Source organism: Brassica rapa, chromosome A01 (genome assembly GCF_000309985.2).
Source record: "Brassica rapa cultivar Chiifu-401-42 chromosome A01, CAAS_Brap_v3.01, whole genome shotgun sequence".
NCBI lineage: Eukaryota > Viridiplantae > Streptophyta > Magnoliopsida > Brassicales > Brassicaceae > Brassica > Brassica rapa.
The window spans coordinates 18770650-19059007 of record NC_024795.2 but is presented as its reverse complement, the minus strand read 5'-3'; the positions used below and the strand labels follow the sequence as shown (position 1 = coordinate 19059007).

The 288358-nt window shown below is 33.3% G+C and overlaps 26 protein-coding genes, 3 long non-coding RNA genes, 1 other non-coding gene and 1 pseudogene across 49 annotated transcripts; 18 read left to right on the top strand and 13 right to left on the bottom strand.

Annotated features, from left to right (window-relative positions):
- Positions 1 to 30652: 30652 nt before the first annotated feature.
- LOC103830422 lies at positions 30653 to 61881 on the top strand. Of its 3 annotated transcripts, XR_004450736.1 has the most exons (6): positions 30653 to 34732; positions 57976 to 60190; positions 60357 to 60536; positions 60705 to 60822; positions 60903 to 61249; positions 61324 to 61881. It is a non-coding gene; the product is annotated as an uncharacterized LOC103830422 (long non-coding RNA). The 3 variants fall into 3 exon arrangements; XR_001957558.2 differs by lacking the exon at positions 30653 to 34732 and having other exon boundaries at positions 56442 to 60190; positions 60907 to 61249; XR_625730.3 differs by lacking the exon at positions 30653 to 34732 and having other exon boundaries at positions 56442 to 60190.
- LOC103849027 (defensin-like protein 206) lies at positions 37336 to 52500 on the bottom strand. Its single transcript, XM_009125848.3, has 2 exons — positions 46889 to 52500; positions 37336 to 46807 (listed from the first exon to the last, which is right to left on the bottom strand). The coding sequence occupies exons 1-2, from the start codon at positions 46953 to 46955 to the stop codon at positions 46641 to 46643; spliced, it is 234 nt and encodes a 77-aa protein (XP_009124096.2). The 5' UTR covers positions 46956 to 52500; the 3' UTR covers positions 37336 to 46640.
- Positions 61882 to 70026: 8145 nt separating the features above from the next.
- LOC103830402 lies at positions 70027 to 76147 on the bottom strand. The gene is made up of 2 exons (XM_033278204.1): positions 75458 to 76147; positions 70027 to 75126 (listed from the first exon to the last, which is right to left on the bottom strand). Exon 2 carries the CDS (start codon positions 73311 to 73313, stop codon positions 72570 to 72572), a length of 744 nt encoding a protein of 247 aa, XP_033134095.1. The 5' UTR covers positions 73314 to 75126; positions 75458 to 76147; the 3' UTR covers positions 70027 to 72569.
- A 1719-nt stretch (positions 76148 to 77866) lies between these two features.
- On the bottom strand, positions 77867 to 79804 carry LOC103830392 (protein GID8 homolog). Its single transcript, XM_009106172.3, has 7 exons — positions 79593 to 79804; positions 79363 to 79473; positions 79108 to 79267; positions 78918 to 79024; positions 78713 to 78844; positions 78485 to 78641; positions 77867 to 78308 (listed from the first exon to the last, which is right to left on the bottom strand). Exons 2-7 carry the CDS (start codon positions 79411 to 79413, stop codon positions 78187 to 78189), a joined length of 729 nt encoding a protein of 242 aa, XP_009104420.1. The 5' UTR covers positions 79414 to 79473; positions 79593 to 79804; the 3' UTR covers positions 77867 to 78186.
- On the bottom strand, positions 78621 to 82967 carry LOC103830380 (S-protein homolog 9-like). Its single transcript, XM_033278337.1, has 5 exons — positions 79593 to 82967; positions 79363 to 79473; positions 79108 to 79267; positions 78713 to 79024; positions 78621 to 78641 (listed from the first exon to the last, which is right to left on the bottom strand). The coding sequence occupies exon 1, from the start codon at positions 80981 to 80983 to the stop codon at positions 80555 to 80557; it is 429 nt and encodes a 142-aa protein (XP_033134228.1). The 5' UTR covers positions 80984 to 82967; the 3' UTR covers positions 78621 to 78641; positions 78713 to 79024; positions 79108 to 79267; positions 79363 to 79473; positions 79593 to 80554.
- A 1583-nt stretch (positions 82968 to 84550) lies between these two features.
- On the top strand, positions 84551 to 84653 carry LOC117129038. Its single transcript, XR_004452615.1, has one exon. It is a non-coding gene; the product is annotated as a U6 spliceosomal RNA (small nuclear RNA).
- A 3394-nt stretch (positions 84654 to 88047) lies between these two features.
- On the top strand, positions 88048 to 93470 carry LOC103830370 (helicase-like transcription factor CHR28). Of its 2 annotated transcripts, none has more exons than XM_033277484.1 (11): positions 88048 to 88480; positions 88556 to 88632; positions 88722 to 89892; positions 90149 to 90220; positions 90404 to 90481; positions 90602 to 91472; positions 91558 to 91688; positions 91817 to 92008; positions 92200 to 92688; positions 92797 to 93006; positions 93089 to 93470. In XM_033277484.1, exons 1-11 carry the CDS (start codon positions 88325 to 88327, stop codon positions 93194 to 93196), a joined length of 3555 nt encoding a protein of 1184 aa, XP_033133375.1. In that variant the 5' UTR covers positions 88048 to 88324; the 3' UTR covers positions 93197 to 93470. The 2 variants fall into 2 exon arrangements, with proteins under 2 accessions (XP_033133375.1, XP_009104400.1); XM_009106152.2 differs by having other exon boundaries at positions 88049 to 88480; positions 88556 to 88631; positions 88718 to 89892.
- A 3723-nt stretch (positions 93471 to 97193) lies between these two features.
- LOC103830359 (serine carboxypeptidase-like 32) lies at positions 97194 to 113336 on the top strand. Of its 6 annotated transcripts, none has more exons than XM_033277879.1 (16): positions 97194 to 97518; positions 97621 to 97728; positions 97952 to 98047; positions 98870 to 98962; positions 99064 to 99149; positions 99624 to 99917; positions 99990 to 100120; positions 100231 to 100326; positions 100483 to 100588; positions 100694 to 110931; positions 111008 to 111416; positions 111491 to 111578; positions 111920 to 112111; positions 112279 to 112392; positions 112573 to 112834; positions 112905 to 113336. In XM_033277879.1, the coding sequence occupies exons 1-10, from the start codon at positions 97266 to 97268 to the stop codon at positions 100838 to 100840; spliced, it is 1410 nt and encodes a 469-aa protein (XP_033133770.1). In that variant the 5' UTR covers positions 97194 to 97265; the 3' UTR covers positions 100841 to 110931; positions 111008 to 111416; positions 111491 to 111578; positions 111920 to 112111; positions 112279 to 112392; positions 112573 to 112834; positions 112905 to 113336. The 6 variants fall into 6 exon arrangements, with proteins under 6 accessions (XP_033133770.1, XP_033133773.1, XP_033133767.1 ...); XM_033277882.1 differs by having other exon boundaries at positions 111901 to 112111; XM_033277876.1 differs by having other exon boundaries at positions 111491 to 112111; positions 112629 to 112834.
- Positions 113337 to 119770: 6434 nt separating this feature from the next.
- Positions 119771 to 125886, top strand: LOC103830335. Its single transcript, XM_009106111.3, has 2 exons — positions 119771 to 121153; positions 121479 to 125886. The coding sequence occupies exons 1-2, from the start codon at positions 120672 to 120674 to the stop codon at positions 121645 to 121647; spliced, it is 651 nt and encodes a 216-aa protein (XP_009104359.1). The 5' UTR covers positions 119771 to 120671; the 3' UTR covers positions 121648 to 125886.
- Positions 125887 to 128993: 3107 nt separating this feature from the next.
- On the top strand, positions 128994 to 132851 carry LOC103830324 (COP1-interacting protein 7). 2 transcript variants are annotated; one of them, XM_033277656.1, is made up of 9 exons: positions 128994 to 129247; positions 129341 to 129517; positions 129586 to 129713; positions 129806 to 129840; positions 130179 to 130216; positions 130334 to 130486; positions 130573 to 130754; positions 130835 to 132225; positions 132468 to 132851. In XM_033277656.1, exons 1-9 carry the CDS (start codon positions 129189 to 129191, stop codon positions 132588 to 132590), a joined length of 2286 nt encoding a protein of 761 aa, XP_033133547.1. In that variant the 5' UTR covers positions 128994 to 129188; the 3' UTR covers positions 132591 to 132851. The 2 variants fall into 2 exon arrangements, with proteins under 2 accessions (XP_033133547.1, XP_009104349.1); XM_009106101.3 differs by having other exon boundaries at positions 130573 to 130769.
- A 4339-nt stretch (positions 132852 to 137190) lies between these two features.
- On the top strand, positions 137191 to 142408 carry LOC103830316 (uncharacterized protein At4g04980). Its single transcript, XM_033277582.1, has 7 exons — positions 137191 to 139405; positions 139490 to 139585; positions 139668 to 139791; positions 139884 to 141304; positions 141397 to 141561; positions 141651 to 141803; positions 141893 to 142408. Exons 1-7 carry the CDS (start codon positions 139034 to 139036, stop codon positions 142088 to 142090), a joined length of 2529 nt encoding a protein of 842 aa, XP_033133473.1. The 5' UTR covers positions 137191 to 139033; the 3' UTR covers positions 142091 to 142408.
- Positions 141354 to 145280, bottom strand: LOC117127457 (annotated as a pseudogene).
- Positions 145281 to 152862: 7582 nt separating this feature from the next.
- LOC103830294 lies at positions 152863 to 154901 on the top strand. The gene is given in 7 exon segments (XM_009106059.3): positions 152863 to 153573; positions 153707 to 153742; positions 153745 to 153795; positions 153798 to 153901; positions 154208 to 154337; positions 154339 to 154355; positions 154357 to 154901. Coding segments are annotated over 7 exon segments (528 nt in total). The 5' UTR covers positions 152863 to 153483; the 3' UTR covers positions 154457 to 154901.
- LOC103830303 (protein RTF1 homolog) lies at positions 154755 to 157260 on the bottom strand. Of its 2 annotated transcripts, none has more exons than XM_009106067.3 (2): positions 157099 to 157260; positions 154755 to 156890 (listed from the first exon to the last, which is right to left on the bottom strand). In XM_009106067.3, the coding sequence occupies exon 2, from the start codon at positions 156863 to 156865 to the stop codon at positions 154973 to 154975; it is 1893 nt and encodes a 630-aa protein (XP_009104315.1). In that variant the 5' UTR covers positions 156866 to 156890; positions 157099 to 157260; the 3' UTR covers positions 154755 to 154972. The 2 variants fall into 2 exon arrangements, with proteins under 2 accessions (XP_009104315.1, XP_009104324.1); XM_009106076.3 differs by having other exon boundaries at positions 156988 to 157224.
- Positions 157261 to 157464: 204 nt separating this feature from the next.
- On the top strand, positions 157465 to 160442 carry LOC103830284 (cleavage and polyadenylation specificity factor subunit 3-I). The gene is made up of 5 exons (XM_009106046.3): positions 157465 to 157748; positions 157820 to 157917; positions 158002 to 158047; positions 158118 to 158267; positions 158572 to 160442. Exons 1-5 carry the CDS (start codon positions 157602 to 157604, stop codon positions 160213 to 160215), a joined length of 2085 nt encoding a protein of 694 aa, XP_009104294.1. The 5' UTR covers positions 157465 to 157601; the 3' UTR covers positions 160216 to 160442.
- Positions 160443 to 160676: 234 nt separating this feature from the next.
- LOC103863407 (uncharacterized protein At2g29880) lies at positions 160677 to 166459 on the top strand. 4 transcript variants are annotated; one of them, XM_033278114.1, is made up of 5 exons: positions 160677 to 162464; positions 162696 to 162869; positions 162982 to 163094; positions 163335 to 163690; positions 163772 to 166390. In XM_033278114.1, exons 3-5 carry the CDS (start codon positions 163007 to 163009, stop codon positions 164339 to 164341), a joined length of 1014 nt encoding a protein of 337 aa, XP_033134005.1. In that variant the 5' UTR covers positions 160677 to 162464; positions 162696 to 162869; positions 162982 to 163006; the 3' UTR covers positions 164342 to 166390. The 4 variants fall into 4 exon arrangements, with proteins under 4 accessions (XP_033134005.1, XP_033134011.1, XP_009139406.2 ...); XM_033278120.1 differs by having other exon boundaries at positions 162696 to 163094; positions 163335 to 163547; positions 163602 to 163690; XM_009141158.3 differs by lacking the exon at positions 162982 to 163094.
- Positions 165117 to 166238, top strand: LOC117126864 (putative nuclease HARBI1). Its single transcript, XM_033276051.1, has 3 exons — positions 165117 to 165365; positions 165438 to 165666; positions 165751 to 166238. Exons 1-3 carry the CDS (start codon positions 165117 to 165119, stop codon positions 166236 to 166238), a joined length of 966 nt encoding a protein of 321 aa, XP_033131942.1.
- A 7862-nt stretch (positions 166460 to 174321) lies between the features above and the next one.
- Positions 174322 to 179006, top strand: LOC103830275 (membralin-like protein At1g60995). Its single transcript, XM_009106035.3, has 15 exons — positions 174322 to 174624; positions 174903 to 174965; positions 175090 to 175198; positions 175282 to 175478; positions 175902 to 175983; positions 176299 to 176360; positions 176527 to 176621; positions 176730 to 176809; positions 177175 to 177258; positions 177444 to 177560; positions 177657 to 177742; positions 177833 to 177939; positions 178026 to 178117; positions 178198 to 178274; positions 178349 to 179006. Exons 1-15 carry the CDS (start codon positions 174472 to 174474, stop codon positions 178811 to 178813), a joined length of 1869 nt encoding a protein of 622 aa, XP_009104283.1. The 5' UTR covers positions 174322 to 174471; the 3' UTR covers positions 178814 to 179006.
- Positions 179007 to 180593: 1587 nt separating this feature from the next.
- Positions 180594 to 202071, top strand: LOC103831434 (cyclin-A2-4-like). Its single transcript, XM_033278226.1, has 5 exons — positions 180594 to 186761; positions 186868 to 187023; positions 187092 to 187184; positions 187258 to 187391; positions 187490 to 202071. The coding sequence occupies exons 1-5, from the start codon at positions 186564 to 186566 to the stop codon at positions 187644 to 187646; spliced, it is 738 nt and encodes a 245-aa protein (XP_033134117.1). The 5' UTR covers positions 180594 to 186563; the 3' UTR covers positions 187647 to 202071.
- Positions 202072 to 202570: 499 nt separating this feature from the next.
- LOC103830248 (putative transferase At1g60990, chloroplastic) lies at positions 202571 to 205141 on the top strand. Of its 2 annotated transcripts, XM_009106014.3 has the most exons (12): positions 202571 to 202834; positions 202913 to 203014; positions 203089 to 203122; positions 203199 to 203272; positions 203351 to 203416; positions 203501 to 203565; positions 203686 to 203773; positions 203876 to 203941; positions 204017 to 204182; positions 204404 to 204487; positions 204564 to 204691; positions 204783 to 205141. In XM_009106014.3, exons 1-12 carry the CDS (start codon positions 202640 to 202642, stop codon positions 204963 to 204965), a joined length of 1251 nt encoding a protein of 416 aa, XP_009104262.1. In that variant the 5' UTR covers positions 202571 to 202639; the 3' UTR covers positions 204966 to 205141. The 2 variants fall into 2 exon arrangements, with proteins under 2 accessions (XP_009104262.1, XP_009104253.1); XM_009106005.3 differs by having other exon boundaries at positions 203199 to 203416.
- Positions 205142 to 207675: 2534 nt separating this feature from the next.
- LOC117126863 lies at positions 207676 to 211185 on the bottom strand. Its single transcript, XM_033276044.1, has 6 exons — positions 210437 to 211185; positions 210023 to 210260; positions 209813 to 209873; positions 209636 to 209696; positions 207777 to 207817; positions 207676 to 207679 (listed from the first exon to the last, which is right to left on the bottom strand). The coding sequence occupies exons 1-6, from the start codon at positions 210584 to 210586 to the stop codon at positions 207676 to 207678; spliced, it is 555 nt and encodes a 184-aa protein (XP_033131935.1). The 5' UTR covers positions 210587 to 211185.
- A 3730-nt stretch (positions 211186 to 214915) lies between these two features.
- LOC108871329 lies at positions 214916 to 219060 on the top strand. Of its 3 annotated transcripts, XR_004450745.1 has the most exons (4): positions 214916 to 216409; positions 216547 to 216640; positions 216766 to 216925; positions 217174 to 219060. It is a non-coding gene; the product is annotated as an uncharacterized LOC108871329 (long non-coding RNA). The 3 variants fall into 3 exon arrangements; XR_004450744.1 differs by having other exon boundaries at positions 216766 to 219060; XR_004450746.1 differs by having other exon boundaries at positions 214916 to 216925; positions 217174 to 217365; positions 217433 to 219060.
- A 1753-nt stretch (positions 219061 to 220813) lies between these two features.
- Positions 220814 to 221407, bottom strand: LOC103830239 (defensin-like protein 245). The gene is made up of 2 exons (XM_009105993.3): positions 221253 to 221407; positions 220814 to 221154 (listed from the first exon to the last, which is right to left on the bottom strand). The coding sequence occupies exons 1-2, from the start codon at positions 221320 to 221322 to the stop codon at positions 220934 to 220936; spliced, it is 291 nt and encodes a 96-aa protein (XP_009104241.1). The 5' UTR covers positions 221323 to 221407; the 3' UTR covers positions 220814 to 220933.
- Positions 221408 to 225913: 4506 nt separating this feature from the next.
- On the bottom strand, positions 225914 to 228104 carry LOC103830232 (gibberellin 20 oxidase 4). Its single transcript, XM_009105981.3, has 3 exons — positions 227151 to 228104; positions 226709 to 227030; positions 225914 to 226334 (listed from the first exon to the last, which is right to left on the bottom strand). Exons 1-3 carry the CDS (start codon positions 227693 to 227695, stop codon positions 226068 to 226070), a joined length of 1134 nt encoding a protein of 377 aa, XP_009104229.1. The 5' UTR covers positions 227696 to 228104; the 3' UTR covers positions 225914 to 226067.
- A 7166-nt stretch (positions 228105 to 235270) lies between these two features.
- LOC103830225 (serine/threonine-protein kinase tricorner) lies at positions 235271 to 238617 on the top strand. Its single transcript, XM_009105971.3, has 12 exons — positions 235271 to 235638; positions 235723 to 235897; positions 235968 to 236051; positions 236355 to 236596; positions 236683 to 236911; positions 237003 to 237167; positions 237269 to 237400; positions 237495 to 237608; positions 237748 to 237795; positions 237934 to 238012; positions 238145 to 238201; positions 238277 to 238617. The coding sequence occupies exons 1-12, from the start codon at positions 235451 to 235453 to the stop codon at positions 238327 to 238329; spliced, it is 1566 nt and encodes a 521-aa protein (XP_009104219.1). The 5' UTR covers positions 235271 to 235450; the 3' UTR covers positions 238330 to 238617.
- Positions 238618 to 242355: 3738 nt separating this feature from the next.
- On the bottom strand, positions 242356 to 243173 carry LOC103831423. Its single transcript, XM_009107318.2, has 2 exons — positions 242630 to 243173; positions 242356 to 242516 (listed from the first exon to the last, which is right to left on the bottom strand). Exons 1-2 carry the CDS (start codon positions 243171 to 243173, stop codon positions 242356 to 242358), a joined length of 705 nt encoding a protein of 234 aa, XP_009105566.2.
- A 5802-nt stretch (positions 243174 to 248975) lies between these two features.
- Positions 248976 to 251663, top strand: LOC103830215 (fe(2+) transport protein 3, chloroplastic). Its single transcript, XM_009105962.3, has 4 exons — positions 248976 to 249897; positions 249976 to 250033; positions 250284 to 251026; positions 251109 to 251663. The coding sequence occupies exons 1-4, from the start codon at positions 249883 to 249885 to the stop codon at positions 251562 to 251564; spliced, it is 1272 nt and encodes a 423-aa protein (XP_009104210.1). The 5' UTR covers positions 248976 to 249882; the 3' UTR covers positions 251565 to 251663.
- Positions 251664 to 255674: 4011 nt separating this feature from the next.
- On the bottom strand, positions 255675 to 256403 carry LOC103830206 (ferredoxin, leaf L-A). The gene has a single exon (XM_009105950.3). It carries the CDS (start codon positions 256333 to 256335, stop codon positions 255889 to 255891), a length of 447 nt encoding a protein of 148 aa, XP_009104198.1. The 5' UTR covers positions 256336 to 256403; the 3' UTR covers positions 255675 to 255888.
- Positions 256404 to 256812: 409 nt separating this feature from the next.
- On the bottom strand, positions 256813 to 261020 carry LOC103830196 (transmembrane 9 superfamily member 1). Its single transcript, XM_009105939.3, has 12 exons — positions 260735 to 261020; positions 259797 to 259989; positions 259603 to 259707; positions 259361 to 259378; positions 259181 to 259278; positions 258953 to 259105; positions 258656 to 258790; positions 258341 to 258507; positions 258131 to 258225; positions 257656 to 258029; positions 257296 to 257569; positions 256813 to 257197 (listed from the first exon to the last, which is right to left on the bottom strand). Exons 1-12 carry the CDS (start codon positions 260837 to 260839, stop codon positions 257130 to 257132), a joined length of 1785 nt encoding a protein of 594 aa, XP_009104187.2. The 5' UTR covers positions 260840 to 261020; the 3' UTR covers positions 256813 to 257129.
- A 2538-nt stretch (positions 261021 to 263558) lies between these two features.
- On the bottom strand, positions 263559 to 267697 carry LOC103830185. 3 transcript variants are annotated; one of them, XR_004450730.1, is made up of 8 exons: positions 267157 to 267697; positions 267011 to 267075; positions 266865 to 266934; positions 266657 to 266749; positions 266480 to 266581; positions 266311 to 266389; positions 266003 to 266066; positions 263559 to 263944 (listed from the first exon to the last, which is right to left on the bottom strand). It is a non-coding gene; the product is annotated as an uncharacterized LOC103830185 (long non-coding RNA). The 3 variants fall into 3 exon arrangements; XR_625697.3 differs by lacking the exon at positions 263559 to 263944 and having other exon boundaries at positions 265812 to 266066; positions 267157 to 267260; positions 267603 to 267691; XR_625696.3 differs by lacking the exon at positions 263559 to 263944 and having other exon boundaries at positions 265812 to 266066; positions 267157 to 267689.
- A 2085-nt stretch (positions 267698 to 269782) lies between these two features.
- Positions 269783 to 277854, top strand: LOC103831415. Of its 2 annotated transcripts, XM_009107311.3 has the most exons (15): positions 269783 to 272106; positions 272378 to 272435; positions 272519 to 272553; positions 272623 to 272728; positions 272818 to 272844; positions 272923 to 273053; positions 273146 to 273191; positions 273269 to 273324; positions 273408 to 273567; positions 273972 to 274164; positions 274960 to 276843; positions 276921 to 277042; positions 277218 to 277259; positions 277361 to 277461; positions 277533 to 277854. In XM_009107311.3, the coding sequence occupies exons 1-10, from the start codon at positions 272099 to 272101 to the stop codon at positions 274071 to 274073; spliced, it is 729 nt and encodes a 242-aa protein (XP_009105559.2). In that variant the 5' UTR covers positions 269783 to 272098; the 3' UTR covers positions 274074 to 274164; positions 274960 to 276843; positions 276921 to 277042; positions 277218 to 277259; positions 277361 to 277461; positions 277533 to 277854. The 2 variants fall into 2 exon arrangements, with proteins under 2 accessions (XP_009105559.2, XP_033134121.1); XM_033278230.1 differs by lacking the exons at positions 274960 to 276843; positions 276921 to 277042; positions 277218 to 277259; positions 277361 to 277461; positions 277533 to 277854 and having other exon boundaries at positions 269786 to 272106; positions 274018 to 274356.
- The last annotated feature ends 10504 nt before the right edge of the window (positions 277855 to 288358 follow it).

The window sequence follows — 288358 nt, the reverse complement described above, 5'->3', positions numbered from 1 at the left end:
GAGAAAGAGAATATGTGGTTGAACTAACGTTTTCTAAAAAAAGAAGTTTGTTTAAAGTATATTTGAAGGTATACTACCATTTCATCAGAAATTTCCGACACCCTCGACCGGAATATTCCGATGCAAGACTGCGTCCAAAATTTTTGACGAATTTTCGGTCGGAATATTTCGACCGATTTGGTTTCCTCGGAATCTATAATTTTTTGATATATATATATTTATATGTTATATATATATATATATATTTTATTTTATTTTATATAATTATATTTTGGTTAAATAAATAGATACAAAATTGAAATTGAAAACAAATATTATTGAAATTAAGTTTTACATAATCTAAAAGTGAAACTGAAAACAACATTTAAAAGTTTATAATTAAAAAAAAACTAAAATTCTGTAGGAAACAAACACTTCCTATTTTCCTATATATCATGGTTAGTCTTCTTTTGATCCGCCAATTCAGCAAGAATTGTGGCGTTCTGTGTCTCCAACGCTACAATCCGGTCATCCTTGTTCTGTAGCTGCTCTATAATCGATCAACATACGGGGTTTGTGAAGAAGAAAAACAAGAAGAAGCACGACGAGCCAACCCGACTAAACAGTCTTTTTTTTGGAACCGCCTAAAAAAAATTAAGTTAAATAAAATATTAATAAAATTAAGTAGTAGTGGAATGAGAAATAGAAAAAGATTACCTCTTCCACCATTTGGTTTACTTGAATTCGAGTTTGGTTGGTTGAAGCCGCCGAGGACTGTCATCAGAGATAGGCTGCTGAGAAGCTAGATATGCTTCTTTTTGGGTTTCCACAAAGTCTACAATGTCTTTAATAACATGATTCTGAATTTCGCCCGTCTTCTTGTTAGTGTACGCCTCCTTCATGACATTGAGATAATCAACAGGATTACCATGATTTTCTTCAACCTAAAAACAAAATTAATCAATAAATATATAAAATAACTAAAAAATATATATTTTTACAAAAATGTATAGAACTTACAGTTGATCCTCCTTAGAAAACATACTGCAAGCACCGATGTTGTGGACATAAACACCTTTCCCGGTACGATCGCTCATGCCGTTGGCTGAGTTTTTAAATGACTTATCTATAGTCTCCTGCTTCATCCAATGCACCTGCATCTCTTCCCAACCGCCGAGTTAATAAATCTTGGTCTCTTGCCCTTAAGCCATAGCTGCTTCCACTCATAGATCTGCTTCGTATAAGAGTCTATGGTCTTCACGTGGAATGCCTGACGGATAGTTTCTGTGAGCCCAGACTCCCAATTGAATTCTTGCTGAAAAAAACATAATTAGTAGATAAATAATAGAAAACTAAAACCCCAAAAAAGTTGGAAATTGTTTTTGGAGAGTTACCGCAAACTGACGAAACCACAACTCGTGGTCTTCGGCATGGACCACACTGTACGTCGGATATCCCTTGCGGAACATGGAATACATCATCTGGTTAATACGGTTGCTAATGCTATTGCTCGATTTGTTGAACCTTTATAAAAACAAAGATTATGTTAAAAAATTAAATGAAAAATAAACAAATATTATGTTCAAAACAAAATAAAAAACTAACCAAGTAGTGTGTCCACGTGGGTGGGGATGGAGCATTCGGAGATGCTCTCGACCGGGTTGTTGAACCAATAGCTCAACTGGCATGATACCCGGTTCATGTGGAGCAGCTGGAGCTGGATATTGAGGAGGAACAACCGGAACTGAATTTTGCCCTTGCGACGATCCCGATGCGCGAGAAGTATTCCTTGAACTAGTTCGGCCCCAGGGTACGGAACAGTGTAATGGCCTAGTACAATCCTCAGACCTACGAAAGAAAACAAGAATTGTTAGGCAAAATATATTGAGAATGTTTATATATAGATAATACAAACAAAATAATTGAAAATTAAAAAATGATCATAATTATCTATAAAATTGTTTAATGATCATACTTTTCTTATCAAATATATATAAACGTTTTTTTTATCATTATATATATATATATATATTTAATGATCATATATATAAACGTTTTTATTAAGAAAAGTAAATCATATCTATAGTTAAACGCTTTTTTTATTTAGAAAATTAAATCATTTATATAGTTTATCATATATAACAAACGTTTTTATCATATATTAAAGGTTTTTATGTATAGAAAAATATTAGTTAACGTTTTTATGTATATAAATTAGTTGTCAAACGTTTTTATGTATATAAAAATATATGTTAAACGTTTTTAAGCATATAAAAATATTTTAAACGTTTTAAAAACAGCAAAACGTTTTATAAATACTATATAAACTTTATTAACCTCAGAAAATCTACAATATAATTCCTAAAACAATATAAACCACAATCTACACAAAATCTAACATACAATTCCGAAAACTATTCATTCTATCCTAAATATTTACATCCAAATCTTAAAATCCACAAATCTAACATCCAAAACCTAAATAAATCAAGTTTAAAAGAGGGTTTAGAAGATTTACATGATTGGGGAAGAGATTTGTGAGATTGGGGAGATTGTGGTAGAGATTTGGGAGATTTGGGTGTTGAAATCGCGGATTATGGAGAGAGAATCGTAGAGGATTTTTTGTTTTTAGAGAGAGAGAGAGAGAGAATCCCCGGTATTAGTAATATGTAAAACTAGGTGTTTTGCCCGCACATGCGGGCATAATCGTTTTACTAATAGTTATTAATATATGTATTATGATTTAAAGATCATGATAACTATTTTTTATATTGTTAATCATTTTAGTTTTCTTTGAATTTTTTCGGTCTACGTTTCCTTAACACAAGGGAAAGCTATAAAACTATGAGACCATAAGAACATAATTACATATCAAATATTCCACACAATAAAGTAAAGTAAAAATGTGAACTTTTGGTCTCTCTTAATTTACTTTGTATATTTGAACCAGAAAAAATGTATTAAATTACCAAAAAAACACTAAAACACACAAAATCCAAGTAGATAAAAACTAAAGTTCGATGACAAGAAAAAAATTAAAAAAATTGAGATAATGACAATATTTAATTGGTTTACTTGATCAATATATACATTGACTTATCTTAACATTTCAAAAGTTTAATTTCAATAAAAGAAACAATAGATAATGATATTTTTATTATTAAATTTAACTTTTGGTTAATTATATAATGATAAATCTAATTATTCATTAAAATATATCTACTTTAGCCGTTTTAGAAACTCAACCATTAAACACATGTTCATAACATGATTACATAGGCAACTCTCAAAACTTAATATCAAAGCATATTTTCTTATAGATTAAACAGTAATAAAACATACACGTGAATAACTACTGAAGTAATTCAGAATATCTAATTCATAATTCCAAACTCAATGTAATAAAACCGAGTTGCTCCTAGTATTTCAAACTCAAAGAGAGAAGAAAAACATAGAACTTAAACTAAAAAAAACAAAAATAAAAAATACATAAAAATAGATGTCAATAACTATAATCGAGAAACAACTTGGAATTTTTTTTTTCAACAAAAGAAATTAAACTAAACCGGTTCCGGACGCGAGAGCCATCTTGGTGGAACTGAATCAACATAAACCATAGCAGAAGGCAGGTCTCTAGCACCTCGTGCTAGTTTGTCCGCCATTGTGTTTTGTGCCCTTGGAATGTGTTGAATGAAGAAGTTGGGGAAGTAATCCTTACATCGTAGAAACTCTTCCATGTGAGTAGTGAATGCCGGTCATTCTGTTGGTATAGACACCATCTTCACCAATTGTGAGCAGTCAGTTGCAAACACCACCTCTGAGATATGTAGGATCTTCATGCACTCCATCGCCCATATCAAAGCTTCACATTTTGCATGTAAAGGTGATAGACTCCTGCGAATAGACATTGCACCCATCATAGTATCAGTGGATCCTTCGTTTCTGTAAAACCATCCTTGTCCTGTGAAGGAATCTTGTTCTCTCCATGCACCATCAACACAATATAGATCTATCCCATGTAAAATAGGGGTCCCAACATGGGAAGACTCCTTAAATGTAGCTTCTTTAGTCTGGGATTCGGCCCATAACACCCCTTCAATTCCGTAGTGCGGAAAATATAAGGAGGATCCCTAACTCTGTTATTACAAAAAAATTATCATTACAATTCTTCCAAATATACCTACCATAAGATCCATGGAAAATAACTCAAATCTGGTTCTTTTGGAAGTCGCCAAAATAAATAATCCATATTGGTAAAAAGAGATTGGGTGGAAAAAACCCTTGGAAGGGAAGGAATGTTAGATAACACCCATGTTTGTAGTGCTAGAGGACATTGTGGGAACCGAAATTCACACTGTCGATTTCCGTTTAAATAAGGAAACTAGGAAAACCCTAATTTCCCAGAGGACTCGGATATCTGTTAATTACCACACGTCAAGCAATCAGAACACGAGAATAACAACGATAAAAATAAGAAATCGAAAAGAGAGAGCAAAGTAGATCTTATTCCGAATCTGCGTATGAGCGTTACAACAAGGTATAAGCCTGGGCTCGAGAGCTGTCGGCGAGATTCCTAGTTCTAGCAACCCTAAGACGGCTAAACCTAATTGAGTCGCAGCTCGAAATAACAAAAAAGGAAAATTGCCTAAATCGCTCTAAGTGCTAAGTTTGCTCTGAAAAAGTCGTCTCCCTCTTGCTCCTCGCCTAGAAATTTGGCTCGAGCCCGGTCGCTATGTAGCGACCGAGCGAAACGCTTGAGCTCGGTCGCTACGTAGCGACCGAGCGGGACGATCGCTCGGTCGCTACGTAGCGACCGAGCTTTGGCTCGAGCTCGGTCGCTACGTAGCGACCGAGCGGGACGATCGCTCGGTCGCTACGTAGCGACCGAGCTTGGCTGAGCTCGGTCGCTACGTAGCGACCAAGCGGGACGATCGCTCGGTCGCTACGTAGCGACCGAGCTTTGGCTGAGCTCGGTCGCTACGTAGCGACCGAGCTTTGGTTCGAGCTCGGTCGCTACGTAGCGACCGAGCGGAACGATCGCTCGGTCGCTACGTAGCGACCGAGCTTGGCCGAGCTCGGTCGCTACGTAGCGACCGAGCGGGACGATCGTTCGGTCGCTACGTAGCGACCGAGCCTTGGCTTGAGTTCGGTCGCTACGTAGCGACCGAGCGGGACGATCGCTCGGTCGCTACGTAGCGACCGAGCGGGACGGACGTTCAGTCGCTGCGTAACGACCTGTTTCGAGCTTTCGTCGGACGTCTCGATTCTTTCTTCCGCCAAGCTTTTTCGTAAGGAAGAATCTATTTCGAAAAGTACTCTTCGGAGAAACTCTTATTTTCTTCTTCGGACGTTTTGAATGTTAAATTTGTCGTAACCGTTTTTGACCCCAACAGTTAGCCCCCCAGCCCGTTAGAGTTGTGACTCTAGCGGGCGGATAGATGACTTTGACAAAGTTAAGTGTTTTGGACGAAATTTACAGTTAAAACTCCGCGAAAAAAAAGTTGTCGAGGCGACATTCCGAACCCATACTTCTATAAGTAGTGAGCTCTTGTCATTCATTTTCTTCACACCTTTCCTCCTTCATTTTCTTCAAAAGCCTCTCTAGTTTCCTAACTTTCCTTTCAACATGTCTTCCTCCCAAGGTGATAAGAAGGATTCCGACGTCGAGATGGGTGAGGCCACTTCTCCGGCTCTGGTTCCAACTTCTCCGGCGGAAGTGCCGGCTTGTGTTGCCGGTCATCTTTCTTTCCGAGAGAAACTAGTTCGTCGCCAAGCCGAGAAAGAATTGGCTCAGACTGGCTCCGAGTTTCCGTCTTCCTCCGCGCAGCTCGTTGCCCCGTGTCATGGGACCGGCGTCGCGGCTCCTCCCCCGCAAGTCCTACCTGCGGGATCTTCCACGACTCCGATCCTCGTCGAGGACAAAGAAAAGGCCGCTGACTCTATGCCTCCGCCTCCAGCCAGAAAAGAAATCGTTCTGGCATTGCGTGCTCCTAGCGCTGTCCAGGCTACTCAGCCTAAGAGTCGGAAGAGGAAAGTGGCCAAGAGCGGTGACGGGGAGACTTCGCAGCGAGGTGGGTCGAGCCTAGCATCGGGACTTCGCGGAAAGGTTTGTTTCTTGTTTGAATTCTCGATCGTCTTTCGTGCATTCTTTTCATGGACTTAGTCTTAAGAATTTTTACCGTTCGCAGTTCATATCGTTGATCGATGGGATGATCAGCGAATGTGGTTCTGAGACCAGTCGTCTTTCCGGGGAGTTGGTGGAGCTTCAGGGCAGATGGTCCGAAACCGAGGCTATGTTGACGGCTGTCGAGGACTCTCACTCTGCGAAAGTGTCGAAGCTCGAGGTTGCGATAGGAGAGCTTGAGAGGGACCTCGGGAAGACGGCGAGTTCCTTGCTTAAGGAAAAGAAAACCAGGAAGGCCAAATCCTCGGAGGTGCGTCGACTCCAGCGTCAGATCGAGAGTGACGCTGGACTAGCGCGCCGCGGGATCCAAGAGGCTACGGATGCCCTTCGTGCGGAGTTTCAGGCTCGCTTGGCGAAGATTTCTGCTTCCCTGGGTTCCCTCGAGTGTATCCGGAGCAGGGATTTCGCTTTGGCGACGATTGAGGGCGGGATGGCCGTGGTTCGGTCGTTCCAAAGTGAGACTCCCCCGACCTTGGAGGCCGAAGAGGCCCGACTGTCCGGCTGCAAGGGAGATATGGCGGCCGAGGATGGCGATTTCGGTCTCATCCTGGCCGACCTAAAATCCGCTTGCTTCCTTCCGACGTGTCCAGAAGACCCAGAGGGGAAAGATCCGATGGTCGGAGAGAACGGAAGCGACGCGGCTCCAGGCTCGGACGAGGCGGCGGGTGAAGAGGGAGCGTAAGTTCTGAGGGTGACTTGGGTTAGATCTCTTGCGAGAGATTTGTTTTTTTTTTATGTCTTTATGCTTCGGCCTTGAACGGCCTTGTTTGTATTTCGGGACTGGCCGTGTGTGGCTTTGAATCCCTGCCGCTCCGCGGCTTTATGGTATGATAATCGGATAACGTTTTTTATGAATTTTATGAATCGTCTCATATCCTTCTTCGATTGTGAAATGTTTTATTCGAGACCTGTTTCGAGAGTTCTTCCGCGAGATGTGAACTCTACGGGGGCGCTGAAGGTATCGAACGTAAACATAGAGGCGTGGTTTAAGAATCTCTTATCTTTCGATATCATGCCTTTGAGATGTTAGAGACCAGTGCGCTGGGTTTAGGGCAAGACCTAGGTTTACTTTCGGTTTAAGGATTGTGCGGTGACTAACCGGCTATCGTTTTTCCTGTCGCGATTTCTTCCTGATTCGTATCGATGTAAAGTCCGCGAAAAGTTCTCGGCTTATACGACTTGTTTGATACGAATCGAGCATCTCTCCGGAGACCGGAAGTGCTAGACCAAAATTTCGGATTTCTTTTATAGCGCTATTATCCTTGTGTCGGATGTAAGAGAGTCATCTCCATGAGATGGCTATGTCTGTTTAGGACGTTTGTGAGTTCGATGTGATCAGCATCGGACTTGGTGGCGTGTGCCGTTGTTTTGATTAATTTGCGCAAAATAAATGTTAATGTGTGCATATATGTGTCTTTTTGCGGAGATTTCGTTTGCTCGGAAGAAACCAATTTTGAGGCATCTTTTGCGACGTCTCGCGATGCTAAAGGTTCGATTCTCCCAAGCGGCCGACCAATTTCCGAAGACCTCGTTGCGATTTCGCGGGTGAGGATGTTTTGATAAGTCGAAAACACCAAAAGTGCGGTAAGAAGTTTTTCGATTTTTTGGGAGTATACGAGTATACGTACCCACTCCCCCCCTTTTTAATAAGGGAGGACAGCTGAATTTGCCTTTCGGCAAACTGCCTACGTACTCCTTGCGGAGATCAAGCCGTCTCGTAGTTCAGTGATTGCGAGTTGGTTCGTTTAGTGATAGTATTTTTTGAGATGCATCGCATTCCAGGTTCTAGGGATTTTTATGCCCTGCATGTTGGCTATTTCGTAAGAACCTGGTCGGACGACTTTTTCGATTTTATAGGGACCTTCCCAGTTTGCTCCGAGTTTTCCCGCGTTTCGTTCAGCGGTGTTTTGGAAGACTTTGCGAAGGACCAGATCTCCCTGATTGAACCTTCGGTTCCGTACGTTGGAGTTATAGTATCTCGCAGCGGCGTGCTGGTAGTTTTGAATTCGGATGAGCGCTCGATCCCGGCGTTCGTTAATGAGGTCGAGATCGTCCAAGAGCATAGCATTGTTGAGTTCCTCTCGTTCGGGTAAGAACCTTCTTCGAACACCGGGAAATTCTACTTCTGCGGGAATCATGCACTCCGCGCCGTATACCAAGGCGAAGGGAGTTTCTCCCGTTGCTCGCCTTGGGGTGGTACGGTGAGACCAGAGGACTCCCTCGAGTTCGTCGGCCCATCTACCTTTTTTGGCCTCCAAGCGTTTCTTCAGTCCGTCGAGAATGGTCTTGTTGATTGTTTCAGCCTGTCCGTTGCACTGCGGATATCTGGGAGTTGACTTGTTGAGTCGTATCTTCCACTTTTCGCAGAATGCCTCGAATCGGGTGGAAATAAATTGAGACCCGTTATCGGTTACGATTTCGTAAGGAACTCCATGCCTACAGATGATGTTTTTCCATACGAAATTCTCGACTTGGACGTCTTTTATACTCGCGTACGAGTCCGCCTCTACCCATTTTGAGAAGAAATCGGTAAGGACTAGAAGGAAACGCTTTTGCTTTGAATTATGCAGAGGTCCGACAATATCCATGGCCCAGCGCATAAAGGGATAAGGCGACGTGATGGAGGAAAGAACTTCGGCGGGTTGTCGGATAGTTGGCGCATGCCTTTGGCATTTTTCGCATTTTCGTGCGAATTTTTCGCAATCTCCGATCATTGTTGGCCAATAGTACCCGTGGCGTTTGATTTTCACGGCTAGTGATCTTCCGCCGGAATGGTTGCCGCATGAGCCGGAATGTATTTCCTCCATTACTTTCCTCGCCTTTTCTCCTTCCAGGCACGTCAGGAGCGGTCCGGAGAATCTCCACTTGTAGATTTCGCCGTCCACTGTTACGTAGCGTGCGGCCTGTGTTCGGATCTTGCGAGCTGACCATTTTTCGGCGGGCAGTTGCCCGTCGATAATGTAGTCTCGAATCGTCTGAAGCCATGGGGTATCACAACCGTAATCGGATTGCTCCGATGGTGGTGGTATCGTAATCTCTTCTTCCTCGTCGTCTTGACCCTCTATGAGATTGACAACGACTGGGGGTCCGATACTCGGATGTTCGATGAACTCGACCGGAATTACCCTTTTGAGTCCTGGATCGGAACTTGATGCTAAGGCCGCGAGGGCGTCCGCCTGGACATTCTCGGAACGGGGGATCCGGGTAAGGGCGAAACAGTCGAAGTCTTGAGCTAGACCTTGGACCAGTTTGAGGTACGCGTCCATCCGTTCGTCTCTGGCTTCATATTCTCCGCTGAATTGACTGGCCACTAACTGGGAGTCGCAGTAAGCGTGGAGATTGCGTATTTTTAAGCCGTGAGCCAAACGTAGACCTGCGATCAATGCTTCGTATTCGGCCTCGTTGTTTGAGGCATGGAATTCCAGTCTGAACGATTGTTCCAGGATCTCGCTTGTTGGAGATGTGAGACGGATCCCGATACCCGATCCTTGCTTGGATGAAGATCCGTCGACGTGGAGGAGCCAGGTGGAATTTGGTTCCTCGTTGGTTATTGCTCCCGTTGGAAGTTCGACCAAAAAGTCCGCGAGCACCTGTGATTTTGCGCTCGTCCTTGGTCGGTATTCGATGTCATACTCGCTCAACTCGACCGCCCACTTCGCCAATCGGCCTGATTGACTTGGGCTATGCAAAATTGTCCGTAAGGGAAAAGTCGTGAGGATAACAATCGTGTGGGATTGGAAATATGGTCGTAGTTTTCGGGCCGATGTTACGACCGCGCATGCCAATTTTTCCATCAACGGATACCTAGATTCGGCATCCAGCAAGGTTTTGCTTATGTAAAAAATAGGTTTCTGCTCCCCGCGTTCTTCCCTGATCAGGACTCCGCTTACGGCTGTTGCCGATACCGCGATGTACAAGAACAAAGGCTCTCCTTCCACGGGTTTTGCGAGGACTGGAGGAGTAGCTAAATAACGCTTCAGCTGTTGGAAGGCGTTTTCGCACTCTTCCGTCCATTCGAATTTTTTATTTCCTCGCAGGACGTCGTAGAAGGGCAGGCACTTATCTGTTGATCGTGAGATAAATCGGTTAAGTGCTGCGATTCTGCCGGTCAGTCTTTGGACTTCCCGTTTATTCTTCGGCGAAGCCATCTCGATTAGAGCGTTGATCTGTTTTGGATTTGCTTCGATACCGCGGTTGGTGACCAAGTAGCCGAGGAATTCTCCTGATGCCACGGCGAATCTGCATTTCGTCGGGTTGAGCTTCATGTTATGGGAGTTTAGTTGTGCGAAGCATTCTTCGAGATGTGACACGTGATCCCTTGCTTTGAGGGATTTGACAAGCATGTCGTCGATATAAACTTCCATCGTTTTTCCGAGTTGTTTGGAGAACATTCGGTTCACGAGTCGTTGGTAAGTTGCTCCAGCGTTTTTGAGGCCGAAGGGCATTACCTCATAGCAATAGGTTCCGCGATCGGTAATGAACGCAGTCTTCTCACGATCGTCGGGATTCATCCTAATTTGATTATAGCCTGAGAAAGCGTCCATGAAGGATAGGAGTTCGTTGCCCGCCGTTGCTTCTACCAATCGATCGATATGTGGTAGAGGGAAGCTATCCTTTGGACATGCCTTGTTTAGGTCGGTAAAATCTACGCAAACTCGCCACTTCCCGTTTTTCTTTTTGACTACTACGGGGTTGGCGAGCCAGTCGGGGTATCTTACTTCCGTTATCGACCCAACTTTAAGCAGTTTTTCGACCTCATCGTTTACTGCGGTAGCACGTTCGGGTCCCAGCTTCCGTCTTTTCTGTTTGACGGGTTTGAATGTTGGGTCGATGTTCAGCTCGTGACATGTTATGTTAATGTCGATTCCTGGCATATCTTCCGCAGCCCACGCGAAAGTATTAAGGTTCTTTTTAAGACAGGTTATGAGTTCTGTCTTTAAAGGCTCGTGGAGATTGGCTCCGATCTCGACGCAGCGTTCTGGGAAGGCTTCGTCGAGACAGATCGTTACCACGGGTTCACAAGTTGGCTCGCGTTTTTCATCTAGAGCTGCGAAGATACGAGATTGCCAGAAGAATTCCGCTGAATCCTGACTTCGCGTATCTTTGCTGGAGGTCTCTTTCTCCGCTTTCTTAGGAGTAATTTCGAGGATCGGTCTCTTTCGTTTTAGTTCCGCGGCGAAACAAACCTGAGAAACTCTTGGATTTCCCCAGATTACCTCGACTCCGTTAGGGGTCGGGAACTTGAGGCAAAGATGGTAGGTTGATGGGATTGCGCGCATGGTGTTCAGCCATGGCGTCCCCATGATAACGTTGTAAGATGCGGGGCGGTCGACGACTAGAAACTCTGTGATGTTTGTCACGGTTCCGGCTTTGACAGCGAGTCTAATCGATCCGTAGGCCATGGTCGTTTCCCCCGAAAGCCCTAGCAGTGGGCTTGGGCATTTTGCGATCTCGGATTGACTGATCCCCATCTTTTCAAGAGTGTCTTTGAAGATGATATCGGCCGAGCTTCCGGTATCGATTAGTACTCTAGCGACGTCGATATCTCGAATTGTCAACTCGATAACAAGGAGATCGTTCCGAGGTTTGGCTCGATCGACCGTTTCTCCCCCCCTGAATGAGATGACATTCGCGCACGTCGAATCTCGCATGTCTTTCCTGATCGTTGAGTGGTTTTTGCGGGTTAGATTGATCCGTAAGTCCCCCTCCTTCTAGCGCCAAACTGTGGGAACCGAAATTCGCACTGTCGATTTCCGTTTAAATAAGGAAACTAAGAAAACCCTAGTTTCCCAGAGGACCCGGATATCTGTTAATTACCACACGTCAAGCAATCAGAACACGAGAATAACAACGATAAAAATAAGAAATCGAAAAGAGAGCAAAGTAGATCTTATTCCGAATCTGCGTATGAGCGTTACAACAAGGTATAAGCCTGGGCTCGAGAGCTGTCGGCGAGATTCCTAGTTCTAGCAACCCTAAGACGGCTAAACCTAATTGAGTCGCAGCTCGAAATAACAAAAACGAAAAGTTGCCTAAATCGCTCTAAGTGCTAAGTTTGCTCTGAAAAAGTTCCCTCTCTGCTCCTCGCCTAGGACTCCTTATATACTAGCTCCAAGGTCGGTTTACGCTTTTACTCTTCTGCCCTTAAGCCGTCATAGCATAAAAATGGAGATATTCCATTTTTCCCGATCTTCACAATTATCTTCAAAACTTCCGTATTTATCCGCGGAAACTTGACATTTATCCTTCCTCGTGGGCCAAGCGCGAACCATGCTGTGGTTCACGGGCTTTTGGTTAAGAAAAATCGTAGGATGGGCCTCGAGTCGTGTTTTAGGTCCCTTTGGGCCGTCTTCCGACTCGACACGTTTACCACGAGTTTTCCGCGGTTTCTAATCCGCGAAGTTTGATCGATGAATTAGAATAGCGGGAAACATGGACTGAGCTTGCTACGGTCTTCGGGAGATAGCATTCGAAGGTTTGACGAGAATGCAAGGACTGGTGTCGTATCGATGTTCGGAAAGGTTCAATCGCTACACAGCGACCGAACTTTGGCTCGAGCCCGGTCGCTATGTAGCGACCGAGCGGGACGATGCTCGGTCGCTACGTAGCGACCGAGCTTGGCTGAGCTCGGTCGCTACGTAGCGACCGAGCGGGACGAGCTCGGTCGCTACGTAGGACCGAGCGGGACGATCGCTCGGTCGCTACGTAGCGACCGAGCTTGGCTGAGCTCGGTCGCTACGTAGCGACCGAGCGGGACGATCGAGCTCGGTCGCTACGTAGCGACCGAGCGGGACGATCGCTCGGTCGCTACGTAGCGACCGAGCTTGGCTCGAGCTCGGTCGCTACGTAGCGACCGAGCGGGACGATCGCTCGGTCGCTACGTAGCGACCGAGCTTGGCTGAGCTCGGTCGCTACGTAGCGACCGAGCGGGACGATCGCTCGGTCGCTACGTAGCGACCGAGCTTTGGCTGAGCTCGGTCGCTACGTAGCGACCAAGCTTTGGCTCGAGCTCGGTCGCTACGTAGCGACCGAGCGGGACGATCGCTCGATCGCTACGTAGCGACCGAGCTTTGGTTCGACCTCGGTCGCTACGTAGCGACCGAGCGGAACGATCGCTACGTAGCGACCGAGCGGAACGATCGCTCGGTCGCTACGAAGCGACCGAGTGGAACGATCGCTCGGTCGCTACGTAGCGACCGAGCTTGGCCGAGCTCGGTCGCTACATAGCGACCGAGCGGGACGATCGTTCAGTCGCTACGTAGCGACCGAGCCTTGGCATGAGTTCGGTTTCTACGTAGCGACCGAGCGGGACGATCGCTCGGTCGCTACGTAGCGACCGAGCGGGACGGACGTTCAGTCGCTGCGTAACGACCTGTTTCGAGCTTTCGTCGGACGTCTCGATTCTTTCTTCCGCCAAGCTTTTTCGTAAGGAAGAATCTATTTCGAAAAGTACTCTTCGGAGAAACTCTTATTTTCTTCTTCGGACGTTTTGAATGTTAAATTTGTCGTAACCGTTTTTGACCCCAACAAAAGGCAAAAGAGAAATCGTCGAGGTGATGAAGACTCGTGCATCTCAGTTCCAGGTTGAGTATGGGAACCTCAAGAATGCCTTTACCTCGGTGGGTGACTTTCGCGAGTGCCGCGGTTCGGTCGGCAGTCTTTGGAGGACGCGAGCCGATGACTATGTGTTTGAAGAGGAAATGAGCTTGATGAAGAGTGGGATGAGTGACCATGCCCATGCTGAGGCGCTTATCCCTCCGATTGATGAGAGGATTCAAGGGTTCTGGGATTCCATCCCGGTTTCCCCTGACACCGAGGAGGTTCCGACCGGTTTTCCCGATGGTGGCGAGGAAGTGGATCGTCCCGCGGATGCGTTCGGTGCTTCGTTGTCCGGGGACTTTGGCTTTGGATTATGAGGGATGGATCAGTTATCCTTTTATCTGTTTTCGGCCGAGTGTGGCCCTTTGAATTTGGATTTCGTTTAGGCCTAGATGGCCGTATTTGTATTTACCGGGACTGGCCGTTGGTGGCTTTGAATCCCTTGCCGCTTTACGCGGTTTATTTATATGATAAATGTTTTGTTTCGAGTTTTCCTGAGTAGGGTTGAAGTAAATACGAGTTGTCGTCTCGTATTTAGTTCTGGTTAGACGTTCAATCTGTTGGTTCGTTCGTGATTCTCATAAAAATTTACTTATCTTTACGATTTTCGAGAACATTGAGATATGAACGGAGAGACATGGTTTAGGATCTCGTATCTTTTAGATATCATGCCTTGAGATCTTTGAGACCAGAGCGTTGGGTTTAGGGCAAGACCTAGGTTTACTTTCGGTTAAGGTTTGTGCGGTGACTAGCCGGCTATCATTTTTCCTGTTGCGATTTCTTCCTGACTCGCACCGATTTAAAGTCCGCGATATGTTCTCGGCTTATATGACTTGTATGGTACGAATCGAGCATCTTCTCAGAATCAACTGGAAGTGCTAAACCAAAATTTCGGATTTTTGTTGTAGCGCGCTTTTGTCCTTGTGCTGGACGTTTTTAAAGATCAAAAGAGTGATCGAATTGCGTTTGTTTAAGACGGCTGGCGTGTTCGTCGGGGCCAATCGACGAACGGGGTGTAAGGTTTTTGGTGGTCGCGTTCGGACAATTTTTTAGTATTGTCCTCGAATTTTAACTTTTGCGACGTCTCGCAGTTATTTCGAGGCTTATACGTGTATTTTTGCGTGTTTGAAAGATGATAATCTTTACGATTTTTGGGCCGGAAGGGGCCGCAGACAAGAGTCTTAACGTTTTCAGGCGTGTCCTGAAAGTTTCTTTTGTGTTTTACTGAAGCGTAAACGTTTTCGATAAAAAAGGACAACGTATATTGTAGTAAAAGTTTTTGAAGTTTCTAAAAACTCGATTACAATAATGAAGATTTTTCAAAGTGGGAGTATACGAGTATACGCACCCACTCCCCCCCCCCTTTTTAGAGAGGGGGATAGCTGAACTCGTCTTTTGACGAGCTGCCTACGTACCCCTTTCGAGGATCAAGCCATCTCGTAGTTCTGTTTCATGCCGCGAGTGTTCTTACTCGGCGGTAGATGTCGTGATGTCCGCCTTGACCGTGTCGATCGTGGCTGGGTCGACGCTATTTTCCGGATGTTCCGGTTGAATTGTCGCGAGGGCTTCGGATTTATGTCGAGCTTCGACGTCCGATGCGTTTGCGTTGATAGATGATTTTACTTCGTCTTCTCCCGGGGCGCTTTTGTCTGAAGATCGATCTATCTTTGCGCGTTTGCCGTTTGCGGAAGCCGTGATTTGCCTTAACTTATGCTCCGCGAGGAAGCATAGTCGCGACTGTTTTTGGCATCCCCAGATGGCCGCGACTCCGCTTGGCATTGGGAACTTGAGACCCAGGTGGTAGGTTGACGGAACTGCCTGCATGGCGTTGAGCCATGGGGTTCCCATGATCACGTTGTAGATAGCGGGATGATCGACTACAGCGAATTCAACGATTTTCGTGATCTCCTTGGCCATGACTGGCAATTGGATTGATCCGAGAGTCATTGACACTTCGCCTGAAAAACCCGTGAGTGGTTTTGGCGTCGGAATTACTTCTCCAAGTTTGATACTCATCCGCTTGAGAGTGTCGCGGAATATTACGTTGACCGTGCTTCCCGTGTCGACGAGTACCCTTCCGACTTCTAGATCTCGTATGACGAGATCTATGACAAGCGGGTCGCAGTGAGGTTGGTCGATACCGCCGGCTTCTTCCTCTGTGAAGGTGATCGAGTAACTTTGGCCGTCTCGAGGAGGAGACCATGTAGGCCAATTTGCACTTGATTCTGCCTTCCGTTGGTAAGCCTTGATGGCCGACACGGTATCACCGCAGTATTGTGATCCTCCGATGATCATATTGACTCTGCGACGATTGTTATCGTTCGCTTTGTCATCCGGCCTCCTACCGCGTTTATCCCCAGGATGGTTTCGTTGAGGGGATTTTTCAGCGGGCGGATTTTTATCCGTCTTTGGAGGCCGATCAGAGTCGAGGATGAGATCCTTGACGCTAGTTACATCCGAAAGCTCTCCAGCGAGTAGCTTCGCGGCCAGTCTTGCTCCCAAGACTTTGCAATTGGTGGTGGAGTATCCTCGGGATTGGTGGAACTCGCAGAAGGTGTTTTCGTCATACCCTTGATTGCGAGTCCATGTGTTGCCCGTGGTCCGGCCTTGATCCGAACTGATCGCATAGTTATGCGCCCCTTGGAGATCTTCTTTTTCCCCTTCGGATCTGCGTCTTTCGAGGATGGTCTTGCCGGCTTATGTTTTTGCGATAAGACTTTAGTTTCTTCATCGACTATGATGTAGTCCGTTGCTTTGTGGAGGGCGTCCTGGATCGTTCGCGGTTTGTCGAGAGTTATCCATTTTCTGAATTTCGACTTGTACCAGAGCGTCTTTCTCAGCGCATCGATGGCCACTTTGTCGCTTATCACGCTGACCCTGGACATTATCAGCTTGAACCGACTGATAAACTTGCGGAGGGGTTCGTCTTCCCTCTAGGAGAGACTCCAGAGGTCAACATCGGAGGTTTCCTTGTCTATGAATACAGAGTACTGTTTGAGGAATTCTGATGCGAGCTGTCGAAAACTCCCGATGGTGTTGCGACGAAGGCGTGCGAACCATTCGAGCGCTGCTCCTTCGAGATTTTCGACAAACAGGCGGCAATAGCCGGCATCTTTTTCGCCGTCCTTCAGTCTTGCTCTTATGTGGAAAGCCTGAAGGTGCGCTTTTGGATCGGCCGTACCATCGTACTTCGGTACTTTGATCTTTCCCGGATCGGACACCCTCATGTCCGAAATGCGACTGGTAAAAGGGGTCTTTCGAGCTCCTTCCAGCAGTCGATCGATCTCGGGGGCAGCACTAGTAGCATGATGGATTTGAGACTTTACGGCTCTTACTTCTGCCGCAGTCTTAGTGATGTAGTCGCGAAGATCGCGGATATCCGATGTCTCGTCAGTGGATTTCCGAGCCTGTCGGCGTTTACTGCGAGTGAGCTCGGTTTGCCTTTCGACCAGCTCCTCTTGTTTGTTCCAATAGGCGACTTCCTCTTCTTCCGTCATTGGTTTTTCGAACGGGGAGCCTTCCCGAGCGGATCGGCTTCTGGTCCTTCTTGGATGTCTGTCGACATCCTCGTCGGTGTCGTTGGAGACATCGCTAGGATCCAGGTCAATGTGTTCGGCTTCGTTATCCTCCGAGTCCTTTGCAGGGGGCGGAAGATTTTCAGGGTTCCCCTTTTCGACGGGAGATTTCTCGCTAGGGTTTTGACCGAAAGGTCGTTCCCGCGCGAGTCCTGCTCTATCAAGTGGGGTGGCGAAGTCGAGCCTCTTCCCGCGGATTTTGGTGGTTCCGCGGGGACGGATAGCTTGGGTCCTTGCCGTTAAGGTTTCAACCTGTTTGGTCAAGGTATTCACGAGCTTATCCTGTTCTTCCGACCTTTTCTCATAGGTGGCGAAAATCTTTTTGAACTCCTCGAGCGTCGCGGCGTTGGCTTGCGCGTTGGCCGCGGATACGTCCGCTACTGGAGTGTGGAGATCGGTGCCGCTGCCTCCATTAAGTGGAGTTTGCACGTTATCCGCGTCGTTGGTTGACATGTCAGATTGTGTGTGGCTTTTGCGGGTTAGATTGATCCGTAAGTCCCCCTCCTTCTAGCGCCAAACTGTGGGAACCAAAATTCACACTGTCGATTTCCGTTTAAATAAGGAAACTAGGAAAACCCTAATTTCCCAGAGGACCCGGATATCTGTTAATTACCACACGTCAAGCAATCAGAACACGAGAATAACAACGATAAAAATAAGAAATCGAAAAGAGAGAGCAAAGTAGATCTTATTCCCAATATGCGTATGAGCGTTACAACAAGGTATAAGCCTGGGCTCGAGAGCTGTCGGCGAGATTCCTAGTTCTAGCAACCCTAAGACGGCTAAACCTAATTGAGTCGCAGCTCGAAATAACAAAAACGGAAAATTGCCTAAATCGCTCTAAGTGCTAAGTTTGCTCTGAAAAAGTTGTCTCCCTCTTGCTCCTCGCCTAGGACTCCTTATATACTAGCTCCAAGGTCGGTTTACGCTTTTACTCTTCTGCCCTTAAGCCGTCATAGCATAAAAATGGAGATATTCCATTTTTCCCGATCTTCACAATTATCTTCAAAACTTCCGTATTTATCCGCGGAAACTTGACATTTATCCTTCCTCGTGGGCCAAGCGTGAACCATGCTGTGGTTCACGGGCCTTTGGTTAGGAAAAATCGTAGGATGGGCCTCGAGTCGTGTTTTAGGTCCCTTTGGGCCGTCTTCCGACTCGACGCGTTTACTACGAGTTTTCCGCGGTTTCTAATCCGCGAAGTTTGATCGATGAATTAGAATAGCGGGAAACATGGACTGAGCTTGCTACGGTCTTCGGGAGATAGCATTCGAAGGTTCGACGAGAATGCAAGGACTGGTGTCGTATCGATGTTCGGAAAGGTTCAATCGCTACACAGCGACCGAACTTTGGCTCGAGCCCGGTCGCTATGTAGTGACCGAGGGAGACGAGTGCTCGGTCGCTACGTAGCGACCAAGCTTTGTCTTGAGCTCGGTCGCTACGTAGCAACCGAGCGGGACGATCGCTCGGTCGCTACGTAGCGACTGAGCGGGACGATCACTCGGTCGCTATGTAGCGACCGAGCTTGGCTGAGCTCGGTCGCTACGTAGCGACCGAGCGGGACGATCGTTCGATCGCTACGTAGCGACCGAGCGGGACGATCGTTCGATCGCTACGTAGCGACCGAGCGGGACGATCGTTCGATCGCTACGTAGCGACCGAGCTTGGCTCGGGTTTGGTTGCTACGTAGCGACCGGACGGCGTAGCGACCGAGCTTGCTTTGTTCGGTTTGAATCCCAAAGGATACTTCTTCGTAAAAACCTCGTATAGGTTATTTTTACGAAAATTACATCTCTTCTTTTACTATCTCTTTCGGAAATACGATCTCCGAGGATTTTCGGGTGGTAATTCCATCGTAACCGTTTTTGACCCCAACAGACATTCAAAAAGCACATGGTTAACTGATTCTTCCTCTGCTCCACATATATGACACTGTAAACCACACTTAATCCCCCGAGAGCGAAGGTTCTTTGTAACTGGAAAGTGCCAAAAAGTATTTGCCAGACAAAATGTCTTAATTTAGGTGAATAATTGAGTTTCTACGAATGAGCTAACAATGGTTTAGTGTTAGGCCCCCATTCACAGGCTTGAAATCCTGAGTCCGGGAATGATATCTCAGTTCGATACCCTGATATCATATGAAAATAATAATTGATCCTAACTTGTTTAAAATAATTATAATTGTAATTCCAATTAGAAAGTTTAAAATAGTTATGTTATTTAAATTAATAAATAAATAATTTAAGCTAAAAACTAATAAGAATCTTGTGAAAGTTTAAATAATTATAATCATAATTTCATTTAGAAATTACGAAATATTTATATCATTTAAATTAATAAATTAATTAGAAATTGAAATATTTATATTATCTAAATTAATAAATTGATGGGTTAATCTAAAAACTAATAAGAATATAACAAATAAGCAAAATTAGCTAAAATCATGGAGAACGTGACAAATCAGCAAAATCACTTCATAAATAATAATATAGACTAGGTGTTTTGCCCGCGATGCGGGCTTAAACATTTTCATAAATTTTTGAAAAGTTGTTTTGTACACTATATTCATTATACTAAAATAAATCTTAAAATAACTCAATATTCTATTTTAATGATATAATTTATGTTTTTTTAACTTTTTACTAAAATACTTTTTCAGATAACAATACAATATATATATATATATATATATATATATATATATAAATTATGTTTTTTAATTATATTTTTAGATTTTGGATAATTCAATATTATATTTTTAACTATATAATTAAAAAAATTATTTGATTAATATTTAGTTATATAATTCATGTTTTTAACTTTTTATTAAAAGACTTTTTCAGATAACAATACAATGTATATACCGAAATTATCTCTTTTTTAAATTATATTTTCAGATTTTGGATAATTCTTACTATTATTAATTTTAATCAATTATCTAATCAAATCAATTAAAATTTCGTTTTTATTTTTTAATTTAGTTAAACAATTTATTCATTAAGGGTATAAACGATATTAACCACGCTAACTTTTAACGTTAAAGCTCATATAACAATACAATATATATATAGAAATTATCTTTTTTTTTAATTATATTTTTAGATTTTGGATAATTCAATATTCTATTTTTAACTATGTAATTAAAAATTTTATTTGATTAATATTTAGTTATATAATTCATGTTTTTAACTTTTTACTAAAAGATTTTTTTTCAGATAACAATACAATATATATACAGAAATTATCTCTTTTTAAATTATATTTTCATATTTTGGATAATTCTTACTATTATTAATTTTAATCAATTATCTAATCAAATGAATTAAAATTTAGTTTTTATTTCTTAATTTAGTTAAACAATTTATTCATTAAGGGTATAAACGATATTAACCACTCTAACTTTTAACGTGAGAGCTCAGATAACAATACAATATATATATAGAAATTATCTTTTTTTTTAATTATATTTTTAGATTTTGGTTAATTCAATATTCTATTTTTAACTATATAATTAAAAATTTTATTTGATTAATATTTAGTTATATAATTCATGTTTTTAACTTTTTACTAAAAGATTTTTTTTCAGATAACAATACAATATATATACAGAAATTATCTCTTTTTAAATTATATTTTCATATTTTGGATATCTAATCAAATCAATTAAAATTTCTTTTTTATTTTTTTAATTTAGTTATACATTTTATTCATTAAGGGTATAAACGATATTAACCACTCTAACTTTTAACGTGGGAGCTCGATTCCAAAAATTTACTTCGCAAATAATAGTATAGATATGATAATTTTATTGTTGAACTATTATGAATAAATTGGCATACATGATCAGCTTGCGATGCCAGAATGAAAGGAGCATAATATTGAATTTCCTTCGAGAATGAACTGATGTAACACCAAATGCGTCAGTTTTCATTCCTAGATCTGGAGTGTTGGCATACCAATCACAACATAATTTAGTACATTGCAATCCAACCATACCAGGATACTGAATTTCCAAAATTTATTTTATGTTGTCGTAATACACATCGTCACCGGATGAAGACGAAACACCAACGTCATAAGTTTTCCTAAAATGGTCTTTCCTTGTGAATGCATATCCCCGAGTACAATATTTTGGTTATGATTTGGCCACATATCCAATCATCGAACACTTCACCTCTGGCCAAAACTTCAGTCACCTATAAATAAAAAACATGTTAATGCTTTTACCGGTGATAAGTGATTTAGTTAAATATAGGGTCCCTTAAATATATAACTAATTTTTTGCACACACTCACTTAATTAAGAAGTCATCCTGCAAATCCATTATGTTTGAGTTGTTGAAGTTCATCTTCTGTGGCGTGTCTATAAGTCAACCGCAGCTCTGCCATATAAATACTATACAAAAATGATGTTATTCATCTGAAATAAAACTTAATGAATAATCTGACCATTTGAATGAAACTTATTGAATATTAAAGGTTTTTATGTATATAAAAAATATTTACCTCTCATATTGTAGAACATCTTCACAGTTGGTGAGCAAATATGTTTGCAAATGAACGTGTTCCCTCTCACTAAGTCTTCGCTTCTTGGATTTTCCACTAAATCTTCCAATTTCCCTGAAGTTGTTTGGGACGTAAACATAATATCTTGCCCTTTGCCTCTGTCATCGTGCCGAACAAATCTTCGATTTTTTGTCTGCACTTCTGATGAAAAGTAGTTTCAGCAAAGTTTGAATTTTCTTCATTGATCACCTCTGCGACTATAGATCCTTCCACCTGGCTTAAAATTGTGACCTTCTTCTTCAGATGATACATAAAACGCACAAAAAGATACATCCAACGGTACTGCAGAGGACCACCAAGTTCCAATTCTCTTGCAAAATGAATAATAAGATGTCCCATTACATCAAAAATTGATGGAAGAAATACCTTCTCAAGGTTGCAAATGATTAGAAGTGATATTGTTTTTGTCATCGTTAGACTCGGCAAGAATCTTTCGGAATTTTTAATCAGGTAATGAAAAAAATATGGCTTCGTTATTCATTTATAAATTAAGGCTTATAAGTCATTGCACCAATCATGGCAACACTATGTTGGTACTTTTGAGCATCTTCATTTTATAAGCATTAATAATTTAATTTTTTTTCTCATCTGTTAGGGCTTTGGCTTCTCATGAGCTAAATATCTCTGGATTGACTTTCACATTTTCTGTTAATATAATAGTTATCCTCTTTAAACAAGTTAATTTCTTGGGTTTACAAACTAAAATTCGAGTCAAAAACCAGAACCAATCTAGTAAAAACTAGATTAAATTAATTGAATAGAAACCCTAGATCTACACATAAAGAGAAGTCGTCTTCTAACCACCTCGACCTAAGCTACACCACCTCAGCAGCTACCCCATAAGACGTGGGGAGAGCAACCGAATAAGTCACATGGCAAAATTACCGACACTTTTGAGATGCCAGAACAAGCCCTATTCCACATAAAACTCTAGATCTGATGGTGTCTCATCTCCTCTGACGTCCCGAAACGGATTATTAGCCAGAAAAGCAACGAGATAGGAGATCTAACATAACAAGGATCGGCAGCCACTCTATTGTAGGCCTCGATTCTTCCAAACCGCTAAAAATAAAAATAAAATTGGGCCTCTGAAACATATTTAATCAAAAAAGAGAAAACCAGTGAAGCTCTAGCAAAAAGAACAAAGAATAAAAAAAGGAGAAGCCATTTCCACCATCGACTCACGCACCGGCAGTAAAGAGGCAAATGACAATTTGAAGTGTGAGAGAGAGCCTAGAGAGAGATGGAAGGGTTTGGCGACTTTCTTTTTATCAGTAATAGCCTCTGATGTTTATTTCTATTTGTATGGCTCAGTTTTACGAGTTTTCTTGAAAAAACTATATTTTCATACAATTTTGCAACTTATGCTATGTTTTTGATTTGCATATGATTTTTAAAAGAATATATACAGTTTTGATATATTAGATGGTAAAGATTTAATGTTTTTCTAGGAATATAGAAAATATGTCACCTATATATCTCTTTTTATCATTAGGTTCTAGTATTTATATATATTGTTTTTGATAACCGAAGGTATCCGGGCTGAAATCAAACCGACTAATTCTTTGGTGTTTGTCCATCGGCACCAGATAGACCCCGTTGTTGTTCGCAATGGAAATTAGATACTCGTGTTGCATAGCCACACAAGCCAGTAAATCAAAGTTTGGTAGGTTTTGAACCCGGTGTGCTTAGCACCTTTCCGAGCCCGCCGTACCACTCGACCACGCTTGTGTCGGTTCTGATACTTATTTCTAGGGATATCGTTCCATAGATTTAGTATATTCAATTAAAAAATGTTTAGAATTTGAGATCTAGAGTTTCGGTTTGAATCCTCTCAGGAAATTTGATACAAAAATTAATCTTTTTATTTATTTAAATGGTATATGGTTTATCTCTAAAATAATAATGAACATGCACTAAATTATTCTCATTTTATCTTAAGAAGAAATTAATGTTGTTTTTTACTCGTACTATTTGTTTGATTGACCTAATTCTAGAATTTGTTTTTAGCATTTACTAATTTATTAATCGATTATTTGGTATGTATCGAATTTTGTAAAGAAGAAACACTTTTTTTAGTTCTTATATGGTATATTTTGAATTTTCCCCATTAACCAGATTATATAATGAATGTTACACTCTCTATATAGAAAAACATAAAATTATTTTTCCTAACTGTATCATTCCATCTACTGCCTTATTCAATAAAAATCCACATATTCTTAGCATTTTGAATATGTAATTATATTTCTGTTCAATATAGAACTCTTTTTGAGGATGAAAACCGATTTTGGTATTTAATATAGCAAATTTTATTTTTGTAGCTAGTGAACATGTCAAGACACGAACAAGTTTATTCAACAACACCAGTTCAATATTTATAGATACTTTTTAGCGGCAAGAAGACTGAGTGTATGGGGAACTGAAACGAGGAACAAAAACACAAAACAAGTATTTGTATTCATAGTGAAACAAAAGTACACGCAACATAGGCATAAACTTGGGGCAAAGCAGTGATAAGTTTTGCCCTTTGATGTTTTATTGGGAAGCAAAAGAAGTTTGAGCATAAACAAACAGACATGTCACCGACTGAAAACAAATGTTACACATGGTGATTGCATGAGGTTATTTCAAGGATCAACAATAGCAATGACAGTGTTTCTCACTTCCCTCAACAACGCCACTAACGACAGGAGGACTCCCGTATTTGGTTTTGCAACAGTTAAAGCAATCAGCATTTGTACCTAGGAACGGCACCGGTCCGCACTCGAAGCAAAATGTTTGAGCCTCGCTCTTGAGGATTTCTGCATGTTGACATAATCATCAGCGTAAGAATACTGAAATACAACTACAAAATACGATAGATAATTTTTTTCTTAAAATTACCGGTGGAAGCCACCAAGAGGACGAACAAGAGAACGGTGATGCTGACTGAGTTGATGTTCTTTGCCATTTCTTTCGGTTTTGCCTTGCTTTTTCTTAAACCTGGTGTTTTCTTTTTCTTGTCAATAAACTTATCTTTGGTGAGACATATCATATGTGTTGTTATCTATTTATAGTCAATATTCTGAAACTTTGTCATCATTGTATAATCAGTCCTCGTTTCTTTCTGGTTTGCCTAAGCTCATAGTGTCGCCAGAATTGTTCACTGCCTTATTTTCCATTACATATTATCTTACAAGTCTATCTATTTTTTAATGATGCCTCCGTTTTGAAATAATCAGCAAAAGAAAGGTCCTCGCTGTCTTTGTAGTGCATACTCATTTTATATGTTCATTGTTTCTTTAGGTTTAGCAAAATAATGATTAAAAGTGATATTGTTTTTGTGATCGGTAGACTCAGCAAGAATCTTTAGAACTTTTTAATCAGGTAATGAAAAAAATCTGGCTTCGTTATTCATTTATAAATAAAGGCTTATAAGACATTGCACCAATCATGGCAACACTATGTTGGTACTTTTGAGCATCTTCATTTAATATGCATTAATTTAATTTTTTTTCTCATCTTCTAGGGCTTTGTTTTCTCATGAGCTAAATATCTCTGGATAAACTTTCACATTTTCTGTTAATATAATAGTTATCCCCTTTAAACCAGTTAATTTCTTGCGTTTACAAACTAAAATTCGAGTGAAAAACCGGTATCAATCTAGTAAAAACGGGATTAAACCAATTGAAAAGAATCCCTAGATCTACACATAAAGAGAAGTCGTCTTCTAACGATCAACCGCCTACAAAGGCGGTTAAGCCCAGCATCCCAGACAAGCTACACCACCTCAGCAGAAACCCCGTAAGATGTCAAAAGAGCAACCGAATAAGTCACATGGCAAAATCACCTACACTTTTGACATGCCAGAACTAGCCCTCTTCCACATAAAACACTAGATCTGATAGTGTCTCATCTCCTCCGGCGTCCCGAAACCGAATATAAGCCAGAAAAACAACGAGATGGGAGATCTGACATAACCAGGACTGGCAGCTACTATCTCGTACGGCTTCGGTTCTTCCAAACCACTAAAAAAAAATTGGTCTCAGAAAGATAACTAATCAAACATGAGAAAACCAGTGAAGCTCCAGAAAAAAGAACAAAGAATTAAAAAGTACAATCCATCTCCGCCATCAACTCACGCACCGGCATTAGAGAGGCAAATGATGATTTGAAGAGAGAGAGGTCCTAGAGAGAGATGGAAGGGTTTGGCAACTTTTGTTTTTATCAGTAATAGCCTCTAATATTTATTTCTACTTATATGGCTCAGTATGACGAGTTTTAATGGAAAACTATATGTTCATACAATTTTGAATTTATGCTATGTTTTGGATTTACATATGATTTTTTTTAAAAACATATACAGTTTTGATATATTAGATGGTAAAGATTCAATGTTTGTCTAGGAATATAGGAAATATGTAACCTATATTTCTCTTTTTATCATTAGGTTTTAGTATTTATATATACTGTTTTTGATAACCGAGGGTACCGGGTGGAAATCAAATCAACTAATTCTTTTGTTATCTGTCCACCGGCGCCAGATAGACCCGGTTGTTCGCAAAAAAAATTAGATGCTCCTGCTGCATGGCCACACGAGCCGGTAAATCAGAGTCTGGTAGGTTTCGAACCCGGTGTGCTTAGCACCTTTCAGAGCCCGCCATACCACTCGACCACGCTTGTGTCGGTTCCGATACTTATTTCTAGTGACATCAGATTTAGTCTATTCAATTAAAAAATGTTTAAAATTTGAGATTTAGAGTTTCGTTTGAATATTCTCAGGAAATTTGATACAAAAATTATTCTTTTTGTTTATATAAATGGTATATTTGAGGTTCATCTCTAAAAATGATGAAGAACATGCATTTAATTATTCTTATTTTATCGTAAGAATTACTGGTGATTTCTACTCGTAGTTATTTTTTTGATTGACCTAATTCTAAATTTTTTTTTTGCATTTATTAATATATTAGTCGAACATTTGGTATGTACTGAATTTTGTAAAGAAGAAACAGTCTTTTTAATTCTTATATGGTAGATTTCGAATTTCCCCAATGAACTAAATTATATAATAAATGTTACACTTTCTATCTTGAAAAAGATAAAATTATTTTTCCTAACTGTATCATTCCATTTACTGCCTTATTCAATAAAAATCCACATATTCTTAGCATTTTTGAAAATATAATTCTCTTTCTGTTCACTATTGTACTCTTTTTGAGGATGAAAACAGATTTTGGTAATATGTATAGAAAATTTTATTTTCTAGCTAGTGAACATGTCAAAACAGAAACAAGTTTATACAACAAGACCAGTTCAATATTTATAGATACTTTTAGCGACAAGAAGACTGCGTATATGGAGAACTGAAACGAGGAACACAAACAAAAAACAAGTTTTTGTATTCATAATGAAACAAAAGTACACGCAACATAGGCATAAACTTGGGGCAAAGCAGTGATAAGTTTTGCCCTTTGATGTTTTATTGGGAAGCAAAAGAAGTTTGAGCATAAACAAACAGACATGTCACCGACTGAAAACAAATGTTACACATGGTGATTGCATGAGGTTATTTCAAGGATCAACAATAGCAATGACAGTGTTTCTCACTTCCCTCAACAACCCCACTAACGACTGGAGGACTCCCGTATTTGGTTTTGCAACAGTTAAAGCAATCAGCATTTGTACCTAGAAACGGCACCGGTCCGCACTCGAAGCAAAATGTTTGAGCCTTGCTCTTGAGGATTTCTGCATGTTGACATATTCATCAGCGTCAGGAAACTAAAATACAACTACAAAATGCGATAGATAATTTTTTTCTTAAAATCACCGGTGGAAGCCACCAAGAGGACGAACAAGAGAACGGTGATGCTGACTGAGTTGATGTTCTTTGCCATTTCTTTCGGTTTGGCTTTGCTTTTTCTTAAACCTGGTGTTTTCTTTTTCTTGTCAATAAACTTATCGTTGGTGAGAAATATCATATGTGTTGTTATCTATTTATAGTCAATATTCTGAAACTTTGTCATCATTGTGTAATCAGTCCTCGTTTCTTTCTGTTTTGCCCAAGTTCATAGTGTCGCCAGAATTGTTCACTGCCTTATTTTCCATTACATATTATCTTACAAGTCTATCTATTTTTTAATGATGCCTCCGTTTTAAAATAAACATTCAAAAGGAAGGTCGTCGCAGTCTTTGTAGTGTATACTCATTTTATATGTTCATTGTTTCTTTAGTTTTAGCTAAATAATGATTAGAAGTGATATTGTTTTTGTCATCGGTAGACTCAGCAAGAATCTTTCAGACTTTTTAATCAGGTAATGAAAAAAAATTGGCTTCGTTATTTATTAATAAATAAAGGCGTATAAGACATTGCACCAATCATGGCAACACTATGTTGGTACTTTTGAGCATCTTCATTTTATATGCATTAATTTAATTTTTTTTTCTCATCTGTTAGGGCTTTGGCTTCCCATGAGCTAAGTATCTCTGGATTGACTTTCACATGTTCTGTTAATATAATAGTTATCCCCTTTAAACCAGTTAATTTCTTGGGTTTACAAACTAAAATTCGAATTAAAAACCGGAATCAATTTAGTAAAACAAGATTAAACCACTTGAATAGAAACCCTAGATCTACATATAAAGAGAAGTCGTCTTCTTACCGCCTCGACCTAAAGCCCCTCCCTTTCCCCCCCACCGCTTACAAAGGTGGTTAAGCCCAGCATCCCCGACAAGCTACACCACCTCAGCAGCTACCCCATAAGACGTGGGGAGAGCAACCGAATAAGTCACATGGCAAAATTACCGACACTTTTGAGATGCCAGAACTAGCCCTCTTCCACATAAAACTCTAGATCTGATGGTGTCTCATCTCCTCAGATGTCCCGAAACAGATTATTAGCCAAAAAGAACCGAGATAGGAGAACTAACATAACAAGGATCGGCAGCCACTATGTCGTAGGCTTTTGTTCTTCCAAACTGCTAAAAATAAAAATGAAATTGGGCCTCTGAAACATAATCAATCAGACAAGAGAAAAGCAGTGAAACTCCAGCAAAAAGAACAAAGAATAAAAAAAGGAGAAGCCATTTCCACCATCGACTCACGCACCGGCACTAAAGAGGCAAATGACAATTTGAAGTGAGAGATAGAGCCTAGAGAGAAATGGAAGGGTTTGGCGACTTTCTTTTTATCAGTAATTGCCTCTAATGTTTATTTCTACTTATATGGCTCAGTTTGACGAGTTTTATTGAAAACTAAATTTTCATACAATTTTACAACTTATGCTATGTTTTGGAGTTGCATATGATTTTTAAAAGAATATATACAGTTTTGATATATTAGATGGTAAAGATTCAATGTTTTTCTAGGAATATAGAAAATATGTCACCTATATATCTCTTTTTATCATTAGGCTCTAGTATTTATATATATTGTTTTTTGATAATCGAAGGTATCCGGGTTGAAATCAAACCGACTAATTCTTTGGTCGTTTGTCCATCGGCACCAGATAGACCCGGTTGTTGTTCGCAATGGAAATTAGATACTCGTGTTGCATGGCCACACAAGCCGGTAAATCAGAGTTTGGTAGGTTTTGAACCCGGTGTGCTTAGCACCTTTCCGAGCCCGCCGTACCACTCGACCACGCTTGTGTCGGTTCTGATACTTATTTCTAGGGATATCGTTCCATCAGATTTAGTATATTCAATTAAAAATGTTTAGATTTTGAGATTTAGAATTTCGGTTTGAATCCTCTCAAGAAATTTGATACAAAAATTAATCTTTTTATTTATTTAAATGGTATATTTGAGGTTTTTCTCTAAAATAATGAAAACATGCACTAAATTATTCTCATTTTTTCTTAAGAAGCAATTAATGTTGTTTTCTACTCGTATTACTTTTTTGATTGACCTAATTCTAGAATTTGTTTTTAGCATTTACTAATTTACTAGGTTAAGACTCGCGCTTTGCGCGGGATGAACATTATATATATAAATTATTTTATATATTATATGTTTATAACATATTATGAAATAATAAATATACATTGAATAATTAAAAAGTCATTATCTACTACTTATATAATTAAATTGGTGCGAACATATAAATAAATTTTATAAATCAAAAAAATATTTTTCTATTTGATATGATATATAATTTAATTTAAATGATAGTAACATATATATGATATATTTTAATATTAATATTTATTAGATGATGCTTTTTGCTCATATTTTTTTTTATCATTTGTATATGTTATAGCAAAAAGTCTTGATAACAAAATTTTCACTGTGGGATTAATGGTTTAAGTAAATTATAATATTTCAAAAAATTTAGTTGTCAATATTTTTTCAATTTTTTTATCAAAAAAATGTTCAAAGTAAATTTCAAAAATAAGATATTTATTTATTTTTATATGGCATATAGTTTAATTTAAAATGATATATATATATTTATATATCTTTTATTTTTGATATTTATTAAATGAGACTTTCAACTTATATTATTTTTTAATTATTTGTATCATGTCATAACAAAAGTTTTAAATCATAGATCACAAGATTATAATGTTAAACTTTTAACAGTTTTAGTAATTTATACTCGTTTTTAAAAATTCAAAATATAATATATAAATAATTTTTTAAAATTTTATTATATGGTTACTATGATTGTTTAATTTATTTTAATAGCTTAAAATTAAACAAATATTATTATAATACACACTTATTTTTATCAAATTTTTATTATTCAAAATCATTAATTATCATATATACTTTAGCCATGTTAGACAATTCCGTAATCTTATTTAAGGAAATAATAAAACACATTAATAATGTATTTATTGTGGTTTAATAAAAAGCTTATTATATATTTAGATGAACCAACATGTTTTTCTAAGGATTCTAAAAATCATTCTAGTGATGACATGTGCCTACAAAAAATGTTGCAATGCTTCTCAAATAATATATAGGGGATTAATCGATCATTTGGTATGTATCGAATTTTGAAAAGAAGAAATATTTTTTTAGTTCTTATATGGTAGATTTCGAATTTCCCCAATGAACTAAATTATATAATGAATGTTACACACTCTATCTAGGAAAACATAAAATTATTTTTCCTAACTGTATCATTCCATCTACTGCCTTATTCAATAAAAATCCACATATTCTTAGCATTTTGAATATGTAATTATATTTCTGTTCACTATAGAACTCTTTTTGAGGATGAAAACCGATTTTGGTATTTAATATAGCAAATTTTATTTTTGTAGCTAGTGAACATGTCAAGACACGAACAAGTTTATTCAACAACACCAGTTCAATATTTATAGATACTTTTTAGCGGCAAGAAGACTGAGTGTATGGGGAACTGAAACGAGGAACAAAAACACAAAACAAGTATTTGTATTCATAATGAAACAAAAGTACACGCAACATAGGCATAAACTTGGGGCAAAGCAGTGATAAGTTTTGCCCTTTGATGTTTTATTGGGAAGCAAAAGAAGTTTGAGCATAAACAAACAGACATGTCACCGACTGAAAACAAATGTTACACATGGTGATTGCATGAGGTTATTTCAAGGATCAACAATAGCAATGACAGTGTTTCTCACTTCCCTCAACAACGCCACTAACGACAGGAGGACTCCCGTATTTGGTTTTGCAACAGTTAAAGCAATCAGCATTTGTACCTAGGAACGGCACCGGTCCGCACTCGAAGCAAAATGTTTGAGCCTCGCTCTTGAGGATTTCTGCATGTTGACATAATCATCAGCGTAAGAATACTGAAATACAACTACAAAATACGATAGATAATTTTTTTCTTAAAATTACCGGTGGAAGCCACCAAGAGGACGAACAAAAGAACGGTGATGCTGACTGAGTTGATGTTATTTGCCATTTCTTTCGGTTTTGCCTTGCTTTTTCTTAAACCTGGTGTTTTCTTTTTCTTGTCAATAAACTTATTGTTGGTGAGAAATATCATATGTGTTGTTATCTATTTATAGTCAATATTTTGAAATTTTGCCATCATTGTATAATCAGTCCTCGTTTCTTGCTGGTTTGCCGAAGCTCATAGTGTCGCCACAATTGGTTCACTGCCTTATTTTCCATTACATATTATCTTACAAGTCTATCTATTTTTTAATGATGCCTCCTTTTTGAAATAATCAGCAAAAGAAAGGTCCTCGCTGTCTTTGTAGTGCATACTCATTTTATATGTTCATTGTTTCTTTAGGTTTAGCAAAATAATGATTAAAAGTGATATTGTTTTTGTCATCGGTAGACTCAGCAAGAATCTTTAGGACTTTTTAATCAGGTAATGAAAAAAATCTGGCTTCGTTATTCATTTATAAATAAAGGCTTATAAGACATTGCACCAATCATGGCAACACTATGTTGGTACTTTTGAGCATCTTCATTTCATATGCATTAATTTAATTTTTTTTCTCATCTTCTAGGGCTTTGTTTTCTCATGAGCTAAATATCTCTGGATAGACTTTCACATTTTCTGTTAATATAATAGTTATCCCCTATAAACCAGTTAATTTCTTGGGTTTACAAACTAAAATTCGAGTGAAAAACCGGTATCAATCTAGTAAAATCGGGATTAAACCAATTGAAAAGAATCCCTAGATCTACACATAAAGAGAAGTCGTCTTCTAACGACCAACCGCCTAGAAAGGTGGTTAAGCCCAGCATCCCAGACAAGCTACACCACCTCAGTAGAAACCCCATAAGACGTCAGAAGAACAACCGAATAAGTCACATGGCAAAATCACCTACACTTTTGACATGCCAGAACTAGCCCTCTTCCACATAAAACACTAGATCTGATAGTGTCTCATTTCCTTCGGCGTCCCAAAACCGAATATAAGCCAGAAAAGCAACGAGATGGGAGATCTGACATAACCAGGACCGGCAGCTACTATGTCGTACGGCTTCGGTAATTCCAAACCACTAAAAAAAAATTGGGCCTCTGAAAGATAACTAATCAAAATGAGAAAACCAGTGAAGCTCCAGCAAAAAGAACAAAGAATTAAAAAGTACAATCCATCTCCGCCATCAACTCACGCACCGGCATTAGAGAGGCAAATGACGATTTTAAGAGAGAGAGGGCCTAGAGAGAGATAGAAGGGTTTGGCAACTTTTGTTTTTATCAGTAATAGCCTCTAATGTTTATTTTTACTTATAAGGCTCGGTTTGACGAGTTTTATTGAAAAAACTATATTTTCATACAATTTTGCAACTTATGCTCCATATTAATTTTAAAAGAATATATACAGTTTTGATATATTAGATGGTAAAGATTCAATGTTTTTCTAGGAATATAGGAAATATGTAACCTATATTTCTCTTTTTATCAGTAGGTTTTAGTATTTATATATACTGTTTTTGATAATCGAGGGTACCGGGTGAAAATCAAACTGACTAATTCTTTGGTTTGATGTTCATCTCTAAAAATGATGGAGAACATGCACTTAATTATTCTTATTTTATCGTAAGAATTAGTGGTGATTTCTACTCGTAATTCTTTTTTTGATTGACCTAATTCAAAAAAAAGTTTTTTTGCATTTATTAATATATTAATCGAACATTTGGTATGTAGTTAATTTTGTAAAGAAGAAACACTCTTTTTAGTTCTTATATGGTAGATTTCGAATTTCCCCAATGAACTAAATTATATAATGAATGTTACACTTTCTATCTTGAAAAAGATAAAATTATTTTTCCTAACTGTATCATTCCATGTACTGCCTTATTCAATAAAAATCCACATATTCTTAGCATTTTTGAAAATATAATTCTCTTTCTGTTCACTATTGTACTCTTTTTGAGGATGAATACAGATTTTGGTATTATGTATAGAAAATTTTATTTTCTAGCTAGTGAACATGTCAAGACAGAAACAAATTTATACAACAAGACCAATCCAATATTTGTAGATACTTTTAGCGACAAGAAGACTGAGTATATGGGGAACTGAAACGAGGAACACAAACAAAAACCAAGTTTTTGTATTCATAATGAAACAAAAGTACACGCAACATAGGCATAAACTTGGGGCAAAGCAGTGATAAGTTTTGCCCTTTGATGTTTTATTGGGAAGCGAAAGAAGTTTGAGCATAAACAAACAGACATGTCACGGACTGAAAACAAATATTACACATGGTGATTGCATGAGGTTATTTCAAGGATCAACAATAGCAATGACAGTGTTTCTCACTTCCCTCAACAACGCCACTAACGACTGGAGGACTCCCGTATTTGGTTTTGCAACAGTTAAAGCAATCAGCATTTGTACCTAGAAACGGCACCGGTCCGCACTCGAAGCAAAATGTTTGAGCCTCGCTCTTGAGGATTTCTGCATGTTGACATATTCATCAGTGTCAGAAAACTAAAATACAACTACAAAATGCGATAGATAATTTTTTTCTTAAAATTACCGGTGGAAGCCACCAAGAGAACGAACAAGAGAACGGTGATGCTGACTGAGTTGATGTTCTTTGCCATTTCTTTCGGTTTTGCCTTGTTTTTTCTTAAACCTGGTGTTTTCTTTTTCTTGTCAATAAACTTATCGTTGGTGAGACATATCATATGTGTTGTTATCTATTTATAGTCAATATTCTGAAACTTTGTCATCATTGTATAATCAGTCCTCGTTTCTTTCTGGTTTGCCCAAGCTCATAGTGTCGCCAGAATTGTTCACTGCCTTATTTTCCATTACATATTATCTTACAAGTCTATCTATTTTTTAATGATGCCTCCGTTTTGAAATAATCAGCAAAAGAAAGGTCCTCGCTGTCTTTGTAGTGCATTCTCATTTTATATGTTCATTGTTTCTTTAGGTTAAAAGTGATATTGTTTTTGTCATCGGTAGACTCAGCAAGAATCTTTAGGAGTTTTTAATCAGGTAATGAAAAAAGTCTGGCTTCGTTATTCATTTATAAATAAAGGCTTATAAGACATTGCACCAATCATGGCAACACTATGTTGGTACTTTTGAGCATCTTCATTTCATATGCATTAATTTAATTTATTTTCTCATCTTCTAGAGCTTTGTTTTCTCATGAGCTAAATATCTCTTGATAGACTTTCACATTTTCTGTTAATATAGTAGTTATCCTCTTTAAACCAGTTAATTTCTTGTGTTTACAAATTAAAATTCGAGTGAAAAACCGGTATCAATCTAGTAAAAACGGGATTAAACCAATTGAAAAGAATCCCTAGATCTACGCATAAAGAGAAGTCGTCTTCTATCGATCAACCGCCTACAAAGGTGGTTAAGCCCAGCATCCCAGAAAAGCTACACCACCTCAGCAGAAACCCCGTAAGACGTCAAAAGAGCAACCGAATAAGTCACATGGCAAAATCACCTACACTTTTGACATGCCAGAACTAGCCCTCTTCCACATAAAACACTAGATCTGATAGTGTCTCATCTCCTCCGGCATCCCGAAACCGAATATAAGCCAGAAAAGCAACGAGATGGGAGATCTGACATAACCAGGACCGGCAGCTACTATGTCGTACGGCTTCGGTTCTTCCAAACCACTAAAAAAAAATTGGCCTCAGAAAGATAACTAATCAAACATGAGAAAACCAGTGAAGCTCCAGAAAAAAGTACAAAGAATTTAAAAGTACAATCCATCTCCGCCATCAACTCACGTACCGGCATTAGAGAGGCAAATGACGATTTGAAGAGAGAGAGGGCCTAGAGAGAGATGGATGGGTTTGGAAACTTTTGTTTTTATCAGAAATAGCCTCTAATGTTTATTTCTACTTATATGGCTCAGTATGACAAGTTTTCATGAAAAACTATATTTTCATACAATTTTGAATTTATGCTATGCTATGTTTTGGATTTGCATATGATTTTTTTAAAAACATATACAGTTTTGATATATTAGATGGTAAAGATTCAATGTTTTTCTAGGAATATAGGAAATATGTAACCTATATTTCTATTTTTATCATTAGGTTTTAGTATTTATATATACTGTTTTTGATAACCGAGGGTACCGGGTGGAAATCAAACCAACTAATTCTTTGGTTGTCTGTCCACCGGCGCCAGATAGACCCGGTTGTTCGCAATAAAAACTTGGATGCTCCTGCTGCATGGCCACACAAGCCGGTAAATCAGAGTTTGGTAGGTTTCGAACCCGGTGTGCTTAGCACCTTTCCGAGCCCGCCATACCACTCGACCAAGCTTGTGTCGGTTCCGATACTTATTTCTAGTGACATCAGATTTAGTATATTCAATTAAAAAATATTTAAAATTTGAGATTTAGAGTTTCGTTTGAATATTCTCAGGAAATTTGATACAAAAATTATTCTTTTTGTTTATATAAATGGTATATTTGAGGTTCATCTCTAAAAATGATGGAGAACATGCTCTTAATTATTCTTATTTTATCGTAAGAATTAGTGGTGATTTCTACTCGTAGTTCTTTTTTTGATTGACCTAATTCTAAAATTTTTTGTTTTGCATTTATTAATATATTAATCGAACATTTGGTATGTACTGAATTTTGTAAAGAAGAAAAATTCTTTTTAGTTCTTATATGGTAGATTTCGAATTTCCCCAATAAACTAAATTATATAATAAATGTTACACTTTCTATCTTGAAAAAGATAAAATTATTTTTCCTAACTGTATCATTCCATCTACTGCCTTATTCAATAAAAATCCACATATTCTTAGCATTTTTGAAAATAAAATTCTCTTTCTGTTCACTATTGTACTCTTTTTGAGGATGAAAACAGATTTTGGTAATATGTATAGAAAATATTATTTTCTAGCTAGTGAACATGTCAAGACAGAAACAATTGTTTATACAACAAGACCAGTTCAATATTTATAGATACTTTTAGCGACAAGAAGACTGAGTATATGGAGAACTGAAACGAGGAACACAAACAAAAACAAGTTTTTGTATTCATAATGAAACAAAAGTACACGCAACATAGGCATAAACTTGGGGCAAAGCAGTGATAAGTTTTGCCCTTTGATGTTTTATTGGGAAGCAAAAGAAGTTTGAGCATAAACAAACAGACATGTCACGGACTGAAAACAAATGTTACACATGGTGATTGCATGAGGTTATTTCAGGAATCAACAATAGCAATGACAGTGTTTCTCACTTCCCTCAACAACCCCACTAACGACTGGAGGACTCCCGTATTTGGTTTTGCAACAGTTAAAGCAATCAGCATTTGTACCTAGAAACGGCACCGGTCCGCACTCGAAGCAAAATGTTTGAGCCTCGCTCTTGAGGATTTCTGCATGTTGACATATTCATCAGCGTCAGGAAACTAAAATACAACTACAAAATGCGATAGATAATTTTTTTCTTAAAATTACCGGTGGAAGCCACCAAGAGGACGAACAAGAGAACGGTGATGCTAACTGAGTTGATGTTCTTTGCCATTTCTTTCGGTTTTTCTTTGCTTTTTCTTAAACCTGTTGTTTTCTTTTTCTTGTCAATAAACTTATCGTTGGTGAGTAATATCATATGTGTTGTTATCTATTTATAGTCAATATTCTGAAACTTTGTCATCATTGTATAATCACTCCTCGTTTCTTTCTGGTTTTCCCAAGCTCATAGTGTCGCCAGAATTGTTCACTGCCTTATTTTCCATTACATATTATCTTACAAGTCTATCTATTTTTTAATGATGTCTCCGTTTTAAAATAAACATTCAAAAGGAAGGTCGTCGCAGTCTTTGTAGTGTATACTCGTTTTATATGTTCATTGTTTCTTTAGATTTAGCTAAATAATGATTAGAAGTGATATTATTTTTGTCATCGTTAGACTCAGCAAGAATCTTTCGGACTTTTTAATCAGGTAATGAACAAAAATTGGCTTCGTTATTTATTAATAAATAAAGGCATATAAGACATTGCACCAATCATGGCAACACTATGTTGGTACTTTTGAGCATCTTCATTTTATATGCATTAGTTTAATTTTTTTTTTCTCATCTGTTAGGGCTTTGGCTTCCCATGAGCTAAGTATCTCTGGATTGACTTTCACATGTTCTGTTAATATAATAGTTATCCCCTTTAAACCAGTTAATTTCTTGGGTTTACAAACTAAAATTCGAATTAAAAACCGGAATCAATTTAGTAAAACCTAGATTAAACCACTTGAATAGAAACCCTAGATCTACATATAAAAAAACGTCTTCTTACCGCCTCGACCTAAAGCCTCTTACCGTCTTCTTACATGCCAGAGCTATCCCTCTTCCACATAAAACTCTAGATCTGATGGTGTCTCATCTCCTCTGACGTCCCGAAACCGAATATTAGCCAGAAAAGCAACGAGATAGGAGATCTAACATAATAAGGATCAGCATCTACTATTTCTTATGGCTTCGGTTCTTTCAAGCAACTAAAAATAAAAATAAACTAGGCCTCTGAAACATAACTAATCAAACAAGAAAAAACCAGTGAAGCTCCAGCAAAAAGAACAAAGTATAAAAAAAGGAGAAGCCATCTCCACCATCGACTCACGCACCGGCAGTAGAGAGGCAAATGACGATTTGAAGAGAGAGAGAAAGAGCCTAGAGAGAGATGGAACGGTTTGGCGACTTTCTTTTTATCAGTAATAGCCTCTAATGTTTATTTCTACTTATAAGGCTCAGTTTGACAAGCTTTATTGAAAAAACTATATTTTCATACAATTTTGCAACTTATGCTCCATATGATTTTTAAAAGAATATATACAGTTTTGATATATTAGATGTTTAAGATTCAATGTTTTTCTAGGAATATAGACAAAATGTCACCTATATATATCTCTTTTATCATTAGGTTCTAGTATTTACATATATTTTTTTTATTACCGAAGGTATCCGGGCAGAAATCAAACCGACAAATTCTTTAGTCGTTTGTCCACCAGCACAAGATAGACCCGGTTGTTGGTCACAATGGAAATTAGATACTCGTGTTGCATGGCCACACAAGCCGGTAATCAGTTTGTTAGGTTTCGAACCTGGTTTGCTTAGCACCTTTCCGAGCCCGACCATGCTTTTGTCGGTTCTGATAATTATTTCTTGGGATATCGTTCTATCAGATTTAGAATATTCAATTAAAAAATGTTTAGAAATTGAGATTTAGAGTTTCGCTTTGAATCCTCTTAGGAAATTTGATACAAAAATAAATCTTTTTATTTATTTAAATGGTATATTTTACGTTTATCTCTAAAATAATGAAAAACATGCACTAAATTATTCTCATTTTATCTTAAGAAGCAATTATTGTTGTTTTCTACTCGTATTACTTTTTTGATTGACTTAATTCTAGAATTTTTTTTTAGCATTTACTAATTTATTAATTGATCATTTGTGGTATGTATCGAATTTTGTAAAGAATAAACACTTTTTTTTAGTTCTTATATGGTAGATTTCGAATTTTCCCCATGAGCTAAATTATATGATGAATGTTACACTCTCTATCTAGAAAAACATAAAATTATTTTTCCTAACTGTATCATTCCATCTACTGCCTTATTCAATAAAAATCCACATATTCTTAGTATTTTGAATATATAATTATATTTCTGTTCACTATAGAACTCTTTTTGAGGATGAAAACCGATTTTGGTATTTAATATAGCAAATTTTATTTTTCTAGCTAGTGAACATGTCAAGACACAAACAAGTTTATACAACAAGACAAGTTCAATATTTATAGATACTTTTTAGCGACAAGAAGACTGAGTGTATGAGGAACTGAAACGAGGAACACAAACACAAAACAACTTTTTGTATTCATAATGAAACAAAAGTACACACAACATAGGCATAAACTTGGGGCAAAGCAATGATAAGTTTTGCCCTTGATGTTTTATTGGGAAGCAAAAGAAGCTTGAGAATAAACAAACAGACATGTCACCGATTTAAAACAAATGTTACACATGGTGATTGCATGAGGTTATTTCAAGGATCAACAATAGCAGTGACAGTGTTTCTCACTTCCCTCAACAACGCCACTAACGACTGGAGGACTCCCGTATTTGGTTTTGCAACAGTTAAAGCAATCAGCATTTGTACCTAGAAACGGCACCGGTCCGCACTCGAAGCAAAATGTTTGAGCCTCGCTCTTGAGGATTTCTGCATGTTGACATATTCATCAGTGTCAGAAAACTAAAATACAACTACAAAATGCGATAGATAATTTTTTTTCTTAAAATTACCGGTGGAAGCCACCAAGAGAACGAACAAGAGAACGGTGATGCTGACTGAGTTGATGTTCTTTGCCATTTCTTTCGGTTTTGCCTTGTTTTTTCTTAAACCTGGTGTTTTCTTTTTCTTGTCAATAAACTTATCGTTGGTGAGACATATCATATGTGTTGTTATCTATTTATAGTCAATATTCTGAAACTTTGTCATCATTGTATAATCAGTCCTCGTTTCTTTCTGGTTTGCCCAAGCTCATAGTGTCGCCAGAATTGTTCACTGCCTTATTTTCCATTACATATTATCTTACAAGTCTATCTATTTTTTAATGATGCCTCCGTTTTGAAATAATCAGCAAAAAAAAGGTCCTCGCTGTCTTTGTAGTGCATACTCATTTTATATGTTCATTGTTTCTTTAGGTTTAGCAGAATAATGATTAAAAGTGATATTGTTTTTGTCATCGGTAGACTCAGCAAGAATCTTTAGGACATTTTAATCAGGTAATGAAAAAAATCTGGCTTCGTTATTCATTTATAAATAAAGGCTTATAAGACATTGCACCAATCATGGCAACACTATGTTGGTACTTTTGATCATCTTCATTTCATATGCATTAATTTAATTTTTTTTTCTCATCTTCTAGAGTTTTAATTCTCATGAGCTAAATATCTCTGGATAGACTTTCACATTTTCTGTTAATATAATAGTTATCCCCTTTAAACCAGTTAATTTTTGGGTTTACAAATTAAAATTCGAGTGAAAAACCGGTATCAGTCTAGTAAAAACGGGATTAAACCAATTGAAAGGAATCCCTAGATCTACACATAAAGAGAAGTCGTCTTCTAACGATCAACCGCCTACAAAGGTGGTTAAGCCCAGCATCCCAGACAAGCTACACCACCTCAGCATAAACCCCGTAAGACGTCAAAAGAGGAACCGAATAAGTCACATGGCAAAATCACCTACACTTTTGACATGCCAGAACTAGCCCTCTTCCACATAAAACACTAGATTTGATAGTGTCTCATCTCCTCCGGCGTCCCAAAACTGAATATAAGCCAGAAAAGCAACAAGATGGGTGATCTGACATAACCAGGACCGGCAGCTACTATGTCGTATGGCTTCGGTTCTTCCAAACCACTAAAAAAAAATTGGCCTCAGAAAGATAACTAATCAAACATGAGAAAACCAGTGAAGCTCCAGAAAAAAGAATAAAGAATTAAAAAGTACAATCCATCTCCGCCATCAACTAGAGAGGCAAATGACAATTTGAAGAGAGAGAGGGCGCGGCCTAGAGAGAGATGGAAGGGTTTGGCAACTTTTGTTTTTATCAGTAATAGCCTCTAATGTTTATTTCTACTTATATGGCTCAGTATGACGAGTTTTAATGAAAAACTATATTTTCATACAATTTTGAATTTATGCTATGTTTTGGATTTGCATATGACTTTTTTAAAAACATATACAGTTTTGATATATTAGATGGTAAAGATTCAATGTTTGTCTAGGAATATAGGAAATATGTAACCTATATTTCTCTTTTTATCATTAGGTTTTAGTATTTATATATACTGTTTTTGATAACCGACGGTACCGGGTGGAAATCAAACCAACTAATTCTTTGGTTGTCTGTCCACCGGCGCCAGATAGACCCGGTTGTTCGCAATAAAAACTTGGATGCTCCTGCTGCATGGCCACACAAGCCGGTAAATCAGAGTTTGGTAGGTTTCGAACCCGGTGTGCTTAGCACCTTTCCGAGCCCGCCATACCACTCGACCACGCTTGTGTCGGTTCCGATACTTATTTCTAGTGACATCAGATTTAGTATATTCAATTAAAAAATGTTTAAAATTTGAGATTTAGAGTTTCGTTTGAATATTCTCAGGAAATTTGATACAAAAATTATTCTTTTTGTTTATATAAATGGTATATTTGAGGTTCATCTCTAAAATGATGGAGAACATGCACTTAATTATTCTTATTTTATCGTAAGAATTACTGGTGATTTCTACTCGTAGTTCTTTTTTTGATTGACCTAATTCTAAAAAATTTTTTGCATTTATTAATATATTAATCGAACATTTGGTATGTACTGAATTTTGTAAAGAAGAAACAGTCTTTTTAGTTCTTATATGGTAGATTTCGAATTTCCCCAATGAACTAAATTATATAATAAATGTTAGACTTTCTATCTTGAAAAAGATAAAATTATTTTTCCCAACTGTATCATTCCATCTACTGCCTTATTCAATAAAAATCCACATATTCTTAGCATTTTTTTGAAAATATAATTCTCTTTCTGTTCACTATTGTACTCTTTTTGAGGATGAAAACAGATTTTGGTAATATGTATAGAAAATTTTATTTTCTAGCTAGTGAACATGTCAAGACAGAAACAAGTTTATACAACAATACCAGTTCAATATTTATAGATACTTTTAGCGACAAGAAGACTGAGTATATGGAGAACTGAAACCAGGAACACAAACAAAAAACAAGTTTTTGTATTCATAATGAAACAAAAGTACACGCAACATAGGCATAAACTTGGGGCAAAGCAGTGATAAGTTTTGCCCTTTGATGTTTTATTGGGAAGCAAAAGAAGTTTGAGCATAAACAAACAGACATGTCACGGACTGAAAACAAATGTTACACATGGTGATTGCATGAGGTTATTTCAAGGATCAACAATAGCAATGACAGTGTTTCTCACTTCCCTCAACAACCCCACTAACGACTGGAGGACTCCCGTATTTGGTTTGGCAACAGTTAAAGCAATCAGCATTTGTACCTAGAAACGGCACCGGTCCGCACTCGAAGCAAAATGTTTGAGCCTTGCTCTTGAGGATTTCTGCATGTTGACATATTCATCAGCGTCAGGAAACTAAAATACAACTACAAAATGCGATAGATAATTTTTTTCTTAAAATTACCGGTGGAAGCCACCAAGAGGACGAACAAGAGAACGGTGATGCTGACTGAGTTGATGTTCTTTGCCATTTTTTTCGGTTTTGCTTTGCTTCTTCTTAAACCTGGTGTTTTCTTTTTCTTGTCAATAAACTTATCATTGGTGAGAAATATCATATGTGTTGTTATCTATTTATAGTCAATATTCTGAAACTTTGTCATCATTGTATAATCAGTCCTCGTTTCTTTCTGGTTTGCCCAAGCTCATAGTGTCGCCAGAATTGTTCACTGCCTTATTTTCCATTACATATTATCTTACAAGTCTATCTATTTTTTAATGATGCCTCCGTTTTAAAATAAACATTCAAAAGGAAGGTCGTCGCAGTCTTTGTAGTGTATACTCATTTTATATGTTCATTGTTTCTTTAGTTTTAGCTAAATAATGATTAGAAGTGATATTGTTTTTGTCATCGGTAGACTCAGCAAGAATCTTTCAGACTTTTTAATCAGGTAATGAAAAAAAATTGGCTTCGTTATTTATTAATAAATAAAGGCTTATAAGACATTGCACCAATCTTGGCAACACTATGTTGGTACTTTTGAGCATCTTCATTTTATATGCATTAATTTAATATATTTTTTTCTCATCTGTTAGGGCTTTGGCTTCCCATGAGCTAAGTATCTCTGGATTGACTTTCACATGTTCTGTTAATATAATAGATATCCCTTTTAAACCAGTTAATTTCTTGGGTTTACAAACTAAAATTCGAATTAAAAACCGGAATCAATTTAGTAAAACTAGATTAAACCACTTGAATAGAAACCCTAGATCTACATATAAAGAGAAGTCGTCTTCTTACCGCCTAGACCTAAAGCCCCTCCCCCCCCCCCCCCCCCCCCACCGCCTACAAAGGTGGTTAAGCCCAGCATCCCCGACAAGCTACACCACCTCAGCAGCTACCCCATAAGACGTGGGGAGAGCAACCGAATAAGTCACATGGAAAAATTACCGACACTTTTGAGATGCCAGAACTATCCCTCTTCCACATAAAACTCTAGACCTGATGGTGTCTCATCTCCTCTGATGTCCCGAAACCGAATATTAGCCAGAAAAGCAACAAGATAGGAGATCTAACATAATAAGGATCGGCATCTACTATGTCGTATGGCTTCGGTTCTTCCAAACCACTAAAAATAAAAATAAACTGGGCCTCTGAAACATAACTAATCAAACAAGAGAAAAGCACTTAAGCTCCAGCAAAAAAACAAATAATAAAAAAAGGCGAAGCCATCTCCACCATTGACTCACGTACCGGGAGTAGAGAGGCAAATGACGATTTGAAGAGAGAGAGAGCCTAGAGAGAGATGGAAGGGTTTGGCGACTTTTTTTTTATCAGTAATAGCCTCTAATGTTTATTTCTATGTATAAGGCTCAGTTTGACGAGGTTTATTGAAAAAACTATATTTTCATACAATTTTGCAACTTATGCTCCATATGATTTTTAAAAGAATATATACAGTTTTGATGTATTAGATGTTTAAGATTCAATGTTTTTCTAGGAATATAGAAAATATGTCACCTATATATCTCTTTTTATCATTAGGTTATAGTATTTATATATATTGTTTTTATTACCGAAGGTATCCGGGCTGATATCAAACCGACTAATTCTTTGGTCGTTTGTCCACCGGCACAAGATAGACCGGTTATTGTTCGCAATGGAAATTAGATACTCGTGTTCAGTGCCGGTCCAGACTTACGTGGTGCCTAAAGCAATTTAAAAATTTGATGCCCTAATTATAAGTTATAACTTATAACTAAACTTTTTGTACTGCATTTTAAGTATGTAAACAAAATAATGCAATATATTATTAAATATTAACTTGCTATCAAATAAAAAAAATACATACAGAAAAGTTGTTATTCTTGAGAAATAATGTTTCTACTGATTGATTACTAATCTTTGTTCTTGTGGCATTTTCTATAAATAAATAAATAAACATAAACAGTATAATATGACAATACATATGATAAAGTTATGTTAAGATCAACATCATTTCCCTTTATAAAATGTCTCACGGGATATTAGAACCTAATTTATGATAATTTGTTTGTTCAGATTTCATAAATTCGTAGAAATGATAAGAACTTACGGAAAAAAATATAAGTAGAGCAAAAGAGACATAGAAATGATAAGAACCTGCTGATAATTAAATTCCATTGTTATAGTATCTCTCTTGTTTACACATCTATTTTCTTCAAAAATAAAAAAAAAAGAAAAGAAAATAAAGATGGCAAGAAGAACTTCTACTTAAAATAAATAACTAAAGTTTGCTATCCGAAAAAACTACCGTTTGCTTTATTAAATTGTTTATTTAATATGTCATTTAATATAATATGTAAGATAAAAGAGACCAAATTTATCAGAAATAGTAAGTAAACCGTCGTATCTTTAAATTGGGCAAATTAATTGCTATTAAATTCCAAAAACAAAAAGTAGTAAAAAACTAAGATTCGAACCCACTAACTGAAGCACTAGAAAACAAGTATGCGAACCACAAAGCTACAATGATCAAGTTATATATATTTGGCGCCCCAAAATTATATATAAATCCTGGCGCCTAAAGCCTTTTTTTTGCGGGCTTTAGCCCAGGGCCGGGCCTGCTCGTGTTGCATGGCCACACAAGCCGGTAATCAGAGTTTGTTAGGTTTCGAACCCGGTTTGCTTAGCACCTTTCCGAGCCCGACCATGCTTTTGTCGGTTCTGATAATTATTTCTAGGGATATCGTTCCATCAGATTTAGTATATTCAATTAAAAAATGTTTAGAAATTGAGATTTAGAGTTTCGGTTTGAATCCTCTTAGAAAATTTGATACAAAAATTAATCTTTTTATTTATTTAAATGGTATATTTGAGGTTTATCTCTAAAATAATGAAAAACATGCACTAAATTATTCTCATTTTATCTTAAGAAGCAATTAATGTTGTTTTCTACTCGTATTACTTCTTTGATTGACCTAATTCTAGAATTTTTTTTAGCATTTACTAATTTATTAATCGATCATTTGGTATGTATTGAATTTTGTAAAGAATAAACACTTTTTTAGTTCTTATATGGTAGATTTCCAATTTTCCCCATGAACTAAATTATATAATGAATGTTACACTCTCTATCTAGAAAAGCATAAATTTATTTTTCCTAACTGTATCATTCCATCTACTGCCTTATTCAATAAAAATCCACATATTCTTAGTATTTCGAATATATAATTATATGTCTGTTCACTGTAGAACTCTTTTGGAGGATGAAAACCGATTTTGGTATTTAATATAGCAAATTTTATTTTTCTAGCTAGTGAACATGTCAAGACACAAACAAGTTTATATAACAAGACCAGTTCAATATTTATAGATACTTTTTAGCGACAAGAAGACTGAGTGTATGAGGAACTGAAACGAGGAACACAAACACAAAACAAGTTTTTGTATTCATAATGAAACAAAAGTACACACAACATAGGCATAAACTTGGGGCAAAGCAATGATAAGTTTTGCCCCTGATGTTTTATTGGGAATCAAAAGAAGCTTGAGCATAAACAAACAGACATGTCACCGATTTAAAACAAATGTTACACATGGTGGTTGCATGAGGTTATTTCAAGGATCAACAATAGCAATGACAGTGTTTCTCACTTCCCTCAACAACGCCACTAACGACAGGAGGACTCCCGTATTTGGTTTGGCAACAGTTAAAGCAATCAGCATTTGTACCTAGAAACGGCACCGGTCCGCACTCGAAGCAAAATGTTTGAGCCTCGCTCTTGAGGATTTCTGCATGTTGACATATTCATCAGCGTTAGAAAACTAAAATACAACTACAAAATGCAATAGAGAATTTTTTCTTAAAATTACCGGTGGAAACCACCAAGAGGACGAACAAGAGAACGGTGATGCTGACTGAGTTGATGTTCTTTGCCATTTATTTCGGTTTTGCCTTGCTTTTTCTTAAACTTGGTGTTTTCTTTTTCTTGTCAATAAACTTATCGTTAGTGAGACTTATAATATGTGTTGTTATCTATTTATAGTCAATATTCTGAAACTTTGTCATCATTGTATAATCAGTCCTGGTTTCCTTCTGAAGTGGCCAAGTTCATAGTGTCGCCACAATTGTTCATTGCCGTATTTTCCATTATATATTATCTTACAAGTCTATCAATTTTTAATGATGCCTCCGTTTTAAAATAAACATTCAAAAGGAAGGTCGTCGCAGTCTTTGTAGTGTATACTCATTTTATATGTTCATTGTGTCTTTAGTTTTGGCTAAATAATGATTAGAAGTGATATTGTTTTTGTCATCCGTACACTAAGCAAGAATCTTTCAGACTTTTTAATCAGGTAATGAAAAAAATTTGGCTTCGTTATTTATTAATAAATAAAGGCTTACAAGACATTGCACCAATCATGGCAACACTATGTTGGTACTTTTGAGCATCTTCATTTTATATGCATTAATTTAATTTTTTTTTCTCATCTGTTAGGGCTTTGGCTTCCCATGAGCTAAGTATATCTGGATTGACTTTCACATGTTCTGTTAATATAATAGTTATCCCCTTTAAACCAGTTAATTTCTTGGGTTTACAAACTAAAATTCGAATTAAAAACCGGAATCAATTTAGTAAAACTAGATTAAACCACTTGAATAGAAACCCTAGATTTACATATAAAGTGAAGTCGTCTTCTTACCGCCTCGACCTAAAGCCCCTCCCCTCCCCCCCCCTCCCCCCCCCCACCGCCTACAAAGGTGGTTAAGCCCAGCATCCCCGACAAGCTACAAGACCTCAGCAGCTACCCCATAAGACGTGGAGAGAGCAACTGAATAAGTCACATGGAAAAATTACCGACACTTTTGAGATGCCAGAACTATCCCTCTTCCACATAAAACTCTAGATCTGATGGTGTCTCATCTCCTCTGACATCCCGAACCCGAATATTAGCCAGAAAAGCAACGAGATAGGAGATCTAACATAATAACGATCGGCATCTACTATGTCGTATGGCTTCGGTTCTTCCAAACCACTAAAAATAAAAATAAATTGGGCCTCTGAAATATAACTAATCAAACAAGAGAAAACCAGTGAAGCTCCAGCAAAAAGAACAAAGAATAAAAAAAGGAGAAGCCATCTCCACCATCGACTCACGCACCGGCAGTAGAGAGGCAAATGACGATTTGAAGAGAGAGAGAGCCTAGAGAAAGTTGGAAGGGTTTGGCGACTTTCTTTTTATCAGTAATAGCCTCTAATGTTTATTTCTACTTATAAGGCTCAGTTTGACGAGTTTTACTGAAAAAACTATATTTTCATACAATTTTGCAACTTATGCTCCATATGAATTTTAAAAGAATATATACAGTTTTGATATATTAGATGTTTAAGATACAATGTTTTTCTAGGAATATAGAAAATATGTCACCTATATATCTCTTTTTATCATTAGGATCTAGTATTTATATATATTGTTTTTATTACCGAAGGTATCCGGACAGAAATCAAACCGACTAATTCTTTGGTCGTTTTTCCACCGGCACAAGATAGACCCGGTTGTTGTTCCCAATGGAAAATAGATACTCGTGTTGCATGGCCACACAAGCCGGTAATCAGAGTTTGTTAGGTTTCGAACCCGGTTTGCTTAGCACCTTTCCGAGCCCGACCATGCTTTTGTCGGTTCTGATAATTATTTCTTGGGATATCGTTCCATCAGATTTAGTATATTCAGTTAAAAAATGTTTAGAAATTGAGATCTAGAGTTTCGGTTTGAATCCTCTTAGGAAATTTGATACAAAAATTGATCTTTTTATTTATTTAAATGGTATATTTGAGGTTTATCTCTAAAATAATGAAAACCATGCACAAAATTATTCTCATTTAATCATAAGAAGCAATTAATTTTGTTTTCTACTCGTATTACTTTTTTGATTGACCTAATTCTAAAATTTGTTTTTAGCATTTACACTATAAGAAAACACAAGTTTTACGAGAGCGGCTTTCCTCGTGACTTCGTCGTAAAAGCAGTGTTACGAGGAATTAGCGAGGAAACCCGTTTCGTCGTTATACGTTTGTCGTAACGCATATATCCTCGCTAATTCGTCGTAAGGTAGCGAGGAAATGATTTCGTCGTAAAAGCGAAGAAGATTATTTCGTCGTAAAGCTTCCACGTAAGGACGTCGCTATATTTCCTCGTAAATACTTCGAAAGGTGTTCCTCGTAAAACACACGTAAATAACTTGAAAGTAAATATTCGTAAAGTAAACGTAAATACCTTGAAAGTTTTCCTCGTAAAAAACACGTTAAGTTTCCACGTTAATTCCTTATAAACGTTTCCTCGTGAAAACCTCGTTAAGCTTCCACGTAAAGAAGTCACAAAATTAGCTACGAATTTACTTCGTTTCGTTATTTTACAGAAATATAAAAAATTATAAGTAAAAAACTAATTAAAATTATTTAAATTATTAATAAAATTAAAATTCTAAAATAATCAAAACCAAAATATTTTATATATAAATAAGTTTTGAATTTATAATACAAGAACCGCCGATCAAATAAAAAAGAACTAAGACTAGTCGTCGTGAATTGCCCGGTAGAATTCATCACTCCTCCTCGCGACATCCTCCTCGGCATGTGTGTCGTCGGATGTTGACTCGCCTGGAATAGGATTTTGTTGTCGCATGTTCCTCAAAAAGTTCTCTCAGTCCGGATTTGTGGCCGCTACAACGTCCAAGAAGCCCTCGAGTCCACTCACACGAGCTGTGAACGCAGATCGCGTCGTGGTCAACTCGTGACGCAGCTCAGTGGACTCTCTACGCAGCTCTTCGGACTCTCTACGCAGCTGAGAGACTTCATCATTCCGTCGCTGATCATAAGACGATGTCGCTCTCGGAACATCGTTGACGGAACCCATCCCCAACGTCCGTCCCTTTTTTTTAGGGACAACCTTAAAAACAAAAAATAAATATTGTTAGTAAAAATTTAAAGTTAAAAATTAAATAAATAATAAAAAAATTTAAAATTTTAGAAATTTACCTCCTCGTAAATCTTATCCACTTCAGGTGTGGATAAGGTGACGGGTAATCCATCGGTGGACTGCTGGGTCAGCTGGGTCTGGCGGTCTTCAACCCGAGCAACCAAGTCGTTGTAGATTTGCTCGGACTTGCCATCTAGAAATATGTCCGCCTTGTTCTTGTGGGTCTTCTCGTAAAGTTCCACAAGAGACGGGAAATGTCCCGTCTCTTTGGCCTAAAAAATATTTTAGAAAGTTAGAATATTAAAATTTATAAATATATATAAAAATTTGTATTTAATTAAAGATTTAGTTACCATTTCCAAACGGACACCGGCGTGGGGTTTTTGGCCCGTAGTGTGAAGCATCGGCCCATTCCTGTGCTCATCGACCATGTTACGGGAGTTAGAGCAAGACTGGGTGACTCTAATGGAATCAGGAAGACGCCAATATCGGATGAGGCCATCCCACACATCCGTGGTGAGCTCAGCGGGTTTGCCACGCTCATACCCCTTCACGATCCAGTCACCCTTCCAGTTGGAGACCGTGTCCAATAAGCGAACTTTCGCCTTCGCGACAAACTTCTTCCTCACCGTCTCAGTGATCCCCAAAGCCCAATGATATTTTTCCTGTTGGAAAAAATATATAAATTAATAATTAGTTTTTTAAAAAGAAATTTATAAAAATCATGAAAAAATTAAAGTATATATATATATTTAATTAATAGAAACTTACAGCGTAAATTTTGAACCACGTCTTTCTGACGTAGTGAGGCGTCTTACTCCAGTTCGGATGTGGCATGGAGAAGTAACCTTTGATCGTGTCGGTTACGTCCGATGCAAGACAATTGTCAACCCCAAACCTGGAAAAAAACAAATTTAAAATATAAATTATTTTTTAATGTTATAAAAGAATTTTAAACGAATTGAATAAAAAAAATTAATGTAACATACCACAAAGTTCCGTCCGGTCGGTCGGGGTCGATGACTGGTAAACCTTCTCTGCCTGGCAGACGGAGAATGTCCTCTACAGTGTACTGCGAGTAAGGAGCACTCGAAGGCACCATCAAATCGGGATGAATTTTGGCGAGCATCGCCGGAGGTGCCATCGGAGGAGGCACAGGAGGAGGCATCGTCGGATGAGCCATCGGGGGAGGCACATGAGGAACCGATGGTGCACTAGAAGAAGGAGACCCAGAGACTCTCTGAGTGTACTGAGTCTCGGGGACAGTCTCCTGACCCGAAGAACCGGGAGCTGAAGAAGACGACGGGTCTAAACGACTACCCGGCTCACCGAACATCTCTCTCTAATGGGCAGTAAGTCTACCTTTTCGAACCTGAGAAAAAAATTTAATTTTTTAAATTTTCGTCAACAGTATATTTCCCAACATTATCCACCTAATCAACACTAAATAACATAAGATCCGTAAACCTATCTAAATTCCCTATACTATCCACCTAATCTATCCTAAACTAACTAAATTAGAGAGTAATTAGAGAGGCTTACCATTGCAATGAAACAGGGAGGAAATGGAGAGGAAGTGGAGAGGAAGTAGAGAGGAAAGAAAGAGTGAGCGCTCGGGGGTATATATAAGATTACATACCGTCGCAAATTCCTTGTAAGTTTACGACGAATTACAGAGGCCCGTATTTTTTTTTACGACGAAATAGCGACAGACTACAAAGGCCCACGTTTTGTTCTACGAGGAATTTACGAGGAATGACAAAGGCCCGTGTTATTAGATACGAGGACATTACGACGATTTACCTTACGTGGAATTACCGAGGAAAGCTTCCCTATAAATATACCCGTAACTCTCCTTCTCAACCCACACACAAACTCTCAAATCACACTCTATCTATCTCACATCATACTCCCAAATCAATTCCAATTCAAATAATAAATATTTGAGAAAAAAAGGAAGAGAAGAAGATATTGGAATTTATGTGGGCGAGACTTAAGTATTATAATTACTGGAAGTCTTGCCACATGTAAATCTGGTATCTCTCTTTTTTTTCTTTTTTTTTCTAGTTTTTACTCTACGAGGTGTTTACGACGATTTATGTTACGAGGTGTTTACGACGAATCCGTCCTACGTGGAATTAAAGAGTGCCTCATTCGTCATTTACTTTACAGGGTATTTACGACTATTTACCTTACGAGGTGTTTACGACGATTCCGTCCTACGTGGAATTAACGGGTTTCGCTTTCTTTATTTTTTAAATTTCCTCGTTATTTTCACGTTACCTAATGAGTCCTTTACGACGGTTCTCTCCTACGTGGAATAAACGAGGATTACGTCGTAAGTTCGACGTAAACGTACGAGGAATTAACGAGTAGTACGTTTAAATCCACCCCAAAACCCCATATTCCTTATCCTCTACTTCATATATTCCAAACCCCATCTTTATTTCCATTCCAAACCACAATTCCCACATTTACTTATTTATAAAACAAACTCCCACATTTTCTTATTCATAAAACAAACTCCCACATTACCTTATTCATAAAACAAACTCTCACATTACCTTATTCAAAAAACAAACTACACAAAATCAAATACATCAATCGGATACATCGACATTCTCGTCATCACTAGAAATATCATCATTTTCATTAAACTCGTCTTCTACAGCTTCGTCTGTGGCATCATCGGTAAGATCTTCGTATTCGTGATTATGCGGATCAATGAGAAGGATGTCATCAATTTCTTGTTCAGGTTCCTCGACTTCATTTATCTGTTCTTCTTGCAATGGTGGTTCTTCTCCACTGATGATTCGTCCTCGAGGTGTAACTTTGATCACTGCTAACCAATTTATACCCGAATCTTTCATCCGAGGGTATGGAAGGAAGCTAACTTGGTCTGCTTGTGAAGCTAAGATGAAAGGCTCGAATTTGTTGTGCCGTCGTCCACCGTTGACATCAACTACACCAAATTTGTTAGACCGAACACCTCTGTTGACGACGGGGTCGAACCATTCACATTTGAAGAGGACGCATTTCAGCTTCAGTATCCCTGGAAATTCGACTTCAATAATCTCCGTCAAGATCCCGTAGAAATCTGTTTCCCCTTTCACACATATTCCATAGTTACTGGTCGCCCGCTGTCTACCATACTCATATGTGTGAAAAGTATAGCCTCGTGTGAAATACATCTGTGATGTGGTGACCTTTACTAGTGGAGATTGAATTACTTCGTGTAACCACTTAGGATAATCTGCATCGTCGTCATAATCAACCTGCAAAAATAAAGAGAACATTAAAATACATATCATGTATGAAAAAATAGTTTGAGTTATAATACCTGATTCCGCAACCACTTAATGAAGTGTTGATCTTTCCTTTTGTCTACGTCACTTGTGGATATACCAGGAAATGTTTCTTCGACTTGAAAAACAAATAGGCTGTAAAATTAATCACATTTCATAGGAATGAATCTCTTGCAATTATATAATTAATTATATGTGTTTTGAAGTGTCCATATATGTTACCTTTCAAATTAACGCATCAATGGATCCTCGCAATTGAGTAGAATATAGGTGTGTGCACTATGAGCGTCTTGTTCACTCGACCACCAAACCTCTTTAGACTTCCCACCGAGTCGTCCAATCTGGCTAAAGATGTCTGGAACACCAGCAACTGCATATGTTGGCGCAACCCCACCATCATCATATCTTCTTGGAGCTTTTCTCCGGGTACGTACTTTTGACGCAAAGTAGTAAGATGTGAAGTGAGAAACTTCTTCCGTCAAACTTCCAGCAATTATAGAACCTTCAACTTTGGCGAGGTTCTTTGCTTTTCCCTTCAAATATTTCATGGCTCGCTCATACTGATACATCCATCCGTAATGTACAGGTCCACGAAGCAATGCTTAATATGGGAGGTGGACAGCTAGATGCTCCATGACGTCAAAAAATCCAGGAGGAAATATCTTCTCCAAGTTGCACAATAAGATGGGAATGTTCTCCCGAAGCTGTTCTACAACTTCTTCTTTAAGAGTGCGTGTGCTCAGATCCCTGAAAAATGCTCCAATACCTTTTATATTCCAAAAACAATTAAACACATTGTTAGTCATATATTATTTTGCAAACTATACCGTTATAAAATTATTGTGATATAATACACTACGAACCTACAAGTGCTTCATGTACGTTTGTTGGAAGTAGGTCCGCAAATGCAAAGGGCAATAGTCGTTGCATAAAGACATGACAATCATGACTCTTCATCCCGGAGAACTTTTGACCCTTTTCAACACATCTAGAGAGATTTGAAACATACCCATCGGGGAACTTCACTTCTGATGCCACCCAGTTGAACAACACCGACTTTTTTTCTGAAGACAGTCTGAATATCGGAACGGAAACTTGTCCATTGCTTTTAATATGTAACTCGCTTCTTGAGCAAATATCCGGCAAGTCCAACCTCGATTTTATGTTGTCTTTTGTCTTCCCTGGGACATTCAATATTGTATTCATGATGTTCTCAAAGAAATTCTTCTCTATATGCATCACATCGAGGTTGTGGCGCAGAAGAAGATCCTTCCAATATGGCAACTCCCAAAATATACTCTTCTTGTGCCAGTTGTGATGAACACCGTAAGAATCAGGCATATTACGAGGGACATGCCAATTACCACCCCAACGAACTTTTTGTTAGCTCCGTAGTAGTCGATTTGCGCTTCAATTTGTTCTCCAGTTAGATATCGTGGAGGAGTGTCTCTCACAACCCTTTTGTGCCTAAACAAATTCTTGTTTCTTCGGTAAGGATGGCCAATGGGAAGAAATCGACGATGACAATCAAACCAACTTGTCTTCCTACCATTCTTCAGTTGAAACGCATCTGTGGTTCCATTACAATATGGACAAGCTAATCTCCCATGTGTAGTCCATCCAGACAACATCCCATAGGCAGGAAAGTCACTTATGGTCCATAAAAGCATAGCTCGCATCGTAAAATTCGTCTTCGTTGAACAGTCGTACGTCCTCACCCCTGTTGACCACAAATCCTTCAACTCTTTTATCAGTGGTTGTAGGAAAACATCCAGAGACCTTTTTGGATGGTTCGGACCAGGTATTAATATGGTCAAGAATAGCAACTCCCGTTGCATGCACATCTCCGGTGGCAGGTTGTATGGCGTAAGAAAGGCTGGCCACAATGAATATTGTCTCCCTGACATTCCGAACGGACTAAATCCATCTGTGCATAATCCAAGATACACATTCCGGCTATTGCTAGCGAAATCCGGATGTACTTTGTTGAAATGTTTCCAGGCTCTTGCATCTGATGGATGAGTCATCTCACCATCCGTCTGAGTATGCTCGGCATGCCATCTCATCTTTCCAGCAGTCTGCTCTGATTGATACAATATTTTCAATCTGTCTGTAATTGGTAGGTATCACATCTTTTGGTACGGTACCCTATTACGTCCCCGTCTTTGCGGCTTGAATCGTGGCTTCTTGCAGAATCGACATTCTTCTAGCTTCTCATCATCTCCCCAATAGATCATGCAGTTGTCGATGCAAACATCTATCATCTCCGAAGGCAACCCAAGACTATAAACTAATTTCTGAATCTCATAATAAGAATCAGCAGACACATTGTCTTCCGGCAAATACTCTTTAAACAAGTCCGCCCATTCGTTCATGCAACTTTCAGGTAGATTGTGATCAGTTTTAATATTCATCATTCTAGCAGCCAATGACAATTTAGAGAGACCTTCTCTACAACCACTGTAAAGTGGTTGATTCGCCGGGTTTAATATTCCGTAAAACTTTTTTGCATATATATTAAGTTCTTAATCTTCATCATGAGCTACGAATGCATCAGCTACCATATCATGAACCCTATCATAACTACCATCTCCTCCTGATGGTAACTATGTTCATTGTGCAAATGATGATTAACCGGTTCTTCCTAAAAATTGCTATTACTAGTACTAGCTTCATTCTGATCATAATTAAAACCTTCCCCATGTTGAAACCAGATATAGTAATTTGGCGTGAAACCTCTATTTATTAAATGCTTCCAAACATTTTTACGGTTTGCCAATTTCGAATTGTTGCATTTCCGACAAGGACAGAACATCTTACCACTTTCTTGGGCGAGCGGTGTTGAATCTGCTTGATGCATAAATGTCTCCAGCCCCGCAAGGTATTCTTTCGTCACTTTCCCGTTAGCATCTCTATGCATATACATCCAATTCCGCAACTCGTAAATAGTCCCAGCGCCAGCCATTTTTTTTTCTTTCACGTTTTTTGTTGTTGGTGTGTTTAAAATGATGTTCAAACATCCATATTTATAGGAAATTTCGAATTTGGTAGTTGTAATTTTCCTATGAAATTACGACGAAAATTAATTGGATGGCCAAAAAAAAACGTGAGCCACCTACCAAGTTGGTGGATTCAAAATTTCCTCGTTAAGTACACGTAAAATATTTCGTCGTAAAGAACTCGTGAAGTTTACGTCGTATTTACGAGGAAAAAGTGTTTCCTCGTAAAAGCCACGTCAATTTACATCGTCTTTACGACGAAAATCTTTTGTCGTGACCTTACGACGAAATAACGATGCTTTTCTTTTTCCACATACTTTCCTCGCAAAATCAACGTACTTTTACGAGGATTGTTTTTCCTCGTTAATTCTCCTCATTAAACTTACGTTTTCTCGTAGTGTTACTAATTTATTAATTGATCATTTGTGGTATGTATCGAATTTCTTAAAGAATAAACACTTTTTTTTTAGTTCTTATATGGTGGATTTCGAATTTTCTCCATGAACTAAATTATATAATGAATGTTACAATCTCTATCTAGAAAAACATAAAATTATTTTTCCTAACTGTATCATTCCATCTACTGCCTTATTAAATAAAAATCTACATATTCTTAGTATTTTGAATATATAATTATATTTCTGTTCACTATAGAACTCTTTTTGAGGATGAAAACCGATTTTGGTATTTAATATAGCAAATTTTATTTTTCTAGCTAGTGAACATGTCAAGACACAAACAAGTTTATACAACAAGACCAGTTCAATATTTATAGATACTTTTTAGCGACAAGAAGACTGAGTGTATGAGGAACTGAAACGAGGAACACAAACACAAAACAACTTTTTGTATTCATAATGAAACAAAAGTACACACAACATAGGCATAAACTTGGGGCAAAGCAATGATAAGTTTTGCCCTTGATGTTTTATTGGGAAGCAAAAGAAGCTTGAGAATAAACAAACAGACATGTCACCGATTTAAAACAAATGTTACACATGGTGATTGCATGAGGTTATTTCAAGGATCAACAATAGCAATGACAGTGTTTCTCACTTCCCTCAACAACGCCACTAACGACTGGAGGACTCCCGTATTTGGTTTTGCAACAGTTAAAGCAATCAGCATTTGTACCTAGAAACGGCACCGGTCCGCACTCGAAGCAAAATGTTTGAGCCTCGCTCTTGAGGATTTCTGCATGTTGACATATTCATCAGCGTCAGAAAACTAAAATACAACTACAAAATGCGATAGATAATTTTTTTCTTAAAATTACCGGTGGAAGCCACCAAGAGGACGAACAAGAGAACGGTGATGCTGACTGAGTTGATGTTCTTTGCCATTTCTTTCGGTTTTGCCTTGCTTTTTCTTAAACCTGGTGTTTTCTTTTTCTTGTCAATAAACTTATCGTTGGTGAGACATATCATATGTGTTGTTATCTATTTATAGTCAATATTCTGAAACTTTGTCATCATTGTATAATCAGTCCTCGTTTCTTTCTGGTTTGCCCAAGCTCATAGTGTCGCCAGAATTGTTCACTGCCTTGTTTTCCATTACATATTATCTTACAAGTCTATCTATTTTTTAATGATGCCTCCGTTTTGAAATAATCAGCAAAAGAAAGGTCCTCGCTGTCTTTGTAGTGCATACTCATTTTATATGTTCATTGTTTCTTTAGGTTTAGCAAAATAATGATTAAAAGTGATATTGTTTTTGTCATCGGTAGACTCAGCAAGAATCTTTAGTACTTTTTAATCAGGTAATGAAAAAAATCTGGCTTCGTTATTCATTTATAAATAAAGGCTTATAAGACATTGCACCAATCATGGCAACACTATGTTGGTACTTTTGAGCATCTTCATTTCATATGCATTAATTTAATTTTTTTTTCTCATCTTCTAGGGCTTTGTTTTCTCATGAGCTAAATATCTCTGGATAGACTTTCACATTTTCTGTTAATATAATAGTTATCCCCTTTAAACCAGTTAATTTCTTGGTTTAACAAACTAAAATTCGAGTGAAAAACCGGTATCAATCTAGTAAAAACGGGATTAAACCAATTGAAAAGAATCCCTAGATCTACACATAAAGAGAAGTCGTCTTCTAACGATCAACCGCCTACAAAGGTGGTTAAGCCCAGCATCCCAGACAAGCTACACCACCTCAGCAGAAACCCCGTAAGACTTCAAAAGAGCAACCGAATAAGTCACATGGCAAAATCACTTACACTTTTGACATGCCAGAACTAGCCCTCTTCCACATAAAACACTAGATCTGATAGTGTCTCATCTCCTCCGGCGTCCCGAAACCGAATATAAGCCAGAAAAGCAACGAGATGGGAGATCTGACATAACCAGGACCGGCAGCTACTATGTCGTACGGCTTCGGTTCTTCCAAACCACTAAACAAAAATTGGCCTCAGAAAGATAACTAATCAAACATGAGAAAACCAGTGAAGCTCCAGAAAAATGAACAAAGAATTAAAAAGTACAATCCATCTCCGCCATCAAGTCACGCACCGGCATTAGAGAGGCAAATGACGATTTGAAGAGAGAGAGGGCCTAGAGAGACATGGAAGGGTTTGGGAACTTTTGTTTTTATCAGTAATAGCCTCTAATGTTTATTTCTACTTATATGGCTCAGTATGACGAGTTTTAATGAAAAACTATATTTTCATACAATTTTGAATTTATGCTATGTTTTGGATTTGCATATGATTTTTTAAAAAACATATACAGTTTTGACGTGGGGAGAGCAACCGAATAAATCACATGGAAAAATTACCGACACTTTTGAGATGCCAGACCTATCCCTCTTCCACATAAAACTCTAGACCTGATGGTGTTTCATCTCCTCTGACGTCCCGAAACCGAATATTAGCCAGAAAAGCAACGAGATAGGAGATCTAACATAATAAGGATCGGCATCTACTATGTCGTATGGCTTCGGTTCTTCCAAACCACTAAAAATAAAAATAAACTGGGCCTCTGAAACATAACTAATCAAACAAGAGAAAACCAGTGAAGCTCCAGAAAAAAGAACAAATAATAAATAAAAAAAAGGAGAAACCATTTCCACCATTGACTCACGCACTAGGAGTAGAGAGGCAAATGACGATTTGAAGAGAGAGAGAGCCTAGAGAGAGATGGAAGGGTTTGGCGACTTTCTTTTTATCAGTAATAGCCTCCAATGTTTATTTCTACGTATAAGGCTCAGTTTGACGAGGTTTATTGAAAAAACTATCTTTATATATAAAGAAGGGTTTCAATCCCTCCTGGTAATGCCAACAAGGATGACACGTCAGAAATAGGAAGCCTCCTGCGTTGACACGTCAGATACACTCCGTATCACTTAAAGCTTTGTTCTGTCGGAACGAGCTTCACGTTGGTTTTGTCACGTACATAATTAACATATGAATCTATAATTATTATTGTTTCCGTTTGGGCTTTCATATATATTCGTTGTTATTATTTAGCTTCATAGAGCCAATGTATAAAGAGTAAGTCATCTACTCAAAACGCTATGTTTTTGATTCTATGGTTTTATCCTGTCTTTTTTCTCAGCCGCTGCGATACCATACCCTACTCTAGGGTTTCGATCGAGATGTTTCATCTTCTTCCTATGGATTCAGCAATCTACCAGTTACAGATTCATCATCTTAAAGTCCTTATTATATCCATCATCCATGATCTACTTTGAATGCGAGATTCGCTCATGCAAGGCGGTGTATCTACGGGTATAAAAAGGTATGCTTCACTCATCTCAAAACCATCTTTCCAACAAGACTCCGGTAGGAAACGAACCGGAAAGAACTCAAACAGCAGCGCTTCTGCGGTTTCCTCAGGTGTGAAGCTAGCTCAGGATCATCACGGGGCAAAAAGAACCCTATTCAGGTAACATTATCAAGGCCAAAGGCTATAAAGTCGCTTTCTTGATTAAAAACATTGATTTTAGTTTCAAGGATAAGATGAGTTAGTGGAATCAAAGCCTTGCTTGATATTAGCATAAATCGTTTATTGCTCAATGTTTGATCCCGTGTGTTTTTTTTTTGCAATCCAGATGCTATTTAAGAAGGCTAATCTAGCAATATAAAGAGAAGAGAAAATCGCTATTATAAGTTCCAACGGGTGCAGAAAGAGTATATTACTGAAGCTAATTATTAGTTTAGAGAAAGCAATGAAAGGTGAAGTTGTTCTTGGAGAGCACAATGTAGTGCCAAACTACTTTGAACAGTTTCAGGTATGTGTCTCTTCTATAGCTAAACAGTTGAGATAAGTTAGTTAGTCTCTTGACATGATTTTGGGTTCGTTATCAACTGTACGTTGAGTAAGTGTCTCTCAATACAATTTTCCAAAAAAATAACTCCTTAAATGATTGTTAATTAAATCAATGCATCAAACACCGCAGCTTAGGTGGAGTCAACCAAAATCGTCCCGGAAGTGGCTCCAAGTATGGTGGTGTCCAGTAACTTAAGAGCGTAACACTTACTGATCTAAACGTATACATTCTCAACAATCCTCTGCAGGTGAAAATAAAATCTATACAATTTTCATAGACTCTCATGCGGCACAAGTTGGAAACATACATTATCTCATTGTCATATAGTCAGGCGAAGTTTCTTTGCTCTAGGAAAGTTGAGGCCATCGAAACTTGCAATGGGTGCTGCTATGTTTCGTGTTCCCAAATGTTCAAAAAAAAAACTGCAGTGTGGACTATCATCCTTCAGCCGCACGATATGTATTGCCATAGCTGCAATCGGTGCCGCCACGTGATACTCCGCCTCTTTGAAAGACTACTCATGGAGCTTGGGTTTAGAATAGCTGTGTTTGTTGTTTTCGACTCAGCATCTAACTTGCGATGGTTGTCTCAGATAAGACAGAAACAGCTGTATTGCTTTCGACTCAACAATGACATCTAACAAATGTTTGTGCCACAGAGTTGACACTGAAATGGTAGGTTGCACAAAACTATTGTCTCCTACAACAATGCATACATTTTCTTAAACACATATTGCATTGTTATGCAGGGACAAGGTGGATGAGGGTGGGAGCAGTGTCGCAGAACCCATACGGGCGTTACCAGATCCTACGCCTATGAAGCCAAAGAGCATTTACGATTTTGAGTAAAACTCATAATAATGTGCCCTCTAATCTCAAGCAGCTCAATTGTCATCTACTATCTTTTAATAGATTCTGCTTCCAGTTTATTAATTGTAAGGCCTTTTAAATCTTCATCCTATACAATTATTTGGGTTTTTATTACAAATAAAAACTTCCACATCTAAATATGTTAATAATAATAACAAGACAGATTCAATCTCCTTATTAACTCTTCTGATAAGTGAAAAACTACCAAAAAGCTAATACATTGCCAGTATAGCTTCGAACACCCATGAAGAAGTGTAACGGTTAAGCGGTACAATCACAGGTCTGCCTTCGACACATGGTTACAACACGGGTTAAGTACATTAATATGCCAAAAGCTTTAAATCTCTCCTACTTTCAGTGCAGTTACAGAAATAATGTGACCATACATTTTTAAACTATGAAAATACACGAAACAAAAGTATTTTATAAATAACATGTTTTACGTACATAGATCCCCCCATAAAACAAAAGTCTAATCTCAACATCAAAAACATATAGTCTACAAATATGATTCAGCTTACCAGTATACACATAAACTTAATATAAAACATATTATTTTATGTTTTAAAAAATAAAAATGAAAACCCTCATATGAATGTTTAATACACATAACTGACATATAAGTATATAACTGATAGCTTAATCAATAATGATAAAATTTAATACACATAACTGACATATAATATTTCATATCATCTATGAGTATTATATGTATTAAGAACAAATCAAATAGTGTTATCTTTTTCTTACCTAATAATTGCTATTAAAAATATAATGCAACTATTAAAATCAAAATTTACATTACAAATTAGTTTATATGTAATATATTTTACTGTAAACTTTTTTCGTACGTTTTTGTGATCATTTGTATTTTTTAAAAAAGATTTAATCAGAAATCACACAATTTCAATGGAATTTAACAGTTTTTGGAGTAGTAAAATATAAGCAAGAATAAACATAAATAAATAATTTATAGTATAATATAAACACAAATAAATAATACATATATAGTATATTTTTAACCAAACAAAGCATTTGACTAATTGTCACTTATATATCAAGTTTTATAATAGAAATTTACTCTAGCTATTATAATTGTTTTTTTATTTACAATCCCGCCCGTAGGGCGGGCCGGTCCTAATATTTTCATACAATTTTGCAACTTATGCTCCATATGATTTTTAAAAGAATATATACAGTTTTGATATATTAGATGTTTAAGATTCAATGTTTTTCTAGGAATATAGAAAATATGTCACCTATATATCTCTTTTTATCATTAGGTTCTAGTATTTATATATATTGTTTTTATTACCGAAGGTATCTGGGCTGAAATCAAACCGACTAATTCTTTGGTCGTTTGTCCACTGGCACAAGATACACACGGTTGTTGTTCGCAATGGAAATTAGATACTCGTGTTGCATGGCCACACAAGCTGGTAATCAGAGTTTGTTATGTTTCAAACCCGGTTTGCTTAGCACCTTTCCGAGCCCGACCATGCTTTTGTCGGTTCTGATAATTATTTCTAGGGATATCGTTCCATCAGATTTAGTTTATTCAATTAAAAAATGTTTAGAAATTGAGATTTAGAGTTTCGGTTTGAATCCTCTTAGAAAATTTGATGCAAAAATTAATCTTTTTATTTATTTAAATGGTATATTTTACGTTTATCTCTAAAATAATGAAAAACATGCACTAAAGTATTCTCATTTTATCTTAAGAAGCAATTAATGTTGTTTTCTACTTGTATTACTTTTTTGATTGACCTAATTCTACAATTTGTTTTTAGCATTTACTAATTTATTAATCGATCATTTGGTATGTATCGAATTTTGTAAAGAATAAACACTTTTTTTAGTTCTTATATGGTAGATTTCGAATTTTCCCCATGAACTAAATTATATAATGAATGTTACACTCTCTATCTAGAAAAGCATAAAATTATTTTTCTTAACTGTATCATTCCATCTACTGCCTTATTCAATAAAAATCCACATATTCTTAGCATTTTTCAATATATAATTCTATTTCTGTTCACTATAGAACTCTTTTTCAGGATGAAAACCGATTTTGGTATTATATATAGCAAATTTAATTTTTCTAGCTAGTGAATATGCAAGACGCAAACAAGTTTATACAACAAGACCAGTTCAATATTTATAGATACTTTTTAGCGACAAGAAGACTGAGTGTATGGGGAACTGAAACGAGAAACACAAACACAAAACAACTTTTTGTATTCATAATGAAATAAAAGTACACACAACATAGGCATAAACTAGGGGCAAAGCAATGATAAGTTTTGCCCTTGATGTTTTATTGGGAAGCAAAAGAATCAATCGGGATCCGATGGAGCTAATTAGACATCCTCAAAGCGAATGTTATGCTTCGTTTGATGTAAACTCAAAACCCGAGGATGATGTACGGCTACCAAACCAGGCAGAATACACAGGCCTTATGCTTGAAGAGTATTTATTTGGTAAATGGATCCTGGACTACAGAATCACAATATAGTGGATACGATTAGGCATGGCTAGATGAAGTGGGAGATAAACAACTCATGGGGTTGAGAAACAAGGAGAGACGATTGTCCCCTTTACACTTGGAACTGAATGCTCTAATTTGGTCAATGGAGAATATAATTCAACATGCACCATGCCAGCATTTCGGGATGCAAGGAGCTAATTTTGATGATCAAGGATCCGACAGCATGGCCAGACTTTTCAACGGAACTATCATTACTAGCATCTCTTCAAGAACGTTTCCAAGACTTCAAGATCATTCACGTTCCAAGGGCACAAAATAGGAAAGCTGACTTCCTACCCAGGACTGCGCCAGCGTTTTACAAGAGTTTAGTTTTTATTGTTTGTTCTATCCAGGTCTGGATTTCCATACCACATCTAGTTTGATTGATAGAACAACCGTTTGATGTCAAAAGAAAAAAAAATATGGAATGTAAAATTCAAAACCTTTGGATTGAAATCATGTTCTTTAAAGAAAAAGGTAATATAAAAAGCAACGTGTATATGTAGAAAAGTGGCTTCTGAGTTTTGAATGAATAATTACTAGAATAATTTTCCTTCATATTTTTTCCTCTTCTGATAAAAAAATCTTTAAACTTTCCAACTTGTGTAAAAGGGATTACACTTTCTTGCCACAGGAAAAGTATTACACTTTCACTGCTTGTGACCTAAATGAAAATCCAAATAGGATTATAAATTTCAACTTGGTAAAATAATGCTACCGTTTAAAAGAACTTTTTCAATTCAATCGCTAAATCAGTGATTAATCTAGAGAGGGAGAGAAATCCACATCGAGATAGAGAGACAAAACGCACAGCGAAACTCTAAAATAGATAAGTCGATACATAATTTGTCTGATATCACTTAGACTATTTCCAACGGTTTACTCAATTTTTTAAAAATAGATAAATAATATAACTGACTTATACTCTAATGATACAATATTTTAAAGAAAAAAATAGAGTGATAAACAAAAATAAATAGTGTATTTATATAGTAAACTCATTTTTTAATATATTACAGAATTAAAAATAAAGTACCACTAAAACATATTTAGTCTATATTCTATTTATGTGTGAATTATAAAGTATACTAGATTTTGACCCGCGCTTTCAAAGCGCGGAATTTGTTTATTTTCAAAATTTCTGTCAAATTTTGTTTAGTACTCCTTCTGTTTCATAAAAAGTGTCATTCTAACATTTTTTTCTTGTTACACAAATAGTGTCATTTTACAATTCCAATACAAATTATTTTTACTTTACGCTGAAAATTAATTATAAACTGAATTGATTTTATAAAAAAAATTATTTATCTCAAATATTATTGGTTTAAAAAAAAGAATGTAACGTTTAAAAAAAAATTATCTTGATATTTTTTTCTGGAACTCTCTCGACGATTCGATTCAAGGGAGAAACCGAGATGCCATGGGTCAAAGAGTCAAAATCTCATATCCTACAAAACAATAACGATTTTGAAGCAAGAGATCGAAATCTGTTAGCCAGCCATTACAATCCGAGGTACAAAGGACAGATATACTAACTGTTGATTTCGATTTGTCTCCTTTTTCTCCCAATATTTTACGTTTTTCAGATAGGTACATGCAGAAGACCAAGAGGACGATCTGGTTGAACAGGAAAATTATTTTGATGCACTATTTTGATTCATGATACTATACTCTGAAACATATAGGAGGTTACCATTATATTATCAATTTTTCAGGCACGATTTTTAATGCCATTACCTGACTTGATGCTTGAATTTCTTGAATGTTTTTAGTGGGGAAGGTCAACAACTTATCCGCTGAACTCCAGTTGGTTGTTGTTTTCCATTGGCATAACCTCATTACCTTGAATCATTGTAAGTGATATATCCCCACTGTACCTGTAATTCAAAAACTACATATTACATTAATTTTTTAACAAAAAAATAGAGACGCTTCGAAAACATAATATATCATTAGAACTCACGTATTTTTAAATTCGTCTACTTCTGGTATTGCCGGATTGATCAACACTTGAGAAGCGTCAAATTCGTTAGAGATTTGAAGTTGTCCTGAAATTATATAACAGGTTCACTTAACATTAGTCAAAATTTGATGAATATAGATAGTATCAAAGACTGTAGATGAAATAGTCACCTCTAAACCTTCCAATTTTAACCCAGCTTAACAACAAACCACCATTCCATCTTCTTCTTTGAAAGAAGAGTAGAGAAGCTCAGCCAAGTTACACCATAGGCAACATTGTAACCGAACATCACTATCAACATATCAATAATAAATGTTAAAATAACAAACTTGTTCACTGAATATAAACAAATTGAATTATGCGAATCCTTACTTGATGTCACGAAGGGTGAACTCAAGTTTCTTTCTTTCCTTGCCACCGGTACATTGAATTGACAATCCAAAACCTGTCCTAGGACATCTGAACAACCGAGCAAATATTATACTAATAAATTAGTATTTTACTTTTCTAAACAAAGTTAAAATGTTAAAAGAATTATGTATTCACCAACTAAGAAACTTTCATCAAGCGATCCAGATAAAAAGAGAGAGTTACATAAAAGGACACAATGTGACTTGTGTTTACGCTGAGAGACACATTGTGTCTTTGGCACACTTTCTCTTGACAGCTGTCTTTTTCTAGACAAAAATAATCTTGTTTTTTGTGTAAGGAGAATCTATTTCTTTTAAAGAGGCAACCGTAAGGTGAATAAGTTGAAAATGAATTTATGTTTAGTTGTAATAAATTATAAAGGTTAAAACGAAAAAATAAGTATATGAAAAAAGTGAATTGTTTAAGGACGTTGAATCTGTTTACATACATAAGATCTAACAACTGATAATATGTGGACACCATACATGTGGACACCATATATGTGCGAATTTGTGGACACCATCTATGTGGACAAAGCAATTGGTGGACACGAGAAGCGTCGATAACATGATTTTGATCGAATGTTGTAAGAGGGACATTCCCTTCCTTGTCTGTCTAAGAAGAAAATGAGAATGGTTTATTAACTTCTCATATACTCGATTTAGGTATCTAGATAGCTGGTTTCGAATTGAATAAAGAGGAAAAGAATTTGTGAACCGATGAATTGTGGACACTATTTAGTGGACGAAGCTTCTGTGGACACAATTTATGTGAACATAGAAAGTGTGAATATAGAAATGTGGATATAAGTTGATAAGATAATTGTTGTTACGAGTTAAAGTACATAACTAAAAAGGTTGGCACGAAAAACAAGAGGATCTACGAGTAAATTAAAGAATGTTGGGGTCAAATTGAAAATATCCAAAAATAGAAGGACCATATGTGTAAAATAGAGTAACTTGACCATTGATGCTTCTAGAACTTTCTCTCTGCAACGGAAGCAACAACGAAGACTTTGGATGGCCGCCACATAATTTCAACTAGACTTCAACTTTCATGTCCACAACGACCACATCCACACACAACTCCTTTTGAAATCATAATCTAACCTTTCATGTCGGTGGCTGTGTGTAAAACCAAGCGGTGGAGAGAACACAGGCGGCGGAAAAGAAAAGGAAATAGAGAAAGAGAGACAGGGATAAGAGTTTGGTCTCGTTTGTGAGAGTTTAATTGGTTTAGGGATTTATAAATGAGAAAAAGACTAGGATAGCACCAAACCAAGTTTTTGTTTCCAAAGTAGCACTCAAGGCTCAAAGTCACAAAAATAGGTTTCATTAAAGAAGTAAATATACACTTATACCCCTTGGGTTAATTAATCCAAAACCTTAGGGTTTAGAGTGAAGGGGTGGGGTTTTGGAATTAGAGTTTAAAATTTTATAAAAAATAAATACTAAAATAAAAAATAAAAATTTTAAAAACAGTTTCAAAAAGTATTTTTAAATTATAAAAAATAAATACTAAAATAAAAAAAATAAATTTTTTATTTTTTAAATTTTATTTTTTAATTTTTATTTTTTAATTTTTTTTTTTTTATTTTCTTTATTTTTTATTTTATTTTTTATTTTTATTTTTTATTTTTTATTTTTTATTTTTATTTTTTATTTTTTATTTTTTATTTTTTATTTTTTATTTTTTATTTAAATAATACTTTATTATATATATAAATAACAAGGACATAAGAGTCTTTTGTCACTTAATGAAGAAGGTATTTTTGAAAATGTCTCATTAGTGATGGTAAAAATGAAAAGTGGTAGCATGAAAGTGGTCAACATGTAATTTTCCCATTAAATAGGGATAACATATAATATATAAGGATAACCAAAAAAAAGGGTCCAACAACCTTTTATAAGTAGATTTTTAAAGATTGCTTCCCTTTTAATAGTATAGATTTTAAAGTGAAAAATAGAATATCATTGGAGATTTTCTTAAAATGCTGGCTACAAATCTTGTTTGGTAAAACTTAGTCTGTGATTTAAACTAGTTAGGAAAGTACGAATAAATCTTTTCGGGTTAAAATAATAAAAACATTTTTTTTGCATCAATCTTCTCTATTAAAAGAGAAGTACTATTTTTATCTACCATAAAAAAGTCATACTAGCCTTATTAGGTCAATTTCATTAATTACATTTATTTAATTATTTACATTAATCTATTAAATATATAAAGATATTAATAATAAATTAATTTTAACTGTAAATTTAAATTTTATCTTTAGTTATAACAAAATGTTGAGAAAAATCTAACAAAATCTTTCTAAAAATTTAAAATATTTTATTTAAATTAATACCATTGAAATTAATAAAATATACTATTATACATTAATTTAAATAAGATTTTATTATAAAACAAAATAAAATAAAAGGGTATGCTATTTTTCAAATTTTATAATTATATTCTATATCTTCTTTATTAAAAGAAATACCATAAAAATTCATACTAGGTCTATTTCATCAATTACATCTATTTGATTATTTAAGTTAATATATTTAATATATAACATTTCTAAAAAATCTTGTAAATTATATAGATATTAATAAATAAATTTTAACTGTAAATTTAAATTTATTTCTACTTATAACAAAATATGTTGGAAAAAATCTAACAAAATCTTAATAAAATTTAAATATTTTTAAATTAATGCAACGATTAATTTCATAATTAATAATATAGTATTATTATAATCTATTTACTTATAAAATCCCACAATATACTAAAATAAAAAACATAGAAATATAAATTATTCTAAGAAAATATCAAGTCTATAGTAACTAAATAAAATTTTAAAATGTGTTGTATTCAGTCTGTAAAAATTAGAAAAAAAATGAAGGAGATTCTCAATTTGTTTATTTGATACTATGATTTTATTTTACCAAACTAGAAAATATATTAATATATAATAACACCGGTCGGGCGGGTGTTTTTTTACGTAATGTAACGAAATATTTTTTATGCCATTATATAATCAATAAAAATTATAATAAAATGGTGAAAAATATACATCACATAATACATATATTGCTGGTACATAATTCCAATAATAGTAAAAGTAAAATGATTTATATAACTCTAAATGTAAATATCAAGTGAATATTTTTATTTATTTAACTGATATCAATTTTATTTACCCGATATCGAGTTGGCTAGTGGTAAAAGAAATGCTAGTAGTCTTTCATTGGTCGCATTTGATAGGCGTTGGAAAGAATTATTTGCAACATTTGGGTTCCCAGTAAAAAAGAGAAACCACTTTTTCATTTGTTAGATATATACTTTTGTTTTATATAAATAATATATATATATATATATATATATATTTCATGTATATTATGAGATTACGCATAATACTTAAAATATATATTTTTAGTTTATTTTTAGTTTATGTGTGTGTTTTCTATAAACTAAATTATATATACGAAAATAATATTTGACATGTTTTGATAGGTTTTGGTCATAAATGATAACTATATTTAAATTTTCAACCTGTTATATAAGTAATCTTAATTTTAAATTTCTCAACCCGATATATAAATATTTTTCATGCATTTTTAGTAAAATATTTATATTATACTTATTGAAATGATTAATTTGTTAGAATGAGTAATTGCATTTCTTGTATTTATGTTATTATCAAGTTAATTTTATTTTAACTTATTGACTTATTTCATTATATGTAGGATTTTTTTATTTTATATGAACCATTTTTTTCTTTTTTAGAACATTGTTATCTTGTCTAAATGTTTTTTTTTACATACAAAACTTGAAGAATATTCTTTTGAAACTTTCCCTATTACAATTTCTCATAAGAAAAATCTTACGTGTTCTTAATTTTTTAATACTAATATTTAAATGGACATGCTATTACCAAATCTAATATTCAAATCCTTACTAAAGAAAAATAATTGAAGGTAAAATTCAATTGAACATATGTAATATCATACATAATTTAAAAATAATTTTCTAATAGCATTTTAGTTTTATATATCTAAAAAAATATCATTAATTAAATAGATTAGTCAAATTGGTTATTTGAAAAATTTAATTAGGTACAAATTTAGAATTATCAAGTAAAATGGATATTTTTAAATATGTTCTCATTATTAAGTTTTTATTCCCAAATACGGCATATTCTTTAATTTTTTTAAATATTGTTGATTGATTTCATTAACAACAAAATTTTGAAAAATGTAATAAACATTATTTAATAGAGGATAATACCCACGAATTTATGGAAAGAGGTTTTCTACTTTACATATTAAAGTTTATAGTATTAATGTGCATTAAGTGTAATATTTATCATGAATTTGTTGTGGAATAGATTTAGGAAGAAAAAAAATTTAGGTTTAAGTTTATTAATTACTTCAGTGGTATTGTTTGTAATTAAGTTGTAAGTGTTTGGGTTATTTCTTATTTGTACTTCTATTTTAATAAAGTAGATAAATCGAGAGCAGAAAACCTAATCCACTTTCGTCATTATACAATCGATGTTGCCTATTTGGTTTTAGTGATTTGGTTCATCCTCAAAACTTAACTTTTTTTTGTGCATATGAAGTCTTAAATATAATTAAAATGAGATGTAATATGTTAACTCTTCAACAACGGTGATATATTTAAGAGACCAATATTTGTATTCGTCATTTTGTAATCGATAAAGATCGTAGTGTTGCAAAATGTTAAAACCATTTAATAAATAAACATTATTATAAAAATTCACTTCGCTCATGCGCGCGGGTTATCATCTAGTATATATATATATATATATATAGGTAGTGAATAAAGTTAGGGTTAACGCGACTAAACCAATTAAGATGTTGGTATTTGTGATTTTTTATCATTAATATAGAATATACAGATCGATTTTATTCCAAAAATTGTTTTGATTGTTATGGAGTTACCGTAATCATAGGGTTGTAGGTATTTAATGAGTCGATACTAAACGTGATTCGCAAGATTAAAATAACTTAAAAATATTTTTTTATTTGATTGACATCGCTATTGTTATGGAGAATGCTTAAAAATAAGAATATTTTTGGGCAAGTATATTCATTTAGTATATTATCGACTTCCTTAAGATAACTTTGATTTTTAATTACATGATTTTAATTAATAATGATATAACTTACGATCTACATATTGATATATATTTTCAGGATTAATTGAATCGACAATGACATGGAGTTGCAGCGATCAAAATTGGGTTTTTGATTTAGCATACAAAGCTAAACCGAGGTAACATCTAAACCGAAATTAGATGTTTAAGTGTAATTCTGGAAAGCTAGGTAGGAGTGTCTCTATTGATTCTATAGATTCAGTAGACAAAGATGAACTAAGGTAGTATCACAATTGAGTTTGATGTTGTATGTTTTAGAATTTAGAATGACAATAACGATGACTAAGATGGTTTTGTAGTGTTCTGGTTTACTACTGGTTTTTTAATTATATGTGTTAGTAAATATTTAAAACGATTGGTAGGATAGTGGTATGATGTTAATTATAATTGGATTGTCATTGGATGGTTTACTAATACAAAAAGCGATGGTCTCGGTTTAGAAAATAAATGAAAACGCTGAGTATTAATGCCAGTGGCATAAAGTGGTAATTTTTGTGGAAATGTCAGGGTTAAGTACAAAATGTACTTCAATTTTAATAGTTTAGATGTATAAACAAATCATTATACATTAATAATATCGAATAAGAAACATAACTAATAACATTATAGATTTACACAATATATAACACTAAAATCTAAATTATATATCTTTGAAAGTTTTGTAATGGTATCTATTATGTATTTATACAATGAAAATCTATCCGCACGGATGTGCGGGTGAAAAATCTAGTGTAACATTAAAACAAAACAAAAATAGTATATTTTCATAAAATATCATTACAACCATAATTATCCAAAGATATAACAAGCAAACAGAAGAAAAAAGAAAACCATTTTTCTATATAATCTTAATTTTCCTGACATCAGTATACCAAATTACAATTTTCGACAAAAAATAAAACACACAAATGAATTACAGAGATTATTTTTTGGGATATTTATTTGTAATATTAAAAATGAATTACAGAGGTAAGGTAAGTGGCATTACGAATTACACAATCCAGCTTCAAATTTTTTTTTTTTTTAAAGAAAACCGTCTTTCTCGAAATATCATTTTTCTTCAGAGAAATATGAAACACTCTAATGAAACAAGTGGGTTCTCTAACAACTCTTCAGTGGTATAACCGTGGTTTTGATATGGTTGCTGATCCGAAGTGTTTTTATTCGGATCAAACCTAACCCGACCCGGAGACTGACCATTCTTACGAGTCCTTGCCCCACCCACCCGACTCTGATCCGAATCCATCACGGATCTATTCGTCGCCGGCGATCTCGACCTTCTTCCGGATCTCTCACCCGGGTCTCTCATACCCGACCCGACTCTCGCTCCAGTATTACTATTACACACTCCGTTGTTTCTCTTATGAGGAGACTGATCGGTTCTTCGGGTCGGATAATTATTACCCGTGACTCGGGTCCGAGTTTTAGCCGGGGATCTCTGAGATTTCCTCTGCTTCACTTCTTCCTCACCGTACCCATTCATCACAGCCGTCGAAGAAACACTCTCACTCAAGCTCAAGCTACATATCTCCGAAACCTCTGATCCTTCTTCCGGGTCATTCGAGTCGGGTCGGGTCATACACGAATCCGGAGCAACTTTCAGTTTTTCCTCCTCTCTTCCCCGGATCTTCCTTTTCACCGGATCATCCATGACTGAGTTTTGGACACTAGAGGAAGTAGTGTGAAATGCTGTCTCTGACAAGACTTCTTTGACGACCGTTTCTTCTTCGCCAATGGTCGTGTTCTTGTCGGACACGTTCTCGTTGGTCCGATCAGCGGTGCCGGAGCTAACGCAGCAACCCATGAGAGAGTGAGGGTGAGAGAACACGATGTCGTTTGATCGGAGATGGAGAGTAGTACTACTCTTTTGGTTGTGAGATGACAGCAGAGGGATGATTCATTATTGTGAAGCTAGAGCACGTGAAAGAGTATTTATTGATAAATTTTTTGGGACAGTTGATAAATTGATATGAGTGTAAAAATAATACCAACTACCCTAAAGTAGCTTTACTTTTCATAATAACTCAATAGTAGTGGTGAATAAGCGCCATGCATATTTCAATTTCTTGACTCTCGAATATAATTACGTTAATAAAGTCTTGTTAACTTTACAGATAATTGTTGACAATAAGACCGGTGATTGAACTTGATCTGAGTCCTACTGAGTTATATAAGTGTCGATGATTTCAAGTTATTAGCATCGTGTCATGGGAGACTTTGACTTTCCTCCCAAAAATGCACTAAACGGGAAATAGATCACTTTGTAGAATCAATGGTGATACAACTCAAGAGAATATTGATACTTAGCACAACACAATGTGATGCTATACTTCACAATGATCGAGCCTTCCCGGAGTTTAGAAGATGCGTAAACTGACTCTTTCTCTAACTCTGTTTTTCTCTCTCTTGTTGCGGGTGAGGTTGTTATGCGGGTTAAGAAGACAGTACACGTCATCTCGACTTAATAAATCTGTTAAGCTTCACAATGTGTTGCGGGTAAGGTTGTTATGCAGATCAGATGTCGAGCTTCACCGAGTCTCGGCCCAGATCCTTTCTTCCTTCTATTCGCTCTTTAAACTCATTCCAGAAGTCCACTCGTGTTATGTTGAAGGTCAAGTCAACAATAATAAAATGAATTTTATGTGAGATCCATTCACATCCTTTGAAATTAGATTAGTTAAAAAACTTCTTAAAAGTGTAAACGAAAGTTCAGGATAAAAATAATGCAGATGTCGTAAAAAAAAACATATTTAAAGATCTAAAAGATATATCTATATATTTCTAGTCACATGCATATATAACATGGTTTCAGATCTATACAACTCCAAACATGGGTCATCTCCCTTTTTAATTACCACTGAACGTAACAATTTTATAAACATTATTGAGCTTCCAGACAAAAATTTAGTATAGATGATACGTAAGCTCTAAGAAACATTTTGACAAAAATAAAGCAATGTATGTAAAAGCAGATGATAGTTTAGTTCTGAGATATTATAATTCATGAAATCCAAATATATAATAATAAAGGTGAGAGAGATAAAGGTTTTCTCAGAGATCTCAGATCGTATTATAAGTTATAACATAAGACGAATCTAACAACCAGAAAAGCATGTTACCACTTACCACATCTATATATTTCAAACAAGTTCATGCTTATTAGGTTCGGGATTAAAGATTGAGTAGGCCGACAATAAAATATTACAGCACACTTTTCACACCGACAGTGAAAAAACACATTGATTTTCTCTCCCTTCAAGTAATTTTCTTGTAATAAGCATATGAAAATAAATTTTAAAATCTGGCAAATCTTAAATACTTATATACTTAAGCCAGGCTTTAGCAGCTTGGTTCCTTTAGTTATATCTACGAAAAGATACTCATAACAACCTCCTTTAATCTAAGAGATGAAGCTGCCACAATCACAGAGGAACAAAACACTGAATAATGAAAATCTAGAATTGTTAACATTCTTGAATGGAGTTTGAGCTGGAACTTGGAGTGTTGGACTTTTTGTCTGCAAGTGCGGGTACGGGTACGGGTGCATGGTAAGCAATGAATGTAGGTACATTGTCTCCTGGCATTAACACCGAGACCCCTTTTGAGTACACACCTAACTGGAGATCACAGAAATTAATATCCAAACAGTTTCATTGAGCAAACAAAAACAGATCTAAACCTCTAACCGTGTTGGACAAATGAAATGTATTAAGTTTCTAAGATGACGTTAACAAAAGTAATACAGTTTTCTTTAATTGAATCAGGACTTAAAAGAATCATCCATGTGTTTGAATGATTCACAGTTCTGATCACATGGTTGGTTTCCTATGAAAGTGTAATATGCCAACCCCCAAATAAATGACTATTCCTAACCAAAAGTAGATGAGTTTTTGAGACGAAAGGATAAAGATTTCATAGAGATAATAGTTTAACTCAACAAAAACTCACTGTCTTTGAGTGAGATTTGGCGTTCCAAGAATCAAATCATCTCTCAAGCAAGCCGACCTAGATTCATTAGAGTATTGTTAAGCTGATACTTATTACTAAACTTGAAGTGATAAGAGAGAAAGGGAATCTGTAATCTGTATGGAACTATATTATTCCCAATTAGAAACATGTAAAATAAGAAGAAAAGGCCAGTGGGCCATTTTGTGTTCCAAGGAATGTTAAAGTCAAATATGGTAGAGACCACATCTTTTAGCTCCATACGCATAGAATCCGCTTTTTCTTTCCCACTCATAAATACTTACAAACCAATCAATCACGCCAGAACAAAACTACATTTCTATCTTGCTTTTTTCACTCTCTTTTGTCACTATGGTAAAAAAAAAAAATCAAACATAGATGATGACGAATCATTTCAAATTTTCAGTGAATACATCACCAAAAGTATCCGTGTGTGTATGTGTATGTGTGTGTGTGTGACAAAACTAATGATATAGTATGCAAAACCATCATGTGTGTGGGTCAGTTTATTCCAATGAGTACACAAACGCTATGATGTTTTCTTGTTTTGCTTTTTGGAAAAAAGGGTGTTCAAAGCAGTTAAAGAATTATCTGGATCACATCCCTATCACATAAAACTCTAATAAAGAAGATTTTTATACTGGGAAAACTAAAGAAATGAGGAAAAAAAGAAAACTTGCCTTGGGAGATTCGCAACCAAACTTAGAAAATGCAAGGCCATTGAGCCCCACCCGCGACTCTAGATCCGAAAGGACCTGACCCGGAGAAGAATGTGAGTTAGTGGTGGTGGCTCGAATAAGCATTTCGAAGATGGCCATGACGATGAACATTGAGATGAGAATGGCGGTGGCGATAAAACCAAAAGAAACAGCGTTGACTGGATCGTTGAACTGAGATCTCCATGGCTCCTCTTGTCGGATATTCGTTGGAGCTCCCACTGGTGGCCATTGAAGGTTCTGATATAGTGACGTCATTTTGAAGCTCTCTAGCTCTCTCATGTCGTTGTTTTGATATTTCTTGTTAGCTGCATTCACTGTATTGTGTTCTTGGCTCAGCCATGCCAAAAGAAGGGAGAGAGAGGGAGTAACTAAAATCTAAAATAGAAAGAGTGAGCAATGTGGGGGGGAGGGGGATAAAGTGAGAGAGTGTGAAAGCTTTCAGGTTTTCAAAATATCTTTTACGTGAACTCTAGTAGCTTTTTGGGGATACACATGTTTCCCTTTTCTTGCACATCATTTCTTGAAAATATTTTCAAAGAAAGAACTGAAAACTGTATTTAAGCAAAGATAGAAAATACTTTAGATTTAAGAAAAGATTAAGCATACTTGCAAAAAAACAATCAAAGAATATTTTAAATAAAATTTTAAAGTTTATTCTGGAAAATAATGCGAAAATGTGACATTCATGAATCATGGGTATAACATATTTTCACTTGATATCGTCACCTATTAAAGCATCTGCAACTCTTAGATCTCCATTTTGAGTCTCCTAAATATAAAACAGAATTGTTTGAAGAATGTTTGTTTGTCAATCAGTCATTTTTATGAAGATGGACCATTTAAATGATGCATCCAAATGATTTATTCAAATAGTTCATTTAAATGGATCATACTTGAAAATTGAACTTAAACAAAGATTGAAAATACTTTAAGCTATCTTGTTCCAAATATGAAATGTAAGTTTATTCCGGAAAATAATCAAAATCAGAAAATGTGACACTCATGGGTACCGTACATGTTGGTAAGAGAACTGGTTTGCCTATGTTCCAATCTGATAAAGACGGTGCCTCAATCTTTCGAACTACTGGGCCCCAGTTTCCACCAAACCGACTCATGAACTCCTTTCCTACCACCAATTGACAATTGCTATAGTATGCAACAGTTTATAATACCCTTGATAAACATGATAACTAATCGACGTGGGAACTGGTTTACATTATTTACATAATCGTTTTAGTTAAATCATCTGCTATACCTATTCTTCATCTCTCCTTTGAAACCCTAATTTCAATCTTTTTGGGTAATCTTCTCAATTAACGCTCCATGACTGTCTTTAGTCTTTATGTGCGACAGAATGAAAAGAGAGAAGAAGAAGATGTTGGGCTTCTTGTGGAGTAAACAACAGCGTAAAGAGTTATGTTTTAATGATTTGGTGAGATCATGAGAGATCTACAGATAGCAAGATACAGGATTTCTTAGGGTTTTAAATAATCTAAGACTTCATACTGGACGCCGAAAACTGTCAACAAAAGATCAATGATTCAGAATAATCTCCACAGCATAACACAACAAATGTAAACTTTCTCTTTCATTCCATAAGATTCAAAGCTATCTGTTAGTACCAGAAGAACAGTACCAACCTTATTCCAAGGATCCATATACATGTGAAGAGGAAAAGCCAATCTCTCTTGTTCCTTATAGATCGAAACAAGGAAAGGTCAAATAACTTCATTCAAATCAAATGGGCACACCATGCAATGAGTCATGGGATATGTTGACAATCACAACATTTTGACTAGAGAGTAATTCATTGCCTACAAAACAGCTTTATGTTCCCTTCTACATACATATCCTAAACAAAAGAAGAAAAAGGGAAAGCAGAGAGCATTCGCTAAAACATAATGAATCTTGACTTATTGAGATTGAAACGGGAGAGAAGGGCATCATTGATTGTTCCCTTTAGCAGTTTTTTTCCACTTGCTGAACGAAGTATTATTCTGGCGGGTCTTGGAGCTGGCCAGTAGACAAATCATTGATGTGCGGATACACTGCTTTCTCATCCAGCTGGTTCTGAGCCCAAATCAGCATCTTCAACAAGCTTGGAAGTTTCGGATCTGTTTGTTCACAAACATCAACCATTTACTAGAAACAATCTGAATGTTAATGATGCTAGCTCATTTTATATGGAGAAGATAAAGCTTGTCATACAAAACTTTTTACTTTTAGATCGGATGATCGAGATAAAAAGGCAATTTGTGGCTAGGAAAACAGAACATGGAGAGCTAGTTACCTTTTTCATGACTCTGGCTAGTGAGAATTGCTGCATTCACTTCACTTGCTGTCTTAAGACGGTGGGAGATGTCAAGAAGATCTTTAACAGGAGAGTTAGAGGCATCTTCAAAAACAAGCAGCGCTACAGTTTTTTCCAGTTCTTGAAGAAACGCTTGCTGCAGAAAGAATCAACAAGAAGAGTTATAAAACAGTCAACGAGCAATATATATAAAGAGAGAGAGATTACGTTTTCTTCGCCACGTGGAGCAAGTTCCTCCTGAGCAAACTCCAAGGCTTCTTCAGTCTTCCCTTGTCGAATAAGTTCAATCAGCCTTTGCTGCTGAAGATGAAAGAACAGCTCCGGATTTGTGTCGAGTATCTGCAAGCACATGTTCCAAGACGGATCACACAAGAAGAGAGAGAGAAGGCATTGATTGATTGTTGTTGTATACCTCAGGATTCAAGTCATTAACTTTTTCAATAGCATCCTCGACGTGACCGTTTTGAACAGCCTTTTTAACAGCCATTCGATCAGTGATGGTGGCGAGATCGATCTCTGCTGTTTCTCCATAAGGAAAAAAGAACAAAACTTTCACAAAGAAGACTAAACTCAAAGTCAAAATCACACGAAAGAAAGGATACGTTTGGTGCCAGACTCCCTTTGGAACTTGGCAGCAGCGTCAACGTAACCCTCGGTGACAAGAAAGTTCATGACGAGAGTGTTCATGTCTTGTTTCCTAAGCTTGACAGCGTTTAGCTTCTTCTCCCACTCCTCACGCGTGATCACTTTCTTCGATGTAGCCTTTTACAATCAACTCAATTTGGATCAATGAACAGACTAGTACAAAGGTGAAGAAGAGAGAGAGAGAGAGAGAGAGAGAGAGGAGTCTATTTTACCATATCGTCGTCGTCGTCGTCCTGATTGATGAAGATCCGAAACAGTGACATCAGAAGGCGAGTGCGGGTCTCATATTGAATCTAATCCACTCAATTCAACTTCTTACTTACCTATAGAAAGACGATATTCCAATTCTCTTTAGCGATCAAAAGGAAAAAAGACAATCTTTACAAGTGAAACTCAGGTACTCGAAGGAAGTGTGTGCGACTATTTTCCAGGGGAAGAGTACCTGTATAAGAGGGGGAATCTGGAGAAAGTTGATTGCTTCTTCCTTCTAGATTGCTCCCCTAATTATTCTACAATCTCGTAATGAAAGTTGGGATTTTGTCGATAGAAAAGAGATGGACTTTCTTCAGAGGATAATGATATGTTGGCGAACCGTGTTCGTGAACCGATCCGGTTTCTACTATTAAGGAACTCGGTTTCTTGGTTTGGTTATTTGTAAACCGGAAAGCATTGTTCGAACTTATTGCTTGTTAACTTGTACTCCATTTTCTGATTTTCTTCAACATTACGGGTCTTTTCTAGATGATTGTAAACAGAGCCGGCCCTAGCCGGAAGCCAAACAAGCTGGTGCTTCCGCTCGCAAGAGATTAAGTATTTTAGCGGTCATATTTTGATAGATAATTTTTCGTAGTTGTAGTTGTTTGGGTATATCATACAAAATGCTAAAGGTCAAGTATTCAATTCCCCATTGAAGAAGTTTTGAAAAAAAAAAAAGTTATATGCCACATTTTTATGTTTGCTTGTAGTCAAATAATTACTAGGACCGGCTCTGGTTGCAAATTTACAATTTTTTTTTGATTGTGTATTGTTAGGAGATGTAAGGATGATACAATCTAAAAATTCGTTGAAATCTTGTTGCGAAGATGAGATGATCCCAAGTCTTCTTTCTTTTGAGATGAACTTCGCCCTACCCAAGAGAGATACGTGGAGACCAAAATCTACTTGGTTTTAGGGGACCATTTATCCGACTCTTAAAACTACTTTCCCGGTATCTAAACCTTGAAATGTATTCGAGATTTTTTAACTATGTTTTGTGAAAAATAAATAATGAAAAATTGTGTTTGTTCTTAATAAACAGAAAAACTCCTAAATCCACCAATAGTCAGACACATGATAAATGTTGCAACCTTTTATTCATAGGATATAAGATATTTGTTTTCAGCTTAAACAAAGAGGATCTAGATGTCAGTTCATTGGAGTAATTAAATACTGAATTGACCAATTATACTCCAACTTGGGTAACTCTTTACCATGTGTGAAGTAAATCCCATCTTCTCTGGCATCCCAAAAGTTTTTCTTGCCATAATGAACGATGAATCCACCACCTTTATATGCCCTGAACTTTGCATGAAACCTGAAATCAGGTCCCTGCCATAAGTCACAATCGACCTTTGTTTTCGTAATACTTTCATAAAAGCTAAAATCATAAGTTTGTCCCGGGCTTAAAAAGTGGTCGCCAAAGTCATCTTGGTCCGATATACAATGAACTTTGAGAACCTTGTTTGGATTAAGAGAGTTATTAAAATGTACGGAGTCTTTCTCGTAGAACTTGGCGTAACTCAACCCAAAGCACAATGTAATGACAAGCTGAAAACACAAAAGGCGATTCATCATTTTGATGTGTACTTTTCCTTTCAGAATATTTTATTATTTCAAATACAATAATATTAGATGATTGTTTGAAAGTCCTGCACACTCATGATTAAATAGGAAAACCATATGACCATATCCCCTCTATATTGTTTGCAAATTTATTTCACATAAGTCATCTCTACAATCATTTTTCCTTTAATGTTGGCTTATATTTTTGGTAATTTTTTTAAAAAATATGGTAGTAATTTATTCATCCCTTTAAAGTAAATCTTTTCAAATCTATTCTATTAAAGTAGAAGTCACAACTTCTATTTATGTGTGATTTTTTTTAAAATGAAAATTTCTTAGAAAATCATATCTCATTTATTTCTACTTAACATGTTTACATCATTAACATATCACATCTTATATAATCAATATATATATATATATATATAACAACTTCACATAAAAAACTGTTTTAATTTTATTTTTAATTAAAAAGTCATGTTGAAATAATCTAACAAAAAAATAAATAAGTTTTATATAATAATGCATTTATTAATTTCTTAATTAGGATTATAATTTAATTCAAATCAATTTTCATTAAAATTTTATTATAAAAAATATTTATGATATTTTCATAAACTTTCTAATTATAAGATATATATTATACTAAAATAAAAGTACTTTATGAATTAAATATTAAAAATTAAATTAAATTAATAAATTAAGTTATTTATTTTTTTTAAACAATTCTATTATAAATATGAGTCACCATTAAAAAGGGGTTTAACTTAAACCATGTATAAAATTTATTAAAATAATAAGTATAGATTATCTGAATTTAACAATATATTTATCTTTAAAATCTTCCTACATACTAAAATTATAGATGCTAAATTATATTTTTAAACACAACAAGGAAATATTAATGATCCTTAACAAATATCTGTTCTATTGTATAACTAAATAAATTTTAAATATACTTTGCTTGCAAACTGTAGAAATAAAAATATATATTTTGAAGGAGGCTATCTATTTGATTATTTCAAATTATGAATTTATTGTAACGAATTTGAAATTATATTATAATGTAATAACAATTTATAACAAATTAAAATGTATAAAAATAATCTTTATATATTAACAATGTCAAATAAAAACTTAAGCAATAAAAGTTTAGAATTACATCATACATAGAATTAAAATGGAATAATATATTTAAAATTTTTACGATTATATCAAAGTTATACATTTTTATAACATAAGACGAAAAAAATAATCAATAATAAAAAAGAAGAAGGTTAAAGTCTTTGTTAGATTTAGAAACGTACATATGTTTTTCTCCCAAAAAAAAAAAAACAGTTCTTATACTTTTGAGTTTTGGTAAACAGTTCATAAAAGTAATCAATAATAAAAAAGAAGAAGGTTAAAGTCTTTACCAAACTCTAGTATAATATTAAATAATATATTACACTTAATGCTGATTTATATTTTTGGTAAACTTTTTAGAATATGGTAGTAAATTATTCATCTTCATTAAAATAAATATAATCAAATATAACATTAAATAATATATTACATTTAATGTTGATTTATATTTTTGGTAAACATTTTAGAATATGGTAGTAAATTATTCATTCTCATTAAAGTAAGTATAATCAAATATAACATTAAATAATATATATTACATTTTAATGTTGATTTATATTTTTGGTAAACTTTTTACAATATGGCAGTAAATTATACATCCTCACTAAAATAAATCTATTAAAATATGATATTAAATAATATAATAATAAATATATAATAAAATTTTGCAAATTTTAAAAAATTATTTATGATTATACAGTTTTTATTATTAAAAAATATTTTAAATTGTTTTACAACTTTTTAAAAAGCAAAAACAAGTTAATCGTAATATCATTAGTTTCTTTTATATACTATAATTTTTAGAAATACTCTTTACTTTTACTCTTTAATAATTATATATATTTTATATCAAAACTCATTCTTATACAAGTTAATTTAATATATTTTAAATAAAATAGATTAAAAATCTATCTAAGACTTATGATTTTAAATATATATAAATATCAGTTTTTCAATATAATTTAAAATTTTTTAAAAATATGTTAATTCAATTCAAAATTTATATTAAATATTAGTTAGAAAAATAAATTCTAAAATACTAATAAAATTTTATTTTAAAGTATATTTTAAATATTTTTAACAAATCCTAATATTACTGGGATGCTGCATGTTAAGCAATACGGTCGTGGTTCGAAGTCACCAAAAAATGTAAAGCAGAGTCGTGTGATTAATGCCGTTGAAAACGGTCAAATACACAGTTGAGCACAAGATATACCTTTAACTAAGCATCTAACAATATTTGAAATGTTAAAGTTGTATAGTTTGTTTAATCGCTTTTTAGCTATAATTACAGTTAAATCTAACTAAAAAGCTATATATCTTCGTATATATCATACAAGAATCAAAACAGTCTGAAATTATTTGAAACCCTGGTGGATTTTTATGTATCAAGAGTAGATTTGATCGATATATTAACATGTTTGATGTCCAAGTTACCTATTAGCAGATTACACAATTATTTGAATTGATGGTGCCAGTTTTCATATCAACATCATGGCTTACGTATCGGCACCTCTGCTTTCATTTATCATTGAAATGTCACTTAAGGTGATTTCACAGTGATTCGGAATGTTTCTCTATCAATGATCATGTCTTGAATTATCTTAAAACCTATTACCGCAATATCCAAGCGCTGACTGACGTATCAAACAATTGGTATGATCAATTTCGGCCATGAATAAATATTTGAATTTTTTGGAATATATATTGCATAATATATAATTGAATGTGAAATAAGGTGGAACCTTCAACAGATGTTGCATAAGAATTTAATGGAATAACAAAACCATTCATTATAATAGATCCAGTAATAAAGAATCAGAAAGAGAGGCATTGTTATAAGATGCCTTTTATACTGCAACAATATCATCATAACTCATAAGTCCCTCACCGTTCATGTAAAGCTGCGTTTATATTATTAACTAGAATCTGTTCCATGGTCGGAAAGAAGCCATAAAAATCTATAAAATCTAGCTTACGTTTATACAAGTGGAGGCAGAGAAAAAAAAAGTGGAGGCAGAGAGTTTAATATAAACATAATAACAAGCAACTGTTTGAAACAATCTCTCTAGAGTTTTGTAAAAGACGACTGCATGATATACAAGTTTGCATTTCCACAAAATTCAATGTTAAATCGCAGAAAGTTTTGATAGCTCCAAAATAAAATTGGTATAAATCAAACTGAACCGGATTGTATTTGATGAAGAAGTATTCTGGTTTGGAAAATCATTTTCAATCGAAGGACAAGACAGTGATAAATTTTGGGCCTAGTAAAACCGAAGAAAGATTTAGATCTTTTAGTATCTAACCAGGCCGGGCCTAGCTAAGTTATCCTATAGGCTTAATCATTTCATACAGGCCCAATAGTTAGTCACCTACTTCGCTTGTCTCCCACATCGTTTATCAGAGAAGCAGAAACCGCGTTTATATGGAGACGGAGTGACGAAGGAGATTGTCCCTTCGGGGACATCCGATAAAATTGGAACGATACAGAGAAGATTAGCATGGCCCCTGCGCAAGGATGACACGCACAAATCGAGAAATGGTCCAAATTTTTTTTTCTTTTTTTTTTTTCAAATCGATCCCTTCTTCTTCTTCATCTGTTAATCCCGTTTCTCGTTTTCTCGAGTCGCAGTTCAAGTTTTGGATGAGTATATCTCCGCAAATTAATCGTAATTCGAATTTGAAACGACTCAGTTCTAAAGTTTTGAAACCCTAATTTGACGGTGTTGAATAACCTAATTCCCAAATCTTGGTTCGTCTCGCCAACTAAATTGAATTTTAACTAAACCAATTTCCGGTACAAATCTAAATAAACCGGAATCCTAATATTACTTTTTAAGATACTTTTTCTCTAAAATTATTTCACCAACCATGATTTTTCTACAATAAATTTAAAAATCTAATATAAAAGGTTGTTGTACCCGATATAGACTTAGCGGGTTGTTCAGGTATTTATGATAAAAAAATTTAAAATATTCAAACATCTGAAAATACTTGAAACACAAAAAAATATTTGAAACCCAAAAAATATACAAAAATTTTCAAATATTTAAAAAAAAGTCCAAAATTTTACTCGAAATCTGACCCGATAAACCGAAAATACCCAAACTTTTATTCGAATACCCAAATTTTAAAAATATGAAATTTTACCCAAAACAAACCTATACTTTTAGGTCGGTTTCAGTTTATTTTTTTGGTCGGGACAAAATATCCAGGCCTAAGAGAAAGTTATATAAGAATGTACATATAAAATCTCAAATAAACTAATTCATAGATTATATAATTTTTTAAAAAATTCTCTTCTTTGATATAATATGATTTTATATTATAATATAATCTGAAAAATCCGCGCTTTCGAAGCGCGGATCAAAATCTAATTACAATATTTACATTGCAAAAAACATACATTCTAACTCATTTTAAACTATGTTATTAATCAATGATGATGAAGCTTACACTATAGATCAGCCAAACATCTCTATTCAAGGAGTTGCAAAACATAAGTAATTGAAAATATAAATTTGTTGTGGTGACAAGAAATTATCTCCAACATATTTAAGGTAATAACAAATATAAATTTAAAAGCTTATAATACATACTGATTAATAATTTTTTTTAAAAAAAAAATATTATTTAGCTAAGAAGATTATCATCAAGAAAACGTAACTAAGAATAACTTTAATGCGACATATTCAGAGCTTTCTATGTATTCTAAACTCAATTTTAGTATTTTGGCAAACAAATAAAAAAAAATTACAAAAATGAGAGAAAAAAGTTATATGCAACATTTAAACAACAAAAATCAGAGCATGTCTCTCCTAAAATACTAAATTCTACACACTAGATAGTTTATGAACACAAAAACATTGTACAATATTTGATATTAACACAACAAAATCATTAGTATAACTTAAATAGTTATTATCCGCGTGTAGCGCGGAAAACGACCTAGTATATATAAAAATAGGGTGTTGAATCTTTGTCACAATTGTGGATGGTCTAATAAATAAAGAAGATAATATTGAGACTTGAACTTAAAACCTAAAATTGTTTAAATATTTAGTTGTCTTTTAAATGAAACCTGACAAAACCCCAAAAATCAACATAGATAGTCAAATTTATCCCTTTTGGTTACGCATTGCTAAAAAAAAATTTCCTTTTCTATGAAATAACTTAGTAGATGATTAGCTTAAACTTTATACAAAAGGTATGATATCAGAGCTTATTTGTCCTAGAAAACAAATAGACCACAATGTATTGGTGATTTATACAAAGTTTAGTGTGTTTTCGCTTACTTGCTATCTTTCTCTCTCTAATGTATTTACGAAGTTAATTTTGTGCCTTAGAGAATAAAGAGTCGCTTATAAAATTTGAAAGAACTGAATTCTTGAATAGAGTTGATCTTAGTTTTTTTTGAGTCGAATGATTGGTACTACTCTCGAATCCACCACAACAGTTTCATCAAACTCTGGCCCAATTGAAAAGCTACTAATTATACCACACAAACCCATGATAGGCCTAGTAATTACGCAACCAAAACAATATCACCGCCGGTTATAATATTCCCTGATTAGTATACACAACCACCCACTCCTCCACAAATCAGCCCTCTTTCCCACGTCTCAACTTTGAGATCCTTCTGTGAGATTGACATCCCTAACGACTCTCTTGCACAATGAATACAGGATTACAGATAGTAACTCTCCCACCCCTAGAACCACAATTAAATAGAAGAGTGTAGTGTAACTGCCAATAATAGCTCTAACAATCGTCTTTTACATGAATGGCATTCCAGCATAGGATATGTTTTTAAAGAAATTATCAACAAATAAAACTAAAAAATTATTCCATTTGTTTAGAACTATATTCATTGAGAATTTATGCAATCTTGTTTAGAACTATATTCATTGAGAATTTATGCAATCGCCAATCAGGGCCAGACTAAAAAGATGATGAAAATTAAAGGAAATGAAAATCCCACAACTCGAACTGCTCAACTTCGAAAGCTATACTTCCGGACTATTTGTACACTTTTTGAAATTTGACGGCCAACATATTATTATCTTTTAAATAAAGGCCGAAAGCCTAATTTTTTTTTTGTTTGTTTCTGCTCAAGACCGCCTCTCTATGAAATACATATTCGAACATAAAAATGATTAAAAAATTACCTGTCATAAGGTATTGAAGTATTTAACTAAGCCGATTGGTCGGATGATTTTGAAATCCTTTTGAAGATGTCTTTTGCCTGTTTTGATATAGAGACCTCAAGACTTGCACTTGCCTTGTCTAGCTCGCAAGTAAAATCCTTGTATAACTTTTTAACCAGTCACCATTCAACAAGCCTTTATTAATTATCCCTTGTCTTGATCTGCAAAACTTCCACCATATTACATTTCAACCATGACTATTCTTCTTTTGATAAAGCTAATAGTCTATGCTTTCCAAAATACGAGAAATCAGTAAATGTATAAGCAATTGTAGATTTATCTAATTTCTTCTGAGAATTGAAGATCATTAATCTTTATAAATTTTTTTCAATTCTCTTCTTTGAGTTAAAAATGCCTTTTATAATATGTTTAATAGTTTTGGGATTATACAACCATTAAAAGTAATTATATCTCTATAACTTGAACAATCTTCATTTTTTCACGTCAAACTTCGATTATTTTCCCATAAATTCAAAGTTTTTTTTTTTGATTTGTTATTTTGCTTTAACCCTCTAATGTGAAGAGGAGAAAACCTAATGTGAAGGCTTCTAAAAAACCCTCTAATGTGAAGGAGAAAAACACTTGGGGAAAAAGATGACGGCACATAAAATATTAACCATGCAATATGCATTAATAAAAAAACAAAAATGAAAAAATGTAAAAAAAAAGAAAAGAAAAGACTTGCTGGACCGTTCCTTATTTAAGTGTGAAGAAGTCTCTCAATGCCTTGTTTGTCTACCTTTTCCAATTGAGAGAAAGCCAAAAGAGAAAGCAACCACCACCGTCGCCTCCCGAGAAAAGTCTCGCCCCAACTGCCTTTCCTCGAAAATTCCCGTGACCTTCGAAAAATCCATCTTCACAAGCTTTTAAATCTCTGGATCTACGCGTGTTCCGTGTTTTCTGCGATTGGTTGATTGAGGAGAGGATCATCGCGTCTCGTTCTGGCTTTTCCGATTTAGGGTTTGTTTTTGCTCCGTCTTCGATTTTCTCGGTGGTTAGGGTTTTTATTTGGCTTGTGATGGGTGAGGAGGGTTCCGCGGTTGCCCTGGGCGATGGATTTCCTCCTGATGATCTTGATGTTGCTTTTGAGTTTGAAGACGACGATGAAGATCTCACTATTGACTTCGAAACCATTTACCGTATTCTAGATGAGAAGCCCCCCGATTCTTCTCAGGTTTGAGCACTGACTTCTAATTTCTTCGTCTTGATTTGAATGTGTCCCAATACTCTGTGAATTACTTTTTTTTAGGGTAGCCAAGAAAATTCATCTCCAGCTGGTTCTGGTTCTTCACCTGACGAGCTTAATAACTCACACTTGCAAAATGGTATTTTGCTAACTCTATGTTTACTTCTTAAGCTGTTTGTTTAAGTTACTTTGCAATTAACTTCTCTTGGAATTTATCTTCGTTAGAAACAACTCAGATGGTTGATTCGTTTGCCTCTCGGGATTCGCCTTCTGGGACTGGTTCTTTTGATCACCATGTGAAACTTGCCTCTGGCCTTAGTCCTTCACCTGCTCGTACTTGCTCCGCGAGTCTTAAAGATTGGTTTTCACTGAGCCCGGATGAGAAGCCTGTCGAACCCTATGCCATGTCTGCTTTTTGTTATAACTCCAATGCTCTCCCCAACGGTGCGGATAACCCTCTCTCTTCTGCTCAAAATTGCTACAATACAACAGAACATACCCCCAGTTTCGCATTTCAGTTCTTTCCCAATAAAGAAGAAGCTGTGAATGATGTTGACAGTGGTGTTAGTGAGTGTCTGTCGGATGGTGCCAGCCGGATGGTTTTTGATACACACGGGAGAGTAGACTACGGATCTTCAGACAGGAAGCCTGTTGTTGGTTTCCCTAGTGCAATAGGGATCGGTTTCAATTGTGAAAGTAATTCCTCAGTTCCTCTTCCCTCTGCCAAACCGTACAATCGTTTTGACAGTCACTTTGCTGATAACTGTTCAAGCAGTTTTCAGGGTAATAAAGCTGCCCCTGTGAAGGTTAAGCCGGAGGCTGAGTCGGAGAAACTGGTTTACAGTTCAGTTCCAAAGGAAGAAAGCATTATTGACCCTGTTTATGCACCTGGGGAAACCAGTCATTGGTGGTCTGGTGCATCTGGCTGTTCAGTCTCCTATCAGACAGATTTTCAAGAAGGATTCGCATTTATGGCACAGCAAACTGGTTTCCCTAGTCAAGACAGTGGCAACTCCAATAACTTTTATGATTCAAATGCATGTTTGCAATATGTTGCCGCAGATCCGAGCTCAGCGACACAGATCAATGGGTATGTAGACTCTCTGACACAAGTAAACCAAGAACATATTCAACCAAGGAGCGTTGATTATAATTTCCCAAATGCGAGCTTTGAATCAGTTCAAAGTCTTTCTCCAGAAAGTATATCCGACAGTGATGATGATTCTGATGTCTACATAATAGAAACTAATGGTCAATCTGCAAACCCATATCGACCTCTAGCTATGAAAAACCCGGTGGTTTCTTCACAGTATTCTCCAAGTGGTCATACTTTCAATCAACCTGGTGGCACGAGGCTCCAGTCAAACAAAGAAAATATGATCTTTCAAGCTGCATTGCAGGTTAGCAGCTGTTGATTCTGTTTGACTCTCTCACAGGCACCAACTATATTTATTTCTTTTGAAAATCTGTTTTGCAACTCTGCACATGATTTAGCTGAGAATGTTATATGGAGCTATTATGTAGTGAGGTCCCTGATGATCTTCTGTTATTTGGATGTGTCCCGAGATTGCAATTAACGACAGTTTCATATTTAATCTTAATTCTTTGTTTTACCTCAGACTCATTAGGTCTACTGACATTATCTGGATATGACAGGATCTCTCTCTGCCTGAAGCTGAAGCAAATCTTCCTGATGGTGTCTTGGCAGTTCCGCTTATGAGACATCAGGTATGTACCAAACTATCAAAATTCAAACACTCTCTGAAGATGTCCAAAACACACATTGAGAAATTATAGGCCTCGTGTACTTTATGAACGTACTGTATACTTTAACTATGGAAATTTGGCCCAGCAATGTGGATTGGATTGATATAGTTACTTGACTGTTTCTTTATTCTTACTCCTGGACAGCGAATTGCATTGTCGTGGATGGCACATAAGGAGACAACTGGTTTCCCCTGTTCGGGAGGAATTCTTGCTGATGATCAGGTTATTATTGTCTTCTGTTGTAATCCTTTTCATGTCAGTAGTTAACAGACATGAAGCTTTAATTCTGTCATTTTTCTTAATGTTTTTTTTTTTGAAACCTGGTATAATTATCTTTTGCAGGGACTTGGGAAGACAATTTCCACCATAGCACTCATACTAAAGGAACGGTCTACACCTTCCCGAACATGTGAAGAGAGTATCAAGAAAGAAGTTTTTGACTTAGAAAGCGAGGGTGGAGAATGTGCGTCCTCAAAACCTAATGGACAGAGTGAGCAAGTTGATGGAAATAGTGTGGATAAGGTGAGGGGAAGGCCAGCTGCTGGAACGCTTGTTGTCTGTCCCACAAGTGTTATGCGACAGTGGGGTGATGAAATACGCAAGAAGGTAACTAGTGAAGCGCAACTCTCTGTACTTGTATACCATGGGTCCAGCAGAACGAAGGATCCTCATGAGTTGGCTAAATATGATGTTGTGGTTACTACATATTCTATCGTGAGCTTGGAAGTACCAAAGCAGCCTCTTGTTGATGATGAGGATGAAGAGAAGGATGATTTACATAATGGTGAAGGTGCAGCTGCTGGCCTGTGCCCAAACAAGAAAAGGAAATATCCTCCCGATTCTCAAAAGAAGGGCTCAAAGAAGAAGAAACGTCTTGACCGCGCATCGGCTGAGGCTCAGTCGGGCCCTCTTGCGAAAGTTTCCTGGTTCAGAGTTGTTCTGGATGAGGCACAGAGCATCAAGAATCACAAGACCCAAGTTGCAAGAGCATGCTGGGGCCTTCGTGCTAAACGGAGGTGGTGTTTGTCTGGTACTCCAATCCAGAATTCAATCGATGACCTCTATAGCTACTTCCGGTTCCTCAAATATGATCCTTATTCTTCCTACGTTTGGTTCTGTAATTCAATTAAGAACCCTGTAGCTAAGACCCCGGTGAAAGGATATCAGAAGCTGCAGGCTATCCTTAAAACAGTGATGCTTCGCCGGACTAAAGGTCAGTCTACTGATACTGAAGCCAAATTGCTTTCAATGTTCATCTTAGGTTGTCTTTGTTGGTTTTTAACTTGTTAATACGTTAGGTTCACTTATTGACGGGAAGCCCATAATCTCTTTACCTCCGAAGTCAATAGAGCTGAGAAAAGTGGAGTTCACTGAGGAGGAACGTGATTTCTACTCCAACTTAGAAAAAGAATCTCGTAGTCAATTCCAGGTATGTCTGTGGACTATGTTTTTGTTTATTTATGAATTTTCGTAAAATACCATGAGTTTATGTGTTCTTATGCACTTGAAAATGAATTTATGCATATTGATGTTTGAAGTTTTATATTATTTTATCAGGAATATAAAGAAGCCGGGACAGTAAAGCAAAATTACGTAAATATTTTGTTGATGCTCTTGCGTCTTCGCCAAGCTTGTGATCACCCACTTCTCGTTAAAGGAGAATACAGTTTTACTTGGGAATCCTCTCTCGGATTAGCCAAGAAGGAGAGTTTCTCAGAAGCTTCATTGCAAATTTGTGGTATCTGCAATGTAAGATTCTTTCATCAAACTACTTGATTTTTCTTTTGTGTTTCGATGAATGTGAAAGTGAAGTCCTGAAGCTCGAGTGAATGTTAAAAATCATAATGCAGATCTTTGAGTTGTTATCTTATCTCTTGCTGTCAAACCATAATGTAGATATCTCGACTAGGTCTAAATCTATCTCTCTACTTTACTTTCAGGATTCACCTGAGGATGCTGTTGTGTCAGTCTGTGGTCACGTATTCTGCAAGCAGTGCTTTTATGAATGCTTTACGGGAGATGATAATCTATGCCCGATTGCAAACTGCAATGGCAGTCTCTCTGCTATGCCTTCCATGCATGATAGTGCCACTTCAGTTCATGTTGAGACTGTTGACTCTTGTTCTGAAGGTCTTCCATATGAGTCATCAAAAATCAAGGCTGCTCTAGAGATCTTACAATCACTTGCCAGACCGCAAGATTTGACAGATATGAAGCAACTCACTCAAAAGGGAGCGGACTCCAGTCTTTCTGCAACTCCACGCAAGGTTGTTGGAGAAAAAGCCATTGTTTTCTCTCAATGGACGAAAATGCTGGACCTGCTTGAAGCTTCTCTTATAAGTTCGCGTATTCAGTATAGAAGGCTCGATGGAACAATGTCAGTTGCTGCTCGAGATAAAGCAGTGCAGGATTTCAACACTCTCCCTGAGGTACATAGCAATTAATGAAATCTTGAAGAATTGGGTTTGGCTCGCTTTTTATGATATGTCAAGACATGATGATAGTTGATTGATTGACTTTATTTTTTGTTTGGGTAGGTTACTGTAATGATCATGTCACTCAAGGCTGCTAGTCTCGGACTGAACATGGTAGCAGCGTGTCATGTTCTAATGCTAGACTTGTGGTGGAACCCAACGACCGAGGATCAGGCTATCGATAGAGCACATCGCATAGGACAAACAAGGCCAGTAACAGTGGTTCGATTCACAGTGAAAGAAACAGTCGAAGATCGCATATTAGCCCTTCAGGTATGTGTAATTGGTTGACTTGATTCTCTTTCATCTTTAATATTTCTCGCATTTGATCTCTGAACAAGTTTTGTCAATGCAGCAAAAGAAGAGAATGATGGTAGCGTCTGCCTTTGGTGAAGATGAAAAGGGAAGCCGACAGTCTCACCTCACAGTGGAGGACTTGAACTATCTGTTTATGGCAGATTAATGAGAGCTCTTTTTGACCAGTGCATGGGTGGGTACATATATGGTAGGATTTTTCTTTGTGCAGTTTATGGAGGGTGGAAGAAACTATTGGTATAACTGACTACAGGTATGGGGGAATATGAAAATAGGAAAAAAAACTGAATTTGATTGGTTACTATTCTATTTGGACTTTTTTAGGTATTGCAATGAAGACATAGTCCTTTGCTTTTGAATCACTCATTGTAAGAATACATTTTGATTGGTCCGTCAGGTTATTAGAGCTTTTACTTCTTCAAGATCTTCTCTTTACTCGTTACATTGCTATAAGTAGTTTTCACAAATTGTTTTTAATTATTTTTCTGTTTTAGGTTAGATCGAAGTTTGGTATAGATGGATTTTTAGCGAATTTGATAAAACATGGTCAAGCATCTTAAACAGAGCATGTCTTAGTTGCTATTTTACAAAAACTACTAATCAAATTAGGATTTGAATATTGGTTTCCATATATCATCTCTTTAGGTTACACTGAAAAATTACTAAAAAGCAATGCACTCAATTTGATTAGTAGTTTTTGTCTTTGAAAGTCTAGATTACCCATCAACAACCATATATCATATCTTTAGTTATAGTAGTTTTTTCCATATACCTTTTTGGTATGGGTTGACAATAATTTTGTCATTCGATCTTCAATGTCTTTCTGCTCTTCTTAATTCGTTTTGGGAACACTTCACCATATATCATCTCTTTAGGTTACACTGAAAACATATGAACGACGTTGCTTCATAATTTTTGTATTTGGGTTTTCAGTCACTTGAACCCCAAAATCTTCTAACTTCTTTGTTTTACTTGTAACAATAAGCTCTCTTGGTTAAAGCTCATCATGTCTATTGTTCCTAGACAAAATCATAGAGCTTAAAGATTACAGCTAACTATGAAGGAGAATAGCATTTTTCCTGCCTCATTTAACTTAATAAAGATTCCATGCTTGGGTTCGTAAAACAAAAAGCCTTCACCTCTCTCAAGACAACAAGTGTACAACAATAACAATGGAATCAGAAGAACAAAATCTAAACCAGGTAAGACATTACAAAAAAAAAAAAAGTATTTGTAGGCTACACAGTAGTAACCTTTCCAACAACTAAGGATGTTATAATGAGTTTTGTTAGTGGGTTTTTAATGGGTTTTAAAAATAAATAAAGAGAAAAAGACTAGAATAGCACTAAACCAAGTTTTTGTTCCCAAAGTAGCACTCAAGGTTCAAAGTCACAAAAATAAGTTTTATTAAAGAGGTAAATATACACTTATACCCTTTGGGTTAATTAATTCAAACCTTAGGGTTTAGAGTTAAGGGGTGGGGTTTTGGAATTAGGGTTTAAAATTTTATAAAAAATAAATACTAAAATAAAAAATAAAAATTTTAAAAACAGTTTCAAAAATTATTTTTAAATTATAAAAAAAATTTGAAAAAATATTTCAAAAAAAATTTATAAAAATTTCGAATCTGAAAACATATAATCTGAAACTATAAAAAAAATTTCTTTTTTTTTTATTTTTTTTATTTTTATTTTTATTTTATTTATTTTTATTTATTTATTTAATTTTAAACCAATGGTATTAGGGATACTTTACCCTTTAATGAATGTCATTTTTGTGATTTTCTCCTTCTAGTGCTATTTTTAAGACATAAACTTCAAAAGGTGCTATTATTGACAATTGCCCATAAATAAATGCTCATTTAGATCTATTTAGTTAAATGGGTTTTAAATGGATATTTTTGTTAAGATCCATTTATTAAATGGGTTCTATTTAAAATTAGTGGGGATCCTCTTAACCCATTTCACTTACTATAATTATTTTTTGTAGGAAAATGTGATTGTATAGTTTTGGAAAAAAAATCGATTTCACGATTTATGCGAAAAAATCTGATTTTGCAGTTTTGGCAAAAAAAATTGGATTTTATAGTTTTGACGGAAAACACATTTCATGGTTTTGGCGGAAAAATCTGATTACGCGGTTTTGGCGAGAAAACTCATTTTTACGGTTTTGGCATAAAAATTCAATTTTACGATTTTGATGGGAAAACTCAATTTTTACGGTTTTGGCGGAAAAATTCGATTTTACGTTTTTAACGGGAAAATTCAATTTTTACAGTTTTGGCTGGAAAACTCAATTTTACGATTTTGGCGAAAAAAACTCAATTTTTACAATTTTGGCGAGAAAACTTGATTTTTACGGTTTGGGGGGGGGGACTCGATTTTACGATTTTGGCGGAAAAACTTGATTTTTACGGTTTTGGCTGGAAACTCTTTTTTTACGGTTTTAGCGGGAAAAATCGATTTTGTATTTTGCTAGGAAAACTCAATTTTACGGTTTTGGTGGGGAAATTTGATTTTGCATTTTGGCGAGAAAACTCGATTTTACGGTTTTGGCGAGAAAACTCGGTTTTACGGTTTTGGTGGGAAAACTCGTTTTTACGGTTCTCGCGAGAAACTCAGTTTTACTGTTTTGGCGGGAGAACTCGGTTTTACGGTTTTACCAAAACAATTTGATTTGCGTTTATATAATAAAAAATTAAAAATGAGTTAAATTTTTTTTTGTTTCATTTAATTTTTATTAAAAACCATAAAATTGAAACAATTAAAAATTAAATCAACAATAGTTTAAATAGATCTAAATGAGTTAGTACTTGTGGATCTAAATGGGTAACCCTAATAGACCTATTTAAAATAGGTCTAAACGGGTATGTGTTTTAAATGGGGTGGATCTTAAACAGAGTGGATTTAAATGGGGTGGGTTTAACCATTTTAACATCCCTAACTTTAACTTCGTTAACAACTATTTATGAATCCTTTTTCGGATTACACCCAGACCCAGAATCTCAAGTTTTGGATCGAACTAATCCATTGATTGAAATGTATTAACGGAGTTGAAGTTAATCCAAACCCATCAAAATCAACCAAACACAAACTGAATGTCTGTTTTCTGAATATTTATTGATCACTGCTATAAAATAATTCAGAACTCGCATTCAAAAACATAATAATGTTGATATAAACGTATTAAAAAACAGACATTTAATTAACAAAAAGTTATACACAATATAAATCTTAAAAATCAATAAATAAAGCTAAGCTTCAAAAGCATATATGATTTATAGACACGAAGGTACATTCTTCTACAACAATGAGACAAATTGAAATAGTTGAAATGAAATTTGGTAGTCTATACATAAAAGTGCTAATTTATAATATGAACAATCAAATATTATGACAAATACTAAACTTTATGTTACACAATATTCCGCACGAAGCGCATACACACGACTAAGTATAAAAATTTCAAAACATATTATGTGCAAAAAATCTGTGTTTTTAATATGTAATGAAAAGGTAAATAATTGTGTTAAAAAAAACTAAAAGTAATTAAATTAAAAGGCCAGCTATAAAGAAAAAAAACAGAAATTAACAATACAAATATCTACATATACGGGTGATTTAGCAATTATTATATAATATATAGGATATATTCTAACCATTAAGTTGCTATGTGTATTTGGTTAATTATAGTTTTTTTTTGTTATACAATAAAATTTCCTTAAATAAAAAGGTAAGAAGAGTAAATATTAATAATGATATTAATTATATATAATAAATTTAATTTATCAAAAGTATATATGTAGTTGATTTTGGTGAAAAATAAACAAAAGTGCAACACAAACAAAAAAAACTAAATTTGATTTTTAATACTATTATATAATTATTATTTTTGCAATATATAACATGTCAGTTCTTAAAATTTTCCGTTTCCATATTCTATCTTTGACTAATAAGATGGCATAAAATCTCTTTTTCTTGGTCAAGGTCATTAAATCTATTAACTTCCACGAAAGAAAATAATTCGTATTCACCTAAAACTAATTATTTCCATATACAAAAAAATACAAAAAGTAAAAAATCGAATCACAATCTTTCCATATTAAATAGATTAAAAATCCAAGCCTTACCTCTTTTTGCAACAAAATCTCACTTCGTTGCGTTACGTATCAACCACCCATCACATCTTCCGGTCTTTTCTCAAAGTCTCACTTCCTAATGATTCATCAAACTATTTACAATGTGTCAATTGCATTGTATCTTTGCACTCTTTTCGCGTTTGTTTTTTCTGATAGCCCAGAAGCAATGAGAGATCTCGTTACGGATTTGCCTGGTCAATCTGGTGTGAGCTTCAGACATTACGCCGGCTATGTCCCGGTTGATAAAAAACATGGAAGGGCTATGTTTTATTGGTTTTTCGAGGCTATGAGTCTTCCAAACCAGAAGCCTTTAGTACTGTGGCTTAATGGAGGTAGTTAAACTCAATTTTAGCATCCAAGGCAACATGTTCATGTTAATGTCTTAGATTTAGCGGGACGCGTGGTTTGATTCGTCTTTTCAATTAATTATATAGGGCCTGGATGTTCTTCTGTGGGATACGGAGCAACACAAGAGATTGGTCCATTTCTTGTGGATAACAAAGGAAACAGTCTTCAATTTAATCCCTATGCATGGAATCATGGTATACCAAATTTTTTATATATTAAAAGTTCATTATCAATTCATATCATTACTATGTATATACCGTACATATATATAGTTTCATCTCTAGGTGCATGGTCTTTTGGCAATGGATGAAACTTGTCTTTATATATTACTGTAATTCCATTTCCTTTACCAGTGTGAAAATTGTTAATTATATAAATAAATGTTAGTAAATACGTTAAATTTGGTAATGCGTGCAGAGGCCAACATTCTGTTTCTAGAATCCCCTGTTGGTGTCGGGTTTTCGTATTCAAACACAAGTAGTGACTATAAAAAGATCGGCGATGAATTTACAGGTATGTATGGATGTATTTATTTATTTTGTTTAATCAGTATGTTCATTCACTTAGATTAAGGATGACCATGTACCATGTAATAGATGTCCGTTTTTTTTTGTGATCCATTTTGTTATTTCGAAACTCGTATGAATGGTGGAATATATATGTGCAATCCGTATATATATTCTTCCAAACCTAGTCGGGACTCGTAGCTGTCATGAATACCCAGCGCGTCCGTAAATGTTATTTGAACTCTAAGTTTATATATTTATTTAGATTTCACATTTTATGAAAATAAATTGCAGTATATGATTATATATCAAAAAGATTTTAAATATTTTCTTCCTTAGATTTCAAGTTTTAAAATGAAATTTATATATTTCTGTTTATCCATATGTATATAGTTAACAAATATGTTATACGAATCATATCGTGTATAGGGGGGGATCTAGAAACAAATATAATTGGGGGCACATAAATTTTCTTCACAGCATTTTAGTTTTTGGGTTGGAGGCATTTCTATAGACCTTATGGTATTTGTTAAAGAAAGTTAGAAATTAGACGGGGGCACCTGACCCCGTACGCTACTCTCTCCGTTTGTGTATCTGTGTCGTCAAATTTGAGTACTAGTGACCGGTTTTCTTTAAACGAGTTTTTGTAATCGATATTTTCTTTGTTTTTGTAAATTTACGGTTATTTATTTTCAAAATTTGTTTTGATAACGTATCAAAGCGATGTTTACTATATTTTTCAATTGCTATCTTAGACGTCAAATATATCACTATAAAATTTATTACACGAACCTGACGACTGCGTAAGTGCGTATGACATGACCTACAGCGAGAGACGCATACTCCTTTATTCAAAATTGGTTGGAGAGGTTCCCAGCTTACAGAGAAAACAATTTCTATATAGCTGGCGAGAGCTATGCAGGTTTGAATTTAGTACTAAAAAGACTTTATATCGTAGTTTTGGGCCAACATCATTGTCTATGGTTTTTATTCATGTTCTTATTGACAAACAAATGCATGCAGGAAAGTATATACCCGAGCTTGCAGAGGTCGTTTATGACAAGAACAATGAAAATTCCTCACTTCATATCAAGCTTAAAGGCATTCTGGTATGTTTGATCTTTATACTACATACAAAACATCATCTTGCTTGATTGATATCTACTACGTTTAGTTGTAATAATATTGGACAAACTTACATCATCCATTATTCAGTTTTCATTTTGAAGTTAACGCTAATTTGATACTTATCATTCTCATAAGGCGTACAAAAGTATTGAACACACTGTTGGAAATCTTGTTCATCTATTCATTCCTCTTGACATAATGCTATTGTAAAATTAATTTCAGAGGATCTTTAACTTTAAAACCAGTTTGTAATAAATATAATAATCTATGTCCCTTGTATAAGATTTAAAATGATCTCTTCAACTGTGGGATTTTAACAATATTTAATACGTGGTAACTGAACGTTTTAGTATTTTAATACTTTTGGTTTTATCATGCTAAACAAATTTAATTGTTCCATATATGATTCTGTAAAATTGATGATATTTAAATTCTTATCTTCTCTTGGTGGTTAGCTTGGAAATCCTGAAACATCGGAAGCCGAAGATTGGGATGGATGGGTGGATTATGCATGGAGCCATGCAGTAATATCAGACGAGATGTATGGAGTCATAAAAAGAAATTGCAATTTCAGTAGTAACACTACTTGGGATGTTAAAGAATGCAAAGACAACGTAGACGAAGTAGTCAAACAATATCACAAAATTGATCAATACAGTCTCTATACTCCTACCTGTAATGGAAATTCAACGCCTAGTTCATCCCTTGATTCGACGAGATTCAGGACTAATCTTCGCAATTCCAAAATGGTAACCAACTAACTAAGACTATGTCGTATTGAATGTTGCAACTAAGATTTAATTACCTGTAACTCTCAATAGATGCCGAGGATGATGGGCGGATACGACCCGTGTTTGGATGATTATACGAAAGTATTCTACAACAGAGCAGATGTCCAGAAAGCTCTTCATGCAAGTGATGGTATTCATCTAAAGAATTGGAGCATTTGCAAGTACTACTACTCTTGTTTATTTATTTTATTAAACTTTTTTGCACATATATATATATATATATATATATAGCTTATCTAAAATATATTCTTTTGCTTTTTCTGAGAAACAGCGATGATATTTTTGATAATTGGACGGATTCAAAGCCCTCAGTTTTGCCAATATATAAGAAATTAATCGCGGGAGGATTTAGAATATGGGTTTACAGGTAAACTTCGAATATTTAACTAATAAATAAATATGCTGAATATTATAAACTTTGTCTTACTTTGGCATGGGATATTTGATTATCATTATTTTGGTATTTTCTAATACATATACGATCATTTGCTTGTTTCTTTCCTTCTCGTTGTTGTTGGCTCAGCGGCGACACAGATGGAAGAGTTCCCGTACTCGGGACAAGGTACTGCATAAACAAGTTGGTATTACCCATTAAGACGTCGTGGAGGCCATGGTACCACGAGAAACAGGTCACTATGATAGCATTCAGAAAATTACTTATCGGTATCTTAATAAAATAAGAGTTGTTTTTGATCGTAACCAGAATTGCTTTTTTTTTTAAAAATAATTATTAGGTTAGTGGATGGCTTCAAGAATACGAAGGTTTAACTTTTGGAACGTTCAAAGGAGCAGGACATGATGTGCCTTCCTTCAAACCCGGCGAGTCGCTTGCGTTTTTCTCCGCCTTTCTCAAAGGAGTTCTTCCTGCTTTATCGCCGTAATAGAGAGAAAACATTTGTATTGAAGATTTCAATAATAAGATAATTAATAATATTTTTTTAATATTTTGACACATACTATTATATGTGTTTTTGAATAGTGGAATTTCCAGTTCCACCTGAACCACTACAAGAAAACAAGAGGATTCACAACTAGAAACCAATAAAAAATAATCCATAAAAATTCATTGAATTCATCGACAGATTGTATTCCATCCAGAATTCGTTGGGAATTTATGCCGAATTCCTGACAAAACACGTCCATTGGGAATTTGAAGATAAATTACAATATATATGTTAACTAATCAATACTATTAAAACAGGAGCAATTTTTATCGACTATGTTTTGGACTACAAAAAAAAGTTATAACAGTCCAACTAAATTCAATTCTTTTCCCTATAAAAGTGGTTACACTAGATTAAATAATATATTTCATAATATCTAACCATGTCGAACGCTTATTAATCAATTGTACTATATATATATACATTACACAGTTCCCTATAACTTATATACTCTTATTAAATTCACAGTCAATATCAAATCGATGATATCGTCATGTTTCTTTTACACAAATCCATATTGTATGTTTCCACCAGGTATTGAATGTTCCCACCATGACTTTGTATCATACACCCATCGCTCATAATTATTTTAACATTGGATAGATGATAATATGCCATCAAACCAAAGTTTAATATATTCCTAATTGTAGAATTGCGCTTTGAAGTCATCCAATATCAATTAGATACCTGGAACCATCATAAATGTAAAGCTCAGAAAAGTTTCATCAAAACAATGTCAATTTTTGTGAATAAACGAGTTTAAATAAAATTCTAACAATATATGTATCATTTAGAACATGAAATAGATTTAATATAGTTATAACCGATTTAACATCCAGATTTTACATTTAGTTTACTTGATGAAACTATAATCAGTATCGATTTTGATAAAGTGTAGATGTTGAATCACAACAGTTATAACAAATGATAATGTACTGCAAAATCCATATATTAAATCCCAACGATATGTTAATTTAAAAATATAATTCTAACAACTTCAGTTTACGAAAACGGTTTTAGAATATTTTCTGTATCTATATCCCTAGAATATTCTTGATATCAAATTAATTATCTTAGAAGATCGTAAAACTTATAACCTGTCCACACTCCTTATATATATCAACTCTAACATCGCACTTAAACCAGTCTAAACCTCTTAAAGTGTATACTAGTATCAAAAGTCATGGGTTCCATAATCAAAATTAGCAATCTAACAGATGTTAAGCCTTTCAAGACTTCATGGAGCGTCCAGGTTAAAGTGCTCCATACTTGGAAGTCATTCAATCCCCAGTTTGGTTCATCACTTGAGATGGTGGTATCTGATGAAAATGTATGCCATATTAGATTGCTATATTGCTCGAATAATATTTTTTATATATCTTATCTGCTGAAATTTTGATTTTTATAAATGTTATAGGGTGTCAAAATACACGCCAGTTGCAAGAACCCTTTCATTGAACGTGTTGAGAGTCTGTGTCGTGTTGGAGAATGGATAGTTATTAATAACTTTTCCTTAAGTCATGCGACTGGATTTGACAGGGTCACCAGCCATGTTTACAAAATATCATTTGTGTGTCAAACTTCTATAACTGAATCATTGCTACAGTGCAACAACATGTTCCTCGACATCCATGCCTTTGATAATGTTCTAAGTGGTTCACTTAACACAAGTTTCCGTATCGGTACTTCACTATTTTAATTTGAATATTATTTTTTCTTGCCTGATACATAAAACCAAATATCGATAATTTATTTGTGTTGGGTTATTAACGATAACAGTTTATTAGTTGGACCCAATTGTTTAACTTTTTGTATGTATCATTCCTTTCACTATATGGGCTTTTAACTAATCAGTTTAATTTTAAAATTAAATGATTTAAACTATAACACAAAGTAATTTATATTAACGGTAACACACTATCATTTACAATATAATACATAAAATTACATATACAACATTTTTTTACATGTTAATTGATAGCTATTGTTAATTTAAATTACCGCAAGTATTTTTATAAAGTAAAAAATATTACAAATCATTTTAGAATTTCAATATTTAGAGGCAAAACGTATTATATAGCGTAACTATTTGTTGTTTTATGAAATTGATGAAATAAACAAGTCGATTCCACAGTCTAAATGTATAGAAAACATGATTATATAAAATTTACATCAAACATAAACCCGCGCTTTGAAAGCGCGGGTCAAAATCTAGTCTAATCTATTAATTTAGAGTCATATTTTTTATCTACTTAAAAAGTTGTCATTTAAGTTTTGGACCTATTCATTTTTCATTAGAAACAAATATAACAATCCTTATAATTTGTTTATACAATATAATACAATATATAACATGTTTGAGCATTATTCTTTTCTAATACACTAACCATAATTAACCAATATGTTATACTCATCAATTATCTAAACAATTTGCATGCCAAATACTCATCAAATTTACAGCAATTACTCCTCTTTACAAAATATGCAACCATATAGTTTTGTTATTGTTAAAAACTAATACCCGATCTTACTCATGTTCTAACCTTGGTGACTATGACAAGAAACTTTTCACTTCTTACAAAATATACGACCATATGACAACAAACTCTTCACGTCTAACCTTAAGTGACCTATGCACTTTCAAATATTCTCCTTCATTATTATTTTGTTCTTTAATCCTTTCCTCTTTAGTAATAAATTCATTTTATAAAAAGTTAATAATATAGCAAAAAAACTTTATATATGCTCTTTCATTTTACCAATGCTAAACAATATATACATTTCATTTGCCATGTTACTAAGACTGGGTGTTTGTTTTAGTAAAAAAAACAGACTGGGTGTTTGTATATATCTCGCATGGCTGCTTGTGTTCGGGTTAAAGTGACAATGTCAATGACAATTTATATTATCTTTTATTATAATTAAAATAAATATAAAAATGGATATTTCCATGTTTGTTTGAACTTCCTAGATTACTGCAAAATATTTGAAAATTTTAACTGCATTGTTTGAGTACAAATCGCAACAACAAATGCCAAATATTTGAAAATTTGTTATGTTAAAATTGTTGTAAAGAAACCATTAAGATTTGTAAATAAAATGTTTAGATTTTTCCAATTTAAAGTATATTCCAATATCTTTTAATTATAGTCTATTGTTTTTTTTAATAAAAAATAATCAAACTAATATAATATTATAATATATGAAGAAGGCTTGAGGATTCAACTAATACAAATATGAATAAGAGTATGACAGAGAAGAGATGGCTCACATTGTGGTTATGCTATGTCGTGTTCGCCGCCATCCCCCTCGCCACAGACCTCACATGAGCCAAATTATAACATACTTCATCCTTTCTCTTCTCCTAGGAGTCAGCCATTAATCTTTTTTTTTAACGTTGCAAAATATAGTCTGAAGGATATATGTTAATAATTTTGTTTGAAAAACAAGCAGATTCTGCATGCTTTAGAAGGAAACGTATCACTATCAGAACTTCACTAATGGATGAAACCGGGTCAAAGCAATGTATACAGCTCATATGGAGGGAGCATTGACTTAAACTCGAGCCAATACAATACAATGATGAAATTAAGAAGTTTAGGAAAATGGCACTTGGAACTCAAGAGTACAACCTGTGAGTATGGACTGTACCCGTCGAGTTCTAGCAACGAGGTCCAAACCACACGTTAAATGGAGATGGGGAAGTTTAAAACAGCCAGTTAAGGTTATAGTTAACCGTCTCTTTAAATCAAGGAGTTTGCAAGTTTTTTGGATTCTTATTTTTTAATTAACTGTAAAGATTTGAAAAAATTATCTATGAAACCACTATGGTATAAGCATGATGCGTTAAAATATTTTTCTTTTGTTTCTTTCTATAGAAGTTGTGTGATATTATTTTGAATGTTATTTTTTCATCTACTCTATTAAAAAAGTATCGTGACCTATTGATAAATGTTATGTTCAACTATGTATTTTATTTATTTAAAGAATTATTTTATTATATTAAATTAATATTAAACACAAATATAATTTAAAAACAAATATAAAATTTAAATTTTCAGAAAAAATTAAAACAAAAAAATTTATCCGCCCTTTACAAGGGCGGGTAATAATCTAGTTGTTGTTATTTCCGACGACCGACAAAAAAAACTGTTGGTAATTTCTGACAAATTTCCTACAAATTTTTAAAACTAATACGTAGTCCTTTGAAATATTCAAATTCCTGACAAAATGTCCTTTTCCATCAGAAGTTTGCCTACATACAACTATAAATACCACTTCATCTTATTTACAAAGAAGCACAAAATTCATTCTCTTAATTATTTTTGTTATTGGATGGATAAATATTTGAACCTAAATATTTTACAGATCTGAAGAAAAATTTACTTATACATATGGTATAACCAAATTCATGGCGGTTCCTCATAGACAACCATAAGTTTTAAAAATTCTTAAGTTGAAATGTCCATACTCTACTTGTTAGAATAATAGGAATATTGAGGTTGGTGGAGATTGGAAACGTTCATATATAAATGGGTTTATGTCATGTTATGAGATTTGATATCATCATGAAGAACAAATGGGTTATGGTAGTACTAGCGAACCTCATACTGTAGATAAGTTAGATGAACCTAGCGCGGACGTAGATTATGATTTAGACACATTTTCACCTTCGATGGTTGAGGAAGGAGATAGATGAGAAAAACCCAATTTAAAATATATGTTAGATACAACTAAGAAGGTATTGTACAAAGGCTGTAAATATGACAATTCACCTTTATTATATGCAAGTAGATTAATGGCGATAAAGACGGATTACATTTTGGCTGAAAAATGTATGGATGTGATTGCTGGTTTTGTGAGAGATATTATACCTGAGGAAAATCTTGCACCTACGAGGTACATAAAATTTTAGCTGGTCTTGGTTTATTAACTGATCGATGTACACATGATAATTGCATGATTTACTGGAAAGAGGATGAAAACCAAAAGAGATGTCACTTTTTCTCGAAAACCTCACTATCATGAGTCAAGCAAAATATTTTCAGTTCTATATAAATGTATGTGGTATTTTCGATTGACAGAAAGGTTTAACAGACTATATGAGTCAGAATTCACAAATGACCAATGAGATGACATGCAGAGCACTCAACAAATGGTGAGATTACACGTCCTTCTGATGCAGATGAGTAGAATAATTTTCAATCAGTATATCCGTAATTTACGTATGAGATAAGAAATTTTTACTTTAGACTATGTAATGATGGTTTCAACCCATTTAGAAAGCATGGAAGATAATATTCATTGTGGCTAGTAATTATGACACCTTACAACTTACCTCAAGATTTGCACAACAACCATGAGTTTTTTCCTCTCCATTCTCCCCCAGGCTAGAGCATCCTAGGAGATCACTTGTTGTGTTTCTTCAACCACTAATATATAAGTTCGAACTACTATGGAAGCACTGAGTTCTTAAATGCAATGTTTCATTTGAAGAAATTTTTTAGAGGTGGATAGTATTATGTGGACAATAAGTGATTTTATGTATGCTTTTTAACTGAAACATGGATGTAAAACGCGTTGGGTTGAGTGTCATAGAAGATTTCTACCAGAGGATAATTGTTTAAGAAGAAGAATTAGGTGTTTGTCAGTCTCTCTCCAGAATTACTTGGGAGTAATTTATTGGACCAGTAAAAAGGCTGAAAGGACGCCACAATGAGGTGGAAAAGGATATTATCCTGTAGCGGTGTTGGAGAACACCACAATTTGCATAAAGGAGTATTTTTTTTTGAGATTTGCCATATTAGAAAGATCATTTGTTGAGACATAATCTATATTTCAAGCATGTTGAGAAACTTTTTCACAGTCTGCTGAACATTGTTCTAAATGTCCAAGGGAAAACATAAGATAATGTGAAGCCTAGACTGGATTTTATTCATATTTGTTTTTGTAGCTAACTTCATGGACATTCACAAGGTTAAGGTCATGTTCCCATTATCGATTGAATTCATCTTCGAAAGAGGATTTTTTGATTGGATTATACACGAAAATAAATTATCCAAAGAGTATGCATCTAACTTGCATAAATGTGTCAACAAAATTGAATTTTTTTATTGGTATAAAGAGCCATAGTTGTGATATTATGATGTAGTTAGTCTTTCCGTTTGCCTTTTATAGACTATTACCTCGAAACTTTCGTGAAAGAATTACAAGTATATTATACATTAATATTGAATTAAATGTCATTTTAAATTGATTATGAATTATATATATACTTATCAAATTTGTTTTTCCTAATTGTAGATTTAAGAACGAGATTACTAATTGTAGACGACTTCCTGATTTTAGAGGATTACATACCTATTATCCTTTGTAACCTTGAAAAGATGTGTCCTCTATATTTTCTTACATTATGAAACATCTTCTTGTTCATCTTTTGAGAAAAGCGGCTATTAGTGGTCTTGTACAATATAGATGGATGTATCCCTTCAAACAGTATACGTCCATCTCAAGACTTAGGTCAATATTTTAAGCGAGGTGAAGGGATCTAAAGTCGCAAAAAGCATCAAGGAAGAAACTTTAAACTTTGCTGAATACTGCTTTCCATATAAAGTTTATACATAAAGGTAAAGAACTGCTCGCCATGATGACGACATAGTAGAAAATCATAGCACCAAAGACTTATCAGGATGAGCATACTCATTTGCAAACAGATTTTGTTCACCAAGTGCGATGGTATTCTTTAATATGAGAAGTACTTACAAATGTATTTTTTAAAACTGTAACTAATTAAGTTATATTTACCAGTTGTGCAACATATTTATTGTTGTAGACGATTTACATGACATACGCACTTTACTTACAGAAAATCGTCTTGAACTTGTCAAGTAAAAAGAAATTCCGGGATGTCTTTGTGATTATGTAGGGTGAGTAAAATATTTATAAAACTAATATTCTACATTGTCTTTAACTATAAAACACTTATTGTTTATAGGCAACACCATGTTCAGTTAGAGGTGGAATATTTCCAAATTGGTTACATGAGGTTTTGTGTGAACCAAACGATGTAGTGAAGTCAAATCCGAGATTTTACACTCGAGGATATGTTTAAAGAAAGCCGTCCAAGGAAAACTTCTGATTTTGGTGTTTTGCCTATATCTGGTGACAATGTGTACTACGGTGATCTAAGTGAAAATTTTGAAATCCAATACCCATGAATGAATTGAGGTGAATTGTCTTTTATTGTGATTGGTACGACAATGTTGTTGATCGTGGAATGAAAACATATACACATGGTGTTACATTTGTATATTCGCAACGGAGACTATATTTTTACGATCCATATATCTATCATTACTTTAGAAGCTGATCAGTTATGATACAGCCAAAAATCAGGACTATACAATCGGTCGACAGAGGTTCAAATTTGGTTCGACAAGAGCTATGGTCAAACGGCTATGGGTGAGAGAATGATCGCTTTGTACCTGAAACAAAGAAACAAAACTATATGAGATTATGCTGATGAAAACAGATAATAAATTAACGTAAATAGAGAAGGATGATGAAGGATCATCTGATGAAATTGGAGATGGATCGGTTGTCGGAATATGGATCGTGGTAGATAGCAATGGAGAATGGAAACTGAAGGATAGATTGATGAAGATGGGATCAAGTTGTTGGACGTGTAGCTCTCTCAAATGGATTAGTGGATGGAATGATGAACGAGATGGAATCAAGCTTGATGGATGTGTATCTCTCTCAAGCTAGATAGATGGGTTAAAGATGGAAACATGGTTGCCATAAGTTCTATAGAATGGAACTTGATAAGACAAGAAATGCTCTCATGGCTGCTTAACACACACACGAGAAAGGGTTAGGTTTTTCTCTGCTCTGCAAGAAAAGTTTATTCTTTATTCATCGTAGGGTAAAAATACAAAACCTCTTATAAGGGACTTATATAGTTCTGTCTAGTGAGGTATGTATTTCTTGGGGACATTAACATAATAAGTTTCCATTTCACCTTCGTCATCATGGCGAGCAAGTTATTTATTTATTTTTTGATGAAATTTTAAATTTATTTCTCATCTGAAAAAAGAATAGTTATTTACAAAATTTTTATCAGTATCAAAAGACAAAAAAAATTCTATCAATGTCCAATATGAGCACCAAACCACCTTTGAAGAAGACCTGATATCTTGAGTTTCTCATAATACCGAGTAGACAGAATCCTAATTAAGCTTTATTTTTTTCATAATCAACTTCGCTAGTTAGCCCGCTGGCCTGCTTCTCTGTGAATGTCTCCTTTCGTTTCTTTCCCGCCAAATGTAATAAATGGCTACATGTAAAGCTAGCCTCAATAGAATAGAGGTTTGCCTATCATGGGAACTTCCAAGAATTCGAGCCAGAATCTCATTCCAATCGAGGGTGGAGGCTGGTTGAAGCAATGAGCCAATGACCTGCAACCAAAGTCTGTATGTGTAGGGGCATGCAAAGAATAAATGCTCTCTTGTTTCCTCCGGTTCACCACAAAATGGACAGCCTTGTACTCTCCCCCAGGCGCGCATTCTAACCCATGTCGAGAGCATGTCCTTTATGGCTAACCATGTTATGAATGCATACCTAGGCACACCTTGTGCAAACCAAACGAGTTGAGATCAAGAAACTGTGGCGCGTCGATGCCTAATCATATCCCAAGTTGCGCGAACAGGTATTTACCTTTGTGTATAAACTTTATAATATATATATATATATATATATATATCTTCCCATCCTTCACTTTCATCAATCTGGTTTAATAAGAAAGATAATTTAAATATATTTCTTGTGTCAAAATGTAAGATTCATCCAGTTATAGGAAGTCATCCGTCTGTTTCTAAACTTCTGACGCATATGTACTAGGTTTTTCATCTTCCTATTTCATCAAATTTGATCTAAACCTAAAATAAACACAAAATAACACCAAAACACTCCAACATACTCTAAAACATTATTTTACTTGATGCAATACTCAAAACAATGTTTGACTCTAGTAAAAAATACCGATATATCACCACACAAAGAATGTTTTTCCAACGAAAAGACCATACCATCAAAAAGTGTTCTTGTTATTGTTATTGTTATTGTCTAACACATATGTGGAAGAAGAATGTGCAGGTGATTTTGAGAGCAATCCTTCCGTGAGATCCTCTCTTACTAATACTCTCTCCATTGTTGGTCTCTTTTAACTGTTCGTCTATAGATCCAGGGCCGGCTAAGTATGGGGAGCGGTCAGTGCGACCGCCCCACGGCCCATATCAAATATTTTTTTAAAAAAATTATGTTTAAATTACATATATAATATTACATTCAGATTAATATAGTGTGTAATAAAATATAATTATGTAAAATAATTTAACTTCTTTCAAAGTTCAACCAAAAAATAAATGTAAATTTTTATTTTTTTAATATTTAATAGTTAAAGGGTTCAAAAAAAATTTTGTTCTAAAAAATTTCGTGGTAGAGCCCAAATTTGTTTTTTCCACTAGGCTCATCGTAGTATTGAGTTGGTCCTATATAATCCTACATAGAATCCAATCATCTAGCTGCAATATTTTGATGAGTTGTACATTAACCAGTACACCAATTATATACATATACTGTATATATGATGATACAATGTGTAGCCTAATAACATTTAATCTAACCTATACTAAAAGGGTTATATGAGCATCAGAGAGTGTGTCCACGTAGGACAATTAAATCATCCAATAGGAGATCAGATTTTCGCCACGTCAGATACTCGCCTACGAGATGTTTTGATTTTAGGGTTGAACCCGTCTTCCATCTCTGCCATTCGATAGCGTTGTTTCATCTCCTTCCCAACAATCGAAAAAGCTCCCGTTACATATTCATCGTTTTTTTGCATCTGTATTTGACGATTCAAAATCAGAATCCTATTTCAATTCATGGATCTGAAAATTAATGAAGCGCTGGCAATGAAAATTTGTCTTGATCAGAAGTCGAAGTCTTGGTGACATTTACGGCTGCAGGTTAGCTTTTATTATGATTCCTCATATGTTTTTATTGTTCGTTAATTTGGATTGGGTTGGTGATTTACATGTGAAGTTGTGGCTGATGCTAAGAACCAGTAGAAGCGGACAAAGTCTCCTTTCACTGGTCAACATTTGATTTCTTAAGAAATTACCAAAAATTGGATGAGATCTGCGCTGGAGCAATGTTCGTTAGATGCAGGCCAGCGCCCCTGCTGATGTTTCAGAAACATATCTTTCTTCTCTTCTTGACGACAAGTTTCTAAGAAGCTTATCCGACGTTAGAGATGTGGATGAAGCTCTCAAGATAGTTACTATCGATTTGGATCCAACTGCTGCGGTTTATCAATTATCATGAAGATCAACCATTATTGATTCACTGGTGGTGGATGCATACCTTGAGATTGATTACGATTATGATGAGATTGATGAAGAAGATGAAGAAGGCGAGGGCTAAGGAAGAAGATAAGGGAAGAGCAGAAAAGGTACTGTGTCGTTTATATTCTAAACTAAAACCTTGGAATCTAACATTGGTGGTTAATTTTTTTTTTTGTTGCAGTCATCAGCTGTGCACAAGGTTTAACAAACACTTAGTTGAGACTTGAAACCGTAGGATCTCTTTCGTGTTGATCCAATGATCATGCAAGGTCTGTTGCTAACCTGAGCTTTTTGCGCATAAATGGCGTTGGAAAAGAAATAACCAACCCCTAACACATATAATCGACTCCACTATCGTTATAAAACCCCTTACGTATTATACTAGCTATTGTTTGATCAACTCTTTCACTGAGTGTTAAGGAGTTAGAACTAACCCTCTTTAGTCTGGAAACAGAACTAACCCTTTCGTCATTTTTAACCTCTTTACATATTATATTCTATTTCAATAGCTGTGTTAAGAGATATTTTGTTTCCATGTTTTCATGTCCATATCCCTCTGAAATTCATCATTAAAAACCTCTCAATCTTTAGCTTTTAAGAGAAATTTCAGAGGAGAAGAGACCAGAGAAGAGGCGAGAATAAACAGAGGTGAAGAAAAAACATAGGTCACAAAGTTGTGGTTAAGAAGAGTTTTGGGAATCGATTTATGAACATAACAGAAGTATTTAGATCTCGGATAATATGCCTATGGAACAATCAAGCTGCAAGGAATCCATAGAAACAAACCGTGTTCAAATCAGAGGTAAACTCCATTCAGAAATCTATTAGAAAGTTGATGAAAAGTTTATGTTTCTCTGATCTGGAAACCTGCAGTTCTACCTTCTGAGTTCAGTGTGAATAATGAATCCCTGAGTTTGGTCCGAGCTCTGTATTTCTCTCCTCACGTTTTTAAGTTTTCTTCTTTAACAGGAGCACTTGAGTATGAGATGGGTGATGCTCATATGGCTATCCAAGCCAGATTGAACCAAGCTTTGCATAAACTGAGCCACTCTTTGTATAACACTTATCATCTTTATAAATCAGGTATCAAACTTCTGTAGGTTATATTCAAAGAACTATGTTAGTTTCAAGAGCTTGACATATTTCATGGTCGCTCTCCCATTGTGATATCATGTAGTCTGATGCGTCTTCTGCTAATAGCATCAAACATTCTTACATTTTCAAAAAAAAATTTTGTCTAAAGCCTTGAGTCTTTGTTTTCAGACAAAGATATTCTCTGTTCTGCAGACGCTACATGTTGTTGTCTTCGTTGCGGCCAGGTGTGAGGGACCAGTTTATCGGAGGGTAAGCTTAAGACGCAATGTGAGGTTGACTCAGTTATGGCAATCTAGGAGGCTGAGGTTCTGATATTAAGGCACATATTTTACGTTTCGTTACACCAGATGTTTTTTTAAATGCTGAACTTATGGATTTGACGCTATGTTGAAACAATGACGCTATGTTGTCCTCTACATTTGAAATTAAGGTATTACTTTATTATTATAGAACTATCTGGATTTTGTTGTTTCAGTCTCTCAGATTAGTCTCTTTTCAAGGTGGGTGTAATCAAATGGTCAGAGGATCAACAATACGATTAAGACTTTTCTTACTCTGCTGATCAAGTGCCTGAAGCAATATCTAAGAGAGTTTATTCATGTTTGATTTGTAATGTTGTCTTAAGGAGGGTGTGCTCCTTATTGATGTACGAAATCCTACTACCTTTTTGTTTGTTTCTCAATTATATTGGGTAGGTTAGTTAGTGTTAGTCTACTCTCCGCATTTGTTGCAGGGTGATGCATGGTTATGCTTACCCTACTGAAGATCCAGAATGCTACAAGATTTTTGAAAAGAATGAGTCTGAGCAGCTTGCTTTTGGTGCCAGTACTATTATATGTTTTTATTCTTTCATTTGCAAGGCTATGTGTGTCGGAAAGGACTTACTTTAAGTGACTATCAATTATATGATATTGGTTGCTTCCTTGACGATTTTTGAGGGGGTTGGCGATGCTTTTGTTTCATAGTATATATTCTAAATCAGGGTAAGTAAACTTTCCAAGTCTGAGGGACTATTGCTGTAGAATTTATTAATAACATTCAAGGTTAATCTAAAGTTATAGTAAAGAATTATTCTAACATGATATATATGTATAAGATAAATTATATTTTCAAAAAATGATAGTCTAATAAATCAGAAAAATAATTAATAAAAATACAGTAACTTTATCTAAACATACAATAAATTAATTATATATAAAGAAGCCATTATTTAAAACTATTCTAAAATTTAATGAGTGAATTTTATTTTAGAAAACCTAATAAGTTATTGGGATAATATTGCTTATTTAATCTTCAAATATAAAATATTCAGTCATATATTTATTTAAATATTGATAATTAATATTATGTTTTGATTCTTTTTTTAACAAATAATTTCCTATTATAGTGAATTATATATTCATGTTCAATTATTAAATTAATAAGTTTACAATATAATATGTAAAATAAGTAAAAAATACAAGTACATTCAATATGTACAAAATAAAAAATAAAAAATGTTTTGAGTATTAAACTAACCACAACAATAAGAACTCAAATCTACTTACTATATATAAAAAAGTTGAGCAAAGATTTAAGAAAATGTATACCATTTCAATCATGAAAATCATGTCATGATAATACAAACTTATAAACTCTAACAAGACTAATAAAAAGTAAAAAATAAAAAATCAAGAATTTTAATTATGTGTAGATGTTTATGCAAAACATCTATCTTAAAATGTAAAATATATAATATAAGTAAATACACAATTAAAAAAAATGGAAAAAGTACATTAAGATTTAAATATATATTTTAAAATATAAAATATAGATATTACGTAAATAAAAAATGTAAGAAATGGAAATAAACATTTTAAAAAATGGAAAAAATACATTAAAATTTTAACATCTATCTTAAAATGGTAGTAAATTATATAAAAATAGAAATACCATATTAAACAAAAAAAATAAAAATGTATAGTTTTACATCAAGAAAGTCCCTATAAAACTCTTTATTCCATCAACATCAACCTCACACTATCAAGGAAAACTTCAAAGCACTCGAGCAAAAAAATGGTTTCACCATCAACTTTTGCCGTCCGAAAAACCTTTAATAACCTTGAAGGAGATTTTTTTATAACAACGAACTTTTTGTTAGGTGGATTCATTGTTGGAAAACCCGCAACTTCCAAAAGCCAAACTTATTCATGGGAATTGAATTGCTTTTCATAGACTCAAAGGTATTCTTACAAATTAAAATTAATCTAATCCATAATTTTATTGTTAATATTCATACTAACTCTTTCATGATCAAACCATTACAGTTAATAACCATTCAAGCGTTTATCCCGAAACACTTCATTCCTCGCCGAATCAAGTATTTGTTCATGTTGGTTTAGAATTATTTTTAATTTATTAACCGATTTTGGATGGTCCTATTGTAAATATAATTTAAGTTGGTTTAGCAAATATTATGCTTAAAATAACTTAAATTAAATAATAGTAATATTATGCTTAAAATATAATTTTAGAGAGTTTTTAAATATAGTTTACTGAACATTATAGGTGATGAATTTAATTTATTAAATTCGTTTATTACTTAAAACTAAGTTTTTTTTAAAACATACTAAGTTATAAATATCAATGATGGATTGGTGAGTATAACATGAAGAAAAAAATATAAATATTTGATTTTCAAGATAAGAAATTCAGCTTTTATTCAGTTACTCAATATATAATATCTTAAATTATTTTTTTGTAAATACATAATTTATATTTATAGATTAATCTTCCAAACTTAAACTATTATATTATATATGAATAATGTTTTTAAATAAAAATAATTTCTGATTTAAAAATAAAAATAAAAGCAACAAATGGTTATTTTCAAATAATGGATGTAATTTACATTATACTATTATTTAACAAGTATTAGATACGTTTTGATATATTATTATTTTCTATTTCCAGAAAATAATAAATTGTTAAACATCAATATCATCTAGGTTAAGTATACGAACAACACAAATTCAAACATCACAAAAAATATTTACATAAACATTATAATACAATAATTTAATCAAAAATACAATTCAAAAAAACAATATTCAAAAGAATAGTTATATACTTAATATTTGAAAATCAAAGATATTTTTGCTAAAATTGTACTTACTTGGCCAAGGAAATCGACCATCTTTTTACGGATCGATCGATTGTTGAGCATGTGGTCGATCCGAAAATACTCTGCTGTTTAATTAAATATCTAAAATATTTATTCCAACACTCAACATATAGTTTTGCTAAATATGATAACTAGATAACCAACAATATTATAAAAAATATTTAAATAGTAAAAAATATGTTAATTTAACGTGTTAAAATTTAAAAATAAATTTTAATTATGACATGCATCTTAACATTTATATAAATATATATCATAACCTAAATATAAATAATTTAACAACTTAAATTAGAAAAAAAATAAAAATCCTGGGCGTAGCCCGGGTTAATCCCTCGTAATAATAATAGCAAGTCAAATCCAGTTGTTTGATCGAGAAGAATAGATTTAATGAACTCATGTTTGAATGCCAGTCGATTCTTGATACAGCTCCAATAGATGAGGACATCATGATGATATTTTCCACACTTTATATGAGGTTTGGAGAAATAAAAAAGCTCAAGGCCAGCTTATGTCCATAGAAGATCAAGCACCTGAATAACTAGCATTTCTCCTCAGTCCTGACTTAAAGGCTAGACTTGGTCTATGAACATTTCTAAGTTTATGTTGTCAATCTCCAAAATAGCACATTTCTAAGTTTATATCATAAAAATAGCTCTCAAAAACTAAAATGATCAAAATAACATTTTATCTTTTGAAAAATTTAAATTTTTTTTATTTTTCAAAATTTGAAATCTTATCCTCAAAACCCACTTCCCAACTCTATACCCTAAAACCTAAATTCTAAACCCTAAACTCTAAACCCTAAACCCTAAACCCCACCCCTTAACTCTAAACCCTAATGTCTAAATTAATTTACCATTGAGGTATAAGTGTATATTTATCTCTTTTGATAAAACATTAAGTGCTATTTTGGTCATTTTTATTCTTAGAGACTATATTTGTGACAAAAACGTTGTTAATGCTATCCTAGTCATTTTCTTTAACTAATTGCGTAAATTTAATTTAATTGCATACACTATAATGGAAGAGTCACTAAATGGGCTTTTTATCATGTTGACTCACTTTCTGGAGTTCGTACGTCGCCAAACTGAGCCTGCCTAATCCGAGGATGACTCCTCCCGTTCCCCCCCTCCCCCCCCCCCTTAACTCTAAACTCTAATGTCTAAATTAATTTACCATTGGGGTATAAGTGTATATTTATCTCTTTTGATAAAACATTAAGTGTTATTTTGGTCATTTTTATTCTTAAAGACTATATTTGTGACAAAAACTTTTTTAATGCTATCCTAATCATTTTCTCTAACTAATTAAGTTAATTTAATTTAATTGCATGCACTATAACGGAAGAGTCACTAAATGGGCTTTTTATCATGTTGACTCACTTTCTGGAGTTCGTACGTCGCCAAACTGAGCCTGCCTAATCCGAGGATGACTCATATACACTATTAAGTTAATATAAATATATATCACATAATAAAAAATAAACTAAATTTAATTTCAAATATATTTTACAGATAATATAGGATCTAAAGTTTCAGATCCTTTATGGCTTTATCCCGCATCCTTAGATTCATTTAGTTGTCATTGAACTGTTTTTTCGAGGAGTTGATTCTTCTCTTGTTCTTGCTTCAACATCTTCCACATCTTTTTAATCTTTTGCTCCAATCTTTGATTTTGCTTTTATTTAACAACCAAATCACTGAGAAGTTTATTACTGGTTTCTTAACATTCACTTCTGCAATCTTTTTGTTTGGTTTTACCTCTTGCGCAACATGGTCTATTTTAGGCATGGGCGTTCGGTGGTTCGTTCGGTTTTGGTCCGGGTGATTCGGATTTTCGGATTTTTGGTGTTATACTCATAAGTACCATTCGGTTTTTACTAATTATCGGATCGGGTTCGGTTCGGTTCCTTCCGGGTTCAGTTCGGTTCCTTCCGGATTCGGTTCGGACCGGATTTAACCAATGTTTAAAATCGTACAAAAATATATTTTTAAAAACTTCGAAAATCAACAAAAAAAATTTAAAATATATAAATTATTTACAAATCTAATTAAAAATTATTTAAACTATCTAAATTAACTAAAAAGTATTCAAAATAACAAATGAAACAAACTACTTAAATATTTTGAATAATTTAAAATATCTAAATCACCTTAATATATATAAAAACATTAACATATTTAACTAATTTCGGATATCTTCGGATCTTAATTCGGATTTCGGTTCGGTTCCGGTTATAACAAAAGGCCAAAGTAGTAAGCTCATAAGTCCCATTCGGATATTTTTTGTAAAACAGTTCGGATTCGGTTTTGGTTTTTCCGGTTCAGGTTAAGGTCGGTACTTCGGGTTGAGTTAAAAACGTCCAGGCCTAGTCTATTTCAAATATGTTTACTTGGGCCTTCAACATCGCATGGCACTTTGTCTGTTTGGGTAGCCAATTGTTATTTGCATAGCTTCCAGCGCCACTGAAAGATCCTCATCGTGATAGGAGTTGTTGAACTTGTGCCAACAACGTAAAGAAGTATGACCAAACCTTCCACATATTTGACGAGATGGTCTGTCACCAGATGACACAAATGAAGCGGATGATCCAGAGGATGATAGTTGTTGATGGAACCCGTGGCGTCTTGTGGAGAAGGAACAACAGCCATAGCTTCTACCAAACCTTTGATTAGACTGTTCCCTTTAACCAGTGTTCTAGTTGGCCTGATTGATACTTTTTTGTTCCACATTAAATTCAAGATGTGGAGTGACATTAGTCGAGAAGTTGTACCTTTGAATCTGACCATTGTGGCCGTGAAGACGAGGGATGAGATCTTCAAGGGTTGGGTTCAGGGGCGAAGCCAGACTTTATTTTTACTAGGTGCGTATAATTAATTAATATAATACAAGTTAAAATAGGGGCATCGAACTCGGGTTCTCAAGAAATTGTGGATGTACCTTAACCAAATAAGCCAATTCGCCCTCAGTTTCCAATGTAAAAGTTTTAAAAATCAAAGTAACTAGTGGGTGCACGTGCACCTATATTCTACAGCCTAGCTTCGCCCCTGGTCTAGGCTTGGTAAGAGATCTACAGCACTTTCAATACTGGTCAGACTTGTAGTCTTTTCTCAAACCTTGCAGAACTACCAATAGAGGTTAACTGGTTACAGATGAGCTTGTCTTAGACTTCTCTTGTTTGGTGATGGTTTGGAGATTACGTTGACGCTCAAACAGCCTGGAGGACGTAGAAGGTTGTAGTATCTTGTGAGTGTAAGCCAGGTCTCAGGAGATGTTGTGCAGGAAACAACAAGACTTTGAATATCTTCGAAACATGACCCCATCAGCCATGGTTTGATGATTTGATCAGTCTGAAACCAGATCTGGTGGTCTGGGTTCGTCACTGTGGTTCTTGGAACGTTGATGGGTGCAGCTGATCGAGGTGTAGATTCATTGACGAATTTATGTAACCTCTACCCGTTGAGAAACGCTTCAAACAGATTCTTTCAAAGAAAAGAAAGTAGTTTATTTTGGTGAGTTTTACTGTAACTGAGTTCACTATACTGAGCAAAGGAGGTGAATAGAGTTCCACAACATCAGTGGCTCTGATACTATGAAAGTTGGAGATTGAAGATGATGAAAAAGCAATTTTTTTTTTCACACTTTAGGTTTAACATAAAACGATTATAAAAAAGATTAAACCCCTAGTTACATCTCCACATAGCATCATCCTGTAGTCAGTAATGAATCAAGGGCTAAGAAGGAGTTGTACAGTTTGAGATCATTGTCCTCTACCATACCGCAAGCGACCACACTCTAATTCCTTTGTTCTTATCTTCACTTCCTCTGCATTTGTCTTGACATGAGAAAACCGATGAAGGTAGTTAAATTGATTTGAGCTCAGCTGTACTGGACTTGTCGTTTTGGCCAACTTTGCTCATTTTTGAACCTGAGAGTGTGTTGTTTTGTACCTCAGTCTTTGAAGCTGAGTTTGAACTAACGTAAAAACTCTATAAATTAATAACGTTGGAACTATAATATTTAATTAATTTATGAAGCTATTAATTTTTAAAAAATAATCTTTTAAATTTGTTTCTTCTATTTTAATATTTTATTGATAAAATTAAAAAAAAATATTTGATATTACGATATATATATATTAACTAAATTTTTTAAAAATGACTTTCATATTGTTTTTTATATTATTTTCTGTATACTATTATGTTTCATATAATCTAAATGGAAAAAATAATTTAACTAAATATTATCAAAATAAAGATAATTTCATTGTGAATATAAAATCATTAATAAATTATTTAGTTTGTACTATATAAAATGTATATATAGATAGATTATTAATTTATAATTTTAGTGGAACAATATATTTATATAGGACATTATAAAAATAATTATCTTATTATTTTATCGATTTGTATCATATTTTAAACCGGCCGAATTTTGGGATCGAGAAAATTTATTAATTTTTAGTATTCATTAATTTATCGAATGTGAATTTATAGAATTTCTAATATAAAACTTGCATCTGCGACTTATTTTCAGTTTAGCTTAGTTATGATTGTGTTTTACACATGCTATCAGCTTTTAAAAAAAAAATTGTGCCTTACGTAGCATTCAGGGAGCAACTGCTTAAGGATTTTGCTTTTAGAGTGGTGACCGTTTCAAAGGACGTTTTAGCTCTCCCTTTCTCTGATGGTTTAAAACAAAAGAAAATTAATTAGAATAAGTATATACGTCTTTGAAGGTTTTTTTCGTCAAACTATATGAGAGAAGACAAAAGAATACTTGCAAGTCAAAGAGAAAAATTGTTTCAAAGATATACGATTACCAATTCTTTTCTCGAAGTGCAAATGTAAGGAAATGAACGTTGAATTATTCCTTGAATACCAGCGTGAGAACAACAAATATTCTGCAATATATATTATTAACAAACCATAGCGAAAACCATTATAAATAAAGACACCCACATGTATCTATTTCTTGCTCTTTTTGCGATCTAGTACTATTTTTCAAAGGAACTAAAAGAGAACAAATTCTTCATCTCTAAATCAGTCTTTCCATTGATCCAATTAATTTTATTTGTTTCTCGTCGGTTCAAAATTGCTAGATGCAACGTTTGGTAGCATCTTGTTCAAAACTCGCAAACACAAGATACGTAAGAAACCCATCCCTACCTAACCCAAACCTGTGTGATGTTTTCATCAGTCATCGCAAGATCGACACCAAGAAGACAATTTCAGGTCTATTACATGATCATTTCACTAGACTACATTTAAATTCTTTTCTGGATAGCAAGAGTTTAAAGCCTGGGGATAGACTTCTCTTTGAGGTCAATGCAGCGATAAGAGAATGCAGTGTTGGTATCGCGGTTTTCTCTCCTCGTTACTGCGACTCTTACTTCTGTCTCCATGAACTCATGAGGCTCATGGAGAACAAGAAGAGAATCATCCCAATCTTTTGCAATGTCAAGCCATCGGAACTCTGCGTTAAGGATGACCGCACACGTCCGGCTGCCGAGATCCGGAGGCTTCAATTGGCTCTCGAGGAAGCAAAGTACACCGTAGGACTCACGTTTGACACATCTAATGGGTATGTTTTTGGGTTCCCCCAGTCAAACATATTCATTTATGATTTATTATCAAATATATGCAATGCGTACTTTCATTGTTTTCTAACGAATCTTAAAATACTATTTGATAACCTTGAAAGATTAAACATAAAACATTAAATTCCTTTATAAGACAACTTATTTTTTCATATATATAAACTCAAGACATATATTGAGCCTAGGCTATCATGACATAACAACAATATTAATACAACCCAATTAGACTACATGTTTATTACTATACCATTAATGTTTTAAACCTGATTTAAAAATTAGCTTATTTAAACGTCTAATACTGTTGTGCAGAGACTGGTCAGAGTTCTTGACTATGGCATCGGATGCAGTCATCGATAATTTGTTAGATGTTGAACAGGGGAGACTAAGGAGCATCAACCCCCACGTACAAGAACATATCTGCGTAGGTCAATCAATACAACAATCAATAATAAAGCGTGTCTTATCTTCCTTTTATTAATTTAATGTAATTTAATTTAATTTAATTTGATAATTAGTTAGTTTTTTTATGGATTTTTCTAAGAATGTAAATATCATGCAAAATGAAAATGTTCAGATATATAAGTTATCTGGAAAGGTATCAACTTGGCGAAAAAGATTTTAAAAAAACGAGGAGAAACAATTAAGATTTGCAGTTTTTTTTTGTAAAAAATGTTAAGTATTATCACCAGATTTCAGTTTGAGACATGGATTACAAAGTTCACATGTAGCAGAATAACAGAAATAAAACTAAACAAAAGAACCTAATAACGATTATAGAACAAACGAAAAAACTAGAGAAAGGGATTAGAACCAGACAGCACCAAAGCGATGATGGACCAGAAGAGAAGACATGAACGGAGTGAGCTAACAGTTGCCATGAGCCACCGGAAGGAAATGCGCCCTCAAACCTTGAAACACACCGTTCCTACAACTTCTGATTCACCCACAACCCACCACCTTCACAAAGAATCACATCTCGAACCTGCTTGTACACCCAAGAGGAACCACACCAGCAGCATGATAAAGGGGTATTTCCATGGGTTTGCCTTGGTATCGTGTTCATACTGTTGTATTGAATGATCCCGGTCGTTGAGGAGAGAGCTACAACCGACGATGCCCTCACCCTCGTTCGGAGAGAGAAGACTGAAGATTGCTGCCTCCAACCTTCCTACCCGGGACCATTACATCCATTTAACCGAGTGCTCATATAGAACAGCCAGATAGGAAGAGCGCACCCCCTCCGGAGAAGCGCCTTCGAGTAGACAAGAAAGTCGAGAGCACCAGTGAAGCTTATCCTTCACCACAAAACCAGAGCACTTCCAGCTTAGACCAGACCGCACTAAGGTTCACAGGAGAAAGAGACAGCGATACGGAGAGCCACACCGCCGAGCACACACAAAACTTTGAGCAGCAGCCAACACCGAACACGCCAAGACGCACCTGCAGTTGACTAACCTAGACGCGCTGCCACCGAAGACCGAAGAGAGAGAGAGAAATCCACTCACCAACACACTTCACGCGCCACCACCAGAGATCATCGGAAGAACACAAATATGGATGAGAGACCTTAGATCCACGGACCCAGACCCCTAAACTGCTGAGAAATCCGACTCCAGCCACACCGAGAGGATGACGAAACCGAAACAGGTTACTCGGATCCTCATGCGCCAATCAATTGTTTTTCTTCTCCATTCTTTTCATGTCTTATGATCTTATCTGTTATCCTCTCGTATTCTTTATCTGCGTTTTGTGGTCGTGGTGATCTATTTTGGTCATTCTTGGGTCAGATCTTGTAGCTGACAAGCATATCCGATGATTTTCGATGAGTACTACGTCGGTGTGGCACTTTGTGTTTGTCTACTTGGGTTTTCTATATGGATTTTGACCAGAGTTTTTAAGAGTTTCTGGTGGATTGATGGTATTCTCGTTAAGTTCCGGATCCTTGTGGAGTGACGGTTTTGGTGTTTTGTTGGTTTGATTAACCTCCTCGACGTTTCGGTAGCATGTTGTTTTCTCTTTTTGTTAATAAGTTATTGGCCACTGTTAGGGTATAATAGGTCAGAATTGGTGGGAATTATCTTATAGAAACAGATTCAACCTTCTCAAGCCGCTATTGTGGATTAAAAAAAAAGAGCTAGTTTCAAGGATCTGAACTTATGTTTTTACAATTTGGCCTCTAGTGTAAACTACCGAGTTATTGTAGTTGATCACCGAACTATTCGACGGAAAGAACGAGTCAACAAAGAGGATGATGTGGGCTGATAAATAGAGGATGAAGAGAATTCGACTTGAGACTAATCGTATTTGTAAAATAATAAGTTTATATGAGTTTATATGACTAACTATGAGTTTAAACAAGTTTTTTAGAAACAATGTTTTAGCAACATGTTTGTTTTATGACTTTGGTAAAGTAGAATTTGGTTTAGTAAAATCTTTTTATGGATTAAGTAATGGTAGTTGGTAACAAAAAGATTTATTATCATCACTCATATATTTTACTTCATATAGATAAATGCTAGAGGTTATTCTTCATAAAGAAGATGGATTAGACAAAGCATGTACTTTCTTTGGTTTAAAGTGAAATCAGAAACCAAGACATGATGATATATGATCTTTTTTTTTTTTTAAAGACTATTCTATGATTTGGGTAATTAACCAAACCAGAACAGAACAAACAAAATACATAAAACCTTATAAAAATATATAGCAGCTTTAGCTAAAGAATCTGCCGTCAAATTATCAGCTCGAGTCCAATTGTGGCGTTCTGGAATTCAGTGATGCTATCTCCTTATGTTATGTCAATAAATTGTGTCATGGTCTTGGATTCTCAATCATCCTTATGAAAATCTTGATAATTTGTTTCAAAGTGTTTTTTTTTTTGAACTTTAATTGTTTCTTTATTGTTTCAAAGTGTTGGCATGTTGATTAATGGAGCATACATTTTACTGCCAATTTTAGAGCTTCACGTTCTGCGTGTAGTGGAGACATTCTTTTCCTTTGGATTATGGTTTCCATAAGCTGCATTTTCCCCAATTCGTCTCACCAAACCCAAACCACAACCATTAAAATGAGAATTATGACGCTAAGAGCCATCAATCATACGCATATACTTTGAAAGCATACTGCTTTTATTGGTCGAGGATCTTGTTGAATGTCAGATCTATCTTCCTCAGTATTTGCCTCATGCCAGACTCTACATTCTCCCTCAGCATGTCTAACAGTCTCCAATAGAGTTCTGTTAATCCTTCTAAATTGATTTTCATTTCGAGCTTTCCAAATGAACCAAATCCATGGGTATGGATAAATGTCTTGTTCTATGTCTTCATTGTCTCTTTTCTTTCCAAAAAATAATAATCTATATTAATGTAAACATGTGACTCAGGAAAAACCCTCTAAGCGAAGAAGATGTAGACGATAATGCCAAATTTGAAAAACTGGAGGCATTCGAATATCGTATGCGTATGGTTTATATATTCTGTAGCTCCACATGTAGGACAGATCACATGGCTATGATCTTTAATATATCTTAAAGTAATAGTAAACCATGAATTATTTCTTATATAATTAAGCGTTAAAAAGAAAATTATGAGGTGTTTTTGCTACATAACTAAGTCCCATATTCTTAATTTTTTAAGCCTCAAGTCACTCACGCATTATGGCTTTGTGGATTTTCTTCGTATGTGTCCTCTCTCTTAGGTTAGTAGAATTTCTGATGTTGAGGATCCACTAACTTCGTAAAAAACAAAACTCAAAACTTAGATTGAAATGGCTGTGATACCAGATTTACAAACACGTGATTGATCCAACCACAAATGAGATTTTTAGGCTCAAATGTATATTTTAAATCATGTGTTTAAGGATTCTCAAAAGATATAAATAAGGATTCAAGAGAATACTTTTATAACTAAATTGGTTACTCCCTGCAGCAAGATCGGAGAAACAAGTTCAAATTCAAGTTTTCCTCTCAACTATATAACACTTACTGAGGAAGAAGGTTGTGGGAAATGAATGGATCGAAATCAACTACCTTCAGTACTGGAGCCGTCTATAAAGCGATCAAACACCACAACCCGCTTGTAGACTGGAGCAAGACAGTCTGGTGCCCGAGAGGAACCCCTAACCATAGGTTCTTGCAATTCCTCCTCAACTGCTGTCCGGCTAGAGATCGCCTGCTGTCTTGGGGTCTAAACACTCCCTCTACATGCCTCTTGTGCAACTCTTCTGATGAAAGCCGAAGCCACCTCTTCTTCGAATGTGTTTACTCTTCGCAAGTCTGGCACAACATTGGAAATCGATCAGGACTAACCATCTCCTCATCATGGGACCAAACTCTCACCGCTCTTCATCATCTATCAGGGCCGTGACATGCAAAGCTCCTCCCTCTCTTCGCGTGGCAGAGCACTATCTACTACATCTGGTCAGAACGAAATGCTTGGATGCATAGGAAAACGTATCGTCCACCGGATTCCATCTCCAACATCAGGTCCAAAATAGTTGAGATCAGAACGAGCTCCCCGCGACTTTCCTCCTACATATTCCAATTGTGGCATCGGTGATCCTCTCGATGGTGATCTTCACCGTTCCAGTTTTCTTCCTACTTGGGTCTATCAATTTGAGCTTTTAATATTGTGGTTAAATTAGTGGAGCTATAGGTTATGGGTTTGTATTAATGGGCAACGCCCACAAAACTATCTGGTTAGGCAGAAGCTTTTTGTATTTTCTTTATGTTTTTAAATAGAAAGCCCTTTAAAAAAAAACTCTTATAACTAAACTCATTTAGCTTAGATTACAACATTCTTTGAACTTTTATATTTACAATATAAAATTTAAATAATATTTCATAGTGTACTTCTTAAATTTTACAATTTATTCTTTGTACATAATTTTCAATATCATAATAACTATAAATGACATATTTTATACTGCATATATTCGACTCTCTTAATATATTTGTTAAACATAGTTATTATTTATTTATTCATATTATCAGTTGATCACCCTATAATCAAATTTTCATAAAAAGTATAATATTTTGTAAAATAAGATTAGTAGTATTTTTGTTTATATATTTAAATTTTGAAAATAACAAATGATATTTCATATTTAATTTAATAATATTTTATGTAGACTTAAATTGCAGATTAAATATTAAATAATTTTACCTGTGGTCTGTGGATGATGATTTTTCATCACGAAAAAGAGACATGTAATTAGAAGACGATTAGGAAAATTTATGAACTATTAAATCATTGTTTGGATATTGGATCAAATAAAACATATGAAAGAATTTATAAAATATTAATATAGGTGATGAGATATCAATGGTGCACCAATTGTTTAAATTGCTTCATGAGAAAGAAAAACAAAGAAAACCCTATTATCAAAAATTAAACATTTTTTAGCCGATCTCCTACTTCTGGTTCCATTCTCCTATTTTCGGTGGTGGTTTGGAGGCTTGAGCTTTCGGTTGATTAGTTTTTTACAAAGCTGTGATGGAATGGTATCAATCAATTGAAGTATATATTTTAGGAAAGCCGATATCTAGCGAGCGTGATCTAAAGTTTATCAAAATATTATTTTTATTTGGCAATGTTTAACTCCAGTCAAGCTCCTGCTTCTTGTCTATCCATTTAGCTTGTGGTTTACTTGTTCACTAGGTTAAGTTGCGCGGAATGAATATTATATATAAATTATTTTTAAGTATTATTTATTTTTACATATTATGAAATAATAAATATATATTGAATAATTAAAAATTTAGTAACTATTACGTATATAATTAAATTGGTACAAATACTTAAATAAATTTTATTTATCCACACAAACACTTTTTTTCTATTTTATATGTTATAAAATTAAATTTAAATGATATTAACATAGATATATAGTACATTTTTAATATTGACATATGCTAAAAAAATATTTTATACTCATATTATTTTTGATCATTTGTATTTTTTTATAACAAAAATTTTAAATCAATGATAACAATAAAAAATTTATGGGATGTTTAATAGTTTTAGTAATTTATAATTTTAAAAACATTCAATGCAAATTTAAAATCTAAATATTAAGTTGTCAATAATTGTTCAAAATGTTTATCAAAAAATTTCAAATAAAATTCGAAACTAAAATACTTACGTATTTTATATGGTATATAATTTATTTTTTGAAAAATATTAATATGCATATATATAATATTTATTAAATGAGACTTCCTACTTATGTAATTTTGTAATCATTTGTATCTTGTTACAACATAAATTTTAAACCATGGATCACAAAAATTTAGTCATTTATATTCGTTTTTTAAAATTCAAAATATAACATATACGAAAAAGTATAAATTTTTATTATATAGTTACTGTGGTTGTTTAATTTATTTTAAAATGAATTAAAAATGATAGAGAATAGACTGATTTTTATCAAATCTTTATTATTCAAAATCATTAATTGTCATATATACTTTAGTCACATTAGGTAATTCCGTGATTTTTATTTAAGGAAACAATGAAGAACATTTATGATTAATTTATGGTTAGTTTAATAAAAAGCTTATTATATATTTATATGGACCAATATATTTTTCTAATGATTCTAAGAATGATTGTGGTGATGACATGTGGCTACAAAAATATGTTGTAATGATTCTCTTTTAATATATAGGGATTGTCCACTAGACCATTAGTATTTAGGGCATCTTCAACTATAACATCAAATTTAGTATTGAAATTAAAAATCAATTTTGGTGTTAAACAATATTTTAAATTATTAACGTTTTAGTTTTGGTAATTTAATACATTAACTATTTTTAATTGACTAATTATATTTATCAATAATAATAAATAATAATAAATTATATTTATCTACTTTAACAAAAAAATAAATAATTATATTTATCAAATTTAGTTTTCATATTTATTTAATAAAAATTAGTAATTTTATCTTTCTGTTTATATATATGGTATTGTTTATTGTTAATTTGTATACTTATTTTATTTAAAATATTAGTCGAAGTTAAAAATTTATACATTTAAAAATTAAAAACATTTCTAGTTTGTTTCAGTTTAATGTAACTAATAATACTCATTTAAATATATTATTAATTAAAATTATACATACAATAATAGTTTAATTTTTTAGTAACGTGAAAATACAAATAAAAATAAAATATTATAATATATTGATTTTACCTAAAAATTAAACTAATTAATAAAAATACTCAATATCTATAATTAGATAAAAAGTAATAAAATATTTTTCTGTGATGAATAGTATAACTTTATTAACATTACACTAAATTGGTGGGATAGTATCACTTTTGGTGTGGAGATAAAATTATACTTGTGCATACAAAAAATAGGATAAAATTAATAAATTTGGTGTTTAGGTGTTTTATTGGAAATGACCTTAAAAATCCTTTTTGTCTTCTATTCTGTTTTATTTTTTTTTCTTTTTCTACTAGTAATGTATATCTTATGTCAAAAAAAATGTTAGTATAAAATTTAACATTTAAAAGTTACAAAAAAAAGTTAACATTTAAACAAAAAAATAGTTTAAAAAAATATCTATACGAAAAATCTATAAAGCACATAAAATATTATTATGCATTTGTCGGCAACAAATAAAATCGTTAAAGCAGAAAATTCCTACTAGTTTCTTATGAGAATGTCGTGAAAGCGTAATGCTTTTCCCTCATGTTGACATCTTTCGTCTGTGTTGATATTTTTGTTTAATGACTAGATTAGATGAATTAGGCCAAAAAAAAAAGAGATAAAAATAACGAAAAGAGAGGCGGAGCATAAAGATGATTGATGGGGACCACTAAGTCAGACACTGACCATGTGCTGTGGCTTAACTCATCCTTTGCTGTCACCCTTAACGCTTCGAATCCAAAATAAAAACTAATCAAGTCAAAGTGTCTCCTTCTTCACGTCTTCTCCTTCCTCCTGCCTTCCTTCCTCATCGGAGAAGAAGAAGAAGAAGAAGACTTCACTGATTCTCTCTCTGTCTTTCTCCATGGATTCGAGAGCTATCCTTGATTCTGCTTTGTTTCAACTAACTCCTACTCGTACCAGGTCTGTCCCACTTCTTCTGATGATTATGTTTGACGATTGATCTTATTTGTTGAATAGTGTTTTTGTTTTTTTATATGATTGGTATTATGAAAGATTTGATCTGGTGCTCTTCTGTGGGAGTAAGAAGGAGAAGTTGGCATCTGGGATATTCGAACCGTTCATCTCCCATCTTAAGTTCGCAAGAGATCAAATCTCCAAAGGCGGTTACTCAATTTCTCTTCATCCTCCCACTTCTCACTCTTCTTGGTTCACCAAATCCACTTTTGATCGGTACATTTCGAAATTCAGATTTTGAATTGTCGTGTCGCAATTGGTTTGTGAAAGATCTTGAACTGCAGGTTTGTGAGATTCGTGAACACGCCTGCGATTATAGAGAGATTCGCGACTTTGGAGAAAGAGATCTTGCAGATTGAACATTCTATTCAAGATAATGAGATCGCAAATGCTGAGCAATTATTACAAGATGGTATTTCATTTCCTATTAAAGCTAGCTTGTAATGACAAGTGTTCCTGATTATGTTTTTTTTTTTTTTTGTTTTTTTTGCTTATAATCTGCAGGGAGTAATGTGAGAAAGTCAAATGAGTCCTCCAAGGTAACTTTGTGTGTTTCAAGTGGTTACTCTCTAACTACTCCCTCCGTTCCTAAAAGATTCATGCTATACTTTTTTCACACTTATTAAGAAATTATTTAAAATTGTATTTTCCAATATATTGTTTTTCTTAATTAATTATTTCTAATAACTTTTAACCAATGAAATTTTATTAAACATAATTGTATTTTTTGAAAAGTACAATTTTTCATTAATTAATGTATTGAAAATGTAAAAAATGTATCTTTTTGAAACAAATTTTTTTTCTAAAAAAATAGATCTTTAAGGAACAAAGTGAGTATTAAGTAACTAATTGTTTTCTTCTCAATGTGTGTTCACAGGAGTCTGAGAATGGCAATGCAGGAGAGGAAACATCCAAGTAACATATAATTACTTTATACTACATGTTTATTGTGGCCAGTCATGCATCTGTTGAACAACTAGTCTTGGTTGACTAACTCCTTTTTTTTTTTTGGTTCATCTTCATTTATAACAGGATTCAGCTTCAACGCCTTCTTGAAACCCGAAGAACATTGCTTCGGAGAGAGCAAGCAATGGCTTACGCCCGAGGTGTTGTTGCTGGTTATGAGATTGATACTATTGATGATCTCATACTATTCGCTGATGCTTTTGGTGCGTCAAGGTTAAGGTATTTAAACAGTGCTTAAACCATTTCTTGTGCTTTAATATCAGTTTGCAAGCAATTAATAGCACGTTTATATCATTATTATGCAGGGAAGCATGCGTAAAGTACAAGGAACTATGGAAGAAGAAGCACGGAGACGGGCTCTGGATGGCGGAATTAGCAGCTGTCAAAGCAATTGCACCTGAAGACATGTCGTTACTAGGTTCCTCAGGGATTATCCTCACCAATGAAGCTGCTGCTGCTCCTCTTCCACTAAACGGGACACACTCAGGTTCCGAAAACAAAGGTACCCTTGTAACCATTCTTTTACTTACGTTCCATTACTAATGTGAAGAAGTTTTGATCTTGTAGACAACCAACAAGCATCTGCTGTTCCAAACTTTCAACCACCAATGGGATGGCCAAACCATATACCTCAGTACTACTACCCGCCTCCGTACCAAGGCTATCCTTACCCTATGATGCCAGGACAAAACCAAGGAAACATGCCATGGCCTGCAAAGGGCAAAGCTTCCAAGAAAGATGAGTCTAGTGGGTCTAGTGAATCTGACTCAGCGAGTGACGATTCTGCTTCGTCTTTGGAAGACCAAGGTAAAAGACAGTCTCACACCGGTAAAAAGAAATCTCGTAGGTCGTCAAAGAAAAACAGGAAGAAGGCATCTAAGACTGTGATCATCCGGAACATTAACTACATAACTCCTGAGGGAAGAAACGGAGACATGGAGGGGAGTGAGTTTACTGAGAACGGCTCCATCAAAGACACTGTAGATACTGCTGTCGGATTCCTCAAGGAAAATAGAGCTTTTGAGAGCGATGAAATCCTTAAAAGTTCAGCTGAAGGCAATGAGAATTGGGATTCTTTTCAGAATATTCTGATGAGACACGACGATGATGAGCATTTCACACACGGAGGCTCCAAAGGTTTGGAAGAGAATAACAACGCCTCTGGTGATTCCATCGTTTTAACTCAGAAACACATAGAAAATGGAGGAGGCGGAGCGAGGAGATTTGATCAGTTTGAAAGCGAGGAGAGTGCTCGTAGGGTTTCAAGAACGAGAGATTCAACAGAAGAGTGTATGTTATTGCCAAAAAGATCAGAGATGCTAGGAGATGACGAGAGCAAAGACTTGTATAATGCTGCTGCAAGGGGTGGCTCACTGGTGAAGAAGTCAGGGAGTGGAGAGGATTGGTTTGCTACATCTGATCAACGTGGAGTGAAACCGGAAAGCAACTACGGGAGCATGTCGTTTGATGAAAGCTGCATTATGATGACATCTGGAGGTTCTGATCAGAGCAAGAAACAGGAGTTCGTTGATGATTCCTTCATGGTCCGTTCATCGTCGCTTGCTGGTGATGATGTCTATGATTCTCGGTGGAGACCAGACATGTCTGCGGATATTGACATCGATAACGGTCAGGCGAATGAGAAGCGTGAAGTGTCTGGCTCATGGGAACCAAATGACCTCTGTATGATTCCTGAACGCAACTCGGGAGAGTTTTCGGGGAATGATCACTCCATTGACTTCTCTGTTGAAGCGAACGCAAGGCTAACCAGTAACGGAACAGGCCAGGAGAAAGAAGATAAGACCGTCTCGAGCGGCGAGAAGAAGAACAATGGGAAGAACCCGGAAGCTCGCAAGTCTAGAACTCCAGTTAGAACCAGAGGTGAAGCCATGTCCAAGAGTGTAAAGAAACCGGTTGCAGCTAGCAGAACCATGGCACAGAAGAACAAGTTCGAAAAGGTAACAACATATTTTATCAATGAGGAGTTGGTCTAGTGACTAAAACTCTTAGATCACTCAGTAGGGGTGTAATGGGTCTTATATTTGATTCCCTGTTTGAATGGGTCTGCTAAGTTAATTTTGACATGGTTTAGGGGATGTAAGAGCCTTCCAATGTCTCCTAGTCATTGAACAAAAAAAAAAATCTTATAATTGCATTTTCTTTAACGGTTTTGTTGCTACTTAATCTTGTGGGAATGTAGGAAGAGGAGATGAGGAAGAGAATAGAGAATCTTGTTTTGGAAAGGCAGAGAAGAATCGCTGAGAGATCAGCCGCCACTGCTTCTCGAAAAGCTTCGAACCGAGCTCCTAAGGTGGTCCAGTAAAGACGTTGGATTCAGTTAAAACCGTTGGGAACAAAACCGGATGTTTTGCTGCGCCAAATTAGGTGCACTTCAATTTTTTTTTTTTTAATACATTCCTAAATAAGGTGATGGTGATACTCCCTTCATTTTGCTTGTGTCACGATTATTTATTTATTTATTTGTTTTTCTGAATATTGGTTTGTAATTATATATTTGTAATTTGGATTAGAGGTGCTCCACCCAGAAGTGAAAATTTAATATATCCATGTTTGTTTCATTTAACAGGTTGGTTCTTATCAGTTTTAGATGAATATGTAGGATTTTAATGTAATCTAATATATTTAAAGTAAGTTGAATATTTAGAAAATAAATTCATGTTGTGTAAAAGAAAGCATATATACAGTCAATAAAAAGTACATATGTTTGTTCAATCTAATTTCCTAATGAATTAGAAATATAAGTTTTTATCCCAATTATATATATTTCCTCTTTGGAATTTTAGAGTCATCAAAGTTGGGTTGATGTGTGTTTCAAATTAATGTTTAGGTGTGAGGATAGAGAGATCGAAAAAACCTGATAGATCTACTTGTGTCCTTGACGGTTGCGACGATATTTTTGAAGAAGACTGTTATTGCTGCCCGAACACGCCTCTTTGCTATATCGACCAACAATATTGCAATATATATTGTCAATCTCAAATTTAAGACATTTATTAGATTTTGATCCGTACATTCGTACATGTATTTTTCATTTTATGAATGTATACTTGATTTATTATAAATATTTTAAGTATATAATTTTAATTTTAATGTTATACATTATGAATATAAACCTACTATTTTATTAAATTGTATATATGGTAGCATCCATCGTATTATTTTAGAAAATTTTATTGATATAGAATAATTTTTAGATGTTATGATATTAAGTTTTATTTTTTTGTTATTAAATTAAGATTTCAAAATACCATACTACTTTAATTTTTATAACATAGTTTATTTTTTGTGTTAGATTTCAAGAAGTTATTCTTTATTATCTAGGATTCTACCTTTTCAAAAAATTTAAACACTATCATTTTAAGTTTGCATACTTATTTTGGAAATTTTATATTTTGTCAAAATTTTTTGGAAAATTACGCAACTATATTTGAGGTGGGAGATTATATGATTTAAGAAATTTTTTTTGTTACTAAATTAATACGTTATTATTTATAAATCATTTTAATTACGGTAAGATTTTTATATATCTCTCAGCATATATATTTTTATAATTAATATAAATATTAAATTATAATTAAAATTTGATTCGTCATTAATACTTTAAATGAATTAAAGTTTCATAGTTTTCTAGTAACATATTTTTAAATAGTATATGAACTAAAGGTTAGTTATATGAACTAAAGGTTAGTTATAAACTATTATATTTTCGTATATAATTGTTTTTAAACAATATATTGTTGAGAGTTTCAAAATAAAAAAATATAATATGTAATTGTAGATATAAAAGTTTAACCTATGTTATAAATTTATGTTTATAAATTTATTTTTCTAAAAAATATAATATAGTTTACAAATTTTAACACATTTTAATGATGAAATTTATTTAAATGAAACTATTTTAAAAATAAAATAGATAAATTTACCCATATTTAATAGAGTACTTCTATTTTAATATAATACATAATATAATTAAAATATATATATAATAGAATATAATTTTATTTTCTTGTTTATAATAAATTTTTAGTTAACATTGATTATAAAGTTATATTAGTATTTATGAAATTAATTAAGTGTTATTTTATAAAAATATTTAGAATGATAGTTAGATTTTGTTAGATTCTTTCTCAACAGAATTTGTTATATTTAAAAATAAATTTATATTTATATTTGTTTTATTATTAATGTAAATAATAAAATATGTCATATTAAGTAATTTTTTAGATGGTCTCGACTTGTTAAGAATAGATAAAAAATAGGATTTTGTTTTAATAGATTAGATTTAATAAAGAATACTAATAATAAATAAATGTACGCACTTTCATATTTAAGTTTACCATTCGCTTCAATCAAAATAAATACAAGTTTGAACCCCCAAAAGGATATAAACGATCGATATATTTGTAATCTGGATGATGGTCTCTTCTCAAAAGCGAAAACTTTTATACATTCACTGTCGCAGTCCATATTAAATAAAATTAAGTAGCAAGTTGACAACCCTATGTCATTTGGATAAATATTGTTGCATTACAAGTTATCAAATATTATGCTTTTCAAAAAAATATATAATGCAGAGATTTGTAGCTACATCAAACATGTCATTAAGATGCAACCAACATAAATAACTAGGCTCTACGTCTTAGCACACCTTTCAAACACAAAGAATATATAATGAAGTTGAACATTATTTTTTTTGTAAAACATATATGTTTTAAAATTGATTATGTGTGTGTATAATCAGAAAATAGTTGTTAGTCACATCAAATATATGCCACCACATGATCATGTGTCTAAACAATACAAATGTATCATTAATTACACGTAGTTAACATAGTAGAAATGTATCAACTAATATGAGTTATGTAATTAATATTATAACCACATTTTTGTTGTCGAAAAAATGGTTAGACATTAGAATTCAACAATTCCTCTTGTTAAAACAGAAACATTCATTTGGACCTAACTATTGTTTTGTAAAATTTTAAATTAAATACACTTTCTATTATAAATTTATACACATCCAAATTTATTGGTTACGCATTCCTAAAATTTTGACTGGTTTATAAAATAACAAGTCCACGGTTATTTTCATAACAAAAAATTTTCTACTGATTTACCAAAAATGTTTACATGGTTATAACATTGTGATATCTTACTATTCGAAAACGATGTATACATGTTAGTTCAAAGCGTAGAAAATTTGATTTTCTTCATCTTAATTGTACTTAATGCTAGTTCTATACTGACAAGCTAGAATCTAATTTTTTGCTAGATTCGAAAATATTAATTGCCTGAACTAATCTTAGATAAGAAAAATACATATCTGCAAAGAAATATGGTTTATAAATTTTGTGAACTTAACAAACCTACATTTGATGCTTGTCTCAACCGCTGAATTTTCAAATTGAATTCTAGGATTATACATAGATAATATGTACAACGAAAGTTTATTAATTTGATTGTTCTGCTTTGAGTTCAAGAATAGTTCTTAATTACTTTAGAAATTTGAGTGATCTTCAATTCTAATTTACCTACAAATTTCTTTGAGTCTAGCGTTTTTCATTAATCATATAAAATCAGTTTTAATTCTCTTTTTTTGCATTATATTCTATTAGTTTGATTCGATAACTGAAATATATTGAGTGATCAAGAGTCTTTGTGGATTCGAACCCTTAATATTGCATTGCATCTCTCAATTTTCATAATAGCTCATAGGGAATAATTTAGCATATCAGTGGGATCAAACGCTGAAAACAGTAACGAGAAACATTCTGACAAAACATGCAGCCATCTTTGTTCGTCTCACATTTCAAGCTTTCATATACTGGATTTGGAGAAATGGTCGGTGACATCAACAACCTTCCCACATATACATCTACAACTCTTACTCACCGGATCGAACTAGAAATTGAAAATCGCATTCTTTCACTCCAGATCCCCCTACCGAGGACACCTCAGTGCTGCAATCTCTATAGGCAATGGCTTGCGACATCCCAAGAAGCTACCTAACGAGAAATGAATTGTCCGGACTAAGTTACATCTAGTTCATATTTTTAGACTAACTCTTGCATTTGATCATCTTCGATCAATATATGTAACATATTTCTTTTGTTGATTTAATCCTCTATATATTAATTGATAAACATTACAACTTCTTTTTGTAGCCACATGTTATCAATAGGATGATTATTAAAATCTTTAGATAAATAGGTTGGTTAATCTAATTATATAATAAGATTTTTATTAAACTAACCATAAATTCATTATTAATGTTTTTATTATTTCCTTAAATAAAAGTTAAAGAATTTCTTAATGTGGCTAAAGTATATATGAATAATAAAGATTTGATAAAAATTAATGTATTTTCTATCATATTTTTTAATTTTAAACTTTAAAATAAATTAAACAACCACATTAACCATATAATAAAAATTTTAATTTTTCTGTATAGGTTATATTTTGATTTTTTTTTAAATGACCATAATTTACTAAATTTGTTAAATTTTCACATTCAAATTTTCTGATCCGTGATTTAAAATTTTTGTTATGACAAGTACAAATGATTAAAAAATCATATAAGTAAAAAAATAAATTATTAAGATTAATATATATATATATATATCATTTTAAATTATACTATATACCATATAAAATACATAAATATTTTCATTTTGAAATTTACTTTGAAAATTTTCTTTTGATAAAAGATTTGAACAAACATTGACAACCTAGTTTTTTTTTAAATATAAATTAGTTAAACTATTAATCCGACAATAAAAAAATTTGTTATCAATAATTTAAAGATTTTTTGCTATAAAAGATACAAATCCTAAAAAACCATATGAGTAGAAAGCATCATTTAATAGATATTAATATTAAAATACATTATATATGTTAATATCATTTAAATTTAATTATATATCTTATCAAATAGAAAAATATGTTTGGATTAATAAAATTTATTTGCATCAATTTAATTATATATGTGATAATTACTAAAATTTTAATTGTTTAATACAGATTTATTATCTCATAATATATAAAAAACATATAATACCTATGATAATTTATACATATAATGTTCATCCCGCGCAAGACACAGATATTAACCTAGTATATAATATTACATTTCAACACCACTAAAAACCAGTCCAGTCCAAGTCGAAACCTAACTAGATCAAATTAACCAATTTAAGCTAATAAAAACATTATAAATCGTGTCAATATTTCAATTTGGATGGTAGGTTCTGATATTGGGTTGTCGGATTATAATGCTTGGTGGGTGCACCTTTTCGACAAAATAGAGTTGTGGTGTTAGTTATGTAAGATATTTTAATTGGTACATATATGTCATCTTAATCATATAAATAATTAAATTAATTAATGATCCAGGTTAAAAAAAATTCTGGGTACGCCACTGGCCGTTGCCGTGTAATATCTTTGATGTCACTGACGATCATGTTACTGTAGAATTGTTGTATCCGTTCATAGAAAGCAGTCTTGTGAGTTGTCGTTCGAGGAAATCTTCATGTGTCCGGGATAAAACGATTGGTGGTAATCTGTACTTTCGACTCTTTCCTATTTTGTTTAAGATGTCCTAGAGTGGTTGTGATATAATCTACACCGTCAGTATAGCTACAACCCGTGTCGAGAGGTATGTGATATTGTTTAATGCCCTACCTGTACACAATAATAGTACATGTTATAAGTTTCCAAAAAAAATATATATATATATATATATATACAAGTTATGAAAATTCTGATATAAGATTTTGCTTCAGTTGTTCTATTATTTATTAAGATACCCACAGATTGTGCAGCTCCTATAGTACACAGTGAAGATTTGTTTTCTTTTAGTCTTATCTGAGCTAGTAAAAAATGTTTTGTTTCCTGTTATAGTTAAATCAGAAATAAAGAGGTTTAACCCTTCGAGTAAAACAGAATGGTGTAACAAAGACACATAAGTAGAGGGGAATAACAAGGTGGGAGAGAGTAATTCAATCGTTTAAAACTAATTTCCGATGATATATATATATTTAGTAATCACACAGATAAAAAGGAAAAACAGAAAAATGTATAACTAAGAAAAGGACAAAGGTTTAGGAAGGGATTATAGATTATTTACCCTTTAAAAGGACAGACTTAACATGTGTTTTCCTTTGGCTCTCTCTTTCTTGAGAAAGTTCCATAAGTCCCACAGCCAAAAGCATCTCTTGAATTGAATCTCAAACCCTAATTAGATTTGGTCTGCACGACTCTGATTGTGATGTTTTCTATTAATTTTTCAGCTATAAGTCATTGAATAAATCTTTAAACAATCTTCTTCTTCTCGTTTTTTTTTTTGAAATCTTCAACATAATTTTGGTGTGAAACAAGAAATTATAAAATTGGAGTCACCGGTAGGTTATGACAGCCGGAGGCTGTTTCGATATTGAAAAATGTTGTTCGGTCGTAAATCAGCGAGCAAGTTACAGGTCTTGTTCTTATTTTCATGTTTTTCAGGAAATCATTTAAATGGTTCATAGAAAAGTCTTGCTTTAATAAGTTTCATGTCCCTCGAGTTCTTATATGACTTTATTTACAAAATGACATACCAGTATTCTCAAAAATCCTTCACCTTGTTCATGTTAGATCATCACAAAATCTGCATTTTTTTTGGTGACATGAAGGCTGTATCCTTGTTCATTTAATCTGTCTACATCAAATTTTAACTATGAAAAGTTTCAAAGTTCAACCCTTCTTTCTATGTTTTCTAAACAAAAAGAAAGTTCTAACAATTTTCCTGAATCACATTTTCAGCCAGTAAATAGCCAATCTTCGCCTAAAGCTAGCAAGAATAATAAGCAGGATGTTAAGCCATCGTCATCACCTAACGCTTCGTCACCTATGCCGATTAGATCATCAAAATCAATATTATCAAGACGTACATCTTCGAATTTGTCGCCTATAGGCATCCTCAAGAATGCTTCTATTAGAGAAGCAAAGAGCCCCAAGACTAGCAGCTCGCCTAAATGGACATGCAACTTTATTCTTATGGTCGAGCTTCGCAGGAAGATCATTACCTTTAGAGATATCATTGATCTTCCTCCTCTCGACGGCTCTCCTTCTATAACCGATGTGTGTAAACCCACAAAGTTTGTTTTCCTTCTTAATCAATCCTTCATATGTTATTTTTACTCACTTTCTTCTTTTGTTGGGTAGATGGTGATGCATACAATGAAAGATCTCCAGAATATTTGTCCTGAGATCATCAACAGCTCACTTATTTCGGAAATAAGACGCGCAAATGTCGATAAGGTATTCAAAACATGAGCTTGTATATATGTATCTCTGTCCTAGGTTCACATACCTTGAATCTAATCTAATGGTTTCTCCCAAGGTTCTTGACCATTTCTTAAATGCTTTGAAATCCATGGGAGATTCATGGATCGATAACTCCGAATGGATAGCTAAATCTAAGTTTTGGAGTAGCAGTGTGGGAAAGAATCAGTCCGATCGACTAGGTATAGCATTTACCTTCACGCAAAAGTCATCTCACCATCTTGAATTTAAACCTTTTTTTTTTTTTAAATTAAAAATACCATTTCCTTTGCAGTGGAAAAGGTGTTAGCAGCATTAGATGGACTGATCAAGATGTCGAAAGAGAGGTTTGATAAGATGGAGATTGATGAAAAGGAAGAAGAGAAGAAAGATTTGATCAGTCCACGGACTGCTAAAACACTGAGCAGTCGAGTTTTATCTCCATGTGAATCATTCTCTGATAGCAGAAGCTCGTTTTGCGGGTCACCAATCACGCCAAGATCAGTTCTTCCAGAACCGGTGATGGGTTCGCCAGGAAAGGGTGTAGACTTTGCAAACTCTGCATCACATCTTCTGTGGAATATGAGAGTCCAAGCACTTGAGAAGCTTAGTCCTGTCGATGTTGAGCGACTCGCTATTCACATTATGTCACTGAAAGAGGCTCAGGAACCAGATCAAAGCAATGTAGAAGATGAAATTAATGTTGTTGAACAGAACAAGCAGAAGAGCAATGATGTGAATATGGAGAAAGAAGAAACAGCTGTTCTTGATGAGCAAGAAGATACAATCATGAAAGTCTCTCCACTTGATTCAACATCTGAACTCTGGGCGGAATCTTTGCCACCACCTCCTTCTCCTCCTCTATCCACTACAAAAACTGCAACTTTAGATTCTTTACCATCTCAACCACCTCCTCCTCCGTCGCCACCACTGATTGCAAATGCTGATGATGTGAGCATATTACCAATGCCACATCCTCCGCCACCGCCACTACACATGCCTTTACAAAGCTCTGTACCACCACCACAGCCTCCTCCAGTTACTGTGGTGGCCGTACAACCACCGGCTCCACCTCCACCTCTGGCACCACTTCCAGGGACTGCAGCGGCATCACTACCACCACCTCCTCCACCCATGAAAAACAGAGCACCACCACCACCTCCAATGCCTACAACTAATAGAGTAGTTAGTGGACCACCGCCTCCGCCACCTACTATGGCAAAGGGAACAGCACCTCCTCCGCCACCGCCTCCGATGGCAAACGGACCAGCACCTCCTCCGCCACCGCCTCGAATGGGTGTGTTGAGCGGAGCGGCTTGTCCACCGCCACCACCAGGAGCAGCAAGAAGCTTGCGGCCCAAGAAAGCAGCTACAAAACTAAAAAGGTCAACCCAGTTAGGGAACCTTTACAGAATCCTTAAAGGGAAAGTAGAAGGTCGTGATCCTGAGGCGAGGACAGGAGGCGGAAGCGGACGAAAAGCCGGAGTCGGAAGCGCTCCGGCCGGTGGAAAGCAAGGAATGGCGGATGCTCTTGCTGAGATCACAAAGAAGTCTGCTTATTTCCAGCAAATACAAGAAGATGTTGCTAAATACATGAAATCAATCAATGAGTTGAGGATTGAGATCACTAAGTTTAAGACTAAAGACATGACTGAGCTTCTTAGCTTTCACAGCCGTGTTGAATCAATTCTTGAAAAGCTAACAGATGAGACACAGGTTAGCAAAATCTGAAACATCTTATTACCATCATTTTCTGTTTCCTCAGTTTTGTGATTCTTGATTGTGAGATATATGTTTTAAAACTTTAGGTTCTTGCGCGCTGTGAAGGGTTTCCACAGAAGAAACTCGAAGCAATAAGAATGGCTGCTGCATTGTTCTCGAAGCTGCACGGAATGATCACCGAGCTACAGCACTGGAAGATAGAACCTCCTTTGAATCAACTTCTTGATAAAATCGAACGTTATTTCACAAAGGTAAATTATTTTATTTAATTGCTTACTCAGATCCTATTTTCAGACCATTCCAACAACACTTTGTGACTAAAAGATGATTAATGTAATAGATCAAAGGAGATATCGACACGCTGGATCGAACCAAAGATGAAGAAGCTAAGAAATTCCAGAGCCACAACATCCACTTTGACTTCAATATACTTGTTCAGATCAAGGAGACAATGGTTGATATCTCATCAAGTTGCATGGAACTCGCATTGAAGGTGGTAACTAACACCTAGAAATATTAAACCACTTTTCTTTGTTACTCTTTTTAACCAAAATTCATATTGGATCAACCTCAAATTAACAGGAAAAGAGAGATGCAAAGCTTGTGTCGCCTGATGCAAATCCTAGCATGAAGAAGACTGTAGGATCTGCAAAAATGCTGTGGAGGGCATTTCAGTTTGCATTCAAAGTTTACACATTTGCTGGAGGACACGACGATCGAGCCGATTCTTTAACCAGAGAGTTGGCTCATGAGATCCAAACTGATCCTCAGAACCCATGATGATTCCATTCATCACACGTTCCAAATATTATTCCTTTTTGCCCTTTCCAACACCTTAAAAATGTTCTAAAATGGAACGATAAAAGAAAAGAGTATATGTATTTAGAGATTTAACGTATTGTTTGGCTTTTGAGTTTGTAGTTTTGAATCCCTCTAAAAAGACTAGGATTTAGAGATTTCATGGGAGCTGGGAGGTGCAGATCCCTTGTTGAGTGAAAGACTTTAAAAACCTTTTGAGTCAATCAATAAAGAAGACGTTTTTATTGCCACAATATGTAATATATGATTTTGTTGTTATAAACTTTTTCTTTCTTTAAAGGTACCGGTCCAAAATGATACATCTTGATCGTATAGAAAAATCCAGACTAATTTTTAAGAAGAAATATAATCCATGAATGAACTCTTTTTCTAAATATTCAAATAAAAATTTAAAGCATGGCTCTATATCCTGGACACTAGGTTATTTTAAACTTGGATCACTAGCTTTCTAAATTCTACCTAACACTAAAACACTGATGTATGGTTAATAATGCGACAACGCTGGCAAAGAAATGATATTAATCTTTACATTTGCATCCAATAAATGACATCAATGGAATTTAGCGCAAATTGATGGTAATAAAATGTCTATAAGAACCGCAACTGAAAAATATTACAATTACGATATGAGAAAGATTACATAGACGATTCGTAATTGTAATATCTTAACACTACAAGAAAACATCGGGATACTGAGGGAAAAAATCGTCGGTATGTCGTCGGAATAACGCTATTCCGAGGACATACCGACGAAAAAAGTCCTCGGAAATAACTCCTCGGAAATTCATAATTCCTCGGAATTCCGTCGGAATTTTCCGACGGAATTCCGAGGAAACAAAATTCCGAGGATACTCCGAGGACACGAAGTTCGTCGGAAGGTTCCTCGGAAAATACCGAGGGAATTCCGATGGTCCAATCCTCGGAAGTTTCGACGAAATATTCCTCGGAATGTTTATCGGAAAATACCGAGGAACAAATGTTCCTCGGACTTTTCCGAGAAACTCCACTCCCTCGGAAAATTCCGAGGGAGTGGAGTTTCTCGGAAAATTCCGAGGAACTTTTTCCCTCAGAAAATTCCGAGGAACTTAAAGTTCGTCGGAATTTGCCGAGGGGAGAAAGTTCCTCGGAATTTTCCGAGGAACACCATTCCCTCGGAATTTTGAAAAAAATTATTTTTTTAAAAAATTTATTTTTTTTTTAAAATTAATTTTATTTTTAAAAATTAAAATTTTAAAATTTAAAATTAAAATTGAATAAAACATAAAATAAAACATAGTAGATAATATTCAAATTTAAATAAAACATTCAGAGTTTTTGGAAAAAAAAAAAAACTACGGGTCTTGAATGTTCGGGAACGTCTCGTTCGGGTACATCCTCTTCATCATCTCCATCATCTGCTCGTTCAGCCTCTTCTGGGTCTCATAGCCCGCCTGTTGAGCTGCCATCTAAGTCTCCAACGCAGATATCCGATCATCCTTGTCCTTCAGCTGAGCCGTAAGAACTTCTGGATCAACATACGCATGTGGTGCAGAAGAAGGAGCAGCCGACCGGGAGCGACGACCCAAACCGACCAAACGTCCCTTTTTCTTTGGAACCGACTGAAATATAAATAACCAAGTTTAGATAATTTAAATTGATGATAAAATAAAAATCAAGAAATAATTAAATTGAACTTTAAAAAAAAAAAACTTACCGATTCAACGATTTCGTTGATTCGAACCCGAGACAAGTTGGTCGAGGCCGTCGAATCGTCATCATCGGTTTGAAGCTGAGACACTTCGTCATACACCTGAGTTTGGACCAGGTCGACCACGTCCCTCACAAGACCATCATCAATCTGGCCGGTCTTCTTGTTGGTATACGCCCTTTTCATAAGGGCGAGATCATCAACTGGGTGGCCTTCATTTTCTTCCGCCTTGAAAAAAAATAAATTAGACAAACATTAGAAATTTGAAAATGCAAAAAAATAAAATTCTGAAACTTAAATAATTGAAGAAAAAGCGGTTGAGCTTACCATGCGATCCGCCAGAGTGGCAATAGATTGAGCACCCAAGTTATGCTTGTAGATGCCCTTTCCTTTACGGTCGCTCCTGCGGTTGTTGGAGTTGGTGGAAGAAGTTTCTTTCGTCTCTTCTTTATCCCAATGCGCACACAACTCCTTCCAGACCGTGTCATTCATCGACTTTGGGACCTTTTAATTTAAAAAAAAAAGTTTAATAATTTTAAAAATAGTTTAATAAATTAAAAATTGTTAATAAATTAAAAACTACCTTGTTTACTTCCCACTTCTTCTTCCACTCGTACATCTGCTTCCCATAGTTGTCCATAACTTTATGGACAAAATGGTGATAGATAGAGAGCGTATCATCGGCATTCCAGTTGAATTCTTGCTGAAATAGTTTAAAAATAGTTTTTAAGCACAAAAATATAATAGTTTAATAATTACAAAAATCGTCGTTTTAATAAATAAAAAATAGTTTAATAATTAAAAAAATAATTTAATAATTACAAAAATAAGTTTTAATAATATTTAAAATGTCTAATAAATATAGAAATTAGTTTAATAATTACAAAAATAAGTTTTAATAATATTTAAAATGTCTAATAAATATAGAAAATAGTTTAATAATTACAAAAAATAGTTTTAATAATATAAAAAATATAATTTAAAAATTAGAATACTTACCGCAAACTGCTGAAACCACAGATGCTGCTTCTCGACAGGGAAGTGAGTGAAAGTCGGATGTCCGCTGTCGAGGGCCGAGTACATCATACGGTTGATCCATGCGCTGATCCCATTCCCGGATCGGTTGAACCTAATAAAAAAAATAAATTATTAATAAAAAAATAGTTTAAATAAAAAATAGTTTAAAAAATAAAAGTTTAAATTACCATGTTTGACCATGTCCATGTGGATACTCAGTGAGATAGGGAAGAAGGTCACGACCGGGCTGTCGAACCAACTCCGCAACCCTCATCACTCCCAGAGGACCGGGTGCAGCAGCGGGACCAGGAGCGGGTGCAGCAGCGGGAGCGGGAGCAGCAGGAGCGAGTAATGGAGAGGGAGATGTATGGTATGAGCTGTGGGGCGAAACGGAATCTTGAACATGGCTGGAAGAACCCCGAGACTGGCTCCCCATACCACCCCGGCTACGACGCTGGCGAGGCCGGATCTGATCATCATTAGACCTGTAAATTAAAAAAAAAACATATTTAAAAATTAGTTCTAATAATTTTATTTAAAAAAAAACAGTTTAAATAAAAAAAGTTTAAATAAATAAAAAATAGTTTAAAAATTTTAAAAATAGTTTAAATAAATCCCAAAAACATAATAATTACGAAAAATAGTTTTAAAAATGTTTAAAATGTTAAATAATTACAAAAATAGTTTTCATAATATTAAAAATGTTTAATAAATATAGAAATTTATATTTTACATATAAAATACAAAAAAAATGTTTTTAAATATTATATAAATGATTTTTAATCTTAAAAAAAGTTTTATAGATTTTAAAAATGTTTAATAAATATATAAATGAATTTAAAATGCAAAAAATAGATTTTATATACAAAAAACGTTTTCAATATATATATATAATTTCAAATTCGATTTTTATAACCACAAAATTAATAAAAACTCTAAAAAAAAAATTCAAATCAAGTGAAATACATAATCAAACTCGATTTTACACAAATCTACCATTCACCCTAACAAAATCTATAAATCTCATTCCAAAATCATCAAATCTACTTAAAAACCATACAAATCTAACCTAAAAGAGTGGGATAGGGTTCTTACATGATTATGGGGGAGGATTAGGGGAGATTCGCCGGAAAAACGCGAGAGAGAACGGTGGAGTCGCCGGAAATCGCGAGAGGAGAGGCTCAGCGGCGCGGAGAGAAAGAGAGAAATGGGGAAGAAGATCGGGCTCGCCCTAATATTATGAGGCGTCCGACGGAAACTATCCGTCGGAATTTCCTCGGAAATATTTAATATTTCCGTCGGAATTTCCTCGGAATTCTTTGATTCAATTTTCCCGAAATATTTGGCGGCTTGGTTTACCCGGTTAAATGAAAATATTCCGACGAACAATGATTCCTCGGAATACCCTCGGTAATCTCCGAGGAATTTCTGAGGAACCAGGGTTTGGGGTTTTAAAACATCGATTATTTTGCCGTATTTCATTTCTTATACAATTATAATGCATACCATTGAGGATTCTTTGTATAGATGATCATAAACCATGAAATAACACAATTTCAAAAATAATTGTAAGTATTCCCTTTACCATTTATTAAAGTGTATAAGTGTTTCTCTTATGTTGTGTGGTTTTCGTTCATGCAATCGTAAAAGTGTTTGTTATTGGATAAAACACCAAAGTTCATAGTTCCAAACATCATAATCTGGTTATGACACTTAATGAAGGTTATATACGTGTTATTCAATCCGTAAAACGTTGTTTTCGATTTAAAACCCCCAGTTCCTCGGAATTTCCTCGGAATATACCGAGGAGATTCCGAGGAAATCCTTATGTTCGTCAGCATTTCCTCGGAATATACCGAGGAAATTCCAAGGAAAAAGAATCTATAATCAAATCCCCATCTCCTCGGAATTTCCTCGGAATTTTCCGAGGAAATGCCGACGAACATAAAGAGATCCTCGGAATTTCCTCGGAATTTTCCGAGGGAATTCCGAGGAACTTGGGGTTTTCAATCGAGAAGATCTATTCCGAGGAAATTCCGAGGAAAACCTATCTGTCCTCGGAATTTCCTCGGAATTTTCCTTTAAAAAAAAAAAAAAAAAGGTCGACGCTAGTCTGTTTCCGAGTCGTCATCACCAGATGAATCTGAATCTGGATCTTGGTGAAACTCTCCAATCACTGGTTCATCCTCTACGTGAACGGCGGCTTCTTCTCCGAAGTCAGTTAAATCGACTACAAGGCCAACTCCACCTAAATCTTCTGCTGCACTTAAGTTGCCGGATGTGCTTGGTTGTAGTGGGTCTTCCAGCTCAGAACTTCCCTGAACTCGGCCTCTCGGGTTGAGTCTTGTAACAGTAACCCATGGATCATCTCTGTTCCTTACCCGGGGGTACTTGATATAACAAACCTGATCGGCCTGAGAAGCAAGAATGAAAGGATCATAATATTGCAGCTTCCGTCTTGAATTTACTGATGTAACACCAAATGCATCTGTTCTCACACCTCGATCTGGAGTGTTGTCGTGCCAGTCACAATAGAAAACAGTACAGCGCAATCCAACCATGCCCAAATACTTGATTTCCAAAATCTCATTTATGTGTCCGTAGTATACATCATCTCCTGATGCAGAACAAACACCAGCATCGTAAGTCGTACTCGAACGTCTCCTCTTCTGAGTTGTGAATGCATATCCTCGAGTACAAAATCTCGGATATGACTTCACAACAAAGTTTGGTCCAACGACCATCTCGCGTATCCAATCGTCAAATGTTTCACCTCTGGCCAAACCATCACTCACATAAGTAAACATCCATCCACCAAATTCTCTCTGCTTCATTTCTTCTAGTTCGTCCTCTGTGGCGTATCTATATTCTAACCGCTTTTCTGCCATGAAAATCCTTTCATATTGAAGAACATCTTCGCAGTTGGTGAGTAAATATGTTTGCAAATGACTGCGCTCCTGATCAGTAAGTCGACGGTCCTTTGGTTTTCCGCTAAGTCGTCCAACGTCTGTGAAAATGTCTGGAACCTTCCAATGATATGTTGCCCGTTCGCCTCTATCATCATGCCGAGCAGGTCTTCTGTTTTTGGTCTGAACTTCTGCTGGAAAGTAGTACTCGGCAAAGTTTGAAGTTTCTTCATTGATCATCTGTGCGACTATAGACCCTTCCACCCTACTTAAATTTTTCACCATCTTCTTCAAATGGAACATATACCGCTCATACAGATACATCCATCTATACTGCACAGGACCACCAAGTTCCAATTCTCTTACCAGGTGAATAACAAGATGCTCCATAACATCAAAAAATGAGGGAGGAAATATCTTCTCAAGGTTGCACTGAATCACAGCTATGTTAGTCTTCAAATTTTCAATACCTTCAAGAGTCACTGATCTTGTGCATAAATCGCGGAAGAAACCACTTATCCCTGCAATTGCTTCATGAACATTTCGTGGTAATAGTTCCTTGAAGGCAAACGGAAGGAGACGCTGCATCATTACATGGCAATCATGGCTTTTCAAGCCAGTAAACTTTCCTTCCTTTCTGTCGATACAGTTACGCAAATTAGATGCGTAACCGTCTGGAAATTCCACATCGTTTGAAATCCAATCATAGAACGCATCCTTTCCCGCTGCATCAAGTCGGTATATGGGAAAAGGAGCCCTACCACTCTCATCAACATGAAGTTCTGAACGAGCACATATATCGACTAAATCCAGTCTTGACTTCAAATTATCCTTTGTTTTACCTTGAACATTAAGGATCGTGTTCATGAGATTGTCAAAAAAGTTCTTCTCGATATGCATGACATCTAAATTATGCCTTAGTAGATGATCCTCCCAGTATGGCAGATCCCAAAAAATACTTTTTTTGGGCCAGTTATGTAGGTTTCCAACACCATCTACCGGAAAATGCTCATGTCCACCGACGTCTGGCGTCCTTTCTGCACCAAAATCTCTAAGTTGTGTCTTCAAATCTTTCCCACGAATTTCTGGAGGTGGACTGTCAAACACCCTCTTGTTCTTCGTAAACAAATTCCTACTTCTACGATATGGATGATCTGGTGGTAGAAATCTCCTGTGACAGTCAAACCAACACGTTTTCCTTCCGTGTTTTAGTTGGAAAGCATCAGTGTTATCTTGACAATATGGACATGATAGCCTTCCATGCGTTGTCCATCCAGATAACATACCATATGCTGGAAAATCACTTATTGTCCACATTAGTACTGCCCGCATTTGAAAGTTTTCTTTATACGAAACATCGTATGTTTCAGCACCTTGAGTCCATAGTTGTTGCAACTCATATATTAGTGGCTGAAGAAACACATCAAGTGATCTCTTAGGATGCTCTGGTCCGGGAACGAGAATCGAGAGAAACAAAAACTCTCGTCGCAAGCACAAGTTTGGGGTAGGTTGTATGGTGTAAGAATGACTGGCCATAGAGAATACTGTCTTCCACTCTTGCCAAACGGCCTGAAACCATCAGTACATAATCCAAGGTAGACATTTCTTCTCTCATACGCAAAGTCGGGATACTTTGATTGGAAATGCTTCCACGCTTTTGCATCTGAAGGATGTCTGATCTCACCATCTGTTGAGTGCTCCGCATGCCATCTCATTGGTTGCGCTGTGCGTTCAGACAGATACAGCCTCTGCAACCTTTCCGTCAAAGGCAAATACCACATCCTTTTATATGGTACTGGAACTCTTCCACTCGTATCTTTATAACGAGGCTTCCCACAAATATACCAAATGTTTTCCTGCTAATATAATTACTCGCCACTGTAGTCGGTAATTGTGTCGTTATATCAGCTGTCAAATTCAGTCGTTAAATTGAGTCATTGAAAAAGTCACTAAGCCATCGTATTATACTCACTAAATAAATCGTAAATCGGTCGCTAAATTGCCTACTCATTAGCAACTGGAGTCACGACTGCCCCAAATAGTAGCAAAACAGTCGCTAAATACCGACTGTTTTACGATTTAATAATTTAGCGACGAGGTGTATTACGACAATTCGAATCAGTCGTAAATCAGTCGCATATATCCATTTAGCGGACTGATTACCGACTCATATCGTAGTCGGTAATAACATGTTTTGCTGCTTGTAGTGCATCGAATATATTTCTATTGATATCTTTCATGTTGCAGATGAATGTTTTCCAGCTTTATATTTATCAGTATTGTTATTTTATATGGTTTTTATATATTTGTCAAATACTCATGTAGATCAATATTAACGATATTGAGGACCAAAAAGTGAGAAGGCCATGAAGCGTGATGTGAGTAGACGAGGAGATGAAATATTAATGGAGGAAAAACCAGTTAATCATGTTGAAAGATTAGAGAATACAAGCAAGAATGATCGGGGTTCAGATGTTTTTAAAATGAATGTTGAAATCTATTACCAGAAGATGACGATATCCCAAAAAATAGCTTTACATATAATATACTTTGAACCACATTTTCTAAACCGTATTCAATACTTTCGGATCGGTGAATTGTTAAGATAAGGTTGTTATTATATTCATGTATTCTTCTACTTTTCTCTATTAATGTATTGTTGAGATAAGACACGCTAGATAATGTTATTATATTCCTGTTTTCTTTTATCTTTTTTCTGTTAAGATGAAAATGCTCTAATTTTATTGATCCTGTAATTTACTTGGCAAAGTCGCAAAGAAGACGTGTTTTGAGATTACCTTACTAACCGCTCTCCACTATCACATTTGCAATCTCGGTTCTCTCGTATGTGAATGTTACTCAACTCCACCTATGACTTAACTGTTCTAAATTACCATATTTTCAAGAGCGAGTTACCAAATAGGACATATATAGTGTGGTTATCCTAATCAAAACTCGCGAGGTTATTATTTTATATTATTATGGTATATTCAGATGTGGTATCATCTACATATATTGTTACGTTTTAATTGTTGATTGTTAAGTTGATGTAAGGTTTATATGAAAACGTATAATGTTTAGTTTGTATAGTTTTGTGTTGATTATAGAAGACATGTCAGGTTGCTTTTTAGGGTTTTCGTTTTAAGGTTTAGTTCAATGTATGATACAATTGATATATTTATAACCACATATAATATGATTTCAGTTTTCAAATAGTTTCTATAATCAAAACACTATATATTGTGATAATTAATTAAATGATGACCACTTTAAATTAGATATTAATTTTTTGATAGTTTCTATAAACTATTTGAAACTATATTTTTTTCTGGCGATATTCTCTCACACATACGAAATGTTAAATCATCTAGTGAAAGTAGTTTCCTATTAAAACTGATATTGTTTCTATAAACTCCACTTAAAATAGGTTACTATAGTTACAAATATAAAGAAAAACATTAATTCTTTCTAAAACTAAAATGATACTTTTTCTATTAAAATATGTTAACATATTTTATTTTAACTTTAAAGATATAGATACTGTTATAAAAATCTTATAATAAATTTAAATAAAAAATAAACAGATTATTATGATTAAATACAACTATAGTTAATATAATTTAGTTTTTACTTATAGTATGAAAAATAAAAAATAATTATATAGATATATATTTCATAAGCATAATTAGATTATTAAATCAAATAATAAACATTGTTACATAACCTAATATCTATTAATTTTTAAAATTATTAAATTAAATTAATTAAACACAAAATAATATAAATTCATAAATTATAAATATACTTTAATTTATTAAATTATTATAAAAATAAATATTTAGTTTGATAAGAAAAATAAAATTCTTAAAGTTAAAGTATTGAAAATTAGATCAATATATATTATTTTTATTACAATAGTAAATTGTATCTAATATTTTATGCGAGAGACCAGTTTCAAATGATGTCTAAGAAGCAACCAATTGTCATATTTCTACTTCTGAACCGGATTATGTAGTGGCTACATCATGCGTTTGTAATGGTATTTGATTACGAAACTTGATAAAAGAGTTGAGCCTACCAAAATAGGAGTCAACTAAGATCTTAAAAAGTCGGCAATAGTATTTACGAAGAATCCAATTTTCTATGATCAGAGCAAGCACATCATCAGTACTCATTATCATTACATAAGAGAATGTGTTACTAAGACAGACGATCAAGTAGATGATATCTTCATCAAGTCATTGAAGGGAAAACAGTGAAGACTTTGTTTCGAATAACCAAACTAAGTTTAAAAGGAAGGATTGAAAAGAAAATTTGATTTAGATCACTTTATTAGGACCAATAATCCAAATTTTAGAAGAAAGATAGAGAAATATCTAAACAAAGTGGATAAAAATAAAAACAAATTGTAAAAGATATCATGGATAAAGATTAAAGAGTAATTTATAATTAGCTAATTCATAACTCATTACTAGTATGAATAGGATGCTTGTATCATTTGTAATCATCCAATCAAATAAGAAATATTATCTAGTGATAATAACATATATATGTTCCTCTATACTAATAAACTAGCTTAAGATCCGCACAATTGCGCGGGATGAATGTTATATATAAAAATAACTTTTATCCTTTATTATTTATTTGTATTAATTTAGGTATTATGTATATAATTAAATTAGACTAAACACATAAATCAAAATAATACATCTTGTTTATTAAGATACTTTTTGTAAATAAATAAAAACAATCATTTTATTTATTTTATATGGTATATAACTAAATTTCAATGACAAAGATATAGATATATTATATATTTTAATATAAATATTTATTATTGAGAATTTATACTCATGTGATAAACACAAAATTTCTAATGTGCGATTTTTTGAATGCAAATTTCAAAATTTAAATATTAAGGTTTCAATACTTTTTCAATACAAATTTAGAAATTATCATATTTAAGTATTTTCTATGTTATATAGTTTAATTTTAAACTATATTAATATATAATATGAATATCTAGTAAATGGGACTATATTCATACGATTTATGATCATTTGTTGTATCTTGTTATTACCAAAAAAAGTTAAACCGTTGATCACAAAATTTTAGTGTGAGTCATTTAACGTTTTTGGTAATTTATAGTCGTTTTCAAAATTCAAAATATAACATATAAGAATTTGTTTTTATTATATGGTTAATGTGGTTATTTAATATCTTTTAATAATATAAAATTAAACAAAAAGAGCTAAGATACAAAAATTATTATTAAATATTTATTATTCATAATCATTAATTGTCATATATACGTTAATCATATTAGACAAATCCGTAGATGTTATTTAAGAAAAATGCAAGAATATTCTTTTGTACACTATTTATCAAATTAATAGTTAGTTTAATAAAAAATATAATATAATTTAAGATGGACCAACTTATTTTTTAAAAATTTTGAATTTTATTTTCGTGGTAACACATAGTTACAAAATAATGGTGTAATGTTTGTCAATTAATATATAATGAATTTTTTTATAAAGGAAAATATATTTTATTTTTCCCAACACTCTCCCTCCCTCTCTCTCTGTTCAAACACGTTGTTACAAAACACTTGCTACAAAGTTTTCCAACAGTTTCCTCACCAGAAACTGTGTCGATGAAGTTCAAGTACACGTAGAGGTAGAAGAAAAGGAAGAGATTATTTATCTGGGTCTAGGATTTTGATTTATTCGACTTTGGCTGCTATGGCTTCTGTGTTGCTACTGTTTCTAGTGTTTGTGTTTGATCTCACAGCTTTTGGTCTTGCCGTTGCTGCCGAACAGAGAAGAACCACCGTTGGTCCTCTCTATCTCTCTCTCGTAAATATGATTTGATTATTGTTACTTCTAAGTATTTTGTTCAAATGTTACCTGTGGTTCTTGTACTGTGTTCTTCCTGATATTTGTTTGTGTTGCCTTTTGGTGATAGTGGCAAGTTGTTAATGAATCAGGAGATTCAAGCTACTGTGTGTGTGTGAGAAAGATATAGCAACTGGTCTCGGAATAGGTTCTTTGTTGACCTTATAGTGGCAAGTAGTCAGCTCTTCATAATGGTGGCGAGCCGATATCGCTTAGCACTAAGTGGGTCTAGATCCTATCCTATTGTTCTTTTCATCACCACCTGGTAAAAATAATTAATTATCTCTTGTATAATAATCCATAAATGATGAAGATATCATTCATTACATTATTCTTGCGAGTAGAATGGAAATAGTTGAAGCCTGAATGCTCTAAGCTTCTACTTGACATAGATGTGTGCAATGGAGATTTAGACTACCGTCCTTGAGTTCAGAACTACTAACTTAACTCTCTAAGATCAAATTAAGAACTAAACGTTCCCTTGTATATATGGTTGATTGCTTTTAGTGGTGATTTTCACTTCTGCTCTAGTTGGTCAACTGCAAGCGATATCTTGTTCTGACTTGTGCAGGGTCTTCTTCTTCATAGCAGAGGTGTGTTTACTTGCGGGATCTGTGCGAAACGCTTACCACACCAAGTACCATGTCTACTTTGGGAACACTGCTCCTTCTTGTCGATCTTTAAGGAAAGGCGTGTTTGCGGGCTGGAGCTGCGTTCATAAACAGGGATTGTCTCCGAGCTTTACTACGTGTGCTTGACAAGGCCCAAAGACTATTATGAGGTTCCTAGAGATCCGAGTATTCGAATGAGTAGCTTGTAAGTATTGACTAAGTTGATAAAATACACAGAATAGACTTTTGTGTTCATCTTTCTCTCTCTCTCCCCTGTAGAACCTTACTTTATATGGTTTCTTGATAACTAAATTGTACAAAAGATACAAGATTCAGACATGAGTTGGTGAATGATGCTTCCTTCTTCAATCCTAAGTTTCTTACTCTCTCTGTTCCAAAGATGAACAGCAAAGCTATGTTTACGCAAATGCATAAGCCTCTTCCTTGACCAATTCACCTCACTCTCATTCGCTGACGCCCTGTAAAATCTTCTGAGCCATCTAAATCCAAGACTGGCATCGAACTTGATTTCTAATCTCATGCAGTCATACACTAATCAGGAGAGTTCACATAAGAAACAAATACAAAAATATTTTAGGGAAAAAAAAAACAAATTGCTCGAAGCATTTTGAGTACAAACAAAAAGAAAGAAAATCAAGCAGCAGTTTTAACAAGAAGATGATGATGAAACACTGAAAAGACCCTTGAGATACATAATCCAATAATCAGAGAAGACCTCTCCTTCTCTTGTAATCACTAACAGTTAACGTAAGTCCATGTCTCTTACCATCGTTCTCAACAACCCTGCATCCCACTGTTGCTTCTGTCACCTGTTTCCTCGCCATGAATGCTTTCTGTACTCCCTGAGGTCCTCCATACTTCTGCAATGCCGTTAAGGATAAAGGCAACTCAAAGTTATGCATCAGATTGTGTTCCGCTCCTTGACCTATTGGAGCTCTTGTGTCTATCAGCTTCCCTGCCTCTGCAGCCGCTTCTAAAGCTGCTTCTGTCGCTTCAACACCGCCTGCATCTGCTTCATTGGCCTCAACCGCTGCTGCTGCTGCAGCTGCGGCTTCGTTCTCTCCTCCGTCTTTCCCACTGTTTTTACCATTGTAGTAGTTTGATGAGCGTGTCCACCTCCTTGAAAACGGATCATACCCAGCTTCACCAGCCTTGAGACTAGCAGTGATTGATTTCACCTCTGATGCGTTCTTGAAATTCTCGGCTCTGTTCTTCTTGTTCATCTCGAAGAGTTTGAGTGCTTTTTTATCTACACCTTTCTTATTCCGTGAGGCATCGAGCTGCTTGATCTTAGCTTTGATCCTCTCTACACCAGCTCTATCGTTTTTGCTCTCCGCAATCTCCAAATCTTTTCTAAGCCGATCTTTCTCTGCTGCAATATTCATCGGCCTCACCGAGGCTGATTTTTTCTCCTGCAACATCTGCTTAACAGTCTCCGCCGAGTAGACAAAGCTGTTGATTCTTTTGATCGCTTCCTTCTTCTCTGATACATCTTCCTTTGAAGGCAGGCGACCATTTGTTCTCTCAACCTCTCTGATCCATTGCCTATACTCTTCCTCCACAGGATGCCCATCTGAGATCATCGCCATTTGCCAACGAGCAGCAGAGGTTTCATTACCCCAGAACACGTTAAGGTACTTGTGAGTAGTCTTGTTCTCTAGCTTGTACGCCTTGTCCGGATCAGCTGCATCAACATTCTTCACCATGCAGAGTCTGTAAATGGGACCACTCTTCGACCTTCCAATCCCAACTCTCACAAAGCAACCAACGATGAGCTCCTCAAAGAAAGGCTCCATAAACCATTTAGCAAGCTTAGACCGCCTAATAGTAATCTCCTTAATATCCTCATACGTCGGCACATCTGACCTGTCGTCATCACTGTCAACCATTCCTCCATTGGAGCCTTCATCGTCACTCTGAGACCTATCACTATCACTTGAGCTAGCTAAATGCTTCCTCTTCATCGACGAAAAATCTCTGCTACCTGAACCACCTTTGGATGCATCCCTGAGCTTCCTGAGAGCAGCAGGGTCCTGCTGCTGCTTCATACGCTTAGCCCTCAGCTCGTTCAAAGCATCATCCTTTGCAGCGGCTCTGTCAGCAGATCTAGCAGAAGAGCGAACACCGCGAGAGGCAGGAGGAGGGTGAGTGTTCTTTAGGGAAACAGGGGTGGTGGTTGTCTTGTCGTTTTCCCTCTTGGACCTAAGCTTCTCAGTGAAGCTCTTGTCACCTTTCTTGTCAGCGCGTTCGGCGAGAATCATCTCCCTCTGAAACTCAGTCATCCCAGCAAGCTTCTGCCTGTCCTCCTCGTTCTTGTAAAGGTCGTCACCAAAATCAGAGTCCTCGTCGTCGCTGCTGCTGACACCTTCAGGATCAGATGTGGCATCTCTCTCTGCCTCTAGTCTCTTCTTTAAAGGAACTTGAGAAGCAGAAGGCTTTCTACTTGATGGATAGGCACGATCTGCATCAGAGTTTGAATCGCTGCCACCATCGGAGTAAGAACCTTCACGTCTCCGCGAAGGAGGACGGGACCTAGAAGGAGGAGCTGCGTTTGTTCTCCCAGCAGCTTCCAAAAGCAAGTCATCTAAATCAACCATTGCTTCGGCTTTTAAACTATATCACCTGAAATTACAAAGATGAATTAATGAATATAAAGGGTTTGTACTTATTCTAAGCGTAACGCAAGAAGACAATTGAAATCGAATGTTGAGAGCTATACGAGAGATCTTGAATCACGGAAGGGGAGGCGGAGACGGATCGATCTCTCTCTCTCGTAAGGGTATATTCGAATAAGGAAAAATAAGAGAGGTAGAATTGGAAGGAAACTAACTTGAGAATGAACGGACGGAAACTTGATGCAGCGACGACCTACGGGCGGCGGAAGTGGAAGGAAGGTAAGGGTCACAAAGGGGTGATATAATTGAATGTGTCGACACCCCAAAAAAAAAAAGATACCAGATGTTTTAGTATTTTGACAAAATACCCTTGAATGTTTTTAACAATGTGACCGGTTTTGTATTCTTTATAAGACTCAACACAAGGGTATTGTCGGTATAGAAATCACCTTTTTCTAGTCTTCTTAATGTTTAGAATTAAATATTAACCTTTGAGCACTCGACAGTAATGACCGCGTATCGCAGTGGATTAGCGCGTCTGACTTCGGATCAGAAGGTCGTGGGTTCGACTGCCTCTGCGTTTTTCTTTTCTCTCCTCTTTTTTAATTTTTTTTATTCGCCAAACATTATTAGGGTTTAGAGATTCAATAGATGTGCTCAATTTCATCTCGGAGTGTTGTTATATCTCTCTCTAGAGGAGGAGAAAGAAATCGAGAAAATGGCATCTTCTTCGACATCTCTGAAAAGGAGAGAGCAGCAGCCAATGTCGCGAGAAGGAGATCAGCTTATCGTCACTCCTTTAGGCGCCGGTAACGAAGTCGGTCGTTCCTGCGTTTACATGTCCTTCCGCGGCAAAACCATTCTGGTCCACTTTCCGCCTCTTTTTCGAATTCACTCTTTCTTTGCTTTTGCTTATGTCTTTATCCGTTTTTGCAGTTCGATTGCGGGATCAATCCTGCCTACTCGGGAATGGCTGCCTTGCCTTACTTCGATGAGATTGATCCTTCCACCATTGATGTCCTCTTGATTACTCAGTATGTTCACATTAGGATGTGATGATTGCCTTTTTTTTAATGCTTGTTGGTTGATGTGATGTGATGCATGCTTTTCTGTTGCAGCTTTCATTTGGATCATGCAGCATCCCTTCCTTATTTTCTAGAGAAGGTTTTGTTTCTCTTACTCCTCTTGTTACACTTTAGCTGGAACTAATACACATTGGTTTTTGTTTGATCAGACTACATTCAAAGGAAGAGTTTTCATGACGCATGCTACCAAGGCTATCTACAAGTTGCTGCTTACAGATTATGTTAAAGTCAGCAAGGTTTCTGTGGAAGACATGTTGTTCGATGAACATGACATCAACAAATCCATGGATAAAATTGAGGTCTCTACTGCACCTTATTCTTGCTTTGTCTTTAGCTGCATTGGAAATTTTCCTGCCCCTTTCCTCCATGTTTAAGTTTACTTCTTAGAATCCTACAAAGGATCACACACTTGTCATCTGAACGTGTAGTGTGCGCATCTTTTAGTCTTCTTGCATGTTTAAATCATTGATAACATATATATATATATATATATGATTCTTGTTCTCGCTTTGATCAGTCCATTGGGTTATGCTTGAATTTAAAACGTTTTCCATCGGTTTCAGAGATATGATCAGCTAAGATTTATGTCTTATTCTTCTCCAGGTTATTGATTTCCATCAAACGGTTGAAGTGAACGGCATTAAGTTCTGGTGCTACACGGCAGGCCATGTTTTGGGTGCAGCCATGTTCATGGTGGACATTGCTGGTGTCCGGATCCTCTACACAGGCGACTATTCCCGTGAGGAAGACCGACATCTAAGAGCAGCTGAGCTTCCTCAATTCTCCCCTGACATATGCATCATTGAATCCACTTCCGGCGTCCAGCTTCATCAGTCTCGTCACATCAGGGAGAAACGCTTCACCGATGTTATCCATTCGACAGTTGCCCAGGGCGGTCGTGTCCTGATCCCAGCTTTTGCCCTCGGCCGTGCGCAGGAACTCCTCTTGATTCTAGATGAGTACTGGGCCAACCACCCTGATCTACACAACATCCCTATCTACTATGCGTCACCGCTCGCCAAAAAGTGTATGGCTGTTTACCAGACCTACATTTTATCCATGAACGACAGGATCCGCAACCAGTTTGCGAATTCTAATCCCTTTGTGTTCAAGCACATATCTGCGCTGAACAGCATCGATGATTTCAGAGATGTTGGTCCGTCTGTGGTTATGGCTAGTCCTGGTGGTCTTCAAAGCGGTTTCTCGAGGCAGCTCTTTGACATCTGGTGTTCGGATAAGAGAAACGCTTGTATCATACCTGGTTATATGGTGGAAGGTACACTGGCGAAAACGATAATCAATGAGCCCAAGGAGGTGACTCTTATGAACGGTCTTACTGCTCCTCTCAACATGCAGGTGCACTACATCTCCTTCTCTGCTCACGCAGACTATGCGCAGACGAGCACTTTCTTGAAAGAGCTCATGCCACCAAACATCATCCTTGTCCACGGTGAAGCTAACGAGATGATGAGGCTCAAACAGAAACTCTTTACTGAGTTTCCTGATGGAAACACGAGGATCATGAATCCGAAGAACTGTGAGTCGGTTGAAATGTACTTCAACTCTGAGAAAATGGCGAAAACCATTGGGAGATTGGCTGAGAAGACACCTGATGTTGGAGATTCAGTGAGTGGAATTCTGGTGAAGAAAGGTTTCACTTATCAGATAATGGCACCTGATGATCTCCATGTTTTCTCACAGCTATCGACAGCAACTGTTACTCAGCGGATAACTATCCCTTTCTCTGGAGCTTTCGGTGTGATAACACATCGCCTCGGGAAGATTTTCGAGTCCGTTGAATCTTCAACGGACGAGGAAACTGGTCTTCCAGCGCTGAAAGTACACGAAAGAGTAACTGTGAAGCAAGAGTCAGAGAAGCACATCTCGCTTCAGTGGTCATCTGATCCAATAAGTGACATGGTTTCAGACTCCATTGTGGCTCTGGTTCTCAACATCAGCCGGGAAGTCCCCAAGATCGTTGCGGAGGAAGAAGTTGCTGTGAAATCCGAAGAAGAGAATGGGAAAAAAGTGGAAAAAGTGATATATGCTCTTCTTGTGTCGCTCTTTGGGGATGTGAAACTTGGAGAGAATGGGAAGCTGGTGATTAGTGTCGATGGCAATGTCGCTCATCTTGATAAAGAGAGTGGAGATGTAGAGGGTGAGCATGAAGGTCTAAAAGAAAGAGTGAGAGTAGCTTTTCATCGGATTCAAAGCGCTGTGAAACCAATCCCTCTCTCAGCTGAATGAAGTAGCTGTTGAGGTATTTAACAATCATAGAGTTTTATCATCAGTTGCCTGTTCCGCTAGTTCTGATAGTCAAGTCTATGTATGTTATTAAGAATGTGTTTTGTGAAACTTTGATGCTTTGTAAGTTTACTGTGATGATGATTATTAGTCCAATGGATGTTATTGCGACGGTGCTCTTACTCATCAACATTTAGTTTCAATTTTATATGATTTTGATTTTCACTTTAGTTTTTCTTTGTTATAAAAGGTTATTTGGATTCTCATATTTAGCTATACAATAATATCTAATTTCCATACCGCAAAAGAAAAGATTCTGGATGACAAATATATAGTAGAACTGATGGGTTTCTGTGATTTGATCCACTGTAAATCATGGACGGGCTATAATTAATTTACAAAGAATTTAATTTTAAGAGTTATAATTTCAGAATGTACGTTTATGTAAATTACTTTTATTAAATTTTTGAGGCTCTAAACTATGGTCTATAACCTTAAAATTTTATAAGTTCATTTGACTATGTCCAAAATGGTCATGATTTAAAAGTACATGATTATGTTGTTTTGAAAGTATATAAAATAGAACACAATCTTCTAAATTTTAATTCAATAACCTAAATTCTGTTTTGGACTTTTTTTTATCTAAAAATATTATTACTAAGATTTTTGTATGACCCTCTTATAGTCGAAACTCATCAACACACTTCAACATTTGAAAAAGAAATATATTTCCAGTACTTAAGATATGTATGCAAATTTAACTTTTTTTGTTTGTATACTTTATAAAAATATTTTTATCAAAATAATGTGATTACAAAAAACAAAGAAATATCTATACAGTAAAAACTTTATAAATTAAAAATGTTGGGACTATAATATTTTATTAATTTATAAAGTTATTAATTTATAAAAACTTCTTTTTTAGTTTTTTTTCTATTTTTATTTATAGAATTCAAAATAGTTGATTTTATTGTATATACATTAATTAATTTTAGAAATTAGACTTCCATATTGATTTACTATATTTTGTTGTGCATATTTTTATGTTTCATAGAATTCAAATGTGATTTTAGATATAGTTTCACTAAATATCATTAAAATATATTGAAATTTTAAGAAAGTTAGAGATAATTCATTGTGAATAAAAAACCAACAATATAATGTTTAATTTGTACTTACATAAAACATATATATAGATAAATTATTAATTTATAATTTTAATAGGACCATATATTTACATAGGACTTTCTAAAAAAAATATTATCTTATTCTTATGGAAAATATTACATAAAGTTGTTGTTTGAACAAAATCAACAGAAAATTACTTTATGTAATATTTTCTATAAGAATCCAGATCTTAAAATCATTCATCAATGAATAATTGGTAACAAGCTCAAATACATCTTTTCAACATAACAAACTAAGCAATCATTAAAAAATTAATTGTCAATCAATTTTTTTTAATTATCCTTACAATTTTTATTGCTTAAAATATTTTTCATTAGTTATAACTGCGACATGCAGTATCAAACTATTCAAAAGCCTATAAACTAAATAAACTAATAGTCAGTCTGATTTTGTCAATCAGTCTTACAATTTTCATTTCTAAGGGGGTGTATTGAATTGAGGATTTTTAAGTGTTTTGGTATTTCTTTAAAATCTCCTGTTATTCAACTAATGATTTCTATTTTTTTCTTCAAATCCTGTGTTATTGAATATGATATTTATCTAAAGTAGCTTAAAATCACTTGTAATCCACTGTTATTCAATTAACAATTTACTAAAAGTAAATCAAATCTACTGTTATTCAATGATAAACAATTTTAAAAGAAAAACTTTATGAAATGGATTTGAAACTATTTTTTTTGTTATTTTCAGTCAAAACTATCGTTACACAAATCCCACCATTGTACCTGTTATTTGGAAATACCCAAAATCAAATAAAAAATTGACCACACCTATGAGAACAGAGAGAGAACAAGAAAGCGAGAGATCAGAGACGAAGCTTTCCAGAAAAGTACTGAACTTTTGATTCCCTCTTGTTCATGAATCAATACCCAAGTCGACAATTTTGGAAGCCAAAGATTCGATTTTGGAGTCTCTCAAACCTGAAGGGAGCCCTTTGATTGTTAGATTTGATTTCGTCTCGAGCTTTTCGTTGGATCCGAGAAAAAGGTTTTGTGCTCTGAAGAATCTGAGGTTGAGCTAAGGCACACGTCGATTGATTTGTTCCTTTGGTGTTCTATCAAAAGGTCTGTTGTCAAAATCTTCTCTGTTTTGGTTCTGTTTTTAAAATCCCATGTTATACACAAGACAGAGAAGATTTTGACAACAAACCTTTTGATCCTGAAGAGTGATCTTAGTCTAGTAAAGTTTATTTGTTCTTTTCATGTTCTACTCTATGGTCAACTAATGTTTGTGAGCTTGAAAACTATGTTAGGTTTTTGATCGTGACTCTCTTTGCTTCTCTATTTTTTCTACAGCTTTGGTTCACCCAAATAATCTTTGCTTCAACTCTCCAAACTCAAAAGGTTGAGGAAGTATTCTTCTACGAGACTGCTTGCCAAGTATGAAAGCTAAGGTAGTAGATTAGAGCTTTGGTTCTGTCCTTCCAAGTATGCAAGCTAAGGTACTGCTTGACAAGTATGCAAGCCAAGGTACGCAATGCTGATTTTCTAATTTTTGTTTTGGATAAATATGTATCTTGTTGATATCTTTATGGGCTGCTTCTTAGAAAATTGAATAATATGATGGGCTTTTTTCGTTTAGTTGTTTAATTAGGGTTTAGGTAGGTATGCACATATATATAAAATCAGTAACATGGAGAAGAGCTTACAAAACTGATAGGATACGAGCATCAATCATCTCTTTTATTTGTCAAAGTGAGTATTCATTTTCATCACTTTGGCGTACTGGAATGTGTAGTTTGAGATTGGTTTCATTATTTTGTTTAGTTTTCATGAATTTGGATGATGTTTGTCTTTGAATATTGTTCCTTTTATGGGTTTGAGTCTTTTGACGATCAATATAAAACCTGTTAATTCACTATTTTAGATATGGTTTTACAAAGACTATAGATTTATTATCTTGGTTCTTATAATCTTGTGGTGTTATATGACTAGTTACCTTCCAAACAATGGGAGATCCAAAAGACGTAAAAGGTAAAGGTCAATACCACACATGGTCTGGACCTGAGCACAAGTTGTTATTGAGGTTACTAGTGGATGCAATCAATCAAGGTTTTCGTGATGCCAGCGGCAAATTCAACAAACTGACGGTCGAATCCAGAATACTAACAACTCTACAGCAAGAAGTTGGATCTAAAAAAACCTACGGTCAGTATAAAAATAGGATGAAAATCTTGAAGGGTAGGTACCAAGTGTTTGCAGATTTTCTTCGTTGTAGTTCTGGTTTTGGGTGGGACTCTGAAACGAAAAAATTCACAGCAGATGATGAAGTATGGAAGGTCTATCTGCAGGTAAAAAATTATAATATGAAATTCATGCTTATGTTGGTGCTGTTTACATATGATTCTTATTATAGTGATTTTTTTTAATAGGCTCATCCAAATAATAAATATCTGCGTGATGATTCGTTTGAAGATTTTGAAGAGCTAAGGACTATATTTGAACAGAATACTGCAACTGGGCAGAATGCTGTGGGACTAGGTGATTCTGTTGATGCAGGATCCTATCAATTTGAAGAGAACGAGAAGACAAATGATAATAATTTTGTCCACGTGATAGATGAGGGAGGAGGAATAGAACACCAGCAAACATATGAACCTTCATCAAGAAAAAGCATTGGAGAAAAGCTTTCACATAGAAAGAAAGCTAGGACGGATTCATATAACTCGGAAAGGGTTTGTGAGGAAGTTACAGAAATCAGTAGCCAAATTTTTGACATGATTCAGAAAAGATGGGTGAAGGAAGCTGAAGAAAAAGAAGCTGAAGACAAAGCTAACAATGTTTGGGATGCTATCAAGGAAATTCCTGACTTGGATGATGATTTGCGTTATGAGGCGATGACCCTTGTTCACACCTTAGGCATGAAATCTGGTTTCGTGAATATGTCCATAACAGATCGTTGTGGATGGATTAAAAGAAATCTCCGTAAACCAAGTGGCTGAAGTAACATGATCGGAGTTCTAAAGATAGTTCGTCATCTTGGAGTTTTTATTTCTTTAAAGTTGAGTTTTTATTATTACTTTAGCTATGGTTTTGTTTCTTCTTTGCAGAATTGTTATGATTTTTGTTCTTTATATGTTATGGTTTTTGTTTTTTTTACTACAATGGTCTAGTTTTATTTATTTATATACGACACTATCTTCTTGTTTTCTCCTACAATGGTATAATTATATTTTACATAGGAAAGTAGTATATTCTGTTCAAAGTAAACATTGATTTTGGCGGCTAAATTTGGCGGCTAATTCGTTAGGATACGATTCCTTAATGATTTGTGTAACCTTATTTATTTGTCCTCTTCTTCTCTAGCTAAAGTTCATCACCGCCGCTTTATATTACGTGAGTATCTAGCATTATTTCACACTTTGTTCACCAATTAGACAGTTTCTTATGACTTGTTATTTATGTTTTTGTGCAGAGATTTCAATGGCTCATATTGTTAATGCAAATGAAGAGATACAAGTTAGGAAAAAGAGAAAAAAGATGTCAAATTTCAAGATAGACGTTGATATTCTCTTACTGGTTTTTTCTATCATTGTGAAGGTACGTAATGTCGCTTCACGTATTCCACAAATACAACGTGAAATTAGAAGATCAACTACAACACTCGGACATGAATACATACAAAATGCTTTGGTTGAAGATCCTAAACATTTTCGACATCTATATCGTATGTATCCGGATGTGTTTTTGAAGCTATGCTCTATTATAAGAGTAAAGATGGGATTAAAAGATACAAGATATGTTTCAGTTGAAGAAATGCTAGCCACCTTTTTGTTCATTGTTGGTCAAAACTCAAGGTATATTCAGGCTCAAGATAGATTCAAGAGGTCAAGATTCTCAATAAGTACGAGTTTTCATACAATTCTGAAAGTGTTAAACGCACTTGCTCCAAGTTACATGGCCAAGCCTGAAACAACAGTGCCTCCAAAGATAAGAGATAGCACACGATTCTATCCTTATTTTAAGGTACATGTAGTTCTTCTCTTATGCATTTTTTAAATACCGCAAAAAAATTTACATGTTTCTATATTTTATTAGGATTGTGTAGGAGCTATTGATGGAACACATATTCTTGCGATGATAAGTGGAAAGGATTCATCTAGCTACCGCAATCGAAAAGGACAACTATCACAAAATGTTTTAGCTGCATGCAATTTTGATTTAGAATTTATATATGTTCTTAGTGGATGGGAAGGTTCAGCTCATGATGCTAAAGTATTACAAGATGCTTTAACAAGAAATTTTAACAGATTACAAGTTCCAGAAGGTATGTCTGGTTCTTATGATTAAAATATTGATGTGTTATTTTTGTATTTTCTTAAAATTATTTGTATATGTTATATGATTTCAGGAAAATTCTATTTAGTCGACTGTGGATACGCCAATCATCGTAATTTTCTGGCTCCATTTCGAAGTACTCGCTATCATCTTCAAGATTTTAAGGGACAAGGCAAAGATCCTGTGAATCAAAATGAGTTGTTCAATCATCGTCATTCATCCTTGCGAAATGTGATTGAGAGAATTTTTGGCATCTTTAAGTCAAGATTCCTCATCTTCAAATCTGCTCCACCATTTCCGTATAAAACACAAGCAGAGTTAGTTCTTGCATGTGTTGTTCTACATAATTATCTTCGTAAAGAATGTCGTTCAGACGTGTTTCCTGAAGAAGTTGTTGTCGCTGATGATAATGAAAGTGATGTTCAAGAAATAGGTGAAGATGAGAACATGGATGATGATGTTCAAAATGGCACTCAAGAACAACAAAGAGTGAATGCTAATAATTGGAGAGCAAATATAGCAGCAACCATGTGGACAGATGCTATGCATATGGGATCTTGATGCAGCAACAGTTTACGTTGTTTATAGATGTTATCTCTGCTACTATGTTTTTAAATTTATCTTTCATGTTGTGGTTTATGAATTTGGTTTTTTGATAAACAATTTTGATCTATTATATTGGCTTTTAGTAAGTTCTGTAGCTTTCTTGAATATTGTCAAGAGACTGCTGTTCAAACTTGTTGCAGAGATTGAATTGGAAGAAGTACAAGACAAATTGATTATGTAATATGCCATTGGATCTTCTTGTTTTTGGGATCTCGATGAGTCAACCTCAGAAAGTTGGATATGGAAGAGTATCTGCAAACTTTGATCTATAGCTCTCTCTCTCTCGTTCCCACAAACGAAGGAAGAAGACAAAATATTGAAATTTCACGTTTTTACTCTGTTAGTAAAAATAGTGATTACTTCATGTTTTAAAATAATTGGACTTTGAAAAGTACTCTGAAATTTAAGTTCAAATGATCTCAAGTACTCTGAAATTTTTAAAAAATCCTATTCAAATCTATTTTCCTTTTTTTAAATCCCACCCATCGTTTCGGGATTTAACCCAAATCTCTTCAAACTCCAATATTTTTTCAAATCCACCCAAACTTTTAAAATCCACATTTCAATACATCCCCCTAAAAGAACATCTCTCAATAGTTGCAATGAAAAAATACAATATCAAACTAAATTGATAATCTATTAATCAAAAGATGGGATATATCTATATGAATCCATCGCCATATGAACAATATCTTTCATCACTTCAAACATTATGCATACTCTTCATTGTTGTTCAAGTGATATATGCTCTATAAGATTAACTTCGTATAGAACTTGGTTAATTTCATCAATTTTCTAAAATAGACAAAAAGGAAATCAATCGAAGATAAGAAGTCAACACATTTAAGCAATTTGGTTTTTAGTTAAACAAACAATAAACTTATTAATCTGCAAATCCAAAACGACATATAAGCATTTGAACTTATAGTGATGCATATTTCGTATTTATGTATTTTTTTCTTGGTTTCGTTTGGTCAATAAATCATTTTCAGTTTCAACCTTTTCAATATCATATTTTCCCATAAAATAAATTTTATCCGTGAAAAAATGTCACATGTCATTTTGAAATTTTTAAAGTTATAGTTTCACTGATTTCACCAATAACATAACATTCATAATATATTGATTAGTTTGTTACAAATACTTAGATAAACTATATGTATGTCCCAAAATGTGAATCATCATTTACAGATAAACACAAAGCAAAGTTGTGGAAGTTTATAAAGACCACTTGCTTAATGTTTTTGAATATTTTATGCTCTCATTATGAACATGCTTAAACACATTGATAATAGGAGAAAATAGCTCAAATAAATATACACAATACTGTAATGCGAACCCTAACAAATATATTGTGGTAAACCTAAAGAATATATTGTGGTATTTGAATAACAACATTTTTGGGCAGATTTCATCATTAAAAATACATTTTTCAATCATATTCATATGATTTTTACGAGTCATATATACTTTTTTACATGTATAACTAACCACATTCAAGACTGAGAAATCGTAAAACAAAACTTCCAATCTCGAACACTTTTGTTTTGCAACTACCACAATAACTGATTGAAGTTGATGAGCAGAACAATAAAATCATGATGTTTTCCTTAAAATTAATGACATTAGTCTATGTAATATTTTTATATTATTAACTCTGTCGAATATTTGGTCTCGTAACTTTTAACCAAGTTTCGAAGCTTAGCAAATAAAGAATTAATAACAATTTCATATATGATGAAGATATCTTGTAATACTAATGAAATTTTATTTGATTTTCTATTTTATCAAGAAACAAAAACTACTACTATCATTTATTTATTTTTCTCAGAAACATCAACAACATGAACCACAAACAAACCAAAAATACCATGATCAATTATTTAATATAGATTTGACGATCTTTTCTACAAAACAATACATAATACATTGTTTCTTAACTAGAGTGAGTATACTGGGACATACATTTTAATCTATCATAACAGTCATTGGCAATGAGTATAATTTTGTAAGGGTTCTTGGTCTCTCAATTCCACGTCTATGTTTCTTCCGATTTTTGTTTCTTATAATTTCACGTTTCTGTTCATGGTCTTCCTCATACACAAGCTGAAATTGACTTGTAGTTATTTGTTTAAATTTTCAGAGATCCATCACAAATCACCAACGTTGCAAGCTAAGTTCGTTTACTTTAAATTTGGCATGAACCATGGCTAGTCTGACTCTAAAGAAATGATAGATGAGATGTTACTACTTTCATACGATCTGAGTCTTGCTTCAGAATACAACTTTGATCTTGGTTTATCAGACCAATATGGTGCACAACCACCAAGTGGTAGGTGTTAGGCTACCCGTGAAAATAGGTTATTGGTGGGTCACTATTTCCAAGTTAATCCTATGTCAAGTATGATAATCCAGGATTTAAGTAGAATTTGAGAGTTATACAATTTTCCTGCTTTGGTTATACTTAGGGTTCCTGGAAATTATGAGAGAGATGACAGTCCATGCCCAAACAAGATTATAGTCTACGAGACTTATTTTTCCTCATGTTTATGGGAAGCTATACCTTCTCTGATTGTTGAAGTTGTTAGCTTCTTCAACATTTCCCCTAGACAATTTAATCTTTCAGCTTGAAGGATGTTAACTTCTATCCAAGTTTTTGGTGAATTACATTCTCACGAGTTGGATGAAATAACTTTTTTATGCCCATTATTTTAGATCTCATAATGTCTTAACAAAAAATTTAAGATATGCATGGAGTTGATTTTTTTTATATACATTATAAATGTTTTTTATTTAAATAATATGTTTATAAAAGAAACAAAGAATTATTTATTTGCGTGGATATTCATTTAGTTCAGAAAAATATTATTAGTTACGAACTTCATTATATAAAGTTCATATAATGAAATCTCAAATCATATGTTTATTAATAACTATGACTAATGTAATTTTTTTCTTTAAAAAATATATATATCAATACAATACTAAAAGTTGAATAAGATCAACAAAGAGGGTGTCCACGTCAGATCAAAAAATCAACCAATCAGAAAGTAGTATACCGCCACGTCATGCTGCAGTCAAACATAATCATATCGGTCCTATTTATTTGGGCTTATAATAATCTTCCGATACAGTTCATCTATCCTCCAAAAAAGAAAGCAATCGTTCTCCGACTTTTGCACTTCTCTATTATCGTTCCAAATCTCTAAAATTTCGCCGTTTCTGACTCACTCATTATACCTGTGTCATCCTTCCCCCTCCGTTTGTTTCTCTTCCTATATAAATCCTTTCGTCGTAATCTTTCGTCCAACAAAAAATCTACAACCTCCATAGAAGAACATCAAGCTATGGCCATGAAAGCTGTTAAATCCTTCAGAAAGTTTTCCGTTTGGGCTCCTCCGTCTATAGATCCTTCTGATCGGGTGTGTCCTATCCTTTTTATATTTTTAGGTTTCAGTTCTATGGAGATATATTTTTTTTTTTTTGGTAATCTCTATGGAGATATTTATTTGATAATAATCATCAATCATTGTAGAATTGTGAGATTTGAATATGCATTGACTGGAATCATAGATGTTTTTTTCACAGAGAAACTCTCAGGAAAGTTTAAGAGTTATTGGATTGAACCATTTTGATTCAAAACAAAATTCAACTAAACCTCAATACTTTTATAAATGTTTCTCCGATAAATAAAAGAGGAGGTGGAAGACAAGATTAAGAAGCTTGAGGTTGAGATATATGCAAATACAAAAACAAGACCTGGTACTTCTCTAGAAGCTGTCGAAGCCCGTGTGATGAGGGTTCTGAAGCAGAACAAAATGTAAGAATCGTTATACATTCCTTTCTTTATTAAATAGTCTCATGAAACAACTAATTTTGCTATAAACCACTGCATCATCATCCAATTTACAGATACGTTTTGTTTATTAGCTTTGGTGGTTGATAAATGGAGATTTGAAAGCGGTTTCTAAATTAGTTGAGCTACCTATTCTATGTGTTCTTTAGTTAAGTTGTAGACTTTTTCATCTCTGAATTTTCAACATCCTTGAGCTGGTTAGGTTTAGCTTCTTTTCCTTTAAAGTTTAGGATTTCTTCCATCTTTTAATCTTCATCTTTTTGTAGGTCTTTCAATTCGGTGGCCTGGAATTCTAACGGGAAAAGCTTGCTTCTGGCTCTGTTGATCAAATGGGTCATATTTGGAAAGTCAAACCTCACGCTTAGGTAGTTTTTTTGCCTTTTTGCTGGATATGTTTCAGTCTTCTGTCATTCTACAAGAAAATTTTTATAGGTTTTATTTGTTTTGAATCTAATGAGACTTCCTTTCCTACAGATTTCCCTTCTGATGTTTCGTATTACTGTACTTTCCAAGGACAGAGATGCAATAGGCACATAGATTGAGGTGAAAGAAGTTGGTGTGGCAAAGTGATGCAGAATGGTGAAATAAACTACCATTATGAAACTGAGAATCACACTTTACAAAGTAGAAATAAAATCTTCTACTCACAGGCTTCGATTCTCATCATGTTACAGTGGGAACTTTTATTCCAGCGGAGTCTATGAGTTATGATCAGTGTTTACATGCTGGAAATGAAAGAAAGTATTGACTCCAGAGGTATGTCTATGAAGTTTCCTTCCGCTTTCACGGTTGGCATCTACAGATAAAAAAGAGAAGAAGCAGAAGGCCAAAAGTTCCTAGAATTCCAGATTATCAGCTACATCCTCAAATGTTCACAGTCTAGCTGATTCCTACAATGAGAAATGTTGGAGCTTAATTCTTCCCATGACAGATTCAGTTTCTATGTGCTGAGCAATGAATCAGGTGACATACATATCTTAAAACTCTTAATTGTCCTATTTCCTGGCAATTGTTTCACTGATGCACTGAGCGATGAATCAGGTGGAGTTGAATATTGAGTTTATGCAAATGAAGATAGAGATGAAGCTGCTTTCTTTCCAAACGATCAACAGTCGATAGAAACGTTTCTTCAGCAAAACAAGACTGCTCTGTATACAAAATTCTATCAAAGCATCATAGGCAAAGCTCTTGGAAAAAAAAGAGCTGAGACAGGTGTGAGAATAATTATAATAAAGTTTGTGGTTTTTCAACTCAGTTTGTAAGGTTGGAGAGACCGTAGCGGTTAGAATTCTCAAATTTTGTAAATTATTTTTGTTCCATGAATTATTCTCGAAATCATACAAAACATATGAATTATATGTTCTTCAAATTAAAAAAATTATGGTAGAAAATAAACACAATAGCTAAATAAATTCATGGAACTTGAGACCTCTGCCAGGCAAGCCCTCGAGGTAATTTTGATTTCACCTTTCTAAAAATAATTTGTAGATGTAATAAAAGTTCAAGTGGATTATAGTTTGGGGACGGTGTTAACTATCTTATATCTCGGTGCTGTTATCTTATATCTCTACTAGTGTTATCCCGTGCTACACGCACGGTTAAATTTATTCTATTAAATTATTTGATCATGAAACTGTAAAATAATTTTCAAGAAAAAATATTATTTTAGTCAAATATCTTAACAACATGATTAAGAGATTGCTGCTGCATCCCTATCTTTCTTGTAATACGTCCACACTTTTTATTTCTTACACCTAAAGATGAATACGGTTCTCTAATTTTATGAAAATTCTCTGAGAAACATTGTTTTTTTGTTATCCCTTTTCCCCCTCTTCATTAACAGTTAAGATTTCAAAACTTTTTTGACTTTAAGACTCTCGATATGGCGGCAATTTAGTTGGCCATGAATTAAAAAAATAGATTTCAACATGAGATAAATTCTGACCTTGGATAAAATAGATGTAACACCTAAAGATTTCAAACGTGATATCAGAATGTGTGGTATGGAGATGGGCTGGGTTGTTGATAGTTATTTTCATTGGTAGAGTGTTAGGTTTTTTTGCTGTCTTTCTACATCTTTTGATCGTTATTTGTTAGCCGTGGAATATGATTTCTTCAAAACTACATGAGAAACAAAATATTAAAGCTTAACATAAAAGAGAGGATCATAGAAAACTAAAGGATATATCTCGTTTTAGATTATGTACAATTTTGCTCTTTTACTATGTCTTCTGCAGAGAAACATTTTTGTTAAAGCCTAGTTTATCATTTTTTCTTCTTCCCTCTCTGTTTTTGTTGTATGCAAAAGCAAGGAAATAGTCTACAAATGATAAGCCATATAAATAACCGAGATTTGTAAATACCAGTTATGAAGCTAATGAAGTTGGAAATATGTATTATTACCTTAGTTGCTGCCGAGCTTTGAAACAGCAGTACACTCAAGTGCCATATTCAGCCTGAAATAAACAATTAAGAGATTTTTTTTGTAACACCAATTAAGAGATTATTAACTGAGAAAAGAGGAAACTGAATCTTAATTAAGAGTAATCATAAACTTGTATGACAAAATTTGGCATCAGTAGAAGACCTCAACAGAAAGAGAAAAATGAAAAAAAAAATGAAGATGTGGAAGATGACAAAGAGAGATGAAAAAGAGATAACGGCAGATCAAAAAAAATGAAAGGTAATATATGAAAAAACAGTTTCAAATCGTGATCTTCTTTTTCTTAACGTGGCTGTGAAATGTGAGAAAATTTTGGAATTAGGTATTTGGAATTTCGTTAGATCAAAAAAAAAAGGTATTTGGAATTTCATCAAATTTGGAAAAGAATTTTGTTTTTTATTTTTTTTTAATAAAGTTATGCCAAATGTCAAATTTTGATTTGCCAACTGACTTGTGCTTTAGTATATAAAGGATCACTATGCTTTTCTTCAGGTCATTTAGTACCATGTTTGAGTAAGTAGACTTGATTTTCCGGAAATGATGGCCGAGCACATAAGCTATCTAACAAAAATAAAAGAAACCACAGAGACTATGAAAAAATGTATTAATATATATAATTATTTTTATAAGTAAAATCTGATTACTTAGATTATAAAAAAAAAATGAATTTAACATCAAATCAACTGTAACAAAATAGACCTCTACAACTAAAGTACTTCATGAAATAAAATGTCTCTCCATCACATGACAAAATAAAACAAAGGTTAAAAAGAAACAAAAATTAAACAGAAAACAAAAATGATTATAAAATGATAAATTTAAAGATGAAATAAAAAAAAATGGGAACTTAATGATTGTAAAACCAACAAAAGTTATATATCATAAATTTAATTATTATTTTACATAAAGTTATATATTATTGTTTTACATAGAAACTAAACAAGCAAAATAAAAGAATATCTAGGTCAAAACTAACTTTTAATATTTTTAATTTATCTTACTACTATCATATATTTAGTTTCAATAACAAAACACAACAAAATTATTTCAAAAAGTTTAAAAAACTTTTTTAAAATTATAAGAAAAATTTCTTACGATATCCCTTTTTAGTTTTTTTTTTTTGTAAACTCTTCTTTTAGTTTATTTTACAAAAATAGCCCTCAATGAAGAAAATGACCAAAATAAATTTTATTAAAAAGGAAAAATACATTTTTATCCTAGGATTAACTAATCTAGACTTAGGGTTTAGAGTTAAAGGGTGGAATTTTGGGGATATAGTTTTAAAATTTAAAAAATAAAAAACAAATTTTAAAAATTTCAAAATAAAAGAGGCTATTTTAGTCATTTTTTGTTTGAATACTATTTTTGTGACAGAAACTTAAAAATTTATATTTGAGAGAATTGTCCAAATTATAGTTCTAGAAACAGTTTTAATAAATAAAATAAAACTCAAAATTTTGACAACATAGTAAATGATAAATTGAAAAAAATACATCAAAATACGAAAACTCGCGTAGCACGGAAAAAGAACCTAGTATGTATAATCTCTATATTTCTATTTAAAACATCACACTGTTTCTCTTCAAAACTTAGTGTTTCAAAGATGGATCCATAAAAAAAATTATCAAGTCAAAACAAAACTAGAGATTAAATGTTATATGAAATTCTAGTAACATGTCTATTAGGTCCAATTTTTTAAATATCAGGCACGAAAAAAGGCTGTGATCGTGACTTCTCCTTTATTTAATAGATAAGATTAAACATTGCTCAATTTATTAAACGATCATCGTCGTCGCTGCGGAGAAAAATCGAAATCGAAATCGATGTGGACGCACTCGTTTCGTTGAAGCAGACAATTTGAAGAAGAAGAAGAAGAACGAAGAACGAAGATGGATCCGGAGCAGACGTTTATAAGGGTTCAGGAGAGGTTTTCACAGATCTTAAATCCAAGGATTAGGGCTTTGTTAGAGTATACGTTCCTCTTCGTCGCCATCACTTTGTTCTCCATCCTTGTCGTTATGCACGCCAACTATGTTCAGCAGGTACTCTATTCACTCAAAGATTTAAACTTTAATAAGTCTGAAATTAGAGTTAATTGTTGATCAGACTTTTATGTTAATTGTTGAGCTTAAGCCTATAAATATGGATAGAAGGTATTTTGATTTGGAGACTACTGTTAGATCCTTCTCTAAAACTTGCAGTGGTCATAGAATCCTCCCCAATATACATTTCTGATTTCTTTATGTTTACGGCAAATAGATAGAATACAAATTCACATTTTGATTTCTTTGTGGCACACTTCAATTTTTTTCTTGCAAAGCCTGGTTGTTCAAGTGAGCTGACTGGAGTAGAGTTATCTGAAGCAGAGCTTTTACAAATCAAGGTATGTAATGTAACCTCTGATGCGAGTTTGCTTTATTTTAGTGCAAGTTTTTAGATTTTCCTGGCCCATCTTTTAGTTCTCTCTACAACATATATGGCACTAACTTATCTGTGTTGTTGTATAGATAACAAGCGCGGGGTTGTGGTCACGTACTGATGAAAGTACCGCTGCTCATGTTCCTCAAGTTGAAGCTTCAGCTGACAACTTAGAACAAGTCTCAAAGAATGATCAAGGTGATTCTTTATCTTCAGGAGTAGACTCTGGTTGTGTTGGTTTAGATAGGGGCTCATGCTGCTTCTTTTTTTAAATCATGTAGAAAGCTGTCCTAGTGAAGAGAATGCTGATGATACATTTGTCAAAATTGACAAGGAAGAGCCCCGGAGTAGTTTCTCCGTGTCTGCAAAAGAGACTGTCAGAGCAGCTATTCTTCGCTTTCCCAAAAAGTTTTATAGGCGCATATCTTTCGTTTTGCAGCATACAGCACGGTTCCTCAGTGGTGTTAGAAAAATATGGGTGAGTTGTCTCTTTAACTGACTTAGAATATCCCCGAATAATGAGTTCATCTTTGTTTCTTTTACTTTTGTTTCTCAAAATATGACTTAGATATTGCTTACGGCTGTTATATATAAGCGTTTTATCTCCTCTGTGAGGTTTCTGTTGAATATTCTTGGCAACAGCTATCATGATTCTTTTGTTCGGAAATATAGGCTACTGGAAGATTTAAGTGGCTCAATTGTTAGGGTGTGGAATTTTTTCATTATTGCATCCCTTTGTTTTGGGAGGAAAATGAACTTAGGTCTAGTTACGAAATTTGGCTCTTTAAAGATATCTATATTTTGGTGGCACAGTATTTTATGATCTGTTGAGTTTCAGTCTGGTTTTTTTTTTTGTCTTTGACTAAACAAATTATTTTGCTCTTCAAAATTTTAAATGCAGAACGTTATTGCCATACCGCTGAATCTTAATTTGCCCAAATTGTTTCATGTGCTGTATATGGATAAGGTCAACTACTATGCAGGTAAAAGCCTTCTCAATAGAATCTCTATTATATATCTATAGTGGTTTTGTTCTTCATATCTAATGAACCTATCAGACAATGATGAGCCTTTTTTACAAATGAAAAATTGAATCTGAATACATACATTACATTGTTAACATTTCTTGTTCCAGATAGGCAAATTACCAAAAGTTTCAATTTTCATTTATGAGGTGTAGGGATTAGAAGAGGAAAATCACACAAATTGGGCTTTTGCTCTGTTTTGGGTGGGAAGATGTATGCACTTACTCATGTGGTATGTTTGAAATTAATGTGTTTGTCGATTGTTTGTGACAGTTCAATGGCTTGAGAGAAGAACTCAAGAGTTTGAGCCAACATATCTATATACTATGGAAAAGGTAAAGATTGTTCTCTGTTAAGAATTCAAAGCTGACTAGCGGAAAATCCATGAGCATTTTATACCCTAGAATAAACTATTTTGTTAAGGAAGATTTAAAAAATGAGGAACTCTTCAGTTGAAATTCTGGTTCGATCTTACAGTTGCTTTGCCCTATTTCCATATAGGGTTACTTTTTGCTGCCTGATGAAGCAAAGTCACGGCATAACATTCGCACTGCAAATGTAAGCATATCAGCACGGCATCCCTGCTTTGGCAACAGGTAATACTCATGTCATTTCTCCTCATAATGGAAACAATTAAAATTTAATTGGATAGGCTGGATCCTGATGATAAGCTTCGTAAAATTAAAATTAAATTACTTTTGCAGGTGGCAGCAACTTACTATAAACAGAGTTGTAGGATATGATACAATTATAATGAATAGCTTGCAGAACTCTGCTGGTCAAGGTAGGTATTAGCTGTTTGTCTGGTTGATAGAGCCCATGCAAGTTTCATTAATCGTGGGTCTCTTCATTTTGCAATTAGGCAGAGCTAAGTTATATATCTGTATCCTTCTAAGCCTGTGATTCCTTGCTTTTGTAGCTTGTGTGCAACCTATTTCCATCTGGAAGTTTAGCCTACTCTGACAAGAGACTCTCTGTTTATATTTTATTGATACCTTAATTATCATTTGGGAAATGCATGAAAATGCATAATGTAAAATAATCACTGTCATTACCACCTGCGCATGTCCCTTTGATTATTTTTATCTATATGCTATTGTGAAAGCTGGAGATTTCACCTCATATAACTGCGAACTTCACCCATTACAGGTTACATGTACAACTTTCAGACAAGAGAGTTTTACAATCTTAGTTACTCCCAAGAGCTTTCTGAAGGTTCTTCGCAATTTGGAGGTATGCCATGTTCTGTATCATGAACAACATATGTTAAAAAGTTTACCTTGAATCTCTCAAATCTCTTTAGTGTGAGCATTATGTTGGATTGGAAGATCTGGTTAAGGCGTTAGTAGCTCTTGCAATTCTCTTTAGATCAGTATAACCATTTGCTCAAGTAATATCATTATTCCGGGCTTCTGCAGATTACTTGGTGACAAAATGTGGTGTCCTTATGATGTCTCTGTTTGTGTTTTTCACAACCACAATGTCTGTGTCATTCACTTTGCGAGAGACACAAACTCGCATGTTGAAGTTCACAGGTTTGTCTTTCTTCTGTTTCACTAGCCACCTAGCCGGTGATTTCCCATCTTTGCTTCTCAGAATTTATTTTTGTTTGGATATCAATATTTTTGCAGTGCAGCTTCAACACCATGCTCAGCATCGGTTACCAACGTTTCAGTTGATCTTTGTGCACGTGATTGAATCCCTCGTCTTTGTCCCGGTATGCGTACACATCCCTGGTTCGTTTTGTATTACAACATTTCAGAGTATTCTCTCGTGACTGACATAATATAATCATTTGAAATTGCAGATAATGATTGGGATTCTCTTCTTCCTGTTTGAGTTTTACGACGATCAGCTATTAGCTTTCATGGTCCTAGTTCTTGTCTGGCTATGCGAATTATTCACCCTGATAAGGTTTGGTCTTTCTTTTGCCTCAGTTAGCTCTCTTGCAACCAATTAAAAGTTTGTTCCTCAAAAGGCCTATGTTTCAAATGTTGTAGTGTTAGGACACCAATATCGATGAAGTTCTTCCCGCGTTTCTTTTTGCTCTACTTCTTGGTGTTCCACATTTATTTCTTCTCGTATGCATATGGTAAGGACTGATTAACTACTGTCTATATTTTTCAGAGACGTCACGTATAAATGTCTCTAACTGCTTAACTCTCTCAACAGGTTTTTCTTATCTAGCGCTAATGACAACCGCTGCATTCATGCAACACTTGATTTTGTATTTCTGGAACCGTTTTGAGGTAAACTTTGATCCCAATAGCTCTCAGTGAAAAGTTCTTTCTTTATCTAAAAACTAAAACACAAAAGTCTGCAGGTACCGGCACTTGAGAGGTTCCTTCAAAGCCGACAGTCGCATCTTCACCAACATCCAGACTTCCACATCACTTCCTCAACAATCCTAGCGTCAACTCTTCACATCACAAGGCTGAACAGAACAACAAGAAACCAAGCTCCGTCTGGTCCAAACAACCCAACCCCAAACCAAAACACTGAATCAAGATCTCCAGCAGCAGTAGCGGATGCAGGAGACGAGAATCAAATGCAAAATCAACCGCAAGAAGTGAACACAGCAAACGCCATTCCTGTAGAGCCTAATCCGCACGCAGGCGCTATGAGCTCGTTCAGCTCGATGTTACTACGGATTTTAGGCGGTGCTTCCTCAGAAGGATTTAACTCGTTTCTCTCGATGTTTAGGGATGTGAGAGATGAAGATGAAGCTCAAGTGTTCGCAGATACTTCCCCTCCGAACCCTCATCATGATACTCTTTTAGTGGACTAAATGTATTCCTTTGTTTGCTGTATATCGTTTTTTTTGTTGTTCTGGTTTTCTGTTCCTTGTTGCTTGTATAGTCCAGTGGCCAGAGAAACAAGCATTTGGGATACAAAACAGAGAGGCTTGATAAAGAAATGGTAAAACGGTTGGTAAAGAATTTATGACACTGTTTTGGAGAAAATGAGCTTTTATGTAAGTATTTGCAATCCGCAACTAGTTATTGACAGCATAAAACTAGGATTAAAATACCCATCTACCTCTAATAAATTAACAGAAAACCAATAATTAACTATCTTAAACATATAGATGATTTACCCGCACATGTAGATATTTAAAGATACGTAATTAGTACATCAATACTATTAAAACACAAACATTTTAATCTACTTACAAATAGTCTATGTCAAACCATAATATTTAACTACTATATCTACTTATGTTTAACTTAATTATTATTAAATATATATTCTAACCTAAAATTAAGTAATAAATAACTGATCTATTAATTTTAAAAAATAATAAATTTAATTTATATTAACACCAAATTTAAGTAACTAATCAATTATATTTTATTTATTAATAAAATAAATTATATATGCCTATTAATTCGTATATATAGAATTGTACATTAGTCCAAATGCAAGAAATAAAATTTTCAAAATCCTCACCAAATGCATAATAATATAATTCTTCTAGATCTATACTATTAAAACAGAATCCTCTTTAGGATTATACCCCTGAATTTTCCTTTTAATTACAAAACATTCCAGCCCAAAAACTTTTGAATTATTTAAAAGCCTTTTACGAAAATGACTAGCCCACCTATTCTATACTATCAGAAATTTAAGCCCACCACTTCTATAATATAGTTTTCGAAAATTTAAGGAATATTTTCGAATTTACAACCCATTTAGCACTATAAGATTTTCAAAATCAAATCAAATAAAGAGAATATTCCCAATCTTGAAGAACACTCATAAAATATAACCGAAAATCTCTCTAAATATATGAAGATTTGATTTTCCAAATCGACATCCCTCAACTTTCTCCCCAAGTTTACAATCAAACCTAACACCTAGCTTAAATTCCGATCAATACTATAAGAACCCTTCACCAGTTTCCTGTTCAAAGCGCAACCTTCCAACAAACCAAAAAATAAATCTATGGCTACTAAAAAAATTTCACCTTCAATGCAAATCCAAGCATCGAAAGGTCCTAATGAAAAATCTGTCCTCTTCGGCGACTTGAAACCGTGGAAAAACACTTGGTTGGTTCATGTAAAGGTGCTACACGCTTGGAAACAATACATTCAATCCGTAGAGACAATGGAATTCGTCTTGGCTGATGAGACTGTAAGCGTTCCTTACTGTATTTATCAGTCGATTTGGTTTTATTTAACATTTTGGGATTGGCTACTAATATTTCAATTTCATATGGTTTTTGTTTTAGGGGCAAAAAATTCATGCAACATGTAAACAGACTTACATTGAAAGTAAGGGAAGGATCCTTACGGTTGGAGCATGGCGCTACATCCAGAATTTCCAGATTACTCCTGCTGGTGGAGCTTATCGAACCACAGATCATACCTGGAAAATTGTTTTCAATCAAAATACGGCCGTTACGCGATCTAATCACGTTAATGACGAGCTGTATCTGAATTTGTCAGACTTTTAAACTGTTTTGTCTGGAACACTTGATGAGAATTTTTTAATTGGTAAACATATAAATGTTTTCTGTTTTGCCACTATCTATTTGTAACAGTCTATACTAACGTCATCAGTTTTTTACAGATGTGCTCGGTCAAGTTTTGGATTGTGGTGATGTCGAAAACATTCAGTGTACCGGGGGAAAGCAACGAAAAAAACTTGAATTCACCCTAAGCGACATCAAGTAAGTTAGCTGTCATTTACTCCAAAAACAAATGTATTGCATACGAGTAAGATAATAAAACTAACCATATCTTGACAACCTTTCATAGTGATTCGCATTTACCATGCTGCATATGGGGCAACTTAGCCGAGAAACTCCATTCTGCAATTAACCAAGAAGTTGGTATGGTTACTATGCTGCTCAGGTTTGCTAAGCTTGGGAGATTTAGAGGTACATAATTCACGATAAACCATTATGATAAACTTAATGGTTTATATCTTAATTTTCCATCAAACAAGTTTGTTTCATATGGGCTTTACATTATATACTAAACATTGTTTTTGAAGTTATATAAGAATTTCATATTTATAATTAAAAAATTTAAATATACAATTAATAAACATAAACATAAAGTAGATAGGAATGTAATACATGATATCAATACACTCGGTCATAATTTAAATAATATTACAATTCATTTAAATATTTTAATAATTTAATAAGACAATGTACACATTAATTTTACCAAAAAAAATTGTAAAGTTAATATCTTCCTGTATTTTTGAAAAAAAAAAGTATTTCACAATATTAACATTTGGTATAGATGAAAAAGTAATGTAAAACATAAAAACAAATGCTAACAAAAAACACTAAGACATTTGATATACATTTGTTATAATACTAGATATATGTCCAATAAAACAAACTCGCGCTTAATAATAAAATTGACAAAGAATACAAACCCGCGCTTTGAAAGCGCGGGTCAAAATCTAGTAGAGTATTAAAATTAGATATATATATATATATATAGTTAGCTAATATTAATATTTAATGATATGATGGAACATGTTACTATTAATATTTTTACGAGTATAGTTTTACGGGTTGTTCCAACAAACATGTAAATATTTATCAAATATAAAACTAACTGACAAAAAAAAACACATTTTAAGTTAGGCTTGGGAGTCTATGTACCTGTTGGGATACGGGTTCGGTATTTTGAATTTTGGTTCAAATTTACATCCTATGTCTAATTCTGGTAAATTTGTAAGTACGGATCGAGTTCGGATATAACACATTGTTTTTGATTCTAATTTTTATGACATCCTAAAACTCATAAAGTAATCATCCATCGTATGGATTCAGGTTATATTAGTTCGGTTTTGATATATCTGAAGTTAAATTTAAAATTTAAAAGAAAAGCATTAAAAATAAATACTTATTAATAGAGAATTAGATATTTAAAGTAATTATTTAAAATTTAAATACTTATTCTTAGATATCATTTCAAAGTAATATAAAATGGAGTATATGAAGTACATATTTATGCTTCAAATATTTATATTTGTGATTAATTTGAATATTCGAAACGGTTTTCTGGATTTTATTCGGATATTTTGGTTTTCCGAGTTATATGTTTGAGTTTGTCTAATAACACTCCGGGTTCGAATATGTTTTGAACCACTGTACAATATTCTTTTTGGTATTTCTTATATTTCAGAGTACGAATCAGGTTTTTTGTTTGGGTTTGGTTCGAACTTCAGGTTACATGTTTTATGCTCTGGCCTACTTTAGATAAAGAGAAAATGTGATTATATAAAATTTTCACCAAACCTAGTGTATTATTAATTTATAAGTCAATAACTTTAAATCAAACATCAAATTTATACTATTTCTTTTATGAATTTTTCTCTTCTTTGATTTTTAACTTTTATTGATTGAAAAAAAAATATATTAGTATAGGATAATAATATTATTTTGTTTATCTTTTCAAAATGCGTTGTTATTTTAGCCAGTTTGTATTATATTGATTTACAATAAATTATCTAATAAATAATATGTTCTCACTAATATATAATGATGTTACTAAATCAAAATTTTTGGAGTTATCAAAACCTACAAAATCCCAACATAAATCAAAAACACAAAATATTAAATAGAACTCAACTTTACATATTACATTAATCAAAGTAAATAAAGCTATTGATATATGTATAGTTATAATGTAAAATACCTTTTATAATAACTAAATAAAGATTTGAAAAGAAAGACGATTTGACAACCAAAACATTTAAAATATGTAGTGTATGAGATAAAAGCATCTCCAACCCTTTGTTTTTTTTAATAACATCTAACTTTATTGATTTCAAATCAATGTAACACATATATTACATGAAACATAAATTACAACAAACATATTGTTAAGAAAAACTTTTAATAGAGACACGATGATTCCTAACACATTCGTAGGATAGGCTGATTCTCCAACCCTTTGTTATGTTCATCTGTAAATGTCATAAACTTATAATAGAGAAAAATATTCTCTAGGTAATCTTTTTCTTCTTCAAAAATAGAGATTACTAGGTTGTCCTTTAAATATAGAGTCAATAGTATTCTTTCATTATAGAGTCATAATTTTTTATTTTCAAATTTTTTATTTTATTTTAAAACTTTAATAATTATAACTAAAACAAATATTTTATAATACAGTTTTTATATTAAAAAAAATAATCACATTTTTACATAATAGTCTTTCAAAAAAATATAGTTAAAAAAATTATAACTCTATGAAATCCTTGTAAAAATTAAACGTGAATAGGTTTAATTTCCAAGTTTTATAAATATAAGGTACTTTTTTGTGAAATAGAAAACGAATATTTTGAAAATATTTCTTTTTAGAGGCAAACCTAGAGAAATACATTGGAGGAAATGCATCTTTATTTAGAATTACTCTAATGTAAGAAAATTAAATAAAATTTATTACCACTCTTCTAAACATATTTTTAATATTATAGTATAATAATATATCTAATATTCTAACCTATTTTAAATATTTTAGTATAATGATAAATCTAATTATTCTTGTATATAATACTAGTTATAAAAATTCAAGCATAAAAAGAAACATGTAGATAAACATAAAATAAATACATTGAATTATCTTTTCCGTTTTTTCTTTCAAACAGTTTTCAATTTATCTTTTCAACTAATTTTTCTTTATTTATATTTATTCAATTAAATAAGAAATTTTATAATTATTCATTAAGGGTAACATAAAATTTAGACTCTCTAACTTTTAACGTGAGAGACCGAATGCGAAAAATCACTTCGCAAATAATTATATCGATACTAGTTTTAAAATCTGCGTCTTATGCGGGATGAGCATTGTGTATACAAATTAGTTTTGCGTATTACTACTTATTTTAAGTTCTTTTACATATTATATAATAATAAATTATTATTAAATAATTGAAAAGCTATTAGTTATTACGTGTATAATTAAATACGCACAAACACATAAATAAAACAATCACTCTTCTTTACTTGCAATCATTTTGTGGTAAATAAATAAAAACAATAATTTTTACATATTTATATGGTATATAATTTAAATGATATCGACATATATATAATATATTTTAATATGGATATCTAGTAAATAAGGCTTCGTATTCATATGGTTTTATGATTATTTGTATATTTTTATAACAATAATTTTAACTGTTGATAATAAAATTTTCAATGTGGGCCTTTTAATAGTTGTAATAATTTTATAATCATTTTAAAAATTCAATGCAAATTTCAAAATTAAAATATTAAGTTGTAAATATTTTTTCAATGAAAATTTTGAAATTAAAATATTTATATATTTTATATGGTATATAGTTTAAGTTAAACGAATATTAAATATATATATATATATATATATATTACTATGAATATCTATCAATTGAGTCTTCCTACTCATATGGTTTTATAATCATTTTAATCTTGTTACAACAAAACTTTTAAACTACTGATCACAATTTTTCAGTGTGAAAATTTTAACAATTTTGATAATTTATAGTCATTTAAAAGCAATTCAAAATATAACTTATATGGAAAATCTAAATGTTTATTCTATGGTTAATGTATTATTTATTTTATTCTACTAATATAAAATTAAACAAAAATTATACATGATACAAAAATTGTTATCAAAATTTTATTATTCAAATCATTAATTACCATATATATGTTATTCACATTAGGTAATACCCGTAGTTCTTATTTAAGAAAAGAATGAACAATGTTTTTGTATACATTAATGATTAACTTTATGGTTAATTAATGAGAAATATAGTATAAGTTTAGGTGGAGCAACATTTTTCTCTTACAATTTTAAGAATCAATCTAGTGTTGATACATGATATAGCTTAAATGTTAAAATGCTTCTCAACTTATATATAATGGATTGTAAATGACTAGTTAGAAAATAAATCTGTATATACAATACTTGAGTATTAGATATGAGTACTAGGTATGACATTTACAAATACTTGAAAAATAATTCGAAACAAATTCCATTATGATCCATATAAAATATTTAGTAAAGAACACAAATCAATTTTGTATAAATCTAAGTTAATAAAATGTCTAAGTTTTGCATGGACATATATATCTCTTATATTTAATTGAGAAGCAATACAACATTTTAGGTAGCAACATGTCATTACTACAATGAATTTTAGAATTTTTTTTTAAAATTTTGGTTTGTCCATATAAACATAGATTATATTTTTTATTAAACTAACAATCAAATTTATTAGTAGTATACAATAAATATCCTCATTCTTTCCTTAAATAAAATCAATGGAACTATCTAATATGATTAACATACATATGGTAATTAATGAATTTAAATAATAAATATTTGATAACAATTTTCGTATACTCCATCATTTTTTAAAATTTTATATTATTAAGAAATTAAACAATCACAATAACTATATAATAAATATTAGATTTTCTCTTAGATGATCTATTTTATTTTTTTTAAACGACTATGAATTATTAAAACTGTTAAAAGTCTCACGTTGAAATTTTTCATGATCAATGGTTAACTTTTTTTCATAATAAGATACAAATGATTCATTTGTATCTTGTTATACAAAAAAGTTAGACAAGATCATAAAAATTTCAACTTAAGACTTTGAACATAGTGTCTCATAATTATCATAGTGTCTCATAATTAGATATAACTTTTTTAAAAGAATAATCGTATTAACTTCTTTTTTCCTGGGACTACAGTTTCTCTGAAACGATTTCTTATAAACTAATATATATTTCCACTGTTTTTATTCAATAATGTATTATAAGTTTTATTTTGTTTCAGTTAGATGATGATTTTAGTTTATAATGTAAAATTTATTAATTTTAATGTTTATAACCATTTGTGTTTTTCAAAATTTTAATTATTGATTGAATTATTTGACTAGGTAATTAATATATTTTCATTTTAGAAAAGGTAAGAAATTAAATGTATTCTAAATTTGAAAATTGGAAAAACTTATGGAATATTTGTTTTTACCATAAATGAAACTATACCTTTGTTAGATCATTTGTTTTCCCTTATTTCATGGAATCATCAAATTAGTCAACGAGTTTAGTTGGAAATACATAAATAGAAACATTGTCAGACTGTCCATGTTTAAGCATATAAATCTCTTTTCGTATGTGCTTTAGTTGGACATTGATCTCCAAGTTCTGTCTTAAACTGTAAGCCTTTTTGTTAGATCATTCTTTGTCCCTTATTTCATGGAATCATCAAATTAATCAACGAGTTTAATTGGAAGTACTTAAATAAAAACATTGGTTCTTTCTATAAACAAACTCTGTCCATGTTTAAATCTCTATATAGGCACCTCTGTGTATAAGCTGAATATAAATCTCTTTTCATCTGCATAGATACTAGGTTGCCTGTGGTATAGCTGGACACTGATCTCTAAGTTCTGTCTTAAACTATAAGCTTTTTTTAACCATTGACTTTGAATTCCACAGATCTCATTGACGATGACGTGGTACTGAGAAGGGGTTGGAAACTGAATCATCTCAAAGCGTTTCAATCATGAACAAAGAGAATGCTGTTTCTGGCAACGTCATACCGCTCCATGCCCATACTGCTTCAGAAGTGGATGTTGCAACACAGAGTCTAGGACATGTCGTTAGAGCAAACACAAAGAGAGCATCCTTGGACGAGAAGAAAGCCAATGCACCTAAGAAGCGAGCTGTTCTTAAAGATATCACAAAGGAGATTTCAGCTAAGGTTCATGTTGTTAAGCACACACAATACTGCTTGCTTCTTAAACTCCTAGTTTATATCAAATAATGATGACAATAGTATGCTTCTGCTAATAACTCTGTCCATGTAGTTGGAGAACATCAAGCAGATAGAGAAGGTGGCATCTTCTTCTGTATCCACTGTGGCAAGTAATCTGCAAGTCATTGACATTGATTCAGATAACAAAGATCCTCTACTTTGTAGCCTTTATGCACCTGAAATCTACTACAATCTGCGTGTTGCCGAGGTAATAAAATATCTTATAATGCTGCATTTGAGGCATCTGATTCCTAAATACTTGTCTACGCCTAGCAGCTTCAACGCAGACCATTTCCTGATTATATGGAAAGGATACAAAGAGATCTGACTCATACAATGAGAGGAATACTAGTTGATTGGCTTGTCGAGGTTAGTCTTTTACATCCTCTTTTTTTAATATTTGTTGCTAAGATTTAAAGTCTTGTTACAAAACAAATTTCAGGTCTCAGAGGAATACAAACTTGTACCTGACACACTCTATCTCACAGTATATCTCATAGATTGGTTTCTCCATGGAAACTACATTGAAAGACAGAGGCTTCAATTGCTCGGTGTCACTTGTATGTTCATTGCTTCGTAAGTTTATAATCTCTTCCCCCCTAAAAATCACACAATGCTGGTAAGGAAGGCAACATCTAAAAATGAGTTTGGTGTGTTCTTGAAATGTTGTAAAGAAAATACGAGGAGAAATTTGTGCCACGCATTGAGGAGTTCTGCTTCATCACTGATAACACTTTCATAAAAGATCAGGTCTTGGAGATGGAGAGACAAGTACTGATGCATTTTAGCTTTCAGATTTACACACCCACTTCAAAAACATTCCTCAGGTAAATGTGAAAACACTTCAGATGTTCTAGTTTTTTTGGTGATTCTAAGTTTCCATTCTTTTTTGCAGGAGATTTCTCCGGGCAGCTCATGCTTCTGATATGCAGAAACCAAGTGTCGAGATAGAGTTTCTGGCGAACTATCTCATGGAACTGACGTTAATAGACTATGAGTTCTTGAAGTTCCTTCCTTCGGTTATCGCTGCTTCAGCTGTTTTCCTTGCTAAGTGGACACTGAACCAATCAAGCCACCCTTGGGTCTGTTCTCTCTTTGGTTTTTGTTAAGACAAATCTTGAATCTTGAATATTGAATCTCACACAGCTTTTATTCTTTCATTTTATTGGGTTTAGAATCCAACTCTTGAGCATTACACAACGTTGAAAGCCTCAGACCTCAAAGCATCAGTTCACGCCTTGCAAGATCTACAGCTTAACACCAAAGGGTGCACCTTAGTTTCTATACGCATGAAGTATAAGCAAGAGAAGGTAAACACAAAAAAGATTCAAGTTAAATCTCACTTTTTAGTTTGGTTTGGTTTGGTTTGGTTTACATAACTTTACATATTTATATTACAACAGTTCAAATCAGTGGGGGTTTTGTCGTCTCCGGAGATACCTGACAGGCTATTCTGAATAGAGACTAAACAGAGTGGTTCTTCTCCTAACCGATGCATTTGCAACTTAGAAACTGGTGGCCAGGACCATCCCTTTTCCTCCTTCATATGTAGCTACAAAAAAAGTCTACATTAATAGCAGATTATTATAGCACGTTTTACCGAACTACTATCACAGATAACTTAGAAATTTTCGTACTATATAATAGCGTTAAATAAACGTTACTACAGAGTCAAACCTAAAATAACATTTAACTAATATATTTTGAAATTTAAGTGAGCGGAAAAACAAAATTACTGATTTCGTCAACACTTACTAAAAAATTAGACTTAATTGCCAAATACATTATTTAAGCTGTTTCAGTAATGTTATCAAATGCATATAATAGCATTTTTCTAATGCTAAGAAAAACTATTTAAACCTCTAAACTCTAAACATAGTTTTAAACCCTAAACATGGTTTTAAACCCTAAACTCTAAAGACAACTCTTAAGACTAATATTTTTATATTATAACTTCAAATCTTAATGTTAAACTCAAAATTATAGTTTTCTTAATCTTAAACAAAAATCTTTAATCTTTAATATTTAATCAAACTCTATATCCTAAATCCTAACTTTAAACATAAACTATATATTCAATACTCTAAATATAACCTTCAAATCTTAAATCACAAAGCTAAACTTTACTCTTAATCATAATTCTTTTTTACAAACCATAAAATCTAAATTAAAAACTTTTAAATCAAACATACACATTTAGAAATGAATTATAAATCAGATTAATGGTAAACTACTAAAAAAAAAAAATAGACTAATTAATAAATAATTAAGCAAGCCTTTGAAAAGAAACACAGGAAGGAGAAGTAGTGGTGTGGCAGACCGGTGTCTCCGGTTAAGCGCGGTGCGGCGATGGTGTGACAGAGCGGCGCTGGAGTCTTTTTTTTTTTTTTTTTTTTTGTAATAGTCAATGTATCCGAGTCATTCGTTTCCAAGCCTGAGATGCAGAAGGTCCTTCACTTTCTCTTACCCTTTAGCTGTGTGCTTATTGCAATGGAACACACTTTAAAGTGTTTGAACTTTTACTTCTTTTGGCTGGAGATTGAGATGCTTCAGGATTATAATCTATCAATATTTAAATCTGAAGCCAAAAGTATCAATATTCCATGGGTAAACCTATACCATATTGGGTTATTTTTTGGGTCTGGATTTCAATATTGACGTTTATGGGTTTTTGCGGATTGGGTATAAACTGGGTTGGATTATCTGTGGGTTGGGCTGGGCTAGGTTATTTTACCCTACGTTAACATCCCTATTCTCAGGTAACATATATAAATGGTTGTTCTACTTCGTGATGGTGATGAATCCTTGAGACATCTTTTGAAGGTATTACGAAGTTTTTTACTTTGGATTGTTCTTTTCTCAAGGTTGAGACGGAGAGAACAGATCCGGAGGCGGAGAGAGAATAGACGCTATCGGAGCTTGTCAGAGGAATAGTAGAAGAAGCTTGACGACGGAGGAGGTAAGGCTGGTCGTACGGGGGAGATGCGAGTGCGGCAGAGACTGAAGAAGAATATGGTTTAGTGGCTTTATTAGGTTTAGACGTTTAGTTAATAAACCAATTTGTAATAGTAAACCATGTAAACCAAAATTCAATTTATTGTAAACTAAATTTAATTTATAAATAAAATTTATTTTATTTTTATTATAAAACAATTTTAGTTTAATTTTCAATTATTTTATTTTTAATTATAATAATTTTTAGTTTATCTAAAAATCTATAGTAGTCTTTCCACGGTCTGGATTCTGATACCCAGTAACTGGATTAATCAGTGTTCGTTTATTCCGATCTAGTTTAGACTTATTTGGTTCTACCAAACCGAGATTATTTTAATTGTAAAGGATGTATAATTTTTTCTATTTTCTATCAAGCCGTTATGGCTACAGAACATTATTTTGTTCTGCTTTGCTATAACCTAAACTAGATCTGCTATGTCATCCCTATTAAATTTGATATCTACTTTCTTTTTGATTAATAGGAAATTTGATGTGTACACAAATAAATTATACTAGTTTGATGTATACATTAAGCTACAATTGAGATGATTAACTCATTTTTGTTTATCTCTATCTAAACATAGGCAGACATTGTGATACATACCCAACAAGATCCGCAGCCGATGTTTTTAAAACCGGACAGGAAACTGAACTGGATAATTTTTGGATCACGTTTCAACATGGTTGGAACAGGTCAAACATGGTTTAATAATCTGGTTTAATATATTTTCAAAGTATAAATTTAGAAGTAATGTTAGTAAATACGATACATAATCAAAATATAAATAAATTAAATACATAAACATTATAAAGATACTTTTTATGTTTATACAAATGGTTCATAGATTTTTGATAGTTTTAATGATTTTTATCACTTTAATAACTCTGAGATCCAATCCGACTACGTGACGGGTTCATGGTCGAACCAGTTATTAGACCCAACCCGGCTATATAACCAGTTCATGGTCGAACCCGGATCAACCAGTGGGTTGGTCCGGTTTTAAAAACACAGCCTGCGGCCTAACCATAAGACATTTCTGCTTGTTTGATTCATTTTCAGGTCTAATATTTACTAAGTCATTTTCAATGTAATGAGGTCCATAAACAATCGACCAAAACATAGAGAAACACAAGGTAAATCGCTTTGTATAAATAATCAAATGATATTCAATACATAAGTTCAGTGTGCTCTATAGGCTATTATAAGTTCATTTGTAACACGATCTATCAACACACCACACAACCATTTGCTGATAGAGTTTTTACGGCTCCTTGGCTTTTCCACGATCAACCTTAGATCCTGAAACCATAAACCACTCGCTGCAATCATAATCCGATATCATAACGGTTGATTCTAACAATGCATGGTTTGGTTCCTCTAAACAATTATAAACCTCTATCTACTATATCACATACATTCGGCCAAGCCCGAACAAGTCAAAGCCTAACCCAACAATCTTATTCAGACCATAACCGAATCGCCCTTATTTCATTCCGATCACACAATTCGGGTCTAGGTTCGATTGGCCAATCTTTAAGTCCGGCCCATAGGCCCACATACCTACTTAACTTATTCAGCCCAAATCTTGGATCCATAGACACGAGTAAAGCCTATCCGGATTGCCTTGCAACCGATCAGACCTTGCGATCTCTTACCGCGGTCAAACGAACCATACGTCGACTAATAAGTCTTAGACTGACTCAATGGATCGGCCTAAGCCTTAATTACATTGGTCTGCTCAACACATGCGCACATCCGGCCCATGGCCTAGGATCGCGGTTAGATGCAAACGATCTAAGGCAAGGGACATAACCCTTCATCTCAACCTTCTCACATATTCGTACATATCCAGAAAGAGAAGAAGTAGAATGAATTGAAATATATTAGAGAAGAACAGATGCGACCTAAACCAATCGGACCATAGACTCGACTAAACCGAACAATGGTCTAGTCTGATGGATCGCCGGTCTATCACATACCTTGGAGCCACACTCAGAGGTTTCCACACGTTTCTCCTTGCCAGCTCCATCTATTTCTAGTTGGTATCTCTTCCTCAAACGATCACCCTTGTTGGAAAGTAAACACCACCGCGATCGGCCTTTCTCTTGATTGGATTATCTCTCTCTTTCTTTTTTTTTGTTTCTATTCTCTCACGATATTTCACTGAGTTTTTACTCTTGAAACTGATTATTAGAACCAACATAGAGACCCTATATTTATAGGGAATGAGGTCGGCCATTGCCTTGGGCGAACGAGTACAAATTGCTAGACGGATGGGTACAACTTGGTTGAAAGTTTGTAAGTTTAGCCAGTTCCACCCCATTGCCTATAACCGCCCCATATTGGGTCGATCTTATACCCAACCAGTTATCTAAGCCCCCTAGGCCTAGCCCAGGACCTCACCAGCCCATAGCCAACATGGCCAACCAACCAGCCTTGCACCAGCCCGGACCCGGACCAACTGCTCAAGCTCCAAACACTCCTTCCAGCTGAGTTGAGCTGGCTCCCAACTGACCCAGCTGAGTGAGCTAGTAGTCAAGCTAGTTGAGCTGACATAACTTGGACCGAGTAAATTGAGCTTGACCAAACTTTTTTCAGCTGATCGAGTACACGTCTACATCGCCCAGCTATCATACAACTCGTCCAACTTTGTCATCTTTGTTTCCTTCAATGCAAGGTTAAGTTTCTTCCTTCTGATGGACTTAACCTTCTAATTTGGCCATGGAACACTTGATTTTAAGTCTTACAAACGGATGGTATGTTTCCCCGAACCATGGCCCATCCCGACGATCCTATCTAGGATCGAAGATGCAATAACTCTCCCCCACTTGCGATGGATTCGTCTCGAATCCAAACCAAGTATTTCCTCGGTCGCAAATTGCACAAACCACTGAGGATAGTCGGCTTTCATCCTAGCCTCTGTCTCCCAAGTTGTTTCCTTTTGCCCATTATAATCCGAGATGACTTTGATCATTTGGATCGTTTTTTTCCTTGTTGCTTTTTCCATCCTATCTACAATCCTAACCGGCCTTGTCTCAAAGGTTAGGTTCGTACCCATATCCGCAAGAATCTCTGGTATAATGATATCTTGGTCCGTTATACATTTCCTAATTTTGGTGACATGAAACACATTGTGGAATGCTTCCATCTTGGTTGGCAAATCCAACTTTTATGCCACATTACCAACTCTTTCAATGATCCTGAATGGATCCAAGTATATCGAGTCTAATTTTCTTCTCCCAATAATCCTCACCCGTCCCTTGAAGGTGATCATTTTGAGATGCACGAGGTCATCGACCACGAACTCGAGATCTTTCCTTCGTTTATCTGCATATTTCTTTTGTCGATCTTGAGCCGCCCTCATCTTATCCTTCAATAACTTAACCTTCTCAGTTGTCTCCTCGACAATCTCTGGACCAATCATACTACGCTCCCCTAGTTGTGTTCAGCATAGTGGTGTCATGCATGGCTGCCCATATATAGAGGCCGCACACCACACAGCCACTCACCGATAGAGTCTTCACGGCTCCTTGGCTTTACCACGATCAGCCTCAGATCCTGAAACAATAAACCACTCACATCAATCATAATCTGATATCATAAAGGTTGATTCTAACAATGCATGGTTTGGTTCCTCTAAACAATTATAACCCTCTATCTACTATATCACATACATTCGGCCAAGCCCATAACAAGTCCAAGCTTAACCCAACAATCTTACTCAAACCATAGTCGGATCTACTTCTTCTCTTTCTCGATATGTACGAATAGGTGTGAAGGTTGAATCGAAGGGCTGCGTCCCTTGGCTTAGATCGTTTGTTTGATCACTGTGGAATCGACCTGTTTCGGTGTTAATTTTATTGTAGTAAAGTACATGTCTAGGGATGTTTTCTTACATACCATCATCTGGTTGGACCTATAAGGAATATTTTCTTTCCCTATTATATGGTCTTATAGTTATCCGTTTTCTATTGGAATATTGTTATTCCTTAATATATTTGGTGACCAATGAAATTGAAGATAAATGAGTAATTCCTAATTTTTTTCCACCTTGATGGACAGTTGAGATTAATCTAAAGGAAACCCTAAAGAAGAATTAGGTCATCTCTCCACCTATAAATACATATCTTTAGACCATCATAAAGATATCCTAAAAGCAAAACTAACGTTATAGGCGAGGCGAGAGAAACCTAAAAGTTTCTAAGAAGAGATTGAGCTCTTCATCTTTCATTCAGGACTCAATCCATTCAGGAAGATCTCTCAGGCACAATGAATCCAGGTAACTCTATAAACATTCATATGATTCTATTATATGATTAACCTAGATGTTTAAAGATCTTATAATTCATGTAAATTTAACTTACATGACCGAGGAAGTTATTTGAATGAGTTTTTATTCTTCGAGGTTATATATCGACATGTTTGTTTTGTGTTTATCTTTGGGTTTTTTCCTGACACGGGTGCCATCCATGTCAGGATTTATGATTTAGTGTTTGCAATTTCAATTTTACTTATAGTTAAGACAATATAATAGGAGTATATAGAATGAAATTTGTGAATACTGAAGGGGAAATCGTGGGTGGGTTATGTAGGTTGGAGAAATAGAGTGCCAGAGGGTAAAGTGAAGAAGGAGGGTTGGCCACACATGTTTTTTCTCCTCTTTGAGCAATCTACATCGCGCGGAGTTTGATTCTAAAAACAAATTAATTGCTATATTTTTTCCTATACTTTTGGATTTGTGACATATTTGGTTGGAGCAACTGTTTTGCATTAATTTGTTTTGATATATTTCTTTGAAAATTTGTGTTTGATATACTATGGATTTTACCCGCTTTTAGCCATGGTATATAGATGTTTTTAAATACATTATATTTTATTTACTTCATTTTTCACATTTTCTCTATTTAAGTTACTCTCATTTACTTAATATCCAATCACACTAGATGACCGTATAACACATATAGCAATATAATCTATGTGGAAAAGTTATTTACTTTTATTTCAGTTGCTTGAATATCCATCAACCGGATTTTTTTTAATATTTTTCTCTCGTTACTATTCAAAGAAGAGTAATTGTAGTGTGTGTTTATCCCATCCAATTAGTGAATAGAAAAATGTTGAGCTGCATTTCACTTTCTTAATTTTTATTTACTTTGAAGATTTTCCACTTGTTTTCTCATTTTTAAGTTACTCTCGTTTATTCTATTTTTTCCAATCATACTTTATGACTATATAACACATATAACGATATAATCTGGGTGAAAAAGTGATTTATTCTTATTTCAGTTGTTTTAATACCAATCATGTGGAAACTATTTTTATTTCTTTCTAATTATTTACTCTTTTTACTATTCAAAGAAGAATAAATGTAGTGTGTGTTTATTTCATCCAGTTTGTGAAGAGAGAAATATCGCGTTGCATTTAATTTTCTTATATTTTATTTACTTTAGAGATTTTTCACTATTTTCTCTATTTTAAGTTCTTCTCAGTTATTCTATATTATTTATTCACAGTATATGGCTGTATAACGTATTTAACGATATAATCTAGGTAGAAAAGTGATTTACTCTTATTTCAACTGTTTTAATACCAATCAAATAGATTTTTTTTATATTTTTCTCTCATTACTATGGATATTCAAAGAATTGTAAATACAGTGTGTGTTTATCCATCTACTTCGTAACAATAATGTTGTCACTGCATTTCGTTTTTTATATTTTATTTACTCCTACGTTTTTTCACTCATTTTCATTATTTTAAATTACTTTCATTTACTCTTAAATTATCCGTTCACACTCTATGATTGTATAACACATTTAGTGGGTCTGATTGGTTGCAGCTGTGATTTTAGTTTTTTGCTGTAGAATTTATGCGGTGTATTTTTTTGCTGTAGCTGTAAGATTTTTGCTGTGATTTTATATGTTATAAAACTCACAGATTTATTAATAAGTTTCTAAAACACTGTTATTGGGGGTGATTGGTAGTTGTTGTAGGTGCTGTCCACAGCCCTATTTATTTCTACAGCACCAAATTCAAAGCAATCAAGCTTTAAATTTTTTTTTTGAAACCAAAGCTGTTGAAATAAACTACAGCTGTACAAGTGCTCTGCAGAGCCAAATATCCAAAGCAATTTTTTAGTGCTTTCCATAAAATTCTACAGCAATAAAATCTAAAGCCATAGCAAAAAGTCTACAGATTTTTTCTATAGTAAAACTTTTAAAGCTACAGCCATTACCAATCGGACCCATTATGCTGTGGAAATATTAGTGTCTACAGCCAAAAAAAAAGAAAAAAAAGAAACGAACACTACAAAAAAAGAGAGTTATTGTGACTAAATTTTGTGACGATCTGTATTCGTCATAATTTGGTGACGTTTTTAATACGATGTTGTGACTATTATATTCAGTCTTAATTTCGTAGTTGTTTCGTAACAATACTGTGACGAAGTAAAAGGTTGCTAGAATTTGTAACAAATTAAGACGTAATTGTTACCACAGTAGGAAACGTAACATTTATGACGGTTTGTGACGAACTTTAGCGTAACCAATTAGATACTAAATTGCGACGGAATTAAAAGTCTCTGTTTGTAATGATATAGATACTAAATTGCGACGGAATTAAAAGTCTCTGTTTGTAATATTGATATAGTGACTAAATTTTAGTCACTAATTAGCACAAAATATCATTTCAAATTTTGACATAAATCATGTAGCAAATTGGTAGCAAACTAAAACCAATTTTTGCATGTTTTTTTCCACGTTTGTGTCTTAACCATTTATAATTTATAACATATTTGAGACTATTATTATAGTTACATAACAGCAAAAATATCTATGAAGTAAAATATATTTTATGAAACATACAAGTCAATGTTACATTTTCGTATGTAGTACATATATAATTCACATATTCCTAATCTGATAAAGAATATACTTTATCAATTCATATTTATATTATTAAGAGAAAATTAGAATATTAATTATTCATATATATATATAGAACACAAGTGATCTTTAAAACTTTTCAGAAAAAGAGACCAACTGCAATAAAGATTTTTTTTTTTAAAAAACTGTGTTGGTTTGAATGAGATAATTATCGAGACGAAAAAGAAGAAGGGTTCTCAAGCTATTTACTCTAAAAAGAAGAAGAAGGGTTCCTAAGTGTTGATAGTTAGACCAATGTATATTGAATGATGACATTAAAATTACAAGGCAGTGGATGTATATCGATGGTGCTAGACTGCTAGTAATAAAGTTTCAGAAACTTATTGTCAAGAATTAGAGATTTTTAGGAAATTTGCAAAATCTCAACAAAAACTTGATTTTACTGCAATGCAATATGAAGACTCTGATCCAGTCGTTATATTGATCCATAGCACGTTGAGGCACTAACAACATGTATGGTCAAGCAGAATATCTTGATTATATCGAAGTGGAAGAAGAACTTGGTTCGGATGTTAAAAGCGAAAATCCTGATATCGAACTAATTTATGAAGAATTTGATTAATTTATTTGTATCTATTTATCATCGATTTTTAGTCTGTTGTTTTAGTATAGTTAGTTACTTATTTTATAACAGAAATACATACAAAACTTTAAGTTCAAATAAAGTATTATTTTAAAAATAATTGGGCACTAAAGGCGGTATTCTGAAATTTTAAGATACACCGCCATAAAACTTGTCAAAAGGTTCGAAAAACATTTAAAGCTTTTTATTGACTATATATATCCACTAAGCCATCATAAACCCTACAGGTTTTCTCAATATATAAAAACTTCATAACTTGCCGTCAAAATTATAAGCCTAAAAATACCCTCTCAGAGGAACCATACATCTGAAAGCTTTTCCTCTTGCTGGATCTGGTGCTGTAAAGGTTTATTTCTCATCACCCATAATCCCTTTTATTTATGGATGACTTGTTTGCGAATATAATATCGGAGCCATATAGGTTGAAAACTAGAAGCGTTTTATCAATGTTTGCTTTGAAACTTGTGCTTGGCCACTTTCTTCTAGAGCTTTGATAATCTCTACAATTTAATTATTTATAGTTCTTTGGAATCGTTCTCTTAAACAAAATTTGATGGATTATTTATAGACATATTTTATTATTGGCCACTTCTGGAGCACTTTAGAGAACTATTAATTATTAAAAAGAAAGTTGGATTGTTTTGTGTTCTTGTCTTAGCTAGGAATAAGATATGTACACTGATCAGTTTATTTTTGGTTTCCTTTGTAGAGGACTCGACCACCAATAACAATAGGTGGACGTTCATATGGGAGATGATCAAATACCCAACCTAATGGTTCTCAGTCTGCTGTTTCCTAAAGAAATGGTGTAAACTCTGAACCAGTATAATAGGGAAGAAGTTGCACATGTTCCAGTACAACGTGATGTTGGAATGATCCACCCATCTCGACATAATGCGCTCTTCAAGAAACGATTTGAAACTATAAAGACTTTCTACTTCGGCACAGACTAGTTTGGTTTTGGTGCTATTTTAGTTTGTTGATATTTTATATGCTTTTAATTCCTTTATGCTATTTGTTTTTTTTTTCATTCTTAATTGTTGTTCAAGTTTACACTATATTATGAAAATTTTATTTTTAATAATTGTTCTTTTCAGGTTATTTCTTTTTGGTAAATAAATATTAAAATCACAATGTAATACAAACGACATAATGTAAATAAAAAAATATGTAGATATATATTTAAGTCAGTAAAGTCGTGACTAAATTAGTAAAAACGGTGAGAAATACGAGATAATATATTAGTATCAAATTAAAACTGATTTGTGACCAGAAATCAGTAGCAAATTATACCATTTAGTGACGGCCAATTAGTTTTCAGTTGTGACGATTAGTGACCACTGTTTGGTCACACCAAGTGGCGAAACTGAGACGGTGTAATGGTCACATAATATGACAGTTTTGTGACTTGATTATTAGTCTGTAATTGTGACTGTTTTGTCACTTTTATGTATCGTCACAACTTGTGTCGCAATTGTTACTGTCTCGATACGTCGCAAAATTGTTACATTTTTGTTACCAAAAAAAATTTGTGACGATCATATTGCAACCGTATACATATGGTTACAAATACGTCACAATGTCAATATTGTGACGAAATATTTTATATTGTGACGAAAATATTCGTTACAATACACTCATTTTCTTGTAGTGGAAGTTGTAGGTTTCAAAAATCAAAGCAAAGCTTGACTGTTAAATATTGTGGCTGTAGAAATATTTTTTTGTTGTCCACAGCAACCAAAGCACTAACCAATCAACCTCTAATCTAGTTGAAAAATGCTTTACTTTTATTTCACCTGACTTAATATCAATCAAATGGAAAAAAAAAACAATTTTTTTATTTTTTATGTTTTACTCTCTTTTCTATTTAAAAAAGAGTAAATCCAATGTGTATTAATCACATTGAATTTGAAAAGAAAAATGTCAAGCTGCATTTCACTTTTTAAAATATTTTATTTACTCTTCAGATTTTTCATTCATTTTTTTCTTTTTTTTTTTAGTCTCATTTACTATATATTATCCAATCACATTCATAGCTAATTATTTCTTATTTAGTATAGGGCTTATTGGCGATATAGCCAGATTTCAAAAACAAATAAAAAAAGTAACAATGATTTTGACGTAATTCAGTGTCAGACATTTTGGCTTGATACTATCCGGTTATGCCCCTTACCATAACAGGTTGCCGGTTCCTTGTTATAAAATGAACGACATGGAAGATGTGTTTGCCACATTAACAATCACATATAATAGGGATCGTTGTGCGCAGCTGTCTTGAACACGTATGCGAAAGGATATAATCAAGAGTATTTGACGAACAGTTGTGAGGGAGATAGAAACTCTGTTAATAGAACAGCGATCTGAAGATGATGACATAAATCCTATTCCGATTGTATTGCTTTCCATACTATGTCACGTACGTGGAATGATTTATTGTAAGTTCATTTACAATAGAGTGATGGTGTTCTTAATTTCAGAATGGTGATAAGGTGCATGGTGAAAGTAAAATACGAAATGGTTTACATAAAATCAAGCCGAATTCAGTAAAACGTCCAAGTTAGAGGACGAAACTTTCCGTTTCACATGAGTCAGATGGAATGTAATATATATTATGAACGTAAATAGATACATGCAAAAAATCTTCTTTCCATTCCACATGAACTATATAAGATAGAATAGGTGTATGCATATGACCCACAAAATAAGTAGACGCTGATGTATGCGGTTGTGCAGAGTTGATGACGTATTCCCTGCAGTAAATGACCACTAATGGATTACAACTATTTCATATAAAGGATTACGAGGAAGCCACGTAAATAGGTGGAGTTATTAGAGATGTTTTACTGTGCAGAGTTAAACAAGTGGTGTAAATTAGAAAGTGTACCAATAAATGTTGTATTCCATAATATAATTGTTGTGTACGGTTAGTCCACATAGTACGTACACATGTCAATGTGTTTATTCCATTGAATATATTCTATACCACGTACTACATACTATGTTATGTGATGCTATACACATAGTTCACCAACTTTGATTTACATACAAATGATAGCTAATGGGAGCTTGGTAAAACAACATTTCACAGTAAACACTAAACCTAAGTCCATGAAATATAAACCCTCATACAATGCAGTCCAAATCATTCCGAAATGACACTCCTTTTCTCAAAAACATGATTCGCCTAATTACATTCTTTATCAGCCATAGCCCACACATGGTTGACGTACATAAAGCTAATGAGTATATGTAAGACAACGCTTGATATGTACATACACTTCATAGTACGTACACATGTCAATGTGTTTATTCCATTGAATATATTCTATACCACGTACTACATACTATGTTATGTGATGCTATACACATGGTTCACCAACCTTGATTTACATACAAATGGTAGCTAATGGGGGCTTGGTAAAACAACACTTCCCAGTAAACACTAAACCTAAGTCAAGGAAATATAAACCCTCATACAATGCAGTCCAAATCTCCCTTTTTCTCAAAAACATGATTCGCCTAATTACATTCTTTATCAACCATAGCCCACACATGGTTGACGTACATGAAGCTAATGGGTATAGGTAAGACAACGCTTGATGATGTAAACCCAATTCCATAAAATAGAAACCCTAATACATTGGGGACACAAGACGTCCAGAAATTAAACCCACATTGCCGGAAGACGGTAGAACATCAATCCAATGTATGTTAAAAGTAGTTGTTAACCCTTTTATTCTCTGTGGGTTCAAAGCCTGTCTCAAACAATTTACATGGGAGGTCTAAATCGTCCACGCCAAACCTGCAAAACGATACAAGCTAATCAACAAAACTATGGGAAAGATGATATACATTTAGTGTCTAAAACCAACAAACACGAATATTTCATCTCGTATAGAATAGAGCAGGGCGATATCATACTACATACAAGTGCATGCAAAGTGAAAAGTAGTGCTATTACATACAACATAAGCATATTCCAATATAATCTACATGCAACACAACCATACCATTCCAAATTCAATCTACAAACAACACAACCATTCCATTTCAAGTAGAATAAGGCGAAAATATAGTGGATTATCTAATTGAGTGAACTAATAATGCAATGATATTTCACACCAAAATTCAATTTTCCATACTACATACAAGCGCATGCCAAGTGGAAACTAGTGCTATTACATATTCCAGTACAATCTACATGTAACACAACCATTTCATTCCAAATACAATCTATGTACAACACAACCATTCCATTTCAAGTAGAATAAGACGATAAAGTATTGGATTACCTAATTGAATGAACTAATAATGCAATGATATTCCACATGAAAATTCAATTTTCCATACTATGTAGTTCTTGTACCAGAGAAACCACAATTCCAAAATCTGACCGAAAGAACGAACGAGGAAGCATAAATAAAATGAGGAATGCACTGAATATGATGAAAATACCACGAATTGAAAGCACATTATATAACTAACTGTCTAATACTATCTCATATGGAATAGTGAAATTGCATAATAGTAATATGACAAGATAAAACGAGATGGAAAGTGGATATAATTTACTATATGTAGTCGCAAAGCAATTGTCAGCCACAATATTCCACACCAAATAAATCTACATTCATACACTACGGTCGGTGTGGCACCGGTTCAACAGAATTCAAATTTAGGAACCATCAGAACAGTCGGAACAACCAAAACATGAAATCAAAATCCCTAAATTCTGAGCATAAGGCCCTAATTTCGTAGAAGATCCCAAAATCATATGAAATATGAACAGACGAAGAGAAGGTGAAGTTAAATCAAAGAAGACAGTGATAACTTACCGTACTGACAAAGACCGGAGAGGAATCGGTTTGATGAAGTTGGGGAGAAGCGTCTCTAACTAACCGTCTCTGCAAAGTAAACGCCTTCTGTTTCGAATGATAGTGGAAACAGAGAGAAGAGCACAACTAGAATTACAGTGAGAAGGGGATGGAGAAGATGTTGTGATCTACCAGAAGCGAGAATGTGTAGCGAATCAGAAGATGTGAATAATAGTAAGCCACGATTTACTTTTGTGGATCTAATAATTTATTTATTTCTTTTGCAGGTTACACTGGTTGAAGGAGAGGGTAATACAGTATTAATATGTATATGTGACGCCGTGTATCGAACTGTTAGGTAAATTGAGTAGTGGATGAATATTGGTTTTTTTCATGGTTATAGGCCCCAATTCCCGTTTAGTATATATGCAATTAGAGAGAGAGTACTTTAAACACACACACACAAAAAAAAAAAAAAAATCCTTGTGATGAAGATGGCTGGCCTTAGCCATATCACCGCGACTGCTACAGCCCTGCTTCCATGTTTCTACAACGGGACCATTCTTAGACGCAGCTCCCTTCGTCTCCGAAATGGTGGCTCTCGAGAACCGAAGCTTCGGCTCCGATGCGTCTCGCCTTCCGAATTTGATTTCTCGCCGCCTCCGATCGATCACGATCTCCTCGTAAGCTTCTTCTTCTTCTTCTCACTTGTTAAATATATAGTGTGAGTATTGATTGTGCAACTATGGACTTGTGCGAAGGATACAATTAGTGTGGGTGGAGGGATAGTGTCAGAAGATGGTGTTGTTGAGAGTTTTGATAACGACGATGAGGCTTTGGATGCTTTTGATAACGGAGTCGTGGTTTGTTATCTTCTCTTTGAAACCTCTTTTTGCGTTTTATGATTCTTGTTTGATCAAGATTTGACTTTTTTCAGGTCGTTGACCTCTCGCATTTTGGCAGAATACGAGGTATTTTATCAGGCCTAGAATTGGAACTCATTTTGCTTTAATTAAATCTCTGTCTGTGGTGTTCCTTGCTGTCAAGTTAGTGGAGATGACCGCCTTCATTTCCTTCACAACCAAACTACTGCAAATTTTGAATGCCTTAACGAAGGACAGGTGATTGTTTTTATCATCGAGTGTAGATTGTTGAACTCTAGTAACCACTTTTGTGGATATGTTTGCTCGTTTCTCAAGGGGTGTGACACTGTGTTCGTTACCCCAACTGCAAGAACGATCGATATTGCACATGCCTGGATAATGGTAATTAACACTCTTTTTCTTCCTGGGAGTGTGATATTAGGTTGGATTCACCATAATAAAAGAGTTGACTCTTTTCCCTTTCAGAAAAACGCAATAATGCTAATGGTTTCTCCAACGACGTGCCAAAGCATAATTGAGATGCTAAATAAGTAATGTTATAACGTTTCATCCCTGCTCTAAATATACAAAACTGTTGTGGTTTCTTTGAAGATTAAGGCTCTGGATTGGAGTATCGTGATGTCACTTACTTCTCATCTTCATCTTCTCAGGTATATCTTTTTTGCTGATAAAGTAGATATCAAGGATATCACCAAGCAAACTTGCTTATTTGCTTTAGCAGGACCCAAGTGTAACCAAGTAAGATTCTTTCTTTTACCAGAGTGACCATTTTCTTTGTTTAGCATCTATGGTAGTTCGAATAAATTGTTTTTGTGCTAATGTAAAAGAAACTGGAAACAGATTATGTCTAAACTGAATCTGGGAGATCTTATTGGGCAGCCATATGGCAAACATCAGCACTATACTGTAAGCCTTTTTTTTTAACTCTCAAACAAATCCTTTGAAGCAGCATATAGTTTACATGTTCCTTTTCCTTTTCAGTTCGATGGAATGCCAATTACAGTTGGGGTCGGGAGTCTTATTTCAGATGAAGGCTTTACCATGTTAATGTCACCTGCTGGTGCTGTTTCAGTCTGGAAGACTCTTCTATCTGAAGGTGCCGTTCCAATGGGTTCTGAGGCCTGGGAGAAACTTAGAGTCCTTCAAGGTTAGTAAAGTCTATTATCCAAATATAGGCCCCCTCAGTGTTTCTCGATCTGGTCACCACCACTTAAGGCATGTTTGTTCGATATTTACCGTAATATTAGTCAACAAGCTCTAAAGATGCTCGCATATTTGGAAGCAGTGTTGTACAATGCTGTTCTTTATGTCTTCTGCCCTTTCCATTAGCTATATGTTTCTCAGGCCAAAAGCATTGATGTTTTGCAGGAAGGCCAGCACCTGAGAGAGAACTCAGCAAGGAATTCAATGTTCTGGAAGCGGGTTTGTGGAACTCAATCTCTTTGAACAAAGGTACTCATGAAGCTTTGGTTAGTGAACTAAAATGACACAATGAGCGCCCAGAGTTAACAAATTTCAAACCTCCCAGGATGTTATAAGGGGCAGGAGACTATTGCAAGACTTATAACATATGATGGAATCAAACAAAGGTTGTGTGGACTTGAACTCTCTGCACAAGCAGAACCCGGCAGCACCATCACATTCGACGGGAAAAAGGTATCGAACCATCGCGTTCATATCATAGTTACTCTAAAACAAAGAATAGCATCTACGTTTTGTTATATCAATTCTTGACATTATTTTTCAGGTGGGGAAGCTAACTAGCTACACTAGGGGAAGAAACGGATCAAGCCATTTCGGTTTAGGGTACATCAAGAAACAAGCAGCCTCAGTTGGAACCACAGTGACTATAGGGGAAGACATTTCTGGGATAGTTGCTGAAGTCCCTTATCTATCCCGGCAACATCCTCCAACCAACCCAACTTCTTGAGTAGAAGGTATTAATATTGTGTAAATTGTGATTGAGATTTAAGAGTAAATTTTAAGCTAAAAATCTTAGGGGTTTTTAACTTGTTTTAGTTATTTTCAGTTTTTGTTATGTTTTTAACTTTAAAAATGGTTATAAATTATAAACTGCTAAGTTCCCATTGAAAATTTGTGATTGTAGTTTAAATATTCATTACAAAATACAAATGATTATAAAAAAATACGGAAGATTTATTTGCATTGGATTTTGAAGACTATATATATATATATATATATCTTTTACAGTAAAACATATACCATATAAAACTAACTAATTATTTCAATTTTGACTTTAATAGTTTCATTGTATTTTTAATAACAATTATGGATTATTGAAAAGAATATACTATTTGAATTTTTATTAATATATAATGCTTTCAAATAGAATATGTGAATGATTATTTTCACTTAACAACCAGTGGTTTCCCGGGTTTTTTATATAAATTTTTATTTAATTTAATCTATTATATTACTATATGAATATATATAATGCATATCTATCAATTTTTACAAAATATAATTTATAAAATGAATTTTAACTTATTAGAGTGCAAACCTTAATAATATTGAAAATATATATTATATGACTTAATAACAATATGTTGCTGATTTATTATTCTTATAATTTTTATTAATGCTTTAGATGTACTTTTCAATTAATTTTATTTTCTTATTTTGATATTTTTTATTGTTTAGAACTACTTATAGTAAAACCTCTATAAATTAATACTCGATAAATTAATAATCTCTATAAATTAATAAACTTCGTCGGTCCCAACTTGGGCTGGTTCAAAATTTGACACAAATTGATAAATTAATAAGATAATATTTTTTTAAAAAATTCTATGTAAATATATGGTCCCATTAAAATTATAAATTAATAATTTATATGTATACATATTTTAAATAAAAAAGCACTTATTATTATATTGTATGTTTTATATTCATAATGAAATTATCTTTATATTTTCTTAACGTTTAATATATTTATTATGAGATTTTGCAATATTATATTTAAAACCACAATTAAGTCATATGCAATATATACTATATACACAAATAATATAATAAAATTAATATAAATATCATATTTCAAAAAATAACAGTTAATGTCTATACACTAAAATCAAAAAAAATTCTTATCTTAGAATAAATGTATCTTAAAATAAAAAATCTAAAGAAGGAAACTTTCTAAATTAATATCTCTATAAATTAATAAAATTTCAAAGTCCCAACATTATTAATTTATAGAGGTGTTACTGTATTTCAGTAAAATTAAATACTTTTATTGGTTTGTGAAAGTAAACTTTGAGCTTTGTTAATTTATGGCCTTTCATTCTCCAAACTAAATAAGATGTAAATATATATTGTATTTTTACTTGTCGTCACTTTTTGTTGTGAAAATAAAAAAAAATAATTTAATAGATACTAAAATTAAATCTCTGAAATTAATATATGATGTTTCACTTTTTGATTTTCAGTAAAAGAATATAATTTATTCGAAAATGTATATTTTTATTTTTAAAAGTGTAATTTTTCTGAGCTTTTCTATATTTTACCTTTTTTGAGCTTTTCTTCATTATGATTTAAATGTAAAGTACTAATATGATTATTCGTAAAGCATTGTTTCACATAGGCAATATTAGACAAACAATATCATCAGAAAGATGCTTGTCTCTAGTGTTGTGTTTGTCGTAAACAAACCAAATCAACATGTCAAGACTCAAGAAAGAGTTGAGTTGCTCTTCTTTTATAAAATATGCTACGCTCTCTATATATACTCTCTCTCTTTTTTTTTATCTCATAGCGATCCTTCAAATTTCATATTAAGACTACTTGGATCGGCCCGCCCTATGGGCGGAATATTAGTTAATTTGATATTCACTAAATGCTCGAGTTGAAATTTGTTTTAAGATTTAAAAATTTGGTTATCTATTATGTCTTACTTATTAGTATGCGGTGGTATTATTCTTGCTTTGGTATTGTATCAAATTAACTAATTGTCCAACTCATAATTATAGATGTACAAATGTGGATTTGTGATAAAGTTTGATGAGAATACAATTTTTTTTTTAATTCTTATTCATAGTGGAGTGTGCATGTGTCAGAAAGAAGCCTATAACAACTTTTATGTTTTTGTGTATGGATTTTAAATATATATTATTTTGTATAATGCATACTTGCTCTGCAACATTTGCTTGTAAACTAAAAAAATTGTTTTCTATATTTTTAAAAGAGAAAATATTTAGTCTAAAATATAACATAGACATATGTATTGACTATATATAGAAGTTGGGTGTTATTTTAAAATGACATGTGTATAGAGATTTTTCAACCATTACTTCACTGGCACAAAACATTTATAACTGTAAATACCTTCTTTTAAAAGCAAAACTAATAAAAGCGTGTACAACAAATGTATTTTTGATATATATTTTATGCATCAAGTTATAAAGGTTGGAAACATTGCAAAACTGTTTGGAGCAAAGTTTTTAACTTCACGATCTTCATCTTGACGTCAGTTCAGTGTCGTCCCTGGCCACAAGCAGAAGAAGCATGGACTTCCAGCTGACACGATAATAAATATTTTCGCGGCCACATATTTATAAAAAGTGACTTTAGCCTAGTGGTTCTAAGAGAAATTACCAGTGCTAGAGGTGCTGGGTTCAATTGCCCTAACTGCATTCATTTATTTTGGCCCTAAATATAAAATGGGACACGTGTCACTCCCAGAACACACGAATTGATGACGTGGCTTCACGGGAGAGAGGCAAACATTTCTTTATATATATAGATATCATGATGTCTCATAATTCCCTACAAAATTTTAATAAAGACTGGATCAGAGATACATTTGTATAATTTGTGTGCCTAAAAGAAAATATTAACTACACACCAAAAAATAAGCTGATATTTGTATCCACTATATTTAGATTTCATTTTTTATATCTTTAGGTGAAGAAATTACCACAAAGATGCGATCTTAATGCGTATGGAGCATCAATTTCATTTAATATGTAAAATAGATTTTGATCCGTGCTTAGAAAGCGCAGATTTATTTTTGAAATTACATTATTATTAATGAATTCATATATAAGATAGTGTAAGTTTGGAGGACACATTTACTCGGAACTACGAAACAAACCATACCAAACTGAAAAAATCAAAATCAAAATTAAAAGAAATTTCATAAATAACTGAACATATCATATATATATGTGGAACCTAAATATTGATACCGAACTGGGAGCCTAATGGGTACCTGAATTTAAAAATATAAATTATATAATTATAAATATTAAACATATTCAATTTCTAAATAACTGAATATCCTAAAAAATACTATTTAAAAACCTAATTAACCAAACAAATTACAGAATATATTTTTATTCAAAATATTAAAAAAATATTTGAATTATCTGATATTTTTATCCAAACAATCTGAATTATAAGATATTTAAACTGAAAGACCTAAATTGTCTGATATTTTTTTATCTATAAATCCATAGTTACCGGAAAAACCAGAATCAAACCAAAATTAAATTTAACCCTTTTTTTTTTGCATATTTACCGGTTCTCAACTTTGCTACTTAACCAAAATAACCAAACTGAAACCAAATCAAAATTTTAAATAATTAAACAGTTTCTAAATTTCTAGAACCAAAACACCAAAACCAAAACAGAACAAAAACCAAAATACCGAACTGAAACAGAATGCTGAGAAATAATAGTGTATATACATTTAAATGGTGCGAAGAAGGCATTTTATTTTTACAAATGATTTAACTTCTTTTAGTAGAGGTATATAAATGGTTTATAAATGAGATAAGATATAAGAAATGTTTTTATATTCAATTTGGACTCACTCAGTTGTCGTATATAATTATGATTGACTTATGTTCTTCATGTAGTATTCTATCAGAGATTCTACCAACTAATATGTTTCCATAAAACTTTGATTTATTGAAAACCTATTAATTAAAAATCCAATAAGACCCAAAACCCCGTTATTAACCTGTGAACCAACACCGGCTCATCCGGCAAAAACCAGAAAATCTTATAATACTTTAAAAAAAAATAAACTTCTCATATACTTTATAATAGTACATAAAAGAATAAAATATTTGATTTGTTATATAAACTAAACACATTGTATTTATGTTATGCATTTCAAATTATAAGTTTTGTAATAATCAATACTATTACAATTTTAATGTAGATAAATTATTTCTTTTGTTTAGAAACATACAATGAGTTAGACCTATTGATATGAGAAATAATATCTTATGTTAAATAAATACATGTTGTATACTCATATCTTTTTTTTTTAATTTTGATTAGTAATAAGGTTAACATATGTATTTTGTCTTCTTTTGGTTCATACGTGTAGCTAAGGGGAGTTGTAACTTAACTATGTGTGTTTTGCTTGAGTTAAGATAAATGATCAATTAGGAAATAAAACATATTAGTAGTGATTGAGTTAATTTAAGTATGGGTCCCATAAATTGTGTTGCTATAATAAAGTTTAGTTATAATATTTGGTTAGTTATAATATGCTAGTTTAAAAATGAAAAGATGCAATAATTTTTTTAAGTAGATTTTTTAAGACTCCTTCCCTTTTAATAGTATTGATACCTTAGTAGTTGCTAGATTCAGGATTGCATGACATGCAGTGCATGTTAGTAATAAAGCAACCCTGTATCACCAAATATAATTTTTATTGTAAAGAAAACTAATAAATTCTGCATAATGTGGTAAAACGAACCTTGTCACTAAATAAATCTTAAAATTTGGATAGGAAAACAATGATATCTTCTCACCAGTTTCCTCGTGATGCGCTTTTGGAATCGCCTTCCTCTCCATCTCTCTTGTACTGCATAAGTTAAAGATAAAGAAGAAGCGCATAATCTTTAAACTACTAATACATATAGGGACTACACATACATGTAAAGAAAAAAATATAAGTTTTGTTAAGTTACTTACGTAGGTGTTATGTGTATGATAGGTGCGACTACGACTTACAGTATCTATGGTGGTAGTCGTTGTAAAAGAATTTTTTTTCTTGGCCTCCATAGTAAATGGAAGAGCTTAACTTGCATGGTGGTTCTGCTTCTTCATTATGGCAACTCTTTTTTATCCTTAATTTTGGGTTGCTGCGTGTGACATCGAACCCACTTAAGGTGTACACCGATCCTTCGGTCAAACGCCCCCTAAACGTTAGTTGTAAGGACGCAGGAACAGACCCTTGGACCAGCGTAGACTCTTCATATCAAGAAATGGGGAAAAAAATCAGAAAACAAATCATAGAAAACTAATTACGTGATTGCAAAGAAATTGATTAAGGAAGAAATGGGGAAAAAACATTTTTTTTAATTTTGTATAACGTAAAGAGATTTAACCGAGAAGATAATTATATGTGTGGGAAAAGATACTTACATGCTCATCAATCAATAACATCTCAAGGCTCATCAGTTGTCCCCTTTTGTTGATGTTCTTGGCCTCACAGAATCTCAGAAAACGGACCTCCTCCACGTTGGAGCATCTCCCGGCTCTCAAGTTAGCAAGAACAGTGCATGAATTAGCCATCGGAATCGTTTGCTTGCAAATTGAAAGTTTGCAGATTTGGTTTGAGTTGGAGTTTGCATGGTATGAAAGTGAGATATTTATAGCTGGAGATCTAGCAGATTTTAAGGAAAACGAACAGGTGCACCGAAATCTTAATGAAGGAGGAGTGGATTAATCAAGGGGAAACTCAAAATAAATATCGGATTTAAGGAGTTGTGAGGTGTTACGGGTAGCAAATGGAGTGTTCAGTTTCTGTGAAATTTTGACGGTCAGGCATCCGCCGCAAGAAGAAGAGCGAAGAAGAACCCTAAAATCACGTGGGCCACCAACGATCATCAGCATCTGGGCTTATGTGGGCTTATTTTCGAAACATAAACGAAACCCAAATCGAGGAATCAGCAAAACAGAAAAGCGACACACGGAACAAAGGAAAACGCGTGAGATACACAGACAACTCAGCGTGTCGACATGTGGCGAGAAAGCAGCCTCTCTCTCCAGAGCGACGTGTACGCCTGAGAAAGCAGATATGTCAACTTTATTTATAAAGAAATTATGGATGTACAATTTAGTTTTTTTTTTTTTAACTATCACTATTATGTTTTTGCATCTATCTTATTAAAACTCAAGTACAAAATTGGAGTGTTTGGAGACTTGAATAGGACTTTTAAAAATTTGGAGTGTTTGGAAACATGGATTGCAGTCTTTTAAAAAAAAATATTTTTGTTTGAAAACAAGGATAGTAGTATTAAGAAAAAAAGTAATGGGCTTATGTTTTTTTAAAAAATTGAAAGTTATCTAGGCCACTTTTAAAATATACCAAAATGGGTCAATCTAATTCCCTAAAAATTTTTTTTCTAAACTAACCATAAAACAAAATTTAAAATTTATATACATATTTCAAATCAAAATAATAATTCAAATTTGATTTATATCAAAAATTGATTCAAAAATATACATATATTCAAAAATGGATTTTTACTAAACTATTTTTCAATAACCATTATAAAACAATATTGTCAATATATATAAGAAAAATATAATACAAAGCCCAATTTGAAATACCAACTCAAATTATGGTTTTCATATTTCATATTAAGTTTTAAAAATATAATATATGTAGTTATTTATATGATGGTATGTATAAAATACTATTAATTATATGATTACTTATATGATGGTACATATAAAATACGATTAATTATATGATGATAAAATACGATATATAATAATGACTAGGGATGGGCTTTTGGATACCCATACGGGTTTAGTTCTGATCGGTTTGTATTTTGGATTTTCGGGGTCAAAGATTTCAGCCTTATTAGAATGTTTCTAAATTTTGGTTTGAGTTCGATTTGGATCTTTGCGGGTTTGGTTTGGGTTTGGATAACTAATTTAAATTATTTTTAAAGTCTTAAATCATTATATATTTTAAATTTCTAAAAATGTATAAATAAAATAATATATTACGTATAAATTTGAATAACATATGTCATAATACTTAAACTTAACATATCAATTGGCTTGATTTAAAATTTTGGATACGAAATCAATAATTATTTTGAGTATTTTTGGTGATTTGAGTATACTTTAACTATTTCAGATATTTACTTTTGACTATCTATATATATTTTCAAGTATTTAAACCAATTTAAAAGTATCATTTTTGATGTTTTATATACATTAAATCTAAAAATAATTAATATATATAAGTATATAAATCTATTTTTAGATAAATTCGGATACCTAAATACTTCGGTTCGGATCAGATTCGGTTCTTTAAATAACAAAATTTTGAATAATTAGAATATTTAATCAATTTATGTTTGGGTTTGGTACTATATCTTTGGATCGGTATCGGTTATGTTCCTCGGATTCATTTTTTCAAATCCTAATAATTACATGAAAAACAAATATCAACATATTTTTCAAAATATACACCCGCGCGCCTGCGCGGGTCAAAATCTAGTTTGTAATTATGACAGAATAATTTATGGTGTATGTATTTTATTTTATGCGGTTATGTCACACACCAGTTGTGTTGACTTATTCGAAATATAAATGTTGTGTGAATAAGATAGTACGATATATATTCCATGGATATATTAAACCGTTCGAACACAGTAAATACATATTACGGACTCGGTATTTGAAACCACTAATTTGACTTATGTGTAAGTTTTAATATGATGGTTTTCATCAGAACGGGAAATGTAAAACTCTAAGATAAGACAGAGTCGTCTGTTGACAAAATTTAAAATAAAACAGAGTCAAGAGTCTCAAAATATTAGCATTTGTAGCTTCCAAAATGATGTTTTCGTCGAAGCTTAAAAGTGTTGGATAACACACTGGCTGTTGTTCCTGCGATGAAAGTAATGCAGTCAGTATTTAAAAAAAATATTGAATTAGAGATAGCAGATGAAAAGAGTTTCCGTATGTCAAATGCCTTAAAATATTTATTATAAAGGCTGCCAAATTTTGATCCAAGCAAATATGCACATGTTTTTTAGTACCTGTTTTTTTAAATCATTCAAATTTGTTTAAAGCCACAAATAAATTAAAAAAAATTATAATATATCTATCAATTTATATTTTATAATGGTTTAACAAACACATATCTATATATATATATTCAGATACAGAAAAAGTTAGAAAAAAAAATTGTACGTATAATAAAAATGTTTTGTAATTAACGGAACAAAATACATGTCGAATTTTTTGGTCTTTTGAAAAATATCATTTTTATTTCAAAAAAATGTCGTTGTACAATTTCAATGCAAAATGTATTTATTTTATATTCTAATCTATTTTTCTATTGGTTGAAATAGGGTTAGATGTATTGATAATGATATTTTTATTTTGGAAATATGCAAGATTAATTTTTTTTAGTCTACAGCACAGTTGTGATTCCGCTTTTATGTCTATGTTGAATAGATTTGAGATACAACCAATTTTCGTGTGAGCCAAAGTCTAAAACTACAATTAAAATGAAATGGATGAAATACTATTTAATATTTTATTAGTATATAAATTTAAACAAAACAATAAATATGCATAACGAAAAATAGAATAAATAATGGAGAATAATACTACGTAATATAGTATATTCAAGACTAATACTAGGTAATAAATTATATTTAAATTTTAGTACAAATTTATTCAGTAATAATCACCACTGCATCATATTCTTCACTGTTCCTTCCTCGATTAAAATCATGTCAGTCAAACAGTAGTGATCTGTCTTCTTCGGTTCAAAGAGACCCCAAAAACCTTAACGACAACCAGATCCCTGCAACAAATATCGGTCCACCCAACGAGTAGATAACGCCAGAAGCAACGTCGTCACCTTTTTAACTAAGGGTTTTTAGTAATTAAACCCCTCAACTAAAAATAAATCGTAAAAAAAACCTTCACTAAAAATCATGTGAAATAAACCCTCAATTTTAATTCCATTAACATATGTTATCATCCGTCTAAAAAACCGTGACGGAAGGTGACATATGTTAACGGTTTATAAGTTGAGGGTTTATAATGTTGAAAACTTTGTTGAGGGTTTTTTTTACGATTCAAAAATAGTTGAGGGGTTTTAACAATAAAAGTCATTAAATATTATTAAATTATTTATTATCATTTATACATTATTTTGGATTGATTTATAAGCCTTTAAAACTAATTTATAAATTTTAATACATTAATCTATTATAAAATTAATTTATACATCTTAAATTAATAATTTTTAACACTACTTACAATTTATTATAACTTCAAAATATTAAATTATTTGATATTTGGCAATAGTGATATAAAAACAATTTGTGTGTTTATATTGTTATTGTTAAATATCAAATAATTTAAAGTTTCTAAGTTATATTAAGTCTTAAGTAGTGTCGAATATAATTCATCCATGAAGTCAATCTTTCTATTAAGAGTAGGACGCATGTTTTCCTATTTTCATGATTTCTCTCATTCTGCTCATATTTCCCACATATTTCACTCCTCTCCTCCAAAATAATACATGATTATTATTCTTATTTATTTCTGAATAAATACGATATTTTTATTTTCTTGATCAATAATATATTTGAAACATAAAATAATACAATAAATCAAGAACAATATAGGAAAATATGAAAGTATGCCGGATGACGAAAATAATGAAAATATGAAAAAGTGTGTCATACTCTAAATAGAAAGATTGACTTTATGGATGAATTATCCTCGACACTACTTAAGACTTAATATAACTTAGAAACTTTAAATTATTTGATATTTGACAATGACGATATAAACACAAATTTTCTTATATCACTATTACCAAATATTTTTTTTTATATCACTATTGCCAAATATCAAATAATTTAATATTTTGAAGTTAAAATAAGTTGTGTTGAAAATTATTAAGTTAAGATGTATAAATAAATTTTATAATAGATTAATGTATTAAAATTTATAAATTAGTTATAAATCAATCTAAAACAATGCATAAATGATAATAAATAATTTAATAATATTTAATAACTTTTAGTGATAAAACCCTTCAACTATTTTTGAATCGTAAAAAAAAAACTTCAACAAAGTTTTCAACACTATAAACCCCCAACTTATAAACCGCTAACATATGTCACCTTCCGTCACGGTTTTTTAGACGGAGGGTAACATATGTTAACGGAATTAAAGTTGAGAGTTATTCCACAGGATTTTTAGTTGAGGGTTTTTTTTAAGATTAATCTTTAGTTGAGGGGTTTAATTACTAAAAACCCTTTAACTAACTAGCATGGGTGAAACCACCAAAACGACATGAAATTAAAGTTTAAATTCTCAAAGAAGCCAAATAAACACCCGAATCTATTCTAATAGTCTTACATCCATCTAATAACTGTTCAGTTTATCCTATCAAATGCAGCATGTTTAAAATTAGCACAAAATGATATTGAGTGGTCTTCTCATGCCTCATTGTTCTTAAACGAAACAACTTTTAATTTCGGTTTGGGTAAAAAAAGAACGCTTTATCACCATCTAACACTCTAACACTCTTTATAGGCAATTTCTATCAAGCAATTTTACGCTGCTACATAACCACCTTCGTTCGGTAGGTTCAAATGAAACCACAGCCTCAACTGTCACCACAACACGATCGAAACCCTCACCACAAGGACAAAAACTTTAATTTTGCAACCAATAACTTCTACACTAATTTACCAAAATTATACTCTCAACATATTTTATATGTTTCATATATATAGACAATCCGCGCGAAGCGCGGACATACAACTAGTATATAATAAAGCGTAAGATCATAGTTATTGATGTCTAAACCGTTGTTTAAATATTTTTTTAGAAGAGTGGTCGACAAATATCTTAGTTTTGTTTTTTAAACAAGGCCTAAAATATGATCTTACATTCGTCTGACCAAACAAAAACTTAGTTTATGGCACACAAAGTTATTTTCCAACTTATTTCATACTTTTTAATGTATCACTAATTTAAAAAATATGATTCATCTAATATACCACTAATTTTCCAAATTACTTTTCCATCTGTTAGATCGCTGACAAGGATTGTTTTCCGCCCTAAATCAATGCAGACTTCCAAGATCTCCCTTTTAATATCAATACAATACTAAAAGTTGAATAAGATGAACATCTAGACTATCCACGTAGGCAAATTAAATCGACCTATCAGAGTATTGAATTAGGCCACATCACCCAAATCAACCTAAACGACATATTTGCTTCATCTTCTGCAAAATCACCTAAGCTTCACCGCCGTTACTTGCCTTCTCTTCTAGACCAGTTCCCTCCTTCCGATCATTCTCTCTACCCTCCCCATCCGCCTCATTTTCCCACTGTAAGTTATAATCAAATCCTTTCTGATTACTCCGTCGTGATTCCCGATTTCGATTAGGTTTAGGTTTCGAGACTTCGAATTGGATCGGATTTCTCTATGAGAGTTTGATGATTTTCAGCTTCTTTCGATTTGAATAGTGTGTTCTTCCTGCTGGTGTGGCATTCCATTCGTCTGGGTTTGTTTCCAGCGACCCTGTGAGTTTCCCACGGAGCTACCCCATTGTCTTGACGAGTATGTGATTATTGCATTCTTCAATGGAGAAGTCGTTATGCATGTTCAATTTAAGTTGTTTGATTTAAGTTTGTTTGATTTGTATACACTTGCTTTATCTGTTTCTGGTTATCTTCAATCCACAGAGGGTGATGGAGTGAAAATATTTGTTAGATTGCGTTTCGGGACCGAGTCTACGAGGATGTTACTGAAGCTTATCGTTTACCACCCAATACATACGCAGACAAGTGTATCTGTATCGTCTCTCACGCCCCCAATTTCCGAGCTCTTTGGGATTCTCTCGAGGTGATTTTTGGTCTTTACTTCTCCTCAGAAGGAAGCTGGTAAAAACATTCAGTGCTTAAAAATATGAAAGCAAACCTCCATTCTTATGTTTTGAAATTGATGTTAGTCGCCTCTTCAATTTTTTAGTAAGCCATTGTGGTATGTTATCGCTATGTTTTCAGTCTCTATTTTTCCTCTGTATTTGGTAAGATGCCAAAGGAATCTTCAGTGACACTCTTGATCATATTTTTTTTGCTTATTGTTGCAAGTTGGATTGTAACTTATAGATTGCTAAGCTGGTGAATGAGGGGGAGGTAACTAAGGCTGAGACAATGACTATTGGTGAAATCTTCGATTACATCAAGAAAGGATCCGCCAAGGTAGAACTTGAGCTGTAGATATGCCACTCAAATCAACATGCTTAACTACGTATATCACCCGGTCGTTGACGAACGCAGGAGGTGTTTTCTTTTGTCTATAACTGTTACCAAAGTTGTCTCTTTCTACCCACCTCTGACAGTCCCACAGGTGAAACCACATTTGCTGCAACTGCTGAATTGCCCCTGCTCTCTGCAAATGTTTTGTCTGCATCTTCCAAAGGATGTGGAGACCTTGCTGATGAGAGAATGGTGGCTCAAATAACAGTGGCGAAGCACAGGAAGCCAAATGTGCTACCCATGTCAAATAGGTCTTTCCAGTTCTTAAGTTTTGTTCTGTTATTGCTCTGTAAGAGGTCCTTTCATATCTTAATTATTTCGACATTGCTCAAGTTAGACTTTGGTCTTTTTACTGCTTTGCTTGATTGTGTGGTTTTAATTGTTTACTCATTGTTAGCACGCACCCTTTGACCTAACAAAGAAGAAGATGATGAATGTCATTCTGGATCCTATCGAGGACTCAACAGAGTCACAAGCGGAGAAAACTTATTCATTGCTTGGTATGTGCCGTGAAACTTTGGCTGTTTCATTTCAATGGTGTACATACATTACTTTGTCTTTACTTATTTTCACTGCAGCTTTTGATGGCCTTCAGAGTTCATTTGCTGGACAGAAATCAGTGAGTCTTCTAACGTCTTGCTTCTTCTAAACTTTGTTTTTTAGAAACTGCTGTTCTTATGATTATGTGTCTCACATTTTTTTTTCAGTCGGTGGGTTTAATCAACCTGACATTTATCGGTGATGAATCATGGCCTCATTTGCAACAATATTAGAACATCATTAGAAAATGTGAAAATGGAGTTTGCTTTCAACATTTGTAACAGTTCTATTTTGATTCATCAACAAGCTATTAAGATTATACATCTTAAAGCATTACTTAAGAATAATCATTAGATCTAACATTTTTTAAATCATATAAAAATGATAAGTTTTTAATTATAAACTTCTCAAAAGAATAATTTCACTGGTAAAAGCATAAACAGTTACTCATTTATTTTATGATGCAAATAAAGATAAAGCAAAAAAAAAAAAATACATATTTTAAATTTTCAAAAGATTTGAGTTTATGCTTGAGAAACAACCTTTTGGTGTATATCATATTTTCCAATTAACAATTATGGTATATATGCAAACTTTACCCAACTATAGGATCTATCGTCTTTTCAATGTAATCATTTTTTTATGTTTTAATTTGAAAGCTTTTAGTCAAAACAAAGATATAGTATCTATATTTTGGTTTTAAGTAGAGAGGAAATGAGTATAATGTCCAAAAACATAGTTGTGTAAAAATTAAAAGGAAAAACATGGAGAAAGCTTCAAAATGTTTCTGAATATAAAAGAATAGTTGAATCATAACTAAGTTTAGTTAAATTTTTATTTATATTCCTTAGTACTTATCCCAAATTTACTTCTTATATTAACAATCAATCTTGAATTTCAATATTGAACTTAATCGTATAAATTACAATACTTTTGCGACCATATTGGTATTTGGTAATACAAATAATCGCTTCATTTTTGGAGTTTAAGTTTTTCTATCTGATTGATATTAGTAGTTTGATTAAAAAAAAAGGTCGATCTGTACATTATAATTGGAGAAAGAAAACAAACAAAAATCAACCGAAGACTTTTAAGGTATGTGAAACAAAAATTAGAAATAGCAATTCTCTGCAATTAAAGAATAAGTCAATAAATAAAAATACAAAATAAAACAAAAAATATACACAGAAAGAAAGATTTGGTAAAATAAAATCATAATAAAATTTCCATAATTGATAGTGACCAGTTACACTAAAAAAGTCTAAATTTACAACATACACAGTTTTATTTACAACTTTAAACCCATTATCTAATTAAAATGATTCTAAGAAAAAGTCTCAACATGAAGAGTTAAAAAAGATACGATAAAATATAATACATAATGTTAAAAATAATTGATCACTGATCACTAAAAAATTATGTTAGTAGTAATAAAAATAAAATGACAACACATTTATTAAAACCATAGAATGGCACGCAACAAGGTGTTATTAAATATATAAACTATAAATAAATATGCTCAACGCAAACACAAATAAAAATGAGACATCATATTTGGATATATTTAAATAAATAATTTTAAATATATTATATTCTTGATAATTTTAAAATTACTTAAAAAGAAACTAAATTATTAGAAAATTAATATACAAATAAAACTAAAGCAATATTTTGTAGCGTCAAAATAATGAATGAATAAAAAATATTTTATGTTAATAAAATAGATTTTAGATTTTAAAGACTTCTAATTCATGTAATATTACAAAATTAAAAATTTGTTTATTATAATTAATATTTTGCCATTTGATATATTAAAATAATATTCTAGATCGATATTCAATTGTCAGTTTTCAACTATTACACGTAAAAAATTATTATTAAGTATATTTTTTTTTTGAAAAGGGGGTTTTATATTTTAAGTAGGTTATTGGAGTACTTTTTTTTAGTGAATTTATTTGAGATGAGATTCCGATCTTTTAACCTAAGATAATTTATGTTCTATACATTATTTTTATTTTTTTACATAACTCTAAAATCTCGAACTTGATTCTTCATATTTTATTAGTTATTATGTTACATATAATAGAAATACTTACTTCAAACTAAAAATATATAAAAAAAAATCAAATTTTGAAGTTTAGTTATATATAATTTAATATACAAAAATTCACATACAAATAAAAATGATAGATATAACAAATTTAAATATATTATCCGCGCGTAGCGCGGAAAAAGGATCTAGTGTACATAAAAGCATTTGGAAATTGGTTCAGTCTCCAAAGTTGTTTAGTGAACTTGACTTGACTGGTCATTATAAATTATAATCATAAAATCCTTGTTATTTAGTTTTGTTTATGTATAGGTTAACAAAATTTAAATTTAGTTCCTTTTTGTTTTAGTTAGATTTTAGTCAAAATAAATACAACACACATAAAATGAAAAACATTTAGAATCATAATGCATCATACTTGTAGGGTGTTGAATCTGAAATTTGAAATGATTTGTACTAAATGAAAAATCTTATATAATTAGACATAAAAAAGCAAAACAAATTAGTGTCACTGGAAGATGATTTAAATATGTACTTTACAGTATACTGTCATTTAAAAAATATTTTTACATTTTATGAGTTATTTATGATTTTAAAATAAGCAGTTATGGAAGCTATATATGAATCTGACGACTATGGAATAAAAGTTTCTCTGAATGAGTTTAATGAAACCAGAGCATAGTTTTCACTCTGGTCTATCTAAGATCTTTGACGGTTACATATGCCATGTTTATTTCTTTGATTTTTATTTTCTGTTGGAGTCTGAATAAGTTGAGAAATGCGTAATTCTAGATTATTTGTGAATATGACACTAAACACTCCTAGATATTTATACTAAAGATAGTTACAAAAATTTATAATGCTACTATATACACAAATGTGTCTAATTTAATTTGGAGATGCAATTATATTATTATCTCATGGGAATTTAAACAATATTACAGATAGATATGAAAATTGTTTAGAACAACAGTTTGGGGTATTATAATTAGAAGAAAAATTTTATTTGCAAATCATATTAGGACAACTACAGAGACGCATGTTGTTAGCCTGAGAAGTGCAAGTGCAGGAGATTGGGCTAAGCCTTACATATGGATACCAAGTATTTAACAAGTCATTTACACATTGTTGTGCTCCATCATTTGAGCATGAACCACTGAACGCTTGTTTTTTTGATGGGCACCACGGCTTTATCTGCCCAGCAGTCACACTTAGTTCTTCACCTATAATTCATCAATATAAAAACTGAATTAGATAAAGTTGGTCTGGGTTAACTTGGAATGTGATGAGCAAAATGGTTATCTCAGTATGATGATAAGACCTTGAGAGAAGTGGCTTGGGAGTAAAGAGGATAAGATACAACAAGCCAAGAAGATTGCAGCCAACCTCATATTTTCTTTTGTTTATTCTCTCCTCTCTCTCTCTATGTCTCTTTGTGTGTTTATAATATATTTTGCTATATAACTAGTGGCTAACAAGCACTAATATATATAGTACATTTGATTCTGTTCAGAGTAAAAATAAAGCAATATTTTATGGTAAGCAATCTTTCTTATAAATCAAAGATTTCAAATTGATATTTTAATACTTATAGCTATAAAAAACAAAAGAATCTATGTTAAACTATTCAAAGAAAATTTAATAAATAACTAGATTTTGACCCGCGCTTCAAAAGCGCGGGTTTTCTTACAATAAAAAGTTTAATAATGTTAATGATTTTTGTATGTTTTTCTTCTTTTTTTATTGATTTTTGTATGTTATTATGTTACAATATTGAATTATATCAAAAACACAGAATTTTATAAAATTATATGATTTATGAATTAATTTATTTAAAATTTTGTATGTATATTGTTATGTAACTCTTTCTTAGGTCCAAACATTTTGTTTGGTTCGAATAAAAACCGATCCGAATCGGTTCAGATCCAAGTCTACGGAAAAGTATCTATTGGGTATATTTCAGACCCGCAGTGCCGGTTTAGGTTTGGATTCTACAGAGATCTGAACCGGTACCCTGAGTATCTAAAATGTATTGTGTATATTAAATATATTTTTCTGTTTCAAATATGTCTTCGATATCACGATTATTCTTTTGTGTTTCAGATTTGATTTTCGGTTAATGTTTCAGATTTCAAATAAAATGTTAGATTTTTAGAAACATATTTTGTGTATACGCATAAGATTTTAAATATAATAAAAAACTTTAAAGTATTGTCATGTTTCTATACATTATGTTTTACATAAAAGTTTTACATTCTGTATATAAAAAAATTTGGTTCATATACTATGTTAATAAATGTTATAAATCAGCTTTTATGTGGAGCGGATAAATGATCATCATAGCTGACAATATAAACTATATCTAAACATTAACTTTATGGTATTTGAAAATAAATGCTAATATAATTATTTTCTGTTAATAAGCACAAAATCTGGTGGCAGAATCTTTTAGTTTGGTACAAATATTAAACATATTATGTGGAGTTGATTAATTAAGGTGATATAAAATATAACATTCTAATGAAAGGGTCTAACAACCTTTTATAAGTAGATTTTTAAAAACTGCTTCCCTTTTAATAGTATAGATAAGATATATTTTAGAGGATCTTTTGATTCAGGTTATCTAGATTTTATTTTAGAGGATCTTTTGATTCAGGTTATCTAGATTTGTTTCTAAATAGGTTTACATAAAAAAAAATCAAATTTTAATTATTTCATTTTAGATATGTGTAGATTTGGTTTTAATGTATCAAAACCAAAAAAAGAATAATATAAATTTAGGTCTTATGGATCAAGATCTGTTAAATATCTAGAAAATATTTTAGAAAATATTAAATATTAAATATATTATTTTTAAGTTTGACCGAAAGATAGAATGAATTTTAGTTCTTTGTAGATATTTTATTTTCAAAAAGAATAATTTAATTTAGAAATCTTTATTAAAATTTCATAATTTTGAGTTTTAGTATTTCTAGATATTTGTGTTAGGGATAATTAATCAGATCCTGTAGTTGTAGGTAGGTTTGGACGTTCAGATATCTGTTCGGGTTTAGGTCTTGTGTTTCGGGTATTTTGGTGTTAGAGTCTAGAATCCTTTCTGATATTTTTATATATCGGGTCAGGTTCGGATATTTTTAGTTTGTGGTTCGATTATTTTGGATCGGGTTCGAATATTTTAGATTTTAAAAATAAAAATAAAATTATTCATTGGTCAATTTTTTGTACTGAAAATTTTACCATTAACTTAACTGGTTTTCTAATTTTTAAGAGGTTACATGATTAATAGGTTTGTAGATAAAAAATTGAAAATATAAAGAAAATAATTTGGCTGTTGTTTGCGATTTTGAATACAACTTTTGTTACTTCATGAAACAAGAAGCTTTTCACATATATTTTAAGCAAGTAGAAAATCACTTTGTTTGCAATTATATGTATATTATATGATCTTTGAACCATATGCAGCAAATATTTTGAATAAAATGAAAGAAAAAAAAAAGAAACAAAATATAGGGTCCAGTATAATATGTTTGGTTATCTTCGGATATCCATTCGGGTTAGGATATTGCCCGTTTGAGTTTTGAAATCCAATCTCTTGTAACCCAATACCAGTTCGGGTAATTTTTCACTTCAGTTCAAATTTCCGTTTAGGTTTTCAGTGACGGGTTCGGATAGGAGTTTGAGTATTAGGTAAAATAAGCAGGTCTAGTTGTGGAAGTAATATCTTTGCCGCCATAATCCTCTTAGTTTAGGATTAGACATGAGATTAGGCTAAAAGAGTTGGAGTTTCTGCTAACTGGAAATTGCATCAAGTTTATGAAACTATTGAAATTTCCGCCTAACGTTCCAAATGGTGACCCATCAAAGCTTAAGGGTTGATAGCTGCAAAAGGAACCATCGATGAAGCTTGACAAGTCTGGTATCTGCCTGTGCTGACTAGGGCTGGGACTTATTAGTAAAATGTCGGATACGTCGAATTCAGATTTGATTCTGAATATCTTGACTTTAAGTTCCGGATACGCATTTTTAAAATATATTAAATTTAAACTTTTATTGATAATTATTGTTCATATACTAATATTTATTCATTATATTAGTCTTATAAAATAATATTTTATTATAATTTTTATAATCTTATATATATATATATATATATTTTAGATATTTTTTATAAATATTTAATTTATATATTATTTTAAAAATTTAGTATTTTAAAAATATTTTTTAAAATATATATATATATATATATATATATATATATATATATATATATATATTTTAACCTTTTTACGGATCTGAATCCAGATCCAAATCTAGATACTCAGAGATATTTCAATATTTAGATGGATATCTGAAACCCAGATATCCGAAAGGTACAAATTCAGATACTAAGATGACGGCTTCGGCGAATCCGTATCCGGATCAAAATACCTTAAATTTTCTGAATATCTGGATCCGTCCCACCCTTAGGGCTTACTGTGTATCCATCTCGAGTGATGATGTATGGCGATACGCTTGTTTTTTATTTTTTCCGATAATCAGTATATTGGGTCTGGGTAAAAGGGTTTAAAATGTATATCAATGTCGCAAATGGCGGAGAATATGTATGTCAATCTTTGTTGTATGTTCTATTATGAGTTTTTTTTATGAAATAGAAAGCTTCATCGGATGTTTACTTCCCGTTTCTGAACCGAAATCTGAATCATGTGTAAGCTTACGGAATGTTGCTTCCAAAACATTTAGAGCATTTCCAACCCCACTCCATAATTTACTGTAAAATGGAGTGGGAAATGGAGTGATGAACAAACAAAAAAGTGAGTAATTGATTTTTTGTTTGTTCATCACTCCATTTTGCAGCAAATTATGGAGTGGGGTTGGAGATGCTCTTATGTTTTGGATTCACGCTTCCAAAACACTTATGTTTTGTTGGAATAGATAAAAAATACAAAATCATGTTTTTTTATATAAATCTAAAATTTAATTGTAATGAAATAGAGAAATAGAAATATACAAACATTAAAACTAAAATTATCTTTAAGTATTGAGGTTTTATTAGAGATATAAGATATATATTCAAATAATATTGTGTCAATTATTTATGAAATATTAAAAATAATTAATATAATAATTTCTAATAAAATTAATTTATGTGTATTTTGACAGTTTTAATATGAAATTATTTAAAATTATTATAAATGAATAAATTATTTATATTAAATTTGAATCATATATTTTTTTAATGAATTTTATAAAAAAATATTATATTCAAATATATATATATGGATATACGCTTCCAACGCGTACTGACTTCTTAATTTTTTTTTAAATCTCGCTTCTGCGCTTCCATAAATTTCCGATTCCGTGTACTCGCTTCTGATTCCATGTAACATAGGTTTAGAATGCTTTAATTAACATACACAATTTAAAATGTACTAGTTAATGTATTAGTGTTATATATATTCAATTTAAAAGTTAAACTGATTAAACAACCAAAAAATTATATTCATTTAAAGATACCATGTCCCTTGGGAGCCGAGCAAAGTTTTTGATAGATCTCACCAAACCATAAAAGTATACGGGTGAGCAAAAAAAAGGTAATATCTTGTCTCATCGGGTGCACCACATAGCACGTAAGTTTGAGGTTGATGTTCGAGAAACAACGGTGGTGAGACTTTCTCTCATTGCTAACAAGGTTAAAATAGAGTAACTAGATACTGAAAAATAAAAATCCCTATGAAGGTGTCACCAATATTCACCACCAGGTTTGAAAGAAATTGATTGTTCATAAAAGGTTTTCTTTAATAACAAGAAAGTTCTGGACCAGAAAGCCCGTACATATTCCTAGAGCAAAACCCATACCCAACTTCTTTGACCACTCACTTGGTCTTGTTAAAGTATGGTTGAAGAAATTGGGTCAGTGTTATCATGTCCCTAGTGCAGCATCTAGTTGTTTGCACTTTGGATAGTACTCAACCTACATATCGATTCATTGTCTTCCAAGGTCATTTATGGCTTAAATTGGATCAGAATGTCACTTTATTTAATACAGCACACAACTTAAAGAAAGAGAATGGGAAAAGCTCCTTAATGGTGTTTGAAGATAAACGAGGAAACTTAGGCTCTTAAAATAACTTTGCTCTTATCCTTCATTAGAGGTTTCCGCCTTTTTGAGCCATTTTGTGAACTCTTCAAGCGTGTTCTCGTCTGTTTTATAGTGTTTCTTTACGAACTCATGAAGCATAGACCATGTAAAATCTGGATACACTCTTTCACCTTCTAATTCCTCTGGTGGCTTCACCACTTTGTCCACTTTTGGAGATAGGAAGAATGCAATTGTCTTTCTTTCCGTCTCGCTATTCACTACCGCCTGATGCAAAGAACTCTTGTATATTCCGTTGGTAAGAGCCTATAATCAAAGCCCCGGGAAAAAGGGGGGAAAGACAAATTGTTTAAATTTCTTGTTATTATTAGTCTCGCTCGATTCTCAAACTATTCATAAATACTCAGCAAATTTATAAATTTCATGTAGTAAGAAACAAAATAAATAAATTCGACACTCCAATACATCCAAAAAATAATAATATTTATCTCTTTCATGCATTGATCATATCCCCCATAAGAATATTGTGTAAGTAGTCTCGACCTCAATATCTCTGCGAATTTTATTTCAAAATTTATTTGATTGCGTAAGAAAGAGTTAGTGAAGGTTGGGACTCCGATTTACTTATTGAAATAAATATTTCCTTCATTTATTGATCTTAACGGAAGAGGAAAACTTACCCTGAAAGTGTCGCCAATGTTAACCACCAACGCTTGAGGGTTAGGAGGGACAGAATGCCATTGGTTGTCCACTAAAACTTGAAGACCACTGACGTGGTCTTGTTGAAGTATGGTTAGAGAGGTTGGGTCGCAGTGTGGTCCTGTCCCTAGTACAACATCTGGTTGCTTGCACTTTGGATAGTAATTCAATCTCAATATCGATTCATTGTCTTCAAAAAAATCTTTGAAATGGCTTCTATTAAGGCCAAGACTCATTCCAAGAAGCTCCATGATCTTCAATGAGAGATTGCTCATGGCCTCGGCGTATTCTTGATATACCCTTCTGCATATATGTATGGAAAGAAACTATTAGTATCGATCTATACTCAGTTAGTCACTACATAACATAGAAACGCAAACGAACTAATTAAAATAAAATAAAAAGAAAGCGTCTTTTATATACCCAAAATCATTGTATCCGTCACCCATTTTTTCAATAATGAAATCTTTGACGATTTGAGAGTGGTTATCGGTCTTCTCCTCCGGGGAGAAAGAAAACGACAGCATTTCCTTCCAGGGTAGATTCTTCTTGTATTTCCCGAAATAGCTATTAGCGTAACCCCAGCTTTCACGCCACTCCCCCAGAGCCTTCTGTTTCTCACAAGTCGGTGACAAAAAGAATTTGTCCATAGATGTATAGGCACTGGACAGGAGCCTCTCATCGACTCCATGGTTGGTGACCAAGAAGAAACCATGTTGCTTTGCACCTTCTGCCACAAGTCTTGTAGCCTCCGAGACCAAGAATGGGTCCTCGGAGAGGAAGCCAGCAAGGTCAATGAGAGGGACTTGGAGGATTGGAACGTTTGGAGACGGTTTCTGATGGTCGGGCCATACAAACTCTTGAGGTACTTGGTTTTCTTGATCATGTAGGACCATTGAATCAAAGGTCGTCAAAAGGCTGTCTTCGGTTTCATTTACATTGAAAGGGAGCTTTGTGATGCATTCCATTTCGAGTGGAAATGAATAGATGTTACTGAAAAGAACAAGAACTTAAAAGGCCTTTTAAAAGATAAATAATGATTGATTTAGTGTTGTAGTGTACGAAAATGGAGAGAAAAGAGTGATATTTATAGGAGCGACAAGGAAACGTACCCCCAAGGAATAGTTACGTAAGCTGATCACGAGAAGTTCGTTTTAGTTTCTGATTTGATCTTAAAACGTTTTTTATCCATGTTTGTGAGCCAATCAAAACCTTTGCCTACTCATATATCATATAACGGTAACCTCACTATATGAAGACATGGCAGAATCTCAGTATACAAAGACATTTGTCAAAATACATTCTGTTGGTACTGATTGCGCGTCAAATTTCTTGAAAGATTTGTCTATTTCCTTCACTTTTTTGAACTCTAAGCATTTCAATTTTATAGAACGTGACACATAAAAAAAAGTTTCAGATTTGTTTCAATTAATTGCGTAAATATGTAACCAGTTCAGCTTTTTATTATCCAACTACAGTAGATGCTAAATACCCCACTTTATAGATTTTTTTAAAAAATTACTAAAAGTATATTAGATTTACATTGTTTTATAAAAATTAAAAATATGATGTCTACTTTTCCTTTAATTTTAGTTATAATAAAATTAGAAAATTTTAGTAAAATGGTAAAATAATTATATTGATTGTTTAAATAATAAATTTATCAAAAATACGAAAAATATTTTAAAACTGTGGCATATTCTACATGCGTTTTTTTTTTGTTAAATGCTTAATGCGTATAAATCATAATAAAGAAAAAATTGTTTGATATTTGTAACAACTAATCTTTGATATTTTAATAGGAGATTTCATGCGCCATACGCATATACAAAATATTTAAAAATGTTATATATAAATAAAATTTTCTATTTTTATATTTTACTTTTATTAGTTTAAAAAATAAAACCATAATGCATTTTTTTAGTTTGATTTATTCAAGTTTACTTTAACCCTTTAATTTTGCATTACTTAACTTTTAATAAATTTTAAATTTTTTAAAATAATTTAAATTGGTTATCTAAATCCTCAAAGATCTGAACCGAACACCAATTCCCAGAAAGACCCGAAAACGAACCCGAACTCTCACTCCTAATCACTATTATATATCATGTGTCATCATAGGTTACAAAAATATGTATTATCATATAATTATTCGTATTTTTTTTACGTACCATCAAATAAGTAATCTTATAATTAATAATATTTTATACGTACAATCATATAAATAATCACATATATCTATTTTATATTTCAATGTGAAATATTAAAACCATAATTTAAGTTGGTGTTTGAAATTGGGCTTTGTATTGTATATTTCTTATATATATTGAAAACATTTTTATAATGGTTATTGAAAAATATGTTAGTAAAAATTAATTTTTGAATGTATGTATATTTTTGAATGATTTTTTGATATAAATCAATTTTAAATTATTATTTTGATTTGAATATATATATCAAGTAACATAAGCCCGTTACTTTTTAATATAATGTAAAGAACTTCCAATTTTTTAAATAGCATAAGCCTATTACTTTTTTTTTCTAACTTACTGTTATCCATGTTTCCAAACAACATTATATTTATTTTTTACTATTATTATGTTTCCAAACAAAAGCTTACTTCTACTTTAATAAGATAAATGTGAAAGATAAATAACGATTCATGTAAATATTTCATTGAAGAACCAAAAGATTCTTTCGAATAATTTTTCATAAATTTTTTTCTCAGAACATAAGTTGATAATAAGGTTTTCACTAACCTAAATATATTTGGAATCAATTGGCTTATATTATTTGAAAAATTATGTAGCATATATATAGACACGAAACCGTATGTTTGTTGATTTCCTAATTTTCCTAAAACTTGACATCATTGTGGTATGTAACGTTAGAGACCATTTACATGTTTTTTATAAGGTCAGGGTTTTAAAACCCACAAAAAAGTCAGGGTTTGTTTTATGTTTTATGTAGAGGTCAGCGTTTCTTTATCCATTTTTCCTTATTTTGATGTCAAAATCACATTATTTTAGTGTAATTTCAAAACTAAAAGCATGTTTTTAACCACATTGACATTTATATTGTAAGAACATGTATATTGTAAAAACCTCTTTTGCATTATAATATTATAATATTAGAAATTTTGTTATTATTTAATATTATAATATAATAACAATAATTATTTGATATTTACAACATAAACATTTATTATTATGTAACTACATTACTAAAAAAAATTACAATGTTTTTTAAATAAATTTAAAATTTCAATAAATTTTAATAAAAATTAATTTTTATTATAAATATTTATTTATCTTTTTATTTAGATTAATATTTTATCAATAAAAATTTAGTAGTATTTATATTGTAAATAATGTCACACCAAGTTTTGTGTAATAGTATAGCTTTACACTAAAATAAATTTATTTTTAGTATTAGTTAGAAAAAGATTTGTCTGAAAACTAAACTTAGTGTTGGATTGAAGATGTCCTAAAAACAAACTCCAAAAATTTAAGAGTTTCTACTTCTTCAAATATTTTTTCTGTATTTGTTTTCTTATAATTTCAAGTATTTTACAGTGGTTTATGTCCTAATAGTTTTCTGATTTTAAATTATCACAAATAAAGTAATAAAATATTGAAATAAAGTAATAGAACATTAAAATATAGTGTATCAAGAACAAAAATGAACTCTTCGCAAAAGGCGATTTCCAGAATTCTCTTGGAGATTTCCAGATTTCTTTCAGAGATTTTACTCAATCGAAATTTCGATCATTATTAAAACTAATTCTTCCACATACAATCAGAGGAGCAGAATCAGGATCCATGAAGCTTTTACATTGGAATTGTCAAAGTTTGAGAAGTCTTTTAACAATTCCTCATATAAAAGATGTCAGGAAGAACCATGCTCCTGATATAATGCTTCTACTAGAAACTAAGAATGTAAATAGCCAAGCTAAAAATCTAGCAAAGGAATTATGTTATCAAAACTCTAAAATAGTTCCAGCTTGTGGTAGTAGCAGCAATGCAGTTTTTTCTGGAATGATTGGGTTAAGATCAGTTTCTTGGATAACTCTATTTATAGTGTACTAATATATCTATTGAAGAAGGCACCAATACTTTTTGGTTGTCATATATATATGGAAATCCAGTAAAAAGGTAAAGAGATTCTTAATGGCTTAAAATGATTCAGAGTTTGCAGGCTTTCTTCACAACAAGCCGAGACTAATGGTGGGAGATTTCAGTGACATCAAGTGTAATTCGGAAAAGCAAGGTGGCATTAGAAGGTCAGTCACTTCCTTAAGTTTATTTACCAGAATGCTAGCAGCTCTAGGTTTACAAGATCTAAAGACTTTTGGAACTAGATACACTTGGATGGGCAAGCGATCAAAATATACAATCATGTCCAAGCTTGATAGATATGTAGCAAATTGTGACTGGATTGAGATGTTTCCTAATGTACATGCTAACCTTCTCCCATGGATCGGTTCAGATCATAGACCAGTTCTCATAAATACTGATGGTGAAAAAGCAAAAAAAAACTAAACTCTTTCGTTATGACAGTTGTTGGAGAATGTATCCTGAATTGAAGCAAGTTGTCATCCAGGCCTGGAATCAAGATTGCTCGGACCTATCTTCAAGTGAGCTCCATCAGATCATCATCAAATGTCGCAAAGCCATATCTCGGTAGAGAAGCAAACAGAATGTCAACTCAGGTAAACTCATCCAACAATTGAAGGAAGAAATTCAGAAAGCCTATGATGAGCCATATATAGATTACAACTGTCTAGAGATTTAAAAAAACAGAGCTTCAATTTCAATACATGCTGGAAGAAGAATATTGGAGAAACAAAATTCGAGTCCTCTGGCTCAAAGCAAGTGATAGAAATACCATATATTTTCATGCGAAAACAAACAAATAAGCGGATTCAACATGATCATCAAAATCCAAAACGATCAAGGGAAGATACTGGCTAAAGCAAAGGATATCCAGTCTCAAATAATCAGCTATTTCCAGTCATTATATAAAAGCGATGGTGCTAACATCAGTCAAAAACTTCTTGATGGAATCCCCAGAACAGTTACATAGGAAATCAATGGAGATCTTACAAGGCCAGTTACGGAAGAGGAGATCATAAAGGCAATTTTTACAATGAATCCGGACAAGTCTCCAGGTCCTGATGGAATGACTGCAGGGTTCTATCAACAACACTAGGAAACCATCAAAGAAGGTGTGATCTCCCATGTTAAACTCTGCTTTGATCAATCCTATTTATTTCGAAACATCAATCACACCCACATATGCTTGATCCCTAAAATAGAAAACCATGTTACCATTAAGGACTTTATGCCTATTAGCTTGGCAAATTTCTCCTATAAATTGATTTCGAAGATATTGGCTGAGAGGCTTAAACCATGGTTACATGGCATTCTATCTGAGAATCAATCCGCTTTCATTCAGGATAGGCTCATCACGGATAATGTGTTAGTAGCACATGAGTTGATGCACTCTCTACATACAAAAAAAATTGAAAAATAAGTATATGACTCTCAAGTTAGACATAGCCAAGGCTTTTGACAAAGTTGAGTGGCATTTTTTTGATACAGTAATGATGCAGATGGGGTTCTGTTTGCAATGGAGAACATGGATAAAGATGTGTATCAGCACATTCACCTACTTTGTGCTTGTCAATGGAGAGAAATCAAGAGATATCATCCCAAAACGAGGCCTTCGTCAAGGTGGTCCCATATCACCATATTTATATATAATATGTACGGAGGGACTGTCAAGATTGATAAAACTTTACATCCAATCAAACAAAATCCATGGATTCAGAACATCTAGAAGTGGACCTTGCGATTCCCATCTGTTTTTTTTCAGATGATTCCTTGGTGTTTTGCAAAGCAACACACGAAGAAGCCCGAAATCTTGCTCACATTCTCCAACTCTATAAGCAAGCATCAGGTCAAGAGGTTAACTTCTCCAAATCGACTGTTACCTTTGACAAAGGTACACCTCTTCTGTTACAACAAACTCTGATGATTTAGGTATAACTAAATTAGGAGGATTTGGAAAATACCTAGGACTTCTAGAGTATCTAGGTAGAAATTGAAAGGAAGTCTTCCAATATATCACTCAAAGAATTCAAAATAAGCTAGACGGTAGGTACACCGGGTTTATGTCTCCAGTAAGGAACGAGGTTCTATTGAAAGCTGTTATTACTGCTCTTCCTGCATGTACAATGTCATGTTTCCTGTTGCCTAAAACTCCAGTTCTGGTGGTCAGCAACAAAGGAAAAATTCAAGATTCCTTGGCTTGCTTGGAATAAGATCACTTCTTCCAAAAGAGACGGTGGATTGAGATTCCGTGACATACTCGCTTTTAATAAGGCCTTGTTGGCAAAGCAAGCATGGAGAATGATAACATGTCCGTCATCTCTATTAGCCAGAGTTTATAAATCTAAATACTTCAAGAAGGTGGATCTCATGGAAGCTGAAAGTTACTCATCGTCTAGTTATGCATGGAGGAGCATAATTTAAGTAAAACCGCTGCTCAAGCAAGGTCTAATATGGATAATAGAGAGTTGCAAAAAAAGTTAAATTCTGGAAGGATAACGGGCTCCCATGTGGAAGACTTCCAAACCCATTGAACTTAGAGAGTGTACCTGAACAAAATTCACTAGTCAAATAATTTTTTCATTTCAGGAACTAGAGAATGTGATGCTACGAAACTGAAAAGTCTTCTGGAGGAGGATGACGTGAATGATATCCTCAGTATTAGACCGAGCATCACCAATGGACATGATATACTTCATTGGACTTACAAATCTAATGGAGTATATTCAGTCAAAACATGATATCACAGTCAGCGCATCATAGATTCTAAACAGAATCAAATCTCTCAGGTTCCTGCTTCTCCCACTCTTGTCTTTAAAAATAAAATCCCTGCCAAAATTTGGAGAACTAACATTCCTCCTAAGCTTTAATTTTTTTGGTGGAAAATCCTTAACAATGGATTACCTGTTGCTGAGAACATAAGGAAAAGAGGGATCCAAATTCCTAAAGACTGTCAAGTCTGTGGAGAAGAAACTGAAACCTTATCACACATGATTTTTGGGTGTCGGGTGGCCAAAGAAATATGGTCTGTGGCGGGAGTTAATATTGTTAGTGGAAAAAATCAAGAGCATACAATTATACATACTATGCTTGATTTCTTTCACACCGGCCAGAGTGAACCTCATAATAATTGGCCATGTTTTCTTGGCCGGATAATATGGAAGATGCGTAACAAACTTCTCTTTGAAAACAAGAGAGGTCACATCATTAATGTTATAAATGCAGCGAACTTGGAGTATAAACTTGGATAGAGGCTGTATCTCAAAGCAACAATAACACTTCGCAAAGAAGCGCTTCATGCATAAGCTCAGTTCAGCATCTTCACCAAGATACTAAACATTATTGTATGACTGATGCTTCCCGCAAATCGTCAGCTGACAAAGCTGGCGTTGGGTGGTCCTTACACAGCAGGCAAGGCACTCTACAAATCCAGGAAAGTGCTGCAATACAACCTACGATCTCCCGGTTGGTAGCAGAAGCTTGAGCCATGCTTTTAGTAGTTCAGCAAATGATCAGGCTATATTACAAGAAGGTCATGTTGATTACTGATTGTCAGGCACTACTGAGAAGATTGAGACAGGTACAACAATGGAGTGACCATAAGAGACGAGTATTAGACATCAATGATGCAATGCCCATAATTCATGATATATGGAACCTAGCTAAAAATAATGACTTCAAATTCTCTTATGTCTCTCGTGCTTGTACTCACAATCTTGCAAATAAAGTCAGGATAAGTAATCAAAGTTATGTAATATTCTGGAGTCTATGCCTCCTTGGACTCTGTTACCAACACTAAATAAGATCAAAATGTTGACAAAAAAAAAGAACATTAAAACATAACACATGATCCAATTACATTTCAAAACATCAAGACCCAAAATTCAAGAAATAATTTTGTTTATTGAACAAAACCAAAGTATGAAAAGTGTACCTAAGAGGTAGCTTTTCTTGGATTCCTATTTGGATGGTTTTTTTAATATTGAACTGGTACATAAACGTTAGAATAATACTGCTACTCAACCGGTGAAAACACAACAAACAAAAAAGAAGCATAGTCGAGTGGAATTTATGGATGTACAACTATTGTCAAACTATTAAACCATTTTTTATCTAACATCAGCAAACAATACAGAGAGGATATTAGAGTACACTTCGATAAACATCTACTTATTATTATTGAAGTATATATACGAAAATTAAAAGAAACAAATATTGAAATGTTCCCACAGGGAGATCCAAACCTTCCGCTGACACAAAGTCAGAAGAACGATGATTAAAGTTTTGCTTCAAATTATTCCATATATAATGAACTCTCTAAATTTTTTTTAAAAAAATCTATTAATTATTTATGTAATACTAGTTTATTATTATAATAATAATAATAACTAATAATAATTAAAAAAAGAAACAGAGCAGGAGACAGCTCTGGTCTTCGTAAATAGTCCACGTTCTTCCTCCTTTCCATCTTTGAACAGCTCATTTTAGATCTCTCCTCGATTGATTCCTCTTTCTTCATTATTATCCTCTCACTCTTCTTCTCCTCATCTTTCTTCACAATCACCAATCTCGTCTTCTTCCCCTTCTCTCTCCACGCCGATCTGCTTCGAAATGGAAGGAGGTGCCGATGGAACCGTCCGCGTCGGTGGTCTGAACTCCAAGCCTGGTCGCGGGCTCGAATTGGAGTCCGATTCCGCGGTTTCCTCCCCGGTGACGCGTCAGAAAGCAGCCGCCGCGAAGCAATTCATCGAGAACCATTACAAGAATTACCTGCAAGGCTTGCACGAGCGTATGGAGAGGTTCGTAGCACCAGTTTCTGAGGGTTGACTTGACTTTTGTTTGACTTGAGAGGATTTGATTCTGTTAATGTTTTGTTTCCACAGACGCAGAGAGTTTCAGAGGAAAGTGCAGGAAGCTCAGCTACCTGTTGAGGAACAGGACGAGATGATGCGGAATCTGGCTCGTCGGGAGACTGAGTACATGAGGCTTCAGAGACGTAAGATTGGGATTGATGACTTCGAGCTCTTGACTGTTATAGGCAAAGGTGCCTTTGGTGAGGTAACAGAGAGATCTGTGTGATTTCTCTACAAATTGGCATGTTTTACTTAAGGATTGTGTTTAATCGCAGGTTAGATTATGCCGTTTGAGATCTACAGGCGAGGTTTATGCCATGAAGAAGTTGAAAAAAACTGATATGCTTAGCCGTGGACAGGTACCTACTTTGTTGTTTTTTTGTTCTATGAGGAACCGTAACATGTGTTAGAGTAGTAGTAAGTGGACAATTGCTGCAAACAGAGTTTGACCTACTGACTAAAACTCAGATCTAAGGGATTAGATGGTTTGAGGGCCTTCGGATCCTAAACCTTTTTTGTCATTTTAAAGAATAATAATTTTGATGCCAGACAAGAGCTTGAGAGTAATCACAGTATCATTGGATTGCTTCAGTTTCTGTTTTGCAAGTTTTTTTTTTCTTTTATTTTACTTGTTTTGCTGTCCTCTTTTCTCTTCTCTATAGGTTGAGCATGTAAGGTCTGAAAGGAACTTACTTGCGGAGGTTGACAGCCGTTATATTGTGAAGCTTTTCTACTCTTTTCAAGATTCTGAATGTTTGTATCTTATCATGGAGTATTTACCTGGAGGTGACATCATGACTTTACTCATGAGAGAAGACATTCTCGCCGAAGATGTTGCTCGCTTTTATATTGCTGAGAGCATCCTTGCTATCCATTCAATCCATCATCACAACTATGTTCACAGGTATAAAAATAATAAGTGTTGACGCTGGTCTTCTTTTATGAATTATAGCTGGTTCTTAATTTGTGTTTGTATCTTTTTGCCTTTAGGGACATTAAACCTGATAATTTGATACTGGACAAGAGTGGGCATTTAAAGCTTTCAGATTTTGGTCTATGTAAGCCACTAGATGAGAAGTATTCTTCACTGCTATTAGAAGACGAAGAAATGCTTTCTCAGGAAGCAGAGAGCCAGTCAGGAAAATCAGACTCTGACAAAGCACCCTGGCAAATGCCTAAAGAGCAGTTGCTGCAATGGAAGCGCAATCGCCGTGCATTGGTACATATGCTTCTTCTCTAATTGGATCACATAGGTTTACTCATTTTTTGCTAGACTGTAAATGTAAAGATAAATTATTAATTTCTTTCAGGCTTATTCAACCGTTGGAACTCTTGATTACATGGCTCCAGAAGTACTACTAAAGAAAGGATATGGAATGGAATGTGACTGGTGGTCGCTCGGAGCAATTCTGTATGAGATGTTAGTGGGTTATCCCCCATTCTGTTCTGATGACCCCCGTATAACATGCCGCAAGGTAGGTGTATATAGATATACATGGTTAGTCGTGGATGCATTTTTATTATCTATAGTAAAATATTTATGCTTACTTACAAATATCTGTACTTACTTCCTCAGATAATTAATTGGAGGGTATGTTTGAAATTCCCTGAAGAACCGAAAATATCAGATGAAGCTAGGGACTTGATTTGTCGCTTGCTATGTGATGTTGAGTCAAGGTTGGGAACCAGAGGTGCTGAGGAGATAAAGGTGAGACTTGTGAAAAGGATATGTAAATATGCACTTCGTTTTCCTTGCTTTTCAGCCTTGAGATCATTGAAATTCGGTTTTGTTATTGTTTCAGACTCATCCGTGGTTCAATGGCACCCAATGGGACAAACTGTATGAAATGGAGGCAGCTTACAGACCAACTGTTGATGGAGAACTAGACACACAAAATTTTGAGAAGTTCCCTGAAGTAAGTAATTGTTATGAAATTTTCTGGCTTTGATTAATTGGTGAACCATAAACTTGTGTTAAAGCTCCTAAAACAAACTTAAAGAGACGTCTGGTATCCTCATCAAGTTTTTTTTTTGTTTTTATATAAAATCTTGTAGGTTGAAGGATCGGCATCTGAAGCACCACAAGTTGGTCCTTGGAGAAAGGTAACGCACTCCACTTAATTCCTTTAGTACAATCTGTGTTTTGGAATGTCTCAGGACATGATAAAGCTAGCAGGTTTTTTTTTTCTGAAATGGTTTACATAGTAGCTTTTGGTGCTAACTTGTTGATTGGTTGAGCAGATGTTGACGTCCAAGGACAATAACTTCATAGGATTTACGTTTAAGAAGTCAGACATCACAAGATCAATGGAAAATACAGGTGCCTCTTCTTTCTTTCTTTATTGATCAATGTGATTTCCGTATAACTTGGTCTTTAAGCTAAGAGTTTTCTATTGAGAGAAGGTCGAAAAGTTGATATACATCTAAGTTTAATCCCTGACATTGAATGTAGGTACGGACATGAAACCAAATGGATCAGGGGACGCCCCGTCATTGATATCATTGTTAGGTACGTAACAAAATATAGTAAACCGCCACAGCCAGTATGTGTTTGCTTTAGTGACAGTTTCTATATTATTTTCAGGTCGGATCAATATGGAAGAAGCTGAAAGTGGTGAGTTAAACCAAAAGACATAGAGAGATACAAAAAAAAAATTGTTCTTTTTATATCCGTTTGCAGTTGTTTTCTAATCATTTGGCAGAGGCGATGAAGGCGATGGTAGTTTTGTAAACCACATACATGGCTTATATGATGGTTCATAAAACTTCTATTTGGTTCTCTTTTCATTTCTTTTGTAACATATTTTGTATTTTTCTTCTTTGGTCTATAAGAGAAACTGTAAAGAATGGAAGAACCATTTCTGTGGGGACATGTTCACATATTCAATTTAAAGCATAGAAATGAAACTTTGCTTTTCTGCCATACTTGTCCATCTCCTCCGATTTACTCGGTTTTTAAATTATTGTTCGGTTTTTATCGATTACGTCTGTAACATACTCAAGATCTGGTTAACCTGAAGAGAAAACGGGACAGAGTGACGCCTAGAACTACTTTCTGGATTCTTTGATTCAACAAGCTCAAAGTGGACAAAATTTGGAGAATCAGTAGTAAGAAGTTCTTATTTGTTAATTAATCATGTGATTAGTTGACCGCAGAAGAAAAAGCAAGTAGTAATTAAATAATGAGTATTTAGTGGATTTTCTTTTGGGACATTTGTGGATATCTGAATTGCTTATGTTTAATATCCGCGTCTTGAACATTATATAGAAAAATTATTTTATATATTATATATTTTTATATATTATGAAATAATAAATATGTATTGAATAATTAAAAAGTCGGTAATTATTATATATATATAATTAAATTGGTATGAATATATAAAAAAAAATTATTAATCCAAATAATAAATTATTTTATTTGATAGAATATATAATTGAATTTAAATGATATTAACATATATAGTATATTTTGTAATATTAATATCTATTAAATTGAGTTGTCAATGTTTGTTCAAGGGTTTTATCAAAAAAAATTGTTCAAAGTAAATTTCAAAATTAAAATATTTATGTATTTTATACGATATATTGTTTAATTTAAAATAATTTATATATATATATATATATATCTTATAATCTTAATAATTAACTAAATTATACTTTTTACTTATATGGCTTTGTAATCATTTGTATCTTGTCATAAGAAAAATTTTAAACCATGAATCACAAAATTTGACTACGAGACTTTCAACACTTTTAGTAATTTATGATCGTTTTAAAAATTTCAAAATATAACATATACACAATTTCTATTACTCAAGCTTGAGGTGGTCTAGGTAACCAGACCGGAATAGATCAACCAACGAAATAAATTTCTCTATGAAAGGACCTCGCAGTCCTAGCTAAAGAATCTGAAATCTGATTTTGCGCTCGTAGAATATGAGTGATTTTGAAGTCTGGGAAGCATATCTTCGGAGTCGCTATCCTCTTTAATTATGTTACAAAGTTTGGCTAAGCATGAGACTCCTTTATCATGGAGATCAAATCTTTGCAGTCCGTTCCAAAGCTTTGACATGTCGAATATTGAAGCATGCTCTCCATTGCCCATCGCAATGCTCTCCATCGCTAATCGCAATACTCCTACCTCCGAATGAAGAGCAGACTCTTGACGTATACAATTTCGTGTCCCCATAAGTTGAACATTCCCCAAGCTATCTATCCAAACTCATCCACACCCGCTGAATTGTGATGTGGATGTCCATGATCCATCTATCATGCATATATTATCCAAGCTTAAGACTTGAGGTTCCTCAATATTATGGCCTTGTGAAGTTGGAGTCACCATCTCGTTTGCGTCGAACTATACTTGACACTTACTCTCTGCATAGCGCACTAACTCCAACGGAGCTCTATTAATTCCCCTAAAACGTTTGGCATTTCGGGCCTTCCAAATGTACCAAATTATCAAGGGATAAGGATCTGATACGCCCTAAATCGGGAAGGATCACTTTAGCTGGGTGTTGGATATGATCTAAGAAGGCAAACGACACTTCTGGAACTAAGATGGATTGAAAGGATCGTCAAGAGATGCGGAATGGCTCTTGATATACCCACGATCTAAGGCTAACCACCTAAGAAAGAATGAATGTGTTGGCTAACCATCAAACAACACACAAAGATGAATTGGTTGACCACCAAATCAATAAGCCGGTTCAATTCGATGAACTAGCTAAGAACTCTCTCTCTCTCTCTCTCACTCAGAGAAAAGAAGAAACAAAAATATAACTCAAACTTACACTCATTTTATTCATGGCAGAGTTTACATATTTATAGTACAATGAGTCAAAGAAAGACTTAAGAGTTTTGTAGAAAACTAGAAACTTAGAAAACATAAACAAAGACTAAGACTTTTGACTAGAAATAAGTGTGTTGTTGAATGGCTCTTGGATGATCACGACTTTGACTTCTTTTGTTGATATTTCTTGATGCAAATGGGCATGAGACCATCAGCAAAGGCCTGGTCGAATTTGGTGTAAAACCGACCCAAATTGAATTTGTTATGAATTTTTCCTTGGGCTGAAAAAGGCCCATTTCGCCCAGCAACTAAACCAGCTCCATCTTCAGTGTCACTTAGCCCATTCAGCTCCAAGCTAGTGTCACTTAGCTCACTCAGCTCATCCAGCTCAGATATGTAAGTGTCACTATGATTCAGCTCGATCAGCTCGTCCAAATAAGTGTCACTTCGTCTAGCTCGTCCAAAGTTAGCTTCTGGCTCGACCATGGTTGCTTCATCCGATGGGGAAACCTTGGTTGGGTCGAGTTGTGCACCATCCTGGCCCGAGTCTATGATCCAGGACACATCATCTTTGTCTAGTTCTGGCTCGACAATGTTGTTCTTTCTCCAGAAAAAATAATCCATATTAGCATATATACTCAAGCCTGGAAGATATATGGACTTGTTGGAGTCGATGACAAGGACCAGCTTGTAGAGCTGGTGGGTACTCAAAAATGGCATGGGTAACTGATTCTTCAGGCTCTCCACATCATGAGCAATAGTTATCGCATCTCATGTTACGCTGCACCAAATTCCTCGTTACTGCCACATGACCTGTTATCAGTTGCCATATAAGATGACATATCTTCTGTGGTGCCTTTATCGTCCAAGCAGAGGCTTGAAGCTTAGTAATACCTGGTTCCAGTACTTTTTTCTCCCTCTCAGCTTTCAATATGTTCTGAGCTACCCAATATCATGACTTAACCGTGTACTGGCCATTCTTGGTGTAGCTCCAGCAGTATGTGTCACGACAACGAGTTGAACTGATGGTCAAACTTCTTATGAAAGGTATATCTGTACGGACAACATAATCCTCTAGTACCTAACATTTCATTCATTCATTTCCTGATTAATAAGGTCGCTGACTCTCATGTTCGGATGGAGAATTGGGGCTATAGGTCGAGCCGGCCTAGCTGGTGTTGTAGGGATCCAAGGATCCTCCACACTTTGACCTCATATCCAGAATGTATCTTATGTCTGATTCCCAATAGCAATAGCTTTCGTGCCGCTGAAATACTGGTCCACACATATGATGGGTTGCTTATAGGGATTACTCGCAAAGGCGAACTCATTATGTAGTATCTTCCACACAATACTAGAGCCACTAACGAGTCAGGGTATCGTACTAGCCTTCATAATTGTTTTGATAGTAAAGTCAGGTTAAACTCATGGATTATACGGAAATCAATGTCGCCTTCCTCCAGTGGTAAGCAGAGCTTTTCTCATTTTACCCAGTGAATTCTTCTTTTTGGTGGATTTGAACTCCACCAGAACTGTGCAATGACACTCGTAAGGTTTTCACATATCTCCAACGGGAGCAGAAAAGTAGACATAACATATGTCGGAAGAGGTAGAAAAATATATTTAATCAAAACTTTGTTTCCTCCTTTAAAAAGTCATCTACATGTCCATTCATTCACTCTATGCAGTAATTTGTCCTTAAGAAAAACGAAGAGCTTGCATTTGGACCCACTAATATCTTCTGGTATTCCTAGGTATGTTCCCTGTCCTCCTTCATTTTGGATTCCAAGTGTATCTTTAATCTGCTGTCTAACATTCGCGTTAATCCTCTTACCAAAGAGTAAAGAAGATTTTTCAAAGTTAATAGATTATCCTGATGCTTGTCTATACTTCTTGGCTACTTTCATCACTTCTCTACATCCACGGGACTCCGCCGTACAGAAGAAAAGGCTATCATCAGCAAAGAGAAGGTGGGATACTGAGGGACACGCGCGTGTAACGCGCATTCCTGTTATCTTCCTTTGGTTCTCTGCATGATTAAGAAGGCTAACGAGCGCTTCCGTGCATAAAATAAAGATGAAAAGAGACAAAGGATCTCCTTGACGTAGACCTCCCTCTGAAACAATATTTTTCCTTGGTTGCCCATCATAAGCACCTTGTATTTGATCGTAATGATACACCACATTATCCAGTTAATGCAGATTTCTGAAAATTTCATCTTTTGCATAACAGCTTCAATGAACGACCACTCCATCCTGTCGTACTCTTTTCTCATATCCGTCTTAATGGCCATCCTTTTATTGCGTCCACTTGGTTTAGTTCTCAGGACATGGAATATCTTTTGAGCAATCATTACATTTTCCGAGATTTGTTTTCCAGCAACAAAGGCTGACTGGGTTTCTGAAATTTTGTCTGGTAAGACTTTCTTTAATCTCTGGCATAAGACCTTAGAGATTATCTTGTAACTGACGTTGCACAGACTGATGGGCCAGAACTGAGACATCTCACTAGGCTTAGTTGTCTTTGGGATAAGGCAAATATTTGTATCGTTCAGTCCACTCGCCACCGATCCATCAAATAGGAATTGATTAACCACATGAGTTAAATCTTCCTTGACAATATCCCATAATTTCTGATAAAAGAGATCTGTCATCCCGTCTGGCTCTGGAGCCTTTTCCGGATGCATAGCAAAAAGTGCTAATTTGACTTCTCATTCAGTGACCGAATGCATAGTAAAGAGTGCTAATTTTTATTATATGATTAATGTGGTTGTATAATTTATTTTAATAGTTTAAAATTAAATAAATATGATAGAAGATACAATAATTTTTATCAAAATTATTAATTGTCACATATACTTAGTTTGACAATTCCGTAACTTTTATTTAAGAAAACAATAAAGAACATTAATAATGAATTTATGATTAGTTTAATAAAAAATTATTATATAATTAGATGAACCAATCTATTTTTCTAATGATTCTGAAAATCATTCTATTAATAATACGTGGGTACAAAAAAAATCGTAATGTTTCTTAGTTAATAATTAATATACTAAGGATTACCAAAAGGTTCTAAACAAAAAGAAAAGTTCTGAGCCGAGTCCACAATATCTCCATGTCCTAAGTCACATGTCCCTCTTACAAGCCACGTTATACGTTATGTAATTTTTTGTCCTACTCAGTTCATCATTTGATTTTTAGACTCTTGTCTATTTACTTGTAACGTATAAGATATTAAGATCTCTAGATCTCTGTTACATATTACTTATGATTTTTTTCCAATTTTTGATGCATGCGACTTTGTTTTTAATACTTCGTGATGATGATTTTTAAGTTTCAATCTTATAATGTCCAGGCACGTATTGAACCAAATTTGGACTGGATCGATGTAGATCTGGTTAAAATGTATGGTTCAAGTTTTGATATCATATTAAGTTAAATAAGCTTTCAATTTCAAATCAATTGGTAATAAATTGATTGATTCATATTTCTTATATATTACTTTAAATTTCTTTTAATTTCCTATACGAAAGACTTTGTATAATATAAGAGACTCCCCTCTAGGTGAAAAAAAATATAATATCCGTTTGTGAGGAAAATTGAGCATAAACCTATTTTATTTACATATTTAATGAAATGTTAAATTTCAATTATACCACTCAATTGTTGAACATAATTTATTTATTTTTTAAAAAGAGAAAATAGAATAATAGTGATCCAATCTAAACTAGATTTGCTACATGACCATCTCTTCCTTCCCTCTTCCTTCCCTCTCATCTCTCCCCTTTTTCTATCCTCTAGATTTATTTCACAAAGTTGTGTATTATTTCTGTTTTTTTTTGTGAAACTATTTCTGTTGTCATTTCTTTAGTATTAGGTGTGTGATTCACTTGATACTACTGAAACCCACTGAGTAACATATTGAGAAAATCAACATATTTGTTTGTGCTACTGATTGAGCGAGTCAATACCTATGCATCGAATCCATCACTTCCACCGACTACAATTTAAGAGAGTTGCATAACCAACAACCTTACCTCCATGACCATCCACTTAACCATCTTCTGATCAGGTTGAGAGAGTTACACAGCCAGCAAACGTGATTCCATTTTCCTCTTCCAACCATCATAAATAGCTCATCGGCCTTCGACCATCGCCTCGACCATCAACCATCTTACCGACCACAAACCGTATTTTTGACCACTGACCATCTGACCACACTCTGTGCCTGCATCATCTAGTATCCGAGCCAAAAGGCTCATATCAAGGTTTCTCTATATTTATTCTTGTTCATTCTTTTGTTTTTTGTCATTCTTGAAACACCCTAAAAGCAATTTTTGAATTTTTTTTGTGTTCTTTGTTTTTATTTGTTTAAAATGCTAGAAAACAAAACAAATATCATTAACCACATAATTTAATGAGCAGCGCCAAATCTTTCTATGGATTGCTTCTTTTCCCTCTTTCGCCATCAAAGTGCCTAGGGTACCAGTTCATTTTGGTTACCCGAAGCACATGTAGAGGCACCCTAAGGCAGGATCCATCATCTTGGCAGGAATTCCTTTAAAATTTGGAGCCCAACAACTGGCGGGCATGAATGTCCCATTGTGAGACTACCTGTTGAACGTCCGATGACACATTGCAGAAAATTTGCTTACATGTTTTATTAATCCATCTAAACTAAAAGAAAAATCTTTTCTTTTTTCCATTTACATATTTAGTTTCCGGTCAATCATAGTTTCATTCTAAAACTTATTTGCATTCAAATAGAAAAACCATTGAAAAAATTATGGCTATCCAAACATGCAAGAATTTTTAGTTCCCTATAGATCATCACGAAATAGATTTGTGAGATAATTTATGTTGCAGTTCAAGACTTTTGAAGTTTGGAAAAAAATAGAAGATTCTTTTAAAATTTTCTAGATATACACGTACAAAAGATAATGGTAATGGCAATAATTTGTTAAATAAGTTTTATCAAAATCACCAACTTCTCAAATACAGATTTTGTAAATGTATTGACAAACACATGACTAAACAATCTTGAATATGATGGTGACTTAGATACATTTGAGGTAGTATATGGAGAACAAATGACACAAATAATAGACAATATTACAAATTTGTTATGGACAATCAAAATAATCGATAGTATTTTCTATTTTTTGTGTTTAGTTTTTTGTTACTTCATGTTTTTAATATATTTTTATAATTTCATTTTCTGTAAGTATTTATATTTTAGACAATTTTTTAATTTTTAATTATATTTATTATATTCATAAAATATTTAATTATTTACTTATATTATATATTATATATTATAAACTACTATTATTTTATCAATTAAACAATTATTAAATATCATAAATATATATTATTACCAATTAAACAGTATTTTGCATCATTTCCTAGTTAAAGTCATGATTATCACGCATGAACCGCAATTGCGTTATATCACATTTTCATTTTGTACTATTTTTATTACTGAATTCACTATTGTCATTCCGACCCTAAATATAAACATGAATTACGACTTCGTGCTTGGCTCTCGTGGTTCACAGGTTGTTGGGATGCTTAAAAGGTGCAAAGTTATTTGGGAGAGATTTACAGATAGTGTCAAACTATTTATGTGCTGGTTCACTCATTTTCACAACGAGTTAGGTTAAAACATAAAAAAATTGTTCTTTAATTGTTATAGCAATTCATATGCTGATTTAGATCATCAAACATAATTGATTTAAATTGGATATTCATAATCACCGAAACAATAATTTTTAAAAAATAATAATATAGAAATAAACTGAATGAATTTTGAATTACAAAAAAATATAATTATATGCGTAAATACCAGTTTTATTTATATTTAAATTAATTGAAATACTCTAAACTACTATTAAAATCTTAAAGATATTCGTTATATTTAAATTTAAAATAACTATAATATCTAAAATAATCAAAATATTTTGAGTTATTATTAAATATCAGAAGATATTAGTTATATTTAAATTTAAAATAAATAAACCATCCAAATAATAAAATTATTCTAATAATTTTAGTTACAATTGTTAACTTATACATTTTCAAAACCTTGAGCAAAATTTTATTTTTAAAATACTTCATATTGTTTTAATAAAATATTCAATCCAAACGGAATCTAAATAAATTTTAATTCTACGTTGATTTTTAAGTTATATGATTGGAATTAACTTAAGTTGCAACATATCCAAACTGATCCAAAGAAAAAAAAGAGGTAATAATCACTTCGGTTTTAAAACCTACCATATTAGATATAGGAAAAAAATTGTTTTTTTTAGACAAAAAATGGTAACTATGTCTCATTAGACTAATCTCATATACTTTATGTCTCATTAGGCTAATTATTTTTAAAATAGCAATATTATCCTTATGTTCAATTATAAATTGAAAATTACAATTAACAAAATAACTGTTAAATATTAAAATATAATAAATAATTAAAGTAATTAAAAAAAAATTAAAAAAACCTATTATTTTCCTCCCATATTTTTCTGAAAATTTTGATTTTTTTCATATAGGTATTTCATTAGTAATTACTATTTTTAAAACTTTTTATGTTTGTAAAACTATTTATATAATTTATTTTCAAAAATACTAAAGGGCATTAGAGGCAAAAATGATACAAAATAGAAATGAGACTAATAGGATATAGTTACCATTTTTGGCTTACAAAAATAATTTTCTCGATATATTCGATTGTATGATCAAACAATATGAATATCTAATTCTCAATACGAGCAACCGGTGTATCTAGCGCCAGTGGACAAAGACCCTACAAAATTAGTCAATTTGGTTCACTCCGCCTGATCTTAATCAATGGTATTAATCACTTCCATGAATTTAATACATGTGATCTTATCTATTAAAAAAAGTATCATTTTTATCTACCTTAAAAAAAGTCATACTAATCTTATTAGGTTCATTTCATTATTATATTTATTTAATTATTTTACATTAATCTATTAATACATAAAGATATTAATAATAAATCAATTTTAACTGTAAATTTAAATTTTATTTTTAGTTATAACAAAATATTAAGAAAAAATCTAAAATCTTTCTAAAATTTTAAAATATTTTATTTAAATTAATACCATTGATTAATTTCATAATTAATAATATATACTATTACACATTAATTTAAATAAACTTTTATTATAAAACAAAATAAAATAAGTGTATGCTATTTTTCAAATTTTATAATTATATTCTATATCTTCTTTAGTAAAAGAAATACCATAAAAATTCATACTAGGTCTATTTCATCAATTAATTATTTAAGTTAATTTATTTAATATATAGCATTTCTAAAAGAGAAAAAGACCAAAATAGCACTAAATCAAGTTTTTGTTCCCAAACTAACACTCAAGGCCAAAAGTCATAAAAATAGCATTCAAGGGGTGGGGTTTAGGGTTAAGAATTTAGGGTTTAGGGTTTAGAGTTTAGGTTTTAGGGTTTAGAGTTGAGAAGTGAGGTTTTGGGGATAAGATTTCAAATTTTGAAAAATAAAAAAAATTAAATTTTTCAAAAGATAAAATGCTATTTTGGTCATTTTAGTTTTTGAGTGCTATTTTTGTGATATAAACTTAAAAATGTGCTATTTTGGAGATTTGCCCTTTCTAAAAAATTCTTATAATTTATATAGATATTTTATCATTTCTAAAAATTCTTATAATTTATATATATATTAATAAATAAATTTTACCTGTAAATTTAAATTTTAATTTTACTTATAACAAAATATGTTGAAAATATTTAACAAAATCTTAATAAAATATTAAAATATTTTTAAATTAATGCAGCGATTGATTTTATAATTAATAATATAGTATTCTTATAATGTATTCACTTATAAAATTCCACAATATACTAAAATAAATAATGTAGAAATATAAATTATGCTAAGAAAATATCAGTTCTATAGTATAACTAAATAAAAATTTAAAATGTATTGTATTCAGTTTGTAAAAATTAGAAAAAAATGAAGAAGATTTTCAATTTGTTTATTTCATACTAAGAATTTATTTTACAAAACTCAAAAATATATTAATATATAATCACAATTAATAATAAAGTAAATGTATAAAACAAATCATTATACATTAATAATATCGAATAAGAAACATAACCAATAACATTATAGATTTACACAACACGTTATAACACTAAAATATAAATCATATCTTTTAATATTTTACGATAGTATCCGTTATATATTTATAAAATAAATCCGTGCGGGTGAAAAATCTAGTTTTCATTAAAAAAATAGTTTCATTTTATAATATAAAATGATTTTTAAACTTTTATTTTATCAAAAATGTTTTACCTTTTCGTATGCTTTAAAAACACACTCTGTATATTGAAAATAAAAACGTGTTGTATATGAAAAAAGAAAGTATATTTGCAAAATTTAAAATGCAACACTTATAATGATTAAAAAATAAAATCATTAACAACTTTTATATTTTTTAATTAGAGTTTAGATAACAATATGAAAATAATATGTCAAAACTAATAATCGTTTGGATTGTAATAACGATGATATTTAAACTATAATATAAAATTTAAGGGCTTTCGGACCGGCTTTAGCCCAAACAGACTTATGTCCAAAATATTCAAAGCCCAAATGAGCTTAGCTTGAAAAGTCCAATTTTTCTTGGGCTTATAAAACTAAGCTCAAATCCGATAATTTTTAGGGATGGGTGGGCTCGAGTTACGAGCTTCGGTCCTAGTTGTCATTGATATCCTGCCCATTACCTAATTCATGTTCTTCTTTAATTTAGAACAACTACCTATTACAGATGATAATGAGTTAAGATGACGATATAACTAATGAAATTGTATTATCGTTAGTGATCTAAATTGTTTCGGTAGGGCTACTAGTAGTTGTTGACAATAAATAAAAACTTTATGATTTTTTTTTTTTTTTTGTAACACTATGATTCTTTTCTTTTCATCCAATAAACCGGTTTCGTTTTTTTCTCGGGTGCAATAAATTGATTATAAGGACAGTACATCATTGTCCACATTATTTTAAGAAAGAAATTTAAAAACCAACAAAATATATAATAGAAATTACTTCAAAATGTCGACATATTTGGCGTGTGCATACAATATTCTGGAGAACTTAAGCAAATGTCTTCTCTTCTCTAAAGTCTAAACCTGTTGCCCAACTGCGAACTCCATCACGATGTCGACACTAACTTGTTTCTTCCTCCAACTTGTTTTCTTCTCTATTCATCCTATCTTTATTCTCGTATTTAATAACTCTCATTCATTCAAGTCTTTGGACTTTACGAGAATACTTCTTTTTAACGCTAACTTTTTTCATGATCCCAACGAGATCTTCTTAGTCACTCAATGTTCTTCATCGATGTTCGTCAATCTCAGATTACTATTTTCAATTATTTTATTTATAACTTCCTGAAACTGATTCTGTGTTTGTTGGTTTAGGTTCTTTGGAGTTTGTTTCCTCTATACATTTTCAGATCAGCAAGAGATTCTCTCTCAGGTATACTTCATCGAACATAACGTCAACGAGCTCCTTTGAAACAAACAGTCATACTTTGCTATAAAAAAATTGCAAAAGATTGATACTATTTTCCTTTTCTATTCAAAATCTTTGCATGTGTTTTGAAGTTTTGTTTAACAGAAAGTTAAGTACAGATGTTACAATGTATATCCTCTGTTTAGAGATTAAAAGATTCAAAACTTTTGTTCTGATATGTTTAATTTTGTTGCAATGGGTCCTCTGTTTACAGAAACAGAGTCCATCTTGCAGGTAGTTCCTGAGACAATGGCTGCTTCTTCATCCACCATTCTTTGCAATGCCAGCGAGTCAGATCTTTGTCGTGACGATTCCGCTGCGTTTCTGCTTAAATTAGTAGCCATAGCTTCCATTCTCTTAGCTGGTGCTGCTGGTGTAGCCATACCACTCATTGGGAGAAACCGCCGGTTCCTTCAAACAGACAGTAGTCTCTTTGTGACTGCTAAAGCCTTTGCAGCCGGTGTGATCCTCGCCACTGGGTTTGTTCACATGTTGGCCGGTGGCACTGAGGCTCTGAACAACCCGTGCTTACCGGAGTTTCCTTGGTCTAAGTTTCCTTTCCCGGGGTTCTTTGCGATGGTTGCTGCTTTGATCACTCTGCTTGTTGATTTCATGGGGACTCAGTACTATGAGAGGAAGCAAGAGAGGGAAGGTGCTGATCCGTCTGATGAACAGCTTGGTCTTGAACAGTCTCCTGGTATCGTCGTTCCCGTGGTTGCGGAAGGAGTGGACGATGATGATAAAGTGTTTGGAGAAGAAGATAGCGGCGGGATTCACATTGTTGGCATTCACGCTCATGCTGCTCACCATACACATAGTCACCCTCAAGGTCACGGTTCTTGTGATGGGCACCAGAAAATTGACATTGGTCATGGTCATGGACACGGACACGGACACGGACACGCGCACGGAGGTTTGGAGCTCGGAAGTGGAGCAAGGCATGTAGTTGTTTCTCAGGTACAAATCTCTGTTTCTTGATTCTTGATTCTTGATTCTTGATTCTTGTATAGTTAGTCTCATTTAACTTATACATTGTTAGGTTTTGGAGCTTGGAATCGTGTCACACTCCATTATCATCGGCATATCACTTGGAGTATCTCAATCTCCATGCACAATCCGGCCTCTAATCGCAGCACTGTCGTTCCACCAATTCTTTGAAGGGTTTGCGCTCGGTGGATGCATCTCCCAAGCGCAGTTCAGGAACAAGTCAGCGACCATTATGGCTTGCTTTTTCGCCCTCACAACGCCGATAGGGGTCGGTATTGGAACTGCAGTGGCGTCGTCTTTTAACTCTCACAGCGTTGGAGCGTTGGTCACAGAAGGTATCTTGGATTCTCTGTCTGCAGGGATACTTGTGTACATGGCTTTAGTGGATCTCATAGCTGCTGATTTCTTGAGTAAGAGGATGAGTTGTAACTTTAGGCTTCAGATTGTTTCTTATATGATGTTGTTCCTAGGAGCTGGACTCATGTCTTCTCTTGCTATTTGGGCTTAGATTGTGAGATTATTTCTTCCGTTGTAGCTGCTAGCCTCAGATAATATGTATAGTTCTAGAATAATTAATCTTGAATGTATTTTCTTGATTCTTCGAACTCGGAATGCTTGGCAATAGCAGTTGAGGGTAAGAAATGGTAGCTCATTTCTGCTCAGTTTTTGAAAAAAGCTTAAAACCATTATGTGACTTCGTCCCACAACGAAACCTTACAAAACTCACATCTCTTTCCTTTTCTTATATAGATAGCTTCACGCCTTCAACTCTTCTCTTTTACCTATCAAGTCAAAGCAGTAGTTAATCATGGACTAGTTATTGTTAAATTATCTAATAAAATGCCACCGACAAGTTTCTAGCCGGGGTTTCGACTAGGCATGCATGGGTATTCGGATACTTGTTCTGGTACGGATCGGTTTTTTCGGGTATCAAATTTTTTGGGTTTGGAAATTAGGCCTTATTCGGGTACTACAAAATTTTGGGTTGGATTCGAGTCGGGTCCTCCCGGGTCCGAGTGAGTTTGGTTCTGATGTAAATAAATCTGAAAATAACCGAATAACCAATGTATCTAAAACGAATTCGGATAATAGTATCCAAAGTAACCATATTATTCGATTTGATTCAGATATTTTGTATCCAAACTACCCAAATGTACCAAAAAATAATCAAATATACTTATTAGATACGGTTTTGTTTGAGTATTTACATCCAAACTATCATATTTTATTCGAAAATACACAAAAGTATTGAAAATAACTAATATATTTAATTTATAATTTTAATTTTAATTATTAAAACAATTATACATATAATTATAAATAATATTTGTAAATATAAATTTACATTTCGGATCTCTTCGAATATTCTTTCGGTTATCGGTTCGGATCGAGTTGGGTATCGATTCTTCGAATCATCAATTTAAAACCCATTCGGTTATTTACTCTGGTCCGGGTTTGGGACCCTGAATTTTGGGTCGGTTTCGGGTCGGTTCTTCGGTTCCGGATATTTTTTCCAGCCCTAGTTTCGACAAGCTTCTATTCGTTGAGTGTTCCAGTAAGTTTGTAGCCTTCTAATTATATTTTAAAGTTTTTTGTTCAAGAATGTTTTCATTTTAAGAGATCACATTTAAAGAAAATTTCCATTTTTGAAAACTTTATTTTCAAAGACACTAAATTTAAATTTTTAATATTTATGTTGTAGTTGATCCCATCTTTTGATTGATCATTTTTAACCAGTGGTTAAAGTAAGGGTTTTTCTTGTAATTTTTTTCAACTAAGTTTAAAATTTTCAATATGTTCTCTTCGTTTCAAAATGAAACATGCCTTAGTTTTTTCTTACAAATTAATAAAATATATTAAATTTTAATATTAAATGCATAATTTTTTGTGATTCTCTATTTCTTATAATTATAAACCAATAAGAATTCAGAAAATGCAATTATTTTTTTGAAATTTACAATTAATCATTATTAGTTGATAAAAAGTACATTAAAAGTTTTTTAAAAAAAGGTATCATTTTGAAACAATTTTTTTCTTGAATATATATCTTTTTAAAACTAAAAGAAAGGAGTATAATTCAGTTCTTAATATGTAGCATGTTTAGAGTCTATATCTTTTTTATTTTTTATTCTTTGTTTAAATCAAATATATAATTTTAGAAGATTCCGTTGATTGATTGATTGATGATAAACATATTGTTATATATGTATACATATGGTATGATATTTGTCAGCCAAATACAAGGATAGACTTATGTATCGACCGACACCTTATGTAGAGATTGCAGGGGTACATGGATGTTTACATAGATGTTTGCATCATTAACGCCTTGTGTGGGTATTGGAGGAGGTACTTAGAAGCCCTTATGTACCACACTTGAGTTGTGGGAATGCAAAAAGAGGGACGTACTGACATTATATATATATATATATATATATATATATATATGAGTTTGAGGAAAATATAATGTGAAGGACTAGCTAATTTCTATCAACGCATTGTTTGCTATGTGTGGTGCATTAGGTACTGTGTTTGTTCATATTATAGCATTTTCTAACTTATCTTTCACATGGAGCATATTTTTGATATTAAGGTAGTTTTTGGAGTATAATTGACAATATGTCCTCGTATACACTCAACATCAACCCTAGCTTATATTCTCTCTATTTGCATGTGTGTGTCGAGGTTTAGTGTTTTTCAAAATTCAAATTTAAGATTTTTGATTTAATTGCTTTTTAATCTTAGCAATTGGAGTATAGATCTATTTTATCATATCCTCGAGGTACGACAAAGTGTGTAAATCAAAACAAAAAGGCTACATCGGAGCAAATAAGTGTTGAATTGGTGATAGTGAGCATGATGTTGCGACCTATGTGTGATTGATACTTTTTTCAGCCATTCATGGAGTCAAATTGATAGCTGGATGAGATTATTTGCAAAAATGTGGTGTAATATTTATACCAAAGCAGTAGATGCACATGCATAGCTCTCTGTCTGATCATCATATTATTCATATTATTCGGAATGTGAATTTCATAACCTGCTTGTTATATGCACGGTTATAACAAGCGAGATGTGTAAAGCACATTCCAAGAAATGTGATGAGCTATCAAACAAAGAACCATGCTATGTGCATTCGCTGTTTGGGTATAAACAATACGTCACAGTATGCCAATATTTTCAGCCAACTCTCTATCTGGTTACATCAGTGGCTGAAAAAATTGTAGCAATCATCTAGGTCGCAATCTCCTAGTTCACTTTCACTTATTCAAGACTGTTTTGGTTCTTCCGAATTCTTTTTCGTTCCAATTTACACACAGTGGCACACCTTGACATAAGATAAAAGAGACGAGAGAAAGTGAAGTGGTTTTTGATTTTCGTGGCTCTTAAAAATAACAAATTAAAAAAATCATCTAAATTTAAAATTTTGAAAACATTAAACATCAAAATACGTGTGAAATAAAAAAAATAGAAATTGGGTGGAGACTGAGTTTAGTTGAAGATATACTAGAGCTGTACCTGTTTTGTGTGGTTTATTTTGCTGAAAATATATTTATATAGTGTGATAAATTATTTTGTAGATTACAGTAGTTTTAAAAATTTGTATTTGACAATTATTTACATGGGATGACAAAGATTAGTAGCTAACATTATATATGTCTAAAAGAACTCAATGCCAGGTTTGTTAGTATAGTTTAGGAAAATACTATTCATTGCGATTTTTAACCAATCATAACTATGCTTCAAGGTTATATACTATGCAAAAAAAAAATTGAACCGGTGTTATCCAAACTAGAATCGAAAATATATAGTAAAACATAAAATGAAAATATATCGGGATGATCCTCACAGACTATAAATTATCTTTTCTAACTATGAATATAAAACCAAAATAGTTGAACCACTTGGTTTGACTAAGATAATAACGGAAACCGGTTTAAAGTAACCGATCGAGAGATATACAAACATGTTATGTAGAAGATAGACATACATATGTGCATTAACCTATGAAAAATTATCAAGGATTGGTATAAACATTTGACATAACTACGTATTTATTTTAAAGAGGAACCGGGTTGACTGATTAAAGTAATGACATTTATCGATATGAATTTACCGAAAGAAAACTATTACAACATGTTGATAGTATAATTAGTATCAACATTTTAAAAGTGTTGGTATAGACAATTATTAATAGACCACAAACTCAGAACAATAAACAATGAACTAGAGAAGAAAAAATATCAAATATATATGTAGATATATATTTAGTTTTATTTGTTACGAATTAATCCAACTATAATAACTTTGTACAGTAGATTTTTAAAATGACTCTATTTAATAAAGAAAATTAATTACTACACTAATGACTCTATTTAAATATAGTAGATTAATCACTACACTAAAAGACTACTTCAATAAGATAACTGTGTTCTATGTGAAAGATAAATTGACAAAACTACTCTAGATAGTTGTCTTACAGTAATAATTTACAAATAAGGTGTTAAAAATAATATATTTTTCTTTTAACCAGTAACTAAATAAAATAAAGATAAGGTTAAAACTTCATCAAAGGTGCACCACAAAAGACAGTCTTCAAAGAAACTGTATTTTCAAATGTTTAAAGATAATGTTTGATTCTCATCAAAAGTTTTCCAGAATTTGCATGATCATAGTTTACACTGTTATCCATTGATCTTACCAAAAGGTGGGCCAAAGCAAGAAAAATTACAACAGACAACAATAGATTTTACTAAGTAGCAACAAACTCAACCCAAAATGTAAAGACAATGATTATGAAACCATCAAAAGCATGTTATGGAGCTTTTGTTTTAAACAATGTCATCTTCTCTGTGGGTCTCAATGGTAACATCAGAGGTAGGATAAGCCGCACAAGTGAGAACAAACCCTGCAGCAATCTGGTCATCATCGAGGAAACTCTGGTCAGACTGGTCAACAAATCCAGACACAACTTTGCCGGCACAGCTTGAGCACGAACCAGCACGGCAAGAGTAAGGCAAGTCGATCCCGGCTTCCTCCGCAGCGTCGAGGACGTAGACGTCGTCGTCGCACTCAACCTCTTGCTCACCTTCTGGAGTGATGAACTTGACCTTGTATGTAGCCATGGCGGTGACGCGTCCGCCGCGTGCGGTGCCTGATTTGAGACCGAAGAGGGATTGAGTGTTGGCTGAGGGGAGGGAACGGAGGCTGATGGGAGTTGTTTGGCGGCGGAGGAAGGATGTTCCGACGATGGCGCTTGAGAGAGCTGTTGAGGCCATTTTTGTGTGCTTGAGAGGATTTGTGTTGTGGCTTGTGGAAATGGCGTGGAGACTGCAAAGGAGAGGCGAGAAGATTAAAAGGTGGGATTGCTGTGGATCTATCTTCCACGTGGCGTTTATCGTGTGGATCGTTGGATTATCGTCTTTTATTTGGAGAATAGTGATTTGTTTCCTTTTTGTGTGAGTGATTGTGTTCGACACACTTTGCGCTCTCACCTATCTTGTTGTGGTGAGTTATACGTGGTCTCACTTTGGGACAGCTCACTAACTATGTCTGACATGTTTGTGTCTAAAAGGAATAACTCTTCATATGCTTTATTAATTATTAATATTTTTTGTGTGACTGACATTTTATTCAGGCTTTAAGCAAATTTGGGATTTAATGGTTAATTTTTGAGTTTATAAAACTTAATGCCCAAGAAAAAGAAGATATCCGCATAGACAAACCAGCAGAAAAAACTACGTTGTGTTTAATTCTTGGGGTTTTAATTTTTAAATCAATTTAGAAATTTAGTTTTCTGTCTACCTCTTTACAGAGACGATGGAACCAAAAAGTATTTCTGAATCCTACGTAAAATAGAGCAGATTCAATAAGCAAAAAAAAAAGACAAATAAAAATGTAATATATTCAATTACCATACAAACTCTTCCTCCTCCATTGATTCCCACTTTCCCTTGAGTATAATAATCCAAACCTGTAAGAATTCTTTCTAACAGACTTTACCTGCCACCAATAACATTCCACGATCCATCTTTACCCCCATTTTTTCTTTCTTTCTTCGTTCCTTATGTCTCTAGTCGCACTTGATGTTTCTATAGATCCTTCTAACAAACAGATTTGATCCTAAGAACCCAACCGCTCCTGCAAATTGTTTCCCAATTACCAAACAATAGTCAAACAAAAACCAGTGCACATCAATCAGATTTGAATTGAGAGTAGAGAATGAAAGAAAAACTAACCGCAAAGGATTCCGAGGCCAAGACAGAACATCAAGGTGTATCCGAAGTAGAAGCTGGTCTGGAAAAACCCAAACATCTTTGTCTTTACGTAGTAGTAATAGATTGAGTATAAGTAGACGTAAACCGCGGTCGAAGCAGCTGAGAAGAACGATGTCCATTGCCAGTGATAGTTTTCGGCATTCAGCAAGAAGTATGTTCCCACGATCGTCACACAGACGGTCACCACAACAAGAATCAAAAAGACAAGCAGCATGAACCCGTACACATAGTATACCTGTCATGAGACAACAACAACAAAAAGCGCATCAAGAAATGCAGAGCAAGTGTTGATATTTCTTTAGTTGTAAGAGATTTTTTTACCTTGTAATTCCAGAAGGATGTGAAGACGAAGTACATTTCAATGAAGATGCTGCCAAAGGGTAAGAGACCTCCCATAAGAGAGACTACTGTTGGAGTCAAGTACCACTTTTTCTCAGGGATTGGACGTGGGATTGTCTTCACACGGCATGGATTGTTTGGGGCACCACTCCAGTTTCTACCGACGACTGTCCCGAGGAGGGCAAGAGGGAACGAAATGAAACCCCAAATTACGAAGACAACCACCATTGTTCCGAAGGGAATAGCCGCAAGAGATCCGTAGAATATGGCGATTGTGTTTAGGAGGAATCCGATCCCAAAGCACAAGAATGGGAAGAGAGAAGCCGTGAGGATCATGCACTTGATCCAGTGTTTACCTGAACAAACCAGCATAAGAGAAATTTGAGAATTAGTCAACTAACTGGAGGTAAATTATTGGAGAGCTTGCTTGCTTTCAACAGATAAGGATACAACATACCCCCACTTCTTGAGTACATTCCACCGCTCACATAACCAGAGATAAATGACGTCAGAGCGTAGCAAACTATAAAAGTTGTGACTATCGCTCCTCTCCTGAATAAGGTTAAACCAGAATACATAAGAAGTTTTCATTGCAACAATGATAATCAGACAAAAGCCCAACACTTATTCCATGAGAAGTTACTGTAAGTAAGGGTGTATTACATACCCAACATAAAGTGTCCCAATGATTGCCATTAATATGACAAGAAGAACAAGCAAAGCCAACTGTGCACCTGTACCAACTACAGCTGAGAGAAGAACCAGACTACTTGGCGGTCGGAACACATCTCCGTGCACAAGTTTCCAACCAGATTCTTCATTTACATCCCGTTCCTGTGCTCAATAATACAAACCGTCAGAAGTTGCTCCACACTCTTGCACTTACAAGGAAAATAAAATTGACAAGTTGACAGCATAATAATAGTAATATAAAAGAACTTATTAAGCTATTCTAGATAAGAAGGGGTTGATGAGACATTACCAAGCTCTCCAGGTCGTCGTCTTCCCGAGCATACTTAGCATAATCATTTCGGAGAGTCCTCATTAAGATCATTGAGACCAAACCAGTAAGGAAGATAACCATCATGAACGAGTTAAAGATGGAGAACCAATGGATCTGCATGATGAACAAATCCATTAAAAACGTTTACAAAAAAGAGGCTTCCAAAAAAATTTCTTGAGTCAAGGTTTTAGCAGTTCGATCAACAAGTAGGTGAAATGGCATTCAGTGTAATAGAAGAAAGATGAAAACGGTAAAACATAACAAAATATGATTTACCTGGTGTTCGAAGAAAGGATAGTCTAGATAAACATCAAAACGACGAGCAAATGTGATCTCGGTTGGGATCCAATTAACAGAATAAGTCATGTCCACCGTTCTCCCTGCTTCTAACGGCCTTAGGTTATCTTGTGTGAGATTCACATGAATAATCTAGGCAAATAAGAAAAAAAATCAGATCACATAAAAGGTAAATATGAGATCCTTAATGGCAAAGAAACAACAGACCTGGTCTTTGTTGTATTTGACATTAATACTCTTATGAGTGTAAAGAGCATGCTTGCCGTTTTCACTATTTTTTCCCGGAGGCATCTCTCCCACAAAGCCTATAAACATCAATGAGAATAGTCAAAATTTATGTCAAGAACTGAACTTTAAAATTCAATGTGAATATAAGAAATATCATACCCCACAAAGGCAGATCATCTGAACTTGCATCCACGTACGCCATAAACATGATTTGCCAAAAAGAAGCAAGACAAAAGATTAGCAACCGAAGGATGCTTAAAATTTTTAAAGAATGTTGATTGCGCAGCAAGCTTAGATCATAAAGACTTCCGATTTCAAATAAAACAAACAGATAATCAACTCTTTTTTTTTCTTTGATACTTATTCATCAGTAATATTGTATAAGTAAATGTGATACATACCCATAAATAATTCAAACCAGTAACTATTTTCAATAGCATCTTTGAAATGCTTGACCTTTGCTTCATCAAGTTCCAATTGACAGATCACGCTTCTGTCAACATTTTCTGGGAGTAAAACGAAAGAAGACAATATAACTGTTGTGCAATCAAGATAACACTTTTTAAAAGAAAAACTAGCATAAGAGCTAACATACTCAAGAACTTAATGTCGATCTGGCTGTCGATGAGTTCATTTCCACCAAGGACCTCGCCAAGACCACCCCATTTGTGAATGCTGTTTTCAGTTTTGCGGCAAAAAGGGAGGCTATAATAGTTATATGTTTCTTGTGGATTATTATATGGGCCAACTTTGTTCACCCACAGAGTAACCTGCTCATCAGCTTGATACTGGGAAAAAAGAAAAAAAAACAGAAGACCAAAATTTCATGACTCTCGGGATAAATGAGAACGAATGGAAACACATAAGGGAGCAAACAAGAGAAATAAACCAAAAACCAGAAAGGATCACCGAGTCAAATATCAAGCCTAGCTTATATTGGAGCATCGGTAGTGCAACATTGTGTATGTTGGGCAAAACACTAGGGATAAAAATGTAAGATACAAAACAAGGAAGACATCATCTTTTGGGAGAGAAAAAGGGAAAGCACTCCAAATCTTTGTCATTGCAACACTCAGAATATGTAGGAGGAGGACTGTAACTAATTTTCTCTGTTTAGACTACAAGATTGCTACAGTTAAGGCATGATCATAGCAAGAAACTGTGCATAATAATAATCTTCGAGTATCATCATCAGGCAATCAAAATTCAAATTAATTTCTCCCAGATCCAGAGTAGCATACACACTATACATAATCAGATGAAGCTAGACATAGCAAAGAATCGAAGGAAATTAAACAACATCCACTAACATTGATCAGTCACAAAAACAAACAAACAAACAAGAGTAGTGATGAAGGCGTTTTGTGCCATCTGGACTTTTGTACACTCAATCAACCTAATAATCCATAATGCAGTGAGGGAAAACGACAAGCTTTTGAACAGATAGGAGCCAACATGCAACAACGAGATCTCTACCAGCAAATAACTCTCGAATCGAGCAACAGTTACGAAAGAGAAGATTCAAAATCTAACCTTGTGATCTGACTCGGAGGCCCACGCCGGAGAGAGAAGAAGGAAGATGCATCCGACGGCTGTGTAAACTGAGAAGAGATATTTAACGGCGCGGGAAGACGGCATCTCGGAATCCGGCGGATGATCAGATCTGAGGGGAGAGACAGAGAGAAGACGGTGACGGAGACCAATGACTTCTCGTAGATACGATTCAGGTTGTGTATATGTATATAATAATATACAGAGTATGTTACAATTCTCACTTATCTATTAATTTTCTCGGCTGCGGACGGTCGAAAGCGCGAGTAGCTAGAGATCCGTAACATGTCGTAGAGATATGCTATGCACTCGTTTTACCATATTTATTTGGGCCTTCACAACCACGAAGCCCAGTACCAGAATATCAATCTTCCATTTGATAAATTGGTCTGGACATTTATTTTTGGTATTTCTGCTGCAACTCATATCTTTTACCAGAGTGCAAAATACCCGGTTCTTTGTTTTCTACACTATTAAACACATGATCTTTCCTAAACAAAATTTAAGCAAACATTTTAAACCCAATCCGAAATCGGGAATAAAGTTTCAATTACAAGCCTTGACTCGAACAAAAGCACTCAAATCCATAAATTTTATAATCTAATTTCGCTCGACTCATGTCTTTGACGCATTCTAGTAAACCAAATTTGAGAATCGATTACTATTCTCAATTTTCAACGAGAACCACGAAAAAGAGAGATTCTTCTTATTTATTCAGATGCTGGGATTTTTTCATGTTGTCACCAGAGTAGTTGGCTTCCGACGGACTTATCAAGAATTGTAACTTCCATTATCACTTAAGCTCCATGCGAAAATAGAGTAGATAAGGATGAAGATGTTTACCCAAAAGAAACATCCAAAGCATGTTGTATAAAGTCTAATTTACCGCCAAAAATCTGCACATTGACAAAATTAACAATGACAAAAAACACTAATGACGGGATGCAGAAAACCGGGTTTGAGACAGCAACCGCTACAAACGTTACCATGAGTATCAAGTGACGCTCACGGCACATGGAAATGCTGCTTCGCCTTTTGGAGTCACGTAGGGCTAATGAAGACATATGACAAACTGAAACCGCACACACCTCACCAAACGCCGTTTTAAGAACCAAAGAAATGAACAATTATATGACGTCTATCTGTTGGACCGGTGAAAACAGACCAACCTGAAAACTGAGAAACATAAAGCATACACTGACGACACCAGTCGACAAAGCCTCATCGGCAAATTGAAGCGAAGAGCCATAAGAGGGATAAACAAATGAGAGAGAAACGGCCGGAACAGCATTGGGAAAACCATAGATGATATCTCTGAAACGCCACAACTTAAGTTTTAAATTAAAATAATGTTATAAATTAAAATTTTACTTTTTTGTTTGTATAATTTAAAAACATTTCTTTTACTTAGCTTATTACATACATGTAATATGATTGGTACATGTATAGCTAAGTTTTAGATGTTCTAATACAAAATGTATTGTTTAGTTACTATATATTATAATAACACGGTTTATATATTTTCAAAAATAAAAACTGAAGTATTATTTATACAATTAAGTTATATAAAAAAAAACTAATTAAAAATTCAGTTATATTTGAATGTGTAATTTTAATATGCTGTTTATATACATATTTTTTATTAGTTAATTTATTTTATGAAAAGCTAATACAAAATACTCCTAACTTAAATCTTATATAAATTATTCTAAGTTGGTACAGTGTTTTGAACCACATTTTATACAATTTCACTATTCATACATATATTTTAAACGATTAAATCCACTTGATCCATTCTTGTATGACTGGATCCGTTCGATCGATACTTATTTCACTTGATCTGCTTAATTCACTAGATAAGCATCGTCTGATCCGTTTTTCTCTATTCGGAGCATAAGTTCTAGACAAACAAATGAAGTAGATCATAATAAATAAAAAGTGTAGGATAAATATTGGAAGGATTCTCAGGAAAAACATTAAAATGTCATTTTTAATGGATAAGTTGGGAATACGTATATATGGTAATTTTGTTTGTAAGACGTGTTTATTTTCCATGTTTTTATGAATCGTTTTTGGCTCTGTTTTAATCCGTGTTCGAAAACGCGTCGCATTAACCGAGTTCTCAGCCGGACAGGCGCTGCTCGTGTTGCCACCGAAGCGAAAAGGGTCGGATCGGGGTGACCAGGCGGTGACCCGACTTTTCTCCGAGTTCAATGTAGAGCTGAAGAAACCAGCGCACAAAATCTCTATTCCAAACTGTTTGAATCTAATAATATTGACCCCAGATCTCCAAAAATCGAAATTAATTGACTAATTTATGCTGTAAACATAAAAAAAAACTCAAAAAAAAATGAAGGACAATCTGTATTTGGAGAAGAAACACGGCTAGGGTTGCAGAAAGATTGGGGAAAGAGACAGTGGCAATAATGTAATTATCATTTAATAAAGCAAAGTGTAAAAAAATGACAAATGCGTTACATGTACTCCGAACCGATGACTTCTCGGTGTTACAAAACGTTCACAACCACCACACCACACGCTTCAATAGATAACATTAAATGTATAATAGTGTTAAAACTAGGCGCCGATTAATCTCCGTTTAATCCCCTCTTAATTGATTCGGCGCTAGGCCTAGCTCAACTGCATGCGTTGCGCCTAGCGAAATTTTGAACATGGATTTTTAATTAACTTGTGATGATCTGAAAAATATATAGGAACATTTTAGTTATGAATGATTTTTTAGTATTGAAGAGCCTTTGCTTGGTATAATATTGGATCTAGTTGTGGTATTGTTTTCGTCTAGTGATTTAAATGAATGGGGTTTGAGAAGACAGAATAAACTAAATATTTTGAATTTGTGTCTTATATGCTAGCTAGCACAATCAAGAGCTACATAAACTGCAACAAGAATTAGCACAACTGCATGGACTGAAAGGTGTTGAGATAGAAAAAAATCAAACATCCACATAATATTCTTACCAAACATTGAAGTAACAAACTACGCGGATGTGGCCGGGTGGCGAAGGCGGATCGGAACGTCCTTAAAGGATCCGGATTCGAAACCTCACACTCAGATTACTCATATGTGGTGACATGCGACATAGATGTCTAACTCCCCTTTCGTGCAACCGATTCTATTTGGTGCCCATGGACAGGTCTCCAAAGATTAGTCAGTTGGGGCTCGGCCTGCCCCTGGGCCAACAAAAAAAGCATAGAAAATAACTAAGAGAAACCATATATGTACATCTTGGATAGATGCTATGGTTGTAAGATTGAACCAATATGTATGAATAAATATACATTTTCTTATATATATTGGATATATGCTAGGGTTGTCAGATCGAACCAATGTTTTAGAATTGAATATCTAAAGTAGTGTTGTATTGGCTGCGTTTATGATCTCTCAAAGATCCTCCTATATATTAAATGAGAAGTCATTTAAGTAAATTTTGTTTATGTGTCGATCATTGGTGAAGTCTTAAGAAATTTTTATAATTTGATTGGTCGATGATTTTTAATTTTGATTTATTTAAATTATATCTAAAAATTAAAGGTAAGTCTAGAACCAATTGATATGATTTACCAAATAATCTAAAGAATATTACAAACTAGGACCGGCTCACCCTACCGGCGGGATGATAATTCGAAAATAATTTAAATAATTAAGAGTAATATTTTTGATTTTTGTTTAATATTTCTTTTTATTTTAAAATGTTTTGTTCTACATTAGTATGAATTATTATTTTATTGATTGTTATTCTTTATTCAGTTTCATTCTAATTGCAATTAACTAAATTTTTCCTTACGATTAATAAGATTGTTTCTTTGAAATTTTATTATGTTTTTATTTTAATGGTGTAGAATTGTTGATTTATTTGTTTCTAGTTTATTCATTCTCTTACATTATTTTATATCATGTATCTCTTATTCGACTATACAACAATATATTTGTATTTTATACAGTTGTGGATTTATGTTTATAGTTTTTTTTTTTAGAATTCTTGACATAAATATTTAAAAAACATTCTACATTTATTTAGTTAGAATAACTTAACATATCTCTTTTATTTAAAAAATTATTCATTTTTTATATTAATTTTTTTATTTTTGTATTTTATTCTATTTGTCCTAACAATTATTTTTGACTTTTGATTATCTATTAATATTTTATTGTGGTGTTATTTTCGTAGAAACGTTTTTTTAATCTATTATGTATTAGTATTTGGTTACATTTTTTCTTTATTTTTTAATTTTCTAATCTTTAGCTTCGTGATAAAATGGTGTAATCATTTCATAAGCTTTACGCTTTTTATTTGCATTTGATAAAATTTTAAGACACAATATCACTAAAAAATCATTTTTATTCTTCTTCTGAAGTGTATGTACCTTAGATGATATTATATATTGCGTGCTAAAATAATTTTACATTGATGGATTTTTTTGTTACATTGTAATTAAATTATTGATTTAAAAGAAATTTTGGGTTATTAACCATTTTATTTATAATTTTAGTTAATAGAATAATATGATAAGGAATATAGAGTGTTTAATACATTTTTAAAAATTATAGTGTCAAATTTTTAGACAACTTATTTTGATGAGGTTCACATGAGCAGAGAGGGTTAACCCATATTCATATTTTATATAATATATATTGTTATTATGAATATACTTTTGTTCTTAGTAGCTTGTCATGTGCGAAAATAAAAAATTATCTATAGTTGCTACTATATTGATCTCAAATTTCAACAAAGCTAACGATCCCAAGAAAAAAAAAGATTGTGTTCTTTTTTTTTTCTTGAGATATTTCAACAAAAGTTCTTTTTTTTTTCTTGAGATCTTTAGCTTTGTTGAAATTTGAGATAAAAAAAAAGAACACAATATGTGATTCTCAGTATTTTTTTTCAGTTTTCTATGTATAAACGGTGTTCAACATAAGTTGCATCATCATCAATATTAGAAATAAACCATTAATGACACATGTACTTGGTGTATCTGAGTATCGATCATTGTATAAACATCGAATGAAAACTTTGTCATACATACCAAAAGTGAAAAATATAGAGTTGAGAACGTTCAAAAGACCAACAGTTTCTTATAAATTAGTTTATATACAATGGAATATTAAGAAAACAAAGTGAGAATACGGGTCCTGCTATGGACTGGGGAGATGTGTTAATTACAGGTATACGAACAACAGAAACCTATATATGTTAGATAGAACTTTCAGAGACCAGTTGAGAGAATTACCTTGGAAACAAAGGACCAGGGACTATTTGAGAAACGTCACCACTTTGTTCTGCCATCTTCAGGTCTGGAAACAAACAGAAAGTCATAAATTATACCAGACACTAAACACTTCGTGAAATCCTTTTTGTTCATAACTACTAAAATCAAAACATTGAAATACTTATGTGACTCCTAAATGCATCATTAGGCTTAGCATTTTATATGAATATGTTTGTAGCCTCCACTTTTAGATGAGTACGAATAAGCCGACCAGAATGGCTTAATATTATCATAAGGCAGAAGTCAATTAAATCCTCCAGAAAACAAACCTCAAGATCATGAATCTGCCCTGGCCGTAGCTCCTCAAATTTAATTCTATGAACCACCATCCTCTCCCTGTCGCCCTCTCTGCAGATTAAACACACAAAAATCAATCTTTTATCAACTTAAAAATAGTACCTGTGGAAATATCATAAACCGTTGACAAACTCATTCCACCTTATTGGAGTCCTTAGTATTGAGCAAAGACTGTGACTGGATAGCTATAACATGGACAAACGGGATTTGATCCGGCCTTGAGCCCTTTGTTTGTAAGGCTCTCTTCAGAAACAAAAAAACTAGTCAGACATTACAACTGAAATACAGAAAAAAATATGTTGAGAGACAGAAACTTACAGATCTGTTTACTTGCTTCAAGGACCCATTAGAAGTCGCTTTTTACACCTTTTGACACTGCCCCCGCCATAGCTTTTGATGATTCAAACGATTCTGAAAACAACATGGTTAGCTTGAACAGAATGATTCCGAAAACAGCATGGTTAGCATGAGCAGAAACAGGAACGAAGAGGAGAAAACATGTTGATTTGACAATAGGTCTTCTTACCTTGAACAAATCCTGGTCTTACTTTTGCAAGCACAAGCGCTAATGCTGGGCCTTGGATATCTTTGATATTCTGAGAAACATTGCACAGAACTAATCAGAGAATGGTCTTCTAGCTAAATATAACAAGCTAACCCAGGGATACCTACCGTTTCTTGTCCACTGACTCTTAAGATCTCAGAAATGTATCCTTGGGCTGCTTTGCTGATTAGTCCTGGATTCACAGAAGCACAACCGATAATAATAATTTCAAAAACACACAAACTATGGAAGAGATAGATTAGGGTGTAAATACATTTTCAACGCTTGACATATCTTGTCCTCTTGGTCCCTCTAGCAGAGGTTGATGTAGAAGCTGACGTCTTAACAACTCTTTTTGGAGCCACAGTCCCCTAAGCGCTTCATTAACATTGGCCCGTGCACAAAGCAATTTGATAAAAAAGATAAAGAAATTTCTATCATTAGATTGTATAACAAGCCTTTTCAGTGCGCTTCCAGATTCAGGACTAACATCCTCACAAGGTTTACTCACAGATGACCATTCCATTTCAATTCACCCAAATCGGATCAAATCAATAATTGCATAAAACCTCAACTCCCTTTCTAACGGGAACCTCGGGGAAGCTAAAAGCTGACACTCATCTTAGTCAGGGCACAATAACAGCTCTACTAATCAAACAATCTTAAAACGAAAAACGCTAAAGAATGAAGAAATGAGAAGGAAATGGAGATCACACGAACCTCGAAATGAATCGGCGAGGAGGAAGATGGAGAAGAAGACGACGAAAGCTGTGAAGCAACACTTTGATTTACACACAGTTTATTATTAAATACTATAGTAGTTATTTATAAGGGCTTTTTGACATTTTAATTATAAGTAACTAAAAATTATTTAACATAAAAAAATTACTGATATTTGGCACATAGTTATATTTATTTTTTTATAATCTATAAAAATCCATAAACCAGTAAAATGATTTCTTATTCACTGAACCGTTACAAATAATTTTGTTTAGATTTATAAACTAGATTAACATGTATATACCCAAAAATCTTAATTTATGTTTGTTCGTAAACAAGTTCCCAAAGTCATGACATTATTAGAAAACAGGAACCTCAATCGGCAAATATGGCCTTAATAGCATCAATGAGTTCCATCACTCGTAGAGAAAATCGAAACTTTGATAACAAATTGAAAGTTAGATGATGTTACTTTGGGAAACTGTGTGTAAAAAGCAACTCATCCTTGCGGTAGCAGATGACCGCCACTTATGCACCCAAGTGATCCGCCAAATGCTACACTTTATTTCTAAGGTTACGGGTGTGTTGTTTAAAAGATATATTGTTCATGGTTCTGGATTGATGAGGAGACGGAAAAAAATATATGGACTGTTAATGAAATATTTAAACATATTCTGAATACCACTTGAGCCCATGCTTTGTTAAGGCCAGAGCAAAATTTTAATTTATTGAGTTCTATTCAGAATTAATACTTTTACTTAAAAATGAAAAAAAAATCTTATATACTGATTTTATGAGGAGACGGAAAAAGAATTTGCCTTTTGTTTCTTTTCCAAAAGAGGAAACTATAAATCTTGAATCTAGTGATGGAGTGTATAATAGATATTGATTTTAATAATTTAGTTATCTATTCACACTAGTGTGTTTTCTGTACAGTTCTTGTTCACTTCACTTTATTCATATATTAACAATTTGATATACATATACAGTAAATTTTTTTATAAATTAATACTTAATAATTTAGTAAACATATTAAACTAATAAAAATCGTTGATTTCGAATTAAGCTGATTCAAAATCTGAACATAATTCGATAAAAAAATAAGAAAATAAATTTGAGAAACATATAAATTAATAAACCCATTAGACTAATAAATTTCATTGCTCGTATTAAAATGATTCAAAATATGACAAAATTTGATAAGGAAATAAAATAAATAAATTTTATATCATGTCAAAATATTGTTTGGTTTGTTGTTATTCACAATGATATTTATCTATAATATTCTTACCACTTAAAATATATGGATATTATTTTATCGGTTTACATCTAAGAACACATTCACAATCTATAATACATATTTTTCATACACTGAATAATCCAAATATTAACACTATGAAAACCAAATTTTGTAAAATTTAATTAAGATATAAACTGCAAAAGCAACTGTACATTTTAACATGCATAAAAAATAATTGTCTCGAGTGGTTGTGATCAGATATATAAAAAGCTTAAGCAACTTACTGTATTCATTTATATATTCATGATTCAGACCATTATATCCAAATGTTTAATACATTTATTGACCTTTTTATTATTTCAACAACCAACATTTATGTATTCATGGGATCTTAATTATTGTCTCAAGTGATTGTACCAATTTAGTAAATCTCTATAGCTTATTTAGAGGAATATATCAAAACAAAGTAAAAGTAAATCTTTCAGATTCATACACTTAACTAAAAATCAATATTGATATAATAATAATTCAGCTACAAACACTTAGTCATCTAGATATGCTTTCCTTAATACCAGTGGTGGATGCAGCATATAGTGAGGGGCCCACTTGACCCCTATGAATTTTTGTTACAAGAAAATTTTGCATGTATTTCGGATTAAAAAATTAGTGAAATGTTGTAAAATTAGTGTAGTGACGCCGGTAAAATTTCCTGAAATTATCTTAAACCAATAATTTAATTTTGTTAGCCCTCTTAAGTTTAGTGGTTGACTCCGCCACTGCTTAATACTACAATTACAAACAACAGTAATATTACAACCACTAATCTTAATCATCTAGATAAGACACATTATTTTAAATTATCCAAACCTCAGCCACTCTCTAAGCTTGATGTTGAGAAAGTTTTTATGGTATGCAAGCAAGCGGGTGCGCATACCTCTCAACTCACTATCAAATGAATCATTGATGTCGATTCCTCCCAAAGCTTGATTGAGAGAATCAATGTCCTGACCTTGGTCATGAACATTGAATCTATCTAGCACGTGATGTAGACTGAGAAATTTATAAAACTAGGGTTATAACTCTAAAACAAATATCATATTTAAAACCTAAAAGAGGAAAAACATTGTCAGTAGAAAAGCACACAACGAAGAACTCGACATTACATACTTAAGAGATTTGATACTTTACCGTTAGGATATAATGATGTTAGAGTCAAAAACATAATATGGAATAATTAAATGTTCATTTTTTAATCTATAGTAATCATGATATGAAAAAATTTTCATTAAAGCTTGTTGTCAGATTATAGTGCAAAATGATAATGGTTTTAATTTCTCTTTAGTTCTCCGACACATAATGTGAGTAAAATGTAAGCTTTGACAAAAAAAAAAGTAAAATGTAAGCAAAATATAAGCAAAATGTATGCAAATGTTCTATGACGATTTTTTTCCACTAAGAGAAGCATGATATCTTTTGTAAATCATAATATGTATGACATTTACTTACTACGTGTGATATAGTAGATTTAACAAAATAATTAAACTAGAAGAATTACTTTCAATTTCTGAAGATGAAATTCTCATAATTATAATGACAACTTTAAGCTAATACAATTGTAGATCAAACATTTGAAATAATTAAATATTACCCCTATATTTCATCTATAAACAACAATCACTTATCTTAGTCATCTAATAAGATATATTATTTTCAATATTAGCTACACACATCAGCCATTCATCTTAATCATCTAAACTCATTATGAGACAAATCGTTCAAATTAATTGTCGCCAATGTTTGATTAAGAGAATAAATGTTCTAACCAAGATCTTCAATGCAAGATAGCATATAATGGTGATCTCAACATTGAAATTTTTTGAAATTTCAACAGTTTTTTTTTCTCAAAATATTCATTGTGTGGAAACACTTACGGCTAGTGTCATGGTTTATAAAAAAAATAATGAATTTTAAAAGTTAATTATCTAGTCATACTAAATTTTATATTGGTCATTTTTTTTGACACTCCACCTTTTACCAAAACATGGATAATGACTTGGATAAAAAATAATAATTTGATTAAATGTAATGACTTTTATAAGTTACATAATTAAGTAAGATAATAAGAAGATAGAATTTAGATTGTTTTAAAACTATATTATTATTTTTTCATCGGAATGAAGTTTATCTCTAAATTTTATTAACACTTCAAACATTTTGATATTATTGTATCAATTTTCATTTAAGAACACATTCTATGACGGATATTTCTTATATACAAGATAATCTAATAAAATATAAAAACTAAAATCATAAAATTTAATTAAATATAGAAACCATAAAAGAAACTATTATTTTTATTTTACATAAGTTTATTTTAAAATATAGAAATCTAAATTAATCAATAATTGTATTAATAAATAGAATATTATAATCCAAACATTTTTAATGCATAGTTCAAATTTAAAAACATATTATTCAAAAAAAATTTATATTTAAAAATTATTTAAAAGTTCGAATTTAAAAACATATTATTCAAAAAAATTTAAAACATTTATTGTTTATTGTTTTTATTATTTTATTATTTATATATCTATAAAGCAATGGGTAAAATAATCTTTTGTTTTTAGTGAAACTTCATTTGGTCATTTTGTTCTTTGAGTGATTTTTTTGTAACAAAAACTAAAAAAAAACTACTTAAGAGAATTGCTCAATTTTGTATGTATCACTATTATTATTTTTAACTGGAAATAAAATAAAAAAATAATCATGCAATATTATTTATAAAAAATAAATTATATATTTACTTTACAAAAAGAATGATTGAAAAGAAGTAATACAAATTCATGAAAATCTATACCAATCTAAAAAAATATGATCAAATTTCATAAGTTAATATATATAAATTTACAAAATTGACTTTTTAAAATTTATCAACTTTTAAAATTTATAAATTCTATAGAAATTCATCTTCCAATAATCCCCTGACTGTATTGATCGGGAAAAGGAAGCCTAAGGCCTAAGACAAACAAGGCGAGAGAGATATCCAAATCCTCCAACTATTGGGCTTTCATCTGTAACTTTCCCGTAATGGGCTTTTCTTTTCTTCTTTTCCGTTTCTTGACGGAGAAGTTTCTTGACGGAGAAATGGAGCAAAATAAATATAGGGTTTGACTCAAACCGTTTGAGAGAGTTACCTGAAAGTGAAAGGCTGAAAGGGGATCGTGAAGACAAAACAAGCGCGAGGCCAGAGAGCAAGATGCCTAGGTAATATCTCAGATGATTCTCTAGCTTGGGTTTGGTTTCGTTGTTGTTGATTTGGTTCAAAATTCAAAATTACGCTCGTAACGCGTGCGATTGGCAAGACGCGAGAGATGTCTAGTTACGTTTGGTTTTGGTTTCGTTGTTGTTGTTGATTTGATTGTCAGGTAGAGCTATTGAATTTCAATTAGTTGTCTGACTAACTTAGGGTCTGGATCCTAGAATCTGACTAGCTTAGGGTTTGGTTTTGTTGTTGTTGATTTTGGTTCATGTACAGAACTACACGCGGCGCGGAACAACGAAGGCTCCAGTGTCTACAAGACATCCAAAATTTGGTAACACCTGACTCGATGTTCATTTTGAGAAAAGAATTTTTTAAATTATTATTCTTACAGTATTTCCTGTGTCATTCTTGCAGCAAGAGGAGATCAAGTTGTTACAGATTTCAAACGAGTACGACTCCTACTTTTTTCCCACATTTTTTTTTTCTTGAACTTATAGAAACATTTATTATTATTTCAGGAAACTGAATGCTGTCGGTCTCGACGATATGAGCTTCACCGAGCTGGCTTCACTTGGAAGTATGTTGGATGAGGGCTTCCGCATTGTGGACGAACAACTAGACAATGTTGGGGTTTTTTTTTGTTTTCTCCAATTCATCTTGGTTTGACTACGTACTCTTGTTTAATAATAACCCTTCCTTCCTTTTTGTTTCAGGCACACGAGGAAATAACAACCAAGCAGGTAAAGATAATCATCTTGAGTTCAAAGTTTTAACCCTTTTTGTGTGTAATATATCGATTTTGACACCCTCCATTTCAGATTTTTGAGTACGATCTTATGGGGGGACCGGACTGGACTCAAAGAATAGAGAAAGAAGATTTGGCCTACCAATCCCTTCTAGCGGGGAGAAGAGTAGCTTTGAGGAACAAGGCTAGAGAATTCCGCCTCAGGTAAATGATAAAAAAAAAAAAAAAGAGGCTAGTTGTTTTTATGATGCCTCATGTTCACCTCTTCTTATACATATTGCTTCTTCTGGATTCAGCCCTCCAGAAACCCAACCTTGGCGTAGCGATGACCCTGAAAGATTGGTGAGTTTATATGCCCCCATATTCTCACCTCAATGTCCCTCGCCTCACATTAATTGCGTTTTGTCTTGTTCTTGTAGAAGATGGACATCGACTCTCTGGAGATGGAGAAAGAGAGACTACGTCTTTTCAACCAGTATGTGAGAATTTTCTTTAAATTTTTTTTTTTTTTTTGTTCCTGCTTCTGTCTTTTTCATTGTTGGAAAGTGCTCATTGCAGGAGAATGCTTGGTAAGGAGCTTGACGGTATGAGCTACGCCGAGCTGTTCGTGTTTAGCTTTGAGATATCGGGTGCTAGTAGGAAAGTTGTGTCAATGAAGAAGATAAAACGTGACGAAGAGATGAGGAAGACAAAACGTCCAAGGCCGTCGGTCAACGAGGTTTATATCCGCTCTGTTTTTTTCTGAATTGTAAAAGAGAAAAAGACCAAAATAGCACTAAATCAAGTTTTTGTTCCCAAACTAGCATTCAAGGCCAAAAGTCACAAAAATAACACTCAAGAGGTGGGGTTTAGGGTTTAAAATTTAGGGTTTAGGGTTTAGGGTTTAGAGTTTATGTTTTAGGGTTTAGAGTTGAGAAGTGAGGTTTTGAGGATAAGATTTCAAATTTTGAAAAATAAAAAAATTTAAATTTTTCAAAAGATAAAATGCTATTTTGGTCATTTTAGATTTTGAGTACTATTTTTGTGATATAAACTTAGAAATGTGCTATTTTGGAGATTTGCCCATTGTAAAACTGTATCTCTCCTTCTTTCCCTGACTATTTCTTTTTCTTGTTCACAAAGGAGCCAATCTCCCCGGGACAACTATTTCTTTTTCTTGTTCACAAAGGAGCCAATCTCCCCGGGACAGATATGATGGTGGTGGCAGGTTCTCTTCGCTCGTGACAACACTAAGAGATTGGATATCGTTTTGTTTAATAAGAGTGTCTTGTGACGTGGCTACTATTATGTACTTGGATGATTTTTATGGTTAGTTCTAGGCATGGGCATTCGGGGTCCCAATCGGGTTTCGGTTTTATCCATTCAGGTTTTGATTTTCGGGTTTATCAAAATGAACCTCATTCGGGTTATATAAAAGTTCGGTTCGGGACCGGTTCAGGTTCTATCGGGTTCGGGTCGGAGTTAGTAAATCTTCAAAGAACCGGTATAACCCATTGTACTTTCGGGTTCGGGTCCCAATCGGTTCTTCGGTTTAAAAATATCTGATTTGTAACTAAAACATAAATGAAATCAGTTCTTCGGATTTAAAATACATGATTTGTACATATTTTAATAGCTAAAACATAAGTAAAATCGATTCAAAAATAAGAAAAAATATCAAACGTGATCATTCAAAATCAAGTGAAAGATAAACATAGTTAGTGATATAAAGAAAACCATATAAATGAAATCATAAAACAAAAAATAAGTTCATTATTCAATAAAAACAAAACCAAAATCTAAAAACTTCAGGCATCAACCGCCACATTCCACCATCAACTTTCATGTAACATATAATTATTTTAAAAGTTCAATAATATCTTAAAGTATTTTGGATACATATTAAGAATTAAGATCATATTTGGTAGAAGTTCTTTTTGTGAGTTTAAATGTTTCGGGTTCTATCGAATATCCATTTAGGTCCGGGTTCGGTTCGGATAATACTCACAACCCAAAATACCAAAAAACAGGATCCATTCGGTATTTATGTCGGATTCGGATCGGTTCGGATTCATTTTTATCGGATCGGGTTCGGTTCGTATTTTCGGGTTCGGTTTATTTGCCCAGCCCTAGTCATCAACCTCTGCAACGGTGCCAAAGTTTGTTGTGGGATTTGATGACGTGTATACTTAAGAGAGGAAAATCTGATTTATAGCCCAAACACGTAAATACCCAACCAAACCCATCACGGTGCAGATCAAATGAAACTTAGAGTTTCATTGGCCTAGGCACATGTCACGTTCACAAGAACCGACTTTATGACATGGCATCCTAGATGTCTTCACTAGGAGGGAGACAATCTTATTTTATATATATAGATAGATAGATAATAATAACTTATGGTAACTAAATCTCAAAACTATATAAAGACTAATAATGTTTTATCAATTATTTTAATATTTATAAACTATTAAATATAATGAACGAAACTTTTTATATTAAACTAAATATAATAATTTTATATTTTAAATAACGAACTTTACTCTGATACAATTATATAATAACTATAAAATATTATAAAGTCTACACATGCTTTATAAATAAATATTAAAAAAAAATTATCTTTATATATATTAAATGAGAAGTTACTTAAGTGATTTTTGCTTATCTGTCGATCACTGGTGAAAAATTATGAAATTATTATATTTTGATTAGTCGATGATTTTTAATTTTGATTGTATTGTTTTTTATTAATTGGAGCAGTATATAGAGATGTTTGGCAAAAGAAATAAATGATAATGTGAGAAATAAGAAGAGAATGAAAAAGAAAAGTACAAAGAAGATGTATACTCTATGTTGGAGAAGTTAATGTGATAATTACATATGTAATTCTACCATTATTTTTTATAACTAAATATTTATCAGTTAGTTTATCAAACTTATGAAAACTTTCAATTGATAATTACTTTGCATCAAAGTTAAAAGAAGTGATATATAAGATAATGCCATGATTATAAAATGTTTTAAAATAGTTTTTTTTTTGGTTCACCTAATCATGAATTTGTAAACCATTTAATCAAGATCATGTAAAATAAATATTTTTAGCAACTTATATTAATATAATTTAATTATCAATAAATCTCACTTTCCAAAAATACAATATGAATTTTTTTTCTAATTATTATTCCAAATTTAAAGTATTACTAGATTTTGACCCGCGCTTTTCAAAGCGCGGGACTATATTATTTTTAAAAAATATCTAACTACATAAATATTTTCATTATTATAATATATTGATGATATAGGTTGTTTATTTCAAAATCAAAGTGTGTTACTCACTTACTTTATACCATTCTTACTGAACCGACATCGGTTTGCACCATGTTCTTACGATATATTTTTATCAGTCTAAATTTAATATTTAATTTTATAAATATTTATCATGTGTTTATTGTAAAATAACACTCTTTATAAAAAAAATACATGATAATTTCTAATAATAGAAGTTCTAAAAATTTGTATTCAATTTATTTATATTTGAAGTTCTTAAAAGACATGTGTAAATTATTTATATATTAATTGTTAGTTTGAAAAAGAAAATTTAATAGTTATTTTATATGTTTAAACATGTAAATTTTTAGAGAAAAAAAAAATTGTATTGGGCTCAAATATGTTTATACATGTTAAGTAATAGAAATTATCAGACGTAAGATCCCATATGAAAAAAGATTAATCAGCGTACTGGGCTCAAATAATGTTTCCGTAAACCTGACCCACCCAAGTCGAGTACTTGGTCTTTTTTTTTGCTGGCCAATTTAGTACTTGGTCGTAAAGACCGTTTACGTGTTGAAAAAAAAGAACAGAAAGGAAAGAAAAATAAAAAAAAAGGACAGGTCTAAAACGGTCTCTTTACCGAGGAAAGATGATATGAAGACAAATCGTTTCCCATGGTGAAAATCAAAGGTAGTCGACTATTGCCTGAGTAAATAACAACTCAGAAACTCGAAATCAAAAGGTATACTATCGTTCCCTCATCTGTTAATTGTTTTTGTTAGATCTGAAATACAGAGTCGTAATCGAGATTTTTGACAGATCGTAACATGCAGATGAATGTGTTCTTAGATCTGAAATATTATGAAAGGGAACAGACGATTACCATGCAATCATTTTACGTCGGGGATTCTGCATAAATCTGAAGAAACCTGGTTTATACTGTATAATCTTCTCCTATGATTCTTTGTAACTGTGATTATTTGTTATTGGGTAGAAAATTAATTTTTGACAGTACCATCGCCGATACCATGTTTGATTGAGGAAGATTCGTTTTATGTTTGGAATGTTATCTTAATTAAAAATAAAGAATCCGGCTGATTTTTCTTTTTATTTCAGATGGAAACCACGAGCAAGAACAATGGTGGTTCTGTGACTTTTGTAAGCTTCTTAATTATTTACAAACTTTTCTTAAGTTCCTTTTGTCCTCTTTAATCGGTGATTTCCGTTTTCAACTAACTCATTAATTTAAATCTAAACAGGAATATTGGATCTCAAAACTTGGAGTGAACATTCAGTTTATGCCCAATACATAACAGTTAGCATAACCGGTCGATGTTCACACAACCAACATAAAAAAAAGGTAAGATATATTTTTCTAGAGCAATAACTTTAAAGTATAAGATGATTAATGCATAAACTGATGGTGAATAGTAGGAAACATGGATTCATTGTCTGCTCCGGCTGCAAGCGAGGAAAGGATATATAATACTACAACAGTGAAAGATAAGTTCCTTTAAACAATTGTAAAAAGACTATTTATTTAAACAGAAAGTTCTTAGACTTTTAGTTTGATATATTCTGTTGTAGCAAGTAGAGAGTAACAAAAGCTTACACTCTCATCAGCCAAGATGAATTTTATGGTTTCCCCTGATAGTTGTATGTTTTGTTTTCAAGAGTGTAGAACCTTCACATGAATAAACCATGTATTTTTCCAAGGCCTCAAGTCTTTAATGGCAGTAACTTTTTCGTAGAAGCTTTTGTCGTTTGGATTTGCATGTTTGAAGCCATAGTTTGTTTGACGGTGTGGGTATAGTTTGTTTGACGGTGTGGGTTTGAATAGGAATAGGGCGTTGCCTATTTATAATATCTATATGTTAAAGGGAGAGGTTCTATGGTTATAGGAGAAACTTGGGGGATACTCTAAATCGCATCTCACCAGATTGTGTGAACTTTATTATCGATATCATTTATAATTACTTTTAGGCAAATTCAGTTACCAATTTCAAATACAAGATATTTTCTGTGTGTTCCTCACGTTAATTTTACTTCAATCGTATAATCTTGTTAGTGATTGAGCACCGTGATTTTAGTTTAGTTATTTAGGCACCGTGATTTTAGTTAAATCGTAAATTCTTGTTTTTCTTGTTTCTATATATTCTGTTTAAAATTTATTGTAAGCAAATACGCAAAAAAAAAGGAATGGGTTAGAGAATATAGTTGGAATTGATTAGTTTCAAAGGGAAATTAAATTAGTGGCTGTTTAAAAGTTCAATACAATTATAAAACCAAATTATACAGAACTTTATATAGAAATCCACAATTTGTTAAATTCGGAATATACTGTAACACCTTTGGTTGAAAATCGATATTCATATTTGTGGGATTATTAAAGTGATAGTAGTACAATGTAAATACTTTATTTTATTTTATCAACTTCATAAATTAAATTTTTAAAAAAGATATGGGTATTTGGAGTGAACTCCAATAATTTGCATATCGGTAAAATTTTCTTACATACGTTATAGACGAATGGTTCATGGGCTTAATAAGTTGGGTTTACACTTCACACGAAATTGGCTAAAATTGTTGGGCTGAAATGGTGCTGATATTTTGATTGGTCAAGCTTACTCTTGTTTCTGATTGGCCGAGTTATAAATGGTCGTAATTCATTTTTTTTAAAGGAAAGATAGTGGCATTCCTTTGTAATTAACTTGAAAAACTAAGGGCAGAATCCTAATAGGGATTCTGCTTTAATAGTATAGATATGTATGATATATATATATTACATACAATATTTATATCTGTGAACTCGCGGATAAACCACCTAGTATACATAAACGATTATTTATTTTAGGCAGCTAGACAAAGGATAATTATCTGCATCTCCAACCCATAACACAATTTTCGTGTGAAATCCACATCATTTCAGTGTAGTTTTAACACTAAGAAAATTTCATTTTCCAACCACAACACCAAATTTTACACAAAAACTATATTTTTTATTTTTGTATTATTAACTTAGATTTTTACTATCAAATCTATATTTAAATAAAATTTCTTATGTAATTAGATTGCAGAAAAATATATTACACTAATATATTTGTTTTTAAGTAAATATTTACTATTTTAACATATAATAATACTAATAAAATAAAATTAAATTAAATATTTCAATATATGTGTAATAGATTTATTCTATATATTTATTTTCTATTTCTATGTATTTATGTTACACTAATATTTATTCAACTAATAGTTTATTATTAAAAGTAAGTAATTGTGCTTAGTGTTGTGAATACCAAATTTGGTGCGGTACCGTAGCTTCTACACTAAAATGATATGGTTATTAAAGTTTGGTTGGAAAAATTCTAGTGTAAAAATTACACTAAAATGGTGTTTTTTGCCTTTGCATTGGAGATTGATTAAGAACACATCTGGAAAGCATATTACTTGAAACTCAAAACTAACCATCCAACTATTCTTCTAATAACAACAAGTCAATGCTTCACTCAGGGACAGATCAATAAAAGTATTTATTTCACACACAAATTAGATTAGGGGTATATAAACAAAATTGGGTGTATCAATAGAAGTATTTAGTGAACACACCAAAAACTAGATTAGGGGTATATAAATAAATTTGTGTTGAATTACTTGAGTAAAAAATGAGTGTTTTTCACACCATTCGAGAGCCCTGAGAGTAAGGGTGGACACAGAGCGAACATAACCATAATTTTCAGTATTTGTTATTTGCTTTATACTTAATGAAAATCTGATTTTTTTATTTGCTTTTCTTCAAAAAATATGGATATCCGGTTTTCTGAATAACTAGAAAATTTATGAGTATTTGTGAATCTTTTCAAATGTTTATGGATATTTATGAATGCCTCATCCACTTTGTTCAGTATAAGTAAATCTAGAAAAAGTATATAAATTTGTTTTTAAAAATTATATTTTGCATCAAATAAAATAAAAAAAATAATGATTTTTTTTTGTTTCATTAATTGTAAAAATTAATAAATGTTTCTTATAAATTAATTTTCTAAAAGAAAAATTGTGGTTTCTATAAGATTTTATACTCTTTTCTTAATTTAATATTTTCATAAGTAATTTTATAATTAAATTAATAAAACGATATGTTCAAATTATAATAATATACGATTATATATTTAAAACTCTATACTAAATTGTAGATATACATTTATATGTACTAAAGTCATAATGGAGCATAGTAGATATCCATCTCTAATTTTTTTAGTATTTGTGATTACTTTGTTTTTAATGGATATTGATTTTTAGTATTTTTTTGTTCCGAAGACGTCTGGATATCAGGATTTTTTTGGATTTAATCAAAACGAATAACATATAAAATGCTAGGACCTAGTTGCTTACAATTATTTTATGTCTATAATATATATATGGATTATCCACTAAAAAAGTCATATTCAAGATCTGAATGAAAACATGCGAGATAACTGCAGAACAACTGTGGTGCGATCTAAATAGTAACAAAATATATAGATACATAGGTATATGTCGAGATTTTTGTTACTAATAAATGCGGTATGGGTGCGGTGCGGATACAAACATTCAAAGCCTAAGAATAGACCACACGTAACTTAGGTTGTGAATGGAAACATCAATGCGGTGCATATCTTTAATATTGTAGATGAAATATGAAAAATGTTACAATTCAAGAGAATATGGTTAACGTAAAAAATAACGCACCTATTAAAGTCAAAAAAAATAAAAAGATTTTTCTTCGTTCTTCTAACATAATACCACACTTAATTTTTATAAGATTTTCATTATGGTGTGTTATACATTGTAGATGTGCGGTTTTACATATGTCACACAGCTCTGAATGGTAACAGCAGATCTGGTGGTGCATGACAAGTAGATTGGTTAATATGGTACTGTTTAAGTGCGGTTTATGTTTAAAACGCACATTGCGGAACAATTGCAGTTTTTCTAAAAGAAGCGGTTGAAAACAACATGTGAATGGTGACAAAAATAATAGATAGTGCGGAAAAATGTTTGAATGGTGATTGTAAACTAAACAGTGCAGAAAATTATGAAATAATATTCTACTTTATATTATGAATATATTTTACATATTTATATAAAGAAAATAAATTAAAATCAGAAAATAAATTTAATTTATTGATTTTTTCATAACATAGGGCTTAAGTGTTGTGAATGGTTTGTAAGAAGTAGAGGACGTGTCCCAACTATGTCACCACTAAAACTACATATAATGGAGTGTTGAATTTGTATTTTCAATAATTGACTATTTGTGACGGGATGTTGAATTATTGGTTGAGAATGAGTTGGCATTCAACATGTTGAAGAAATTAAACGAATTGAATTTCAGTGGAGAGAAGAGAGGTTGTCCATATGGCTTGGTTGAGGAAAAATGGTGGGTGATGACGGTTATTTGATTAATTGTGCTGAGTTTATTTTTATTACATTATTTGATTCAATTATTGTATATTAAATTATGTATTTTTAAAATAAAATTATATCAAATTTATCTTTTTTTTTATACTCTATAAATAGAGACTTGTTTCATTGGATTTGGACACAGAAAACTAAATCATCTTTAACCTCTCATAAACTTTCGTTTTTATATTTTCAAGTCTTCATTGAGAAAATATATCCCAACAAAAAGCCTTCTGATAATACACAAAATTCTTCTAACTACCCTTTTAACCATTCAAATCATAACAACTATCCATTTCAAAATCAATCTTCCAACCAACCCCAAAACATACTAACTTGCGGTTTTCCACTAAGTTTCTTCATACCGTCAGCTATTCCAAACTATCATCCATATTACAGTTCGGCGATGTCATATTCATCTCAACCACCTGCTTATTTTTCTACTATGACATGTAATGAAATTGCTCCAGATGTTGAAGCAACTGGATATCCTGAATTTTCTACACTAATGACTCTCTGTGGTATAAGTTGTTTTAATGAAGTCATTCCTGGTGCAGACAATTCAACTCCAACTATCCGAAAAAGCGTCAAATGGACCATAGAGAAAAATTTGGTGCTACTGAATGGGTGGATCAAATATGGGACCATTGTAATGATTATTTCTCATTTCCTCCACATGGTAGAGTTTCGTACATGAATCATTATAACTACATGAACCAAAAATTGGAAAAATGGATTGGTGCCTATGATAATGCTAAGTGTATGCAACAAAGTAGGTTGTCGGTGCAAGATATTGGGAAAGCGCATGAAATTTGTTCAGGTGGTGGTACCAGAAATTTCAATTTAATGAAAGAATGGATCATTGTCCGTGATCAACCACATTATGTTATTCAGATAACATGTAATAGTGGCTCTGGAAGCAGTGGTTCTAAGAGAGCCCACGAGAGTGAGGCTAATGACTCCAACTCTGTAAGATCCAATGGGGAGGGATGCATCAAAAAAAAAACTAAAAAGAAAGGTAAAGGCACAACCTTGAAAGTGGTCAACGAAATTTTTTAATTAATTCAGACAAATCAAGGTTGAGGAGTTCGAACGCTTCGAAAAATTAGCTATGTTGCAAGAGGAGACATACCAATTGATGAAAGAAAAAAATTGGGCTAAAAAGATGAAGATGTGGCTGAAGCTAAGTGAAAAAGAACATCTCAATGACCAGAGCAAAGATTTGTTCGAACCGTTGAGTCACAAATTATTTGGAAATTAATTGTAGTCACAAGTGGTTGTCTGCATCATACCACTCCATGTTTGTTTGTATCATGTCACTTAATGCTTTCATAACATTTGCTTGTCACTTTCACATTTAATAATGTTGTTGTTAGTTGATGCTTTAATAATATATTGTCACGTTATGCTTTAATAATAAAAAAACTTATCTTCCAACCACTCAAAATAATTTAATAATATTATCAAGTACACGTGACTTATTCTTCATTGTGCTCCGTGACTTTTCCGTCAATGTTATCCGTGATTTTAGATTTTTAATGAGAGAATCTTATCTTGCAACCACTCAACATGATTTAATAATGCTATCAAGTGTCTGTGATTTTTTCATCAATGTTATCCGTCAACTTCAGCTGTAAATGGCAGAATCTTATCTTCCAACTACTCAATATGTTTTAATAATGCAGTCAAGTGCCCGCAACTTTGTTTTTCAATGTAAAAATATTATCTTCCAACCTCTGAATCCATAGGGTCCATATTTTTTTTAAATATGGACTCATTCTTTCATTGATGTACCAATACCACAATGGTTTCATCAGAATTTTTTTTAAATATGGATCCATCAGAATTTCTTTTTGATATCAAAACTTACAAAAGACAATCTGAAATTGAAGAAAGGTATAAATTATACTTTTAAAATTATATGAAATATTATAAATTATTTAATTTTTCCCAAACAATATCCGGTGCAATTTTGATTGTTTTCACATTAACAAAAACACGAGATGTTGAATGTGGGAACATGTGAATATGATTTGCACGAGTTTTAAAATATGTATATATATATATATATATATATATTTTAATAAATAGAATATCTTTAAAATAATATTAATAACACTTATTATTAAATTATAATATATAAATATATTTTATATATTATACATTATTTACTATATGTGCCATCATTCAAACGATTTCTATGTATTGTTTGCTATATACGTTACTATTCATATTTTTTTTTTAAAAAAGCCTCTTAAGATTACTTAAAATCTTTATTTATTGGATTTTTTTCAAAAGTTATCTAAAATTTCTAGTCAAACACAAAAATAACCCATGCTTTTTTGAAACTTTTTTTTTCATATTCACTCTAGAAGTTTGAGTTATTCACGAAAATGCCATTACATTTTTTTTTTCTTTCTTTTTTTGCAAATTATTCTTTTACCTTATCATCCTCATCTTCACCAAGTATTTACAATATTGTCATTGCCATCAATACACTAACCACAATGAACAACCAATTGGAAGCTCGTAATGCACCAAAGTTTCGATTTTTATTCTTCATATCTCATTACTTATGCACACAAATCACATCCTTTTCACACTCTCTTCAAATTCATCCAAAAAACTAAGATTTTGATTGCAAGCATTGTAAGGTTCATAGAGACATTCAAGCTCATAATTTGTGGTCATTAACGATTTGGTAGCTTTTGTATTGAAGTTCTGGGTACTTGGAGAAGCAAAACAATTAATCTCACAGGCTCAAGATATGAATTCATATTTTCTTCTCATATTTGTTCGCGAAGACTTTCAGAAGACTTCGGGAAGGCTTTCAGAAGACTTCGCTAGATGTGTTCTCCATCAAGAAGACTTCCCTACAAGTATTCTAACTTTCCTTTATTAAGAAAAAAAAATCAAAAATCCCCGAGAAGACTTCTCGAGAAGTCTTCTCGGATAAATAGGTTAGTTTTGCAATTGACCAAAGTTTGTCAGAAATTTGACTTTTTATAGAAGACTTCTCAATTGACTATATCTTTAGAAGTCTTCTCAAATTTTATTCCGGGTTTTGGTCAAACTTTGTTTACAAGAGAAGACTTTTATAGAAGTCTTCTCTAAAAAAATCAGATATAGTCAATTGCAAAAGTATTCCAGGTAGACTTTTTGCGACATTGAGAAGACTTTCAGATATAGAAGTCTTCTCCGAGAAGTCTTCTATAAGAAGTCAAGTTTCTGACAAATTTCAGTCAATTACAAAACTAACTTGTTTATCCGAGAAGACTTCTCGAAAAGTCTTCTCTTGCATTTTCAAGAATTTTTCAAATTCAAAAATAAGTTTTCAACATGTTTTTTGTTTTGGGGTACATTTTGCAATTTCACTAGCCTTTTGGATTACTTTTGCATTTGATTGAATTTGGGGTACATTTTTGTATTCAAAATCAAGTTTTGAGTCATTTTTGGCAATTTCCCCTTATTTATTTTGGTGATTTCAATAAAATTATCTATTTTTATATTATTTATAAAATTACATAATAAAGACTAAGTAGTGAAATTTTGATCTGAATTTTAAAATTTTTATTTTTAGATAACAAACTTAAATTATTATTTATAAAGACAGCTATCAAAATTATAGTTTTATATGTAATAAGATATTAACTATAAAATCTTGTTATTGACATATAAAATTTCATATTTTAGATGTATAAAATATTTTTAAAAAATATATATTTAAAATAAATTATATTAGTATTACTAGTTTTTAGTGTGTAAGATATAAATATATTATATGCATCATGCAGTTACAGTGTTCATGAAACATGTCACCATTCACATTTTTTATTGAAATGATTATTTTAGATGTATCACGGTTGTTCTACAGTATGTTTTTCTTTTATATCGTAGTTAAACCACACCAAAATATCCAATCCGCTTATCTCACACCGTTCAATCCGGTGTTACCAATGGAAGCCTTAATCTAACTTCAATCGTTAGGTAAGTATACAATTGATCGGATTTTTTTTATGTCCAAAAAAAACTTGTCTTCACTTTAATCAGACAACCCAGATAAAGATTAATCTGTATATGCCATTTTTCTATTGCTGTCCGTATAACTTTTGTCACAAGTTGTTTACATATGATTACAGGGAAGAAAATATAAGAATCTGTCTCTGAAAAAAGGATAAAGAGAAAAAGAAAGTATAGACGTAATAATATGACATAACCCACATAACAAGAATTCTTTCTCCTGGAAAAAGTGTTATTTCAACCCCAACAATTTCAGTATTGTCAAATACAACTCGAACAAATAGTCAGTACCAAATACGACCTCAACTCAATTATAATTAAAAAAAACTACCTGAATTTTTTAAAATGTGTCTAAATCAACATTGACCTCTAATAGAAGTTAGTTAACCATTAACAAGAAAAAACGATGTCGTTTTGATTTATTTTTTTTTTTAAATATGTTCATTCTGGGATTCAAACCTATTTTTCGATACCCTTTAAAAGGGCACACTAACCACTAGAATAAAGTAATTTTTTAAAATATTATTACAAATAGGAAATTATATAAACTACTATACTACTTCATCTTATCCCATTAAAACTTTGGTGATGATTGTTTCTGATTTATATAAATACATTAACATTTTTTTTACTTATCATATCTTTAATAAACGTGTACCTTACTAAAATATAAATGATAAAATATTTATAAATATATGAAATTAAGTATACTTAAAACTTTGAAGCTGTTAAACCTTTCTTATATACATTATTTTTAATTTTCAACCTTAAGTGGATTTTTTTGAAGTATTAGACATATTAAACAATAACTAAAATCTATAGTATATTATATTAATTTTGAAGAAAAAATATTACCATTCAAGGTTTAATTTTTTTTTAAAATTATATAATTTTTTATAAAGAGTTTCAAAGTTTTGAGTATATTTAATTTTGAATATGTTTAAATATTTTTTTATTTCTAGATTAAATATAAGTTTATTAAAAATATGATAAGTAAAACTAAAAAGTGTTAATGTATCTCTTATATACTAAAGCACAAGTCACTCTACCAACCAAAATTTAACATATCGCAAGTGTTTACAAAATTTAAAAAAAAAAACAAATTACAGAAAGTTTATTTGTTCATAAATATTTTAACTGCCGACGAAAGCTATTTTTTCAATCTAGCATCATCACACGTTCACGAAGTTGTGTAACTTCCAGATATGTCAAACAGTTTCATACGCTATATAAATCTCAAGCAACTTTTTAGAAAATTAGGTTAATCAATTTTTCTGCATTTTTATTCTAAAAAAAAAAAACTTTTCTGCATTTTTCTGTTTTCTTACCACAGTCAGTGGCGGAGCCACATGTAACGAGACGGGAGCCATTGAACCCAACAACATTTGAAAATTTAGTATAATTTATTAAAGCCTAAGTTATATGCACCCATTCTAAATATTGTAGCTTAGTATTCATGCCCCAACAAAATTATTTCATGCCTCCGCCACTGACCACAGTTCATCTTCTTTGGCTTGATTTTGCAAATAAATTCTTTCATAACTTTTTATAATAAGAATATAATATTGTATTCAAATTCTTTCTTAGTTTTTCAATAAAAAAACACAATATGATTCAATATGTTATGTAATATTTCTTATAAAAAATTGAAAAAAAAAACTGTTTTGGCAACTCAAGTCGCTTTGTTTAAAGGCAGTTATTTCTAAGTTTATATAACAATGTGTTCGGTAGGTTTGGAAGATATATAACTATAATAATTTGTTACTGATAAGTCATGGGAAATTGCCATAAATACCATTTTCAAAGTAACACTTTTCATGTTTACACTAACCAATTTTACACTCATCTTTAATGAAGGGTAAAAGACATTTATAACCTTTGAATTAACTTAGACAAAAAAATAAGGTTAACTAATCTAAACTTAAAACATCAACTCTAAACCCTAAATCATCAACACTAAACCCTAAACCCCGAAACATCAATTATAAACCCTAAACCCCGAAACATCAATTCTAAACCCTAAACCTTCAAATTAAAACCCTAAAACATCAAATATAAACCCTAAACCCTAAACCCTAAATCTAAACTTAAAACATTAACTCTAAACCCTAAATCATAACCTATAAACCCTAAACCCTATATTTTTTTGAAATTCGAACCCTAAACCCTAAAACCCTTAACCTTCAAATCTAAATCCTAAAACACAATTCTAAACCCTAAAACCCTAAACTTTCAAATCTAAACCCTAAAACATCAACTCTAGGGTTTTAGGGTTCAGGGTTTAGGGTTTAGAGTTTAGAGTTGAAGGTTTAGGGTTTAGGGTTTAGAGTTGATGTTTTAGGGTTTAGGGTTTAGAGTTTACTTTTTAGGGTTTAGGGTTTAGTGTTGATAGTTTATGGTTTAGTGTTGATGATTTAGGGTTTAGAGTTGAAGTTTAGGGTTTAGGGTTTAGAGTTGAAGTTTAGGGTTTAGGGTTTAGAATTGATGTTTTAGGGTTTAGAGTTGAAGGTTTAGGGTTTAGAGTTGATGTTTCGGAGTTTAGGGTTTAGAGTTGATGTTTCAGGGTTTAGGGTTCATATTTAAAAGAAATATAGGGTTTAGGATTGATGGTTTAGGGTTTAGGGTTCGTATTTCATAAACAAAAAATGGTTTATGATTGATGGTTTAGGGTTTAGAGTTGAGTTTTAGGGTTTAGGGTTTGAATTTCGAAATAGGGTTCGATGGTTTAGGGTTTAAAATTATTTTTTATTTTTTTTAGATTTTTTATTTATTTAAATATTTATTTATTATATACA

Bases quoted from the DNA above. Each gene is read 5' to 3' on its own strand.
- LOC103830215 (XM_009105962.3), top strand. The intron at 250,034-250,283 runs GTATACTTCATC...CTCTGTTTACAG, and splicing joins AGCAAGAGATTCTCTCTCAG to AAACAGAGTCCATCTTGCAG. The intron at 251,027-251,108 runs GTACAAATCTCT...ATACATTGTTAG, and splicing joins GGCATGTAGTTGTTTCTCAG to GTTTTGGAGCTTGGAATCGT.
- LOC103830196 (XM_009105939.3), bottom strand. From the start codon at position 260,839: ATGCCGTCTTCCCGCGCCGTTAAATATCTCTTCTCAGTTTACACAGCC. The intron at 259,708-259,796 runs GTATGTTAGCTC...TTTTACTCCCAG, and splicing joins GATCGACATTAAGTTCTTGA to AAAATGTTGACAGAAGCGTG. The intron at 258,508-258,655 runs GTAATGTCTCAT...TATTGAGCACAG, and splicing joins ACGACGACCTGGAGAGCTTG to GAACGGGATGTAAATGAAGA.
- LOC103830284 (XM_009106046.3), top strand. From the start codon at position 157,602: ATGGCATCTTCTTCGACATCTCTGAAAAGGAGAGAGCAGCAGCCAATG. The intron at 157,749-157,819 runs GTCCACTTTCCG...CCGTTTTTGCAG, and splicing joins TCCGCGGCAAAACCATTCTG to TTCGATTGCGGGATCAATCC. The intron at 158,268-158,571 runs GTCTCTACTGCA...ATTCTTCTCCAG, and splicing joins AATCCATGGATAAAATTGAG to GTTATTGATTTCCATCAAAC.
- LOC103830370 (XM_009106152.2), top strand. From the start codon at position 88,325: ATGGGTGAGGAGGGTTCCGCGGTTGCCCTGGGCGATGGATTTCCTCCT. The intron at 90,221-90,403 runs GTATGTACCAAA...ACTCCTGGACAG, and splicing joins TTCCGCTTATGAGACATCAG to CGAATTGCATTGTCGTGGAT. The intron at 91,689-91,816 runs GTATGTCTGTGG...TTATTTTATCAG, and splicing joins AATCTCGTAGTCAATTCCAG to GAATATAAAGAAGCCGGGAC.
- LOC103863407 (XM_033278114.1), top strand. From the start codon at position 163,007: ATGCACATATATATAAAATCAGTAACATGGAGAAGAGCTTACAAAACT. The intron at 163,095-163,334 runs GTGAGTATTCAT...TTATATGACTAG, and splicing joins CATCTCTTTTATTTGTCAAA to TTACCTTCCAAACAATGGGA. The intron at 163,691-163,771 runs GTAAAAAATTAT...TTTTTTTAATAG, and splicing joins TATGGAAGGTCTATCTGCAG to GCTCATCCAAATAATAAATA.
- LOC103830206 (XM_009105950.3), bottom strand. From the start codon at position 256,335: ATGGCCTCAACAGCTCTCTCAAGCGCCATCGTCGGAACATCCTTCCTC.
- LOC103830392 (XM_009106172.3), bottom strand. From the start codon at position 79,413: ATGTCACTGTTTCGGATCTTCATCAATCAGGACGACGACGACGACGAT. The intron at 78,642-78,712 runs GTAATCTCTCTC...TTCTTTCTGCAG, and splicing joins CTCCACGTGGCGAAGAAAAC to CAAGCGTTTCTTCAAGAACT. The intron at 78,309-78,484 runs GTAACTAGCTCT...GTGAACAAACAG, and splicing joins TAGCCAGAGTCATGAAAAAG to ATCCGAAACTTCCAAGCTTG.
- LOC117126863 (XM_033276044.1), bottom strand. From the start codon at position 210,586: ATGGCTAATTCATGCACTGTTCTTGCTAACTTGAGAGCCGGGAGATGC. The intron at 210,261-210,436 runs GTAAGTATCTTT...TGATATGAAGAG, and splicing joins TGTTATTGATTGATGAGCAT to TCTACGCTGGTCCAAGGGTC. The intron at 207,818-209,635 runs GTATCAATACTA...AAAATTTTGTAG, and splicing joins TGAATCTAGCAACTACTAAG to GGAATTATGAGACATCATGA.
- LOC103830380 (XM_033278337.1), bottom strand. From the start codon at position 80,983: ATGATGAATCGCCTTTTGTGTTTTCAGCTTGTCATTACATTGTGCTTT.
- LOC103830232 (XM_009105981.3), bottom strand. From the start codon at position 227,695: ATGGAATGCATCACAAAGCTCCCTTTCAATGTAAATGAAACCGAAGAC. The intron at 227,031-227,150 runs GTATATAAAAGA...ACATATATGCAG, and splicing joins GACGGATACAATGATTTTGG to AAGGGTATATCAAGAATACG. The intron at 226,335-226,708 runs GTAAGTTTTCCT...CTTTGATTATAG, and splicing joins ACATTGGCGACACTTTCAGG to GCTCTTACCAACGGAATATA.
- LOC117126864 (XM_033276051.1), top strand. From the start codon at position 165,117: ATGGGATTAAAAGATACAAGATATGTTTCAGTTGAAGAAATGCTAGCC. The intron at 165,366-165,437 runs GTACATGTAGTT...ATATTTTATTAG, and splicing joins GATTCTATCCTTATTTTAAG to GATTGTGTAGGAGCTATTGA. The intron at 165,667-165,750 runs GTATGTCTGGTT...ATATGATTTCAG, and splicing joins CAGATTACAAGTTCCAGAAG to GAAAATTCTATTTAGTCGAC.
- LOC103830316 (XM_033277582.1), top strand. From the start codon at position 139,034: ATGTTTTCTAAACAAAAAGAAAGTTCTAACAATTTTCCTGAATCACAT. The intron at 141,305-141,396 runs GTTAGCAAAATC...TTAAAACTTTAG, and splicing joins AGCTAACAGATGAGACACAG to GTTCTTGCGCGCTGTGAAGG. The intron at 141,804-141,892 runs GTGGTAACTAAC...TCAAATTAACAG, and splicing joins GCATGGAACTCGCATTGAAG to GAAAAGAGAGATGCAAAGCT.
- LOC103830225 (XM_009105971.3), top strand. From the start codon at position 235,451: ATGGAAGGAGGTGCCGATGGAACCGTCCGCGTCGGTGGTCTGAACTCC. The intron at 235,898-235,967 runs GTAACAGAGAGA...GTTTAATCGCAG, and splicing joins GCAAAGGTGCCTTTGGTGAG to GTTAGATTATGCCGTTTGAG. The intron at 236,597-236,682 runs GTATAAAAATAA...TTTTGCCTTTAG, and splicing joins CATCACAACTATGTTCACAG to GGACATTAAACCTGATAATT.
- LOC103830275 (XM_009106035.3), top strand. From the start codon at position 174,472: ATGGATCCGGAGCAGACGTTTATAAGGGTTCAGGAGAGGTTTTCACAG. The intron at 174,625-174,902 runs GTACTCTATTCA...TTTCTTGCAAAG, and splicing joins ACGCCAACTATGTTCAGCAG to CCTGGTTGTTCAAGTGAGCT. The intron at 177,743-177,832 runs GTATGCGTACAC...TTGAAATTGCAG, and splicing joins AATCCCTCGTCTTTGTCCCG to ATAATGATTGGGATTCTCTT.
- LOC103831423 (XM_009107318.2), bottom strand. From the start codon at position 243,173: ATGCATCCGGAAAAGGCTCCAGAGCCAGACGGGATGACAGATCTCTTT. The intron at 242,517-242,629 runs GCAACCAAGGAA...TTAATCATGCAG, and splicing joins ATACAAGGTGCTTATGATGG to AGAACCAAAGGAAGATAACA.
- LOC103849027 (XM_009125848.3), bottom strand. From the start codon at position 46,955: ATGGCAAAGAACATCAACTCAGTCAGCATCACCGTTCTCTTGTTCGTC. The intron at 46,808-46,888 runs GTAATTTTAAGA...GTCAACATGCAG, and splicing joins CCTCTTGGTGGTTTCCACCG to AAATCCTCAAGAGCGAGGCT.
- LOC103830324 (XM_009106101.3), top strand. From the start codon at position 129,189: ATGGATTCGAGAGCTATCCTTGATTCTGCTTTGTTTCAACTAACTCCT. The intron at 129,518-129,585 runs GTACATTTCGAA...CTTGAACTGCAG, and splicing joins ACCAAATCCACTTTTGATCG to GTTTGTGAGATTCGTGAACA. The intron at 132,226-132,467 runs GTAACAACATAT...GTGGGAATGTAG, and splicing joins AGAAGAACAAGTTCGAAAAG to GAAGAGGAGATGAGGAAGAG.
- LOC103831434 (XM_033278226.1), top strand. From the start codon at position 186,564: ATGAACAAAGAGAATGCTGTTTCTGGCAACGTCATACCGCTCCATGCC. The intron at 186,762-186,867 runs GTTCATGTTGTT...CTGTCCATGTAG, and splicing joins CAAAGGAGATTTCAGCTAAG to TTGGAGAACATCAAGCAGAT. The intron at 187,392-187,489 runs GTAAGTTTATAA...AATGTTGTAAAG, and splicing joins ACTTGTATGTTCATTGCTTC to AAAATACGAGGAGAAATTTG.
- LOC103830239 (XM_009105993.3), bottom strand. From the start codon at position 221,322: ATGAGGTTGGCTGCAATCTTCTTGGCTTGTTGTATCTTATCCTCTTTA. The intron at 221,155-221,252 runs GTCTTATCATCA...GATGAATTATAG, and splicing joins CCCAAGCCACTTCTCTCAAG to GTGAAGAACTAAGTGTGACT.
- LOC103830359 (XM_033277879.1), top strand. From the start codon at position 97,266: ATGATTCATCAAACTATTTACAATGTGTCAATTGCATTGTATCTTTGC. The intron at 98,963-99,063 runs GTTTGAATTTAG...AAATGCATGCAG, and splicing joins AGCTGGCGAGAGCTATGCAG to GAAAGTATATACCCGAGCTT. The intron at 99,150-99,623 runs GTATGTTTGATC...CTTGGTGGTTAG, and splicing joins TCAAGCTTAAAGGCATTCTG to CTTGGAAATCCTGAAACATC.
- LOC103831415 (XM_009107311.3), top strand. The intron at 273,192-273,268 runs GTGAGTTTATAT...TTGTTCTTGTAG, and splicing joins GCGATGACCCTGAAAGATTG to AAGATGGACATCGACTCTCT. The intron at 273,568-273,971 runs GTTTATATCCGC...TTGTTCACAAAG, and splicing joins CAAGGCCGTCGGTCAACGAG to GAGCCAATCTCCCCGGGACA.
- LOC103830402 (XM_033278204.1), bottom strand. From the start codon at position 73,313: ATGGGTTGCTGCGTTAGCTCCGGCACCGCTGATCGGACCAACGAGAAC.
- LOC103830303 (XM_009106067.3), bottom strand. From the start codon at position 156,865: ATGGTTGATTTAGATGACTTGCTTTTGGAAGCTGCTGGGAGAACAAAC.
- LOC103830248 (XM_009106005.3), top strand. From the start codon at position 202,640: ATGAAGATGGCTGGCCTTAGCCATATCACCGCGACTGCTACAGCCCTG. The intron at 202,835-202,912 runs GTAAGCTTCTTC...ACTTGTGCGAAG, and splicing joins CGATCGATCACGATCTCCTC to GATACAATTAGTGTGGGTGG. The intron at 203,566-203,685 runs GTAATGTTATAA...TCATCTTCTCAG, and splicing joins ATAATTGAGATGCTAAATAA to GTATATCTTTTTTGCTGATA.
- LOC103830335 (XM_009106111.3), top strand. From the start codon at position 120,672: ATGCAACGTTTGGTAGCATCTTGTTCAAAACTCGCAAACACAAGATAC. The intron at 121,154-121,478 runs GTATGTTTTTGG...ACTGTTGTGCAG, and splicing joins ACGTTTGACACATCTAATGG to AGACTGGTCAGAGTTCTTGA.